This window comes from Phocoena sinus, chromosome 19 (assembly GCF_008692025.1).
Source record: "Phocoena sinus isolate mPhoSin1 chromosome 19, mPhoSin1.pri, whole genome shotgun sequence".
Lineage (NCBI taxonomy): Eukaryota > Metazoa > Chordata > Mammalia > Artiodactyla > Phocoenidae > Phocoena > Phocoena sinus.
Window position 1 is genome coordinate 58,067,598 of NC_045781.1, and position 271,032 is coordinate 58,338,629.

Consider the following 271,032-nt stretch of genomic DNA (forward strand, 5'->3'; position numbering starts at 1 on the left):
GCCCCTGCTGGGATCCTACAGGCTCCAGGCTGCTTTTCCACAACAGAAGCTCCAGGGGAGGGGGGAGGGGCCCACTTCCTACATCCTACGTGAACAACTCTGCAACCACGCCTGGCCTTCCAACCACAGCTCGGGCGTGGGGGGGGGAGGTCTGCTCCCCCAACCCCCGTTAAAGCCGGCCACCTGCTGGCCACCTGCCGCCATCCGGGCTTGACGCAACCGCCTCCCCAGCCCCCTGAAATGAGGGACCGGCTCCTGGGGCTCCACCCCTTTGCCTCTTCTGGGCCACGTGCCCCTCTTGCATGGCGTGGGCTCTCGCCAGAAGCCTCTGGAGTGTGCCCAATTCTTTTATTTCAGGTTGTTGTGTTTCTAGCACAGATTTCCACTCCGCTACCACCAGGACGGAAAAGGCCTCTTCCATCTGAGCCCCGCGGTCCCAAGATTCCGACCCCTAAGTAGAGCCGGCGCAGTTTGGGGCAGAAACGAGTGTGAGGGTGGGCGGCCACCAGGGGTGCGTGTCCTCTGCCACCGGCCGGGTGGCTCTGGGAGCTGGTGCGCAGACTCAGAGAGCAGGCAGCCCCAAGTCCTCGTGCACCAACGGCCTTCAGTGGTGGCCCCGTCCTTGCAGCCGGCAGGGAGCCCTCAGGAAGGCACTGCCATTCTCAGGACCCCCTGGAGTTCTTGTCCTTCGTTACTCCAGGCCTCCCTCCGCCACCCACAGGAATGGCAGCGACCCGCGGCAGCCCCACCCCCAACAGGCTTGCTCCCTGGCGGCCCTCAGCGGGCAGGATGCCCGAGGGCGGGGGGCACCATGCGCGGACGCGGACGCACTCGGTAACTTATCCTCTGTGCTTTCTATCCCATCCTAGTCGGTTTCAGGGCTAGGTCTGCGTGCGGTGTGGACCTGGACAGCACAGGCCTCCACCCTATGCGGTGGGTTCATAATTCCCAAAGGTCAAGGTGGACTTTTCTCACGAGGGAAACGGGCCCTGTGTACCTCTGTGGACTCCCTGGAGTGAGGCCCACTTCATCCCACACCCTCACTTACCATGGCCCCCAAAAGGCCATGAGATGCTTGAGAACTCTGGTCCCCAACTCGGCCCCCCTCCCCAGGTCACAGCATGCTCTAGCCTCTCCAGACGCCTCTACACAGGGGAAGCCCCTGCGGGCAGGAGACCCTCCACATGCTGGCCCGAGGCCCCCATTTTCAGCTAAATCCCTGCAGAACTCGCCTCCTCCAGCTTCTACAGGCTGTAGGCACTCCCTGGCTTGTGGCATCATGGCTCCAATGTGTCTCAAATCTCTGTCTCCTCCTTATAAGGAGCCTCCCCTCCCCCTGGATGAATCAGGCTAATTTCCTGTCTCAAGGGCCTTAACTCAGTCACGCCTGCAAAGTCCCGTTTATCGATGCATGTTCCCAGCTCCAGGGATGAGGACCTATTACCTCTCGGGGCCATGAGAGGTGGGTTTGGATTTGATAACAGAGGAAAGAAATGATGGCATTCAGATCGATGGCATAGTAAACAGGGGGCACTGCGTGTCACAGAGAAGAAAAATACCAGAACTCAAGCGGTTTTGTCACAGAATACTCTCTCGGGCTTCCCTGGTGGCGCAGTGGTCGGGAGTCCGCCTGCCGATGCAGGGGACGTGGGTTCATGCCCCGGTCCGGGAAGATCCCACACGCCACGGAGCGGCTGGGCCCGTGAGCCATGGCCGCTGAGCCTGCGCGTCCGGAGCCTGTGCTCCGCAACGGGAGAGGCCACAGCAGCGAGAGGCCCACGTACCGCAAAAAAAAAAAAACCTTCCCTAAAAGCCACTGGGGAGTTCATGTCTTTTCAACAGGAGCTGCCCGTTTTCCTTGCTTGGTCCCAAGCCGGATACCTTGCCACAAACGCTATACTTCCCTTCACCACAGCCCGGTGCCAACAGACTAGCTTTACTGCACAGAGTGGACCCAAGTTTGGTCTGGTGACAGCTAGGACAGCCCTAATCACTGCAAAGATGGGCGGTATCAGGGGTCAGCCCAACGAGGAGATACAGGACCTCCTGCACTGCCGGGTGGCGCCTAAGACAGAAGAGCGCTTTGGAAACAGCCTAATTCCGTGAGGAAAAGTGAAACGGACTGACTTAGGACGTGTCCATCGCACTCCTAGGAATCTGCCCAAGTGAAGCGAAACACGTGTCCGCGTAGAGCTCTGTCCGTGCGTGTTCATGGCAACCTTGCTCATGACTTCCCCAGAGCCCGTGGGACCTCGCCCAGATGTCCACCAGCTGGGCAATGGATGGAGGACATGTGGAGAGCCCACACGACAAATACGACTGCCCACAGAAAAACACACGCCTCTGGTACCTGCTGCACGACGGACCGGCCGTGGAGACACTGTGCTCAGGGAAAGAGGTTGGACATAAAAGGTGGCATCCTGTCTGATTCCGGTCCTGCCAAGTTTCCGGAAAAGGCAAATCTCTACCAACAGTAAGTGGCTCTCTAAGCCCTGCATTGCACGAGGGCCGTCCCTCACTGGCACGGGGACTCTGGCCACCCGCAGTGCACCCCGTCCACTCCCCCCTCTCCTTTCCTGACCTGAACACTCGGAATCAAACTGCAGCCCAGTCCTGAGGGCGGGCTTGCTTCTCACCAGCCCTACAGCCCCGCGTGGCACTGGTGGGCGTTGGGTGCTCAGTCCTCACTGACCGACGGCGGGGTGCGGGGGGACCCGCGACTCTGTGGGCCCCGGAGCGGAAGGCGGGGGAACACGCCCATCACGGGATCAAAGCCCACGCATCCTCGGCAAGCCTGGGCCCCTCGTGTGCTCGACGGCCGGCCATCCTCCTGCAGGATCGGGAGCTCGGCCACGGGAGCTGCTGGCGTCCCTCTGCCCCAAGCCCTCCCGGTCACACAGCTCCGGGGGCGCTCTGTGGTGGTCAGTGTGCAGGGCAGTCCTCCCAGCGGCCACACTGACCTCTGACACTGCCTGGAAATCGTGACGGCTGGTTCCGAGCAGGCCCGGGGGCAGTGAGCGTTGGCCACTGTCTTACAGGGCTCAGGGTGGCCAGCGCCTCGGTGCGGGAAAGACGGCTTGGAAAGGGGACACGGCGAGAGGCCCGGCTGCCCGGGGACAGCGGGGGAGCGGTCTGGGGGGAGGGACACTGACCGGGCAGCTGGGCCCTACGGGTGTGACTTGGGCAAATCCCTGTCTGTCGGATGAGCACGTGGGACCTCGCCCAAAGCCCAGAACGCGCCCCTGCCCCTGGGAGGCCTGCGTGCAGGGCAGCAAGTGGAGGAGCCGGCTGTTGGTGTCCCCAGGGGGGCAGGCCCACCAGGGGACCAAGGAGGGATGTGCCCCCCACACCCGAGAGGGCGCAGAGACCTGCAGCCACAGCCCCGAGGACCAAGCCCCAGTTCACAGGTGGGATCCTGGGGCTCAGAGGAGGTGGTCTGCTCTGGGGGGGCACCTCCCCAGAGCACCAGGTCGTGTAAGGGTCCCGGGGTGCCCCGTGTGCTCCCCGACTGCTCGGATCCCCTTTCTGGGCACTCTTCTCTTTCTCTGAAGGGTGTTGGGTCTCAGAGACAAGCCGGGTGAAGTCATGCCCGGGGGTTGTTAGAGGACAAAGCCAGTGACTCAGCCGCACGAGAGAAGGGGTGCTTCCAGACGGGGCAGGGACAGCCCATCAGCAGGGCGGGTCCCCTCGCTCCGCTGCAACCCGAAGCAGGCCTTGGCCTGAGGTGTCCCGCAGGGACAGAGGAGACGCAGTGGCCCCTAGAGCAAGTGGTCTCTCCCCACCCCACCCCGAATCCTTGACCCTGGCCCTTCTGAGCATCCGTGTTGGGGGACAGCAAGAGTTCTGTCCTCCGTGGACAGAAAGGTCCACCCTGCCCTCTGTCCCTCTGTGGGGAAGGCTCACATCTTCTGGGCTAGGCCCCCTGCCCCCAACCTTCCTGGAGTGACCACCTCCCAGAAACCCACCAGAAACGCACCGCAGAAGCCCCGATACCTGCAGCTCGAGAGCTGGCTTGGCAGGGCGACAGACGGGGGCCCAAGCAACACTGGGCACCAAGTGCTGGACGGTGCAGGTGAGTGAGAGCTTGGAGACCGAGGGAGGCCAGGGAGGAGGCCCACCTGCGGGGCCTCAAGGAGGCAGGGGGCTGATGGGCAGAACAAGGTTGGTGGCCTCCGGCCCGTGCGGAAGACAGGTGAGCAGGCACAGGAGGCAGAGGAGGAGAAACTGCGTTTGGAGCGACAACCGTGGGGCTTGAAGGGGTCTGTGGCCCGTCAGCAGGCAGTGGGGAGGCTGGAACGGGGAGACGGGAGCTCGTGCCGGAGTTCCAAGCAGGGAGAGGGAGGGGCCCGTAGAGCGTGCCCCCATCCGCCCTCCCTGGGCGGCCAAGGGACCACCAGGCCGCGCCGTCCACTGAGCCGGTCCCAGTGTGGCTGAACCAGCACCGGGAGAAGGCCTCAGCCGGGCACGGGCCCCTCCGCAGGGCCTGAGCTCTGGGGGCAGGTGGCATCGACGACGGGGTCGTCTTTGAAGGGAGGCTCCCTGGGAACTGGGAGGGTGCGGGCAGGCCACGCCTTCCTCATGAGCCCCTCCCCCCCGGGGGGCCCGCCCCCGGGCGCCTCTGGTCCTCCCAGCACCAGGTCCCGGACCCGCAGCTCCCCCTGCCGCGGGGATGTCACCTCGTCACAGAAGACAGGGATTTAGGGACGGCAAAGCTCACCCACTGCGGAGTTTTGGAGAAAACATGGTCCCTCGCGCTGACAAACCACTGCGCCACCAGGGAAGCCCTAGGGAAGGGTTTTTAAAGACAGCGTGAGGGAGGGCGGTGGGGGTGTGGTCAGCTCGCGGACATCCTTCTGACTGGTTGGTGGTGAGGTCGTCGGGAGGCAACGTCATCAGCCGTCTGGTTCCAGCGGGTCTGGGGTCTGCGTGCTGGTGGGCAGCAGGCAGTTAACTTCTCCCACCTGATGGCGTTTCAGTATCTCTCAAGGACGTGGCTCAGGGTGTCGTCTGTGTCCCTTGAGGAACTGAAGGTCCTTGACTTTGTTTAATGGCTAAACTGTTATTTGTCTTGCCTCACTGCTTTCCTTTCCTTTTGCTCTCTGGAACTCGGGTGAGGCCTGGGAAGCTGCAGTTTTTTTAATAAACAAGAGGCAGGGGACATGGGGAGGGTGTTCCTGGAAAGGCCCTGCAGGGTCCTGCTCAGCTGTACGGTGGGTGCGAGGGGGTGTCTCCTGGAGGCTTAATTGGCATCTTCCTTTTCGTTAATGAGGTTGACGGCCCTTCTGTGTGTTTACCTACTCTTCATATGTCTTCTTTGGCAAAATACCTATTCAGGTCTCTTAAAAATAAACTTTTTATTTTGGAAGAGTTTTACATTTATAGAAGAGTTGCAATGGTAGTACAGAGAGTTTCTGCATCCCCTCTCTCCGTCCCTGTTGTTAACACCTCATGTCACCACGGCACGTTCATCAAAACGCAGAGAACAGCCCCAGGGCATTCACTGGGAACCGAGGGCCAGACCTCACTTGGATCTCAGTAGGTTTTCACTGCAGTCTTCTTTCCTGCTCCAGGATCCCATACAGGATACATGTGGTCTCCTTAGCCCACTCTGGGCTGTGACGGTTGCTCAGACTTGCCTCGTGTTTAATGACTGTGAGAGTTTTGTGGAGCGCGGGTGCTGTGTTCTGTAGAATGCCCCTCAACTGCCGTTTGTCCGATGTTTTTCTCGTGGTTAGAGATGATGGGTTGAGGGGCAAGGACACACAGAGGGAGCGTGCTCCATCACGTGCTATGGGGGGACACGCCATCACCGTGACCCATCACTGCTGACGCTGACCCTGATCTCCTGGCTGAGGTCGTGTTTACCAGGTTTCTCTGCCCATCACTGGCTCTATTTTAGAAGCAAGTCACTAAATCCAGGCCACCCTCAATTTTTAGGAGGGAAAGGAGGAATTAAACTCTACCTCCTAGAGGAGCGGTGCCTACGTGAGTTATTTGGAATTTTCGGTGTAGATTTGTCTCTTGTTTCCTATGTGTTCATGCATTCGGCCATTTAACTGTCTCAATCTGGACTCACCCATGTGTACTTGCTGCCTTGGGCCCTAATCCCGTGTCACTGGTTTCATTTCTCAGATGTTCCAGCTTCACTGTCAGCCCTTTCCGGGTGGCACCGGTGTCCCTTTGACCCCCCTCCTTTCGTTTCTTGGGCACGTCCTCGCTTTCTGGCTCTATAAGATGCGGTAGAATACGTTCATCTCATATATTCCCCAGTCCTACCCTAGAATCAGCTGTTTCTCCTAGAAGCCCTGGTTCCTTTTGGAGAATGGTGTTAGAAACCGAGATCTGGGCCCCAGGTGTGCTCGGTGCTACTGGGATGTCACTGTTCCTAGGCCTCCTGAGCGGGCAGAGCCAGGGAACGTGTGCGCGTGGGTGTGAGTGTGCGCTACCTGTGTGTGCTCAGACCTGGAATTGTTTCTCTGTCCCTCTGTATCTGTATCAAGCTACGCACGCGTTTGTGCTGGGATCTCTGAGCACCCCAGCGCCACGTGGACCGTGCCAGCCTTCCTTCCTGCTTATCTGCAGCGAGACGCATGGCTCCTCCTTCCAGCGTCAGTTTACTTATTTGTCAGACCCCCGTGTCCATGTAAAACAGTTTGAAGACTAACCTGTCTTCCCATGAGAAGCAGCTCTGCCAACTCCAGTCTTGATATGCAGTGGGCCCTTGGTCTTAGCTCTAGCACCCAGCCTTTAGTGTCCACTTTCCAGAGTTACTTAGGTCAGCTCCTTTGTTCCCCCCTCCCCTCGGTGAGGTTGTGTTAACATTTGTAATACAACTGGATTCTCGGATCACAGTCTGCATCCCATCCTGGGATCTCCTGCCATCCTAGTAGTTTTAATTTGCATACATTAAAGTTCGCTCTTTGTGGCATCGAGTTCTCTGGGTCATAAATACTTGGAGTCATGTAAACATCACCCCAGTACCATTGCATCCCCCTAAACGTCCTCCAGTGCCTGTCTTCTGTAATCGGCCACTGTCCCCTCCCACAGCCCCGGGCAATCCCTGATCCTAAACGTCCTCCAGTGCCTGTCTTCTGTAATCGGCCACTGTCCCCTCCCACAGCCGCGGGCAATCCCTGATTTGGTAGTTTCCACCCCGGTAGTTTTGCCTTTTCCAGATGTCATAGGAATGGAATCATAGAATAGGTAGCATTGGGGGTCCGGCTTCTTTCGGTTAGCTGAGTGCATTTAAGGTTCATCCGTGTTTCTTACAGCAGTATCTTGCTCCTTTTCATCACCAGGTAGGATTTTGCTGTGTGGACGTACCAAGCTTGTTTCTGTATAAACTGTTGAAGGACGTCTTGGTTACTTGCAGTTTGGGGTGATTATGTGTAAAGTTGCTGTAAACATTCACATACAAGTTTTTGTGTTTTCAGTTCATTGGATGAAATACCTAGGAGCACAGTTGCCGGGGCATAGGGTGTGTCTGTGTTTAGCTTTGTAAGAAGCTGCCTGACCTCCACGGTGGCTGCAGCATTCTGCATCTCCACCAGGGATGAGCGAGAGTTCCCGTGGCTGCGCGTCCTCGCCCGCCTTTGGTGCTGCTGGTTTCTTGGATATCGGCCGTTGTGGTCGATGTATAGGTATCTCTGTGTTTCGATTTGCATTTCCCTGCTGACAGTTGATGCTGAGCGTCTCTTCATATGCCTACTTGCCATCTGTATATCTTCGTTGGTAAAGTGTCTGTGCAGCTCTTTTTTAATTGGCTTGGTTTTTGTTGCTGTTGCGTGTTTAGAGTTCTTTATATATTCTAGAAATAAGCCCATATTTAGAAATATGATTCACAGACACTTTCTCTTGGTCTGTGACTTGTCTTTTCATTGTCTTAGGAGTGTCTTTCACAGAGCAAATTTTGGTAAAATCCAGTAGATTAATTTTTTTTCTTTCACGGATTATGTGTTTGGTGTCATATACAGAAACTCATTGACGACCTCAAGTTTAAGCAGCCTTTTCTCCCTCGTTTCCTACTTTCTTCCTTGTTTTCTAAATCTATAATGCGAAGTTTCTAGTTCACGTTACCGGTTTAGATATATGACCCATTTTGAATTGCCTTTGCGTCTTTGCTAAAAATCAGTTGACTGTGTGTTATACGACTCTCTTTCTGAGCTCTCGTCTGCTCCATTGATCTCCGTATCTGCCCTTTTGCCAACAGCACACTGTCTGCATGAGACGGTGCAGAGCTCAGAGCAACTTGCATCTCTTCTCTTAGGACTGGGAGCCACTTCTGTGAATCAGCTGCTCATATCCTTTACCCCTCTTCCACCCATGGTGGTTTCCTTATTGATTCTGGGTGCTCTTTATATATGAAGGGAATGTCTGTTATCTTTAGATTGGGATAAATTCAGCAGCCGTCGACGAGACTCCGTGCCCTCCATCGTAACATCACGGTGACTCGGCGTCAGCCGTGTACTCATCCAGCAGGCACAGGACGGGCAGATGGGCAAGGTCTCACTTGGCAAAGAACACAAAGGGTTTGCTGACCTGTTTCCTCCACTAAAAAGCTTTCAAACATAGAGTGACATTTATCAAAGCTGGTAGAGAACACCGAATGTGAATGCCACTGCTCTGGGGCTGCCACTGGGAAACGGTGGCCGTGACTGTGTCTGCCCTCTGCATCCGGTGCCAAAAGCAGACCCGAGAGTGCGAGTCAGGTGGAGAAGTGGGGGAAATACTGTCGCTGCTCCCAGGCCAACTGCGGTGTTGGGCCGGTGCCAAGGAGGACCAGGGAGCACAGGAAGCATGGGGCATCTCGCTTTTGGCTTCAGCAGAGCCCTTGGGCTGTGGCTTTTGGAGGTGTCTGTCGGGTGATGGCAGCATGACAGGTGTGTTTTCTCAGACTCAGTGGTGTCGGGAGAGATGTGACACTCTTCACACGGATGCTGTTCAAACCCAGCTCAATAACTTGGCGGCGGGGCTTCCCCAGAGCAGTTCTGGGAAGGCCGAGCAAGGCTGGAGCTGGCTGCCCCGCCCTGGTTCCCATGGCACCCTGAGGCCCTGGACCTTGTCCTGCTGTAGGGCAGCCACACCAGCTTGGGGACGGGGCCCTCAGACCCTCCCGGCTAATTAGAGAAAGCAGCAGGGCAGGGGTGGCAGTGACAGATCGTTGTCTTGCTAATTTTTTTTAACCAGCTTGACCACTGGGCCCCAGGCCAGCTCAGCACCTTGTTGCCCAGGACTGACATGCTTGCCAGCAGGCCCTGTTCCTGGCCGCCCCAGACAGAAAGGGAGGCCCTGGGCAGGGGTGGCTGGGACACGCGGTGGGGGAGGCCTGGCGGGTTCCGGGCAGTAGCAGGTCGTGGGGACTCCTAGGGAGTGGGTCCTCGGGGGGGGTCTCGGAAGGAGAACTCGCGCTGCCCCGGGGAGGGGCGGTACCGGCCCAACCCACCGTCCGGAAGTGGGCTCAGTGCGTCGCTCCTCCACTGCCTAAGATGAATTTCCCGAGTGTGATCTGGGGTCCCCGACCTCCGTGAGCTCAGCTTGAACTCCAGCAAAGGGCACCCCCCGACCCTGCTTGGCTGTGTTGTGAGGCTGGATGGGCCTTGACGGTGCTTTTCGCCTTGTTTTCTGTCGTGACCCTTTGAAGAGCGGCTGCTTGTTGGTCCTGGCGTGTTTATCGTGCTCCCCCAGGCGGGAGGGCGCGGTGAGGCTCCCAGGCCCCGGGGGTCCTGCTGGCCCGGCCAGGCTTGGCGAGGGTCCCCAGGCATGAGTGGTTCTGAGTCTTATTCATTCCCGGGCCCCAAGCCCTCCTGGGGCCCCGCCTCGGAGTCCGAGCAGTCTGCGTGGCCCACTTCAAGCCCATGAGAGTGTCTGTGCTAGGGACCGAGCTGCAGGGACCTAGGGGGATGGATGTCACCCCGAGGGGCCAGTCTCCTCCATCTCCCCGCGTTCAGACTGCGGTGCCTTCTTTTTTCTTTATATCCCAATTCTCATCCTTCTTTTTTTGTCTTTTCTTGACATCTTGTTACGAAATTTTGCAGACGTACAGACCACGCAAGAACTGTACACTGGACGCCCCTGTGCCCGCTGCCCCATTCTCCCATCTCCACCGGCCGCGTGTGCTTTATGACGTGTGTGTCCGTCTCCACGTTGCTCTGTCCGTCCTACTTTGGGGTGCATTTTTAAGTCATTTCCCGTGCATTTATTCTTTGGCATCCTACATTAAGGAAGAGCTGTCCCATCCCCACTCCCATCTGTTTATGTTTCCAGGACGGACCGTGGGTCACCGTGCAGTGCCTGCATTCACGGCCGCGCTCCCTCCCTGACCCGTCACACTGACCTGCACACGCAGCAGACACCCGCCCACCCTCCGCCCTCCCTGCCGGCCCTGGAGGCCACGCCTCTTCTCAACAGAATGTCCTCCAGAAGCCAAGATCGAGGGTCTGGGAAGGCTCCGTCCCGGACGCCTCATAGACCATGGCCACCTGTTAGAAGTTCCTTTCCTTCTTGGGAGGTGAATTGAACACACGGTGAAACGCCAAATCTTCACAGTCCTATCCATTAAGTCCTCACAAATGCATACTACACCTGGACAACAGGTGATACAGACCATCACTCTAGAACAATCTTCCGGTCCCCCCACGAGACAGAGGGCATCACTCCCGGAGCCCCGCCCCATCAGCCCCAGTACCCCATCGCCTCCACCAGGCAAAGGCGAGGGGCTGAGCAGACACTCCTTCTCTGTTTGCCAGCACACAGGCCCAGCCACACAAGCCAGCGCCCTCGAGGGCAGGTGGACGCAGACCACAGTCAGCCCCGAAGCCTCTGACCCTGGGGCGGCTCTGGGGCAGGGTCCTGTTTCCAGCAAGCACCCGAGAGGCTGCTGCTACTTCCGGCGCCGAGGCCCCGCTTTGAGAACCACGGCTCCAGGCAGACCCCTGCTCAGGGGGGCCCGGGGCCCTGGTGAAGGGAGAGCCCACCCTCCAAGCCCACGTGGCAGAGGGAAGGGACGGGCAGTGGCGCTGTGTCCCCAAGCCAAAGGCCCCCCGCCCTCAGAGTCCCCACCCTCGGGTGCCGCCTGACGATGTGCCCGTCGAAGCATCACCCCAAGAGCACGGAGGAGCTGGCTCAGACGCAGCCCTGGCTGGGCCCCTGGGGAGCTCGCTTCGCCAGGTCAGGCAGGGACCCGGGCATCTGCGTGTGAAGGGTCCCCTGCCCACCGACGGAGGGAGGAGGGTCCCCGACACGCCTGCTTCCTGAGCTCGGCCCCTGTCCTGGGGCCCCGTCTGGAGCCTGGGAGCTCAGCCCCCAGGTCTGTTTTCAATACCGTGCCTGCTTTCCGGGGGCCACCCCTCTGCCAGGCTTGGTGCCCGGCTGCTGAGGGACACGGGGAGCTGGTCGCCACAAGCCTGGGTCACAGCCTCGTCTGTCCCCAGTGACCCTGGAGGCCGCAAGCTGGAGTCGGGACCAGAGGCAGGCGGGCGGCCAGGGCCCTGCTGAGCGCAAGCCACCACCAGCTGGTGCGGGTCCCCCCGTGACGTGTGCAGGGGTGTACACGTGCTGGTGCACATGTGTTGCACGCGTGTGCGTGTCATTTATGTACACGCGTGCCCTGTGTATGCGTTCATCTCTGAGTAACTCTCCCCAGCGTGGGTGTCACGGGAGGGTCTGCAGGGCTGCCCTCCGTCGTTTTGGGTGAGACTTGGGGGCAGCCTCCCCGTGGCGGTGCCTGAGCCTCCTCCCCACAGGTCGGGCGACCGAGACGGAACATGCTGGGTGGTCCCCGGCATCCCCGGCCTGCCGCGCGTGCCCTCGGCAAGGCGTTTACTCTGGGTCTCAGCCTTGACCTGCACCCTGGGGACGATAGCGACCCTCGTCGTGGGGTGCCGTGGAGGATGCTGAGCTGACGCCCCACGTTGGGTAAACAGCAAGTGCTTGCTAGCCGCTGCTTCCCTCGCCGAGGCCGCATGGGGGCTGCGGAGGTGCGTCCAGCGCTCCACTTCCCAAGGTGAACTGTGGGTCTTTGCTTCTCTGATGATCGGCCCATGGGGGCAGAGCCCTCGGGCCAGGCTTCCCAGGGCTGCATCCCGCTGGGCTGGCCCCCTCCGCTTTTCAGATCCGGCGTCTCCTTGGTCCTCACTCCTTCACGTGACGTGTTTCTCTGCCCAGTTTACACCTGAGAAGGTGTGGGTGACGGTGAACCTGGAACAGGTACTGACTCGCCCCAGGTGTCGCTGGGAGAGGGCTGCTGGTGAGGATCCCGCTGCCCTGGAAATCCATCCCCTCCCCCCCTCCCCCCACCATCCACAGGCCTGTGTCTTCCTCTGGTTGTTGCCCCTCAGTCCCCTTTGGATCTTCGGGCATGGAGGTCCGTGGCTCCGCGTCCATGGCCTCTGGCTGCCTTGGGCGCGTGCTGCAGAAGGCTGAGCTGTGGGGAGGTTACGGTGCCCCTCTTGCTTGGGACCTGTGAGTCAGGGTGGGGAGGGGTGGCCCCGGGGGAAGCGAGGGAGGAGGTGCCGCGGTGCTGCTGGCCGGGACCCGTCCGTGGCTGGGACTCCAGAGCCAGGCAGTGACCCAGTGGGAGTGGCAGGTCAGTGGGCAGGTCCCTGGGAGGGAAGGATCTGGTCCTCTGACGGCCCGCAGGAGAAAGGGGGGGCAGACATCTGCGCAGAGCCTCCCGCTTTTGTTCCTGCTGGCTGGGTGGGTCCCGTGGTGTGGGTGGGACCCCTGCACGTCCACCAGGGCTGTCAAGGGAGCAGACTCCAAGCCCAGGGGGTGGCGTTTCTCCCAAATCCTAAATCCCAGGTGACTGGGTGCAGGGGCGTAGCCGCGAGGCAGAGCAGGGGAGGGAGGCAGGCATCGGTGAGGGCGCTCAGGTGTGTCCCCTCCCTGCCCCTCCTGACCACATCTCTGAGCCACCTTCCTGAGGACAGATGCATCCTGTCATCGGGACAGACAGCCTCGGAACACGGCTGATGCTCAAAGCCTAGGACGCTGCCCACGGCCCTGAAGCAGGCACAGCCCTGCGCAAACGTGCGCTGGTGCCTTGGTGATGGCCGCCAGGAGAGCCACCTCCCAGGGAGCCCGACCGTGAGCGTCCTCTGCCTGGAGCGTGAACAGAAAGTGGGAACGGCCGAGGGCGCGGGCCGGGCGTGCCGGCAGCTTTCGCCGGGCCTGTGCATCGCGACAGCCCCTCCGCGGCCTCACGCTCCCGGGGGCTCCAGATGGCCGTTATCCCATCCGCCTGCAGCAAGTGAAACGAAACACTTATCACGACCTGATGTTCCTGCAACTGCACCCAGATTCCAGACGTCCAAAGCAATCACGCTCACTTCAGGGAAAATGTCCGGGCTGTTTTTCTCTGCTTGTTATTTTCCCCTTGGCTTGTACCTTTTCTTCTTGTTCCTTTACAGGAAGGAAAGTCTGGTTCCCAGGCAGCCCGTGTCGACGGGCAGGCCCCCATTTAGTGGCTGACTGCTCCGTCCTCTGGCTTTGAGGTCGCGCTCTTTGCTTGAGGCCTCACCCCTTAGTTCATTCATTTCTTCTGGTTTTCAGCTCGGGAGCGTAGAGACCGTTCAGGTGTGGTCCCCTGTGCAGGGCTGGCCGCCGCTCTTGGATCGTAGAATCTGTTTCGTCACTTACTGGATTTGTGGTTTAGGGAGAGTGACTCTACCTGTCTGGGCCGCAGGGTCCTCATCTGTAGGATGGGGTAACTCGAGAACCCGCTTCGTGGGTTGTTGGGAGGAGTCATGGAAGGTTCTAGTCCAGGGCTGGCTTCCAGCAGGGCTCAGCCGCTATCATCTTTGTTAATAACAGACTCTGCAGCAGCCTTGACAGAGCACGTGGGAACTGGAGGACAGGCACGGCTCCTCGGCACCAGGGTGGGACGGGCAAGGGGCTCAGATAGCTTCACAGGCTGTGGAAGGTGAGTTCACGGGGACGCAGGTCCAGCGGGACCAGCACAGGCAGAGGGGCAGGGCGTGGGTGCTCCCAGCACCTGGAGAGGGGTGCGCGTTCATGGCGAGGGGGGCTTGTGCAGCAGGTGGAAGGGAGGCCCCCGGTGCAGCAGTTAGCGATGCTTGGTTGGGCAGGGAATGGGGGACGGCAGTGTCAGGATCTAGACAGGCCAGGGGCTGCTGATCGTGGATGGATGATGGATGGACGGACAGATGGATGGATCGGCGTGATGACGTGCTGGGGAGGGAATGACCTTCAGAGGGAGAGCTGTGGCTCCTTTTTTTTTTTTTTTTTTAACAGAATTTCTCAGGACATACTCAGTAAAGGACTTTTATGCAGACTCTACTTTCACAAACCTCCTACCAACCGACAAGGAAAAGACAAACAACCCAACAGAAAAATGGGCAAAAGCCTTAAAAAGTCCTTTCTCCACCCACAGCCATCTCCTCCACTCCCGGCGGCTGGAGGGGTGGGGGCACTCATGTATGTTCACAAAGGACGTGCCCTGGCACATTGTCAGAGCACTGTTCATCCTAGCCCGGGCTGGAAACTACCTCCATGCCGATCGGAATGGAGTGGGTAGATAAATTGTACTCACACAGTAGAATTTACACAAAAATGTGGACCAATCTTGCACATGAAAAGATGCTCACCATCACTAATCATTCGGAAAATGCAAATGAAAACCAGGAGATTAGCACCTCACACCCATCGGGATGGCTCCCCTAAAAAACAGAAAATAAGTGTTGGCGAGTATGTGGAGAAATGGGAAGCCTGGGGCTCTGCTGGTAGGAATGCAAAGTGGTGCAGCCACTGTGGAAAGCAGCATGGCAGCTCCTCAAAAAATTAAAAACGTAATTGCCACGTGATCCAGCAATTCTATTTCAGGTATATGTACCCAAAAGAATTGAAAGCAGGGTCTCAGAGATATTTGTACACCGGTGTTCACAGCGTCATTATTTACAGCAGCCAAGAGGTGGAAGCAACACAGATGCCCACTGGTGGATGATGGGTAAACAACACGTGAGCCATCCACACAGTGGAATAGTTTCCAGCCTTAAAAAGGAAGGAAACCCTGACACCTGCTACCACGTGGATGAACCTTGAGGACCCTGTGCTCAGTGAAATGAGCCAGTCACAAAGGATAAATACCGTAGGATTGCACTGCTGTGAGCTCCCTAGAGGAGTCACCGTCGTAGAGACAGAAAGTAGGATGGTGGGTGCCAGGGCTGGAGGAGGGGGCTGGGGAGTGAGTATCTGATGGGGACAGTTTCGGTTTTACAAGATGAAAAGAGCTATGGGGACAGATGACGGTGATGGTGGCCCAGCACTGTGAGTGTGCTTAATACCACTGACCAGTGCACTTAACCACGGTTGGGACAGTAAAACTTATGCCACGTGTATTTTACTGCAATTATAAATAAAAATGTGATGAATCTCATAGCGTCGAATGAAAGAAGCCACACACCGTGACTCAACGAAGTGGCCCAGCTGACCGACCCCCTCGGCCACGGGAGGAAGCCCCATGGCCGGGCTGGGCTGGGCCCCAGGGCAGGGGGGCCACGTTCTGCTTCCCGATGGGGCGCTGGTGTGTGCAGGGTGTGGCAGTGCCGTGAGCTCTATGCCTACGTGTGTCTCCTATACCTGGGCAAAGTTTTAATAAGAAGAAGGGCTGTCTTGGAATAAAGGGCTGCGGCTTCTGGGAGGCTCGCCGTGTTGTCTTTAGTCTTCCCTCGTCTCCTTGGGTCTCGAGAACACCCTCGTGGCCCCGCGTGGTCCACAGACCTGTGCTGGAGAAAGCAGGCCTGAGGGGTCCCACCAGCCCCCTTGCAAAGGGCAGGGCTATTTTACAAACACACACACACACACGCGCGCGCGCTCCAGCCTTCTCCAATTTAAAGATTAAAAGGAACAAACACGCCTTAAACAGTGAGTGGGGGGGGGGGGGTTCTCTGGAAGCCCGTCGTTCCCGCCTCGACATCTGTGGGCTGGAGAGATGAGACCCAGATGTTCCCACGGGCCACGGCGACCTGGAAACTATTAATTAACCCTTGAAGGAGATGGGTGCCTGTGGTGTATTTGGCCTCTGAAGGCAGTTATTTTTCATGTTTGCTGACAGTCCAAACGATTCTAGATAAACCGGAGAGTGTAGGGAACCGGCGAGCCCCTGGAGAGGGGAACCCCGCCGGCCCTGCAAGAGCACAGCTGTGACGGGCAGGCCCAGACCACCGAGTGCAGGGTAGGAGAACTCCGCCTTTCAGGGAGCACTTCGGATTCATGAGAGTTAGTTTGGATGGTGGGTGCTGGTGAAGGCGCAGAGGATCACACCCGTCCCCTGGAACACCCATGGAGCCTCATTTCTGCCACAGGCGTTCCCGGTGTGGCTGGTAGCTGGGGCGGGGGGGTGGGGCACCTCCAAAGCCTCTCACGCGAAGAGCATCTCACGTCCTCACAGTTTCTCTCCGTCTCTGTGACAGTCCTGAGGGAGCACAAGTCTTTATGTTCGTGTCCTAAATGGACCCACTGAGGCACCAAAAGGCAGGGCACGTGGCTGGCTGGGCGCCCTCAGAAGTCAGCCCAGAGGCTGGGACGGAACCCCATTTTTTGTCTCCGAATTCAGTGCAGTTTCTAAAGAGGTGTTTGTTACACGTTTCGATTCCTTCCTTCCCCCAAACCTCCTGGGACTGTGGTTGGGAACAGAAGGGTCCTGGCTGGTGTCCAGGGCCTTGCCACCCTCACCGTCCAGTGGAGAAGAGGACGAATGCGTTAGCAGTCAGAAGGGCAGCTGAGAGGCGGGGAGGGGGACAGTGGGGGGAGGGCCCCCCCCCAGACCACGAGCTGCTGGCTGAAAGGGCCACAGGGAGACACCGAGTCCTGGAGGATGAGGGCCAGAGGGGCTGGAGGAAGCAGAAACCGAGACCACGGAGGAGGGTCCGTTCCCGGAGCCCTTGGGAAGGTCCCACCAGGACAGTGGCACCACACCCCCTCCAGTCCCCCCGGACAAGGTGCATCGCGGCAGCCTTGGCTGGCCCCGCACAGAGCAGCAAGGGCACATCCATGGGGACGGATAGGACAGGGGAAGCCCCCCCGACCCTGAGCGACACCCTCCTTCCCAGGGGCGCTGCAGTGACCCACGAGAACACACTAGAGTCCGCCGTTGACTTACAGGAATTTCCAACGGGTGTGCGGGGTTGCAAAATAAGGAAGGTGCCAAGGAAATGATGCCGTAAGGACCTCATGCCCACTGACGACAGTTTGTGCCCGTGGACGTGGGCGTGTGACCGTGAGGGCATGGGGAAAGCGTGCACACACACCCGCACTGGGTGGCTGGCAGCACCTGGAGTGGGCACCCGAGGGCGACCGTGAGGACAGCGTGGGAGGGGGCCGTCTGGTGGGTGCCCAGGGGTCTGGACGCGGCGGTTCCTGAGCTGGGTGCCGTCCGGGGCTGCTGCTTGAGTGTCCCGTTTACACACTCGTGTGTCATTCACAGAGTCGGCCGGTGGCCCAGAGAGGAGCCGTGAGGAGGGGCAGCAGCGGGCAGACCAGCCCGTCCCTCGAGCGGAAGTGTCGGCCTGTGCCCGGGTGTCACGAGGTAGGAGAAGCTTCCTCTTCTCTTCAGTTTGATTCGGTGCCACTTCCTGTCTATCTCACTTATTCTTTATCGTCACCAGTTATGCGGTGCACGGTCAGTGCTGAGCCGGTGTCAGCGTGCAGACCGGTTGTGTCCGTGCTGGTAGGTGGTCAGTGCTGAGCCGGTGTCAGCGTGCAGGCCGGTTGTGTCCGTGCAGGTCGGTTGTGTCCGTGCTGGTAGGTGGTCAGTGCTGAGCCAGTGTCTGTACACGGGTCAGCATGTCACAGATCTTGGTACACGGCCGGCGTTGAGCTGATGTCGGTGCACGGTTTGGGGTGGTTGTGGACAAAGAGATGTGATCCAGGCACTTGGGTGGCTCTCACAGTGGACCAGGGGTAGGAGGCTTGTCTGCAGCTGGTCCGAGGTGTTTGCCGGGAGTGGCTCAGGGCAGTGCTAGCTCCGTCCACAGGAGGGCGGGTGGTTGTGCTGGGTGAGCTCTGTGTGCTGTGCCTCTGGGTCTGCCCTTCACCCTGTGCTCCAGGAGGAAAAGCGGGGGCCATAGCTGGAGCTGGGCTGGGCGCTGTGCTGAAAAGCCCCCCGGGCCACCCCTGGGCCTGGCGGGGGAGCCCCTGGCGGCCATGGAGAGGAGGGCGCAGGTGGAGTATGCTTCCATCAGTGCTGTACCCTGGCCCTTGGGCCCGCCTTCCAGTGCCCCTTGGGAAGGAACGACCTTCTGACGTCCACGCTGCTGAGGCTGCCGCGGGGCCATCTGGAGCCCACGTGGGCGGGGTGTGGGTAAGAGGCACGGAATGTGGCTGGGTGGGCAGAGCCCGCAGCCTGCCCTCCCCGACGTGGCGACGCTCCAGCCGAGGCGCTAGTCTGTGTGCTGGCCTCCGTGACCGCCCGCAGGCCGCGCAGAGTGTGAGCAAGGACCTGACCGTAAATGTGTAAGGTCGCCCTGCCCACGGCGGTTGTCCCTGTTCCGGGAAGCGGCCCATCTCACCCTCCCGGTGGGATGCGTGCAGCTGTTCACTGTCTATAAAACCTGCCCTTGGAAAGCGGCTTCCTGGGCTTGTTCCAGATAAGGTTTGCAGGGAGGGGAGGGGTCCTCCCTGCGAGCACGCCCTCCTGGCAGCCTCGAGCAGGGCTGCTCCCTGAACAGGCAGAACGCAAAGCGTCTTGACATTTAGCTTCAAGGGAATGACAGGGCCTGTGTGAGTCCGTCAGGAATGTGGCCAACTCATTATGTCATGAAATCTGCCAACCCGTTTTCCCGTTCCTGATGATGAGGACACGGCTGCACACATTGGTTATTCCAGCTTTGATGTTTATCGAGCCCAGCGCTGGGTGAGCGGCTGCGGGCATGAGGGGGAGGGGCCGTGAGGGAAACTTCAGGGTGGCGGACCGACCCCGTCTGTCTCGACTGGTGCACTTATGAGGTGTGGCTTGCGCTGCCTGTAAACTCCCCCTAAAAACATAAGCAAAAGTTGAAGGCTAGTTAATGCAGTGCAGGCTGAAGTGTTCAGGGGTGGTGCACACGGATGTCTGCCATTTCCTCGAAATGCCTCAAAAAATAAGCCGGGTTGGCGCGCAGGTGGAAGGATGGGAGGTGAACTGTCCTGTAAAGAGGCGAACAGAGCAAGATGCGAGCGGCTGTGACCTGAGGTTTAAGTCTGGGGACGCTCCCGTCCACGTCTGTCAGCTGTCCATTCCTGTGAACGTTGGAGAAGAATTCTGGGCGGGGCTTATGGGGGCCTGGTGTGTCCATTTTCTAGGCCTTTCTGTATTTGTGAACTACTGTAGGACCCGCTGGGGTTCGTGGGGTCTGTGTGGCTTCTCAAGGTGCCTTTCCTGCTGGTCTGTCTGGGAGCCTCTGCTGCAGGTGCACCCAGCTGTGCTGGTGAGTGGGGCTCTGGGGATTTTGATGGGGGCGGCGGCCTCGGCCTGTGGTCCAGGCACGTGGACTCACCACCTCGAAATGCGCCGTCCCTCCCCCACAAGGTAGCGCTCGGGGCAGGCCCCCTGCCCTGGCTCCCCACAGGAAGGAGTTAGCGCTCCTTGCTGACCAGTAGAGGCTTCATCTTCCGTCTCGTGACCGTCTGCAGCCTACAGGGGCTCGGCCCCGCCGGCCAGCTCTGAGAGGAAGACCGAGGGTTACCCGTACCAGTTCGGGTCCCACGCTAGGATGAGGCCTGGTGTGGGCGCCCAGTCTAACGGGCAGCGTCAGCCCGCTCTGGCTCGAGCAGATGCCCCCTCCTGGCTAAGTTCTGTGACTGTGGTGTCAGGTGGCTGCCGCCTGGGGCCAGAGGCCACACCTGTAGGAATAGTTCTATTTCCTGACCGTTTTTATTTTCTTTTGTTGTCCTTTTCCAAGTTCAGAGAAGTTATTTTGATCAAACCCAGATAACAGTCTCCGTTCACAGACTCTTAGCATCAGGAGAGCTGGTGGCTACACCCGTGGGGCAGTCCAGAGGCTGGGTGGGGCAGAACCGGGCTGGATCCCGACCTTCTGGCGTCAAGGCCAAGTGTCTCAGCCAGGTCACCTTTGGTGATGAGTGACGGAAAGCCCACCTGAGGTGGCTCAGGCAGCAAGGGAGCTTACTGACCCACATGACTGACCCGCCCAGGTTCAGGTACTGCTGGATTCTGAGGCCAAGCAATGCCTTCGGGGTTTGGTTCTTCTCCCTCATCTGCCACTGCCCTTTGCTTGGGCCACGCATCACCACAACCCCAGGGCCAGTGGCGAGGCCAGGCACCTGGCCCTGTACCAGCCTGGTGGCCGGGGCTGGAAGGGCTGCCTGAGCACAGGCCGCTGCCCACTCCTGCATCTGGGTGGGGTCCTTTTCACCCACCAGAGGGACTGAGTGTCTTGTGGCGGCAGCCACAGGAAGGACCATGGCTGCAGGTGTCTGTTGCAAAGGCTCTTAATCCCACAGACACAGAGCTTCCTGCTGCCTCGAAGGGAGGCCCTGTGTCCTGTCCTCACCCTCTGGAAACCCGCAGTGTGGAACACCAGCACTTCATTTCCGTTTCTGACCATCTACACTTGCTAATGTATGGCGGTCCTGGTCAGCCTGCCGTTGGAATTCTTTTCCCGGGAAGCCCAGGATCCTGGGGTGAATGGGCTTCTCCACGTCACAGCCCCCTCTAGCTGCTCCCTGAGCAGCCCTCTCCTTCCCCACAGCCCTGCACAGGGTAAGACTCAGGATTCAGCCGTGCCCCCGACCCCCCCGCCCGGCAGGACTGACGTGCGCCTCGGAGTCCCGCGGCAGCGGCCGTGGGTGCTGACACCTGCCGTCATCGAGGACTCAGTCCCCAGGTGGTGGTCGGGGCTCTCTGAACCTGCCTGTTTGCCGTGGGCTCACTCAGCGCGTCCCCCTCTTCCCTGTCCTCTGTCCGTCACACTTGTCTGTCCGCAAGAGCCCGTGCCCACATGCCATCCTCTGGCTGCTGGGCACGTGGGAGCTGATCTGGACTGCAGACGACAGCTGCCCCCTCCCTGGCCCCTGCCCGCACTCACCTGGCCTGGGCCCCAGCCAGGGCTTTGTCTCCAGCAGCTGTGAGGGATGCAGTGTCAGTGAGAGGCCATCTCTCAGCTGGGCTGGAAGGAAGCACCCGGGGCACAGGTGAACCGCTGAGCTGGGGAGGAATGAAACATGCCTTCCTGCTGCCAGGGTGGCTCAAGACCCGCAGCTCAGGCCTCTTGAGGCCCCGTGGACTGGGCTGTGGCCGCCCCTTCCCGTGAGGGTGTATTTGATGCAGTTGAGTGGACCCGTGCGGAGCCTCGGGGAGCAATGAGCACAGGTGCCCACCGCCCAGCCGAGACTCGGGCGTCCCAGCCCCGTCGCGCTCCTTGGGACTTTTCCACCCTCCCCCCGGGCTGTGCCCCGGAAATAGGCACGTCCTCGTGCCTTTCTCATTTTCTGCCTTTTCTTTGCGAGAAATTTTATTTATTTTAGTTTATATTAATTTTATTAATTTAATTTATAAATTTAAATTTATTTTAGGGACGTAGCATCCCTAAATCCTACAGTTCGTCTTGCTTGTTTTTATTAACATGGTGTTAACCTGGGGTATATTTTATTCTGTGACTTTGCTTTATTCCACTGAACATTCTGTTTCCAAGGTGCATCTGGAGTGATGTCCGTAGCCGGGGGGCTTCTGTTTTCACTGCTGTGTAATACTCCCTCGTGTGAGGGCACCACTGTTTGTTTACCCTGTTCTCCTGTTCACGGACACGGGAGCTTCCAGGGCTTCACCGTCACTAGCAAAGCCACCGCGGACACCCCGAGCCCCCAGCGTGCGAGGGTTTCTCAGTGCAGGCGCACACGTGGGCGCCGCGTGGGGATGGAGGTTGTCCGCGCCAGCGGAGCCGGGTGCTGCCGAGGGTGGCACCACTGACCACGCCCCCAGAGGGCAGCCCTGCCCCAGGCGTCCCCACGCTGGCTGGTCCTCCTCAGCCGAGCGGTGGCAAGACCGTCCCTCACTTTTCCTTTAGTTCATCCTGTTGTCGCAATTATAAATGCGCACGTCTGGAATGTGGAAGAGTTCTGTAAGGCGGGTGCAAGAAACCACACCCCTGCCACGTCCCCCCTCCCTGCAGCCCCGCTGTCCTTGTGTGATGGCGCTCAGTCCGTGGAGCCGACTCAGGACCCTCGTCTCCACGTCACCAGGGATATTCAGGCACCACTCCCTCTGGATGTCCCGTTTTAGGCACAGGTGTGCCGTGTCCACGCTGTACCTCCTGCCTCGTGATCAGCCCCAGCCACGGTCGGCGCTGACTTCATGGGGGCCGCCGGCCATGAAGCGTAGTTGGGTTTGTTGTACATCGTAATAGCCTTTCTTTACTGCACGTTTTGCTGGAAGCGTCTTGGGGGTTTTGTTGGTTGCTTGTGGTTGGCTGGCTTGCTCTTGTGTGGGCTGGTCACCAGTTTGACCCCACGCTCTCTCCCAGGTGTGTGAATCTCCTGTCAGCACTTTGAAACCCGCCCGGTCATCTTTCCACCTCATTTCTTTTTTGGATCCTTCTGCTGCCCCAGTCTGCACTGGACGCTCCCTGTGCCTCGTGCCCAAGCAAGGCTCCAGGAATCCCCTTTCTCTGCCTCCCTGGGGAGTGTCTGCCTCCCTCCTGTGTTGGATCCCTTGCCTCCAAGATCTGTATCTCACTTTCTTGTTTTACTCCCTTGTTTTCCTGGAGCACATTCCCCCAGCAGCTTCCCGAGAGAGGGTGCCGGGGAGGTACATTTGCTGAGAATTTGAATGTGTTTCAGTGTGTTCATTCTACTCTGTCACTCAGGCTCCTTGGTGGCAGGACTTGCTTTTTTTTTTTTTGGTACGCGGGCCTCTCGCTGTTGTGGCCTCTCCCGTTGAGGAGCCCAGGCTCCGGACGTGCAGGCTCAGCGGCCATGGCTCACGGGCCCAGCCGCTCCGCGGCATGTGGGATCTTCCCGGACCGGGGCACGAACCCGTGTCCCCTGCATCGGCAGGCGGACTCTCAACCACTGCGCCACCCGGGAAGCCCAGGACTTGCTTTTGATTCACCTTTGTTCCCTCCATTTTTCTTGCCTGGAACATTAACCCCTCCCCTTCCACCCATCTACATCGCTCTTTAATGCCAAGTTCAATGGCCACCTCCTCCAGGTGGCCTGACCTCCTCGGTCCTGAGTGATGATTAATCCTTGCTTGTAACCCTGTGATACTTATTCTCTGCATCACACCTTTGGCATCTACACTCATCATATCTGCTCATTAAATCAGCACCTGTTCCTTGAGCACCTCCTGTGTGTGTTGGAGGATTCACGATGAATATAAAAGAAGCTCTGCCATCCAGGAGTGTCTTGGAATATTGGAACAAGAAGGGACCCCCTGGTACCACCCGTGAAAACCCCTGTCGTGTAGGTGGGGAGACGGAGACCCCCAGGATTACAGGACTTCTCGTCCAGTGAGGACCCAGCCCAGGTCCCCTGACCTCCAGGCCCCTGGTCTGCCTGTGACGACAGCTGTCTACAGAGAGACGACAGATGCTCGTAAAAACCCCACCCCCATGTCACGAGAGATGAGTATTGTTTTATTTGTTTTACAAGTGAGGAAACTGAGGCAGAGAGAGATGAGTGTCTCGTGAGTGGTGGAGCTAGTGTTCCGGGTAGTTTGAGTCCAAATATAGGTGCCTGCGGGCGAGTGTGTGCCCGGGCCCGCGGTCCCCGTGCCTCGGTCCTGACAGCAGATGTTGGCACACACAGCCAGCAGATGTTCACTGAGGATGCGTGGACCAAATACGGGGCCTTCCAAGGCACATGCCCTGCTGCGTGTTTCATGTGCAGGGGAGGGGCCCTGTGCAGCTCTGCCTCGCCCGGAAGAGCCCTCCGGGGACGAGAAAACTCATTCTGGTGTTCCCAGGGGTGGACGGTCCTGAGTGTCCAGAGCCTGGGGCTGTGTCAGCGTGCAGGGAGACGGGCTCTGTCTGGGAGCTGCTTGGGAAAACAGCTTGTTCCCAGTCCCAGCCGCGCTGCCCCCCGCAGAGCTGGGGCAGCAGCAGTGGATGCGGGGGCACTGCCTGTGGGGCAGCTCCTCCCAGAGGGACGAGGCCTTGACTGCAGACGGGAGCCGTCACCACGGGCTTATTCACACCAGCAGGAGCCCACATGTGCGCTGAGCCACTGCCCGGGCATCCGCCCGGATCTGAATTTCCTCTGCAGCTGATGGATACTCAGATGAAAGGCGAAATCTCCTGTGTCCTTGATCTCCAGGTCGCACCCCTCTTCCTCTTCAACTGTGCCCGTAGAGGGGAGACAAAGGTGCGTTTTTGGCAGGACAGGGGTGGGCGTCGACAGCCTGCCTCTGCCGTGGTAGGCGATGGCCTTCCTCACAGACCCTCCACGTGTGGCTGTGTTGGGACTTCACTGCGTGAGTGGGTGGCGTTCCCTCAAAGAGCCCGCGGCAGCATCACCCTGGGGTTGTGAGTCACTGCCTTCCCGGGAGATTCCCAAGAACCATAAAAAGAAACAAAACTGAGTTATTTGTAGTGAGATGGATGGACCTAGAGTCTGTCCTACAGAGTGAAGTAAGTCAGAAAGAGAAAAACAAATGCCGTATGCTGACACATATGTATGGAATCTAAGAAAAAAAATGTTCGTGAAGAACCCAGGGGCCAGACGGGAATAAAGACGCAGACCTACTAGAGGATGGACTTGAGGACATGGGGAGGGGGAAGGGGAAGCTGGGACGAAGCGAGAGAGTGGCATGGACATATATACACTACCAAACGTAAAACAGATAGCTAGTGGGAAGCAGCCGCGTAGCACAGGGAGATCAGCTCGGTGCTTTGTGACCGCCTGGACGGGTGGGATAGGGAGGGTGGGAGGGAGGGAGACGCAAGAGGGAGGGGATACGGGAACATATGTATATGTATAGCCGATTCACTTTGTTATACAGCAGAAACTAACACCCCATTGTAAAGCGATTATACTCCAGTAAAGATGTTTAACAAAATTTAAAACAGAATTCTAGGGCTCTGTTCTCTTACATACGCATTTACGTAAGTAAACGTGGGACTCTAAACAGCCCGGGCTCTGAGCAGTGGGACTGTTGGTAGCGGCGCTTCTCCAGCCTCCGCGCGCCGCCAACCAGACTCGGCGGAACTGCCTCCAAGTGTGCTGCTGCCCACTCTGCAGCCGTCTCAGGACTCCGGCAGCCACAGGGTGTTTGGACGGATGGACGAGTGAACAAATGGAGTCACATGTGGCCAGTGCCCGGCCGATCACGGCCCTGACCAGATGTGACCTAGTGGACGTCGGGCCAGCCTCGTTTTCCGGACTCAGCACTTTCCTGGGACCCCGTCCCGTGCTGCTGTTCCCGGCGTGGGTGTGGGTATGGGTCGGGCACTAAGCTGCTCGGCCGGGTGCCCCTCCCCCACCAGCCCCTCTCGCCGCCTGGACCCAGGCGGAGGTGGGCAGAGCCGAGGCCTCCCGTTCAGCGCTCGGCCGGGAGCCCGGCATCCTGGGCTGTCGCTGAGTGGGGACAGCTCTCGGGAGCTTTGCCACCCGGCACGGCCACAGGTCGACCCACAGAAGGGCCTTACCTGGGCCATGAGCTCCGGGGTCAGCTTTCAACGCCACCAATTCTCCGCCCAGCCAGACGCTTCGAGGAAGCCCAGCCCCGTTCGCCGAGCCGCTGCCGCCTGCCGACGTGCTGGTCTCCTCACGTGACTGAGTCTGCTAATCCCACGGCAGCCTTTCGGGGTGGCTCCTGTTTCCTCACTTTAGAGATTAGGAAACTGAGGCTCAGACTGTAACTCGCCTGCGTCTCCAGGACAGAAAGGGAGTCAGGGATGAGCTGTGTCCCACCAGCTACAGCTCCCGCGCCCTCATCCGTGCCCCCTACACCCAGAGCCCGAGCCTGGACGCAGAGGAGGCCTGTGTGGGAAGCTTCCCACCCCGACTGCTCCAAAAGGCGGCGAGAACCACAGAAAGGAAGGGAAGACTTTCCATCCCCAGTCCGCCCTGAGTCTGAATCACTGACACAAGCCCGAAACCGCCCTGGTTTCTGTTTCCCTCCCAAGAAGAGCCTCCTTGGCCCTTTCCCCTCTGGGGGCCGCGGGGCTTAGTTACTGTCTGTCTGTCCTGCTTCCTGCCCTGCAGCAGGCGATGGTCTGGGGCTGGGCCTCAGTGGGTGTTGATGTGCCCGTGTTGGGGACATCAAGTCCACATCCTGGGTCAGGGAGGTTTGGGAACCATGGCTTTGGCCTCAGGTCCCAGAAGGAGTTTGGAGAATGTGAACTGGGTCTGGGTACGGGGTCGCAGCCAAGGCGAGGGAGACGCAGTGAGTGTGGGTCGGGCGGGATGTGGGGCTGAGGTTAGGGAATGAGCCTAGGGGGCGTCCCTGAGGCGGCGGGGGAGCCAGAGGAGGGGAGCTTCAAAAGGCCCCCGGATGAGCCTGCGGTGGGCATGGAGCCGGCGGGTCGGTGTGGTACCGGCGGGGCTTTGCCCAGACAGTCATCCGGGGACCCTCTACTTCCAGCGAGGGACGGGGGGTCCAGGGCACAGGAGGTCGAGCGCTGGGGCCTGAGCGTGATCCCAGAACTAGTAACTGAGCCTCCCTAGGCCTCAGCTGGCCCGTCCGTGAAAGGGGCTCATGGAGCCCCCCCACCCCGGGCTGCAGTGGGAGACCAGCGGGCTTGTGCGTGTGACGTGCTCAACTGGAGAGCACCGGGCAGAGTGAGACGTGGTGAAGGTCACAGCCACATCCCGTCACAGTGAAGGCTTGGAAAAGGAAGGAACAGGCTTGCTGGACGGGGGTGGACGTGGGGGTGATGGGGAGATGAGAGCCCTGCCGCGTTCCTTCCCGCTGCCGGCTGGGAAAAGGAAGGAACAGGCTCGCTGGACGGGGGTGGACGTGGGGGTGATGGGGAGATGAGAGCCCTGCCGCGTTCCTTCCCGCTGCCAGCTGGGAAAAGGAAGGAACAGGCTCGCTGGATGGGGGTGGACGTGGGGGTGATGGGGAGATGAGAGCCCTGCCGCGTTCCTTCCCGCTGCCGGCTGGCGGTTGTGTTTGCTGCTCGGGGAAACGTCCAGTGTCTCCAGGCACTGCCTAAGTCATTTTTTCCATATATTAGCTGCTTCCAGCCTGTGTTGTACAATACAATTTTTTTCTAGCTGATGTTGATTTGTATCCAGCCTCCTCTGAACTTTAGTTCCCTGTTCCTGGATCCTTTATCTGACGCTGGTCCACTAGACATAGTCTTTCTGAGAGCAGGGCTGACACTTTCAACCCAAACATCCGTGAGGGGGGACCCTGGAGTCTTCCTCACCCTTCACACAGAATGATGGAAGTCGACGGCAGGGGCCGGCCAGCAGCCAGAAATACAAACCCACTTCCGTTCTCACGCATCGACTGAGGCCTGTGGGTGGATGGGCAGATGGATGGATTAATTGAGGGATTGGTCAATCGATTGATAAATTAACCGATGGATTGCTGGGTGAACCAATGGGTGGATGAATGGATGGATGGGTGGATAGATGAAAGGGTGGCCGGATAGATGAAATGGTTGGATGGGTGGATAGATGAATGGGTGGCCGGATAGATGAAATGGTTGGATGGGTGGATAGATGAATGGGTGAATGGTGGATGCATAGATGAATGGGTGGATGAAAGAGTAGACGGGTGGATAAATGGGGTCCCGCCAGCTTGCACCGTGCCTCCCCTGGACGAGACCAAGGGACGGGCCGGGGGCCTGCGTCTTTGCCTCGGCCGGGGACTCGTACCAGCAGGACGCTCAGCTGTGTGCTGTGCAGACTCTCCCACCAGGGGCCTGAGCGCCCTGCCTGGAGCGACCCGCCCCTGGTCTGTGAGGCTGGCACCGCCCAGGGTGGAGTGGAGTGTCACAGCGTATTAGTCCCTCCGCCGGATCTCTCGCAGCCTGGCCCAAGGCTGTGATGGAGAAGATGTGGCCGGGCCAAACGGGCAGGCAGCAGACCTGGGAGGAGCGGGGCGGGTCCCTGATGCCTCGGAGCCCGGCCAGGAGGGCGCAGCTCCAGGAGGTCTGCTTACATCATCTGACCTTGATTGTTTGACCTGGAAAAAGAAATCGGAATTTCTGCGCTCTCCGAGGTCAGATCGCCTCCCCGTGGCCTGAGGTCACTGTGATTTCAGCAGGGCCGATTCTACTCCAACAGCTGATGGGTCTCCTGGAGGCACTTCCCCCTCTGTGCAGACATGTGCTGCCTTCGGGGCTGCGTGAAAGGTGTCCGTGCATGGACGCTGGGTTTATGGCTGGGAGACCCAGGTTCGGAGCCAGGCCGGTCACCTCGGCCCGCCATGTCTCCATCTTCATCCCCGGCCCTTGGAGATGGGGCTGCTGTGCTCCTTTGGCCGATCCAGAAGCTGCAGAGTGAGGGGGTGAAATTTGGCAACCCCAGCTCTGCGCTGGACGGCACCCTGGGCCCTGCCACCCCCAGTAGGGCAGTGGGAGCTTCCCAGGGCCACGCGCCGGCGCTCCCAGGGAGCATTGGCGCTTGGCCTCCATCAGGCGGAGCGCCGGCAGGGAGGACTTGCGTCCCGTGGAAGAGTTAACAGGTGACTCTGCAGCAGCCCTCTGGGGGCCTCTGTGATGACCCCACAAAAGCCTGGAGCTTGCCTCCCACGTGAGAGGCTGGGTGATGCTCGCAGGGGTGGCCTCACTTTTCTAATGATAATCTTTCCGACGGGAGCCTCCCCGCGTGCCTGGCCCCGCCGTGTGCGCGGCAGAACGTGGGAGGTGAGAGGAGGGCGATCCCGGGGCAGCTTCTGTAGGGGACAGACGTGGCCCACAGACACGGACGGGTGGTCATTTGTGAACAGGGCCTGCGTGGGGCACGTGGAGAGTTCGGCCACCGGGAGGAGCCTGTTGGGGTGTGGGCTGTGTCGGTGGGGGACCCCTGCAGGTGTGCCCAGGGTGAGGCTGACTCAGCCACTGCCCTTCTCGTCGCTCACTGTGTCTCTGCACGTGTTTCTGGCGGGTTGGTGGGAGACGGGTCTTGCCCTCTGCCCCCAGCCCCTCCAGGTCCCGGGCAGGGCTGGGCATCCCAGGCCTGGGGTCAGGGGGGCGGGGGTAACGGTCGGGATGACAGTCTGACGGCGATGCTTCTTCCTCAGTCACCAGCAACTTCCAGGCCCTCGTCCTCACAATAGCACCTTTGACGTGGGTATAATTGTGCCCACTTTAAAGACAAGGAAACTGAGGCTCAGAGAAGCCCCAGGCTCCACCCCAGCAGGGCCGTGCCCGCAGAGAGCAGTGTCTCTGCAGACCCCGGTCGAGAGGGGCCCGGGCTTCCTGGCTGGTGGGCATTGCTTCCGGGAAGTCGCGGACGGCGGAGGAGGTAAGAAAAGGTGGGGATGAGGGTTTGGCCACCTGTGTTCTGACCCGCCGTCCTTGCCGCTGCTGGGGCCCCAAGCTCTTATGAAACAGTTACGTAGGAGCCAAGATAGTATTAATGGTAAAAATATTTCATCTCTGAGTCCGGCTGATGGCATCTCTCAAGATAAAGGTCGTTCCTTTTTTAAGAGCAAATATGTTTAAATGTGGTGCTCCTTAAAATCTGTTTCAGTGGTTGCTTCCTTTGGCCAAGCCAGCGGGGCCGCCCCGCCTGGTTCCCAGCACTCTGCCTCAGCTTCTTGCTCTGAAAGGAAACTGCGTTCCTACCCCCTCCCTCCGTTCACATGGGTCTGCAGTTGGGGAAGGTGGGCCGGCCGGCCTTCTGGCGGAGGAGACGCTGGGCCAGGGCTGGGCATACAGAGGGCGCTCCATAGATGCTCGCTGGGCGAGGGAGCAGATGTCGGGACGTGAGGAGGTGGGCCCGCATCTCCGCTTCCCCGACGCGGACTGACTACTTGCTGCTCGTCAGGCTCCCCCTCTGTCCACTTTCCAGAGCCTGCGCTACAGGGGCTGGGGCGGCCGGGCGTGCGGGGGCTCCACGACAGGACCCTCTGTCCCCGGCTGCTCCAAGGGGAGGCTTAGCAGCGACCCCAGAACACTGCAGGAAGCACAGGCGGTGCGGGAACGGTCTGGAACCCAGCGCTTCTGTGCCAGCGCTGGCGTGGAAGCCCGGCCTCAAACCCTTGTCCTTGCAGTTAAGCTCAGACCTGAAGGTCAGAAGGCGGATTTCCGTATTCTCTTGATCCCCATCGGTCAAGCCAAACCCTCAGTCCCCCGGGGGCTCTGAGCCCAATTATAAAGCATGAAAGTGTGTCTGTAACAGGCGTCGTTATCAGTAGCCAGAGCTGCCCTCTGGGTGGGGCAGCCACTAGCCACGTGTGGGTACTTAACGTTTAAGTGAATTACAGTGAAATAAAGTTTAAAATCTCTATCCTCAGCCACTCCGGCCGCCTTCCAGAGCCTCTTCATGGCAGGTCTGTTGGGCGGTAGGGCCGCAGGCCTGGCGACAGGTGCTTTCCTGCCCTGCACCTCTTCGGGTGCGCCTGCCCCGGTGAGGCCCTCCCCGACCCCAGATCTCTGCCTGCCCCCGGCGCCCCGCTTTCCAGAGCCCTCAGCTCCCACCTCCTCCGAGCCCACCAGCCGCCTGCACCTGCTCCCCTTGCCCCAAGGCACAGGACGCCACTGCCACTACCCGTGCTCTGTGAGGTATCTCAGGAGAAAACCCCAGGACCACGGAGCCGGGAGGGGCCGCCCACGGGGCATCGGCCCAGCTGCATCTTCCTGGATGATGTCTCCCTGCGGGATCGAGGCCCACTTCGCCTTGTTTCTTTCTCACTCATCTTCCCGGCCAGATGGCCACCTCTCACGGGCAGGCGTGGGGTCCCTGTCGTTTAGAGCTTAGACTCTGGTCACATCCTGAACCTCGCGGGAGCCTGTTCCTCGTCTGGAGAAGGAACGAGGACGGTCTCCATCTCACGGGGATGCCGTGCGGGTTAGAGAGGGTGGTGGCCCACACGGGGTGTCGTCCATTCTTGTCAAAGTTGCAGGTAATATCTGGGAGCAGCCCCCGAGCCTTTACAAGGAGCTGCTGGCCACTGGGCAGCTCTGCAGGGTGGACAGGGTAACTGCGGCTCCGGACCTGGTCCACAGCCCGGAGTGAACCCAGTAGAGGCTTGTTGCGGGAGGAGTCTTTGTGGGCTTTTGAGGGCAGGTGGGGATCCTACACAGGACGCTCTCAGAAAGCCCATCCCGATGGTGTAGGGAGAGGCCAGAGAAGGGGTGAGACGACGTATCTTTGGCCTGTTTGTCTGGAGGTCGCCGATGCCCGATGCCCAGCGCCATGGAGCAGACCCCACACCAGGGAGTCCCCACACCCGCGCCGCTGCGGGCGAATTTGTACGGCAGCCTGGAACCATCTGAAGGTGGGAAGCTGAGGAGCGCCAACGGAGGAGGCAGGGACCTGGCCTCCGCCCAGAGCTCCCTTTCCAAAAGGGCGGACGAGAGCGGCGGGGAGGGCATTTGACTGACAGTGACAGAGTCACCCCTGGTCACCAGATGCACCTGGGAATCTGCGTGTCTGGTCTGGGCCCAGCGGCTGAGCCCCGAGAGTTTGATGCCACGGGGCATCTAAAGACAGCATCTCACCGCCAGCCCGGTGCCTTCTCTCCCAACGCCTTTGCCTTTGATTCCTGCTCGAGAGCCTCTGCCCCTGCAGGTCACGGCTTGGCAGTGATCCTTTGAGGATCACTTCCTTGCCTCCCCCGGCTAAGGAGGAGATTGGGATACAGGCTGTCCACGAGGGCGGACGCTGGTGCCGTGCCCCGGAGGCCTGCGACTCGCTCCCCCTGCAGGGGTTGGGGGTTGGTTCCCCAGGTGAGTCCTGCATCCTGGGCTCTCTAAGTCACACCCATATATTCCATCAAGGATTCCCCTCAACCCCAGCTACCATGCAGGGGCCTCCTCCTGGGTGCCAGGGCAGCACCGGCCACGCTGGGGACAGACGGCGCTCGACACCCACACCAGGGAGCTCAGAGCAGCGAACGTCAAAGGGCGTGATGTCCTGCGAAAACCTCAGAGTCCTTCCGGAGGCCGCTGACGTCCACGCCTGGCAGGGGGCAGGGCAGGCCAAGCCGGGGGAATTCTGCAAGTCCAAGAACCATGAGCACATGTGCTCACACACGGGCACACAGGTGCACACATATACACATGCGCCCTCAGACATGCACTCACACGTGTGTACACGTGTACGTAAGCACATATACCCTGATACACACACGCACTCATGCATTCGCGCACGTAGGCACGCACAGTTAACACACGTATTCATAAACGTGCCTGACGAGTGGTGTGACACGTGTGCCCACACACACTCACACCCCAGGCACTCACACACGTGGGTAGGAGCGTCACACCCCTTGACTTGTACGTCGTGCGGCGTGAGCACCTGGAGGTGCTAGAGTCAGACGCGCCTCCGGGGCTTCCTGGGCTTGAGGAGGACGTGCGGGAGCCTCGTGCCCGCGGCGCTGCTTTACCAGCTGCTGGCAGCACCGGGGCTGCTGGGCGCTCCACGGGCACGTGTCCCGGGGCGTCCATACACCCAGGGGGAGGACCCATGTTCTGTCCCCGTCTCTGATGCGGGAGCTGAAGGGCTGCACGCTGGGCCAAGTTCCGGCCTCCTGTGGGTACCAGGTGGGTCACACACAGCATCCCGCTTGGTCTCCAGCGCGCCCGGCGAGGCTGGTGTCAGGCCAGGCAGGAGCCCAGCTCTCCTGCCTCCAAGCCAGGCGCAGACCGGGTGGCCCTCGCCCGGACCCCAACCTGGTTTTTTGCTCCAGAAACGGGTTTTAAGGGCCTCTGGCTGTATTCCATCTTCTCTCTCTGCTACAGGCAAAGGGCAGGGAGAGGGGAGGAGAGCTGAGGGTTTTTTCCGAACAGCTTTATTTAGATTCAATTCACATGCCATAAAACTCGCCCTTTTAGAGAGTGCGGTTCAGGGGGTTTCACTGGACTCAGAGCTGTGCAACGATCAACACCATCGAATTCCAGGACGTTTCATCACCCAGAACCCCTCGAATTCCAGGACGTTTCATCACCCAGAACCCCTCGAATTCCAGGACGTTTCATCACCAGAACCCCTCATACCCTTTAGCCCCTGTTCCCCCCCTCAGCCCACACCCCAGCCCGGCAACCTCAAATCCACTTTCTGTTTCCAAGGGTTTCAACACTTCACCTAAAGTGGACGCCCTTTGTGACGGGCTTCGTTCGGTCAGCATTATGCCTTCAAGCCTCCCGGGTCATGGCCTGCATCAGCGCTGCGTTTAGGCCGAGTGACTCTTCACCGCATGGCTGCACCACAGTGCGTTTATCCGTCCCTCCTTCCGTGGAGAGACGTCGGGGTCGTTTCCACTCGTTGGCTGTTGTGAGCAGTGCCGCTGCGAACATTCACGTACAGGTTTTTATGTGGACATAGGTCTTCATTTTTCTTGGGTAGGTACCTAGGGCCATGTGATAACTGTATATTTAACATTTTGAGGGACTGTCCGACTGTTTTCCGAAGGGGCTGCACCATTTCACATTCCCACCAGCTATGTGAGGCTTCCAGTTTGTCCACATTCACACCAGCACCTGTTGTTTTCTGGTAGTTTGAATCTAGCCATCCTAGTGGTGTGAGGTAGAATCTCATTGTGGTTTTTTTTTTTTTTTTGGCGGTAGGCGGACCTCTCACTGTTGCGGGGTCTCCCATTGCGGAGCACAGGCTCCGGACGCGCAAGCTCAGCGGCCACGGCTCACGGGCCCAGCCGCTCCGCGGCACGTGGGATCTTCCCGGACCGGGGCACGAACCCGCGTCCCCTGCCTTGGCAGGCGGACTCCCAACCACTGCGCCACCAGGGAAGCCCCTCGTTGTGGTTTTGATTTGCTTTTCCCTGATGATTAATGATGTGGAGCATCTCTTCCTGTACTTACTGGCCATGTGTTCATCTTCTTTGGAGAAATGTCTATTCAGCTAATTTGCACATTTTTCAGTTGTATTTTTTTGTCTTTTTATTCTGGGGTTGCAAGCATTCTTTATATATACTAGATCCAACCCCCTCGTCAGATATACGATTTGCAAGAACTTCTTCCCACTTTGGGGTTTGCCTTCTCACTTTCTTGATGATGTCATTCACAGCACAAAAGTTTTGAATTTGGTGAATTCCTGTTTATCTATTTTCCTTTTTGTTTGCACTTCTGGTGGCATAGCAAGAAGTCATCGCCCAACTCAAGGTTACAAAGACTCATTCCTGTTTTATTCTAAGAGCTTTATCGTTTTAACTCTTACATTTAATATAAGTTGTTGGTTCTTTCCGAGTTAATTTTTGCGTATGGTGTGAGGTAGGGATCCGTCTTCAGTCCTTTGCGTGTGGATGTCCAGTTAGCCCAGCACCACTTGTCGTGAAGATTATCCTTCCCCCACTGAGTTGTCTTGAGAAGCTTGTCAAATATCGGTTGGCTGTAAATGTGAGGGTTCATATCTGGACTCTCAGTTCTATTCCATTCCATTAATCTGTGTGTCTGTTCTTATTCTAATACCGCACGGTCTTGATTACTTTAGTTTTGAAGTTGGTTTTGAAACTGGGACATGTCAGTCTTCCAACATTGTTTCTTGTTTTTCAAGATTGTTTTTGGCTGTTCTGGGTCCCGTGCACTTCCGTGTGAATTTTAGGATCAACTCGGCAACGTTGGCAAAAAAAGACAGCTTTGGGATGGTGGAAGGAATTACCTTGACTCAGAAATGGGACTTTGAAAGCATATGATTCTTTGGGTGGTTTGGGGGAGACCTAGAGAACCGTTCTCCAATTATGAGTTCAAATTAAAAGGTCAGTTTTTCCATGTCCCAAAACACACCCCTCATTTAGTCCTTACAACCTCACGGGGTGGGTGCTGCTGTCCCATCTCAGAGCACAGACAACCGAGGCCCCAAAGGGCCAAGTCAGGGGCCCAGGGCCCACAGGTGCAGGTGAAGGGGGACCGTTGGGCACAGTGAGGTGCCCATGGCCACAGACCCAGCAAGCAGTAGCCACTGCCATTCCCATCACCTCGGCCACACGTGTGCCTGGCCCCTGGCTGGACCTTGCAGGGTGGTACTCGCCCCTCGACCAGGGGGAACTGGAAGCTTCCTTTGTTCTTTGCAGACCTGCTCGCCCTTGCCGGCTCACTTTTATCCCCACTGTGACCCAGAGGGTGACGGAGGGACTTTACAGGTGAGGAAGCAGCCACAGAAGGTGGTGGCCTCCCCAGTGCGGGGATGTTCCCACAGCTGCGACCTCCGTGCAGAAACACACAGCTGCGTCTGCCCACGCAGGAGGAGAGAGGGGCAGAAAGACCCTCGCCCCGTGGCTCAGCCCTAGAGACCCCAGGGTTCCAAAGGATGGCCCGGGGAGTCAGATGCAGACCGAGGGGAGAGGCCAGGTCCCAGCGGGGCCCTCGGAGGAGGGGGGATGCGCAGCGGCTGCTGGCCGGTGCTTCTCACCCTCCGCCCCCTGCTGAGCCACCAAGAGACCAGGCCGGGGCCTTCTGAGAGCCAGGGAGCCTCCACATTCCGCCCCAGGCCGCCTGCTCCGTGTTCCAGAGGAAGCCACCAAGGGCACAAGGAGCTGGATGGAGCCGGGCCCCGCCACTGGGGAGCTGTGTCATCCCTGTACACCTGCAGCTCTGCACCGTCAGCCCGTGGAGCCTGTCTGCTGTCCCTGCTCAGCTTCTGGCCGCCAGGCTACCGCAGCCAGGCCGGCCACGCTCCCTAATCCCAGCTGGCCCGGTGGGCAGAGATGGCAGAGACCAGCCACCCCACACCCACCAGCCCCCAACCTGAAATGCAGATAGCAGCTTCCACAACTCAGTCCCTCCCGCCTGAACCTCCAGGGCAGTTTAGTGTTTACTTTTTGTAACTCCCGGGAAGCTGGGAGTATCTCTAAACCTTGGGCAGAGGTGATGCTGGCTGCCACCTCGTCCTCTGCAGCGTTTGACTCCAGTGGAAGACCTTGGGGACCGGACGGAGCCGCTCCCGCATGGGACAGGACAGGGTTTGCCCCGCCCTCCTCGGAGCGGGCCCTGCATCCTCTGCCCCGTTTCTCCTCATCCAGGAATCTGGGATAGCACCTTGGCGGGGCTGATGTCCGTGAGGGTGACACCAGCAGAGAAACAGAGCGTGTCTGACAGCTGGCCTGGGCCCCCTGCTGCTCAGCCAGTGAGAATAGGACACCTTGTCTCCGTCACGCTCCATGGAAGAGACACACACATGAAATCCCAAGTCGCTCAGGCTTGCGAGCCCCAAACCCAGAGCCCCTGGCCTTGGCCCTTTCCTCTCCAGCCAGGCTGGGATGGGCCATGCTTAACCCAAGTAAGCAGGCCTTGAATGGCAGGGTTTGGGGCAGGGTAACGGGCTGGCGGGACGCTTTAGGAGGGTGGCCACATACGACTGTCCCTGGCTCGAGCTATATGAGCAGCCCCCGTCCCACTCCCAGTTTGATAGAATCAAATCAATCACAGGGCTGAAGCCCTGTTACTCACAGGCTGACCTGGTCCCTTCCCAGTCAGGCAGGAGCCATTGGCAGAATTTCACCTCTTCTGGACAGCAGGAGCAGAGAAGCAAGGAGCAGTTCCCCAATTGCTCCTCCAGCCTGATGAACTCCTATTCATATGTCAAAGCCCAAGCCAGGCATCACCTTCCCTGTGCAGCCTTCCTCTTCCCTCTCCCCAAGGTGGAGTACCCACCAGGCTCGTCGTGGTGGCGGCAGCCCCTCTCTCCCGCCCTCTGTGGTCTTTGATTTCTCCCAGCCTGACTTCCAGCCCTGGTTTCTCTCCTACCTGAGGACATCCGTGTGGACGTGCCCCCCACCTCGTTCTCAGTGACCGCCTTCCCGGTCCCCAGGATCCGTGGGAAGCTCTAGGAATCTCCCTCTATCTCCCAAAGCCCCTCTGGCTCCGTTTATAGCTTCACCCTGTGTCCTGCTTTGTGAGCCGCCGAGCCTGGCCCGGCTCCGAGCTCGGCCGTCCCGCTCTGGGGCAGTGAGGAGCCCACAGTCCATGAGCTGCAGTCGGGGGGGTCCCCGCATGTGCAGTGGGGCCCCTGCGGCAGCTGGCAAGTCGGGCTTTGTGGTCCCAGCCCTGTCCCCAGTCTGCGACCCCTCTCGACAAGTCATGGCCTCACATTCCAGCATCAGAGGTGTGTCCCACACGTGGCAGGCGGGGCCTTTATCCCGGGAGTGTGCGCTCCGGCCGCTCGCGTCTGGATGGCCAGGTAGCAGTGACCTCTGTGTCAGCAGGCTCCCTTTTCCTCCAGAGCTGCCGCGCTGAGCCCAGGCTGGGACGGAGGCTGCAGGGACGGAGGCTGCAGGGACGTTCTGTGAAGCGAAAGCTGCTCCGCCTTTGAGGATTTCCCTCCGCGGCCACCTCCTCCCGGGACGTCACCGCCAACCCCTCCTCCTGGTGCCCTTCGGCCACCTGGGAGAGCAGGAAGCAGCCTTGCAGGGCAGCTGCCCTCTCACAGGCTCTGGGGCTAGAAATAGCATCACAGAGTTGGGTGATTTTACCACAAGTCCTTTAGAAAGTCGAGAAGCAGTGGCTTCTGCTGGCAGAGGGCGGGGATCCAGGAAGTGGGGCCCCTTGAGCTCTGTTCTCATAAATAAGGACGCTTGGACCCGTCACACGGCCACCTGGACTTGCCTTCCCATCTGTGTAATGGACCTAATGAGAAGTGTTTCAGAGTTTCACTGTTGCTCTGGGATCATGGCCTTCAGAAGAGGAAAGCATCGCGTGCAAGGACGGGACTCCAAAAGGGCAGGGTCACGGGAGACCCACACGGCAAGGGACACCATTGCCACAGTCGTGGGGGGGACAGCCACTCGCTCACGTGCTCATCACCTTGCGAGGCTGCCATGGATCTTCAGTATCCGGCGAGCGGAACCCAGGGATAAGCTTGTTCTTGCAGGGAGCCCGGGTTCACGGAGAACGTGGACATTCCCGTGTAGCGGCCAGAGCCGGCCGTGTGGCCCGGTGTTTTCGGTGGATCTCATGGCGTGAAGCTGCGTTGTTTGTTGCCAGGCTCTGGACGGGGCCTGCGCACATCGGGTGGGGCTGGGGGGAGTCCTGAACTCCAGGGGTCTTCGAGGGGTCTTTGCCACATCCTGCCTAGGGCACTGGAATGCTGGATTGGGGGGTTCAGGCTGCTCGGAGGCACAGGGATCAAGGGTCCGGCCCGTCCAGACAGGGCGAGCATGTGGACCCCCTTCCTCCAGGTTGAGAGCCTCTGATCCGTGGGACCAGGTGGTCCTGAACATTCAGGGGCGGGACCTGGGGCAGGCGCCTAGGAACGAGGGGCTCGCCGTCCATCACCCCCATGAGGTGAGCGCGCAGGGCAGATCCGGAGTGCAGTCCACCCAGGAACCCACACAGGGGCCTGTGTCCCCTCAGCCTCGCCTCGGAGAGGCTGTCCTTACAGATGCTGGACCTGGACCCTGGTGTTCTCTAAACAGAACCCGCAGGCCCCCGTGGAGCTGAAGGCGGCTTCCCTGCACAGCCGGGGGTCCTGTCAGCAGAGCCGCGCGGGAGGGGCGGCCAGTCCCTGTCCACACATGCTGCTCCGGGTGTTGTGTTATCCCCCTGTTCACTTGCCAAGGTCTCCAGCTCAGGCGAGAGGCGGTACAGGCACCCGCCCAAAGACGGCCCTCTGGGCATCTCTCCTTCTCACACACTCCACCTCCTCCCACTCCAGTATTTCAGTCCCTCCTTATGAAAACGACCTCTTGGGGTCTTGCAGACTTCAGCACCTCAGTCCGACTGAGAGCTCCCAGAATAACAGCCCCCCCAGGATGCCGAGCCTTCCTACGACTACCAACAGGGCTGTGGGGCTGTTCCCACTCTACAGACGGGAACACTGAGGCTCCCAGATCCGGACGTTATCTGCGTGGCAGATCGAGGGTCAGAGATGGAATGCCCTCTGACACCATCCCACGAGGCTTTTGCTTGGTAGACAAGGAGACGCCAAAAATTGTGTAAAGACAGGTGGTGTCATCATTGCTACTCTTTATTGCTAATGGTAGAAGATGTACCAGGCAGTACCGTTTATAGTGTGAAGGACAGGAGCCCCCTCCACGTCCAGTGGTACATTCAGTCTAATTCAATCCAGCAGGGTGACCCAGACAGGCCGTGAGCAGGGAAGGAGGTGGGCTGGTCACGGCAGCCCTGAGGCCAAAGCCAGCCCCGGGGGATGTCACAGGGACCACATCTGTGTCCCTGTAGGTCCCAAATCCATAGGGCAGGCTAAGAACCTCTGGCAGGAGCTGATGCCTGTCTTGAAGCAGAATTTCTTCATCTCAGGGAAACCCCCGATTCTGTTGTAATTCCTTCACCTGATTGGACGAGGCCCACCGCATACAGAGGGCAACTCTTTTCCTTGGGGTAACCGATCGTAGAGACTAACCCTGTCTCCCAAATACCTCCATGGCAATACCCAGACGAGCATCTGATTGGCTCCCCAGGGAGCATGCCTGGTCAAGCTGACACATATCCCTGACCATCACACCCTCTGAGCCAGGGTGCAGGCAACAGGCCTGCAGGTCCTGGCATCACAGGCTGGCAGCTAGAGGAGCCGTAGCCCCCTCTGACTCTCCCCCACCCTGAGCCTCATCTTCCCAGCTTCCTGTGGCATCTCTAGCGCCGGAGTCTTTGAGTCCCCACCCACTCCACCTGAGAAAACCAAGGCCCAAGGAGTAGCGACTTGCCCAGGTCCCATGGCCAGTTTTGGGCAGGCTCATGTCACACAAGGTGGCATGTGAGGCCGGCCTAGGGAGCCATTGATCGTTCGCTGGCTTTCATGGCGTTTACCAGTCCGCAGTTCTCCCCTCCCACACGTAATTACTCTGGGCACATGTGTCCTGACAGCTTCTTGGCAGGAGCTGCCGGCAGCTGCCCTCATCGATGGGGAATGCCAATTTCAGTTTTCTCAAAATCAACAGTGGTCCCTCGTGGCTCCGGCCCCAGATAGCAGGAGCAGTTGTGCCGGCGAGGGCCGTGCAGTCGGCCGGGGGCCGTCATCCCCGGAGGGGCTCTGGGGCCCGTGGGGACCCAGCCCCCACCCCCCGGAACAGTCTCCGTCGCTCCCCACCCCTCAGGACAGTGTGTGTGACACGTACCACAGGGGTGCGTGCTGGCCCAGGACGGGAGGCCAGGCTCAAACCTGCCCCAGAGCCAAGTCATCCTGTGTGTGTACAGCAGTCTGGAGCCTGGGGGACCTGCTGGGGAAAGGGGTGAGTCACTGCTCAGGGCCAGTGTCCTCTGAGGACCAGGGAACCGGATGGGCAGGGAGCGCTTAGCAGGCACCCCTGGCCACGGCTACGGCCACGCCAGGGCCGGTCTCCCTCATCTGCACAGTGGGGACCGTGACGGCTCAGAGCTGCCTCGCCCGGGCTCCCACCCTGAGCAAGCAGGCGCCCGGCGACAGGGCCACGTCTTTTATTCCACGCGGCCTGCCCCAGGTTCTCTGTCCTTATAAACTGTAAAGTGCCAAGTCCCCCGAGTCCCAAGTCCCCGAGGTTCCTCATAAACTCTGCAGCGCCAAGGCACTGAGGGGCTGAGGCCACCTCCTCCTCCTTTGTTGCCGCGGCCGTGCTATCTTCCCACACCCGCCTGCCATCCACACTAGTGGGTCCCGCGCCCCAGCCCCTGACCCCCTCCAGGCCGCTCAGTGGGTCAGTAGGGCTCTATCACGATAGGCCCACGTCTTGCTGCCGTACATGGTGGCTGCTTGACATGAGCTTCAAGTGTCACGACCATGTCCGTCCTCACCCCAGGACCGACTGGGGGCTGCTTGGGGTGCAGGGGCAGGTGGAAGGCAGGGGCCACGGAGGCGTTGTCAGCTTGTACCCCGGCCCGCACGGCACCTGCTGGCCACCGGAAGCAGAGCCCCTCTGCCCAGTAGGGCCCGGGCCCCCCACTGCCGGCTGGTGTTTGCCCATGGTGATCACCTGGGACGTGGGCTCCTGGGCCCAGGTGTCAGCTCCTGGTTCCCCTCGAGTCAGTTGTCACCATTAAACATTAGCGGAAGGCGTTGAGCCACGGCCTCCCAGCCCCCACCAGCTCCACTCCAGCCGCCCCAGAGAACAGCCCCTCCCGGGTCCCAGCAGCGCTGGCCGAGCGGACGTGCACTGCCCGGCTCCCACCCACCTCTGTGCCCTTGTGGTCTGTCCAGGACACTGGCTGCTGGCCAAGCCGGAGGACAGCCCTGTCTCAAACAGAGTTCAAGAAACTTTGTTTCTCAGACACGGAGTTTCAGATGATGGATGACTCTCCCAAAGCCGCTTTCTGTCTGTTTTGTTTAAGTTATTTATTTATGTATAAATTTATTTATTTTTGGCTGCGTTGGGTCTTCGTTGCTGCACGCGGGCTTCAGTAGTTGTGGCTCGTGGGCTCAGTAGTTGTGGCTCGCGGGCTCTAGAGCGCAGGCTCAGTAGTTGTGGCGCACAGGGCTTAGTTGCTCCGTGGCATGTGGGATCCTCCAGGACCAGGGCTCGAACCCGTGTCCCCTGCATTGGCAGGCGGATTCTTAGCCAGGGCGCCCCCAGGGGAAGCCCGAGCTGCTTTCTGCTGACAAACAACAGCATTCAGCTTCAGTCTCTGCCTGCGGTCTCCCCGCCCCCACCTCGGCCGTTCCAGCACATCACCACTGCCCACGTGCGGCCCCTAAACGTAAATTCGCTAAAGCGTGGTGAACTGGAAGCTTTAGGGCCTTGGTTGCCCCCCCCCCCCACCACGTTCCAACTACCCCTGTGGCTGGTGGCGTCCACTGGCCAGAGCGGAACCTGGAACCTTCCATCACCACGGGAGGAGCTGCAGCTTCCGGCTCCGTCCCTCCCACCCCTTCCTGTCACATCTGTGACCTCAGTCCTCACATATTCTAAGGTGGGGAGACAGGCCCAGAGAGGCCCGGGGCCACCCAGTTCTCACCTCTAGGAGGCAGGGGCTCCGGGGCTCCAACCCAGGACGTTCCCGCCAGGCCTCATGGCCGGTGCCACGTGGAGGTGGCTGTGGAGCTGCAGAGGGAGATGCGCAGCTTTCTAGGAACACGTCTTTATTCTCCCTTTAGGCCCGAATGGCAGGGATGCACTTCCCGCAGAGGACCAGGAGAAGGTGTGGCCCCGCCGTCGGCCACCAGGGGGCACTACAGGGGTGGCGCCCCACGGCCTGGGCCTGGAGGGACCTGGGGCCCTGGCACTAGAGCTGGAAGGGCCTCCGAGGGCTGCTGGTTCCCACGCCACTGCCGTCAGTGCCTCCCTGGGGCCTCCCCGCAGACCCACAGCGGAGCCAGGATGGCCCTTCCCGTGAAGTGATGGGTCAGCACCCTGCCTCCCTGCCCCCTTCAACACACATTGGGCTCCGCCCCCTTGGACTCGGAGGTCCCCACCTCACCCCTGGGGCTCGGTTACCCCGGCTGCACATGGTTCCCAGCAATCGTGATTGTGACGTGAACGCGGTTACGACAACTCGAGCCCTCGTCTCAGTGGCTGTTGCTCCTGCCATCACGTCCCCCTCCCTTTCCCTCTCCCCCTCCCCCAGGCATCGGGGCCCGCAGGGATTCGGATGCGTGGCCGGTGTCTGCGGCGCGTGTGCTGAGAGCGATGGGGCAGCGGGGCAGCTGCAGGTGCGCCTGTCCGCTGGGCACCCACTCCCGCGCCGGTCTCCCCAGGGCCAGTCAGTGCCCGAGGACGGCGGCTAGAGCTGCCAGCTTCTGACTCCCCCCTCTGCGTGTAGAAACCCTGGTCCACTAGGCATGCCAGGGCCTGTTGGCATCCTAGCCCTGGCCCAGGGGCTGGTGGGGGGGCCACCACAGGGTGTGGTCTTGAGCCTCCACCGTCTGTAACTGCACCTTAGAGGCGGGGATCCCAGCCGCTCACACAGGGTGCCACGCCTGGACCCGCGAGGTCCTGATCACTCACAGGCCTGGCCCATCAGATTCTGTGGGGGGGGTAGGGAAGTGTTGGGGAGAGGTCAGAAATTGCCTGGAGCCGCTGGGCGCGGCCCTTCAACCGCCATCTGGCCTCCAGCCCCCGCGTCCCCGGAGGGCCAGAACCTGGTCAAGTCCCCAAGCTCTGGTTTGCTGGGGGAATGGCAGCGGGAGGGTGGGAGGACCCCTTATGGAGGAAGGAGGGACCCCGAGTCCCTCATCCTCCCCCTTGTCTCCTGCAGAAGGACGGGCCTTCCCAGCCCCCAGCCAAGGACAGGCCGGGGCGCTTCGAGTCTAGGCCCCAAGGGCGGGCCTCTGGGTTCACTGAGCCTCGGAATTGCCCAGAGAGGAGAGCAAGGGCAAGTGTGGATGGGGCATCTGTGGCATGCGGACCCCCACTTACAGCCATCGGGGTTGGGGCGGAGAAGGGCTGCGACTCCAGAGCCCTGGCCTTCACTGCATCCTGCTACACTGACTGCCCGGTGGGTCCCGAGCCTCCGTCGGGAGCCCAGCTGGGGCGGGCAGGTGGGAGCACAGCAGCACCGGAATGGCAGGAGTCCTGGAGGGTGTTTGCGTCCACCTCACTGCCGCAGGGACTCCATCCGGGCCGGGCGGGGCACCCAGGCCTCCCCCAGCCAGGCAGGCTGCTCTCTGGAGCCCGGCCCTGATGCCCAGCACTTCCTGACTCACCCCTTCATCACCCAAAGGATGCCTGCTGATGCCCCCTTGTCTCTCTGTCGGTCTCTGTGTCTCCGTCTCTCCATCTCTGACGTGACGCTGTCAGCTCGTGTCAAGGCCCCGTAAGAACAGTCACGTTTGGCGTGAGGCTGATGTCCAGGATGTCCTTCCATCCTCTGTCCCCAGCATCCTCCCTGTGGGGTCTCCGGGGAGGCGATGCTCCGCACCCGGGGAGTGGGATCCATTGTGCTTACTGGTGTGAGGGGCCCCAGGTCCTGGCTGGGGGACAGCAGGCAGCCCCATCAGAGGAACGGCCCCCAGTGGCGGTGGGCTCGGCCCAAGCACTCCGCTGAGTGGAGGTCTGCCTCCTGGACATTCACTAGGAGAGAGCAGGGTGGGGGTGGGGAGCGTCAGGGACGGAGCTGGAGACCCCGGGCCTGTTATCTGGCCCTGCCGTGTCCCTCCCTCCTTCCATGGACGATCCAGGCCGTTTCACCCCCTCCAACTCCCTGAGGGCAGGCCGAGACCTGGCTGGGTCAGGCACCTCCGTGCCCCTCGGCCTGGGACGGCCCATCTGTGATGAGGAGGTGAGGACGGTCGTGGCTGTTTGTTGCTTGTGTGGAATTTGCGGGGCATGAGGCAGGGCTGGGCCTTTGTGGGAGCCAAGTGTCCACACGGATGTTCACAGGGCCAGCTGGGGCCACGCGCTGTGCTGTCACCCAAACAGGACAGCCGCGTGGGAGGGCCGTCCTGACATATGGCCCGTGGTCGTCTGGGGCAGAAGGAGATACAGTCTCCGTGACTCAGCGGGGGCAGAGCAGTCGCACCATGCCTGCCCTTCATGCCTCCTGCCTGCTCTTGTGCCCGCCCCGCCACTTCCTTGCACATGTTCTGAAGCCCAAAAGGGAGGGTCCGGCTGTGTGGTCAGGATGGGGGTCACGGTTCTCCGCCTGGAAACAGCTGGAGCTCGCCGCTTGGCAGTGGACTGGCCGTGTTGGAAGGCGGGTTGTACCCACCACGCTCAGCGTCAGACGCCCGTGACAGTTCTTCGTGGCCCAAGCCCGCCTGCTCGCAGGCCGCAGAATGCGAGGCCACTGTGGGGACAGCGGGGCGTTGGCGACAGCCTGTGAGGGCACACACGGTCAGCCTCTCCGACGTGGTGGAGCCCGCACACAGTGTGACTCCAGGTCCTGGAGCTGAGAAGAGGGAGGGAGGTCCTGGTGCGGGGAACGCACTGTGGGGAGGGCGGCCGGGCTGGGTGCCTTCTACGGCTCGCCCAGAGTCCTCACTGAGGGGGTGCCACTTTCACCATCTTCTTTTTAAAGATCGTGTAAAATGGTTTTTAAAAGAACAACATTCTCACCCTGCCATCGATCATTTGATGTTGGCTAAGCCACGGAAATGCTTCAAACCTCCACTTCCTTACCTGTGAAATGGGATTAATAATAGTGCCTTCTGGGGCTTCCCTGGTGGCGCAGTGGTTGGGAGTCCGCCTGCCGACGCAGGGGACGCGGGTTCGTGCCCCGGTCCGGGAGGATCCCACATGCCGCGGAGCGGCTGGGCCCGTGAGCCATGGCCGCTGAGCCTGCGCGTCCGGAGCCTGTGCTCCGCAACGGGAGAGGCCACAACAGTGAGAGGCCCGCGTACCGCAAAAAAATAAATAAAAAATAATAGTGCCTTCTTCACAGCCCCTAAGAAAATGTCCTTGGAGCCCTCAGCCCAGGGTCTGGCCGTGTCAGCTAATGAAACGTTTCTGCTGCTGAAATAAGCATCGCCACAGCCCCACAAGGATCGGCAGTTGACTTGTTCTGCAGAGCAGTCTGAGCAGAGGCAGCCTAGGGCCGATACGGTATCTGCAGCATCCGGGAGCCTGGTCCTTCTCCCTGGTACTGTATTTCTTCAGTGGCCTAAGATAACTGCCTCAGCTCCTGCCATCGCACCTGCGCTCCACCCCCCAAAAGTTGGGATGCAGGCGGGGGAGGGCTCCCCCTGGTGTCGCACACCTCTCTTCCGCACACTAGGGCAGAACAAGGCACGTGTCACTCCGGGTTGCTAGGAAAATGGGGAGATAGTTCAGAAAGAGCAGGGGCAGTGGTCACACCACACCCCGTCAGGGACACTGCAGTTACCCCCAGGGCAACCCCCACGTGGCGGGCACCGGGCGAGGGGAGTGAATCAAGGCGGATGTAAGTCTTGGGAGGTGGGGTGGTGGGGGAGCTGGGTGCCGGCGAGGGGACAAGCCTGTGAGTGACAGGACGACCAGTCCGGGGAGACGGCACTCATGCATTTCGGCTGGGACATAGACACGTGCAGGGGAGTCAGGTTCAAAGGAAACTCGGAGAACACCCGACACAAATTTCCCGTGGTTTTTATTAAAATGCACGTTCCTGGGCCCTGCCTTTGACCCACTGATCCAGCCCTGGCGAAGGGGTCCAGGGGTCTGCCTGTTAACTGTTACTGTCAGTAATAGGGAGCCACTGAGGATCCATGAGCTGGGGAGTAGCACAGTCACCACTGGTGAAGGGACTCCAGAGGGCTGGACTTTCCCCTGTGCTGTGCTTCATCATCTTTTGAGAACTCGTAGAAATACCTCCAGAGGGAGAGGCCTGGATCAGAGACGGTCCGACCTGGAAAAAGTTGGCAGATAAGAAGGGGGGACAGATGTGATATGGTCTAATTCCTGACACCGATCACCCGTCACGACCTGGGGTGGGGGGAGGCTTTCTTGAGCAGCCTCGGCTGGCAGAGCTGGAGCAGGGGAGGGGGGGCTGGGGTGTCGGGACCGGGCCAGCCCAGAGGATCCGGCGGGGAGTTCAGAAGTTCGGAGGGGCGGGACGCCGGAGGCCTGACCCCACGCTCCTCAGAGGGTCTCAGCAGCTCCAGGTCACGTGTCCCAGGATGGGGTCCCCACCTGAACCCTGGGAACCCCTTGGTCCCAGACAGTCCGGGAAGGTTGGTCACTCTGGCTGGGATTGGCTTTTGTTGACAGTATTGGTCTCTTGACTGTCCCGGGGCGGGGAGTCAAGGAAAAACTTCTTGAACAATGTTTGGGCTTAAAATTTCATGGGGTCCAAAGGGGGAGCACAGCCGAGGCCAAGAAGTGGAAGAGGTCACCCAGGATGCTCTCAGAGCAGATCGCTAGCCAGAAAGCGGAAACAGCCCAGATGCTCGTCAGGTGATGGTAACAAAGGGCGGCCCGCTGGCCCGACGGAACACGACTCGGCCATAAAAAGGAACGAACGCGCCCCAGCATGGCTGACCCTCAGAAACGTCAGGCTAAGTGACACAGGCCAGACACAGACCACATATTGGATGACTCCATTGATGTGAAATGTCCAGAACAGGCAAACCCAGAGACAGAAAGCAGATGGGTGGTTGCCATGGGCTGGGGTTGGGGGCGGGGCGAGGCTGCTAATGGGAACAGGGTTTCTTTCCGGATGATGGAAAAGTTCTGGAATTCGGTAGTGGTGATGGTTGCACAACACCGTTGACATACTGAAAGCCACCAAAGCGTTCACTTCGAAAGGGAGAACCTGACGGTGTGTGAATTCTATCTCAATTAAAAACAGACACCAAAGTTTACAAGTTAAAGCCACGTGACTACTCAGCCCTTGCAGATCCGGGGCTGCTTTCTCAGCAAGCCCTTTCCTGGGATCCCGCTGGGGTGCCAGTGGGGTGGAGGGCCAGGGGCCACCAGGCACATCCCCCGACTCGGCCGTGGGGACCCAGGCCAGCACTTTCCTTCCTGAATTGTTCTCATGAGCATGGATTTCTTCTGTGATTGGCGTGCATTCATGGTTTGGAAAATTATACGGACTAAAATAATAATAAGCCCTAAACCGTTGGCAGCGGTCCCATTTGGTGGGAGAGAAACATCCTTTTCTGTATGTTTGACTCTTCCTCGCACTAAGTATCGCTTTGATGGTCTTCAAATTACAAAAGAAAGTGTGGAAGCCCAAGCAGAGGGCTGTGCGCCGAGCTCTGGTTTCTGTCGGGGCGGGATTTGACAGGCGCCGCATGCGTGCCCACACGCACACACAGAGGTGAGCTACTGGCTGAGGTGACAGTGGAGGTCGAGCCCTCCCTTCGACTCTGTTTTGGCAGAAGAACTAAGAATCCTGCTGGAAGGCGGGAATTCGAAGAGTTTAGGCGTTTCCAATCCAGATCAGCCTCTCTCTTTCCTGGGTAGTTGGCTGCCATCAGAGGCCAATCCGCACACGGGGTTGGGGCCATCAGAGGGTCAGCTCCGTGGTCCCAGAGGCACGGGCCGAGGCTGCTCTGTCCCTCTGACCCCCTACATGCCCTGGGGGTCCAGCAACCAGGCCTCCGAAGGGTCAGAGCCCACACGGAAGGCCGTTTGGACGTTGCCCCCGTAACCGGGGCCTGGCAGCCCCAACCAGGGGCAAGGGAAGGAGACTGCAGACGCTTGCTGCCGGGAAGGTTCCCTGGGGGCTGCAGAGGGCACTCGGCCCCGGAGACCGTGGGGCAGGGTTTGCCACATTCCTTGCAGGCCGCTCGTGGGTTCTGTGTTTTCCCGTCTTTTCTCTTTCTCCCCTCCCAGCCGTGCGCCTTCAGCCCCTGCACCAGACCCAGCACTTCGCGGGCTGGCCGGGGGCACAGGCCAGGCTGCTCAGCACGTTCCAGGCCGAGCCAGGCCTCTCCCCCGAGGCCCCACAAGCTCCATCCCGACAGTGGTTTCCCCAGGGCAGGTGGCCGGCTGGGGGCAGGGGTGCCTTCCCGTGCCCACGTGGCTGCGGCTGCCCTCCCCTCACCCGGCGCGGCCGCCCCTCTGGACAGGCTCCTTCCACAGCTCGGGACGGCCTGCCCGACCCAGATCCGCCTCCACAAAGGATGACATCTCAGAGAGGAATCCTGGCTTTCAACCGCATCCCAGGAGGGGCTTACTGAGGATTAAGGGGGTCATTTTCTTTTTAAAGGGACCGCGGCTGGCTTGGTTATGGACTGACCAGGAAATTCCATGACCCAGGAGATGGGCCTGGAAACACATGTGCAAGGTCAGCGTGAGGCCGGGACCCGACGAGTTGGTGGGCCTCTCGGTATTGCCGAGATCTCTGGGATGTCCCCTGGCCGCAGGCGCAGCCACAGCTGCAGGGTGGGGATGGGGACAGGTGCTGGCACTCGTCCCGACCCAGGGCTGGCAGCTGGTGGAGGGCACTCGAGAGCAGAGCTCGCTGGACCTTCTGAGACCCCGGCACCAACAGGGTGTCCAGTGAGGCCTCCGCATCGTCCAGCAAAACTGCATGATCCAGCCGACGTGTCCGCCCTGGGGTTCCGCAGGGAAGATCAAAGGGGTGACTCGTGGGACCAGGCGGCGGCTCAGCGGCCACCTACCCGCGCTGCAGACGCTCCTGGTTCTGCGCCTGATGTCGCCTCCCAGCTCTGTGCCCACCCCCCCGACTGGCACCTTCTGCCCTCCCACCGGCCCGGTGGCTCCTGGCTCACGCTGACCTGCCTGGTTTGGGGGTTCTGTGTCCGTCTCTCAGGGGCCAGAGCATGTCTATCGGGGTCACCGCCCCCTCCCCATGATTCTCCGCCGTCACCTCCTGGAGGGCAGCCCAGGGGCTCCACAGACCCCAGCGCCCTCCTCGCCTAGGACCCCCGGTGGCCAGGCCAACCACAAGGCTGGGATGAGCCCTTGTGGTTTGATCCCATCCCTTCAGACAACAGAGCCTCGGGGGGGTGTGGTGAGACGCCCCAAAAGTAACGCAAAGCTGGACCACAGCCAGGGGTGACCGGCCACATTAAACACTAAAAAAATCCCACATCCCGGAAACCCTCTCATCACGGGCAAACCGAGCAGACGTTCCGGCTACAGCCCGATTTCCAGATGCCCCGGTGACCTGCCCGAAGGTGGACCCCACCAGCAAGGCCTCCCACTCCCTCCCCCGACGCCCAGGCCAGCGTCCTGCCATCACACCCTTCGAGACCGCTGTGAAGGCCCTGCTGGCCTGTCTGCAGGGTGCAGAACCCCTGCCTCCTGGCAGCCCCACCTCTGGTTCTCTCTGAACCCTCTTCCTGAGCCCCGACCCTCCACTGAGTGAGCGGCGGTTGGGTGGGGAGAGGGGCTGACCTTCCTGCTTAGGAATCTCACTGCAGGCTTCGGGGAGGGAGTGCAGAACAAGGCCCAGCCCAGGGGAAGGTCCTCGGGCCGGTGCCTTTATTCGTGGCCATTCTCCATCTTTTTCAAACATAATTTCTTCCCTCAACCCCCTAGTTAAAAGCAGTTGGCAGGGCTTCCCTGGTGGCGCAGTGGTTGAGAGTCCGCCTGCCGATGCAGGGGACACGGGTTCGTGCCCCGGTCCGGGAAGATCCCACGTGCCGCGGAGCGGCTGGGCCCCTGAGCCATGGCCGCTGAGCCTGCGCGTCCGGAGCCCGTGCTCCGCGACGGGAGAGGCCACGATAGTGAGAGGCCCGCGCACCGTAAAAATAAATAAATAAATAAGTAGTTGGCAAAGCCAGGGAGTGGTAGTAGCATGTATAGACCTGGTGCTCACCCTTCATACCCTCTTGGGCTCCAGCCCTCACAGCTCTCCCAGGAAGGAGGGGCTTGTCACACCCCGGCTCACAGAGAGGTAAACCGAGGCTGAGGGCAAGCAGTTTGACCAAGACCTTGGCCGTAAGCCCTGGGCTTGCTCCTGTCTGCCCAGCTGTTCACTTAGGCCCTACTAAATCCAGCTCGTGCCCCCAGCACCCACTCACCCCACACTCCTCACTCACCTGCCCCTGCCAGACACGATGCTCAGGGCCAGGGATGCATAGACACAGGTAAGACTCAGCTCCTGCCCAAACAAGCCCCAGCCCCTCCCCTTCTGCAGAGAGAATGCTGTTAACACTGATACGTAACCTCCCAGAACTTTCCACGCCTTCATGGGTTTATAGTGTCTTTACTAACAGGGTCTGAAAGCATGTCCTTCGCTTGTGACGCCAGGGGACACCTTCCCAGGATGCTTTGAGCCAGCCTGTTGATGGCCATTCAGCTTGCTGCCGTCTCTTGCTCTTCCCAGCTGTCCGCTGCCAGCATCCTCTGTTCCTGTAAGCGTGGACGCTTTTGCCGACATTTCTGTAGGATCAGTACCTAGATGTGGGACTGTAAAATATTCATGCCTATTGCCAGGCCTTCCAAAAAGCTGGACCAGTTAGGCTGCCACCCCAGAGCCCAGAGGGCTGCATCACCACCCCTACGTTAGCCCTGCACGTTACCAGTGTTCCCATGTTGGGACAAAAATCAAAAACCAAGAGGGCGTCTCCTAGTTTCACTCTGCCTTTTTCAGTTCCCCTGGACCTCCACTTGGTGGGACACAGGGCTGAGGAAGAACCCCCCCATCTGGCTCACTGCCTCCAGAGGTGGGGAAAGCAGGTTTCATGCCCCTGGGAAAGGGGCCAGTTCCTCCTCCGGCCCTCCCCTGACCTCCACTGCTGAAGCTGCCCGCACGAACGCTGCTGCTGAGAGGCAGCCAGACTCGGTACACCCTCACACCGCCTTGCTGCCTGTGACCTCGGGCTTACCTTTCCACTCATTGGAGCGTCATCCACAGAAAGGGAGCACACAGACGGAGCAAGAGAGCATGGCTGAGAAAACACGTGGCATGCAGTAGGTGCTCACTAAACACTGGGCAGCTGTATCATCACCTTCATCACCACCATCACCACCATCACCACCACCACCATCACCATCACCATCATCACCATCACCACCATCATCACCACCATCACCACCATCACCACCACCACCATCACCACCATCACCACCATCATCACCATCACCACCATCACCATCATCACCACCACCACCATCACCACCATCACCACCATCATCATCACCATCACCACCGTCACCATCATCACCACCATCACCACCATCACCATCATCACCATCACCACCATCACCATCACCACCATCACCATCACCACCACCATCACCATCACCACCATCACCATCACCACCATCACCATCATCACCACCATCACCATCACCACCACCATCACCATCATCTCCACCATCACCATCACCACCATCACCACCATCACCATCACCACCACCATCACCATCACCACCACCATCACCACCATCACCACCATCATCACCACCATCACCACCATCACCATCACCACCATCACCATCACCACCATCATCACCATCATCACCACCACCATCACCATCACCACTATCACCATCATCACCACCATCACCACCATCATCATCACCACCATCACCATCATCACCATCACCATCACCATCACCACCACCACCATCACCACCATCACCACCATCACCATCACCACCATCACCATCACCACCACCACCATCACCACCATCACCATCATCACCATCACCACCATCACCATCACCACCATCACCACCACCACCATCACCACCATCACCACCATCACCATCACCACCATCATCACCATCACCATCACCACCATCACCATCATCACCACCATCACCACCATCACCATCACCACCATCACCATCACCACCATCACCATCATCACCACCATCACCACCATCATCACCATCACCACCATCACCATCACCACCACCACCATCACCACCATCACCATCATCACCATCACCACCATCACCACCATCATCATCACCACCATCACCACCATCACCATCACCACCATCACCATCATCACCACCATCACCACCATCACTATCACCACCATCACCACCATCACCACCATCACCACCAACACCATCATCACCATCATCTCCACCATCACCATCATCTCCACCGTCACCACCATCATCATCACCACCATCACCATCATCACCATCACCATCACCATCACCACCACCACCATCACCACCATCACCACCATCACCATCACCACCATCACCATCACCACCACCACCATCACCACCATCACCATCATCACCATCACCACCATCACCATCACCACCATCACCACCACCATCACCACCATCACCACCATCACCATCACCACCATCATCACCATCACCATCACCACCATCACCATCATCACCACCATCACCACCATCACCATCACCACCATCACCATCACCACCATCACCACCGTCACCATCATCACCACCATCACCACCATCACCACCATCACCATCACCACCACCACCATCACCACCATCACCATCATCACCATCACCACCACCACCATCATCATCACCACCATCACCACCATCACCATCACCACCATCATCACCATCATCACCACCACCATCACCATCACCACTATCACCATCATCACCACCATCACCACCATCATCATCACCACCATCACCATCATCACCACCATCACCATCACCACCACCACCATCACCACCATCACCACCATCACCATCACCACCATCACCATCACCACCACCACCATCACCACCATCACCATCATCACCATCACCACCATCACCATCACCACCATCACCACCATCACCATCACCACCATCACCACCATCACCACCATCACCACCAACACCATCATCACCATCATCTCCACCATCACCATCATCTCCACCGTCACCTCCACCATCACCACCATCACCACCATCACCACCATCACCATCATCACCACCATCACCACCATCACCATCACCACCATCACCATCACCATCACCATCACCATCACCATCACCACCATCACCATCACCATCATCATCACCATCACCACCATCACCACCATCTCCATCATCTCCACCATCACTGCCCTTGGCAGCAGCAGTGCTCATATTCCCCTCCGGGGATACCCGCCTGTGTCCTGAAACCTTAGGATGCAGGCTTTGGGGACAGTCCCCTCTTTGTTTTGAGAGCAGAGCTGGGTCTGGCCCCAGCCCCTCTGTCTAGGGCGCTCTCCCTGCAGGCGGGCCTTTGGGTCTCCAGAGCCTCCTTCCGCAGGTGGCTGTCCTCACAGCGTTGAGAAGAGGCGCAGCGAGGCAGGGGCTCTTGCTGCCCTTCCTTTGTGTTGTCATCAGTAAGACCACTGAGAGCATCTCTCAGAAATAAACAAACTTGCATTTTTGACAGATGGAGGATGGAAAATGACTCATAGGAAGCATATTCCAAGTGCGCCTTCCCATTAGGTATTAAGAGGGTCAGGTTTCGGTGCGGTGGCCAAGAATGCTGTGGCTTACTTCAGGGAATGATGCTGTCCGTGTGGGGAGCTGGCGGCAGTGCCTGCCGCCTGGAAACACCCATGGGAACCCTCGACACAGGCATCAGCACACACTCTGCACCCGTCCCCACCAGCCCTCACGGGGGCGCGAGCACCTCCATGCCAGGGCACAGCCTCAGAGCCGGGGGTCCTCGTGGGCAGGGCCGGGGCTGGCACGGACATGGTCCCAAATCCAAGTCATGGACGGGGGGCTGTTTAGTAGAAGAAACCCTTTCTGTGCAGTCACCAGGCACATCCTGCACCACTTGAGCGAATGAAGCAAGGCTGACCCCGTAACATGTAAGCTGAGGAGCGCCAGTTGGAGGGAAGGATGCCCGGGAACATGGTGGGGGCCCCTCTGGTACCCACTGCCCAGAACCATCGCTTCACAGTTTGCAGAGGTCATCTTCGTGTGGAGGATCTATGCAAACAGTGTCTGCCCTGTTCCACAGATGAGGAGACTAAGGCACCCCAGGTGCCCCTTCAGTTCAAGCACCTGAGACCCAGGGGTCCTGCCTCAAGCCTGCAGCCTTCCCATCCCCTCAGAGCCACGGAGCTGAGCCTCCAGGGAGTGAGGTCCCACCCCGTGAGCCGTCGGCATGTCTGCGCTGCTGCCTCTCTCTGCCTTGGTCCTGAGCCTCAGGGGAAGCAGCCATCCTCACATCACACCCCCAGCCATGCTCTGGCCTCCGCGGCACACCCAGGCGTCCTTGTGGCTCCGCACCAACCCGGACAGAAACCAGGTCCTGGGGTTCAGCTGAGAGAGGGCTCTGGGTTGGCTGGGCATGGAAGAGGGGTCCAAGGTGACTCACAGTGACGGTTACAAGCTGGGGGCATTTCCTTCCAGCCTGATGGAGACGGAGACGGGGAGAGAGAGCCACGGAGAGAGATGTCGGGAAAATCGGTTTGGTTCCGCACGATTGCTCACGACGGCTTCACCTTCCTTCCAAGAGGGAGGAGCTTCTGTTCTTCTGACGGATTCGGGCCAGGGGTTCTGGTCTGCTCGTAAGATCTGAGGAGGACAAGAACAAACAGGGTAGCTGGGCTTGGAGAGAATGTGGTGTTGGAGGGGTCAGTTCAGTGAAGGGGGCAGGAGGGAAGTTGAAGAAGTCTTTCTCTGTCTTTTTTTTTGTTAGTATTTGTTTGTCTGCGCTGGGTTTTAGTTGCAGCACGTGGGAGCTTCGTTACCACGTGCAGGCTTAGTTGTGGCATGCATGTGGGATCTAGCTCCCTGACCAGGGATCAAACCCGGGCCCCCGGCATCGCGAGTGTGGAGCCTCAGCCACTGGACTGCCAGGGAAGTCCCAAGGCATCAAATGTCGCCCCCTTTTCCTAAGAAACTGAAGACTTAAGAGGCATCAGTTATTTTTCGGACACTGGACTGCGCTTCCGTTGACGCGTGTGTGTGGGTCACGTACACACGGTACAGATGAGATCATGCTGCCTTACGTGCTGCGGCCCATCCCGTCACTCCTCTGGGTCGTGAAAAGGCCTCCTGAACGCGATTCGCTGGCTGCCAGTACGTCACTGAGGGGGCTGTTCTGTCACTTCCCTCAACGCTGCCCAGGTGTTGAACCTCAGTTGCTTCAGAATCCGCCCCCGTAAAGCACACTGCAGGGAACATCTCTGTGCTTTAATTTGTGTGCGCCTTGATTGTTCCCTCGGTTTTCACTCCTTCAGTGGGATTCCTGTATCCAGCGTTTGAAAGCCCATAGGTCTGTGGATACCGTTCCCGGTGGATTCTACCCACTGAAACTCGACCACCACCAGCATCTTTGGAGATGCCCTGGAAGGTCAGAACCCCGCAGCCCCGGGAGACAGGACACAGGCCGTAAGGCAGCAGCCAGATTGGGCACGTGGTGTTCGACGGCATCGCTCACGTGGAGCCTGCTCCCCGGGAGTAGGGGAGAAGAGCCGGCTCAGTTCCTCATGCCCCCACCTCGGACCCCTCGTCGCTGGGCCTGGCAGCCATTCTGGGGACATCAGGGTAAATAACACAGCCGAAGGGAGTGACGGCCTGCTGCTGGGGACACCTTCTCAGGAAGCCACCAGCAACGCAGGGTGAGAATCTAGGGCCCCTTGAACCCGTGAGCCTTGAGGGCTCAACCGGCCAGGAGGGGGCAGGGGTTGAGATGTGGCCCCCGGTATAGGTCCACCTGGAACCTCAGAATGGAACCTTACACGGAATAGGGGTCCTTACAGGTGTAGTTAAGGTAAAGAGATGAGATGAGAGCGTTCATCCTGGATCACGATGGGCCTAAATCCAGGTGCCCTTAGAAGAGAAAAGCAGAGGGAGATTTGAGACACAGACACAGAGGGGAGGCCATGTGAGGACAGAGGCAGAGCCCAAAGGGCTGCAGCCACAAGCCAAGGACGCCTGGAGCCCCCGGGAGCTGGAGGGGGCAGGAAGGACCCTCCCCCAGAGCCGCCAGAGGGAGCCCAGCCCTGTGACCCCTGGACTTCGGATTTCTCGTCTCCAGAACCGTGAGGGGATAAATTTCTGTCGTTCAAGCTGCTAAGTTTGTGCTAGTTTAGTGGCAGCTGCAGGTCACTCCTAGGAGGGTCGGCTCCCTCAGCAGGGGGAAGTGGCTGGGTCAGGTCCCCGGGATCTCCTCTGTTCACTCACCCCAAAGGAGTCCTCGGACCAGGGAAACCAGCAGAACTTGCCACGGGGCAACCAAGCCCAGAGCCCATAGCACGTGGAGCGCGCCTCTTAAAAGCCCTCGATCTCAGCCTGAACGCTCCGACATGAGACGCGTCGCCAGGTTTTGCGGGGTCGCGTCCTTTTGGGTGTTTCTCCAACATTAATTGACTCATCACCAAGTCTGCAGCCTCTCTGTTTACTTAAACTCTTCCTCCCTCCCTTTAATCAGGGTCCCTGTGCCCTGTTGTCATTCTGTGTCAGGGTGCCCCGTCCCCTCCTCAGGCCCTGCTCGGGAGGGCGCCGTGCGTTTCTCGGTCCCGTTGGCCCCAGTTTGATGAGTCTCCCTCTTCTGCCGGCCGGCGGCTCTGCGTTCTGAGCGCAGTGATAAGGAGTCTGGGTTTTGGAGCCGGGCTGGGGCGGCCGATAGCCGGTGATCAGGCCCGGAGCTGTCCCAGGAGGGTGCGGTGCGCCGAGGGGCTGCAACAGATCAGCTGGGGACCGGCACGGCCCCAGACCCCGACTTCGCCCGGCACCGGGCTCCTCCACCAGGAGGACGCTGGGTGGCGTTTCCCTCCTCAGCGAGATGGGGTGGCCCTGCCACTCCCTGCCGGGGGGTCTCTGAGCCCCCAGCCCTCCCCCAGTTGTCCTTGTCTCGTAGGATGGATATTACACACGTTTTATTCTCTCACAGTCTGGAGGCTGGAAGTCTGAGATCGAGGGGTCCCAGGGCTGCTCTCCCCTCCAGGGGCTCCGGGGGAGGTCCTTCCCGCCCGCTGCTGCCCAGACTAGGCGGCTTCTTTCACCGCTAAGAGACTGGAAAGAGCGAGTTATCCCACCCCAATCGTGTCTAAGGATGTATTGTTTTATCTGCACATCTCCCTGCATGCTGTCCTTTAAAGCAAGATGCTCATTTAAATCTGTCTAGACGGGTCAAAAAAAGGGATAGCTTAGCCCTTGTTTTTCAGTTTCTGCCACCTGTTAAAGCATGAAAGTTGTTCGTTGCCTGTTTACCTCACACCCTACTAGAAAAGAACCTTGCACAAGCTAGTAGGAAAAAATACAGGGCGTTACACCAAGCTTATCTAGGCCTATTTTAATCCAACTATTAAGAGAAGAATGTTAAAATTCTAAATTCTGGGTCAAATGTCAAATTGGATGGGGTGCTGGGACAACAGACGTAAACTGCGACTGTCCCTGCCAAACCCAGACATGTGTTACCTTAGCTATAAGACAAAATAAGAGTGGACATCTTCTTTTTAAAAGGAAATAAAATGTATAAATGCTGTCTCTCCATTGTGGGTTCTTGTGAATAGATTTATGTAAATAACCAGCTTGAAAGGAGTCGTCCGTTGCCTGCAGGTCTTTGAGCCCCTGGGCCTGAGGCCAGCCCCACCCTGTCTCCTCACGGCCTGTCCTCTGTGCCTGTCTTCTTGTGAGGACACCAGTCCTGCTGGGCGAGGGCGCACCCTGTCCCGTGTGAGCTCATCCTAACTCAGTCACATCTGCAGAGACCCTTGGCGAGTAGTGTCACCCTCACGGGCTCCAGGTGGACGCGAGTTCCAGGGCAGCACTACGGGAGCACAGGGGGACTGTAGCACAAGCCACCCGGAAGCTGAAGCTGAAGGTCTCTGGGCAAATCCGGCGACACCAGACAGATGGGGCCAGAACCAGGCCCCAGCCTTGGCGGGGAACTCGGCTCTGGAGGCTCCCACCTCGCCAGGCGGCCACACTCGGGCCAACCTGGCGAAGGCACCAGGCCAGGCCCTGCCGCCTCTGCTGACGACGGCACCTGATGTGAGCCGGTCGTTTTCCTTTCCCGCCCGCTCAGTCCGCAGCCCCTCCTGCGTCCCCTCCTCACCCAGGCAAACCCCCACCCCCGGCCACAGCGCACAAGGAGCACAGCCCCCACGTGGGGCCCCCTGTGGCCGGGGGTGGGGGTGTGGACACAGCTGCATCTTCTCAGGGAAACCCAAAGGACCAAATGCCTGGCAGAGCCGTAGAACCGACCACACGATACCCCGGGGACCGACATGGGCCCAGCGGCTCACAGGACCCGGGTCAGGGGCTGCTGCCTTAGGGTGAGTGCTCTGGGCCCCGAGAGATGCAGCAGGCGTCTTCCCACCTGAGCCGCGGGTCAGCAGCCCCATCAGCGTGCCACGTGACATGGCTTTGGTTCCAGGGTGAGGGCGGGGACGGGGCAGGTGACATCGACCCCATGGGGCGCGTGCCCTGTCCACGGGAAGGCAGGGAGGGAGGTGGCGGCGGGCAGCGCAGGGGAGCTCTCTGCTGCTACGTGATGACCCCCCAAAACTTAGCACTCGGGACAGCCCGGGTCACTGCATCCCCTGCTCCCCAGAGTCAGGGACATGGGCAGGACCTCCAGGCGGCTCCTCAGTGCCCTGTGGTGTCAACAGGCGTTCCTCCGTGGTGGTCGGCGGGCAGACAGGCTGCCGCAGTAGGTCCAAGACGGCGGCCCTCCCACGGTGGGCACCTCGGCGGGGACAGCTGGGAGGCCAGCCAGCTGTGACCATGGGCTGGACTCCAGCAGCCATCAGACTTCTTCCATGGCAGCTCCGGGCTGATAGGAGCAGCCCAAGGGGCCTCCTGATGGCCTAGACCTTCACCCGCCTTTCCCAGCACCTCCCTTCTGCTGCGTCCCGTTGGTCAAGCACGTGGGCATGGGGGAGGGGCTTAGTGGGAGGAGGAGCAGAGGATGACTTCATCTGTGGCCACCCTGGGGGTCTGGGTCACCCAGGGGTGGCTCGGAGCCACTGTCCCTACTCTCACCTGGTTGAGGATGGCTCACTGGACAGGACTTCTTGGTTCATCAAAGCAGAGATGGGCTGATGGGGGAATGTGACCAGCAACCTGATCCCAAGTGCCCCAGACGAGAAGCCCCGTGGGGGCCAGATCCAACCCAGTCATCTCTGCCTCACGCAGAACCAACTTAACAGCTTTTCAGAGCTAGCAGCAATGGACGGATGGATGGATGGGTGGATGGTTGGAAGGATGGATGGGTGGACAGATGGATGGATGGACAGATGGGTGGATGGATGGATGGGAGGATGGATGGATGGATGAACAGATGGAAGGATGGATGGATGGATGGATGGGTGGGTGGGTGGGTGGACAGATGGAAGGATGGATGGACGGATGGGTGGATGGATGGATGGATGGATGGGTGGATGGATGGATGGATGGGTGGATGGATGGATGGATGGGAGGATGGATGGACGGATAGATGGATGGATGGGTGGGTGGGTGGTGGAAGGTTGGATGGGTGGACAGATGGAAGGATGGGTGGATGGATGGATGGATGGACAGGTGGATGCATGGATGAAACTTTAAAAATAGAGATACATTCACACACCACAAAATTCTTCCTTTTAAAGTGTACAATTCAGTGGCTTTTAGTGTCCTCACCAAGTTATGCTACCACTGCCACCATCTAATTCCAAAACATTTTCATCATCCCCAAACTCTGAACCCAAGGGGATCACATTTCCCCTCCCCCAGCCCCTGGCAACCGCAAGGCTACTTTCTATCTGTGGATTTTCCCTTCTGGACATTTGCTGTTGGTGGATTCATATACTATTGTCCCTTTGTGTCTGGCTTCTGTCACTTAGTATAATGTTGCTAAGGTTTGTACACATTGTAGCATGTGTTAGTCCTTCATTCCTTTTTACGGTTGAATAGCATCCCATTGTGTGGATAGAACATATTGTATTTACCCATTGATCACTTACGAGCGTTTGGTTTGCTACGAACATTCGGGTATGAGTTTCTGCGTGGACCTACGTTCTCATTTCTCTTGGGTGCATACCTGCGTGTGGAATTGCCGAGTCCTGGGGTCACTCTGTTCATTTACCATTTCAAGGATCTGCTGGACCATTTTCCGAGGCGGCTGCACCGTTTTGCATTCCCGCCAGCTGAGTAGGAGGGCCCTGATTCCTCGACACCCTCGCCAACACTTGTTATTATCCACGCTTCTGATCGTAGCCCGCCCCAGGGGGCATGAAGTGGCCTCTCACTGTGGTTTGCATTTGTTTCCGCCATGGCTGATGATGTGGAGTATCTTTTCCTGTGCTTCTCAGCCATTCGGGCATCTTCCCTGGAGAAATGTCTGTTCAGATCTGTTGGGCTTTAAGAGTTCTATAGATTTTCTATAGCTACTCGACTCTTATCAGATATACTATTTGTAACTATTTTCTCCCATTCTGTGGGTGGTCTTTTCACTTCCTCGATGGTGTGCTTTGAAGCACAAACATTTTCAGCTTCAGTGAATCCAACTTATCTGCTTTTCTTTTTTGCCTGCATTTTGGCTGACACATCTCAGAACAATGACGTAACATAATCAATGGTTGTAGCTGTGAGCTCTCCCTGTGCCCCAGGACGTTCCACGGGCCGCGTGCAAACTGCCTGGCTGCCCCTTCCCAGCTCTGAGTAGCCCTTGCAGTCCCTCTGATTACCTGGGGGGACCCTCTGCCTCCAGGAAGGAGGCCTCCCAAGTGGTGCTGGCTACTGCCCGTAGGGAAGGTGGTCTGTGATTTCTTAGTAACGTCTGTCCTGGCAGGAAACGAGGCCTGGCAACCCAAGTGCCACTGATCTGTTAGTGTCTCTGGTGACACGTTGGCCCGTTGCTAGAGAAGGGCCACCTCCTGGATACACCGGGGCCCCATCCCCCCAGGACACTTTTGTCCCCTTCAGAGGTACTGGACCATCTTCTCTCCTGTGGCTGTCACCATGTAAGACCCACCCAGTCCCAGACAAGCAGATAGATCAGAGCTGGGATAGGCATGGCCTGTGTGCCGGGTGGACAGAGTCCCTCCAAATCCACACCCACCGGCACCCGTGAGGGTGATCTTATTTGGAAATGGGGTCTTGGCAGATGTAATTAGTTAAGAGGTGGTCACACTGGTGCCCTTATGCGGGGGGTGGGGGGGTGGGCACAGACACACAGAGGAGGCCGTGTGATGGCGGCGGCAGAGCGGGGGGGGGGCACCGTGGGGGCACTGACACCAGCCTGTGAGCAGAGTCTCCTCCTGGGCTCTCCCCCAGGGGTGGGCTGTGGCCTGCAGCGTCACCCTCCAGTCAGGGGATGCTGATCTGTCGGGAACACTCACAACGGCTGGAAGACGGGGACCCTGTTCTTACCTCTGCTCCCACAAGTGTGAAGAGGTGCTTCCCTGGGGCTCCCACCCCACCCCCCTTGCGCCGATGCCTCCGGGCGCGTCGGAGGCTCCCGTGTGCCCCTTTCTCTTCCGCCGGCTCTCTTCCTATTATTCTGCAGTATGCTGGTGATATCGCAAGGTGTCGAGAACAAGCTCACGCACCCTCCCGGCGCCTCTCACTCAGGAAATACAACAGGGCAGACGGATGACGCCCCCGCCTGCCCCCCGTCACTCAGCTCCCTGCCCCCCGGGGGCCTCCGCCCCGACCCCCCACGTGTCCCCATAACTAGTAACCGTCCTGTGTGCTTGTCGTCCTTCTGGAAGGCCTCGTTTTGTTCCAAGGCACCCAGTGTCGATCGAGCACCCACACTGACACTCTGACCCGCACCGCAGTTCCCCTGGCAGGGCTGCAGGCCACGGTGGGGCACAGTCACAGAGCCCAAGGGCGGGCGAGAGAGAGGACGGCGATTACAGGGAAGCAGCTGAGCCATCAGCCCTGGACCCAGGGGCCCTGACGCGAGTGGGCGGCCAGTGCAGGGGAACAAGAGGGCGGCCTTGTTACAAACATCGCGAGTTTGCATTCTGTTCTGCGGGAAGAAGGGCCCCAGAATGGAGGCTCAGGAAGACAGCCCACACTGTAAAGCGGGGTCAGCGAGTACCCAGCACTCCTTGTCACCACCTCCCCAGCTCCAGCAGACATCGCTGATCCAACAGTGCCGGTCATGCCCACTCGGCCAGCTGGTGGGCGTGGCCTGAGGATGGGGTCACTGTGGTTCAGGCCAGAGCACCTCACAGGTGGGAGTGAGCTGGAGGTCAGGGCCAGGGGCCACAGGCCAGGCGCCAGAGCCAGGTGTCAGACCCTGAAGTCAGGTGTGGTCCTCAGCTTTGGGGGGTTAGGGAATGCGGGCATTGGGAGCTGGAAGGACCCCCCCCCCCAGGGAGGGTGAGTCTAGCCGACACACGAAACGCATGAAGAAACCTAGGCCCAGGAGGAGGCACAACAGGCATGGACCCACAGCGCCAAGGAGGCAGTGGTCGTGCAGGGTGGGCCTCCTGGAAGAGAATCTGCAGACCTCGGTCAGCCAGGGGGGTAGGATGAAGAGCTTGTCCACAGGACACACGTTGCTGGCAGACCAGCCCTTAGGGGCCATGGAGAGGGCGGGGGGGGTGGGCCTCACAGAGGGACCGGGGGCCTGGGTGGAGGAGGTAGACCCTCCAGAGATGCCAGGGATCTGGGTGGGGGAGGTGGACCCTCCAGAGACTCCAGAGATCTGGGTGGGGGAGGTGCGCCCTCCAGACTCTCCAGGGATCTGAGTTGGGGAGGTGGACCCTCCAGACCCCAGGGATCTGAGTGGGGGATGTGGACCTACCAGAGACTCCAGAGATCTGGGTTGGGTGGTGCGCCCCCCGAGTCTCCAGGGATCTGGGTGGGGGACGTGGACCCTCCAGAGATGCCAGGGATCTGGGTGGGGGAGGTGGGCCCTCCAGAGTCTCCAGGGATCTGGGTGCGGGAGGTGGGCCCTCCAGACTCTCCAGGCATCTGACTTGGGTGGCGCGCCTTCCACAGTCTCCAGGGATCTGGGTGGGGGAGGTGGACCCTGCAGAGATGCCAGGGATCTGGGTGGGGGAGGTGGGCCCTCCAGAGACTCCAGTGATCTGGATGGGGGAGGTGGGCCCTCCAGAGTCTCCAGGGGTCTGGGTGAGGGAGGTGGACCCTCCAGAGATGCCACGGATCTGGGTGGGGGAGGTGGGCCCTCCAGAGTCTCCAGGGATCTGGGTGCGGGCGTGGATCCTCCAGAGATGCCAGGGATGTGGGTGGGTGGGGGAGGTGGGCCCTCTAGACTCCAGAGATCTGGGTGGGGGAAGTGGGCCCACCAGAGTCTACAGGGATCTGGGTGGGGGATGTGGACCCTCGAGAGACTCCAGGGATCTGGGTGGGGGAGGTGGGCCCTCCAAGTCTCCAGGGATCTGGGTGGGGGAGGTGCGCCCTCCAGAGTCTCCAGGGATCTGGGTGGGGGACGTGGACCCTCCAGAGATGCCAGGGATCTGGGTGGGGGAGGTGGGCCCTCCAGAGTCTCCAGGGATCTGGGTGCGGGAGGTGGGCCCTCCAGACTCTCCAGGCATCTGACTTGGGTGGCGCGCCTTCCACAGTCTCCAGGGATCTGGGTGGGGGAGGTGGACCCTCCAGAGATGCCAGAGATCTGGGTGGGGGAGGTGCGCCCTCCAGACTCTCCAGGGATCTGACTTGGGTGGTGCGCCTTCCACAGTCTCCAGGGATCTGGGTGGGGGACGTGGACCCTCCAGAGATGCCAGGGATCTGGGTGGGGGAGGTGGGCCCTCCAGAGTCTCCAGGGATCTGCGTGGGGACGTGGACCGTCTAGAGACGCCAGGTGTCTGGGCAGGTGCGGGGCTGGTGTCCAAGCAGTGGAGCATGTCTGTAGGCTCCTGGCCACCCCAGGAGGCCCCCTCCCTTGGGGCCTGTGTGCTAGGTCCTCTTCTCCATCCCAGAGGTTGCAGACATTTCCTGTGAAGGGCTAATGGTAATTCTTTCAGGCTCAGCAGGCCACATATGGTGTCTGTCACTTTTTTTTATGAACCTTTAAAAACATAAGGCCATTCTTCTTTCACAGGCAGTGTTAACCCCTGTTTATGAAGTGCTTACTATCTGCTGGTGCCTATGGGGGCCCACACCCCTAATCTCCAACCCTCCTCCCCCGGGCAGCACGCCCATTGGCAGGGGAAGTGACCCCCCGACCTGCCGGCCTGTGAGAGGAAGACAGTGGACTGAACCCTGCCCCTCCCTGGGGCAGCCGAGTGTAGAAGCACATGTGTTTGTGGGACATGGGGACCCTTGTTTTTTTTCTGTGCTCTAAGTGACCCACAGAGCTGAAGCGTCCCCACTTGGGGCATCACCACCTGGGCATGTGTCTAACCCCTGGGCAGCATGGGCCCCCACCCTTGCTCCTGGCCCCCAGCTTCAAGCCCCCCCAGCAGGGACCCTACCTGGGCCACCTCTGACCCAGGGCCTGGTGGCAAGAGGCTAAGTCACCGAGGGGTAGACTGAGCCGCCCCAGGTGGTGACAGAGCACATGAGATGATCAGGTCCTGAGGTGAGCAGACAGTCTGGCGTGGCTGCCCTGGCCCCACGCAGTTGCCACGGCCCGAGGGAGGGAGCGCGTGAGGTCACATCCCTGGGGAGTCAGCCCTGCTGCGCAGCCGTCGTGGGTGCGCCGTCTGCCCAGCTGCCATCAGAGGCCCCTGGTTCACTCGCAGAGCAAGCTGGTGGCGGAGGCAGAGGTGGCGGCGTGCCGTCTCCCAGGCGGTCAGGATGACTAGCCGGAACCCATCCCCGGGGAACTGTCCACCAGCACTCTCGGGCCGCTGGGGATGTGCTGTGTGTGCGCTGTCGCCTGTGACAGCCGCCAGCCACACGTGGCCTGGGAGCACCTGGAAGGTGGCAAGTATGAGTGAAGACCTGAATCTGTCGTTCTGTCTGATTTAAGTCTTTACGTTTAAGTAGCCACAGGCAGCTGGCGGCTGTCGCATTGGATGGTGCAGATGTAATGGCTGAACACGTGCATCTGGGGGACGTAGACGCGGGTTCAGACGCGGCTCCACCGCTTTCTGCTGTGTGGCCTTGAGCAGGTCACTTTACCGATCTGAGCCTAAGTTTCCTTGTCTCAAAATGGGGCAAATTGCCCTACCGACCATCCTCGTAAGAGCCTGGTACTCAGAAAGCACGCTGTAGATTTCATCCCCCCTCCCTGTCGTCCCTGTGTCTTTACCAGGTTTCAAGCTTTATCCACCAGCTACGGCTGTGTAACAATAACCACAGCGTTTCAGAGCAGTGCGCACTTCCTTCTCACTCACTGGGTCCGTTGGGACACGGCTGGTCCGGTCTGTGCTCAGCTGTACCCGCTCCAGACTGTGGGTTCACTCAGGTCTGCCCCACATTCTTCTTGGTCCAGTGGGGCACCCAGGGCTTGCTCCTCTTAGCCCGAGGGCGAGTCCTGGGCTCGGAACTCACACTTCATCTCGCCCACCCACACTTTACTGGGCAAGGCCAGCATCTCCGGGGCAGAACTCTGACGCTACCGCAAATCTGGGGAGGAAAGAGTGAACCTTTGCTGAAAAAGCTACCCTCCCGGTCAAGCTTCTGTGGCTAAATGTCATGGGTGCCGGTGCTGGTTCAGGATGACCAGGCGTGAGGAGAGCTGGGTGAGGCCCCGCGGTGGTCACTCACCATGTGACTTGGGCACCCAGCTCCCCGCCCAGACTCAGGCTCCCCCTTGTAAAATGACAGCGCCCCCGGGACCCCTCCAGGCCGACGTTTCAGAATGCAGGTTCGGTCCTGGGCAGGCTGGACCTGCCCTTCCTCGCCCACATGGGGATCCTCTGGGGCCTTTTCACACCTTCACAGGGGACCTCGTGGGTTGCGGTGCGGTTGACGGTCCCTTTCCAAGAGGCTGCCCTGGAACGTTGGCGTGGGTTCCCTGCTCGCTGGTGAAACCCCCGAGGCCTGGAAAGAGGCAGATTTTGTGAGAGAGCTTTCTCGTGGAGATGCTGGGCCAGCGCACCCACCCGGGCCGGTATCGGTTTCACGCATGGCCGCCCCTGCCGGCCCGGGGGCGACCTGCGGGGCTGGTCCTGACTGTGCCTTTGTGTGCCCAGCCTGCTTGTCTTCACGGAGAGCGGTCTTGCTCTGCTCCCCGTCTGGTATCTCTGTGCTGAGCTGGCAGCGCAGAGCCCCGGAGGGACCGGGAAAGGCGCCCCTCTTCCCGAGATTCTTGGACGAGGCCGAGCTTTGGAACGGGATTCGGTGTGAGCGCTGCGCTCGGATTTCTGGCTAAAGGGCTGAACTTAGCAGCCGAGAGCATTAAAAAAGAGTTTTTATTCTGTTTCTGCTCCCTCTTGGTTGGTGCCCGGCTGACATCTCTGGGGACCGGAATTCTTGGCGCCGTCCCACGCGCGTTTCTCCAGATGCCTCTCTCCACCCCGGGCAGCCGGGGGAGCTGAGCGGGGAGGAGCTGGCCTTCGCTTAGGGGGGAGCCCGTGTGGGGGGAGGGGTCGGCGTCCCCGCCCGGCCCGTCTCTGCAGCCGAGGCTTTCGGCCCCGGCCAGGCCCTCCAGGAGACTCTGATCAGCCTGCCCCATGCTGCCCTGCCTGAGCCTGGCCGGGGCCCCTCACGGTGTCACCTCGAAGCCACAGGACGAGCCGTCAGGCAGCCAGAGTCCAGGAAATGATGGCCGTGTCGCCCCAGCCCACTGTCACCTCGGGCTCCACCCACGCTACTCCACCCCAGCCCACTGTCACCTCGGGCTCTGACCGTGCTACTCCATCGTCTCCTAAACGTCCCGTCTCCACCCGAGGGTCCTCTCCAGCCCCCAGACCTCCACGGACCAGAGGGTCAGTTCGGGTCCCAGAAGAGACAGGTTGAGGGGAGGAGGGGAGGGGAAGACCCCAGCCGTGCAGGGAAGGAGGGAGCGAAGGGGCAGGGGCAGAGCCCCTCAGAGCCCCGTGGACGTCCCGGAGAGACCCCAATCCCCGGGGGCCCCGTGGACCTGCCCCGCGATGTCGAGGCCCGAGGAAGCCTGGCCTAGGGGAACGGGGCCGTGATGAGGTGCGCAGATCCGCTCCCCCAGGACGGCCCACCCTGCCCCGCCCAGCTGCACGGGAGTCCTGGGGCCTGTAACGAGCACCACAGACGGGGGGGGGGGGGGGGGGGGGGGGGGGGGGTGGGGGGGGAGAAGAGGAACTTAGCCCCTCCCAGGTCTGGAGGCCAGAGTCTGAAGTCAGCGTGTCGCACAGCTGCGCTCCCTCTGGAGGCCTAGGGGAGGGTCCTTCCTGCCCCCTCCAGCTCCTGGGAGCTGCATGTGTCCTTGGCTGGCGGCCGCGTCCCTCCAGCCTCTGACCGGCATCACGTGGGCTCCACCTGTGTGTCTGTCTTCTCCTCTTGTTATAAGGACAGCCGTCATGTTGGATCCGGGCCCACCGTAGCGACCTCATCTTAACCAGATTATATGTGCAGAGCCCCCATCTCCAGATCCCCACACGGAAGTCAGCAGCCAGCCTCTCCGCAGCAACCCCATGTTCAGGTCACCCCTCCCGTTGCCCCACCTTAGGGGCCGATGCTATAAACACAGAGCTGCTTTTAGTTACGGAAGGGAAAATACTTTCCACGTTTAAAGAGGAGACAGCCAGCAACGGCCCCTCTAAATCCGATCCCTCAGATACTGATGCCGAGGGCGGCCTCCCACCAGCTCCCTTCTCCTCCGCCACCCCTCTCCTCGGCCCGTGAGCCTCTGGAGGTACCACGTGGGCTCAGCCCCCAATCCCTAACCCCGGACCGTGGCCTCCCACCTTGGCCAGGAGCGCTCTGGGGAGGGCAGGGCAGCCCACCATCACTCCAGCTGTGACTGGATGGCTGGCCTGGCCGCCTAGAGCCTCAGTTTCCCCCGTGAGAGGCCACCTGGGAGGCCGGCAGCCTGGGTTCAAGCCCAGGCTCCCCTGGTCGGTGGAATAAAGACCCCAGGGACATCCAAACCCTAATTCTGGAGGCTGGGAGTGTGTGACCACACGGCAGGGGGACCTTGGGATGGAAGACAGTTATATGGGGTCCTGGTGTCATCTCGGGGTCCTTACGAGGGGGAGGCAGGAGGTCAGAGAAGAGAGGTGACAATGGGAGCAGAGGCCGGGCTGAGGGGAGGCCGCCAGCCGAGGACCACGGCCCCTCCAGGTGCTGGAGAAGGCCAAGGAACGGACCCCCTGGGGGCCTCCAGAGGGAACCAGCCTGTGATGGCCTGACGGCCGTCCATCCATGACACTGATGTGGGCTCCGACTCCCAGAACTATCAGAGAATAAACACGTGTTATTTTTAACCACAGACGTGGTGATTTGTCACAGCTCATAGGAACTCACACACCCCGCCCCCCGCATGGCTGTGTGACCTCGGAAACGTGTCGTGACCTTGCCGGGCCCCGGTTTCCTTGTCATCAGTGGGGAGCAGTGGTCCGTCCCTCATGAGGGTGGGGACTCAGCGAGGCCAGCACTCTGGGCGCGCAGGGAAGAGGGTGACAAACGCTCGTCCACGGAGCCCCTCCCGGGCCTCACGCGCCCCGGCCATCCCGAGGGGCCCCGACAACACAGCACAACCGCAAACGGGAGCCACGGCCTGGACCGCCGTCCCTCCCCGCTGCTGGCCCCGGGCGCCCGTTAGCACTTCACCTGCGGCCTGGGCCTCAGTCACCCCGTCCACAAGATGCGGGGGACAGAGGTGGTGATTTTCCCAGGCCTCTCTCCGCCCCTGGGCTCACTTGGCCTCCTCCCCAGGCTTCGGGGTTTGTTGTTAAGAGAACTTAAATCAAAGGACAAGGCCTCAGGAAGGCCCTGAAGCAGATGGTGACCGTGATGTTCTGCCTTCCTCCCCGCACCACCCCAAGAAAGGTCCGGGACTCACCGTTCACAGGGCCCAGCAGCTGTCTTTGTGCTGGAGACAGGCCTGGGGGCGGCACTGGCTGGAGGGGGGCTGTCAGGGTGCTTCCTCTGGGGAGCTGGGGAGCTGCCCAGCCTAGGGGTCCAGGCCATGCTCTTGCTTGTCTGTGAGGGTGAAACGATTTTCGCTCTAATGTGCTATTTTGACATCCACAAGTGGGTTTAAACCCAGGTTGTACAAGGGATGATGGATAAAAGAAAATGTGGTCCGTCCATATAATGGAATGTTTATTGGGCCATTAAAAAGAGCGAAGCTCTGACACAGGCTGCGACATGGATGGGCCTCAAAAACCTTCTGCAAAGTGTAACAATAGAGTCACCACAGGCCACATGCCGTGTGATTGCATTTATACAAAACATCGTAGACACAGAGAGTAGATGGGCAGCTGCCGGGATCGCTGTGAATGGGTTCAGGATTTACTTTGTGGTGATAAAAACAGTTCTGGAACCAGGTGGAGGAGATGATTACACAACACCGTGAATGTACCCAGTGCAGCTGAACTGTGTGCTTTAAAATGGTTGCAATAGGGAATTTTATGTGCGCGAATTTTACGACGATAAAGCCCGTGCAAACATAGAGAAATGACAGCGTTGCGTAGCTCTAGCTCCCAAACTAAAAACACTATTTTTAATTGAAAGAAAACGGAGTCGTCACCCTTGGGGGTTACGGCTGAAGCAGAGACGTTTTCTCAGCCCCTGCTGAGCACCAGGTGCAGTGGACCTGGATACAGATGCGCGTGGCGGGGCCGTGCGTGTGCCGGGCTGTGGCGTGCAGCCTGCGTCCTCACGTGGACCTTCGGGATGACTGTGGGCTCATGTCACAGTGTCACTGTGGGGGTTGGGCGATCGGCATGTTGGTCACGAGCTGCCTTGAGTAGCCCAGCGTGGGAGCGTGCCCGTCACCTCCCCAGGGCGGCCGCAGCCGCATCCTGAGGGTCTTGGCCCCTCTCCTCCACCCTCCCTGGGCAGCTCTGTGTCTCAGGAAGACGTCCGTATCCGGCCACCCCTGGCCTCCCAGCTCTGACGGCGCCCCCGGCCCCTCAGCGTGGACCTGACCCGTGGGCACACACATTTGGCCCCCCCAGCCTGCCAAGTGTGTGTCGGCTCCTCTGGGCTCTTGCCCGAGGCGGGTCCCCATGGGGGTGAGGGGCCTGGGCACCGGTGGGCGAGCGCCGGCCCAGCCTGGGAAGTTGGACCCGATGCTAGTTCTCTGGGGCTGCCAAGGGAGAAAGCAGGCTTCGGGCCAGGCAACCTTGGGCAGCACAGAGCGGGAGGGAGTCTGCGGAGGGGCTGGGAGCCCAGGAGCTTCAGGTGGGGGTTGGAGAGTGCGGGAAATGCCAGGCCCCCTAAGGACCAGTCAGGCAGACAGTGACACTCTCCAGGCCCCGTTCTCATGGCAGAGCGAGCTTTCTGGGGCCCCTGGCCCCCAAGGTCACACACTCCCGAGAGCTCCACTGGCAGCCAGTCAGCGGGCTTCTCCTCTGGTCAGAAACCGTGGGCGGCTTCTCTCCCCACACTCACAACACAGGCCATTCCTCCCGTGACCACGGAGTCAGCCCCTCTGGCCTCCATCACGTTGCTCGGAGCCGTGGGTTCCTGCCTCGGGGCCTTTGCACGGCTGGCGCATCCACAAGCTCACACTCTCCCCTCTCTCGGGCCTCCTCCCAGAGGCCCCCCACCCACCTGTCTGTTTTAGACAGCGCCTCCCCACCAGTCACTCTAGCCCCTTCCCTCCTTCATCTTTGTTTGTAGTGGGATGAACAGTATCCTCCGAAAATTCACGTCCACCCAGAATCTGTGAACATGACCTTATTTGGAAATAGAGTTTTTGCAGAGGTCATTAGTTAAGGATCGAACTGAGATCATACTGGAGTTGGGTGGGCCCTAAAACCAATGACTGATGTCCTTACAAGTAGAGGAGAGACATAGAGACACCCAGGGAAGACGGCCCTGGAGGGACGCAGCCACGAGCCCAGGACACCTGAGCCCCCAGAAGCTGGAAGAGGCAGGAGGGACCCTCCCGCAGGGCCTCCAGAGGGAGGGGGCCCTGCCCACACCTTGACTCTGGACTTGGAACTTCTGGAACTATGAGAAGACTCGTTTCTGTTGTTATAAGCCATGCGGTTTGTGGTAATTTGTTCCAGCCGCCCCTTTGATAATGCCCCCCCCCCCCCGAGCTATGTGGTGTCTCCTTGCTTACGACCCATCCCCCCACCACCCCCAGAGTATAAGGACACAAGATCAGGGATGTAGTCCATTGGGCTGTGGCTGTATTCTCATCTTTGTTTGTTTTTCATCTTTGTTAGGGTTTGACTGACAGATAATCGTCGTATATATTTAAGGCGTATAACGGTGTTCTGTTTGTTTGCTTGGCCACATAGCGCAGCTTGTGGGGTCTTAGTTCCCCGACCAGGGATCGAACCAGTGCCCCATGCATTGGAAGCGTGGAGTCTTAACCACTGGACAGCCAGAGAAGTCCCTGCCCATTTTTAAATCAGGTTATTTGTTTTTTTGCTGTTGAGTTATGTAAGTTCCTAGTATATTTTGGGTATTAACCCCTTATGAGATACAGGGTTTGTAAATACTTTGTCCCCTTCTGTAGGTTGTCTTTTCATTTTATTAATTCTTTCCTTTGCTGTGCAGAAGCTTTTTAGTTTGATGCAGTCTCACTTGTTTATTTTTGCTTTTGCTGCCTGTGCTTTTGATGTCATATCCAAAAAGTCATTGCCAAGACCAATATAGAGGAGCTTTTCCCCTATGTCTTCTTCTAGGACTTTTATGATTTCATGTCTTACATCCAAACCTTTCATCCATTTTGAGTTGATTTTAGTGAGATAAGAGTCCAATTTCATTCTTTTGCAAGTGGCTGTCCAGTTTTCCCAACACCATTTATCGAAGAAACCGTCCTTTCTCCATTGTACATTCTTGGCACCTTTGTCAAAGATTAGTTGACCATACATGCCTGGGTTTGTCTCTGGGCTTTCTGTTCTGTTCTAAACAGATATATGCATCTGTTTGTATGCCAGCACTGTACTGTTTGATTACTATAGCTTTGAGATATAGTTTGAATCAGGAAGTGTGATGCCTCCAGATTTGTTCTTCTTTCTCAAGTCTGCTTTGGATTTGGGGTCTTTTGTGGTTCCATAAGAATTTTAGGATTGTTTTTTCTATTTCTGTAAAAAAATGCCATAGGAATTTTGCTAGGGATTGCATTGAATCTGTAGATGGCTTTGGGTAGTATAGACATTTTAACCATATTAATTCTTCCAGTCCATGTACACAGGATATCTTTCCAATTAATTGTGTCTTCTTCACTTTCTTTCATCAGTGTTTTCTAGTTTTCAGTGTGTAGATCTTTCATATCCATGGTTAAATTTACTCCATTCTTTTTGATGCTGTTGTAAATGAGATGTCTTTCGTAATTTCTTTTTCAGATAGTTTGTTGTCAGTGTATAGAAACGCAACTTATATTTGTATGTTAACTTTGTCTCCTGCAACTTTACAGAATGCATTAGTTCAACAGTGTTCCGGTTGAGTCTTTAGGATTTTCTATGTATAAGATCAGGTCGTGTATACAGAGACAAGTTTACTTCTTCACTTCCAATTTTTAATGACTTTTATTTCTTTTTCTTTCCCAATTATTCTGAACTAAGATTTCCTGTGCTGTGTTGAATAGTAGTGGTGAGAGTGGACACCCTTGTCTTGTTCTTGATGTTGGAGAGAACGTTTTCAGCTTTTCATCACGGAGTATGCTTTTAGCTGTGGGCTTGTCATACATGGGGTTTATTACACAGAGGTACAATCTTTCTATACCTAATTGAGTATTTTTATCATGAAAGGACATTGAATTTTGTCAGATGCTTTTCCTGCACCTACTGAGATGATCATATGATTTTTATACTTCATTCTATGCATGTGGTGTATGTATCACGTTTGTTTATTTATTTGGGCGTATTGAACCATCCTTGCATCCCAGGGATGAATTCCCCTTGATCACGGTGTAGAACCCTTTTAAAGTGCTGTTGAATGTGGTTTGCTAGTACAGTTGGCTCTTCGTGTACATGGGTTTTGCATTAGTGGATTCAACTAACCGAGGGTGGAAAATTTGAGCCGCGGTTGGCTGAATTCGAGGGTGCGGAACCCACGAATACAGAGAGCCAACTGTTTATTTGTTGAAAAAACCCACATACAAGCAGACTCACACAGTTCAGACCCTGTTGTTCAAAGGTCAGCTGTACTTGGCTGAGAACATCGCATCTACGTCCATCGGAGGTATCGGTCTGTAGTCTTTTTGTGGTGTCTTTGTCTGGCTTTGGTATGAGGGTAATGCTGGCTTTGTGAATTGAATGTGGAAGTGTTCCCTCCTCTTCAGTTTTTTGGAAGAGTTGAGAAGAACTGGTGTTAAATTCTTTCTTTTAATGTTTGGTAGAATTCACCAGTGAAGCCATCTGGCTTCTCTGTGTTGGGCAGTTTTTGATTACTCTTTAATCTCCTTACTCATTACTGGCCTGTTCAGATTTTCTGTTTCTTCATGATTCGGTCTTGGTAGTTTGTATGTTTCTAGGAATTTATCTGGTTCTTCTAGGTGATCCAATGTGTAGGTGTATAACTTGTTCATAGTGGTCTCTTAGGAGCCTTTGCATTTCCGTGGTTTCAGCCACAATGTCTCCTCTTTCATTTCTGATTTTATATGTGTGCGTCTTCTCTTTTTTTCTAAGTCTAGCTAAAGGTTTGTCAGTTTTGTCTACCTCTTCAAAAAACCAGCTCTTGGGCTTCCCTGGTGGCGCAGTGGTTGAGAGTCCGCCTGCCGATGCAGGGGACGCGGGTTCGTGCCCCGGTCCGGGAAGATCCCACATGCCGCGGAGCGGCTGGGCCCGTGAGCCATGGCTGCTGAGCCTGCGCGTCCGGAGCCTGTGCTCCACGACGGGAGAGGCCACAGCAGTGAGAGGCCTGTGTACTGCAAAAAAAAAAAAAACAGCTCTTGTTCTGTGCATCTTTTCTGTTGTCGATCTAGGCTGTATTTCCTTCATTTCTGCTCTGACCTCTGTTGTTTCCCTCCTTCTGAGCACTTGCAGAACAGGGCTTACTTAGCACATGGTAATCACTCAATAAATACGAGCGGATTCAACTGTCGAATGAATAAATCAAAAACTAAGACAGCTCCCTGCGATGCCCCCACCCTCGACCCCAAGAGTTATCTTCCGTGGGAAGAAAGTCAGCCCTCGGGGAGCGCAGGGTGGAAACCTGCTACCGTGGACCGGGACAGCAGGACCTGCCCGCCTGTGGATCCACGGCCACAGCTGTCCTAAGAGGGCAGGGAGGGATGAGGGGCAGCCTGCTGATGGCCCGGCTTCCTCCAGCTCTGAGGTCCCCGGAGCCCAGGATGCAGGGTCTGAAGTGGAGAGGCTGGTGAGAACACAGACGGGGGCGCTGGCGGTCTGCACAGTGGTTACCTGCGAGCCGCGCCTCCGCCTCCGGAATGAGAAGGAAGCCGGATCAAGTCCCTGTTTTGCCCACTTACAAGCCGTGTAACCTCAGGCAAGCCACACAAGCCGTGCACACCTTGGTTTCCCCCATCAAGTCGGGAGATTGAAACCTGCTTGAGAGCGACGTTTTTTTTTTTCAGGATTAAGAGGGTGTCTGTGAGAGGGCTTCGCTCTGGCCTGGCTCCCCGACACCAAATGAAATAGCAGCTGTTACTATCATGCACTATTTATCTAAACCCTCCTTGAGTTTAATTTCTGTTTTCAGCCTAAACGGCCTCCCGAGGGGACCAGGTCCCCCAAGCCTCCACACAGCCTCCTTAAACAGCGCTTCCTTTTCTGTGTCCTAGGCACCACCTCTGCCGGCTTCAAAGGGGCCTCTTAGTTCTAATGTTCCACAGCTGATGGGCCGCTGAGATCGGGGTGTTGCCAGGGGAGGGCTGGAGATGCGTCAGGTCTGGGGGGTCCCGAGCGGAGGGCGTCTGGGCTGGAAAAGACTCTCCGTCGGTGGTTCAGCCCCACTTATCTGCTCTGGGCTCGCATCTCCCCGCTGATATGCAGGGAATGTGGACGCACAGCCCTGTTCCCACACATCTCAGGTGTGCCGAGGGGGCTGGGGCACGGGACACTGGACAGAACAGGGTGCTGGGTCCACCTGGGCCCGTCCGGTGACCTGCTGGCCGCTCGGCCCCACCGAGCCTCAGTGTCTCGGCTCTGAAATGGGACCATCCTGCCTCCTTCTCGGAATCCACGGTGCAAAGGATTGGGTACCACGGCCTGTGGCTCTGGAGATCTGGGCTGTCTGGTTCTCCGTGACCCTGAGTAACCCCTAACCTTCCTGGGCCTCGGTTTCCCTGCTGCAAAACCTGAACCTGAAACATGGACTCCGCACTTTGGCCTCCCCGTGTCCAGCCATTCCCGCAGACAAGGCCGCTCTGCCTTTATCTCCCCGACGGCCTGTACGCGGCCGGTGACGGGGCTGAGGAACATGAGAGAACTCGAGGGACCCGGGCTCCCACGCCCAGCCCGCCAGCAGGGTCTGCCGCAAACCCCGCAGCACTGGCAGGGGCCTCAGCCCAGGCCCCAGCAAGAGGCGTCCCCAGGCCAGCCCACCGCGTGCAAGTGGGCAGCGAGTCCAGAGCCCGCAGCCAGCTGAGCAAGACCCAGACTGGCCGGGTCCCTGGCTGCCGGCCTCGGGGCAGGCCGGTCGTCTGATGCCATGTGGGTCCTGCAGAGGCAGCGGAGGCGGGACTCAGGCAAAGCGCTGGTCTTGCGGGGTCTCTGGCGGGCCGCCAGGTGGACAGCGCCCTGCAGCTGGCACTGCTGGCCTTCGTCGTCTCCATCCAACGTCAGCGCGGAGGGTCGCCACGCCCCACGCTGCTCCATGTATATCTTCCTCCGTTTTCACACGAAAATCAGATCCCCATGCTCATTCCCCCCGACCCGGCTCATGGCTGGTTCCCCAACTGGGGCCTTTCCCTGGGGCTCAGGGGGCATCCAAGGCCCCGTTGTCCTCCACCTGCCAGCCTGCGGGTCCAATGTGGGAGCCATAGGTTAGAGGTCGGAGAGGATTGGTGGGGTCGGAGGCTCTGGGGTCAGATCCACCGGCTCCCTATTGACCTTGTGAGCTTATGTTCTCTGAGCCTCGGGGGGCCTGCAGGGGGTGGGAGTAAACACAGCCCCGCTTGTAGGGGTGTCAGGATCCCATGAATTGAGCCACAGGAAGAGCTGATTTCTGACTGTGTGTATGTGCGTACCTGTGTGTGTGTACCTGCGTATGTACCCGGTGTGTGTGTACCTGTGGGGGGGAGCGTCTGTGCACGTGTGAGGTGTGCACGGGGCACAGTCTTTGGGAGGGTACTTGTGTGTGTCTACCTGTGTGGATGTGTGTGTGCACACCGTTAATTTTTGTCATCATCATCGTTTTCCTACGAGCTGCTAGTGGATCTGGATCAGAATTTTCCAGAGGGCCAAGTCAGGGAGTGGGGGGTGAATGAAGGAGGCAAGACGGCGGAAGGGAGCCGCCAGCCTCCTGGTGGCCCTGCGACGGGCAGCGAGCGGAGCCCGGGACAGCCGGGCAGACTCCCGTCTGCAGGAGCCACATCCAGCTCGGTGGAGACGGGTGAGAAGCACCAGGCCAGGGCTTGGCGATCTGTGCTGAATCTCTACCCCTCTTGCCAGCGGTGCAGCCTTGAGCAAGCACCAGAGAACCTTCCGGAAGCTTGGTTCCCCTCCGCTGTGAAATGGAAGTGGGGTTAGGGTTGCTGTCAGCACCGCGCCCCCGGCATGTGGCGGGCGCCCGGCCGGCTCCCCGCAGAGCCCCCAGCAGCCGGGCTGGGCTGCTTCTGCGTGGACAGAGTTCCCAGGCTGCCCTCTCCTGGGAGGGGGGGGGGGGGTGCTGGGGAAGGCTGGGGTATGTCCCCAGGTCAGTGTGAGGGGCATCCGGGACAGCTTTGTGCTACCTGGGGGACAAAAAGTGAGCCTGGAGTGACAGCATGAAACTGAAAGGTGGGTTTACATGCTGCTCCCCACTTGCTACCCCCTTAGGCGGCCCCGTGGCCTCCGTATTCTCACCTGGAAAGTGGGCACGGTGACCCCACCTCAGGGGCTGTGAGGAGCTGCCCAGACCCCCAGAGGAGGACCTGCTGCCGTCGCCGGGGGCCCTGGAGCCCCTTCCTGCCTGGGGCCTCGGGGCTGACCCCGCGCGGCAGCTGAGCCGGTGAAGAAGCCGCACGTTTGGTTTGGGTGAGCCACAGCTCGGCTTAAGCTACACCAACTCTGTTTCCAGCCCATGCGAGTTACTTACTTCCCATCCGCATTTGTGGGCGATCGTGAGTCAACGCACCCTTTTGTTGCTCATGTGATGAAAAAACGTGCTTTAAACGTTTCCCACGCTGTGTTAGTTATTAAGTGAGTGGCTCAGGCGGGAGGTGTTTACAGGGAGACTGGCGGAGCGGGTGGTGAGGACCCAGCGTGGGTGGGAGCAGATGGGCGGAAACAAGAAGCTGCTCCCCTCCCCGCCGCCTTCCTCACCCCCTCGGGCTGCTCGGGGCGCAGACTCTGCCCCAAACGTTCATTTTTAGCCCAGGAGGAAACTGCAGGGTGGGGGGTTGGGAGGGAGGCATCACGTGTACGCCCGGGGTCTGGGCAGGCTGAGGCCCCGCCCTCCAGCCTCCTGCAGTGTGGGACCATCACGCAGGCTGCGCTGCGCAAGGGGCCACCTCCTCCGAGCGCCCCCAGCCCTGTCCGGGTCGCAGTGGCTGACATCAGTCCAGGAGGAATGGAAGGGGGCATTGGGAGGAGGCGCAGCTAAGCAAATAGAACAGGCCTGGTCTCCCCAGTGCCCAGGGCCTCAGAACCCTGACCCCCGGACCCCACCAGCTGGAAGGCCCACGCACCAGGGCAGGGCTGGTCTTCCCACCTGGCCTCCGGGGAGCCGCATCCAGCAAAACCCCACTAAGTGAGCACTCTGTAGGCTGGTGCGTGTTTCCTACAGGGCATTGTAAGATCACTTGTATACAGAAGGCTACGCAACTGGAACATAGAGAGAGTGAAACCACCCACCCATGTAACGGCCACTGAGATCCAGACATTCCAGTACCCAGAATCCTTCCCAGCCAGGACTCCAAAGGCACCCACTAGTACCCACCATCTGCCCTCCATCACCAGAGGGCAGGCCCACGATGGTGAATTTTACGTACGTGATGTCATTCAGAACGTACTCTTTTGTGTCTGGCCTTTTTTTTTTTTAGCCAACTTGTGTCTGAGATTCACCCACATGTTGGGGTGTGTCACGTTCCGTTGTGTTAGGGTACCGCGTTTTAGTAGCGATTCTGCTGTTGGTGGAGATTTGCGTTGTTTCCAGCACAGGGCGATTACAGCTTGCACTGTGATGCACGTTCTTGAATATGCCTGTGTGCACGTGGGTGCAGCCATTTCCGTCGGGACTGTCCCCAGAAGTAGAACCGCTGGGTCATTGAACGGGCATATGCTCGGCCACCAAACACATGTTCAGAGTGTTGGTAGCAAGTTACACTCCACCAGCCACACGTGAGCATTCCGGGGGCTCTGCCTCCCGGCCAACACTGGGTATGGTCTGTTCTTATGGTTCGTTTTCTTGTTTGCTTTTCTTTTTTTCCAGTTCAGTCATTGTGGTTTGTGTGTGCAAAGGAACATCTTGTGTTTCATTTCAGTGTTGACTAAGGACCTTGTGAACTTCTCCAAAACTTGTCGTCCATTGAGATATCCTCTTTTATGAAGTACCTGCCCAAATTTTTGCCCACTTACCTAAGATGCTGTTGTCTTTTTCTTATTGATTTTAGAAGTATTTTCAAATATTTTCTAGATACCAGCTCCAGAAAAAAAGTGCTGCAAATATATTCTAAGACTCTGTTTTGCATTTTCTTTGTTTTTCTCCAACATTTGATTATGAAAATGTTCAACCATAAAGCTTGAAAGAAGGCTACAGTGACCACCCACATACCCACCACCCGGATCCTACAGTTAACTCTGAATATAATTGTTTTAGCATATCTCTGTGCATCTATTGACCCATCCATGCATCTTTTTTTTTTTTTTTTTGATGCATTTCAAAATAAGTTGCAGACATTAGTACGCATTGCCAAAAATACTCGAACACGTGCATCGTTAACTAAGGGTCAATATTTGTGTATGGTCTGGGTTTTCTTTTCAGGTAAATTTACATGTAGTGAAATGCACAGATCTTAAGGATGCCATTCAAAAGTCCCAGCAAACGGAAGCCAAAATGTGTCAAGATACTGAACCCCAGAAATGCCCTCGTGCCCCTTGCCAGGCAACCCATGGCCCCAGCAGCACCCCCAGAGGGAGAACTCACTACATGATTCCGTTTATATAAAGAGCTAGAACATCAAAGTAAGAGACAATAAGTGTACATGGTTGAGTAAAAAATTTTAGAGTTTCAAAAACAAAAGAGCTAGAACAAGCAAAACTGATCCGTGATGGGAAAAATCCAGCAAATGAATCAGAGTGAGTTTGCATTTACCTGTTGGCTGATAATGTTGGCACCTTTTCATATGCTTGTTGACTATTTGTATATCTTCCTTTGTGAAGGTTTCAATGTTCAAATTGCCCGTTTAAAAAATTTTTGTTCTGGTTCTTTATATATGCTGGATGCTAATCCTTTGTCAGGTATATGCTTTGCATATGTTTCCTCCCAGTCTGTGGCTTGCCTATTCATTTTCTGCATGATGGATTTTTTTTTTTTTTTTTTTTTTTTTTTTTTGCGGTACACGGGCCTCTCACTGATGTGGCCTCTCCCGTCGCGGAGCACAGGCTCCGGACATGCAGGCTCAGCAGCCATGGCTCACGGGCCCAGCCGCTCCGCGGCATGTGGGATCTTCCCGGACCGGGGCACCAACCCACGTCCCCTGCATCGGTAGGCGGACCCTCAACCACTGCGCCACCAGGGAAGCCCTGCATGATGGCTTTTGACGAGCACTAGTTTTTCATTTTGTTGAAATCTAATTTATAAATATTTTTAGTATATGGTGCTGCTTTTTATGTCCTGAGAAACTTTTGCCAATCCCCAAGCTGTGAAGATATTCGTCTAAATTTTATTTTAAAGCATTATAGTTTTCTTCTTTACTCTCAGATCTGTGGTCCATCTCTAATGAATTTGGGTGTGTAGACACCCAGCTGTGCCAGCACCACTTGCTGAGAAGCCTCTCCTTGGATCGCCTTGGCACTTTTGTTGAAAGTCAGATGACTAAGTGTGGGTCTATCTCTGAACCGTTGGTTCTGTTGTGTTGATCTATTTCTTGACTGTTGTGTCAGTACCCTACTGGCTAGTTCCCGTAGCTTTAGAATAAGTCTTGAATTCAACTAGTATTAGCTGTTCAACTTCGTTCTTATTTTTCCAACGTTGCTTTGGCTATTCTTGGTCCTTTACGTTCTCATGTCAACTTTAGAATCAGCCTGTCCGTTTCTCACAAAAATCCTGGTAAGATGATCCTTGGGGTCGTGGAAGCTTAAGGATCACTTGAAGACCCCTGGCTTCTGCACACGGTGCAGGAATCCGGAAGGAGCTTTGCTGCCTCTTCCTCACAACAGTCCCCCCACCTGCTTACCATTTCAGCGGCTCTTCTTTCCTTCCAGAAGATCCGAACTTCTGTCCGGTATCATTTCCCTTCAGCCTTAAGAACTTAGTATTTCTCGTAATATGGCTTCTGACGAATCCTCCTAGCGAAAATATCTTCATTTCACCTTCATTCTTGAAGGATATTTTTGCTGGAGACAAAAGTCTGGCTTGACAGTTTTTAATTTTAACTTTAGAACTTAAGATGCTCTACTGGCTTCTGGCCCCTGTTGACTTTAGTGAGGATTCAGTGGTAATTTGGGTCATTATTCCCCTGGCTTTTTGGTGCCACTTATCTTTGGTTACTGTCAAGATTCTCTTTTTATCCTTGGTTTGCAGAATGTTTGTGACAAACCTAAGTGTAGTTTTCATTGTATTTCTCTTGCTGGGGATCCGATGAGTTTCCTAAATCTGTGAATCTATGTCTTTCACCAAATTGGGGACATTTTCAGCTGTTGTTTATCCAAATAATATTTTTGCCCCATTCTTACCTTCCTCTCCTCTGCAACTTCCAGTACACGTACAGTGGACCTTTTGATATTGTTCTGTATGTCTCTTGAGTCTCGGTGAATTTTAATTTCAATCTTTCTCTCTCTGCTTTCAAATTAAATAATTTCTATTCATCTGTGTTCAAGATCACTGATGTTTTTCCTCTGTCATCTGCATTCTGCCATCTAGCCCATCTAGTGACTTTTTTTTGATTTCACACATTGTATTTTTTTAGTTCTAGAGTTTCTGTTTGTTTCCTTTTTATAGTTTCTATTTTTTCTGTTGAGGTTTCCTGTCTTTTCACTTATTACAAACATAATTTCCTTTACATCCTTGAGCCTAATGAAATAGATGCTTTAAAATCCTTGTCTACTGAGTCTAACATCTGGGTCACATCAGGGTTGGCCTCTGTTGGTTGCCTTGAGAAAGAGTCACATTTTCTTGTTTCTTTTGGATTGTATCCCAGACGCTGTGAGTGACATGTTTTAGAAACTCTAGACTCCATTATATTTGTTCCTTTACGTTTCCCCATCAATTTTAGGATTCGCCTATTGACTCCAAAAAAGCTACTGGGACTTTGATTGGAATTGCATTGAATCCATAGATCAGTTTGGGATGAACTGGCATCTTTAACCCATTGAGTCTCCCAGTCCGTGGATGTGGTGTATCCCTGCATTTATTCGGTTCTCAAATAAACTTCCCTCAGTGATGTGATGCAGTTTTTCTGCTCGAAGGTTTGGCATATCTTTCATGAGTTTATTCCTAGGTAGTTGCTGTTTTGTGATGTTTCAGATGGTATTGAGTTCTAAATTTCATTTTCCAGTTGTATGTGGAGACACTCAAATGGCACTGTTGGGAATCTCTGAGCAGAGTCCCAGCCCTGCTGAGTATTTGCCACGTAATCTCAGGCAGATCCAGACTCCACTTCTTTTACCTGCAGAGTGGAAGCTAGGCCGAGGTGCTGTATTTGCTGAGTTTTTAACCCTCAACATTGTCTCCCTCCTTCTCTGGTTTATGTCACTCTCCCTACCTGCTGGGCTTCAGGCCGGTGTTGTCTCCATCCACAGCTCTAGGGATCAGAGCATCCGTCCCCCGGCCACTGTGGCCCTCCAGAGGCTGTGACCACGTACTCTGGGCTGTCAGGAGGGACCATTTGCTGCTGGACCAGGATGGCTTGAGGCTGCCCCATGGGAGAAAGCAGCCAGCAGGGGGCCAGGGCTGCCACTGGTCTTTCCCGTTACGTGAGCCAAACACTCCCTTTCTAGCTTTGGTCCATGTGGGCCAGGTTTTCTGTCACTTGCCACCAGAGGGTCCTGGCCGTGAGAAGTCAACTCCCTGGGACTGGACTGGCCTGGGGGCTGAGCTCGGTCATGAATGTCCTCCACCATCCTTGGCAAACAGGAGCTGCGATGGGGGCAAGTGAGGGGGACCGAGGGTCCCATTTGACTTATCAGAGTAGAGGGGGTGCCATCTCACAAGTCATCAGAAGGAGAGCATTCAGGTTCCTGGTCCAAATCCCATCTCCCCCCTATTCTGCCTGCATCTGGTCACCACGGGCGCTGACTTTACGTCGCTACTCCCAGGCTGCCGTATCTCTGGGGTGGGGACAGATCCGACTATCTGGGCACTCTTGTGGGGATTCAGGTGCTACCGTGTATAAAGCACAACAGCTGGGCACATGGTTTACACTCAAGATGACCTAATTCATTGTCATCACTACCGCCTCACTCAGTGCACACGTGTCCTGTGGCTGCCACAACAAGTGACCACAAAATGAGTGGCTTCAAGCCCCACGCGTTTCTTACCTTACTGTTTTGGAGGTCAGAAATTTCACTGGGCTGAAATCAAGGTGTCGGCAGAACGACACGCCCTCGAGGCTCCAGGAGTGTCTGTCTCCTGCCTGTTCCAGCTTCTGGAGGAACCTGCGTCTCTTAGCTCTTGGCCCCTTCCCCTACCTTCCAAACCAGCCCTGCAGAGTCTTCAGACCTCTCACGGACTCAGACCGTCCTGTCTCGCTCTTACCTGGACCCTCGTGGTGACAGGGGTCGTCTCCCATCTCAGGGTCGTTAACTTGTCCACCTCTGCACAGGGACTGTGCCGTGCAGGGTAACATTCACGGGCTCTGGGTCAGCGTGTGGACGTCTTTGGGATTCATTATTCCGTTCTCCACAGGGCCTTTCCCCAGGGGCCCCAGGGGGAGAGGGTTAGGGGCTAGGGGCGGGGGCTGGGGCAGGGACTCATCCTATTTACAAGTTTACCGGAGCTGCTCCAGTAAGAGAATCACAGAGGGCTGGGGATGGGGGAGGTCAGCTCTCCGCCCCCTGGCCCCAGTCCCCCCGTGTCTACACTGCCTTGAGGACGGATGTGGCCACCTGGAGTCCATTCAGAGGCCGTGGCCGGGACGGTGGAGGCATCCACGCAGGAGCCAGAGCCATGCTCCGGAAGACCTAGGAGTTTCCAGCCAGAGGCTATGAGGTGTTTGACCCTGGCCTTCTCGTTCACTTATTTATTTTGAAACCATTTTAATTGCAAAACTAGCACAGAGTTCAGATACCTGCCCCCGGCTCTCCTGATACCGACTTGCGACGTAGAGCATAGAGCGGGACAATTCATGTTGATTCACGGCAATCCATCCCCCTCCAGCCTCAGCGGAACCTCACCAGCTGACCCGTGACCTCCTTTCTCTGGTTGAGGGTCCAGCCAGTGTCCCACACGGCATTGGTTGGTCGTGGCCCCTTAGTCTCTTCCCATCCGGGATCGTTCCTCAGTCGCCCGTGACCTTGACACTTTTGGAAAGGGAGTACTGGCCAGTTATTTTGAAAACGTACCTCAGTTGGCATTTGTGTGACATTTTTCACCATGACACAGTGGTTGTGTATTTTGGCGGGAATCCCACAGAAGTGACGTCGTGTCCTTCTCGGAGCGTGAGCCTGGGGTCACCTGTGCCTCTGGGTCCCACTCCCGGCCGCGGTAACGTCCATCACTTGGTTAAGTGGTACCGCGTGGCTGCGCTGTAAGCTACTCCTTTTCTCCTTGTAATTACGGAGCGTCTTATGTGACTATGTAAACATCCTCTTTCCCGTGGAGCTCTGGTGTGCTGATTTTAGCATCCGTCGATGGTCCTTGTCGTGGCGGCTCGTCCTGCCACGTTTGAGGCATGAACACTCCCCTGCACCGACTACCCGGGCTGTGCTGGACGAGGTCTGCCCTCCCGCACGCGGGGACCGAAGCAATGCTCTGAACCATTATGGACTCACGGACATTGTTTTATTCTATTGGTTATTGCTGTCATTATTACCGTAATTCCTGGTTATTACTCCGTGACTGTCATTATTAATTTTGTTGCTGAAGTTGTCCCAGGCTTGCCTGGCCTTTTTGCACTCAAGTAGGAACCATCACTGGGGTTTTGTGCTCAGAGTGAAAGCAAACTCTCCTTTGCTTGGGGCCCTCGGCCCCTGCAGACCACACGGGACTGTCTCTGCCTGGGGCTCGTAGACCTCAGAGGGGCTGTGACAATTCAGAAGGACACACCGAACGGCCGACACCCCAGTGACTGTGTTCAACTCTCAAGGGAGGTTTGTGGGGGACGGCGGGAGGAATGGAGGCACCACTTGGGGGTCCCCCAAACTGCGGGAGCTGCTGTCATTCTTTCAGAATGAAAATGTGTCTTACCTGCGACCGCAGCCCACCTAAACTGGCCCTCACGTGTCCACGTTTGGTTTGGGAGTTTCACAAAGCGGACTTCTGTGTCCCAGGGGTGGCCAGTGGGGCAGAGGGTGGGCGCCTTCTCCAGTCACCCTTGCCGAGGTCTCCGTGGTCCCCAGCGGCATGACCACAGTCCCGACTACGAGGCTGCTTGTTTCCCACTGGAGCACCAGCTAAAGGAACATCGTAACGGGGGTCTCCGGGCGCCGGCCAGGGCCTGGCAGGGTTTGGGGGGCCTGCACGGGAAGCCGAAGCCAGGGGTTCTCAGAGACAGTGGAACCAGCCCGCCGGAGCACCGTGGTTGCCAAGGCCCGGAGGGCACTGCTGGCCCTGGGGCCGGGCTCTTCCACGTTCAGCCACGCACAGGCCAGCCCACGCGAGGAGGTGTCACAGGACCCCCTGCCTTTGGAGCGTCCTGCGGGCGTCTCCTCATCTGGCTCCTGTTCTCCTTCCATCACAATGTGCGTGATCTTAAGGCACCGACCTTTCCAGGAACACAACCGCTAACTGAATCCGAGGAGGTGCTAATTGTGCTTTCTGGCGGCTAACCAGGAGTCCGTGCTCCCCTGGGACACCTCGTGGGCAGCGCTGCTCTGGGCGCTGAGCGCCCCTCCTCCTGCAGGTGCAGCTGCCCCATCACAGTGATTCTCGCAACGGGCGCAAACGGCTGGGTCTCCACCCCAGGTCCTGCCTTTGAAACTGCTTCACCAGGAGAGCTGAAGCCCAAGGTACCGGAACTAGTGACGGGCTGGGATTTGAAAGCGGTCTGAGTGGCGCGGAAGCCTGGGCTTCACCCTCCCCCAGGAGGCCCACGAGGAGCGGCCTCCGCCCTCTTCCCTCGCGCCGAGGGCACCGGAACACTTGCCACGGCAGGGAACACAGGGAGGCCCTGAGGCTCTCAGAAGGAAGCACACAGCCCAGGCGCTGTGATAAACTAAAGCACGCACTTAGAAGGCAAAGCAAAGCGACCGCGGCTGCAGAGAGGAGGCTGCCTGTGCGAGGGCTCCCTGTGCTGGCGTCCCCCCGAGTGTGTGCTGACTACCTAGCACGTGCCAGGCACCACCATCCCCCGGGGGCGCCTTCTCGAGCCAGACCTGCCTCCCGTCACCAGCCGGTCACTGGCTCCGGCCCCTGGGGTCCAGGGCCCCGTCTGGAATGCTGAACACTCCAGTGAAGAGACCAACTTTCCGAGAGACGTATTTATGAAAAAACAGAAGCAGTGCCCCCGTCAGAGCAGCTCCCACGCTGGGGACTCGGGGGACGCGGCCGGCACAGAGCCCCTGGGCGGTGGCACGGAAGCCCCCGGTGCCTGCACATGAAAGCACACCGTCCAGCTCGATCCCGGATGGCGATCCCGGATGCGCATCCTCCGTCCAAATGATGAGAGAGGAAATGTGATATTATTTTAGGACTGGCCTCCGCATAATAGCCGACAAGGGCAGAGAGAACAATCCAGCGCTTGTATCAAACACAGGCAGGCCTGTGCGCTCACCCCGCCTCTGCTCCAGGAAGGGGGTTTGGCGTCGAGGGCCTGGGCCTTCGGACAGATGGCCGGGCCTCTGGGTCGGGCTCCGGAGCCCGTGACGGCCTTGACGGATCGAGGAGAGGGGAGGACGGTGGAGACGGCGACCCTGCGTGCTTGCGAGTCTCTGGAGGGCTCCCCCGGGGATGGACGCAGCCCCGCTCCAGCAGCAGACAAAGCAGGGTCCCCTGCCGGGTCTCAGAGGCCTGATGGCTCTGCCATCGCCTTTGAAGGCTTTGTGATGCCATCAGGCCCTGCTTCTCCGGGGGTGGAGCTTGGTCGTTGGCTGGGAGCAGCCCGGGGAGCATGTGGCCCGGGGAGCGTGGCCTCTGCGGTGGCTGTGCTCCTTGTTGAACCTGAGGGCCTGGCCCCATCGTTCTCCTCCTCTGAGGGGAGTGGGGAGTGGCCCAGCCTCAGGGAGCTCTGTGGTCAGGGACTCCCCCTCCCCCGCCAGGGAATAAGCCCTCCCTGGAGGTAGGTCCAGCCCGACGGTCTGTCCTGGAGCAGGGGGCCACTTCCTGCTGGGCACCCTCAGACAAGTCACCCTGCCCCCCTGGCCTCAGTGGCACTTCCTCCAGGAGGACCCAGTCCGGCTGACCCCAGGCTGGTAACAAGTGTCCAGGAGCCAACACTGAGCCGGTGACACTGAGCCCCACACAGGCTCTGGCCGCACGTCAGCTGACCTCAGGAGTCCCTCCCTGGCCGTTTCACACAGGAGCCCATCTCCCAGGCCATGCCCTGCACCCACCGTCGGGGGACCACGTCCAGTCTGGCATGCAAATGACGTGCAGATCCAGCCCTTGGGATCAGGCCTGCTTGCTTCTTCTCTGGGCCCCTCCACGCCGTTGGCCTGTAGGCAGGGCCGAGCTGGTCCTTGTGGGTGCTCCAAATCAGCCTGAGGTCGGTGCAGCAGGTCCAGGGGGCCGCCCATCCACACCTGGACCCGTGAGGCCTCCTCTCCCACTTCTCCATGTGGAGAGAACGTGGGAATTGAGGTCGGACAAAGTAGGGTTTAATGTTGGCCCACAGCCCATTGCTGTGTGACCTGAGGTGAATCACTTGGCGTCTCTGGGCCCAGCCCCTCATCTGGCGGCAGGGTGCTCAGTTCACATAGCGCTCCCAGAGCACATGGGCATTCTCGTGACAGTTCCATGGGGTGACACTGTCCCACCACCCCGTCTCTCAGATGACAAAGCAGGCTGTCACAGGGCTGGGGGGGGAGGGGGAGGGCTGCGCAGTCACGGAAGCCACCGCCAGACCATCGACCCGAGCCTCAGGGACTTCAGAACAGTCACAACAAGCTGCCCCCGCCGCGGCCTCAGAAACCACAGCTGTCTGCTCCGTCCGGTCCCGCCCCGGGGACACCCCCGCCCCCGCCACCAACTTGAGCCCCAGCAGGCCAGCAGGCGGTGGCTTTGAGCTCTTGGGCCAAGACCACTGCTTTTAATTGCATTGTTTTCCTGTTTCAAACATAATACCTGTTTTTTACACAAAGTTTGGAAACTACAGCCAAACCCAAACAGGGAAATTTCAAAATTCCGCTTAGACTCTGCAACCCAGGGAATGCCCACTGCTGACTCGGCAGGCTCCCGTGCCCCAAGCACACAGGTCTCGCTGCTTTTTCATAAAATTAGCACCGATGTCTCTTGTAAGCGGCTTTTCACGCTGACACAGAAGGAACAGTTTCCTGGGCGGCGGACGCGGGATTCCAGTGCCTTCTGGCGTCAGGCTCTATCGCAGCTTTTATGTAGGTCACGTCCACCTTAGACGTCACGAGGTGGGGGGAGGACACACCTCACCTGGTCTGACTGCTTCCAGGATGAACTCACGAAAGGCAAGAAGGCTCTGGGAAACAGCCCTGTGAGTTATCCTTGTCGCATGCCCTGGCCAGACTCGCAGAGTCTGTGTGTTTTAAATCTTTTGACAATTTGCTGAAGAAAAACAGCACAGTGTCACATCACTGACGTGTCCACGCTTCACGGAAGCAGCGTGTCCTGTGCATCGGCCGTGGTGTTTCTTCCTCAAGCCGCCTGTTTCTTGGTTCCCCGGGTGGTGCCTGCGTTTTCCAGGGCGGCCATAACAAATCACCACAGACCAGGTGGGTTAAAGCAACAGACATGTATCCTCTCACAGTTCTGGGGCCAGATGCCCCAGATCCAGGTGTCGTGCAGCCGTGCTCACTCCAGAGGCTCTGGGGGGTCCCTCCTGCCTCCTCCAGCTCCAGGGGGCTCCGTGATCACATGGCCCTTTTTCCTGAGTCTGTCCAAATCCCCCTCTTTTCATAAAGACCCCAGCTATTGGAATCACCACCCTAGTCCAGCATGATCTCATCTTAAGTTGATGACATCTGCAAAGACCCTGTTTCCAGATAAGGCCCATTCACAGGCAATGGCAGTGAGAACTTGAGCATATCTTTTAGGGGGACACAGCTCACTCCGCTACACTTTGCTTTTCTCTTGGTGAATGAAAGAGGCGTCTCCCTGCAGAGATCTCTTACGAGCTGCTCCGAGCGGGGCTCTGTCGGGTTCGAGAAGGATTCAGAGAGGGGACCTGAGACCCCAGCTCTCAGGTGACCGCAGGCTGAGCACCTCGGGACCCACCCCTCCCGGGTCTCCACCCCCTCCAGGGATGACATCTGTCTCCTGGGCTGTGTCCCGGGCAGAGGGCTGGTGTCCCCACGTGTCTGCAGAGCCCAGCCCTCCCGTGCTGTAACCCGTGTGTCCAGCCCTCCTCCAGAGATGAGGGTGGTCACCCCGAGGAGGGAACTAGGTCCAGGGGGTTCAGGACGTGCCCCAGGCCACCTAAGCTAGATGGTCAGCTGTACAGCACATTGTCACCGCCTCCTGAAGCCCCCCTGTACCGCTCACTCCTTTGTCCCTGGAGACAGGGTGGCTCGTTGCGGGGCACAGCTAAGATGCCTCAGAGCCAGGACTGGAGCAGCTGCAGCAAAGGCCCTTCCCATCATGTCCCTCCAAACCCCACATCCACTCTGTGAGCCGGTCCTCAGACGCTCAGACAGCCCTGAGGCCCATCTCCGCGGCCGCCGGGGCACAGTTCAGCCCAGCGAGACGCTGAGTGCTCTCACCTGCTCATCCCGGTGCCCCCGGCTTCCAGCTCCCAGGTCCTGCGGCCCCTCCATCACGCCTGTCTGCACATGTTCAAACATTTAGTCTCCTGCTTAAAACAAAACAAAACAAAACCATTGCCCGGGGCGGAGCCAGCCCAGCATAATGTCCCCTGTGTCCTGCCCCGGGCTGCCCTGGGACAGAGGGACACTCTGCATGTTCTCGGGCCCCGGACCCTCTGCTCAGCCCCTGCCCACATACCCCTTCAGCAGGCAGCTCACAGGAGGCCCTGGCCACAGGAAGACAGGATGGGGACTAGACAAGCTTCCCTAGGGGACAGCCACACGGCAGCCGTAGCCCCTCAGCCCCAGTACAGCAAGGACAGTGCCGGCGGGGGCCTCAGACCCCCCCCCCCCACCACCACCATCCGTAGGCTGTTTTAGAAGCATCTGCTCTGGAGTGAGCTAAGAGCTGGTGGTGTCCATTTGAAGACATCCCTGGTCCCTTTCCGTGTTTTCTAACTAAAGCATGTCTTTGCTTTGTGTAGAATAGCAATTAATAATAATGATTATAATGAAGAGGGAGGGGGAGAGGAAGAGGGAGAGGAAGGGGGAGAAGGAGATTAGTTTTCGAAGCTCTTGCTGTGAGCTGGGCACTGAGCCTCCTGCCTCCCTGGCACAGCCCCGGGAGGAGGTCTGGGGTCGCAGGCGCTCACGTATCCTAAAATGCGTGCAGCCACACGCCTGGAAAGTCCGCCCCGTGCTCACACGGCACCCGACAGTGCACGGAGGGTTGGTGCATGTCCAGCGGTTCAGTCCTCACGATAATCTCGAGAGAGGCCGGGCAGGACCGACCATCCCCGCAGGGAGCAGGAGGGGACCTGAGCTCCACGCGGAGAGGTGACTCGCTCAAGGTCTCCAGCCACGCTTCCTGGAAGCAGAGCTCCGGTCCAGTCCCCTAGGTCTGTGCTGGAAAGTCACGTCTCTCCAGCGACTGGCATTCACAGGCGCACTGGAGTGGGTGTGGCCTTGGGGGGGCGGTGCTCCTGTCCCCGCCCTCCCCGGGATGCGTAACTGCGGATGAACCTGGCCAGCCACCCGGGAGGCGCGCTGGAGCTTGACGGTTTGTTCTCGGTGAAGTCAGTGACTTAGCTGTGCTGAACTTGTGGGTCTTGGAGGCATTGATGTCTGCATTCTGGGATGTCGGGGGTCTGCTGGGTGTGCATGCACTCTCACACACACACACACGCGCTCTCACACACAGAAGTAACCCTGTGTGTATGTATCTCTGCACGTCAAATGCCTGCTTGTTGCTGGATGTCCAGGTAAAGGCACCACCAAGACAGGCTTTGTTGAAGCGATGGCAGAAAAGATAATATCTGAAGGAGGAAGAGGGATCGTTGCAAAGCCACTCGCTGTAAAACAAAAACCGCGTCCGAAAACCTTAAACCCAGAAGGACCCTTCAGGAATCACCCCGTTCAACCTCACTGTTTCACAGATGGAGAAACCGGAGGCCAGGAGGCGAGGTGATGTAGCTGACATCATTCAGGACACGGGCCTGTTCCTGCCTTTGAGAGCTCCCCTCTCACCCACAGTCCCGTACCCGCCACCCACCCAGAGATCATGACATCTGTGAAGTTCTGTGTCACAGCAGGGGAGGCAGAAAACAGGAGCGTTCCCTGAAGGAGAGAATTTGGAGGTCGTGAAAGACATCATCATCACCATCACTGTTATCTTTATCATCATCACCATCGTCCCACCACCACCAGCGTCACCACCGTCACCACCGTCATCATTACCAGTATCCCACCACCACCAGCGTCACCACCGTCACCACCGTCATCATTACCAGTATCCCCACCACAGCAGCGGCACCATCACATCACAGTGGTGGTAGCAGTCCACTGGCTCTGTGTCAGGCTCGCTCTTAAGCACTTTACAAACATCACTTCCTCGAATCATCCTGACAGCCGATATGTGTTATCCCCATTTTCGAAGGAGAAACCTGGGGCTCAGAAAGTGGCAGGTGTCTGAAATCCCACGGCTGGTGAGCGGCAGGGCTGCCCACGGTCACAGTTTGCCTGGTGCACAGATCGTGGAGGTGTCTCACGGTGGCGCTGGGCATGTGTAAGGAGGTTTGGACCAGACCATCCCCCAGTGTCTTTCTGGCACTGCCGTCATCGGATGCTCTGTGCAGTTGCCCGTGTCACGTGGTCCCACTGTGTTCAGCACAGGTGGCTTCCTGGAGAGGGTGGGGTACATCCTGAACAGGTTTAAAAGAGGGAAGGGGCTTCAAGTGACAGAGAAGAGAGCATCCCAGACTGAGGGACGACTGTGTGGCGAAGAATGAAAGGACAGAATTAGGCCATTGTGGACGTTTGGAGCTGAGGAGTGAGGTGTACGAACGTGACTCAGGCCCCGAGGCGGGACTGGTGTGCAGTGTGGTGCGTGCTTGCCACAGTCTAAGGGTCTACAAGAAGGCTTCATAGAGGAGGGCACTTCTTGTGTGCGCCTTGGAGGATCAATGAGAGTTTGCTGGGCTGGCGAAGTTGGCAGGAGGTGAGGAAATGCAGGGTGAGGTGGGGAAGGCGGAGGGGTATTTAGGGTGACGTGTAGCAGCTCAGTGTGGCCTGAGTTGGGGTGGGAAAGGCAGAGAGGAGGGAAGGCACTGAGACCGGGAGGCACTTGGCCCTGGCGGCCAAAGGCCTTGAGTCTACAGCTGAGGATACGTGTCGTCCTAGGGAGCCATGAGCGGCCTCTGAGCAGGGGCGTGACACGACAGAGTCCGTGTTTTAGAAAGACACCCCCCACACACACAATGATGTCCTGGATGTTTCTGCAGTGAGTTGTTCCATCACTGACACTGACCCACCTTGGCAACCCTGAACAGCTAGACTCTCGGTAGCAAACGCCATGTGGGGCTGTGCCGGGCCTGGGGTGCTGCCGAGCTGGAGCGGCTGCACTCGAGCCCTGGGAGCTGTGCGGGCTCACCGTGTGCAGGGTGAGCCGGGCACGGTGCCCCGTGTGTTCCAGAGCCTGCATGACATGTGAACGTCCTGTTTATCTGAGTCAGCGCCTGGCAGTGACCGCCCCGGAGGGCAGGAACCACTGCATTCCCACCAACCTGGCGTGCGCAGGGTACCAGGACCACGCAGGCAGCGGTCAGGTGATCTGCTCGCCCAAGTCAGGTCTTCGAGGGCCTTGGCCAGGTGACAGCCTCGGCCCAGGTGTGAGCAGGTGTCCAATACCCACGCCCCTCCGTGGAAAGGCTGCCTGGGAGGCTGAGAAGGACTTGGGGGAGGGGTTGATTGGTGATGTCACCCTGGGCGCTGGGCTGGCCCTGCTCCCGCCCCTTCCATCCGATGCCGTCGGAAGGGATGGGGCCCAAAGGGGAGGCGGTGGCTTCGTTTGGTGAAGCACAAGGGTTTGGTAGGTGCGTGACTGGTTTTTTGCTGATTCTACAAGATACCGTGGGAAGAGGAACCCGGGCCGCTGACTAGGATGCGCTGCTCGGATCTTCCTAACGCCTGTCGGGCCGGCCACGTGCACACCTTCTGGCCGGCAGGTGCCATGGTTCTTCCTGCGATGGCGGACGCGCTGTCCCGCTTCCGGCCCAGCTCCTCGGCCGCACGTGGCCGCCGAGCACTGGGAATGGGGCGAGCACAGCGGGAACGTGAATTCCTACGTTTATTTCATTTGAGCACAAACCACCGCCTATGGTCCCGATGCAGACAGCACAGCTCGGGGGCGGGGGGCCAGGTTCTCCCCGCGGTGACAGAGGAGGCCAGAGCGAGGCTGCCCTGCCGCGGTTTGCTTTTCCCCGGGAGGCTCCGTAGCCCCTCCAGGTCCTCCTGAGGAAGGGGGTGCCCTGGGGATGGAGTCCCAGATAAGCCTCTGCTCTCTGCGCAGGCTGGCACCACAGGGGCAGGGGCGGGAAGCAGGACCAGCTGGAGGCCAGCGGGCAGGACATGGCAGAGAGCTGTGGGCAAGGACTAGTGGTCATGCTGGGGTCCGAGGCTCGGAACCGGGGGGCACCTGGGGGTGTGTGGAGCCTGTGGACACGAGGCCTCGTTGGAGTCAGGCCGCAGCCGCAGGACCGTGCTTCCTGCCACCCCGTGTGCAGCCTGGGCGTCAGGGTGGGGCCGTGGTGCCGAGGGTCCACTCGAGAAGGCCTCTCCACTGCCCGCCCTGTGCTCGGGCCACGTGTTGCCCACAAAGCCCACTGCTCAAGCCACTCTGCTCGAGAGGCAGCCAGGGAGGGTCCAGCCCTTCACGGAAGTGTGTCCCGGGCGGACCCTGGTGACCGAGGCCTGGACAAGCAGAGAGGGCCGGGCGACGCGGGCTCTGAACTGACCTTCCCCGGCCATTGTGAAAAGCGTCTGCAGGGCCGGGGCCCTGGGCTCCGCACGTCCCCACACTCACGTGCTGGGCACCCGCTGCCGACGGAGGGGCTGGAGGTGGGGCTGTGGCTGGGAGACTCGGGGCAGGTCCCGGGAGGAAGGGGGTCGGGGGGTCGCTGTCGGGCTGTCCTGACCACGAGCTGTTAGTCACGACCACTGTGGGAACTGGGGGAGCGTGATGGGGAAGTAAGTCAGGCAGGAGAGTCACTGATGGTGACCATGCGAGGTACTGTCCACTAGTGCTCTCACGCAGCCATGGGGATGGGGCAGGGAAACCAAGGACAGGGCGGAAGGAAGAGGCGGGCCTGGGGTGTGACCCGGACCCCGCAGCGCTGCCGCCCAGCACTTCTGGCGTGGGCGCGGTCCCAGCGAGATGGGTGATCGGAGGAAATCCTCGCGGGCTCAGCCGCGAGAGGAGCCGTCGGGGACACGTTCACGGGCTACTGCGCGGCTGTACGCACCTTGCTGGTTCGCTTCTCCGCAGATACGAGTGTCCCTGGGCATCGGCCCCGCTGCAGGCACGGGGGGTGGGGGGTGGGAAGCAGGGGAGCAGGCCGGGCCTCTGGTTCAGGGATCCTGAGTTCCAGAAGAATAGGTGTGAGCGCGCACACACACACACACACACACACACGTGCACATATACACGGGCACACTCACGTGTACACACTCGCACATACACTCCCACATACACATGCTCCTCACATATGTGTAAACACACACCTACCCACACTCAGGAACACACACACCTCCCCTAACACGTGCCTATACACACGTACACCGAGCTGAGGCCAGGTCACCCACCCACCTACCCAGCGTGTTCCCTCCTATCCTGGCCTCAGTGTTCTCCCCTGAGGAGGCGTCCCTGACAGGCATGGCCCCCGGGGAGGAGAGGCAGCCTCCTGGCAGTGCCCGGTAGGGACAAGCAGGGACATCAGGGACGGCCTGTGCCCAGGCCCAGGGCCGCCTGAACATCCACTGGCGTCCAGAGAGGGACCCGCTCCCTGGGCTGGTCCCAGACCCAGGCCCGCCGGCTCTGCACCCAGACCGGGCAACTTGCCCCTGCAGGCTGGCCCACGCCAGCCCGCCATGTCTCTTCAAAGACCCAGGAGGAATGCCTCATCGCTGACCTTCGCCCCCAGGAAGTCAGAGGGAACTATGGTTGGGGCCATCACAGCAGGTGGCGAAAACGGAAGCACGATTTTTCTTTCACGTCATTAAGTGGAAGAGCTGGCTTGTGTCAGGGCCAGACTGGGATGGGTCAGCCATTTGGAGAGAAAACGATCCCAGGGACCTTGCCACATTTTTTCTAGAAGAATGTTGGATGTTCTGGTGGCCAGGTATGGAAAAAGAAAACCTCTGTACACTGCAGTCCTTCATGGCCAGTGGCATGGAGGCGTTTACACAGGCCAGGCGGTGAGGGCGCCGCTGCTCCCAGAGCCGCCCCGGCTAAAAGGGGCAGTTGTGTCCGCGCGCCGTGGCCCGTCACCCCGAGCAACACAAAAACACACATGAATGCGCCCTTTACAGCTGGGGCCTTGCTCGCAGGCTCCAGATAAATGACCGACCTGAGCAAAATGTAGATTTGTAGTAAGCCCTCGGAGACATAATTATAGGAGAAAAACAACGACAGTGGCATTTGGACGGGGGACGGCTGGCTCCTTTCCTGTAGCCGGGCTGGGTGTCAGGGGGGCGCCCAGGACGGGGAAGTGGGGGAGGCTGGGCCCGGAGGCCCCGAGGCCCCGAGGCCGGGGCTGCAGGCCACTGTCCGTCTCCTCCCTACCCCGGGCCTGCCCTGGGCACTGCCATTCCTTGGGCCGAACGTGGTGATCTCCACCCCAGGCCCTCGTTCTGTGGCCGCCCCATGAAAGGGCCCATTCATGCCCCAGGCCGCTGGCTTGGGTTACCTCGGCCGGCCGGCTGGTCTCCGCCATCTCTGTTTTCTTTTCATTAGAAGGTTTCCCATATTGAAGGCCTGCGAGAGGCTGAGAATGTCGGGAGCCGCCCGCGGGGCCCAGCACCTTCATGAATGAGTCGGACTTACTGGGGCGGATGGGGAAACTGAGGCTCGGGCCACGTGGCTGGCAGATGGCAGGGTTGGGGTTTGGACCTGGGCCGCCAGCTGCCTGCTGCCCTGCTGGGAGGAGCCTGGGAAAGACGGGAGTCCTGAGCCAGTGGGCAGGGCACGGAGGTCTTTCTGGAGGCGAAGGAGGGTTAGGAGAGCTGTCAGTCCCGGCGAGGGTCTGCCTCAGGAAGTCCTGCACAGCCCAGCCCTCTGCTGAGTCCTGGGTCCCTCGGCCTGGGCTGGACCCCCGCCGGGCCCAGGGGCGCGCAGCCCCCATGTGGGAGAGCGCGGGGCTGTGCGTGACATATGGCGGGAGGGTGTGCCTGTGTCTGTGTGTGACACCCTCCTCGGGAAGAGCACCCTCTCCTCTCCCTCTTCTGGCTCACAAGCAGGGCCACTGGGAAGACAGGAAGACAGGCAGAAACAATCGCGATCCAGGCGGGTGTCTGAGTCACGCCACCGTCAGTCTGGAATGTCTCCTTGGAAAGCGGCTGCCTCTGCTCTGGCCCCACCCGCGCGGCCACCGCTCAGGCCTCCCGCCCTCCCCCTCCCTCCTCCCCCCCCACCTTCGCTGGGGGACCCACCGCCATCACAGCAGACCCTGCAAAGGCCCCAGACAGCTCATCAAAGCAGCTTTTACGCATGCCTGTTGGGGACCTGAGCTGCACCCGTGCAGGAAAGCTCGCGCCATGCTTTGTAGATAAAGATTGATTCATTTGCATTTTGTACTTTCCCTAATGTCCTCTAAGGCCTGGATTTTTTTTTTTTTTCCCTGCTGTCAGGAAGGAGACTTGTAGGTAGGCCCTGCCCCCCGGGTGCCTGAAGGGCCAGAGCGGTCATCAAGGTCCCTCATGTCCTGGGACCACTTGGTCCTCCTCCCTTGGACACCGCTACTATGTCCAACGGCTCAGAGACCCCCGGCCACTGTCTGGAGGAGCTGGGGCTGCCCCGCCACCCCACGGGTCCTGCTTTGCCCTCCCAGCCTCTCAAATCCTCCCTGGCTGGTGGGCATCACTGTTGCCACCTCCCAGACCAGGAGGCAGAAACTCAGAGAGGTTGCTGACTTGTGCAAGGACACACAGCTGGCAGCGCACAGCGGGGGACAGAGGCCAGGCCTGCCTGTGCCAGCCTCCCTGCGTTCACGGACTATTTAGCAAATTCTGCCAACATTATGTCCCTAACGTGGGTTCCTTGGAGCCCACGGGGACGGTGCACAGGGCACACCTTCCTCGGCAGGTCTTGGGTTCCATGTACGTCGATGTTTGCTGCGTCCGTGCCGAAGAGGCTCTTCATGGGACGGGGCCCCAGAGCCACCGAATCCACACTCCCCCGTGAACCAGCAGGACCCCTGAAGAAGTGAGGGGCGCCCAGAAGGCATCTCTGTGAGGCCGGCAGCGGGCTCCCAGGGCTCAGGCGGCCACCTGCCACCATGCCCTCACCCTGGACTCGGCCAGGAGGCCAGCGGCAGGCAGAGGTAGTCAGCGATGGGACAGTCTCTACCATGAACTCCTGCGTCCTTAGGTGGGCCCCCTGCTTCCTCCAGCCTCAGCCTCCCCATCCAGCAAAGGGAGCCAAGGAACCCAAGATGGCAGGTGACGCTTGCTGGGAAAACTCCAGGAGGGTTGAAACACCCGACCCGGCACGTCACAGCCACAGGCCCGGTCCGGGGCCTGAGGTGTCATCTCCCAGGGACGAGGGTCTCGTCCTTGGGGATCCCACTGGAGAGGACCCACCCTCAGGGCAGGGGTGGGCATCACTTTCGAGGTGGGAGGCTGCCTGGACGGAGGGGTGTCCACATGCCAGGCGCTGTCAGTGCCAAGCTGGAACGGCCACGTGACACTGTACCCCTGGAATTTGCTCAGGTTTCACTCCTCCCGCCCCTGCTCTGGCTTTGGGTCCGCGGTTTCATTTTGACATCAGGCAGAAGTTAGGGGATGACTCTAACTGGAGCTGACTGGCTCGCCCAGTACACGCGGGGGTGGGGGTGGGGGCCAGGGAGCCTCTGCCCCTTGGGGGTGGCCAGTGGCAGGCAGCGAGGGGACAGACGGGCAGTGGGAGAGCCGGGCTCCGTGTCTGTGACTTCGGGCAAATCGGGTCAGCACCCCTGCGAGGTTGCCTCCTCTTGGAGAGTGGAGGCTTAGTACAGCTGGGAACCTTCCAGCTCTGTTGCTTCTCAAGGCGGAAGCTGGGCCTCCCATGGAGGAGACCCTGCCGGCCACGCCCCCTCCGCAGAGCCCCACGGGGGTGTCCTGTCGGGCAGCTCTTCCTGGCCAGGGGGCTGCAGCTCCACGTCCAGCTGAGGGGACAGTGAGGAGGGAGAGAAGGCTCTGGGACCCAGAGGCCTAGGTCACCAACCACCTGGAGGCCGCTGGCCCCGGGGTTTTCACCCTCGGTACCGCCCAATAATCCTTCGTTTGGGGTCCGACCTGAGCCTCGCAGGAGGTTCAGTAACATCTCTGGTGTCTGCCTGATGGATGTCATAGCAGCCCCCCGACTGAGAAGCGCTGGGTTTCACGCCCAAGCAGGTGCGCTTGGAGGATTGGGGCAGGGGCTTGGGGGCTGTCCAGAGTCGCCAACCTGGAGGGCTGGTGGCCCTGGAGCAGGAGAGGCGTGCCGCGTGGCCTTGGGCGTGTCCTCAGCCCCCCTGTGAGATGGGGAGGGTAGTAGGCTACCTCCTGGGGTGGCCAAACTCATTCACTCGTGTAGCACCTGTGCACCAGCTCTTAGGACTGTGGCCACAGCGGTAGCACGGAGTGAGGGCCTCTGTCGTTTCTGCACACTCGTGAGAGAGCGCGCTTCTCACACAAGGGGTGCGCGGGTGTACCACGCTGGACACACACACACACACACACACACACACACAGGGGTGAGCTCTGAAACTGTGGCCTTTCTTAGAAACAAGAATAGACCCATTAGGAAGGATCCGGAAGGAAATACCTTCTGGGAACTTTGTCTGAGCCAGGGGACCCCCGGCATTAGAAACTTTAGGAAACCAACTGATTGAAATACCGATTAACTGGAGGGGGTTTCTTAGCCCCTTCCTGTGCCGCTTTCCATGGAGAGGGCGATCCCAGGACCCTGAGGCCCAGAGTGATGCCACGGAAATGTGAGCTGAGGCTCGGAGCCCCTGAGCACTGGCAGGGCCAGGAGGCGGGGCCTCTGAGCCCCGAGCCCCTTGTTCAATTCAAGTTTTCAAGACAACTGGCAGGAATTTCTGGAACCTCCTCAGATGCTGTAACGAGCAGCCATAGGAAAATCAGCTTTGATTCGCGGTGTGTTTTAGCTGATTACGAATTGTACGTGCAGAGCTCAGCGCTCGACCACTGATGCAAAACCATAGGCCGCAGGCGGACCGGGCGGCCCATTCGCTCATTTCCAGACCCGTGGGCAGGATTCTGGGCCAGAGGCCCTGTGTTACCTATACCTTGCTTTACATAATAAAGGTGTTCCTAAGAGGGTGTGAAACTTGAACTTTGTAGTCCGAGCAGCGCTGGCAGCACCCTCAGGGGGACCGTGGTTCAAACGACTAGTTCTGAAAGGATGCCTTTCTGCAAAGTGAAGCATTCCCCTCAATTTCACTTCTCAGAAGTGCCCTAAGCCCGTGCCTTGGTTTGTCTAAAGTGGGGAGGGGCGGCATCTGTTGGTGGACGCCTCCCATGAGGGCTGCCCCCTGACCTTGAAGGACCCACATGTCCACACCAGGGACCGGCCTCTCGCTCCTGCTTGCCCCAGGATAGCCTGTGTCACACACACTGGGCTGTGTGGCTTTGGGCAGATCCCTTGCCTTCTCTGGCCTCATTTGTGAATGAACCACTGAGCGGCTGACCTGTTAGGGTCCCTCCGGCTCTAGGGACCTGCATGGTTCCAGCTCCCCACCATCTGTGTTCCAGTCTGGCACAGGCCAGAGGCTGGACTGGGGGGGCCCAGAGCAAAGGCACTATGATTTCAGGGACCATCAACTCCCACCTCAAGGCATGGGGAGACCTCCAGCTGAAGTTCCCCAAGCAGGTGCAAAGCGACAGGGGTGTGCGCCGCCCCCCCCACCCCCACCCCCCGCACTCATCCTCCCTGCCAGAGGCACAGGGGGAAATGTTTACCCGGGCCCGTACCAGGTGAGGGCTGGAGAGAGGGCCGGGCGGGGATGGAGATAGGGGAGCGATTGGAAAGCACATGGGTACACTCACGCCACCAGTTTGGGAAGTCGTGCTAAATCCAGCCTTTGCCTCTGAGCAGCAGCGAGCCCTGCCAGTTTTGGGGTGCGCTGGCAGTGGGCCTGGGCAGGGTTTGCTGGCTGACGTACCTTTCCCATCAGGACCCCCATCACTAGGGTGGATCCCCCTGAAACAAACACCTAGGAAGAGCGGTGCTTAAAAATAGCGGGGGGGGGGGGGGCGGGGGGGGGGGAAGCAAAGTTTGTAACTGAAGCCGCCGCCGGTGCCTGGGGGCAGACCCCGCGGCCCGCCGGAGCACCCAGCCGGCTGCTGGGAGCTTGTTTGGAGAGGACTTGGCCCGCGCGGCCCGACCTGGGAAGCGGGTGGAGGTTGCTTTCCTCCTTTCCCCACCCCGCCCCGGAGGGGCAGAGCGCTGCGCGGCCCGGGCGGGCCTGCGGTCAGGGATGAGGACTGCGCCTCCGCGCCGCAGAGCGCTGCGCGCGGGCCGGGCGCCGGCAGCCGCCGCTGCCGTTCTGGGAGCTCGTTCGCATCCGCCAGCGCGGCGAGCGGCGCGGGGCCCTCGGAGCGGGAGGTGAGTGTGGACGCGCCGCGCCCCGCGCCGCCCGCGGCTCCCGGGCAGCGGCACTAGCTCGGGCGGCTGTGGAGGGACTCGGGGCTCGGTCCCCGGGGTCACCTGGCTGCCCGCTCCCCGCCGCGTCCCCGCACCCTCGGTGGCGCGCCCCGGCGGGGCCGGACGGACCCTCCCGGCCCTCGCTGCTCCGCGGCTCGGCTGCCCCGACCTCGCTCCCCGCCCGGGACGTGCAGCGCCGCAGACGCCAGGGCGCGCCGGGGGCTCGGCGGGGGCCGCGGCCGTGCCGCCTGGCCTCAGCCCTGTCCGGCGCCCCTGACAGAGCTTGGGCCAGCTCCGCGGGACACTTTGCAAAGTGCAGCCCAAGTGGCCGCCGAGCGGTGGGTTCCGGGGAGCTGGGAGCCGCCGGGCCGGACTGCGGGGAGCGGGGGCCGGGCGGGGGGCGCGAGCGGCCGTGGGCCGGCCATTCATTTCGGATCGCAGCAGTTGGTCCCCGAGCCGGGCCGCTGCCTCCTCTGGGTCGCCCCTGGGCGTGCTGGCCCCGTGGCACTCGGACACTGCGGCGGAGGCAGCGCGCGGAGCGGGGTGGGGTCTTTCCGACCGGGGGGCTCCGCGCCGCTGTGCTCCTGCGGGGGGAGGCCACGCGGCGCCCCAGCCCGGCCCGCGCCCCAGGCTGGCTTGGCGCGCCGAGGGAACCGGGCCAGAGGGACCCGTGGGGACGCGGCGCCGCACGGCGGCGGCCGGAAGGGAAGGCCAGCCGGGCTCGTGGGGACTTCCCGCGGCCACCAGACCCTGCGCCTGCACCGTCCGCCGCGGGGTGGGGGTGAGGGCAGCGGGGTCGGAGGGACAGGCCTCTGGGTGCAGCGGTGGCGGTGGGGGGCTCCTGCGCCGTGGCAGCTGCTGAGGCCTTTAACCCTTTCCGGACTGGCGCTTGAGCAGACACTATTTGCTGTGTAGGGACTGTGCCACGTGTTACTGCGTTGATCCTCATATCATGAGCTAGGTGGTGCCCCATATTCTAGATGAAGAAACTGAGGGCCAGAGAGGTTAGGTAACTGGGCCCGCGCAGCACAGCTAGTGAGCAGCAGTGGCTGATGGCCCCTCTCCATTCCATCAGATAGACTCCACGTCTGCCTCTTGGTTGAGCAAATGTGCATTGAGCCCTCTCAGTGCCCCACAATGTCCCAGGCATCCCCTGACCCAGCAAAGACCACTGCCTTCCTGATAACAGGCAAGGTAACAGGCAAAATGCCGGGGACAGTATCAGACAGGGAGCTGCGGGGGGGTGGTGGGGGGAGGTGGGGCGGAGTTACAGCTTAAGGAAGGACAGCCAGGGCCACCTCTGAGAAAGTGGCCTGGGAGGGCATGCCCTCGTGTACCTTGTGCCCGGCCTGGCAGGTCCAGAACCACGGGGCAGAGCCTGCCAGGAGCCCCCCTGTGAGGAGGAAGAGGGGGAATCCTGTTTGAAGAGAATAGGAAGGCCAGGCCATCTCAAGGGGGACCGTGGCCCCTACAGCGTCTCAGCCTGGGAAGCACAGCGTCTCAGCCTGGTGAAGGATGTGTGGCCCCGCACCCGAACCCCTGGCTGGCTGCCACCCCGGGCAGTGTGGAAGCAGCAAGTCCCAGGATTTCAGGGTCAGAGGGAACTTAGAGGTCATGAACTTCAACCCCCTCATCTGGGCTTCGGTCTCCACCAGACCCTGCCTCTGGGTTACCGACTCTGCTTGAATACCCCCGGCGACGGGGAACTCACTCCTGTCACAGCAGCCAGGTCCCATCCCCGAAATCCGCCGAAGGGTTCCAAGAAAGCTCTGCTGCAAGTAGAGCAGAAAGCCTCCTACCTGTGGTTTCTGTCAACTCCAGTCCTGTCATCCGGGGGCAGCACGCTTGGGTTCACTCTCACACACGGTTGCCTCTGCAGAATGTCAATAGAGAGATAATGTCCCCTTTTAGCCGCCTCTTTTCAAGGCCTGCGCCTTTTCCAACTTAACTTCCAGGCCAGGCACCTTCCCGCCTCCCTCCCTGGGAGAAGGTCAGCGGGTCTCCACCTGGCTTCACAGTTGTGAGCACCAGGGTGGCCGGGAAACAGAGACCTGCCCTCACCTCCTTTCTTCTGGAACCTTGCAACCATTGATGGTGCCAAAGACACATGTGCTCCTGGACATGGGCTCACACTTCTGCTTCCTCCAGAGCCCTGAGACTTCCGCACCAAGCCCCACCCCATCCCTGTTGGTTCTGACTGTAAGAATTCAGTTACCCGCTGCTTCCTCGTCCAAAAGGAGGGGCTGAGAGTGAGGGGGAAGGCAGTGCAGATCCAGAGCGCAGGCTGCAGAAACAGCTGTCCACGGGCTGTGTGGGCAAGTCACCAGGACAGTGGGGGACTTCGCAGGGCGTCATGGGACAGGCTGAGGGACAGAGCGCCGGGGCACAGGCGAGCGTGTCGAGTGGGCAGATGCTGCGTGGTTACTGCCCTCGGGGTCACGGAGACTCCGAGGGGTCGGTGGGAGGGGTGTGGAAGATGCAAAATACTTGAAAGGGTGCGAGGTGCCAGCTGCAAGTCCAGGACAGAGGGAGGTTGTAGGGAAGCGTCGTGCAGCCAAGGCAGGATGCAGCCTGGGTCCCGGTGGGCCCCGGGCAGTGTGGAAGCGGCCCACCCCCGCTGGCCTGCCCACCTTGGCTTTGGTTCACTGTAGATACGTGGTGGGGAAGAGAGCTGGGGAAGCGCGTGACCAGCCCACTCTCCTGCCCGCTGCAGACAGAGCCGGAGCTGGAGCCCAGCATTCAAGGCAGCCACGGTCCAGCCCGTCCTCTCCCGGACACCCTCCTGGTCCATTCAGCATCCAGGATGCTGGCTCCTGCTTCCCACCTCGCGGCCTGGACACCTGGCGTCCTGTCCCCCATCTCCACCGTCCCACCTTCCCCATCAGGACACCCCTTCCCCTGTTCCGCCCGCGGTCTTTCTGGCACCCCACCTGTCATCACCTGTGGGCCTGCCCATCCCCCGCTAGACTGTCCCCCGTGAACAGCAAGATGAAGCCGTGCTCAGAGCTCTGTCCCCGCCAAGCCGTGCAGTGCACTCAGCACCCCCTGGCCGGGGGACTCTCAGGATTTCTATTGCCAACCTCGTCCTCTGATGGAATTGGGGGCTGAACTGAGCCTAGTGGAGGGAGGGGGCTGGGGACGGGGTGAGCTCTGTGAGACATCCTTGCGATTGCCTGGGGCTAGTTTATCCTCACCTTTCACCTGGTGGCCATAGCTGGGGTGGCAGACTCCGTCTTCAGGGGCTGATTGCAATCTTGTACTTCCCTCAGCCCCACCATCTCCCCGGGTGGAAAGAAAAGGAAGACTGTACGGTTGGGCAGGTTGTTCAGTGCACAAGGGCACCGAGCCTGTCCTCTGCTCAGCCGGCCTCCCTCCCACACCCAGGCTGTGTCCACCCTGGGGGCTCTTGTCCTACACACCCAAAGGTCCTGGAAGCATGAGTGGCGGCCCCACCATAGACGTGTATGCCCCGCACGGACTGCTTTCTTTGCTCGTGAGGACTGCGCACACGGTGCCGTCGCGTGTGCACCCTGGAAGCTGCCCTGCAGCAGGGCCGAAGCCTCTGTCATTTCAGACTTGGGATTCCCTCCTTCCTCGGGTGCTTTCGAGCGCTTTGGCCCCTCAGCCTTCTTACGGGTCCACGTCACTCCTGCAGGTGCCCCCTTGGACTGGCTCTGCCAGGCCTACTTGGGGAAGGGTAGGAGGCAGGGTGGCAGGTGGAGGCCGGGCCTGGCCGTGGCCTGCGCTGTGAGTTCCTCCAGCTGGTCTTTAGCGCCCGTGGCCCCGCCCCTGCGCACGGCCGGCCTGCGGTCGCGCGTCCCGGCTCCCAGTTACCAGAAAGTGAGATCAGTGGCTGCACTGGCAGGACTTTGGGGGCCGTGACCCCGGCGTCAAACTAGAGGCTTTCTGCTCATTACTCACCCCAGTTCTTGTCAGGATTGAAGTGGTCTCTTAGAATTACATCCTTGTCTAAATAAAGCTGGCGTTTTGAAGGACAGTTCCAAATATAAGCTCCTTTTATGAGCGTGGGGAGAGCCTGAGGATGGAGGGGGGCTCCCTCCAAAATGCGGGGCTAGTCTGGGGGACCCTGGGGGCTTACCTGCCACATCTCGACACCGTCGTCCCAGGTCCCCTCCCCGCCCCGTCTTCCCCATCACCCAGAGCTAGAAGCAAGAGGGGACCACGGCCTGCCGCCCAGGAGCTGGCAGCAGAGCTGTCCTTGCCTCCCCCAGGGGGTCCTCACACCCACAGCTCTCACCCTCCCACACAGGGGTGGGGGTCACTTGAGTGAAAAATGGGTTTGGGGGGAACTCAGAGCCCGGGGTCAAGGCCCGCTCAGCCTCCCCAGAGGCCATAACTAGGCAGTGGCCCCCTGGGGGGCCCAGTTTGCATCACAGAGAGGGCCAAGGGGAGGTGGCCTTCAAGGTGCGTCCTTACGCAGCTGCCTGTCCTGGGCTCGGCCACCCACCTGTAGCCAGAGTCAGCAGCCAGTGGAGGGGGGAGTGGCCATACAGGTGAGGGCAGGTGGACGGGACAGGGACCCGGGACCAGGGCAGCCTGCTCCGCCGTCTCCAGCCCCCTGGCGGGCAGGCAGGCGGGAGCCAGCGGCCGGCTGTCTGCTAACAGCCTCTGTCCCGACTCTGGGCTGCTCGCAGGCGGGCGTCCCAGCCAGCAGCTAAACAGAATCCACATTCATGAGCGGCCCTTGAGTCTTTCCAAAGGCCCGGCCCGCCGCCCTGCAGAATGTGACCATTGCATTTTCTGAATTCCTCCGGGGTGGCCGGGCCAAGGTGGCCGTGTGTAAACGGAGGACTGCTTCTCCGGGCCCTGCATGTGGCCGGCCGGGCGCTGCCCTCTGGGGACGCTGCAGAACCGGGTCTCGCTGGGTTCCTGGCTAGGGGCGGGGCCCGGGGGGTGGTCAGTGGGGAATTGCCACGGCCGTGGCTGGACGGGGCGAGGGAGCCAGGACCAGGTCCTGGTACTGGAGGAGGTGCCCCATTGGCGGAGGCTGTGGTGCTGCGGGCTGGTGGGCATCTCGTGTCCTACGTCAGCCCTACTCAGCAGGAACCTTGTTTTTAAAAAATATGTATATAGTTCATGCATCAGAAAATTCACCCTTTTAAAGTGTGCACGCCGCCAGTGGTTCGTAATGTGTTCACGAGCTTGTGCAGCCATCACCACCGTCTTGTTCTAGAACATTCTCATCACCCCAAAAAGAAACCTGGTACCCACTGGCAGTCACTCCTGCCCCTCCGCCAGCCTTGGCAACCGCTAAGCTACTTTCTTTCTCTATGGATTTGCCCATTCTGGACGTTTCACATGAGCGGAACCACACAGTGTTTTCCTTTCCGTGACCCTCTTCACTTGGCATGGCATTCGCCGGGTTCGTCTACATTGAAGCCGGGATGGAAACCTTGTTCCTTTTTAAGGCTGAATAATATTCCAGCGTGTGCACGGCCACGCTGTGTGTATCCATCATCCGCGATGGACACCTGGGCACTTTCACCCTTGAGCTGCGTGGATGACTGTGCTGTGAACACGCGTGTACAGGCGTTTGTGTGGACGTGTGTTTTCGGTTCTCGTGGGTAGACATCCGTGGAGTCACGTGGTCACTCTAACCTGTCCAGGAGCTGCCAGACCGTTCCACGCTCCAGCTGCACCATTCCCCGTTCCCGCCAGTGGGTAAGGGGATGGGGACCTTACCCTCTTTCTGTGGACAAGGAAACTGGGGCAGAGAGGCAGAGGCGCTGGCTTGGGGTCACTTGCCAGGAAGAGGGGCCCGGATTCAACCTCTTCCTGGACGCAAAGGGGAGACGGAGGCAAAGAGTGGCCGTCGTGACCCCGAGGCCATGTCTTTAAGGACGGTCCTGCAGTCTTGCAGGAGGCTCTGGCCTCCGCCCCTCCCAGAGGCATCTCCCCTGAATGAAAGGGAGGCCAGGTCCCCTTGAGGCCAGACCCCGCTGCTCTGCTAAAAACATATGGTTGCCCGCCCTTCTCCCAGCCTTCCCGAGGGGTTTCTTCCCGGGTGACTGTGCCCTCCGAGAGGGACCAAGCACATCACTCAGGGACACTGGCGCTGAACTGACACTGTTCCCAGGAGATACCAACATCACTTGCTGAGATCAGGTGACCTATGCAGTGTTAGCTCAGGTCCGTCCAAAAGTGGGCCCCGTAACCTGTTCCTTGATTCCTTCCATGGTTCCAGAGCACACGGTCAGAAAAGACAAGCCCAACAACTAGCGGGGTCCACGGTTCTCACCCCAGAGAGGTTACAACACTTGCCCAAGGCCCACCCAGCAGAGAGCAGTCAGAGGGGTCGGGGGCTGGGGCACTCCGACCTGGAGTGTGCACTCCAGGTGTGCCCTCCAGCTCCGTCCAGGGGCGTGCCCTGCCCCGGGCACTCCCAGGCTGGCTCTCGCCATGCAGCCAAGCACGTCACGCTTGGGCGCAGCACAGGGGCTCGGTACCCCGACCCAGCAGGCTGGCTTTTCCTCAGCTGTGACACGCGGAGACTGGGGGGGGAGGTGGGGTCCTCCCCGGCGGCCGCAGAGCGACACCGCTGTGTGCTGCCTCGTGCCTGCGTCTAGCAGTCAGTCATCTGCGCGGGACTGCCCGGGCCAGGCTGTGCTCCAGGCCTGGCCGCTGTGACCGGGCCACCCCCTCAGTCCTCCTGGGGGCAGCGACTCCAGGAAAGGGGCGAAGGGGGCGTCTGGGCGGGGTCAGGGGAGGCCGGGAGGACGAAGGTGTTCCAGGGGCCGATCCTAGAAAGAGGAGAGCAGGACCAGGGGAGGCCGGGGGGCAGCACGGGCCCGGCCAGCCGCCGCCTTGGGGAGAAAAGGGCGAGGTGAAGCGGCCGCCTCCCTCACACAGCTCCGAGTCAGAGCGGGGATGCGCACCCGCCCTGGTTCTTACCGCACCCTTCTTTGTCCCAGGGGCCCCGGGGGACCACGCGAGAGCAGCCGCGGGGAGGGTGACGCCCTCGTGGGGCCCTCGCCAGGGCTGCAGGGGGCACGGCCCCCCTTCAGCAGTCACACCCCCACTCAGCTGTCGGGCCGGTCTGCACCACGATGGGAGGGTGGGCACTTGGCAGGTGCCGGAGCGGCGGCCAGTGCCGGGTGTCCGTCCCCCAGGAAGCGGGGCCGCTGAGGCACAGAGGGAAGGGCCTGGGCCCGGCCAAGGGGCAGGTCGGGCCGCCAGCGCATCCGGCCCGCCTCCTGGCCTGTAGAACCCCTGAGAGGCCGGAGCTTCGCTGCCCGCGCCCCTGCCCCGCGGGGCCGCCTTCAGATCGAGGGAGCCCGAGGCCGAGGCCTGCCCTCGTCGCAGCTAGTGGCCGTGTGCAGCCGTCGGAGCAGGGGTGTGCGTGTGTGTGGGCGTGTCTGTGTGTATTGTGGGTGTGCACGTGCTGAGTGAGTGCACACGCGTGTGTCACGCGTGTGGGTACGCACGTGTGTGCCTGTGTGCACATATGTGAGTGTCGTGTGCATGTATGACATTGTGTCATGAGTACTGCACGTACACATATAATACGATATAACCAAAGTACACAGCTAAGTTTAAATGTTCTAGAAACTACATTTAAAAACGAAAAAAGAAACGGGTGAAATTAATTATATTTAAAACAGCATGTCCAAAAGGCCATCACTCCGACATGGGATCAGTACAAAATCAGTGAGGCAGTTTAGGTTCTTGAGGTCCAGTGTGTGGTCGTGGCCGCCGTGCAATGCTGGTCTCCAGGTGCCCTTCAGCTGTGGAATCCCTGACACCCACCCCTAGCACAGGGCCCCTCCCGCATCCAAACCCTCCTCACCCTTCTCACCTGCTTCCTCCAGGAAGTCTCTCCAGACTGCACTTCCTTCTCTGGGCCTCAGTCTCTCAAGGTGGGGTTTGTGACCCTGGAGCACACTCCCGTCTCACCCAGGTCTGCTGAATCAGAACTGCTAGAGGAGGGCCTGGGGTCTGCATCTTCATAAGCTCCCCTGGTGACGTTAAGGCTTTACCCACGTTGAAGTTCAAGACCCTCTTAAGCCCTTATCTTTTTGTCCCTAGATGCCACGTTCTAGGTACGCTGGACGGCAGCTGTGCCCACGCACACCACTTCCTTGCTCACCACCATATCATTACACATGCTGTTTTCCTCTCTTTGGGATGTATGGAAAACTTCTATTCATCCTTCAAAACCCACCTCTAACATTGCCCTGCCTTTCCTCTGAGAAGGCTTCCCTTCCACGGGAGCATGAGTCCCCTCGCCTCCGTTGCTCCTTCTTAATTCTGCCCTGCGCACAGTGGTTCCATGTCTCAAGTCCCTGGTGTGCGGTGCCAGCTCCTCTCCGAGCTCCCGGAGTCTGGCCAGGCCCCAGCATGGAGCGGCCTGTGAGCATGGTTGTGGAATGAATCCGCGCGTGCGTGGGTGGGTCGGTCTCTGCAATCTCAGTAAACATCTGGCCACAGGGCCTGGCAGGAAGCTGACCTCGAGGGTACCACTCAGCTGGCAGCCGTCTATAAATACATTCTAAACTCGGACCAGCCCACATGCATTCCTGCTCCCGGAGTGCCCTCCCAGTGGAAGAAAGGCAGCCGGCGGCCCTCCAGGCCTGGCCAGGGTGGTCGCTCCTGGCGAGCGGGAGCGTGCCCGCTCCAGGGTCAGCTCAGGGCCCCCGAATCCGATTGTTATCTGAACAAGCTCACCGGCAGGCCAGTGCCCAGGCTGCGTCTAGCTCTGAGAAAGGCTCCCGGTGCCGGCAGCGTGCTTTTCTTGGATGTCCAGGATGTGTTTATGCCGGGCCGGTGCCTGGGGAATAATTAAAGCCTCAGAGGCTGCGGAAGGGCCTGCCTGCTGTTCGTAGGTGCTGAGTCTGTGTGTGGAGGCCCGAAGCCTCCTGTACCATGTTGCCCGGGGGCTGGGAGCTGAGCCCCGCAGGGCCCAGGGGACCCCGTCGTGTCGGGCAGGACGAGGGTCGCGGGAAGGGTCAGCCAGGCTGGGGTCCTCAGTGTGTCCCCTCCGGGGCCTTCGGTCTCGCCCCGCAGCACAGCTGTGCCTCGGGGCACAGGGGTGCAGACCCGTATGGCCGGCAATCGGCCTGCAGGGGCTTTGCCAGCCAAGGGCCAGGCCTGGTGTGCGGCGGCGGACCATTGTTCCCCCAGAAGGTGGAGTGGACGCCATCTGGTAACCAGGCGTCTCGGGCATGTGCCTCCAGGAGAGGTTGTCGGGCCCCGAAGTGTAGAGCGGCAGTGGGACCTCGAGAGCAGTGCCATCGAGGGAAATGGGGTGCAAGCCACAGAGACCGCGTCTGATTTTCTGGTGGCCGCACGAGGAGAAGTAGCAGGTGACGTGAGCTTTCATGATGTGTTTTATCTAGCGAGCATCTCAACGTGTCGTCTGTGAAAGTGACCAGAGAGCCATTTCACATTCTTCTGGGCTCAGTTTCGAAGGCCGGGTTTGGGGGGCGAGGGGGAGCGTTACTCAGGGCAGCCTGGGGGCAGGGGGAGGGGGTCGCGCTCCCATCCCAGCTCCCCAGGGGCGCTCCCTCGGGTCGGGCCTGGCGTGTCCTGGAGCCCGGCTGTGCCTGGTGGTTTCATGGCCCCGGAGGCCCAGGGACGTGCAGGTTCCAGTGGGTGAGTGAAGGAGCCTCGCGGGGACTCGGGGCTCGGGGACTCCCAGCGTCGTGGTTTCCATGGGGTCTCCGTCCTCACGGTCCCCACAGACAGCCGTGTCCACCCCGGGCACCCAAACCTCTCGGCCTGCCTTTCACCTGCTCCCGCCCAGCCCCTCCCTACTCCCCCGGAGGCCGCCTCGGCCCGAGCAGCCTCAGGCGGCCCCCACAGGGCTGGATCAGCCCTGGGACCCCCCTCCCTGGGACAGACTCTACAGGCAGGTCCTCAGGAAGTTTCGGAAAGGAGGAAGTTTCCCTGTGACCACAGCCAGCCAGTTAGGAAGCTCTGGAGGTGGGTGGGTGGACACGTAGATGACACATAAGTACACAGGTTATCGTACGTGATACACTGTCACATGTTGAACACTGTGTATTATGTAGTGTCGTATACGGTGTATCACCCTGAATACTTAACCGTGTGTAAGAGCACTGACTGCCTTGAGACTGTCCCTCCCCTCCGGACGCCTGTCCGCGAAGGCCACGGCCCTGGGCTGTCCCCACTCCACTGCCCCAGCCCACGCTGGTCATCTCGCTGCCGGCCGAAGCCCCTCCGCCCAGGCCCCCGCACAGGCGGAGTCACCCGCGGGCACGTCTGCTGTCCGTTCGCTCATCTTCCGTTCCCATCTGACACCCCACTCTGGGTCCCTTCTCCTTGTCACCCCACTTTCAGCTTGACCGCGTTCTTATGCGTTGATTCTCTTGAGTACAGGTGACAGAACAATGCCTGGCATGTGGGGTCGAGAGGGCCCTGGGAGGCTCAGGTTCCCCGGGCGATGCCTGCGAGTCGGCCTCTCAGGAGACCCTCCCGAGGGGGGCAGAGAGACCCCGTGGCTCAGGCCTCTGTCCCACCCGCCAGCCCAGCACAAGGTCCTGGGCCTTTCCCCCCGCGTCGTCCGTCCCTCATCACAGGGTCTGCCCGCCCCTCTCCCGGCTGTTGGGGAAGGGAAGGTGAGGACAGAGGAAGGTGGGCAGATTTCAGGGTCCTCAGGAGGAGGGGAGGGCAAGGCTGTGCGTCTTCCTAAGTCAGTAAATAAGAGTGCGAATATTTATTTATATAGGTATCCTGTATGTATGTGTGAGGCAGATAGATGACGGATGGCTGGATAGATAGATTCTCTCTGTGAGATTGCTTTTAGACGTGAACCAAGGTTTCAGTGGCTGCAGAAGTTGGAAACCCCCAGGCTAAGACGACCTCAGACCCCTTGTTCCAGACGTCCTGGCACCCTGGCATCTGGGAGTGACAGTCGAGAGAGGAACCTGGCCCTCATCCCCGAGCCTCCCGTTTGGGGCACAGGCCCCAGGGTGTTAGGGCTCCAGGACCCTGGGGCACAGGTCGGAGGCATCTCTGTCCCGGCCGGGTTGGCACATGGCAGACGGCGCCGCTTCCGTCAGCACGCTGGACAAAGCTGAGTCAGAGAAAACAAAACAAAGGCCTCAGAAAGCGCTTTCTCTCAGCAAGTGGAGACAGTGCTGGAGGAAGTGAGTGTCCCCTCCCTCGGATGAGGCTTTGATCCCCGCCCCTCCCGCTGCGGAGTCCGAGGGGCTCCTACAGTGACCGCAGAGCGGGGGTGCGAGAGGGGCACGGGGCCCTCCCCTCACTTCTCACCGAGGTCCCCCCGCTCAGGACACATCTGGGTGCAAAGATGCGTTCACTGGGGAGGAGGATGGGCTGGCCGGCACCCCGAGGAAGGGGGACAGCAGTTCTGCACATGAACTTGGATCTGCATCCTTGGCAGTAGCCCGGAGCGTCTGGGACAGGGATTGTGAGCAGACGGTCAGGTGGGATCCAAGTCGCTTTCCCACGGGAAAACAGTCATTTTCATGGGTCCCGGGACAAAGCTGATGGTGATAACGTTACAACAGCCGTCACTGGTCTGCACTTCCCGTGCTGAGAGCTTGACTTGCACCATCCTGTTTAATCCACTCAACACCCCACTTAGAGAAGAAAGCTAAAGCTGAGAGGTTTTGAGGACTACAGCTACCCACTGCTGTGTAACAAGCAGCCCCAGCCTAGGGGATTCACACAGCTGCAGTTGATCACTTTTCATCATTCTGCAGGTGGCAGCGGTGCTTCTGCTGGTCCCGCCCCGGCCCTCAGGGGCAGCACTGGGTTGGCGGAAGGCCGGCTGGTCCCAGCTGGCTGTGCTCGTGTGGCTGGTGCTTGGTGGTCTGGGCAGAGGCCAGCTCAGAACAGCCCAGCCAGGCAGCCCCGTCTCACGGGTGTTCCTTCCCCAGGGCTGGGCCCAGGGCCACCTAAGTGGGAGGGCTGGACCGTGCCCACAGGCCAGCAGGAGCGCTGGGACCCCAGGGGCAGGGCACCCAGGGGGTGGAAGCCACGTTCCAGTCCCCACCCCTGCCAGGCTCTGCGTGACACAAGCATAGCGTGGCCCCAGACAGTGCTCCGCCCTCTCTGGGCCTCGATTCCTCAGGGAGGAGCTGGGGATTACGTCATCGTGCCCGCTCACAGATCAGGCGATGGAGGTGGCGGCTTGGGGTGAATGGAGGGTCCAGGTGAGCTGCTCCTGTCAGCACCTGCCATCGTGGCCACGCTGGGGAGCCCGGAGCCACTGGCCCTCGTGGTGGGAGGGGACGGGGACACCGGTGGACGAGCCTGACCTCCAGGGTCAGCACACCCGAGCCTGGGTGCCGCTCCAGCCTGCGGCAGCCTTGGAGCCTGGGTGCCGCCCCAGCCTGTGGCAGCCTTCGAGCCTCAGCGTCCTCGTGACCCCAGCTTCCGCCGGCGTCTGGCCGCTCGAAAATTGGCCCCATTCTCCAGATGGGGAAACTGAGGCCCCACCTGCTGGCAGAGGGGCCCACACTTAGGCCTTTGCGGGTGACTTCTGCTCTCCTAGGAGCACCCGACCCAGACTGGCCGGGAAGGAGCACAGTCCCGCGGTCACTGTGGTTCCTGGAAGCACTTTGCTTTCTGGAACCTCCGCACCCAGTGGCCTCCTCGGGGCCTGGGACCCAGCCTCTCCGATCAGTCCCTCCTCTCAGCTGTGGAAACAAAGCAGCGGCAACAGGAGGGCTGCTCGGCTGCGGGTCAGCTGGGCGCCACGGTGCAGGGACCCCGGTCGGGCGGAGGGTGAGCTGGTATCACGCCCTGGCTCCGTCTGTGCCTCTTGGCATCTTGATAACAGACAGAGGTGCCCTGCTCACCAGGTGGCACGGGGGGGGGGGGTCTTCAAGGACCCCCAGCACAGCGGGTTACTGCGGCCGGGGGCTGCGCCAGCCCAGGGAAGGTGCCTAGGGATGGGACGGGGATGGGAAGGGGCCCGGAGCCAGCAAGGTAGTGTCTCCCTCTGGGAGATGCAGGAGCGTCTCCCTGAGGAGAGCGACGGACCATGTCCTGGGTCTGGTCTGGCTCCCCCACCCCCGGCCCCTTGCCGGCTCTTTGGCCCACGAGGCCCTGGAACCCTCCATAGGCTCAAGGAGAAAAAGGACCCAGTCCCCAGATGGCTGCGTAAGGTCCCTCCCCCCATGGGATCACAGAGCTGACCAGGAGTGAGCACTGAGGAGGAGGGCGTGTCCCCTCCCCAGCCTTGGAACAGAGCTGTCGGTGTCAGAGATGGTGTCTGTGCTGCGGGCACCCATGCCATCCAGTGCCAATCATGTCAGGTCCTCTCTGGGGGAGGGGGTTCACCTGGTGGGGGAGGGGGGCAGTTGCTTACTCCAAAGCATCACAGCACCGGCAGCCCTACTTTGAGCTGGGAGGTAAAGTACAGCACTCAGGGCCCCAAGACTTGAATTCTAGTCCTGTGATAGATGGATTGTGGGTGGATGGTGATGGGCGCATGGACGGATGGATGGTGGATGGATGGTGGACGGATGGATGGTGAGTGCTTGGGTGGCTGGATCGTGGGTGGATGGATGGGTGATGGATGCATGGATGATGGGTGGGTGGACGGGTGGATGACGGATGGGTAGATGGTGGGTGGATGGGTGGGCAGATGATGGGTGGATGGTGGGTGGATGGATGGATGGTGGATGGGTGGATGATGGATGGATGGATGGTGGACAAGTGGATAGGTGGATGGATGGATGGTAGATGGATGGATGGATGGTGGACAGATGGATGGTGAGTGGATGGATGATGGGTGGATGGATGGATGGATGGATGGTGGATGGATGGATGGTGAGTGGATGGATGATGGGTGGATGGATGGATGGTGGATGGATGGATGGATGGATGGACAGATGGATGGTGAGTGGATGGGTGGATGGATGGTGGATGGGTGGATGATGGATGGATGGATGGATGGTGGACGAGTGGATAGGTGGATGGCTGATGGGTGGATGGATGGATGGTAGATGGATGGATGGATGGTGGACGGATGGATGGTGAGTGGATGGATGATGGGTGGATAGATGGATGGTGGATGGATGGATGGATGGATGGTGGACAGATGGATGGTGAGTGGATGGGTGGATGGATGGTGGATGGGTGGATGATGGATGGATGCGTGAATGGTGTGTGGACGGTAGGTGGATGGATGGGTGATGGATGCATGGATGGGTGCATGGATGATGGATGGGTGGATGGGTGGGTGGATGGGTGGATGGATGGATGGATGGGGGATGGATGGAGGGATGGATGGATGGATGGATGGATGGAAGGGGGGATGGATGACTGCCTTTGCCAGGCATCGTGCCAAGCAGCAGACACAAGAGTGAGCCCTTCAAACTAGGCCCTGTCCTCCAGGAGCTTCCCATCCAACTCAGGAGGCTGGGTAGCTGACAGGTGGATGGAGGACTCCGGGCACCAGGAGTAGATGCTGCCCCGCGGCAGGATGGTAACCTCCAGAGCACAGTGTGCTGGGATGCGAATGCCGTGTGGACATGTAGTGTTCGAAGGTTCCCATGGAGACAGACATTTGGCATCCCAGTGGGGCCTGGCCCCCAGTCACAGTCTGACCCCTCTACTGTCCACCTGGGTCCACACCCGTGCCCCAGGCCCCCAGTGTTCACCGCTTTCTCTGAGCCCTCATGGCTCTGCCAGGAGCAGGGCGTGGTGGGGGCAGGGCACGCCTGCCCCACGGCCTCACTCTGCTGTCTCTGGGCCCTCAGTCCGTTCAGGCCCACTGGCCATTCGTCACCCTCACCAGGTTATTTTCCAGGTGGGGAAACAAGCTGGGCGCGGGGAGGCGGGGGTTGGGGGGCAGGGTGTGCCCAGTGTCACATGGCCAGTTAAGCTTCCCCGGGCTCTGCTGATTCTCTCGTCTGACCAACCCGAGGGGAACAGAAAGACCCCATAAAAAGACCAGTTCACCCTAGGAAGATAAGACCGTAAATGCTACACCAGCCACACATACCAGTGCTCAAATATGTGGAAGATATGTAGAGATCAGGACACTCAACTTTTACAAGGTCCAGACGCAGGGAGGGGAGGGGCGGGTGGGGTCAGGCAGCTGGCAGGCGGCCTGTGGAGGGCACACTGGGGTTGGGGAGCAGCCCCCAGAACAAGGCGCAGGTGCCCCACGAGTGCATCCCAATTTTTTTACTGTGTGAATCTCTACTTGCTTATTTCTCATCTTGATCGGGGACCCTTTCTATTTTGCAATTATTATGAATTAATGGCTTGGATTCTTTTACTGCCCTTGTACTCTCACAGGTGCCCACTTTGGACCGTGCGTTCTCTTGGTCTGCGTAGACGCCCACAAGGGACCGCCCCCTGCCCTCACCACGCTGAGGGACCCTCCCTCCAGAAAGCTTTCCTCCTGGAGCTGACGGCGCAGACAGTGTCCACATGCCGTCAGGTGGCCCACAGCTCCCCCCTGGCAATTCTGGGATCCTTAGAAAAACAGGTGGAATTTTTGTCGTGGTAGTTGTTTTACAGGGTAACTGTTTTTATGGTGGACCTTTCTAAATATAAACAAAGGTAGCAAGAAAGGCATCCCCAGCTCTTGCCCATCACCCGCTGCGATAGTTGCTGACACCTGGTGCCCTGCCCCCGTGCTTATTCTCGCTGCAGTTTCAAAGCAAATGCCAGATGCCGCGTCATTTCGCCTGTGAGGACTTCAAGAAGTGCAGTCAGCCCTTCAGAGGCGAGACAAACTGGTGCTCAGCAGCCGGGGCGTTTCAAATGCTGTGTTTGTGAGCTTCCGGTGTGAAGGGTTATTTGCCTTTTTAACCTAAATGAGAATGAATCGGAGGTCGTCCTGTCGCCGTATCCCCTTGCGGACTCATCCCCTTAGGCCCCCTCAGCGGAGAGAAGGAGGGCTGGGCCCCAGAAGCTCCGGGGCTCCGGGAGTGTGGACAAGAGCAGTTTGGAAATCTCTGGTGCGGGATGCGGCTTCGCAGCCCACGGGGCGCGGGAGGCAGGTGCCCGTGTGTGAACAAATGCACTCGGGGTGGTTTGTTTCTTCTCAGCTGGTAGGTGGGGGACAGTGGGAAGGAGGCTCAGACCACGGGGAGAGAGGCGAGGCCGGGTGGCCGGGTGAGGAGAGAGGTAACGAGCAGATCACTGGGCGCGTCGGGCCCCTCCAGAGAGCCAACGGCTGACCCAGAGCAAAACTGACACCCAGCAGGGTCATCTGTGACCGCCCCACCCCCACCCCCATGAGTTATTATAGGTCAGGATGCTTTTCAGCCACAGGGGACTAGAACTCAACTCAAAATAGGTTAAGTAGAAAGGAGACTCTGTTGGCTTACATTAACTGGGTTATGCAGGGCAAGCTTCAGGCATAGCTGGATCCAGGTGCTCAAATAGTGGCATCAGAATTCAGTCTATAAACAGGGGAGGGTCAGCCCCACCAGAACCACATGCTCACAGTAGAGGGGAGGGTGATTTCCCAGAGGAAACCCAAGGTGCTATTGCCAGGAATAGGAGGATGGGTGCTGGGCAGGCAGGAAGCAGATGTTCCCACAGAGGGAACATCTGCAGGTGCAGGGAGGGTCCAGGAGTAGAAATAAGGCAGAACAAGAAGGGTCAAGCCCTGAGCCTCGGGTGCACCCACCAGCAGGATGGGGATGGCAGACTGGCAGCCCCGGGTCAAATCCACCTTGTGTGTTTAGTTGGCCCCAGCTGTTTTTAAAACCATAGAACTCCACAAGGAAATCCAAGCTTCTGGTGGAAACCCAAGAGAAGCTTCCACACTGGGCCCATCATGCCGGCAGGAAGCAGTCAGCTGGGGCCTGAAGCCCCCGCCGGCCACAGTCCCCGCCGTTCCCTATTGCCCACCCCCAGCGCACCCACCTCACCTGTGTTCTCGCCCCGCCCCTTTGGGCATTTGCACCTGCACCTCAGGGCCTGGAGGGGGTCGTGGGTGGAAGAGGCTGAGACAGGGTGGGCCTGGGTCCCCAGCCCGGCAGCATGAATGGGAACAGCGCAGAGTGTGGTGGGTGGGGGGTGCCCTACAGGCCCCCAGGAAATGCAGACAAGGTTTGGAGTGTCCGGACAGTGAAGACCAGCCCCTCCCAGCCGCCCCAGCGTGGCCACAGTGTCCTGGCCGTCGACAGCCCATCCAAGCCCTGCCGGCCCGCCCCACGGCCCAGGCCCCAAACGCCCTCCAGCCCGCAGCCCTTGGCCCCAGCAGCAGCAAAGCCCCTGCCCTTGAACAACTCGAGATGGTTCCTGCATTCTTCCCCCCTCCCCCCGCCCCGCCCCCCAAGGCTGATGCGCGGGTGCACACGCGGCCGCTGACGAGTGCTAACGTGGCTGAATTGCTCTTGGGGACTTTGAAGGAAACTAATTAAAAGCAGCTGAGCTGTGAAGAGCTGGAAGGTGGCAGGAGCCAGGGACAACTTTCCACGGGGCTTCGGAGCTGGCTCACGGCCACCGCCAGCCATGGTGCCCAGCCAGGCCCCGCGACGGCCCGGCCTGGCCAGAGGACACACCAGCCAGGAAACTGCGCATGCGTGGACCCCAGAGCTCCGTTCCGGCGCGGGTGGGTGGGGGTGGGGGTGGGGTTCGGGTGGCGTGGGGGGAGGGGCCGGCATGGCTGCTCACCTCCGGGCCTGCGGGGGGGGGGGGGCGGTCCTGCCCCTCCCTGAAGGTGCCCTGGAAAACCCCCGGGGATGCAGCCCCCATCCCCCAGAGGAGCACCCCACATCCTGCATCCCCCATCCCCCAAGGTCGGGGACCGCATCTTAAGCTCAGCAGAGGGGGACGGGCTTCCTCAGAAGGTGCCTCTTGGACTCTGTTCCTCATCAAAGCAATTTCTGCTCTGTGTCAGAAACTCAGGCACAGATGTTTAAAAAGTGAGCAGGCGAGGCCCTGTCAGTCCCCTCCGATCCCCTCCGCAAACTTCCAGCTCCCTCTCCGTGTGCACGGGTCTGGTGCCTAGACGGCTTCTGTTTGGTTTTTACGAGACAGATTACACCGCGTGCGCCGTCGGTACCTCGCTTCTTTGTTGGGGCCGCACAGGGTGGGCGTCACAGCCGCAGCTCACTGGCTCCCCGTTAATCTCCAAGACAGCTCCCCAGGGCACCTGGTGGCTGTGACACGGTGACCAAGTCCTATGGATGGCGTTTTGGGCTTCCAAGTTGCTTTTCTGTTGTTTCCTCCGATCTTTTTCTTAAAATGAGCATCAGCACATTGTCTTAGGGATAAAAAAGATCAACAGGCTGTGCCTGCAGGCGTGGGAGTGGTGGCATCTGCCCGTCGTCCCCTGCAGGTGCCTGAGGCCAACCTCTCCAGCCTCTGTGACCCCAGCGGGAGCCAGCGGCCAGCCTCAGCCGGGCAGGTGGCAGGGCCTTGGGGGGCCGGCGTCCCTGCGCAGAAGCGGCTGGCCCAGGGCTGCCTGCGTGTGTGCGCCAGTGCATGTGGCTGCACACGCGCGTGCACACAGATGCACACTGCCTGCCTCAGAGCCTGCCTGGGCAGGAACCTGGGGCAGGGGAGGGGCACAGACCGGGAGGGAGTCACCAGGCCTCTGAGAACCAGCTCAGCTGAGACACCACCCTCCCAGCAGAGCCCCGGGGGTGGGCAGGGCTGGTGGTGTCGTACCCATTTTTCTGATGGGGAAATGGGGTCCCAGAGAGATGTTTTCCTAACGTCGCTGTTAAAATATCTAAATTCATCTCTTACATGCAGGCCTGTCTGTGCATCCTCTGGGCAACGGGAGAGGTGAATTAATACAAAAATAATAGTAATGAAATAATAGTTTACATTCACTGAAGCGTATAACGAGCTCAGTGCTTTACATACGCTGTCTGATGTGACCCCACAGACCCTGTGAGGTAGGGACGATTGTCAGACCCATTGACAGGTGGCTGAATGGGGCTCAGAGAGGTTAGGTCAGTTGCCTGAAGTCACACAGCAGGGAAATGGTGGTGCATGTGCTGTGACCACGACACCACACGGCCTCGGTCCCACTCTCCTGAGAGGGAGCTGACTGGCCTGGGCCCCCAGCTCGTGAGCGGGGCCAGGACCCTTCTCTCTGGGGTCCACCTGCCCCGGGCTGCCGCTCACACCACCTGCCCCTACGGACAATGGTCAGGGCGGGGTCCCTGGTCCCATAGTGGGGAGGCTGCAGAGCCCCCAGGTTAAGGGCAGGGTCTGGCTTTCTAGTGCGTGCAGTGGGGCTCGGTCCCGCTGCCTGGGAGACAGCCAGGGGACCATGGGCACACGCCAGCCGGGCAGGGAGTGGGACAGCACATTGCCTCCCCTTCCTCTCCCGTCAGCTGGATCCCATGGCAAGCATGTCCTTCGGCCCCTGAGGCTTTGGTCCCCTCATCCCAGAGCAGCAGGACATACAGGCTGCAGCCTCCACAGGCCTGATTCCAGGTCAGGGTCACCCCCAGGTCAGGGTTACCCCAGGTCATGGCCACCCCCGGGTCGGCATCCCTGGAGGGTCACCTTCCTGCCAAAAGGCGTGCACTGCCCCGTCCTTCCCTACTCTATGTTCTCCCCACTCAAGATCTCCTCTAACAATCTGGGTCTCCAGTGGTCCCTCCTAGCGAGATGAGAAGCCCCCAGCGGCCTAGGGGGGCAGACCACGCGTGGCAGGTCCCTGTGCCCACGGCCCCCAGAGCTGCCACGCATGCTTTTGGGAGAGACTGGCCCTGGTGATTTGCCCCTCCAGGCTCATGGCAGCTCCAGGACCTCGGCTGGGCACGCGGTCAGACACAGGCAACGCCTGGCCCGGGACTCCCCTCCCCCGCAAGAAGGGAAAGTGGAGGACGAGCCCTGGCTGCCAGTCTCAGCACCTGGCCTGCTGTAGTCACTCGCTGTACCATGACCTGGAAAGCCATGTGCCTTTCTGAGCCACAGCTTCCTCACCTGTAACACAGCCGCTGACCAAACGCTATGGGCCAGGCGTGTGACACCTGGTGTCTCTCTCTTTTTTTTTTTTTTTTACATCGTTTTTGGAGTATAATTGCTCTACAATGGTGTATTAGTTTCTGCTTTATAACAAAGTGAACCAGCTATACATATACATATGTTCCCCTATCTCTTCCCTCTTGCGTCTCCCTCCCTCCCACCCTCTCTATCCCACCCCTCCAGGCGGTCACAAAGCACCGAGGTGATCTCCCTGTGCTATGCGGCTGCTTCCCGCTAGCTACCTACCTTACGTCTAGCTGGCGTCTCTTTTAATCTCACCACAATGCTGGGAGGTGGGGATTGATTAGCAGGGTTGCAGGAAAACTGTTTACGATGTGTGCTCCCCTCTGGTCGGATAACGGAAGAGACAAGCGCACCGTGCTTTGTTCCCTGTTTGCCTTGGTGGCCCGGAAGCACGGAGCTTACTTTGAACCTCCTATGAGGTTTTTGGCTTTAGGTTTCTGTCTTGACCACCTGTGGTGTAGGCATCCTTTTTCCTAAGCCCCCTTTACTCCGTTTTTGGAGCAGCAATACAAGCTTTACAGAAACAAAGGGGAATTAAAGCTCGCGGACAGACAGGGAGAGGGCTGTTGCCATCGGGGCAGTGTGAGGGGACAGGCCTAAAGAGAGGTCAGGGTCACAGGCTCCAGGGTGCTCAGAACGGCTTTGCCAGCCACCCAGAAGTCATTCCAGCAGATGCTCATTTAACGCCGACTGTATGCACAGCACTGCCCTTCCGGAATCTTCTCGCTCCTCCGTGTCTCTCTCAGGCCCCCTTCCGGTCCCCAGGGGTTGGCTCACACAGGCTTCCTGGACGGGGCCTCGTCCCCTCCAGTCCCCGCAGACCCTCGCTGGCTCGAGGCCGGCCCCCCTCCACCACAATCTCGAAGGCCAGAGGGAGAGGACTCCCCGGGTCGGGCACCCCGTGGCCATGAAGGAGACACATGGTCACAGTGCCTTTTCGGTCCCTGCAAAGTATTCCACTTTCTTCCTTTCTTCCCTCCTTCTCTCCAGCTGATGAAAGGAAAACAGCCAGAGGGCTGGGGAGGGAGGGACGTTCCTCGGGCCTCCGCCAGCGCCGCCCTCGGAGGCCAACAGAGCCAGGGCTTGTCTGGGATGAATATCTGCGTTATTCACGCTGCACCCTGTGGGGCCAGGGCCCCTCCCTGGCCAGCCCTCTGCATCGGGCCCCTCTGCACGGAGGCGAGGGCACGGGGGCTTCGCCTTCCAGGACCACAGCGTGGGTCGTGCCTCCAGAGACCCCCAGAGTGCGGTCCATGGAGGTGCCCCCAGGAACCCTGAGCTCAGGTTAGTGTGCGGGGAAAGGACGTCCCCCACCTCACTGTGGCTCAGCCCCACCTGCCCCCGCGCAGCTCTGCAGGTGCGATGTCAGCGCCCCAGGGGACGCCGCAGAGCTAGCCGTGAAATGGCAGGATGCTGGCAAACAGAGTGGGGGACCGAGGAGGGGAAGGCGAGACCGTGGAGTCTGATCGCACCCGGGCAAAACTGCCGCCTGCGATGGGGGCTGGCGACCTGCCCGCGTGGGGGAGCCCCGCAGGGGTCTTCAGGGCGGCGTGCTCCCCGTACGTGCTGTGTGTGTGTGTGTGTGTGTGTGTGTGTGTGTACACACATACGTACGCGCACGCATATGCTGTATAAACGTGCATGCTCTATGGATATACGTAAATATGTGCTTTTTTACGTATGATACACTTCATGATGAAAATTTTTAAATATTTATTTACTTATTTATTTGTTTAATTGGCTGCGCCGGCTCTTAGTTGCGGCATGCAGGATCTTCATTGCCACGTGCGAGATCTTCGTTGCGGCATGCGGGCTCTTAGTTGCGGCATGTGGTGGGATCTAGTTCCCTGAGCAGGGACTGAACCCAGACCCCCTGCATCGGGAGCGCGGAGTCACGGAAGTCCCTGAAATTTAAATTAAAACTGGATAAAGCAGGGCAAGGAGATAGCAAGTCCTGGGGACAAGGTGTTGAGGTGGACCCGGTGGTCAGAGGTGCCCACTGAGCAGCCAGCCTGTGGCCAGAGACGAGCCGTCCGTGGCTGTCTGGGGAGGCCGGCTCTGGGCAGAGGAGGCCGAGGTGAAGGCCCTGGGTCGGGTGTGCGAGGGCTCCAGGCAGGGGTCCTGCTCTGGCAGCTGCTGGGAGAAGGCAGTGGAGAGGTGGTGACGGGTGCAGGAAGGTGACCGCAGTGGTCCAGCAGGTGGGAGCAGGGCCACCGAGGTGCAGGTGCCAGGAGGACGTCAGACCCTGGATGTGGTTGAAGGTGGAGCCGACGGGAGCTGCTGATAGATTGGATGCTGGGGTGGAGAGGAGGGGGCAGCATGACCCCAGGCATTTTGGCCAGAGTGGACTGTTCACAGAGAAGTGGACGGTTGGTCAAGCCGCGCTCCCTCTGAAGGCTCTTGGGGAGGGTCCCTCCTGCCTCTTCCAGCTCCTGGGGCTCCAGGTGTCCTTGGCTTGTGGCCACATCCCTCCAGTCTCTGCCTCTGTCTTCACATGGTCTCTCTTCAGTGTCTGTGTCTCTCCTTTTCTGTCTCTTATAAGGACGGTGTCACTGGATTTAGGGCTTCCCTAACCTAGGATGACCTCATCTTAAATCAGTCACCTCTACAAAGACCCTATTTCCAAATAAGGCTGCATTCACAGGTGCCGGGGGTTGGGACTTGGTGATATCTTTGGCGGGGGACACAGTTCAGCCCATAGCTCCCGTGTGCCCTGCCCCTCACACTGCCTGGGCACAGACGGGGGTGGAGGAGCCACAAGCAATGAGACACAGACTAGAAGGTGAATCACTCCTGTTCGGACTCTCCAAGGAGGTGCACTGAGCTGAGGGGCCCAGAGCCCAGGTAGCCGACACGGAAGGTCTAAGAGGAACGTTCCAGGCACAGGGAACCTCAAAGCAAAGGCCCCGAGGTGTGCGTGAGCTCGAGGCTTTCTAGAAGGCCCAGGAGGCAAGACCCCGATGGTGCAGGGGCTTATGGGCCAGGGTGGGACTTGATTCCAATAGCAGCGATGCTGTGGAGCATTTACAGAGGGGGATGTGGCCCCATCTGTGCTTGGAGAGACCCCCTGGCTGCTCTGGGGAGAGTGAAGTACAGGAACCATCAGGGAAAGCAGGGGTAGGGCATCACAGTCACCTGGCAGGAGATGGTGGCCTGGTCCAGCGAGAGAGGGGCACCAGGGATGCAGCCAGACAGAGGCCAACCCAGGTCTCTGGGCCCAGCAGCTTGGCGGCTGTGTGTTCATGGCAACGTTTCTCTAACCCCTCTGGGCTTATCTGCAGATGTGAGGAGCAAGTTCTCCTGCTTGTCACACACATGGAAGGGACCCCGTCCCCCCTTACAGTGTCCTGGGGATCTAGCAGGCCGTGCCACCAGCCAGCCCTGCCCTCCCCAGGGAGGGACCCCACCCTTAGCAGGCAGGCGGCTGGCAGTGGATCTGGAAAGGGCGAGGCCCGCCTGCTCGTTGTGGGTGGTCAGGTGACGGGCCGTGACAGGCAGCCGCTGGTATCTGCCACCCGGAGGAGAGCCTGAACGCTTCTGTCCCTGCTGGAACCCAGGCCAGCCTCAGGCAGGAACATGTCTGGGTGGGGGCCTGGCTCAAGGCCCCAGTGCTCACGCTTGCCCCCCGTTCTGCTCGGCCGCCCCCAGCCGGCCCTCTCTGCAGCCCATGCAGCCTGCTGTGTGACTTGGGGCACGTGGAGTAACCTCTCTGACCCGTAGTGAAGGATTTCCCCAGGCCAGTAGTGGGTTCCGGGAATCCTAGAACTTTCCAGGGTGCCGCAGGCCTGCACCAGCCGTGGCGTTGGAGGACCTGTGTTCACATCCTGACCGCCTTAAACTGGGCTCGTGGACTGGGGTCCGTGTCCATCCTGTTCTGTCCACGGTCCTGTCCCAGCGCCTGGAGGGGAGCCTGGCCACCAGGTGAATGAGTGAATGAGCGGCTGGGTGAACCTGGCCGCCGCCCCCCCCCCCCCCCCCCCACGGTGGGCCCAGTCTGGGAGGGACCTCGCCCAAAGAAAGGTCACACGAGAGCAACCACAGGCCCAGTCGCCCCAGGCGCTTCGGCCCACAGTCCTTATTTTGTCTTATATGAATTTGTTGCCAGAGTTTCAGAATGGGGAGATTTCACTTTAAAACCTAGATTTCTGGCTTTTCCTAAAACTCAGAGAGCTGCCTCTGCTGCATTTCCTGGCTCCAGCAGCTGCCCAGCAGGCGGGGTGGGCGCCAGGCGCTCATGCAGCCGTGAGCCCGTCAGCGGAAGAAGGAGTGGGGGCGGGTGCCAGCCCCCTCCCCCTCTTGAAGAAACACGTGCTTATCCGGGCAGGGTCCTTGGCACTGGGGGACACAGAAACACATAAAACTAATGAAAAGCTCTGTCCACGGGGAGAAGCAGCCGAATAGGCGTGTCCAAGAGGGTGGGGCCGGGTGAGACCAGGGAGGCTGCCCCACCCCGGGGGGGGGGGGGGGGGGGGGGGGGGCGGGGCAGCGGCACAGGCCTGGAGGTCTCGCTCTGGAGCCCTCCTTCTTTCCTACGGCCCCAGAGGGGGGCGGACGGGACAGCAGGGCGCTGAGCAAGTGAACAGACGGTAGATGAGGGTAGATGAGAGGCTGGGACGGGGCGGCCTCCAGGAAGAGCCGTCGCTGCCCTGGTGGCCCAGCGGCCCTGTTGTCTCAGCACCGGGCTGCGTGGGTGAGCGCCCGCCCCGTCGGCCCTGCAGCCCCGCTCCGCAACCCGCTGGCTCTACGTTCACCCTCCAGGTCTTGGTTTCCCCTTCCACGCAGAGCTGGTGGGTGCCGTGATGGGGGGCTCCCTGCCCGGGCCTGGGGTGAGGTTGCCGAGGGGCGTCCTGCCGAGGCAGGGGTGGGTGGCTTAGTACGGGCGTGGCTCCGTCCCCGCGCTGCCCCCGGCTCTGTGGCCTCGGCCTTGGCTTTCCCATCTGTGGACAGTGGTGCCCCCTGCAGCCGGGCCCTGGGTGAGCTCTGGGGACAGCGGGGAGGGAGCCCAGTCCAGCCCCCTCCCACCACCACCCCCCTCCCCTCTTTGTGTTCTAGGAGGGGAGGTGACAGGTGCCGTCAGGGGAGGAACCGGCAGGGAGGATGCCGGAGGGGCGGTGACCCTGAGCTCTGGCAGAGCCAGCGTGAGGGCTGGGGTTGGGCAGTGAGGCAAGCTGGCCCTGCAGCCGGGACACGGGCCGGAGGCCATGGGTGGGGCCCCTGGCTCCCTGCACTTTGTCACACCTCACGTCCCTCGGGCCCTAAGTCCCAAGTGTCTCCAGGAGGAAGGGGCGGCCCCGCCTGGCCTCCTCCCCCGGCCTGCATGCCCCCCGCTACCCACAGACGTCACCCCAACAAGCCGAGGGCTCCCCAGACGTGAGCACCTACCGGGCCTCAGGAACTAGGAGAATGTGAACAAAGGTGACCGGCCTGGCCCATTGGACAGCCTGACAAGCGCCGGTGAGAGGGAAACACGCGCTCCTCCCCCGCTGCAGCCAGAGGAGCCCCCGGAGGCCCCGCGAGGGTGCGAGGGCCACAGAGCCGGGGTCCAAAGCCAGGTGGGAGCGAACCGGCCAGGAGGCACGGCAGGGGGACGGCAGCAGGGGCGAGGCCCTCAGGCGGGTCAGGGCTGCGGGTCAGGGAGCGAAGACCACCAGGCTACAGGGGGAGGGCGGCCTGACCGCGGACCCACCTCCACCCTCCTGCCCTGTGGCCTCCTGCCCTCTGGAGCAGAGAAGCCTGGAGGACGCCCCACGGAGGGCAGCCACCCCCACTCCTGGGATCTGGGGCTCTTCGGAGCCAGGCCACTGCAGCCAGGGGTCCCACCACCACCCAGCTCGGCCCCTCCCAAGCCCGGGTCACCCGCCCACAGCAAGGGTGCCTTTGGGGTTGCTTCACAGGGGGACTCAGTCAGCTGGGTCAGGCCGGCCCGCGGAGAGCTCAGCCAGGCCCTCAGAGCCCAGCTGCCCAGAGACTGGCCGAGGCTGCACTGCCAGAGGACAGCCTTGCAGGAAACACAGGGGGACAGTCCCGTCCAGGGCCACTTCCGGGTGTGTGGCTGTGGACGGATCACATCCCTTCTCAGAGCCTTGCTGTCCCGTCTGGGCACTGGGGTGATGGCAGACGCCCCTTGCAGCCGAGGGAGCCCCTGCAGCCTCGGGGACCCGCAGCAGGATCCCAACCCCTGTGTCCCTGTCAGGACGCGGGCCCGGCTTGTCCATGGAGGATGAGGCAGCAGGAGAGTGGCCAGAGCGGGGCGCCCAGCCCAGCCCAGCCCCTACATGCTGAGCCTCAGTTTCCTCATCTGTAACGGGGGCTGAGTGCCTGCCTGCTTCCCAGGGGTACAGCCCTGAGTCCGGCCGGTGGCAGGCGTCTCGTCGGGCCGATTGCCCTCCCCCAAGCCCCCAACTCAGAACCCCACGTGGGGGCATCCACTGATCTCTGGTCCTGAGGATGTGAAATCATCATCACTTTTAATTGAGAAAAGAGGCCGATAGGATTCTGAGCCTGACGGGACAGTAATTAAGGCAGCCAAGGAAGCTCATTAATCTTGTCACTCAGGAGATGGCTCGTTAAAGCCCGCCGTCCCCGGGCCCCGCCGAGCACAGTGACCTCTACGTGGGCCCCCGTTTCTCATGTGGAGGCCTGCTCGGGGCGAGATGGGCTGCTTCCAAAAGCCAGGAAGTTTCCAAACCCCATCCGGGGGTCTGGGGGGCGCAGGCTGGGAATCCCACAGCCGTGTCCCAGTTCATTTACCTGCCGCAGCCTCAGCTTCCTCTCCTGTAAAACGGGTCTGATGCACAGCCCGGGCTGGCTGGCGGGTGAGAGGACTGCCCGGGACACCCTGTCCTGGGGCCTGGAGGAGCCAGAACCAAGCCCGGCCCCAGGTAAGCCCGCAGAGCACACGGGAGGCCCGATGCGTTCCGGGCTCCCCAGCCCCACTCTGCAGCGTTCCCACCTCTCCCTCCTCCCGCCTGGATCCCAGCTCTTCTCTGTCACACGTCAGGGTCACAGGGTGACAGCGTGTAAACTCCCCCGCACACTCTGACCCCAGCCCAGGCTTCAGACTCAGGCTTCAGACCCAGACTGGGCTTCTGGGCACTGGTCCTTGGTCTGCCCTGGGCAGCAAAGGTTTGGAGGTCCCTCTGTCACCCGAGGGTAGTGGAGCCTGAGAGGGCCACGGACAGAGCCACTACAGATGCCAGTGCCGTCACGACGGTGCCCGCGGGACTCCATGTTGAACGGTTAAAGTGATGGAGGACAACTTCAATGTTTATAATCAGCAGTGGAGTGTGGGTCGTCTGGGGGAAAGGACGGAGACAGGCTTTCCAACAAAATCAAAATCACATGGAGCTTTGAACACCCTTCACCCTCCAGGGTGTTCCCAGCCTGACCCTGAGCCCAGGGTCCAGGGCCCGCTGAGGCTGGGGTGCTGGGCTTCGTGCCTTTCTGCTGGGGCCCTCGGGTGGGGACAGGGTAGTTACGGACAACAGGGATTCAGGTCTCCAAGAGGAGACGTCTGCTCCGGACAGAGCCCAAGGCCTGGGTCTGCAGCCGTACCGGGGGCCGGGTCCAACCTAGGGCCCGAGCAGCCTCCATCCTCCAACTTCCCCTCCGGGGCCCTCAGAACCCCTCCCTCTCACCTACCCTTCCCTTCTCTGCAGACGGGATGGGGGCTTGTGCAGCTGGAGCTCCGAGACAAGGGCAGGCCTGGGCGCTGTTCGTGCTTTTCCAGAACCGCCACTCGGCATTCAGAGTGGTGCCGTCTGGTCTGAGCGTCGCTGGGCCGCCGCCCTGGCCTGGCTGTGCCACTGTGTGCCCTTGGGCAACTCCTCGTCTGTGAAGTGAGCGCACTGGACGAGGTGCCCCCAGAGGTCCTTGTACTGGAGAAAACGCCCCGTCCACTGTGGCTTTCCAAGCGGCTTCCATGAAGCCACCGTCCCAGGTCCCCACAGCCCCGCTGCCCTCCATGCCCTGATCAGCCTGCCCCGGACGAGGCGCCTCTTGGCTTTGGGACAGTCGGCTTCGTTCACCCCGGACTCGGCTGGGGGTTTCCCGGGGCTTCTGAGTCCCAGTATGCTCCCTGCACACGGGACCCAGGTGGTCCCTCTAAGCAGGGGAGAAGGACCCTCCGAGGGCCAGGTGAGGGGCAGCCGGAGTGCGCGAGGCTGAGCTTGGTACGCTGCTACCCTCAAGGGTGTGAGACGAGTTCCCAGAACACCTTGCCAGCACACGTTCCTGGACTCGGGCGCTACGTGGAGAGATGGGGAGCCCCAGGGCACGGTCTCCGTACCCCAAGGCCTGCCCCGGCAGCCCCCCGCCCACTGGCTGCTGTGCGCGGAGCATCCCCGAGGCCTCATTTAGAAACGAGGGCCAGAGGCAGAGAGCGGGCAGCCCTGCTCGGCCCCGGGAGGGGTGTGCGGTTGTGGGGCATGCGTGTGCGTGTGAACGTGCGTGTTTGTGCATGTGTGTGCGTGCGTGCAATCAGCGTGTTTGGGCGTGCGTCCGCATGTTTGTGGACGTACATGCCTGTGGGCACACGTGTGTGCAGCCGTGTGTGCTGAGGGGGACCTGACCCCGCCCTGCACACCACCCCTGCTGGCCCCCAGACCTGGAGCCCTCCTCTTGAGGGCTGGGCCCCAGGCTCCCCGATGCGTGTTTCCTCCTGTTCTGTGGCATTGTGTTGAGGGGTCGGGGGCGTGCCCCCCTTACCGACAGGGGCCGCAGCGCTTCCCTAGGCGCCCCGTGAGGTCGGCAGCAGGGCTGGGCAGACCCGGCTCCTCTCCAGCCTGGGCCGGACTCTGGGCAGGAAGGGGCAGAGAGTGGGGCCTGAGCCACTGCAGCCTGGGCCCACCTCGAGCGGCAGCTGTGCGGAGCGGGGGACGGTGCAGCAGTAGGCAGAGAGCAAAAAAGGACATTCCCCAAGCGACTGACAGACGGGCCTCGTGGCAGAGGCTGTGCCAGCCCCCAGCTCGGGGAGCCTTCCGGGCGCAGGCAGCATTGGGGCTGCCCCGGGGAGGAGGGAAGGAGAAGGAGGCATCCAGGGAGGGCCCGGCCCGTGCAGGTGCCCGGGCAGGAGCACGCCTGGCCCGTGGCAACGCAGAGGGTGGCAGAGGCGAGCAGGTGAGGGCAGAGGGCAGCGGGGTGGGAGGGCCCAGGCAGCCCAGGTGTAGACCTCTCACAGGTGGGCACTGAAGCAGGCGCTCAGGGACGAGGGCGCAGGGTTCCCCGCGGCCCCAGGCAAGCGTGCGTCCCCAGCGTCTCGACCTCCGCAGACTGTGCACCTTTCTTCCCCTGAAGTCTCCGGTCTCCCTCCTCGGCCCTTCCCTGCTCAGCCTGTGTGGGCCAGTGTGGTCACTCCCATCCTGCAGTTCCGGCACCGAGGCCCCCGGAGAGCTGCTGGTGTCCAGGGGACCAGAGAGCGCCGGTCAGCACAGGTGTCGGGGGCGGCCCCTCGCGGGGGTGGTGGCCGGGCGGGGATCCTGCCTTTGATTCCTGGCGGCCCTCCTGATGCCAGCCGGCGGCCAGCAGCGCCGGCAAGCGCGTTCCGGATACACATGGGTCTTTGGGATGCGCCAGGCGAGCCGCTGCCACCTGGGGGCTGAGGTCGGGGGGTGGGGGGCTGAGGTCAGGGAGCGGCTTCTCGGGCAGAGCCCAGGCGTGGACAGCCAGCCCCTTCTCCTGCCACGTCCACTCTGCCCCAGGCCGTTCTGCACCCCCAGCTCCGTCCTGTGCAGCGTCCGCCAGACCCTCCGGGCCCTGCTTGAAATTCCAGGGCTCCCAGCACCCTCAGAGTTATGGCCCTGGTTCTGCGTCGTGTCCAGAGTGAGGGCGTGGGGTGTCGGCAGGTTGTGGGGTTTGTTCTAGGAGGACTCGGCCAAGATGTGAGTCGGGAGCCTTTTCACACCCTCCAAATGCTGGTCTCAGAGGAACACGAGGACAGAGGCGAGTGGCCGGTACCCGGCGCCAGCCCTCGGCGGCTTCCGCGGGCGACGGGTCCTGCCTTTAAGCACGAATCGCGGCCGCCTCCCTGTCAATTTCGAAGACATCGTTTTCTCCCCACGTGCTCCTCTTATCTCCCTCCTGTTAAAGGATCTCAAATATGCACCCCGATAAGGCGGAACGCACCCCCGCTTCCCGGCCCCGTCCAACGCCAGCCTCCACTTTCCCCCAAAGTAATTAAGATAAATGCAGTTGATAATTTGCCTGGTATTCTTAAACGGACCCTCGGGCCATATCTCAGATATAATTTTACCTGCAGAGGTTTATCTGAGCGCTCGAGTAACAGATAGTTTTTTAAGCAAAGCGGCAGCTTTTGAAGCGAAAGGAAAAGGGAATGTTTGTAAAATAAATGTCAGAACGAACCGCCGTCACGGCCCCTCAGCTCAGGGTCGGCGAACGGAGACCCCGCGCCGTCCGGGGCTGGCCAGGAAAGGGGCGGGGATGGGCTCAAGGGATGGGCTCAGGGGCACCGAGAGAGCGGGCCGGCGGGGGAGGCTGGACCAAGCCACAGGCCAGCGCCCAGGGAGGCGCAGCTCAGGAGGCTCGGCCAGGATGGGGAATCAGTGCAGTGGGCCAGGCTGGTGGTTCCCACTGTGGTGGGGAAGGCAGGGTCCTGCTCCAGGCTCTTCTTCGGACAGGCTGGAGTCCCCTGGGAGCCTCAGTTTCCCCGTCTGCATCCGGTCAGGCTGGAGCCCAGCTGCCCGTCACAGCCTGGTTCCACCCAACAGCGCCTACGTCTTGCTTCCTGACGGGCATCCGGGAAGTGGGGCAGGGGCCTGGGGTGGGTGTGTGTCCACGGCACCCCTGACCCGCCAGTAAAACCCGCGCTGGCCCGCCCCCTCGCCAGCACCGTGCACTCACCGCCCCAGCCTCACCGAGCCTCCCACCCGGGACACCCGTCCCCGACACTTTGCCAGAAGGACCTCACCCGAGGCCCGGCCACGCATCGCTGAGGGTCACCTCCTCACCGGGGGGGGGGGGGGGGGGCCTCTCCGACCCCATGTCCCCGCCCCCCTCGGCCAGACCCCTCTCGCTCCCTTTGCCCCGTTCACGCCCGGCTGCTGTGAGCTCCGTCCTAACGGGCGTCACGATGCCTGTGCCTACCCACACCCCTCTGGGGCCCGACCTCCCCTCTGCAAGCCTCTGTTTCCGGCTGTAGCGGGGGTGAGCACTGACCTTGCAGGGAGGCCATGAGGACGAGGCGGTGTCCACACCGCCCTCTGTGGTCCTTGCTGTTGCCTCGGCGCCGTCCCCTAAAGCTGTGAGCTCCTCGGGGAGGGACGGCTGGTGGAGGAGAGGGTCCAGCAGTCTGGGCCTTCCCCCATCCATGCCCTCCTCCGCAGACCCATCCTGTCACCCAGCGCCACACCACACACGGGCGCCGCCGGGCCGAGGCTGGGATAGAGCAGGCACACAGCCCACCCTCACGACCTCATCCAAGCCTGAGCACCTCCAAGGGCACTGGGGGCTAGGGCTTCAGCACACATTTGGGACAAAGCCAAGACAGGACGAGGGGACGAAAGGGCAGACGCCTCTACCCCACTGAGCCGTGTGGCCTCACTCTCTGGCAGGATGGGAAACAGAAGGCCGGGCCCCTGCCGGTTAAGAAGGTACAGCCCCACCCTGCTGAGAAAGCATCATAACAGGAAAATTAAACCCTCCCACGTCTGGGCACGTCAGCAGCAGGGAGGCCGAGGGGGCTGCAGGGCGAGAGCGAGGTCCGGTGCTGGCCGGGCCCCCAAGCGGCCATGTCACCGGGTCATGGAAGATGGCGGCCGGGGTGGCCTGAGGGGTAGTCAGCTCGAGCCCCTCGTCTAGAGCTGGGGAAACTAAGGCCGGGGGGCCCAGGGGTGCGTGTGGGGTCGAGGCCCAGAGCTCTGACCAGACAGGGCCATCTGTGTGCTGAGCTGCCCAGTCCCCCGGTGTGCGGGGACAGTGCCACCCCCGAGGGCTCCCGAGATCATACCTTCGCAGGTGGACACACACATAACTGGGAGGGCTTCTTGGAAGAGGTGGGCTGGAGAGGAGCCTGGAGGAGCAGTGAGCACGTTCGGAGCTAACGTCTGCAGGCTCCGTGCGTGCAGGGCCGTGTGAATGGTTTGCTGTCCCGTCCAAGCCCCTGGCCATAGCCCTTTGACACCAGAGCTGTGATCACCCCGTTTTGCAGCCAGGAGGTGTCAGAGCCAGGATTCAAGCCCGGGCCCAGCTGACTCGCCCCACGGTCTCCCTGGAAGTGGGTGAGAATCGGGAAGCTGGAAGAGGAGGGTACGGAGAGGCCCCGGCTGAAACGGGGCAGGTTGAAAGGGGAGGTGAGGGCAGAGGGTCAGGAGCAGAGGCCAGACACTGTACAGGGCCTGGGGTCCGTGGGGAGGGAACACCGGAGGGCAGGGGCCCAAGGCCCATGGCAGGACACCCCTCACCAGGAGCTGCCGCCCACACCCCAGCTGGAGCCGGCCAGCACCACCGCGGGCTTGAGTTACCCAGAGGCTGGGGCCAGGTGGTGTTTCTCAGCGTAAAGGAGACGCCTGAACTCGTGGGGTTCCTGGGGGCAGGCCGGGATCTGGGGGATTGGATCTCCCCACTTCAAAGGGGCCCCAGGCCTGCTGAAACCCACACCAGCTAGCACCAAGGGGCTTTGCCAAGAGCCTGGGCAGGGGTGGGAACCCGAGACCCGGGCACACGCTGTCCCCCACCTGCCCCACAGTCTGAGCACCCAAGATGGGCCCTTGTGCCCCCGGAGGGGCAGCCAGCATGGGGTGCTGCAGGCAGAGGACGTCAGGCCCGCCATCCTGGGACAGAGGACAGAGGCTGACGGGGTGGCTGAGCCCTGCCCACAGGTCAGCACGTGGAGGCAGGGCCGCCCCAGGGAGGAGGGGGCCCCGAGGCGGGGGCTGAGGTGCAGAGCTACTTTGTCCTGCACGGGGCAAGCGTGGTTCCCAGGGGCCTGCCTCACACCCCTACGTGTGCACTACGTGCTGTGTGACTTGGCCAAGTCACACAACCTCTCTGGGCCTTCGTTTCCTCATCCATAGTTCCTGTTGACTTTTCGCAGCAGAGGCAGAATCAGTTGCTCACCACTGTGTGGCCCATCATCCAGCAGAAACGTGGAGATCCCTGAGCGAGTGAGTGAGTGAGTGGATGAATGAATGAGTAGCTGGGAAGCTGCAGGGAAGGCAGAGCCCTCCCCAGGCCTCGGCCTGCCCACCTCCAGGTAAGGGCACGCTTCCCGCCCCGTGACGCCGGGACTCACTTGAAAGCCTCGAGTCTCCACATCGTCAGGAGGGCTGCACGTCAGTACAACCCCCAAGAGTTGTCCCAGTGGTTCCCTAAGGCTGTGACACACAGCAGCTTGAAACAATGAACCGTTACATACCGTTGCCGTGGGTGCCGAATCTGGGCGTGTATTCTGTGCGTTAGCCGCGAGTCGCCACGTCCAGCCCCTGTTCAAGGGGAGGGATTTGGGCTCCACCTTTTGGAGGGAGGAAGATGAAAGAATCTGTGGCCAAATGTTAAAACCGCAATAGTGCTTAATTTGACCATCTCTCTCCAAATCACAAACGCACTTGCCCTTGACGGTGCCATTTCTCCTTTGGGTTCATCCTGCTGGTCTCACTTACACGTATTCGTGGCTCTGCTATTTGTAAAGGCCCGCATAGGACAACCTAGCATCCACCCGTCCGGAGGGACCTGGGTATACGAGTAGCCGTTCCGCAGACCATTCCGTAGCTGCGTGTGGCTGGAGCAATGGACAGGCAGACGTCAGCCAGACGTCGCCTCGTGAGGGTCTGTGGGATTACCTCTGAGATTCACCGTTCAATGCAAAAAGTGCAGTGCGTGTAGTAGACTATCTTTTGTTGAAGAAAGGGGCGAATGGGTAGATTTATTCGTATTTTCTGGTATTTGCATCAAGAAACTCTGGAAGGAAACACAAGAAGCTGCCCCGTGTGCTGACCCAGCAGGACAGCGGAAGAGGGTCCGTGGGCCGGGGGAGCCGGTGGCGGGGGGGAGACCTCTCACTGCAGAACTTCAACCACAGGAACGTGTGATCTGTGCACACGAAATACCACGACAAGAAACGTAGAATCACCACCAGCCCAGCGGGAAGGCGACCAGCTGACCCCACCCCTGCAGGGCTCCCCCACCCGCCGGGCCGGACTGTGGTCACCCAGCTCCCCGCAGTCCACGTCGGCTTCCTGGGGCTCTGCAGGCTCCATGTCCTCTCCGGGCCCCGCCCCCCCCAGGGCTTGCGGCCAAGCACCACATTGATGCTGACGTGCTTCCCATTTTCTTTGCAGCCAAGAAATCCCCATCCCTGTGGAAGCTGCGCGGCGACCCAGCTGAGGGCTGACTCCCAGGTACGTAGAGGGGACCGCTGGAGTGGAGGCTGGCGGGCCGCACGCGGCCGGAGCTGCCCTGTCCCCGCCCTGCCACCCGTGTCTCCTTCCGTGTTGCTCGCTCAGGCAGTAATGGGGGCTGCCAGCTGCCTCCCCGGAGCCACCTCTGGGGCCGGGTGTCAGGGCCGGCCCTCGGCTCTGAACCGCAGCCCTGGGCCGGGCTTGTCACCTGACGCTCTGTCCCCTGGCCAGCTCGTCAGGCCACTCGGGCCAGACCCCTCCTTCCCTGAGGGGCCTGCAGCACAGCTGATTCAAACCAGCAAATGAGCCTCTTACGCCTGTTTTCAGACCCTGCCCAGCCTTCCGCACAAGCCGCCCTACATCTGCTTTGTGTCCGTGAGCAGAACAGGACTCGGGGGGTGACGGGACGTAGCGGTTACGGTATTCACAGGGAAATACTTCGGTTCCCACCACACCGTCTGCTAAACACCCGGTGAGGAGCTTGTTCACTGCACTCTTTAGGGGCCAGCATCAGTCCCGGGGCATGGGTGGAGACCTTGAGCCCACTGAGGCGGGGCAGGTGCCGGGGCCACAGCCAGCAGGGGCCGGGGGATCAGGACCACGGCCATCAGCCGCCCAGGCCCGAGCCCCACCCACCCATCCCTCTCAGGGGGCGCAGTTCGGAGCCTGGACCTGCGGGACCTCCATGGTGTCTGACAGCTACTTGGGCGTGACCGGCCACCCCCAGAAAGCTCCAGAAGCTGCGGGGAGGCCAAGCCCTGGGCCCTCCCCGCTCCTCACAGCAGCGCCTGGGCAGTGTGCGCAGGGGTGGTGAGGAAGGCCCCTCGAGGTCAGGGGCCCTCGCGCATCTGCCCACCTGGCCCCTGGGCTTCACTGCCTGGCAGATTCAGGAGCAGAGGCCCCACAGACCAGAGCCCGTCCTTGCTCCTAGGCAGGGGCGGACACCAGCCCCAAGTGGGTTCAGAGCCCCTGATGCCTGCCACGCGGGAGCCCCCTCCTCTGACCCTCCAGGCCCTGAGTTAAGTCCCACGTAGCATGCAGCAGGTGCTGCCTACCCACTGCCCCCCACGCCCAGCCTCTCTGGGCTGTCCGGGAGCTCTGAGCCAGGGTCAGGTGTCCACAGCTGTGCGGTGTCTGCTCCCCTGGACGCTGGGCATGGGGCAGATGTCCAGAAGCGCCACGTGAACCTGAACTTGAGAACGAGGGGTCAGCCCCCATATGGGGCCTTTCCACCAGGAGCAGCTAACTCACAGCCGCTGGAACTGAAAGGGCCCTTCAGACAACCGGGTCCGACCATCCCCCTCCGCCGATGGAGAAGGGGAGCCAGGAGATGGGCGGTGCTGCTGGCAGACAGGCAGCTAGCCCACCGCAGCCTGTGACCTCGGCCCTTGAAAGGCAGCGAGGCGATTCCCGAGTCCTGGCTCCGAATGTCTCTGCCTGCAAGAAGCATGAAGCGCTGCTGCTCGCAGCTTAGCGGCCGGAAGGAGCCACGTGGCCTGTGCTGCTTGCAGCAGGACACACGGACGGTCCTTCCGCAGGGCACAGCGCGCTCGTGGGTCATGATGCAGTCTCCCCACCTTGAGCCCGACGGGGAGCCCTCTGGCCAGAGCCCGGGCTTCTGGCGTTCAGAGTGACGAGTGTGCGGGCCCGAGGCCGCAGGTGCCCGAGAGCGGGGGAGGGGCGCCTGGGCTCAGGGCTTCCGCTCGTCCTTAAAAACTCAGGCGGGACGGCCCAGGTGACCCCGACAGACCCCGACTCTCATGTGGCTTCAGGCAGTGCGGGGGAGAAGCACCTAGGCAGCCCGTGCACAGACGGGGGACACGGAGGCCCGGGAGGCGCTGGCATCCGGGGGAGCCCCTGCGTGCCAGCGGCCGGCCCTGCGAGGGAGGCTGTTACCATCACTACCCCGAGGGCGTGCAGACCCACTTTCCCCAGTCCTGGGCGCCTACTGTGTGCCAGACTCCAGGCCAGGGGCGCGGGCAGAGGAGCAGATGCAGACTCGCCCTCAGGGCCCAGGCTCAGGCGGCAACAGAGCGAGTCGGCAACCCCCCCCCCCCCCCCCGCCCAAACAACACACGTCCCACGAGGGGCTGACCCAGAGTTGGCAGAGGGTCGTCCCTGCAACAGCCCCATCGGGGGCTCCACGGGGATACCCATTTTCCAGGCACACGGCGACTAAGGGACTTGCCCCAGCGGCGTCACGAGGGGCCCGCCCTCCCCTTGGTTCCCACGGCTCTCTCGTGCGGGGGCCGTCCTGGGGGCCCTGACTGCTGCTGCCCCTACACCGGGCACAGCCTGGCTCTGAGCAGGTGTCCGGACCACATGTGGGGCTGGGAGGAGGCCCCGCAGGAACCCCCGGTGTCCCTCACTAGCCCTGAGGTCTTGGGCGAGTCACGCACCTCCCTGTGCTCCATAATCTCACCCGTAAATCAGCGATGACAGTAGCGCTTCTGACCTCTCGAGCCACTGTGAGGACCAGAGGAGTGGTTGGGAAGCACTCAGTGTCCCGGCCCCCAGTGAGGGCCCAGAAGGAGCTCAAGCTACTGCTACTGCTACTGCCATCACTTATTCATTCAGCAAACTTCACCCACGAGCCCTGCCCCAAGGGCTCTCAGTCCACATGTGCAAAGGGAAGCTGAGGACTTGCCCCAGGCAGTGGAGCCCAGAGGAGCGGGGAGGTCCCTACCTAGGAGGGAGGGCGCCCCCAGGCTGATGGGATGGGGAGGGTCCAGTGGCGGGGCTGGCCTGGCAGGGGATGGGGCGGCGGTGGGGCGATGTGGCGCCCACTGCTGGCCGGCACTGGAACCACGCCCAACCTGGGTCAGGAAGCCTCTGCCCCGACCTCAGAGCTGGTGGCCTTCACATGGGGCTGAGCTCCCACGACTGTCTGGGGAGAGCCAAGAAAATCAGCGTTGCTGACAGCCGGCCGCGGGATTGCTCTGTGGACGAGACCCCCAGAGCCGCTAGGGGGATGGGAGTGGGGTCATGGAGACAGAAGGAAGGGGTGAGGGCCATGCCCCCGGAGGCTCCCCTCACCCAGTGCTCCTAAAGCTCAGTGTTCTGGGTGGGGCTTTTCTCCAGAGGCCCGTGGGGCTGTGCTCTGGGTTAGGGTCACAGGCACAGGCCAGATACGTGTGCCCCCAAACAGGAGCTCAGCTCAGGGGCCCAAGAAAGGAGCCGGAACCTTCCGGAGACCGGGGGTCTGCAGGGTGAGGGCCCGGAGGCCGTCCTGTGTGATCCCAGGGTCAGGGGATGGGGCAGGTGAAGGACCAGGTGGGAGCCTCAGCCAGACGCCCCCTCCGTCCTTCCTGGGCTCTCCGCCCTGGCCGTCAGGTGCCCGTCACCCACCCTGGGGCCACTGCAGGTCTGGGAGCCACGTGTCACTTGGGGCTTTGCCGCTCAGGGCCCGGCTGGTGCCTCGCACAGCTTGCTTGGGGGTGGCCAGGGGTCTTCTCAGATCTCAGGCCTCAACAGTATTTTCTCTCTTTTTCCTTCCTTTTCCTCTCCAACCCCAATCCGCCCCCCCCCCCACCCCCCACTAAGCCCTTTCTCAGTCTGGCAGCAACTCTTTTCCCCTCTCATCTCTCAAGGTGCCGACGGAGCCAAGCCCCCTCCCCTAAAAGTACAGGTTACGTGCCCGCCGCTTCTGCTCCCAGCCTGCCACGCCACCGTGGGAGCCACGAAGCCCCACGGTCCCCGACCCACTCTGTCCTTTCTTTGCAGGCTCCACTCAGGACCATGAGAGCAGGCCCCTCCAGGGCCCCTCGAGGGGCGAGGATGTCCGCCCAGCCCGCTTTCCGCGGCCCGCCTCAGACCACAGCATCCTCCTAGCACCCAGGACGGAGGGGCCATGCCTGGGGAGCAGCCCCTCGGAGCGCCACCCCCAACCATGACCGGAGACCTGCAGCTCTGCCCAGCGGCCAGTGGCACGGGGGGCCCCCTGCAACCTCCCAGTGAGGTCAGTGCCCCAGCCAACAGGACCGCCAAGACTACGGGCAGCGGGGCCCAAGCCATGGACAGCCCTGAGACCCAGGTGCGGCAGGCTGGGAAGGCGGGGCCCAAGGCCCCACTCCCCAGAACCCAGTCCCTGAGCAGCGCCCCTGGGAAGGGAAGAAGCCCCCAGGCCCCAGCAGGGAGGAACGTGGTGCAGGCTCGCGCACGGCGGGCGAGCAGGCTGGACAGCAGCCCCCAGCAGCTCTACGGTCTGAGCATCGCCAGCTCAAGGCCCAAACCCGCCCTGGACGAGAAGACCCCTGAGGGCCCGCAGCAAGAGGGCCCCCGGCCCCCAGAGGCCGAGGCCCCCCGGGACCAAGGAACCAGAGCCCGTCTCAGGCCCGGCCCCCCCAGGGCTGAGGCCTCGCCTGGCCCGGAAGAGCTCAGCTTCCAAAAGTGCTTCCAGGAGACCCCCTCCAGCTTTACCTCCACCAACTATACCTCACCAAGCGCCACCCCTGGGCCCCCGCCCCTCAGGGCCCCCCAGAGCAGCGGCGCCAGCCCCTGCCGGCCGGCCTCCTACGTGGAATTCCAGGCCAGCAGGGCCGACGCCTGGCCTCCCACGGCTGAGAACAGCTTCCCAGGTGCTAGTTTCGGGGTGCCGCCCGCTGAGCCGGAGCCCTTTCCCGAAGGCGGCAGCCCCGGGGTGGTTGCCTTCCAGTACCCCTTCCCAGAGCTGCACGGAGCCGGCCCGAAAGCCTTCCCCGAGGACGCGGCCGGGCCCGAGTTCGCCGAGAGGGCGCTGGTGTTCGCCTTCCACCAGCCTCGGGGAGCGTGGCCCGAGGAGCCGGTGGGCACGGGCCCAGCCTACCCCCTGCCCGCCCGCTCGGGCCCCCCAGCCCCGCCCTGCTACCCCGGCCGGCCAGGCGGCCTCAACGCCCCCAGCGACCTTGGTGGTGCGCTCCCTCCCCCTGGCGCTGCTCGCCCGGCCCCCAGCCCCTTCTCGGAGAGCACGGCCACCTTCCGGGACAGTTTGCACGAGAGCGTGACCAAAGTGCTCCCTGAGAGGCCGCCTTCGGCCCACGATGGGCTGGGGAGCCCCAGGGGGCCCCCAAACTCGCTGGCCCAAAGGCAGTTTCCCGGGCAGGCGTATGGAAGCCCCAGAGCCGGCGGGGTGGGCGCCAGCCCAGGGCCTCGGGACACGGAGCTGACTGCCTCCGGGCCCCCCGCCGCCAGACTGCCCCCGCTCTGGGACCCCGCCCCAGCCCCTTACCCAACGCCTCCCCTGGGCCCCCTGGCCACTACCAGGAGCGCATTCTTCGAAACCCAGCCTGGCCCAGGCCAGCAGCTCAGCCTCCCCCAGAGCCCCCCGCTGCCCTGGCCCCAGGTGCTCCCGGCCGCCGGCCCCGGCCCCCACCAGATGGAGATGTTGAACCAGCTGCCTTTCCCCCCGGAAGTCCCCGAGTGGCAGGGGGGCAGCCAGGGAGCCCAGGCTGCTGCCACAGGCAAGACGCCCGGGCCGGGCGAGAAACTGGCGGTCCTGAGAAACAGCCCAGGCCAGCACAGCGGTGGCTCCCCTGGGCTGTTCGCCTACAACGGGCTGAAGGACCCTGGAGCCCAGCCCCCCTTCTTCGGGGCGGCCCAGCCCCAGGCCTCCCCACGGGGCCCCCCCCGGCCCCCCCCAGCCCAGGGTGGTGGGAGCCTCCCCCAGCGAGTCCCCCCTGCCCTCGCCGGCCACCCACACGGCCAGCAGCACCTGTTCGTCGCTGTCCCCTCTGTCCAGCAGCCCAGCCAACCCCAGCTCGGATGAGGGCCAGCTCCCCGCGCCGCTCGGGCCGTCCGCCTTCTTCCACCCACCCACGCACCCCCAGGACACCGGCAGCCCCTTCCCGTCCCCCGAGCCCTCGCACGCCCTCCCCATCCACTACCAGCCAGAGCCAGTCAAGGCCTTCCCTTTCCCCACAGAGGGGCTGGAGGAGCCCCCGTTCCCTAGCTCGGGGCTCGAGGTGGGCAGCGTGGGCCTGGAGGGCTTCCCCCAGGAGCCGCCCCCCTACTCCGCCCACCACTTCCCCCTCAGCAGCGCCAGCCTGGACCAGCTGGACGTGCTGCTCACCTGTCGGCAGTGTGACCGGAACTACAGCAGCCTAGCCGCCTTCCTGGGGCACCGGCAGTTCTGCAGCCTGCTGCCGGCCAGGGCCAAGGATGGCCACCAGCAGCCCCCCGGGTTCCCCACGCCCCCCGTCACCCCCTCTGCACTGGCTGCCCCCAAAGCACCGGCCAGCGGGACCCCGAGCCCACTCAGCCACACCAGGACAGCGCCCTTCCTGCTGGGTGGGGACGTCCGGCCCGATGGCAGAGATGACCCCCTGAGGATGAGCTTCCTGCCCAGCCCGGCCGCCGCCCCCTTCCCACTGCCTGCAGGGGACCTGGACCTGGACGACGCCGCCAAGCTGGACAGCCTCATCACGGAGGCGCTCAACGGCCTGGAGTACCAGTCAGACAACCCTGAGATAGACAGCAGCTTCATCGACGTCTTCACGGACGAGGAACCTTCCGGCCCCCGGGGCCCCGCCACCGGGCAGCCCCCCAAGACCAGGCTGGGGGCAGCGCCAGAGAACAGAGCCCAGCTCCCGCTCCCGGCGGTGGCTGCCCCGCTGGAGCCCCAGCCGACCCGGCCCGGCGACACGGGCTACCCGGCCGGCCCCAGGCCCAAAACCCGCTCCCTGGGCCCAGCGCCCTCAGAGGCAGATGGGGCCGGCCTGGCCGGCCAGCAGAGAAGAGGAAAGCGATTTAAGTTGTTCCGGAAAGAGCTGGACACGGTCAGCACCGCCAAGAGGCCGGGCAGGGGCTCCAGGGCCAGCCGCCTGAGGCCGAGGAGGAAAGGCCGGGCTGAGCCGGCCCTGTCCCGCCCGCGGGACCTCAGAACCCAGGCCCCCAAGAGCCACGCGGACCCGGGGGGACGGACCCTCCTGGTGGAGACCCGGAGCTCCAGGCGCCTCCGACTGTCCCCCGGCCAGGACTGCAGGCGGAGGCGGCCGCGCGGCGGCACCTGGAGCAAGGAGCTCATCCACAAGATCGTGGAGCAGAAGAACCGGGCGGGCCAGCGCGGCCCAGCCCCGGGCACCGCGGACGGCGGGCCCCCCGACCGCGGCGGCGCCTCCGAGTCTGAGGAGGAGGTTGGCCCGCGACTGCGAGGCTCACGCTTCAGAGGCCGGCCCCGCCCCAGCGGCCGGCGATGGCGCCGGGGCGAGAAGAGGAAGGAAGTGGACGGGCAGCAGCAGAAGCCCAGGAAGGCCGTGAGGCAGGAGGCCGTGAGGCCTGGGGGCTCCCCGGGCCCAGAGGAGCCGGGCAGGCCGTGGCCAGGTCCCATCAAGAGTCCCGAGGCCCAGGGCCCGTCGCACGGCTCAGAGGCTGGAGTGGGCCCTGAGGAGAGAGGCCCCCAGCGCCTCCTGCAGGGTCCCACGGGCGCCGAGACCCCAGAGGAAAGCCGTCCCTCTCTGGACTTCCCCCGAGACACCACGAGCCCTGAAATCGCTGAAGACCTTCCCCCTGAGGCCGCAGAACTTCACAGAGAGGCTCTGAGCTCCTCTCCAGCCACCTGTGGGGGAGGAGACCCCTGCCCCCCAACCCCAGAGCGACCACAGCTCCGCAAGGAGGACGCAGTGCCGCCCCGCGCGAGCTCGCCCCCGCTGGGTGCCCCCCGGTGCTCGGAGCCCCCTGCCTCCCCGCCAGGAGAGTCACTGGTGCCCATCGCTAACGCAGCCGACGCGGCCCACCCCGAACCCAGGACCCTCTTTTTGAAGACCCCTGGTCTTGGAGATTCCGTGGGGCTTCCAGCCGCCAAAAAGGGGCCTCAGCCCTGCAGCAGCCCTCCCGGCGGATTGTTCCTCAGACCCAAAGACCTGGCTGGCTGTTTCCACAAAGACCTGGGCTCTCAGTCCTCAGCCCCAGACAGCCCACCGGCCATCAGGGCAGGCCTCTGCCAGGGTGGCGAGGATGCCAGTTCCCAAGAGCCCAAGCCACCCAGGAACCCACCCTACACAGTCGTCACGGGCCCAGGCAAAGCTGAATCGCCACCGGCCTTGGAGCGCGCGGCCCTTTTCTCGGGGCTGCCTGGGCACGGCTTCGAGCCGCCAGTCTACGGCAGCCTCTCTGGGAACGGGGACACCCAGGTGCCGCGTGCGTGTGCTGCCCCTCCCCCGAGGAAACTTCAGCTAGACCCGCCGTACCCCTCGTTTCTGCCCAAGATGGGCTGGTGCCTGCTGGAGGAAGTGTCCCCCGTGCCGCCTGGCCGTCTGCGCACTTCTCCCAGCCTCTCAGGGGAAAAGGCATTCAGTCAGAGGTGTCCCGGTGAAGGGACTGTGGCCACCAGCCTCCCCACTTTGCCCGGCAAGGTTATCAAATGTAGCACCGCTTGTAGCGGTGACCTGTCAGAGGAGGAGCTCGAGATCAAAAGGCTGGTCACCGAACTGGAGTGTCAGCTGCAAAGCAAAGGCGCACAGGACGCCCCGGGAGAGCCGTGCGGAGCCAGCGTCACCGGTCCTGGGGAACTGAGTCCACACCCGGAGGGGGCAGAAACAACTGTGGCCACCACGGGGGGCACTCTAGGGGGCCCCCAGGAGGAGTGGCCCTCGTTGCACCCTGGAGAAGCAGCCCTGGCCCCCGGCGCCCACAAGGATGTGGTTCCTGGGGGTCCTTTCAGGCCCACTGAGGCCAGCCTCAGTTTCCGGCCAGCGCAGAAAGCCGGGGTCTCCAAGACGGGGCTCCCCAGGGCCGAAGGGGGCCTCGGGGCCCACCCGGAAGTCTGTTTACCGGAGCCCCCATGGGACATGGGGAGTTTAGCGAAGTGCAGCGCAAGCCCTGAGCCTTCACTTCCTGAGGGTAACAGGGCCGCCAGAATACAGCACAGCCAAGACCTCCCACTGCTCTTTCTCTGCCCACGGAGAGGGGGGCATTCCCCGGGATCCCACAGGGCACCTGGGCCCTGCCGAGACCCCTCAGAGCTGGAAGCGTTCGGCAGCCCTGTTGCTCCTCTTGCACCTGGTTTGGCATTTCGGGGGGCCGAGCTTCTGCCCCTGGGTGCCACCCCACATTCTGGGGCCAGTCACAACGGTGCCCCCAAGGGACACTCTGTGAGCAGCACAGGTGGGCCAGGAGGAGCAAGGCTCCTGTCCCCTGTAGCAGGGGGCCCTGGCCCTGAGGGTAATGAGGGGTCTGTACCAGCGGGGGCCTCCCCAAGTCGTGCCTCCGTGCCCGACCCCAGCCCTGGCAGGAGGCCCCAGGACCCAGCCTCGAGCCCCCTTCATCAGCTCCAGCTCCTGGTGTCCAGAGCGGCTGAGAGAGAAGATGACACCCGGGGTTCACAGGGGCCCCCGCCTGATGACACCCAGAGTCCTCAGCACAGCGACCCCTCAGATCCGGGAGAGGAGAGTGTGGAAGGTGGGAAAATGGCCTGCAGCCCTGCCCAAGGCTTCCCGGGGGTTATGCGGATGACAGCCGTCCCTGCTGTGGCCGGACGCCAGCTGGGGCCAGAGGGAGATGGACATCCAGGCTCACACGGCCAGGCCGAGAAGCCCGAGGGCCAAGTTGGAGCCAGCCAACTGCAGCCAGATGACCGGGGGAGGCCGGGGCGGCCGGCCCAGCTAGCCGGGCAGCTCCAGAGAAGCAGGGCGGCCGTGGGCCTTTGGAACGGGGCACGGACCACCCCAGGCCCCGCCTACTCTGAGGCAGAGTCTTCAGTCCCAGCCTTGGCAGCAGCCGACACGGGAGATGGGCCCGAGGACCAGGCTCCAGAGGCAGTAGCTGGCCCAGGCCTTCGGAAGCATCTGCTGTTCACTGGCGAGAGCCCAGCGCCCCCCACCAGGGACCTGGCCATGCACACCCCCTCGCCCACTTCTGCAGCCACCCCTGATCCCTGCGGCCCCACGGAAGGCCCAGCTCACCACCCTCTCCGGGGGGACTGTGGCCCCCTGGAAGGCCCGCCCGAGGAGCCCAGCTTCGTCGGTGTCTTCACTCCCGCCCATGGAGGGGACTGCCCTGGAGGTCGCGTGGCAAGGACCCTAGAGGGTTCCAGAAAGGAGAGACCCAGGGAAGCTCCTGCCTGTGTCACCCCTCCCCCCCCAGCGAGGGCCACCTCCCCGAGAGTGACCATCACGGCCGCTGCCCTGTCCGGCATCCCTACCACTGGTGGCCTGGGGGCAGTCAGAGGCCCCAGGGCCGAGTGGCCAGACCCCAGGGGAGCCCTGTCCAGCACCCACCCCGATGGGGTGCCCAAGGGCCCCTCCTCAGAACCCCCAGGCAACAGGGAAAGCCACGGTGTCACCGCTGTGCCCACTGACCCTTCCACACGGGGGGCCATGGGGCCAGATCCCCACACCTGCCAGGAAGGTGAGGCAGAGGCCAGCCTCCAGGAACAGGAGGGCCTAGAGATGCCCGGGGCTGGGCGCCCTGCCGTTACAGAGGCATCCGAAGCCGGCACCAGGGGTCTGAGGGTCACCTGCCCTGCCACAGAGCTCCACCCAGGCAGAACCACAACTCCGAGCGGCACAGCCAGTGACTCCAGGCCACGGTCCCCCCAAAGCCTCGGGGACACCCTCCACCGGAGACCCCAGGGGGATCCCCTCAGTCCCCAGGACCCCAGACAGAAGCCTCGTGGCTTTAAAAAGAAGCCAGTGTTCACTGAGAACGGCCACTGGAGGGGCGGAGCCCCCAGCGGGCAGCCTGTGACCTGTGAGGTCTGCTCGGCCTCCTTCCGCTCTGGGCCGGGCCTGAGCCGCCACAGAGCCAGGAAGCACGGGCTGCACAGGGCTACTGCCTCCCAGCCAAGCCCAGCGGCCCCACCTGCCCCCCAGACGTGCCACCCACCGGGAAAGAAGAGCCGCAGGGTGCTGGGGAAGGAGAGACCGAGGCGCCTGGTGGGAGACCCCAGCCAGGCCGGGAGGCCAAGCCCTGCTCGCGGCTCTGTGGCACCTGAGGATGCCCTGGGTCCCGGGATGTCCAGGGGGCTTAGGCGGGGGCTCAGCCTTCTGGGAGCACCGGGCTGTCCCCCTCGCTGGGAACCACATCCCCCAGACACGGTCAAGCAAGGGGTGGGCGTGAGGCCTGCAGAGCCCAGGAAACAGGACCAGCTGGAGAGGGATGAGGCCCGTTCCAAACAGACAAAGAAAGGCGGGGGCCAGAGGCGGGGCAGGCCGCCCGCAGACTTCCCCAGCGAGTCAGAGGGGAAAGCCAGCAAGAGGGCGAGAAAGCCAAGAGCGAGAAGGTTCCGGGAGGAGAGCGGTCTCCAGGGCCCCGCAGATGAGATTTCAGGGAGAAGAGGCTGGAATCCATCAGCTGCCATTGCCAACTGCCCAGCTCTCCCGAGCCGCCGCCTCTCACCAGAGGCAGAGCAGGAGACCGAGTCCCCGCAGCCGCCTCTCGTCGCCACGGACCTGGAGGAGACGCCTGCACGGAAGCCTCCTGGGGATCGGGTGGCCTGTCCAGGGATGGTGGAGGGGGCACCTCCCGGGCCAGAAGGGCCAGTGGGGCGGAAAGCAGCCTCGGCAAGAGGGTGCGGGGAACCCCGAGAGACCAGGATGTCTGGCATCTGCAAAGAGCCATCGAGGGCAGCTGGGGGTAAACCTGCAGGGGACAGCAGAGTGGCCGAGAGCAGAGCAGGGCAAGGCGTCCGGGAGGGGCACGAGGCCCCCTGGGACCCCCAGGCCCCTCCCGAGACTCGTGGTCCTGAAGCAGGCGGCACCGTCAGCAGTTGCCTGTGGGACCCCCTGCACAGTCCAGGAGAGGGGGTCCAGGGGCGGGAGAGCACTGCCCCTGGGGCCCCCAGCCCGAATCTCGGAGACCCTCTGAGCTTGTTTGATGATGAAGCCTCCTTTTCCCAGCTCTTCCCCCTGGGAGACCGCTTGGTTCGGAAGAAGAACCCCCGTGTCTATGGGAAGCGCTGTAAAAAGTCGAAGCCACCTCCCCAGCCCGCGCCCAGCAGCCGGGCAGGGGGCAGTGCCGCTCTGTCCTCCTTCCGCCTGCCCACAGACCTCAGTGACTCTGGCTCGCTCTGCCTGTCCCACGAGGACCCGTGGGGTGACGAGGCTGCGGGTCTGCCAGAGTCCTTCCTCCTGGAGGGCTTCCTCAGCAGCAAGGTGCCTGGCATTGACCCCTGGGCCGTGGGCCCCAGCCTGTGGGCCCTGGAGCCCCACGCGGAGGCGGAGCCCTGCTGCGCTGAGGACCACCCGTCAGAAAGCATCCCTGAGCTGCACATGGTCCCGGCAGCTTGGCGAGGCCTGGAGCTGCAGGCCCCCGCCGACGGGGCCACCTCTTCTCCAGGAGACGCGAGCCCCGAGCCCCCCAACCTAGAGCGAGAGCACCACGAGTGTGGCGTCCCCGGGAGCGCCGCGGATCTGCAGGTGCAGGACCTGTGCTTCCTAGGACCCTGCGAAGACCCCGCAGGTCTCCCGGGCACCAGCTTCTTGGACTTCGAGGCCACGGCCAGTTCCCAGGGCCCACAAAGCAGGACAGAGGAGGCGGCCGGGGCAAGAAGGGCCCCAGGCGGAGGCCGGCCCACCAAGGCCAGGAGGGCGTCCTACAAGTGCCGGGTGTGCTTTCAGCGCTTCCACGGCCTGGGAGAGCTGGACCTCCACAAACTGGCCCACAGCCCCTCGCCGCCCCCCACCTGTTACATGTGCGTGGAGCGCAGGTTCGGCTCCCGCGAGCTGCTGAGGGAACACCTGCAGGAGAAGCACGTGCAGAGCAAGGCCGGGCTGTGGGCCTGCGGCATGTGCCGGCGGGAGGTCGCCGGCGTCTGGATGTACAACGAGCACCTGCGAGAGCACGCCGTGCGCTTCGCCCGCAAGGGGCAGGCGCAGAGGTCCCTGGGGGACCTGCCCGGATGTTGGGAGGGGGACGGCGTGGCCACGCGCTTCCTGAGCGGCATCGTGGGACAGGCCCCCAAACCCCACCGGGGCAAGCGCTCCATCGGCGGCAGGGCAGGCGGGGGCCCCGCGGAGGCGGCAGGGGCGGATGTGGGAGCTGGGAAGGAATTCCCGGGGGAGAGACGAAGACCCAAGGCCCGCGCCACCGGCTCAGACCCGGACAGCGCCTCGGCCCAGGGCAGCCCGTCAGCCTGCGTGAACCCCGCCCCGCCCGGCGGCCTGTCCCGCGACGGCCGTTCGCACAGCGAGTCCCCGCCCCCAGCCGTCCCGGTGCACCAGGACTGCAAGGACCCCGCCCGCGACTGCCACCACTGCGGGAAGCGGTTCCCCAAGCCGTTCAAGCTGCAGCGCCACCTGGCGGTGCACAGCCCGCAGCGCGTCTACCTGTGCCCCCAGTGCCCGCGGGTGTACCCCGAGCACCAGGAGCTGCGCGTGCACCTGGGCGGCGAGCACGGGCTGAGCGGGGAGCTGGAGCTGCAGCACACCCCGCTGTACGCCTGCGAGCTTTGCGCCAACGTCACGCACATCAGCAAGAGGTCCTTCGTCTGCAGCTCCTGCAACTACACCTTTGCCAAAAAGGAGCAGTTCGACCGGCACATGGACAAACACCGGAGGAGGGGGCAGCAGCCCTTCACCTTCCGCGGCGTGCGGAGGCCCGGCGCCCCCGGGCACAAGGCCTTGGTCCGAGAGGGCTCGCTTCCCAGCAAACGGCGCAGGGTGGCCACGTCCAGCAGCCCCCCCGGGTCCGGCGTGGACGGGCCTCTGTCCCGGGACAGCGGCCCCACCCTGAGCGAGCGGTCCCTCCCAGCCCTGCCCCAGCCCGGCCCAGAGGCAGCTCCCAGCACCACAGCAGGGCAGCCCGGGACCCCAGAGAGGCCCACAGACCCCGTGGGCCACCCGGTCGGCGGCAGCGATCTGCCCTCTGCCCTCCAGGAGCTCCTGCCCCCGTCTCTGTCTCCTTTCCCGGCGGCCTCGGCTGATGGCACAGATGGCCACGAGCCAGGCCAGGCCCTGGAGAGCTCCGAGGACGAGGCTTCCCCAGGCAGCCCTGGGCGCTTCCTCCAGCAGGCTCTCCCCTTAGGGGGCTCTCTGCCCCAGCCGGGGGCCAGAGGCCAAGACGCAGAGGAAAAGAGGGCAGCTGGCCCGCTCTCAGGGAAACACAGGACCCCAAGCGCCCCTGGCAAATGTGCCCCTGACCATCACCCAGAAGCCCCCTCTCTGCTCTGGAAGGCGAAGCAGGTGTCCACGTGTCACGTGGCGCCTGCCGGGGGTGCAGGAGGCCCCTCCCTCAGAGGCAGTGCCAACAAGCCCGGGGGCTGCCAGAGCTCGTCCAAGGACAGGTCAGCCTCGTCCACCGCCAGCAAAGCACCCAAGTTCCCAGTACAACTGAAGAAGGCGGTGCCCAGCCCAGTGCCCACAGAGCTCCCCCGTGGCGCTGAGGACAGGCCAAAGCCCACCACCCTCCAAGTCAAGCCGGGCCCCGGCTCCCAGGGCGCCGGAGGCCCCCGGCAGGGCACCAAGGCAGCCGGCGGCAGCCAGCCCCAGCCGGCCAGCGGGCAGCTCCAAAGCGAGACAGCCACCACCCCAGCCAAGCCCAACGGCCCGGGCCAGGGCCCCGCCCCAGACAAGGCCCCCCCTCGAGCCCCAGCCAAGGGCTACCCCAAGGGACCAAGGGGAGCCAGTGACCAGGGGCCGCGAGGGAGCCTGGGCCCCAGGGAGGACGGGGACAGCAGTGAGAAGAAGAGGAAGGGCCGGGCGCCGGGGCCAACCAGGAACGAAGCCGTGGGGAGCCCAGGGAGAGGCCCCGCGGTCCCTGACAAACCCCCCCGGGCCCCGCGAAAGCAGGCGACTCCCAGCCGTGTGCTCCCTGCCAAGCCCAAGGCCGGCAGCCAGAACGGGACGACACTGCCCCAGCCCTCAGAGCCGCGGAAGGGGGAGCCCGGCCACGCCCCAGGGAGCAGCAGGCGCGGCAAGGAGGCGCTGGGCAAGGCCCTCCCCCAGGCCAGACCCCCGCATAGGCCCCCCAGGAGGGGCGGGGCTGTCCTCGGCGCTGAACCCCCCAACTCCCGGGCCTGCCGGACAGCCGAGTCCCAGAGCCACCTCCTCAGCCAACTTTTTGGGCAGAGACTAACCAGCTTCAAGATCCCTTTAAAAAAGGATGCTTCCGAGTAATTCATAGGAGCCGGCGCGTGCCTGGGAGTGGGGCCGGGGACGGACTGGCAAACGGGGGACCCTGGTCTACGCTGAGGAGCCCCAGTCCTCCGAGAGTTTACCTGGTGGCCACATCCTAACCCACCTGCCGCAGCGCGCAGATACTCAGACTTTGGTGGTAGACCTGCGGCTCTGATGCCTTGAACAGGGCCTGGGGTGGACAGCAGTCCCTTTCTAGCTGGAAGGTGAGGGTGAGGGGCGGGCCAGCTGCAGCCTCTTTGAGACCACGCAGCCGTTTTCTCAGTACCAGGACGTTAACGAGAAAGCCGCTCACCCCCACCCCAGCCCCATGTGCCCCACAGCCAAGGCCCGGTACGCCAGAGAACCCCTCACTTTAAAGGTTTGCACAGGGCGCCCCACCTGTGTCATCTAGCAGGAGGTAAGTTGAGGCAGCCTCCGTCTTAGTGTCTTTGCTGCTGTTGCTGGAATTCCAAAGCGACCCTAAAAATCAGATGGGGGCAGAAGAGCCATCTGCGAGCCGCCCGGCGCCCCCCGCACCACCACCACCCCCCGAGCACAACGGGCCTTCTCTGACCACAGGGTCGTGCCGGCCACTGTCCGTGCCACTGACGGAAGCGCCGGTCTCCAGTGCACCTTGACCCCTGGTCCTCCCTCCCCACCCACGCTACCCCCAGCCCAGCCTCCGCAGTTGCCCTCTCTAGAGCCTTCCTTCTACGTGGAGCTCTCTGCTGCAAGTATCAGCAATTTTACTCTGAAGATCCTGGTGCTATTTTCATGTTGTAATGTGAATACAGGCTTCCTTGATTTGTTTTACCTGGGGGGTGGGGTCGGGCCAGGAGGCGCAACGTGCCACCCGGGCGGCCCAAGACACCAGTGGCCTGACAAGCCCTTCGCTGGCTCCGACCGTCGGTGGGAGGCTCCAGCCCCACGGGCAGCTCACGCACTGACACGACCCAGGGGCTGGCTCGCGTGTCCTTTCTACAGGATCGTGTCTTCGCGGGGGCAGGAGGCAGGGAGAGGCTTCCTTCTGTTCTTAGGTGTCTCTGAGGTTTGTGGTTTGTTTTGTTCTGTTTCTTCATTTTAGCCTTGGGTGCAATGTGTATGTCAAAAGTTTTAATTTTGATATTTCGAAAGAAACCAAGTCAGGCCCATACTGCCTTTGTAGAAGGTACGTGTGCCACTCAGAGTGCCTCTTTAGTGCTGATGAACAAACCCGGGGGCTCTGAGGTTGTAAAATCTTAGCGCATCCATGCTGTCAAATATATGTCCACTGTTTTCACAGGGCACCTCCTCTGTGGCCTCTGTCCTCCCGCCAGCCCCACCCTGCCTGCCCCCGCGAGCCGCCGCTTCGTCCGTCCTGTCCCAGGGCCACCTGGCCCTGCAGAGCCGCCCCAGCCACAGAGTGGTCCCACCAGCCCCCAGACTTGTTGACACGGTGCACACGGTGCCTTAGTGCTGGGCGGGACCCTCTCAGGAAGGAACTAGCACAGCTGGGTTAGGGGACCCAGAGGGCAGCAAAGGCAGCAGGAGGGATCACACTCCCGCCGCACGCTCAGACCCCTGGGGCCCACGTGTCCTGAAGACCCCCGTGTCCGGGACAAGCGCCTGGATGGCAGGCAGGGCCCGTCCAGAGTCGGGCACCAGCCCTGATCCCATCCTGCCCCTGACAGCTGCCTGGACACAGGGGTCTCTCAGAGCAGGCCTCAAACAACACATGTCGGGCCGGGGCCGGGGGTGCGGGGGGCAGCCTCGCCAAGCCCTTCCACAGGGAGGTATCCTGCGCGTGACCCGAGACTGCCGAGCCCACGCCCCCCCACGCCCCACGCCCTACGCACTCCCCCTTGTCCTGCCAGGCCCCGGCCCTGCCATTCCCTCCGCCAGGGACGCCCTGCCCTGTCCTCTCTCTCGGTCTCAGCCGCTCCCACCAAGTCCCCCCGCCCAGGTGGGCTGCCTCCATTTCCACCCCTACCGTGGGCCGGGAACAAGCCAGCGGCTTACGAAGTGGTGCGGGCTGGGAGTTGCGCTTTCCGTGGGTGGAGCTGGAGCTGCGTTGGGGAAAGGCTATCTGGGGACTTGGTGGTGGATGCCCATGGGCCGGCTGGGTCCACGGCACTGAGTGCCCCCCCACCATTGGCTCACCACGCCTTGGGCGGCCTGGGGCCGGCGTCTGCATCTCCAGAAACACGACGGGGCGTCCAGGCCCTGCCCCAGACTGTGAATCCGGGGCTGGGGCGAGCCGGGCGCTCCGCGCCCTCGGGTGCCAAGGCTCACCACGTCGGGGACCCCCGCAGCTCTAGTCTTCTCAGGGCTGGACATGAGCAAAACCCACCCTGCTGGACCCTGAGCCCACCCCGCAGCCGCAAGCCCCGTGGCATGGACAGCGCCAACCTGGCCAGCAGGTGGCAGCATTCACCGGCTCAGCGGGGAAGGGGCAGCTCGGCTGCCGGGCCTCGGTGGGCACCGGCCTCCAAGCCCCACACGCACACATCACGGGTACACTGGGCACCCCCGTCCCCACCGACGGGCCCAGAGACACACACGGCACACGGGGGTGCAGTCCTCCACGGCTTCGCCCACACACACACGACCACGTGAGTGACTGTGGGGTATATCCCTGGGACCCAACCCTCGAGGCGTCCGGGGTGGGCATCCCGAAGGGCCTCATGTGAGCCGAGGGAGGGGGCCGGACAGGGTGGGAGAGGGTCCAGGTGGGTATAGGCCTGTGCAGGGGCCACGGCTCCCTGATCCCCTGAGAAAGCTGAGAAGCAGAGCCCAGACCCCACTGCCCTCGCTGGCCTCGGGCAGAGACCCCCGGGCCTGGCTTCCCCACCTGGGAGGCCAGAGTGCCCCTCACCCTGAGACTGCAGGGTCCCCCGGGGCTGCCCTGCACTGGGCAGGGGGCCGGGGAGACAGAGGGTCAGTAGCAAGGTCCCATGAGCGCTGTATCGTACAACTGCACCCTCCCAGGTCCCAAAGCCTGACCCCGACCACCCCTCGGCCCCCAGCCTGGAGACGGGGCAGGAGAGAAGATGGTGCCTGGGACCAGGTAAGGAGGGCCAGGTGGAGGGGACGGGCGGGGGGAGCGGGTGGGGGTCTGCCAGAACTCGGTGGACAGGGCAGCAGGAGGGAGACGGCTGGTGGTGGAGCAGGCAGGCCAGGCCCCATCCCCAGGCCCCGTAAAGGGGGAGGCTTGCCCGCGTGGCTAGAGGGCACATTCGCAGGGACCCTGCTGGAGAATGTCATTAAAGTGGGCTTTCCTAGGCTCAGAGAATCCGGTCTCCCAGGGAGAGTGTGTAGACGGCCACGCTCACGCAGGTGGAAGAATCTTCAAGTACAGGGTCCCACAGAGAAGGCCTTAGAGGCGCAAAGGGCCTCCAGGGAAGGGCTGGATCCTCCTCACCGGGGTCCATCCAAGCACCACCCGTGCGGGGACAGGGGTTGGAGGCCGTGGGTCCCGTCCACGTCACCTGCGATCGTGCCGTGGGTGGGCTCTAGAATTGAGCCTGAGGCTGTGTCTCCCCAGACCCCGTGTCTCCGCCTGCCTGGTGGGAGGGCAGTTGGCCCGAGGTCCCGCTGCTGTGGCCGTGCCGAGCCTTTGGGGCACTGGTCCTTTCCGCCCGCCTGGGAGCTCAAGGCCACAGCCCCTTCCCGCAGGGTAATGTCTACCTTGCTGACCGGCTGGCATGGCCTTGTGGGCTGCAACTCAAGGCCACCAGCCTCCTCCCCGGAGCCCCAGGCAGAGAGAGGATGCAGATGGCCCTCCCGGGCCTGAACACACCGCACCTCGGTCTCAGCTGCCGAGAGACCCAGGACCGTTGCTGGGGCCCAGGCAGGGGGGTGACCACCAGGGGCCAGAGACCTCAGGCTCATCACCAGCCCTCTGGGCCTCAGTTTTCCTTTTTTTTTTTTTTTAATAAACTTATTTATTTAATTTTGGCCGCATTGGGTCTCCGTTGCCGCACGCGGGCTTTCTCTAGTTGCTGCGCGGGGGCTACTCTTCGTTGCGATGCGCGGGCTTCTCATTGCGGTGGCTTCTCTTGTTGCGGAGCACGGGCTCTAGGCGCGCGGGCTTCAGTAGTTGTGGCTCGCAGGTTCAGTAGTTGTGGCTCGCGGGCTCTAGAGCACAGGCTGAGTAGACGTGGCGCACGGGCTTAGTCGCTCTGTGGCGTGTGGGATCTTCCCGGACTAGGGCTTGAACCCGTGTCCCCTGCATCGGCAGGTGGATTCTTTACCACTGTGCCACCAGTGAAGTCCCTTCCTGCCTATTGAAATGGGCCCAACAATCACTGAAAACCCTTCCAGCCCTGACACTCGGGGCTCCCTCCGAGGGCTAAGTGCTGGGGCTCGCTGGCTTTGCCCGGACCCTGTCCCCCCGCTGTCCACCTGGCTCCCTCCCTCCCCTCCCCTCCTTGAGGTCTTTGCTCAGGGGGCACCTCTTCTCTGTGGTCTCCCTAACCACCTGCTAAGATGGCAGCTGCACCCCCATTGCCCCAGGCCCCAGCCTGCTGTACTTAGACCTGATGTGCCCCACAGCCCACTCCTTAATCCTGGCTATTGTCCTGCCGCTGGACCCTGAGTGACGCGTCCTGTGTGCTGTTCACAGTTGTACCTCCAGTGCCCAGTATGGGAGCGCAATCCACGTCTGTGGGGGGAGCGGGGGAAGGGGAGGGGGAGGGGGAAGGAAGGAAGGAGGGCGAACGAGGAAGTGTGCGCTTCCTATCTGGTGATGTAACCCACGTGACCCCCACTCTCTTGGTTGGGAAATGTCCAGATAATATTTCCTGTCTGCGCCTGGCTGGTAAATGGGCCACACCTGGGCAGCTGCATGAAGGGGTGGATCTCACTAATACCTGAGGACAGTCTGCTGGCAAGAACCTTTGCGTCCCGGGGTCTCAGAGGGTGCAGCTTGTTAGAGGTGCCGGTTTCAGGGAGGACTGCTGAGCCGGGAGGAGACCAGACTCGTTCCCCCCCGTCCCTGCTCCCCCAAGACGTCTGAGGGGTGGGCGGTGGATATCAAACAGGGACCACCTGAGCCCATCTCCCAGGCCGGAGCCAGTCGGAGCCACCACGGGGGCAGCCCGGGCAGCAGCCCGCCGCCCCGTACACCTCCCCTCCCCGCAGGGTGGCCCGGGCAGCATCTAGTCGTCACTGGCATCACCCGGCTTCTCCCCTGCCCCTCCTGCAGGCCGCCTCTGATCCCTAACTTAATTTATTTTGACATCCTTGCTGCCATTTGACCTCCCTATGGAGTCACGTGGTGCTTAGAACTCATTATACCCCCTTGAAACAGGAAGTTAATTAAACCCTTCACAGAGCCGGTGTTGACAAGCATCGGTGAGGGCCCCTGGCACAACTGCCCAGCGGCTCCAGGGCCTTGGGCTGACCAGCAGCGGTGGGAGCGAGGCCTGGGTCCCCTTCCCCCCAGCGCAGCCACCAGGGCCCATTCTGGAGCAGCAGGCGTGGGTTTCCTGGGGAGACCCCTGCTCTGCTGCTAACCTGCTGTGTGGCCTTGGGGGAGTGACTTCACTTCTCTGAGCCTCAGTTTCCTTGTCTGGCAAATGGGAATTCTAACCGTCCCTTCTTCAGAGAGCTGTTGGGAGCAGACGGTGCTCAGCACGGGCCCTGGCACTGAGGAACCGTCCACAACTCACTCATACCCCTGCAAGCGTAAGGTAACAGCGTGCTGAGTACCACAGAAAAGGCACCTGGGCCCTGCAAGCTGGACCAGAGAGGAGCAGCCTAATGTGGTCTGGAAGCAGTCAGGACCTCCCTGAGGAAGGGTGAGGGGGCCAGGCAGTGGGAGGGAAGGGTGCACCGGGGAGCAGGAACAGCTTGTGCAAGGGCCCTGTGGCCACAGGCCACCGGGACCCACATTCAGGGAGGTTCAGAGGAGAAGGTAAGGGCAGGGCAGGGCCTGAGGTTATCTATCATTCGCTTAACGGAAGGCCCGGCTGGCTTCAGCCTGTAGTGGGGCCAGGAGTGGCTGTGGGGATCCGGTAGCGGTCAGGGTGGTAGGTAAGGGAAGCTTGGAGTGGGGGTTGGGCTGACAACAGTGTCCCCACAGGGCCTCTCAGAGCTATACAGAGGTGAAGTCAGGGACACTGGGGGCACAGTGAAGCAGAAAGAGGGCTCACAGTGTGGCCTGGCCTTCAGAGGCCCCTCACCTGACCTGGGCTTGGGACACGCTCCCCACGGTCTGTCCAGCCCTCCCAGCCTTTCCCTCAGCTGAGAACGCCCTTCTGCCACCACTCTCTCCTGGACAGTCTTCATCGTTTGGTGTCCAGCTTAAGTGTCTAGAACATTCTGTGGTTCCCTTGGTCATCACCTAGCAACCAGTGCAGAAGCTGGGATGTGGGAGGCGCCACAATCAGCCCCCTCCCCACCGGCAGCCACTGCCTGGCCCCGGGTAGTCCTTCTGGGTCGGGGCAGCAGGGAGCATGCCCATCAGCAGAGCCAGGCCCACGGTTGCCAACCCACAGGGCAGAGGGCAGCGGTGGAGCAGACGTGAGCCCAGAGCCACAGTGGCACCAAGGCTAGGGGAGCCCCGAGGGTCATGCCCCCCGCCCCGAGATGAGGAAGCCAAGGACCTAATTGCTTAAGGACTTGCTCAGGGTCACAGCCTCCAATGTGGCAGAGCCAAGGTTCAAACCCAGTTCTCCTGGGGCACAGCCAGGGTTAAGAACCCGGGCTCTGGAGTGCGACTGCCTGGGGTCACAGGAAGTGCCACCACTTCTGAGCTGTAGGGCCACTCTGAACCTCAGCGTCTTCATCACCACTACGACAGCCTTGGAAGCTGTGTCTTAGGCCCAGCTCTGCCACTTTCTGCCTGGGTGACCACCAGAGGTGGTCAAGGACATCATGAGAGACCATGAACCAGCCCAGAAGAAGGGCTCGGAAAAGGCTGGTGATGCCGCTAGGGGTGAAGACCTCGCCCCTAGAGCCATCCCCGGGAGACTTCCCTAGGCCCAGACAACCTTGGAGCCTTCCCAAGAGGCCTCCAGACTCTTAGACCTTGAAATCCAGCAAAGCAGGAAACAGCCAGGCCGTGGTCAGGGCAGCCCAGCTCCACGCCAAGCCCTTCTCAGCTCCGTAGTGGGTGTTGCCAACCCCCAAGTGGACTGAATGCAGTTCCGTTTTCTCCACCAGTGATGTTTGGATGTGAATCCTGGCACTCCCACAGGGGATGCAGGTGGCCAGATGGAACCCTCTCCCATCTGAGCAGGGATCCCTGCAAAACTCCACAGAGATGGCACCTCCTCCAGTTAGCCTTCCTTGATTTCCCCAGGCAGAGGCGGTCGCTCCTGCTCTGGGCTGAGCCGGGCCTGCCTTTCCACAGCATTTCTTGCTCCTCTTTCCTCAGTTTATCGTCCGTATCAACAGACCTCCCCTGAGGGTATAGTGGCCTGTGTGAGCGACGTCCTGTGACACTGCCATCGGTCACAAGCAAGCTGGAGTTTCCTCATCTGTACGGTGGCGGTAATAATATCCCCGTGCGGGGCAGACAGAGGGGGCAAAGCATGGAAGCAAAGTGCCCCAGAAACATCACGGGCCTGGGTCAGGGCTGTCATGGCGGGTTTTTTTGTTTGTTTGTTTTTTATAAATTTATTTATTTTTAATTTTGGGTGCGTTGGGTCTCCGTTGCTGCGCGCAGGGCTTCTCTGGTTGCGGAGAGCGGGGGCTACTCTTCGTTGCGTTGCGCGGGCCTCTCATTGCGGTGGCTTCTCTTGTTGTGGAGCATGGGCTCTAGGCGCGCGGGCTTCAGTAGTTGCGGCTCACGGGCTCAGGAGTTGTGGCGCACGGGCTTAGTTGCTCCGCAGCATGTGGGATCTTCCCAGACCAGGGCTCGAACTCGTGTCCCCTGCATTTGCAGGTGGGTTCTTAATCACTGCACCACCAGGGAAGTCCCCTGTCATGGCGTTTGATGGGCACTTGACCCGCGCAGGTGCACAGAGCCCTGCACTTGGCTTAAGGCTCTTCTGTTGCTGCCCGGAAATTCTTAATTTTTGAACAAGGGGCCCCACATTTTCATTTTTCACTGAGCCCTGAGAATGATTTAGTGGATCCTGGTCAGCAGGACCTGCCTCTGCCTCTAAGTCCCTGGGCAACTGGGGTTGTCTCTCCTCTCAGAACCTGAAGTGGCCAAAGTCCTGCCACTCTTTTCCTGCTGCACCCTAGACAGACATCACTAATTGATCGTGGTTCTCCTGCACCTGCTGACCCTCAGAACCCTCCTCAACACAGACCTCCAGGCATTCCAGCAGCACCAACCATAGTCACTTGCTATGCATGGGGCGTCAAACCCAGCACAGGTGCAGCCCGTGGCCACCTCCTCCAGGAATCCCCCTGACTGCCTGACTGTGAGGTTCCCATCCTGTAAAGAGGCCCCCTTTTGGGAAGGCAGCAGGCCCAATGAGAAACCCAGACTGGTGGGGCCCCTTGTCCAGTTGACAAACATGTGGGAGCCCTGGGCCGAGTGAACCAGCCATCCATGGGCCCCATGCTCCCCAGAGGAGGGGTGCAGCACCGGGTAACTCTAGGAAGGCTGTACCCCTTGGCCCTGGAGTGGGAAGAGCTGGTGAGCACGTGACCCCGGACAGGTCTCTTGGCCTCCCGGCCTTAGTGTTCTCTGTCCAGTGGCAGTGGCTGGTCCTGGGGTGAACCTCAACCTTCTGCCCTGCCTGCCAATCTCCTGCCCTCCTGGGAGCAGCGGTAGGGCAGGGGAGAGTGCCCAGGTTCTGAGGGCAACCTTTTCCTCTTCCGTGGGGCAGGGGCAAAGGTAACAGGAGTCAGAATGAGGGGGGTCTCACGGGCAGAGTACTCAGTACCTAGCCAGCCTCCACATGTGACAGTATCTGCCATCAGATGGGTGGGCCCAGCTTTCTGGACAGGCATCCAGGTGTCCTGTTTGCAAAGGTCTTCCCATTAGCCCCTGGACCCTGCTAACTTCCTATTTCTTGTGAATATGGGGGGTGGGGGCAGGCACCAAATGCAGGCCAAGAATGTTAAAAGAATACACTTGAGCCCCCAAGGACAACTCTAATGGTGTATGACTTTGAGCCTCCCTGGAAAATGGGGGGCCTCTGGGATCCCATGAACATATCCCAAAGAACAGAAGGCTCGGTCTCCATTTCCATGGCTGGAACAGGCAGTACTGACCTCGCTCCCTTCTGACTGTTCCAGGCGGGGAGGGGGCTTAGGGGTTCGCTCAGCCCGCGAAGGGCCTTCTTCCTGGGCCTCCAGCAGGGGCGCCCTGAAGAGGCACGGCCGGGGGAGGAGAGGCCCAGAGGGGCAACGCCTGGGGGCAGCTGCGGGGGGAGCAGGCACAGGCCGCTGGCTTCTACACCACCCCCGCCCCCGATTTCCAGCCATATCTGAGCCCAAGGGAGGAGGACCCGAAGTCCCCCACTCTCCACTTGGGGCTGCAGCCACCGGAGGTGGCGAACCCCAGGGATGCCGCTCTTCCACCACAGCCTTGGGCAGAAGCCCCACCCTGTCAGAGCCGGCTCCAAACCCCAAATATGGTCCAAGGCAATGTGGAGCGTCAAGGCCTCGGGCTTCCTGACCCGGCCCTCACTGTCCCCCATCCCGCGGGCCGAGGAGGGTGGTCGCAGAGCCCAGAGGTTCTGGGCGGGACCGAGGCCCTGGAGGCGGAGTTACAGAGCGGAGGGCGGAGTCATGGGCGGTGGAGGTCGGAGCCATGGTTTGGGGGCGTGGTCTGGGCGGGGCTTCGGTGTCCAGGAACCGAACCAGGTCAGGTCAGGCTGGGGGGCGGAGCTGCAGCTGCGCCGAGGGGGCGGGTCCAGGAAGGTCTGGAGCCCGGCCGGACGCGGGGCGGCGGGATGCCTTGGGTCGCCGAGTCTGAGCCGGGTCTGGGGACAAAGCGGTAGGGCCGAAGGAGTAGTCGAGGAGGTCACAGGTCTACCGAGGGCCGGGGGCGGGTTCAGCTCTCTGGGGGCGGGGCCAGAAGGCGGGGCGGGGCCATTGCGGCGAGGAAACAGGGCCAGTCCAGGGGCGGGCCAGGGCGGCGGGGGCGGGGCGGGGCCAGGGCCGCGAGGTAACAAGATCCGCCCGGGGGCGGGCCAACTCTGTGCAGGCGGGGCGAGGCCGCGGCGCTGGGGGCGGGGCCAGCGGTGGGGGCGGGCCCGGAGGCGCGGCGCCGTGACGCGAACGCCCCGCCCGCACGCCCCGAGCGCCCGGGCCGAGGCCGCCCGGTTCGCCGCGCGCTGCCCGCAGGTTCCATTGAGAAGAGCCGAGCGGCGGCGGCGGCGTCTGCGCGGAGGCGGAGGAGCCGGCAGCAGCCCGCCGCCCGCCGGCCCCGGCGGTCCGCGCGGCCGCACAGCAGGGCCGAGGCTCCGGCCTCCGCAGCGGCGCCGGGCCGGGCGCGGCGGGCTGGGGGCGCGGGCCGGGGCGGCCGCGGAGCCCAGGGGCCGGGGGCATGAGCCGCCCCGCGGCCCCGCCGCGCCCCCGCCGCCCGCCGCCGCCCGCCAGGGGCTAGAGGCGGCCGCCACGAGGGCGCGCGGCGCCGGAGACATGTCCAGGAGGAAACAGAGCAACCCCCGGCAGATCAAGCGTGAGTCAAACTTTGCCCGCCGGCCCCGACCCCCGCCAGTCCGCCCCCGGTCCGTCCCGCTCTGCCCGCGGCGCCCGCGACCTTCACCCCGCGCCGCGCCCCCCACGCTGTGTGCCAAGCGCGCCGTAATCTAATCTCCGCTGGCGGGCCGGTTCCCCGCGTCTCGGCACCGGCACCTGGGGTCCCGCCTGGTGGGGGTGTCCGCCCAGAGGGCCGGAACGGGGTTGCTGGGGGCGCGGCCACCTCGCGGCCTGCCCCTCCCCCGCATCCCCCGAGATGGTGCGGCGATAAGGCGGCCCGATCTGGGCTCAGATAAAGTTTAAAATATTCCATTCTGCAAGCCCCATCCTGATAAGATCGCTCTGTCGGGACGGGCTGAAATTGTGATCTTATCTCGCGCGGTTGACTCTCCCAGGCTTTGTATCTAGAGGGAGAAAGAGAGAGACCTGGGAGGGAGAGGGGGCACCCGGGGCGCGTGGAAGTGCACGGCCAAGAGGCGGAGACCCGCCGGCGCCCACCCCCACTCCCGCTGGCTTGCAGAGCTGCCTGGCTTGGGGGGTGGAGGTGTAGCTACCTCAGCCCACGCGCTGGGCTCCAGCCCTGTCTCTGGGTCTCGAACTCGAGCCTTCCCTGCCCGGGGACAGCCTCCTGGAGGTCCTCCCCTCCCTGTGTCCCAGCCAGGACTGCAGGGGCGCTGTGCTCTGGGTGGCTTGCGGTCACACACACCCTCTAGCCGAGGGGTCGGGGAGGGGTCTCCTGGGACTCAGTCCTGGGCCAGGGTCGCCTCCGCACGCGTCCAAGTGTCTCACCCGTGTGGCCCGCAGGCCGCTCCCCCGGTGGGGGAGGGGGGCAGGCAGCTGCTGTGTCCACACTGATGATGCCCCCCCGAGATAAGAGCGCCCCGTACTCTTGGGGCCACTCGGCTGCCTGAGCAGGGAGAGAGAGGGCAGTGCACAGGAAGCACGGCTCCCCACCCCACGCCAGTAATAACTTCGCGCCTCTGCTGCCAGGGCCAGAGTGCGGGGCCACATCTCCCCGGCCAGACCAGCAGGTCGCTGGGGCTGCCCAGGAGGCGAAGAGGGGGCCAGACCACTGCCCAGCCCCATGTTCCCCCGCACTGCCTCTTCTGTCCACATGACCATTGCCACCAGAACCCTGTGTGCATGCTCCTGGGGGAGTGTCTACTCCCGAGGTCCCAGAGAGGGGGAAGGCAAGCATGAATCCGGGTTCCCGTAACCCGACTCCTCAGTGTGCAAGCGGGACCTGTTTTCCGAAAGTCGCTTTCTATCAAGTCAACTCAAGTATTAAAACCACCCACAGGTCCCGATCTGCGCTGGTTCTCTGGTTTCTTTTTCCCCTCCTCCCCTGTGCGCCTCTGTTCGGTCTGTTCTCGTGTGTGCGTGTGTATGTGTTTCAGCGTGATGAGAAATGCAGATAGCGCGGGCAGGGAGATCGCAGGTTGGGAGCCGATCGCCAGAGCCGATAAGGCCCAGAGCGGAGCGAGCGCCCAGGCTCAGCTGGGTCGACCGAGCGGTGCGTGTTGGGGACAGGGACCCAAGCGGGCGCGAGGGCGAGCCCCCGCGGTCCACCTTCAGCGCGCCCGGGAAGCGGGCTGGGGAGAGGGCCGGCCCTGGGAGGCGGGGCCGGGGCACCCTCCCTTCAGCCCGCGGCCCCGGGCGCCTCCTCCCGCTGGCAGATCTTGGCGCGTTAAGATGCGAGCGCCGATTGTCACCAAGCGGCGGCGCCCGCACGCCCGCCCTCTGCCGCCCGCCCTCTGCCTGCGGCTGTGCGTAGGGCCCTGGCGGCTGTGTGCCCGCCGCTCTGGCCTCACCTGCGACCAGGCCGCGGGTGTGGAGGGGAGGGGCCCGAGCGCTTGGGGCCGCCGCCCCCCCGGGCCCCCACCAAAGCCGGGGCGCAGCTGCCCGCGCCTCTGTGCGCCTTTTGTTCCGCGCAGAGATAGATGTGCCGCGCTGATAAGGCGCACAACCGATGGCGGCGGCGATAGGCGCTCCCATTTATTAACTTCAAACGTGGGAGCGGGGGAGGGCGAGGCGGGAGCGCGGCCTTGGCCGGCCAGATGGCTGCGACGATAGGCCGGGCCGCGCTGGCGGGGAGCGCGGGGCGGAGCGCAGCTCGGGACCCCCGGCGCCCGGGCCCGCCGAGGTTTCCTCCCGCCCGGGTCGATGTGAGCTCAGATAAGCGCCGGGCCGGTCGGCCGGATGGCGATCTCCCAAAGCGATAAGAGCCCTTATCTATGGCCACCAGGCCCCGCCGGGTTCGAGGCAACAACAGCGCGGGGGCGTCGCGGCTGGGGCGAGTGGGGGGCCTCCGACCTGCCGGGGAGGGGTGGAGGGGCGTGCGTGCCTGGGTCCGTTTGGGCGAGTTTTCATCCCAAACACACTTCATTGCCAGGAAGTTGATCCTCCCCCTGCGGGTGGTACAGTCCGTCAAAATGAAAGAAAACTGACTTTGCACCGGCCAGGAGCGGGGAGGAGGGGAGGGAGGACACCCAACCCTGATTCCTATTAGATGGTGTGAGATAGCAGAGTCAGGGTTGTCACCTCCAGAAGGAGAGAGGGTGTTTTCCCCCTTGAATCAAGTTGGGGTTGGTGTTCTTCCTGTCAAGTGGTAAGTGTAAGCTGCGTGGAGTTTTCTTGAAAAAAGAATCAAAGTGGCTTCTGCTGCCGAGCCGAGGTTGCAGGGGACACAGTGTGCTGGCATCTCTGAGCAGGTCCCCCAGATCAGAAGGGAAGGTCTGCTCAGACCTGCCTTCATTCACTCAGGACGTCTTCACTGAGCACTTGCTGAGTGCGAGTACTGGGTCGCAGCCACTGCCCCGGGGAGCCAGGGGAGTGGTGAGCTGACGGGGGGCCAGCAGAGAGCAGGGTGGAAACCGGGGAGGTGGGGGTGGATGGGGGCAGGTGGGGCACTGCCTGAAAGGGGGGACCCCCAGAGGGGGTCAGGAAGAGGCCAGCTGTTGGGGGTGCCTCCAGGGACAGTTGGGCTAGCCTCAGTTTCCAGCTCTGGACAGTGGGGACAGGAGCAAGCCCCCAGGTCAGACTGGGGACGCCGAGGGGACCACAGAGCCCTTTTGCAGTGGGAGGGCCCCTGGGGACCATGGCTCCAGATGCCAAGTGGAAATCGAGGCCAGCCAGGCACGGGGCTCCCGGAAGAAGTCCCAGCCCGAACGGCTGCTCCATTGCAGATGGAGGTGTTTTTCACACGTTCTCGGAGCTTGATTAAGCAAATTATTGGTGGCCACAGCATGACTCATTCACTCCGAGCTTTAAGCCACCTGCCCGCTCTCCCCAGCAGGCAGACGCCCACCTGGAGGCTGGCTGTGCCTCTGGTGAGGGCCGGTTCCGGAGAGAGACTGGGTTGGGCCGGAAGGGGGGTGAGGTGGTCTCTCAGTTTTTATGGACTTGAGAGGATTATCTGCACAGAGCGATGCACCTCCCCCTGCCAGGTGTGGGAGGCTCCTGGGAAGCTGCCTGGTTCCCAGGGGTCACCTTGCGGTACCCACCACCCCACTGCGATGGCAGAGAAGCAAGGAAACACGGGGCTTTGGCGACCCGGCTGCCCGTAACTCGAGCCCCGTGAGCAGGTAGCTGTGCCTTCTGCAGCCTCAGTTTCCCGCCTCTGGAAATCAGGTGTGGCCCTGCCTGCCAACCGGGGGTGGACGGGCACCATGGCTGCCCTCAGCTGGCCTCGGCGCCCTCCGCCCTCCTCAGAGCCCTGGGGGCATGGGGGCCAAGCTACAGTGAGCCAGCGACCGGGGCCTTAGAGACGCAGAGACTGGCTCCCAGCCCCCATTCCCTGAACCTGGCCTTGAGCAGAGCTCTGGTGGGCGGCAGCCGGGGGCCCCGGGGCCCCGAGCTCTCAGGCCCCGAGGCTGGGCCTTCACGCTGGTTTTCCTGCATTCTTGGGCCTTTGGGAAGACAGACGGCTCATTTGCTCGTTAGATAGTAATAATGATATCTATAGTAGCTAATACTCACGGGGCTTACTCTGTGCCAGGCCACGTGTTATCTTAAGGCAGGTCCTGTTCCTACCGTTTACATCTTGGGGAAACCGAAGCACAGAGAAGTTAAGTTTCTCACCCAAGAAAATGACAGCCAGAGTTGGAAGGCAGGCAGTCTGGCCCCGCTGTGAACATCACGCTGCTTCCCACAGTCTCTTGCCTTTGTCTGCCTCTGGGCTTCCCCGGCCTCAGTCTCCACACCTGTGAAATGGGCCTCTGGCAGCAGAGGTGCCCAGGGGTCTCTCCCCAGCCCTGCCCTTGCCGAGTCTCCTGTGACCTCCTTCCGGAGATGTCTCTGCGCAGGGTAGGGGGGTGGGGTCCCAGGAGGCTTCATCCAGCCCTGCCAGTGCCCTGAGCCCCAGTCTCATCCCGCCCACCTAGCCAGCCCCTCCCCAGAGGTCACTGGGAGCCCAGCATGGCACCAGCACCGCCAGGGATTTAAATGGGTCAGTTGGGGAAGAAAGGAGGAGGGAACACGATGCCATTAATTGTACCCCTTATCTCCTGTTTCTATGCCAACCAGACGTTCCTGGGGCTTGCCGGGCTCGGGAATAACACTCCCGGGCGGACTATCTACCATCGACAGGCCCTCTCCTGGAGGCAGCTGTTGCGTCCCGGCCGCTGTCGCCAGCCCCGTAGCCCCGGGCCCGGGTGCCTGGCTGGGCTCCTGCCACCGGCCCCCATACCCTTGGATCTTCCTGGCGCTGCCCCATGGCCCCTGTCCCCATTTCACAGACGGGGAGACTGAGGCCGCCATCACACGTTCACTCTGTGGACCTCACCTGCTGTTCCCTACCCAGGCAGGAGTGGCCTGGCCCGAGAGGGTGGCAGGAGAGGGGGCAGCAACACCTGCGGAGTGTACCCCTGTGCCTCCGTGTCCTCGGCTTTGGCAGCAGGAGGCGGATGGCCCCGTGGGTAAGGGCTCAGCCGCTTTCAGGCCGCAGTGCATGTGTCCCTGTGAGGAGGGGAGGGCAGGCTCCCGTCAGGGCTGCCCCCTCACCAGGGCCTGGGTTCGAGCCGAGACTTGGAGGATTTCTCTCTGGCTTCTTTCAGCCCCTTCCAGCCTCAGTGCCTTCGCCTCGGTTTCCCCATCTGCAGAATGGGGATGCCGACGCTGGTGGTCCCTGAGCACAGCTGTGCGCACAGACGGGAAACACACGTCTTCTCAGACAGCTGCCAGCATCCCCATCGTCCTCCCCCACAGTATCTTTGTGGTCCGTCGGTCAAGTTAGATCTGTGGTTTCCAGCTTATCTGTGACGGACAAATCCCTTTCCCCAAGCTGTCCCCAGAGAGTGAGACACATGCGAGGACCCTGCCTAGGAAGTGGGGCCTGCACCTGCCCCCCTCCCGTCTCTCCTCTTCGTGGCTGGCCTTCGCCTCCAGCCGTTCCAGCTACAACTTGCCGGGCAGGTGCCCGGGCTATGCACACATTGCTTGCCCTCTCCGGGCTCCGGTTTCCTCGTCAGAGAGGAGGGGCTGCACTGGGGAGTTGTCAGCGAGGTTCCTCTGTCCCCCAGCCACCCCTCACCTCCCCGCCTGAGCTCTGGATGGGTTTGGACCAAGCCAGCCCAGAGTTGAGGGGCTGTGGGGTCGGGCAGCCCACTGAGAGGACCCCAGGGCCTCCTGTGTCCCTGTGCCCATTTCACAGAGGAGGAGCTGGAGGCCTGGAAAGGAACGGCGGCTTGCCGAGGGTCCCCGGGCAGCATCAGTGTGGGCGGCCCCTCTCTGCCTCAGTTTGCCCCCTGGTTCAATGGGCACATCCCAGTCCAGTGCCCCATTTTGCAAATGAGGTTTTGAAGACATCAGGAGGCCGGGACTAAAGTCCTGCCTTCAGGCAAGGAGGCGATGAGGGCAGTCTGGGTCTGAGAGAGGCCTGTCCTTCTTCCCCCCACCCCCACCCCCCAACTTTCAACTCCAGCACCACAGCCCCGAGCTGAGTGGCCTCCGGGAGCGTCTCCTGTTTTCTCATCTGTAGAACAGGGGTGACACGTGACGCGGCATCTACCCCAGAGGCTGTGTCCGGTGCTCACGCGGGGCTTGGACACAGAAGGTGATGAGCAGAGCACACCTGGGATCCCAGGTGAGATAGGGGCTGGGCTGTTGGTCGATGGGTGGCGTGTTGCTCCCACCCACCCCAGCTGTCCCTGGGACCACTGGGCGGGCTGAGGACAGGGACCTTTGCCTCCGGGCCCGGGGTTTCCATCCCCACCCGGTGCCCCACAGCAGGGAGTGGGAGCTCAGAGATCGGGGCCCGCACCGTCCTCCGAGGGCTCCGGGCTGCAGGCCAGCCCTTGTCTCCGGAGCGGGAGGCCACTGCAGCGGGGGGCTGCCACGTGGCCTCGAGTCCTGGCCTTGCTGTGACCCTGTGGGCAGGTGGCCTCTCTCCTGCCTCGGTTCCTGCTTTTGGAGCAGAAGCTTAATAAGAGCACCGCCCTCCTGGGACCTGCATGTGGGGTCCGTGAGATGCCCAGATACAAACTGTAAAGTGCGGTCCCGCAGGCAGGTCCTTGGTGGACGTGGCAGCCCTGGGAGCTGCTGGTTGCACTACTGACGTTTTGCCAGAAGCCCCAAGGGCTGGACGCTTCACACAGAGGCCTGCCTCCCACCCTCCTCCCCTTCATGTGTTAGTTTTTGAAGAGGGAGGGAGTCGTGGGCCGGGTGCCCTGACTGCACCTTAGGCGGGGCGGGCCCAGGCCCCATCAGTCCCTTTCCTGCCCAAGGGTCTTACCTGCTGTTACGATTATCAGCGTTATTGACTGACCCATTTTACAGGCAAGAAAACTGAGGCCCTGGGAGACAGTAACGTGCTCAGGAACTTGCGATCCAGGAGCTGGGTCTGTGGACCCCAGAGGAGGGCCGAGGTTTCTCTGGGCAGTGCCCACTCGGCCCCCCAGTCACCTGTCCTGCCCTCCTGAGTCATCCTGTGTCCTCCCAGGGCCTCCTGGGCCCAGCTCCTCCCCGCCACCCCTCCCTCCTCCCTCCTCCCCCCCCCCCCCCCCCCCCCCCCCCAGTCTCCTGTTTGGGAGAAGGCAGCGCCCGCTGGGGCAGGAATGTGGTGGCTGACCTTGGGCCAGAGCTGGGGCACAGATAGGCAGGCCCCTCCCCTCTACCTCCTGTCCCTCGATCTGCCTCCCCTGGGCCTGCCGGCTCCACAGCCGTGTTTTCCCCTCCCGTAAAAGAGGTGATGGGGCCCTGGTGTGCAGCTTCCATGAGCCCCGGCGTGGGGCGAGCTTGGCCCTGGCCCCAATGCTCCTGGTTCCCACGGGCCCCACCCCAGGGCTGGAGCGGCGTGGGGACAGAGACCCAGCCAGTCAGCCTCAGAGCCTACCCCCTGTAAGCACTTCGCCGGCGTCCCCTCCTGTGATTCTCCATACATCCACTGAGGTTGGGGTTCTCAAACCATTTTGCACCCCAAAAAGAGGATCAGAGAGGGTGGGTGGTTGCACCAGGGTCACACAGCACTCGAACGATGTGGAGATGGGGTTGATGGGGTAGTCTGTGCAACCGTGTGCCAGCTGCTAGACACCCCCAGAAGTGGCGGGCGGGCTGCTTCCTGGGAGGAGGGGGCTCTGCACTTGGGTGGCTGCCGGAGTTTCCCTGCGGTGGGGCTCTTGGGCTCTGCCGGGAGGTTCACCTTGCCTCCCTGAGCCTCAGTCTCCACCTCTGCAGGACGGGGATGTCTTGGGGACACCGGGCTGGGTGCAAGTCAGTTGGTTCCCCTACAAAGTACAGCTGTGATGCTGAGCTCGCAGGCAGCGAGGCTGGTGAGACCTTACAGCAGAGGTCCAGCCTGGGCCAGAGCCTCTGCGTCGTCTGTCGTTTGTCAAAGTTAAAATGAAGAGGAAGGGGGACACCTCTCCCCTCCCCCATCTCCCTTGCACTGCTTCCTGTCAGTTCCTCTTGGTGTCTCACTTCAAGCCCTCCAGCTTTCCCGATCTGCCCTGGCCACTTGCACCTGCCACAGCCTCCTGCCTTCATTTCCCTTTTCTCCACCCTGCAAGTCAGACCCGGGGAGCGGGAGGCCAGGGGGCCACAGGGCCAGGGGTCTCGGCTCCTTCCTGCGGTGGGCAGTGGGGAAGAGCTGCTAGAGAGCCCTCCACTGGAACAGCGGGCCCATGCTGCACTGCTGGACTCTCAGCCCCCAGGGAGGGCTTGGTGGGCCTGGGGAAGCCCCTCGCTGCTCTTCGGGCTGCTCTGGCATCGGGCCCTCGGCCCCTTGCAACGAGAGACAAAGCTGAGGCTTCCCCCATCTGACCCGAGTTTACTGGGGCCCCAAGCTCATCCCGAGACTAACCCCAGCTCACGGTCACTGGTCGTTAGAGCAGGCGTTAGCTGAGCATTTACTAAGCCCCTGCTGGGTGCCCAGCACTTACAGCCGTGAGCTCACGTCCTCCCCTCACAGCCTTCGAGGGGGGCTCAGCAGTTGGCCCGGTGCATGGAGGGGAAACTGAGGCTTAGAGGGTTTAAAGGTCAGACTCAGGACCGCGGCTCGAGCTCCCCACCCTGGGAGCGAGGAGAGGATGGCGACGGTCGTGGTGTCCAGGGCCAGAGCTCTCCCTGCCGGGCTTGGTGCCACCCATGTTTACATCCAGGAAACTGAGGCTTTCCTGCGGTTCCAGGCAGCGTCCAGCTCTGGTCTCCTTGGTGGCTGTGTGACCTTGGGCAGGTCCCTACCCCTCTTGGGCCAGAGTGGCTGCTGCCCAGCCTTCCAGCTGCAGGAGAGAGACCAGAGCCACAGCTGAACCGGCACACGAAGGCCAGGCCCTCCTGGGGCAGTTCCTGGTCACATGGGACCTCTAGGCAGCAGGTGGGGGGTGGTCCTCGGGTGAGACTCTCGCTCCGCATCTCAGCTTAAGTGCTCCCAGGGAATAGGTGGATTTGGAGGCCCTTTCCTCTGAATAGGCAGATGTGTTCTGTTTATGGGCCCTGGGTGTCCCACCCCCTGGGGCATCCCATGCCGATGCCCTGAGGGCAGGCAGGATGCCCCAGCATTTTAGGGCCACACTGAGCGTACCCCGAGCCTCAGGTCGGGACCTGCAGGCGCAGAGCCCACCAGGATGTCCCCACCCTGCTGGCTTTGTAGCTGATGTTTCCCCCTCCTGGGGCTTGGGGCCTGGAAGAGGCTTCCAGCAGAGGTGATGGGGACCCTGCGGGCCACAGGGCAGGAGGGCAGGCTGCCCACACCCCGGTCCCCCCACCATGCCCCCACACCTCCCACCCTTTCCACTTCATGGGCCTGGCACGGCTCGGGAGGGCCTGGGACCACCCCAGCCCCACTGGGGCTCTGAGGTGGCCTCCTGCCTCAGTTTCCCCTCCTGCACAATATGCGCACACCCAGCTCCGCCGAACCAGACATTTTCCCAGAGAGCAGAGGGGCCGCCCCCCGCCACACACACCCCCTCACTGCAGTGGCCTTGATGGTCAGTGGGCACCCAGGCCCTCATGGGCCCCGGCCAGGTCCTCCTCTCCATCCTGGCTTTGCCCGCCGGGGCCTGGTCCGCCCGAACTGTCTCCCCGGTCCAGGCCTCTGGCAGGCGCAGGTTTCAGCTCCCGTGATAACTCGGAAAGTTGAACTGGCCCCATTACCGCGCCGAGATGGTTGGCGAGATATGGCCTTGATAATGGGGGAGATACGGCGTCTCCGTGGCCAATGGCCCAGCCTCTCCACCCATTAACATTCCCCACCAGCGATCCCTCGCGCTATCTCCTCCATTTCCACTCCTCCCGCAGATAAGAATGGAAATTCTGACTTCATAGCTCACTGATTAAAGTGTCTGGATTTCTTGATAATACACAGATAAATTATGTTTTTGAAAAAGAAGGTAGGGAGGAGGGTGGGCAGGGTGGGGGCCGTCTCTCCCGGCCTGTCCTGTCCCCCTGGGCCGGCCATCAACCTTGGCACGTCCAGCCTGCACCTCCCAGGCCTCTGCACAAAGGCAGTGTCCACGGGCCGGGCTGGGGAGGGAAGGTAGAGGCCTCTGCTGGGAAAGGCAGCAGCAGCGGCAGGGACCATGTTGGAGGGAACGAGGGCCAAAGGTTGAGCCCTCGTGGGAGATTTAAACCTCACCAGCTCACCGGAGCTGGGTGTGTGGACCCGGCTGCCTTGCCTCTGTCTCCTGGGACGTATCTCTGGGCCTCGGTGTCCTCATGTGTCAAATGGGCCCAGGCTTGGGTCTCTCCTCTCTCTCCCTGACCCCTAGAACAAGCGGTGCCTACACAGTAGGTGTCCGGTCAATGTCAAGGAACCCGGCGGAGCCCCACTTGCCAGTTAGCTGGAGAAAGGGAGGGGCTCCCAGCTCTCTCTCCCCGCCCGGTCCCCAGCCACCCTGCCTTCGGAGGCCCGCCCGGCCGCCACGTGTGACGGCTGGCGCCCTGATGGGACTGCGGTGCCATCTCCGCGTCTGTCTGGGTAAAGCTGCCTCCTTCAGCTGATGAGATCCGGTGCTGATGGTGCAATGAGTGCGATTAGGGCCACCGTGGGACTAATCCTCCCCGCTGAGGGACAGGTGCGGCAGCCATGGGCGAGGGGACGCTACAGAGGGGAAACTAGGCATCCTCGCCCCCTCGATGCAGAAAGCCCGGCAGAGGAGCTGCCTGGGGCCCCCGGCAGGCGCAGGGCAGCCGGCCATTTTCCCTGCTTTCTGCATTTATTTTTTAAGCAACTCTTGAGAAACGAGATTCTCTGTGGTCCCAGAGACAGGAGGCCTGACTGGACAGTCAGTGACATTTCTGGGTGGCTCTGGGACTCCACGCTTAAAATCCGAATGGAGCCATTGTTAGCTGATAGCTCCCTTCCCTGAGCGCTTGCTATATGCCAGGCCTGGGCGTGACCTGTGTTATCCTTTAGAGTCCTCCCGGCATCCTGGGAGGGGCACCTCTGACCTCATTTCTCCTCGGAGGACTCAAGGCTCAGAGAGGTTGAGTAACCCACCCAAGGTCACACAGCATGGGAGGAAGCTGTAGAGACCTGACTTAGAGGCCTGGTCAAGGTCTGGGTCTCCCTCTTGGCTGCAGGCTCTGGGGATGTTGGCGGCCATGAGCCTCCACCTGCCCTAAGAGGGCTGCCCTCTCTGTTTTGGGGGAAAATGCCCAGGCACAGAGAGGGTGAGTGACTGCTCAGGGCCACACAGCCCTGTCCAAGAGCGATGGATGATGGGGTGGCTGCTCCTGCTTGCATCTGGAGGTCATTTCATCTGTCCTCAGAAAATGGGCCCCTTTGGTGATAAAGTTGGTTTCTTTCTGTCTTTGGGGGTTTATTTTATTTCAGTATTCTAAAGGAAGTCAGCTATTTCCAGTAAAGTGGGTGCGTATATGGCGGGGGGGGACCAGCGTAGGGTGGGGTGACTGGGTCTGAATCCTGCCGCCTGGGGAGGGCGCCTGGGCAAGTGACTTACGGCTTCCTCACCTGTGCAGTGGGTGTGACTGCACTTCCGGCCTCCTCGGCCTTTGAGGCAGGAGACGGGAGAGAAGCAGGGAGAGCATCCTGGGACACATGCTTTGGGGACGCGGGGTTCTCTCAGGGCACCTGCGGGGGTGCCTGCTGCACCTCCTCCTCGAATCCCACCAGCATTCTTCCTGGGCTGTTTGTGGCAAATGGCTCCAGGTTGCAAGAGGCCCAGGCCCCCGTGCTCTCACACAGTGACCTGGGTGGTTCTGGAACATCGGTCCTGTGGCTCTGGGAGCCCTCCCCTTGGACCCTCTGCTTTCACCAGAGCCAGAGAGAGTGCAGAGGGAGGCTAGGGGGTCCAGCCTGCCCCCATCGCTGTGGCTCACAGGCACTTCCCTGTTCTGAGCCTCCGTTTCCACATCTGTAAAACGGGGCTGAAGACACTAAGACCTGCCCCACAGGCGCCGGGCTGGGAGTCAGTGGCCTGGGAGTCAGTGGCCCCTCTGGTCATCTCCCCTGGGGCCTCCCTGTCCCCGCCCAGCCGTGCCCTCCCGGGGCGCACGGGACTTCTCAAGGAAGGAGCTCGGTACCTGCTCTGCAGACCACCACCTTCAAGGCCAGGGAGGCCCAGGTTCAAATCCCGGGCCCCGCACAGCCTTACGGTGTCACCTCTCTGGGCCTCCCTGCCCTCGTCCTAAAACGGGAGTCAGCCCTCCTCAGGGCCCTTTTGCAGGGCTGGTGAGAGGGATCTGTTTTCTCTCTCCGGGGCAGATGCTGCCCTGCCGCCGCTGCCGCTGCCCTGTCACCCATCTCAGTGGTGACACCGACCCTCGGGACCCCTGCCCTTTCCAGCCAGGAGCTCCGGGCCTGGACGCTGGGTGTGTTAGACACAGAGGGAGGGAGCCTGAGAGGGAGGCCCCTCGGCTCGGGTCCCGGGTGTGGGGGTGGGCTGGGGGGTGTGTTCCGCCCTCCCCCCCCCCAACCTGAAAGAAAGAAAAGGGAACTGTGATAAAGAGCAGATAGGCTTGGTGGTGGAGCAGCCCTATCGCTGTTATCTATCTGCCTGCCTCTCTGAGCGGTTCTGTTGTTTCCTCTTATCTCACCCACCAAAATGCCAGGAACAAAGCCTGTGCACATGCGCTCACACTCACACACCCGCGAGCCCACTGCCCTGCAACTCAGAGCCGCGAAAATGGTGCCGCTAGATCTAAGGTGAAAGCAGGGGGACCGGGTTCTCGTAAAATCATCATCAATGTCTCCATCACTTCGCAAAGGAAGCGGAAAAATAGCCCTCCCTGAGACGAGGCGGCGAAGAATAAGAAGTGGCCCTACAGGCCCTCCCTGGAGGGAAGGACCGAGGCTTGGGGTGGGCAGCCAGGACTGGAGGCGAGGTCCCAGCTGTGCTGCTGCGTCCTGGCTGTGTGACCTTGGGTCAGTAGCTTTCCTGCTCTGAGTCATTCATAGTGGCGGGGAGGGGGATGATTTAAGGAAGTGCCTGCACTCTAACCAGGGTTCTCCCCGAGCAGCAGACCTGGGGCTAAGACGGGTCACCCTGAGCCTGGCACCCCTAGAAGCCACCCCCCAGAACCTGGTCCTCCCACCAGAGCCCCTTAGCCCTCAGGCTCCCCGGAATGGCCCAGCAGAGCCAGTCTCCCCGAGAGCCAGCCCAGGGCCCTCAGAGCCCAGTGCCACCCCCCCATCCCACCCAGCATGGTCTCCCCAGAATCGAGCCCCCCACGCCCCACCCCCACAGCCAGGGAACCCAGGGCCTAACCTGTGTGTCCTCAGCCAATGGAAATGGGCATGCAAATGAGCAGGAGTGAGGCCTAGGGATTGGCTAAGCACTGTGCGGGGGCGGGGGGGGGCGGGCCTCCTGCAGGGGGGCCCTTAGTGTGGGGAGACACTGTCCTGGGCAGGACCTTGCCCCAGTGATGGAAAACTGGGCGCAGGGGGATGGACAGGCAGGCCTTTGGGTGACCTCCTGCTGACCTGCAGAGCCCAGACCCCCACAGCCTGAGTTGGGGGGCCAGGACTTGGGCACTCCCGAGATCAGTGCGGCCAGCTCCCCTCCCACTCCACGTGTCTGGGGCACCTCCAGCCCCTGTGCGTGCTGTCCCTCCCCCGCTGGGATTTTCACCTGGACCCTCCCCTCCCTCTGCCGGCCCCGTGTGGCACCAGGCTGGGGGCGGGGCCTCCGCACCATCCTAGGGAGTCACGGTCCAGCCCCTTTGCCCAACCTGCCTCGCGGTCTGTGCAACGGGAGGGTCTGGCCTGTCTGCCTCCAGGGTTTCTGTGTGCTCCCTGGGCCTGTGTCCCCATTCACACAGTGAGGGCTCACACAGGAGGTTCTCCGGGGCGTCCTCCTCTATCTGTGGCTGTGGTGTATTCTGGAAACAGGGTTCTCCACAGCTCCCATTTTAGAAACCTATCTGACAAGAGGCCATGTCCATAGGAAGCGTTCAAGAAACTTGGGGGGATTCTTACGATGTTCAAAGGCACTTTGCACCTCTGGGATGCCTTGTTGGCAAGATGGGGCCCAGAGTCCAGCCAGAGGCCCCCCCAGCTCCCACGGCACCCACAGGGCTCTGCGACCTGAAACGCAGCCACAGGCGTGGGCGTTTTTCAAAAGTGCATAAGTGGAAAGTAGCAGAGGGGCGAGGAGGGAAGGAGTTCGGGCTGAGATCAAGGGGAAGGAAACGGGGAGGGGGCCGTCAGACCAGAACCAGACTGCCGCTGGGCGACCATGGCGGGGCAGCAGCTCTGCCTTCCCCGGCACAGCGCAGGGCATACAGCAGGTGCTCCATAAATACTCCCTCGACCGGGCTCTAAATCTGCTCCCCACCCTGGGCCCTGTCCCAGGGGAGCAAAGCAAAACCAAGGAACAGAGGGAACTGGAAGGAAAACAGCCCCTGCAAGGGGTCGTGGTCACGTGGGTCGTGGCCACGTGGGTTGTGGGCAGAGCCTCAGCTTTGCTGCTTCGGGGCTGGCTGCCTGGGAACAGGGGTGGACGAGAGACTAGGCAGAGGCAGATGACGTGTGGGGGGAAGAGCGTTCCTGGCAGAGGGAACAGCAGAGGCAAGAGCCCTAACCGGGAAAGAGGCGTGACGGTTGGGGAGAGAGGACAGCAGCTGGGACAGGCCTGGTGCTCGGTCTGGGCTCACTGGGTATTCCTGGATGGGGGCGGGGGGGGGGGGGGCTGAGGCGCCGGGCTGCAGGGGTTGGAGCCAGGCCAGGGAAGCCTTGGCCCCCTCCGTGGGAGAGCAGCAGAGCTGGGCCATGACCGGCTGCAGAGGTTCGCCTGGGACCGTTCACGGGACCGGTCAGCTCATCTGACCTCCGTCATGGACATGCTCCCCGGCATCTCCAGCCCCGATCCGTGGACGCAGGACCAGATCCCGGCAAGCCCTGGCCTATCTCTGCACTCAGCAGTGGCCTGGAGCAGCGTTGTGGGGCAGACGCGTCGCTGTGGAGGGCTGTGTGTCTCTGAATCCCTAAGGAAGGGAGCAGGCACTCAGGGAGCACCTGCTGTGTGCTCCACGGCACTGGGCGGCAGACTCGTGTGTGTGTGTGTGTGTGTGTGTGTGTGTGTGTGTGTGTGTGTGCGTGTGTGTGGTAAAATACAGATAACACAGAACTTACCGTTTAGCCATTTCAAGTGTGTACCTTAGTGGCAGTAAGTGCGTTCGTGAGGCTGTGGAACCGTCAACACTATCCACTTCCAGAAATTTTCCGTCTTCCCAACAGAAGCTCTGTCCCCATGGAACACTGACTCCTCCTCCTTCCAGCCCTGGGCGACCTTCCTTCCACTTTTATCCAGGAATTTGAAGCTGTTGTTTTAACTCCCAATGTTTGAGTTGAGGAAACGGGCTCAGGGAGGTGAGGGGCCTGCCGGTGGGATTTAAGCCCAGGTGCACCGCCGCCCCCAGCTTCCTGGACACTGTGGCTCTGGGCCCCATGGAGACGAGGGATGCTGGAGTCCAGCCCTGCACAGCCACCACCTCCCCGTGGGCCCAGGAAGCACCTCGGGACCTCAGTGGGAGCAGAGTAGATTGGCTGCCTATGACCCAGGCGCACCCAGCAGGGAAACAGGCCTGCCCGAAGGACCCTGCTTCTTCCTTCCTTGCTGCACGCCATCCCCGGGGCACCGGAGAGACACCGGGGGTAGCGTGGCCCCAAGTCTGGACTCTAGAGCCTCCCAGGCCTGGCGTACCTCCCGCCGCTGATCTGCACAGCATCAGGAGGGCCTGCCTGGAGGAAGAGGAGCGAGCCACCCCCCAGGGCCGTGGCACCATGGTGTGAATGAAACCCGGAGCCCAAGTGGGCGCGGGAGTCCCCGTGACGAGAAGACCCTCTCACGGGGCCCTAGTGTGGGACCCGGGGCAGTCGTGCCCGAGGGCTGGGTCTGCCGATGAGCCCGGGCAGGCCTGCCCTCCTGGTACCTGGCTACGGGCCCCAAGGGGCTGCAGCCCCAGGGGTGAGAGCTGAGGCGGGCTCGGCGCCTGGCCCATCCCCCTCGGGGTCTGCCGCCCCGCCTATCAGATGGCAGGGCCCTGTCACACCGGAGCCTCATCCCCTACCAGGAAGCCGTCTGCCTCTGTCCATCTGACGGCAGGCCACGCGGGACGGCTCCATGAGCTGCGGCCCCACTCCCATCTGTCAGTCCTTATCGGCCCATCCGGAGAGAACCACTCCAGAGCCTGCGGCCCCTGTTCTCGGGCACGACTCCCGTCTCCTCCTCCCCGGGCCTCCTTCATACTCACGGCTCTATGCCGCGGCCTCGGCCACCCTGCCACGTGCCGTGGCCTTGACCGCCACTCCCGCCCCGCGCTGTGGCGTCGCCCCTCCCCCTCCCCACCAGTCACACGTGGGGTCTCTGCCACATGCTCCAAGTGCGTTCTTGACCACCGCCTCGGCCCACAAGTGGCCTCGGGGCCTCCCCGCCCCACCCAGGCCACGTGGTCTGCACCCCTCCCCCGAGGAGCGTTCGTAATCGGTTCTCCAGAGTGAAACAATCTCGTGTAATCTATCAGCGGCTATCGGGCCCATCGGAGGGCCGGGAGTGGCCAGGCCCGGAGATGGCGCCAACCTCTAGCGTTGATAAAGTTTCCGAGTTCAGCAGTGATGAATGTTGAGTAAGCGCAGGCCGCCGATAGGATGTTGACTTGGCAGCCCTGCGGCTCCGGCTGAAACCAATCTCTCCCCTATCAGCCGGGCTGGGCTTTCTGGGCTTTCTCAGGCCCCGCTCTTTCTTCCCGCCTCCTCTGCTCCCCTTTCTCTCCGCCTTGCCCGCCTGGGCCCCTGCCCCCAGGGACCGAGGTGGGGGACCAGCCCGCTGGCCCTAGCCCGAGAGACGGGACAGGCTCTGGGCAGGGGAGGATGCGGAGCCAGACCAAGGAGGTGGCAGAGAACTGGGGACTGCCTGGAGGCGGTGGCCGGGCCTCAGCAGCTGCACGCTGGAGTCCTTCCTGCAATCCAGCATCCACGTTCTTCCGCTTAGTTTCCCACGGTGCCGAGAATAAACCCCGGCCGGCCACCCTGCTGCTCCGGCTTCTCTGCCTCTCTCTCAGCCTTGGTGCTCTTTCCTCAGCCGCGGCACCCAAACCCACCGAACTCTTTCCCGATTCCGGGACTTTGCACTGGCACTTCCCTCTGTCTAGAGTTCCCCATTCACAGTCACAGCTTAAATACCGCCTCCTCCGAGGAGCCCTCAGTGACCACTCCCACACCCACCCACCATTCTTTATCCGGTACCCATCCTGGCCCTTCATGATACCCAAGGTGTGTGTTCACCCCCCACCCAGACTGTTTACCCCCATCTGGACCTGTTTGCTCACGGTTGACCCAGCACATGGAAGGCCCGGTGGAAGGAATCACGGTGCCCCTGCGAAGGACCCCCATCCGGGGTCATCTTTATCTCCTGCAAAGCCCTTCCCTGTCCACAGTGACAGCGGCTCTGGGAGGTTGGTGGGTTGATACCCATTTCCCACATGGGTAAACCAAGGCCTGGGCAGGTACCCCGGGCACAGCGCAGTCTCGGTTCTGCTTGGTCCTGAAGAGCCGTGTGGCCCGAGGTCCTGCTCTCTAAGGGTGGCTGCTCCTTGCCCCGTTCCCCTCTTTGCACTGTGGGGCCGGCTTCCCCACAGGCTGGTGCTGATGCGGGTCCTGGCACAGAGCTTCATAAACTGTCGAGGGCGGTGCACACTTGTCTCGGGGTCTAGCCAGCGGGAGCAATAGTTCCTGGAGGGAGGGGCCCTGGGTTCCAGCTGCTTCACACCCCTGCTGACCCCCTACCGCAGCCAGGGGAGCAGACGGACACCCCCCCCCGTTGCCTCAGGGAACAGTCCAAGGGGGCAGACAGCAGTCACACAGACCAGGGAGGGGGGCTGCCCACAGGGGAGGGAGGCCTTCTCCAAGCCTCAGCTGTGTGGCGCGGAGCCAGGAAGGGACACTGAGGCTGAGTGAGGGGAGAGGAGGCCTGGGAGCCACACAGACCTGGGTCCAAGTGCCCCCCAAGCAGGCCCCCATCTGTACAAACAGGGACGGTGGGTTTGGGGGGCGGGCCTCGGCGAGAACGCAGGGCTCGGGAGGGGAGAGCAGGTGGCAGCCCGTCGCTCCCGTAGCTGTAAGGCCTTGGGCGAGCTTCTTTACCGCTCTGTGCCTCGGTTTCCCCACCTGGACGTTACAAGGATCAGAAGTCCCTCGTGGGTGAGTCTAGAGCCCGGCCTCCTGCAGAGGCTGCCCGAGCGCTTGCTCTGCCACCGTCGTCATGGTCATGGTGATGGTGGCATTACTCCTGCCTGGGACAGGCCCAGCGCTGCCCGTGGTCCCTCCTGCCCTGTGCGGCCTCGAGGGGTGATGCGTGCCAGGGATCCGGGCATGGCCCTGGGGCCGGGGCACTTAAGCCCCCCAGGTTCGCCCGTCGGTTGCAGGCTGGCCACAGGAGGAAGTGGTGGTGGCTGGGGGTGGTATGTGGTGCAGACCCCCGGGTGTCAGCGCCCCATCTCCCCGCATTCTGTGGAGCCCCCATACTCACCCAGGCCTCAGAGCCCCAGGCAGGGCCGGCCGGCTTATTTTCCGCCAGTGGGGGCAGGTGGCCCGCTCAGGGTCCCCGGGGCTGAGTCCCTAGTCACACAGCCCCCCAACAAGCAGGCTCAGCCCCCAGGCTCCCCTCTGGGGCCATGCCAGACTCCCCCACCGCCACCACTGTGGACCCGGGTGGCCCCCAGCCATGCCCGGCTCTGAGCCCACCTGTTCCCCTCCCCCACCTGTCCCGCAGTCACCAAAGTTCCCGCAGCACCTACTGTACACCAGAGCTGGGGATGTCCCAGTCTCCAGGTACAGAGACGGAGAAGGCAGTGATGGAGTAAGTGTGCAGCGAGAAGGCGGGCGGTTCTGAGCCGGGACAGTTCAGGCCAGGACGGCCTCGCCAGAGCCAGGGGAGGGCGGGCACTGGCGTGGGTCGGGGTGGGCCGCGGCCCACAGTCAGGGCTTCAGAGACGGAGAACCGAGGTGCACTCCACACCCTTGCAGCCCAGTTGCCAGACCTCCTGTGAGGAAGTGAGAGGGGGAGAGACAGGGAAGCCAGGACAGTGCACAGCCAAGCGGGGGTGCCAGGCGCTGCGTCAGCCGGGGGTGTGGAGAAGTGACTGCGAAAGGCAGTCTCAGATCCTGACTGACCCCTGCAAAGCTTTGGAGAGAAGCGGGTGGGGATTTGGGCTGCTGAAGTGTCTTTTTGTTGAGCCTGGGCTACAGGGGGCCCTGGGTTTTGTCTGGGTTACCTAGGACTGTCCTGCTCATCTTTCAGTGAACATGCCTCCAAAAGGTGAATGACACTTAAAAGGATGGATTTTTTTTGTATGCAACTGATACCTGCCTACGATATTTTAATGCGTTCAAAGCTGAAGTAGGTTGCAGCACTCGTGTTCCTTAGAGTACGGGGTCCCTGTTCCCGGAGAGCATGGGGCCTCCGCTGGCCTCCGCTCTGAGCACCCAAGTTCTTCCTCGACGCCGAGGGCTCTCCTCGCCCTCCCACGGCCCAGAGTGTGTTGTGACGCGGCTGGCCTCGCTCCTCGGCCTGGCTTACTCAGGACGGCGTGCCACCAGCACCTCCCGGGCGTGGCCTGGGTGCACGTGGGCTCGGAGGCTGCGCGCATCAGTCCAGCTCACAGGCTGGCGGAAAAGGCAGGTGAATCCACGGTCACTCAGCCACAGCCGTGTTGGGGGCCTGCCCACCCAAGGCGGGGACCAAGCCTGAGAGGCCGAGGGTCCGGGCTCATGTCTGCTCCTCTGGAAGGAGAAGTGAGCCCCCTGCTGCAGGGTGCCCCCGAGCACCATCCAGCCGACCCTTGGCGGGGAGTCAGGCTGCCCCCCCCCAGCGCCCTCCCGTCTCCCCTGTCCCAGGGCCACGCCTGCCACCGGGTATCGGGGCGGGGGGCAGGACCAGCGTGGGAGGGCATCTGGACCCAGGCCCCCAGCGCACACGGAGGTTCAGCCCCTCGCCCTCCCCTCAGCGGGGCAGGCTGCCCACTCGAATAAGCCAAGATTATCTCGCCAGCATCCTCTTTGTGGTCGCCCTGGCTGTCAGCAGGAACTGATCCTGGGTTGATGAGGGCCGCTGGCGGGTCACAGTGGAGGCCTGTGGGCCCCTCCCAGCCTGAGCTTCCCGAGGAAGAGAGGCCCCCCCCCCTCTGTGCTCCGCGGGGCGTCCTGCATCTCATCCCTGCGGCGTAGGGTACAGCCCGCTAGGGGCGACGCCGGCTGCACCTTCCATGGCGCGGGCTGCGGGGCGGGGTCTCCCTCCGTCCTCCTGCTGGGCACTGGGGGAGGGCAACAAAGCATCAGAGCAACACCCCAGGGGACAATGCGAACAAATGTAAGGCTCCAGGGATGACCCGAGTGTGGGGAGAGATTTCATGGAGGTAGGAGGAGGCCTCAGCCAGGCAGGGGGAGCTGTCCTGGCAGAGGGAGAGCGTGGGCTAAGGGCCCAGGCCTGGAGGGGCGTGGACAGCGGAAGCAGTTTGGCTGTCATCCAGGGAGTGAGGGTGGAGGGAGCGGGGAGGAGCTGGGAGCCAGGACGGCCCTGTGCTAATGGGCCTGGACCTCCTGCCAGAGCGGCCCGGAGAGCAGTGGGCAGCTTCTAGCCACGTTTGGGGGGTGGACGTGAGGTGGACCCTCCGAGGGTGTCCAGCATCCGTGCTGGGCCTTGGTACCCTAGTGGGAGGGTGGGCACAAGAGGACCCACAGGCGCCCAGGGGCCCTCCCAGATCGTCAGCCTCCCCCCACGATGCCTGCACCCATGCTGTGCGAGCTTCTCAGGGACCGTGGGCCGGGACCCACCTTCCTTCTAAGTGCTGGCAAAAGTTTTAAGAAGTTCTGGTTAAATGGGACCCTTTCTAGGCCCTGGTGACCTTCTCTGGGGCCGAGGACCTGCCCCTGTCTGCCCGCCTCCCCCCTTTGCCCCTTTCCTGGCAGCCCTGGGCTCTGAGGCGTGGGACACCCTTGCCCTTCACCAGAGCCCCGTACGCTGGGCTCCGCCTGCTGCCCCGTCCCTGCTGGGGGCTCCCCTTCTCGCCCACTTCTCTCCATCCAGCGCAGCCTGGAAATCAGCCCAGCTCCTTGTTAGAACTGGGGGTAGAGAGCAAGTCACATGGTCCCGAGGGGCTGGGGCCGCCTCTGTGCTCGGGGCCTCTGTTTCCTCGTCCCCCAGCCCCAGCTGGACTAGAGCCCGTCCTGGCTGGAGGGGCCCAAGCCCCCGGGACACAGCGCAGCCGCCCTCAGGGAGAACAGGGCTGTCCCCACCGCCTCCTGTCCCTGCTGTGGCCCGAGCTGCCCCACTGCCCGGCGGTGGGAAAGTCTGAATCTGTTGCTATTTTCTCTCTGTTATCGGGGCCCTTATCTGGCTGCTGTGTGCCGCCCAGAGGCCAGGGTCTCTCCCTGGCAGCGCCATGCCCCCTCCCGCCCACCGGCTGACCAGGGCCAGCGGGACAGGAGGCCGGGCCATCCGCCGGCCTAGGGGGAGGTCTTTCTCTTCCACCCACACTGCCCTCCTCAGGCCCCAGACCCTCATTCCCCTCCCTCCAGCCGTGCCCCTTGGTCCCCACGCCCCTGTCCATGCCCCGCCCCCCATCGCACCCCCAGAGGGGCAGGTGTGGCACCTCCCCGGAGAGTTGAAACAATAACAACAGTTGTAATAATAACCCCAGGTCTCTGCTCGGCACCCACTGACACCACATTGCTGAACCCTGACCCCAGCCCATGACACGAGGCTGCTATAACCCACAGCTCTCCGTGAGGAAGCTGGGCTCGGGGAGGCGTGGCCTGCACAAGGCCACAGGCCTTGGCATCCCGCTCTTCCTTCTGCCTGGAGTGCTCTTCCCCAGCCCCGCCCGCAGGCAGCCTCCTGTCCCATCCCAGATCTCCACTCACTCGTCGCCTCCTCCAGGAAGCCTTCCCTGACTGTCACTCCACCTCTCCTTGGTGGCAATGACCACACTTGCATTTTTCACGTTTCTTTCCTGGGGGGTACGTGTTGGCTGCTGCAGGGTCCCCGGGACCTTGTGCAGGGAGATGGACTCGGGGGAGGCTTCATGAGTGAATGAAGAGCACAGGAGTGAATGGCAGTTGAGAAGAAGGCCGTGGGCGCTCAGGTCCACCGCACCCCAGGCTGTGCAGGTGGGGATGTCGGGGGACGAGCAGGGCCGCGTGCCCACCAGCGTCCACCCCACCCCCAGGCCATCGGGCCTGCGTTCATGCTCCGGCCCTGACACAGAAGGGGGCCTGGCAGGTGCCCCCACCTCTCCTTCCTCCTCTGTGCATTGGGAACACAAAGGATCTCCCCACAGAGGCATAAATGGCTGTGTAATGGCAGCCACATAGCGGGGCCGCAGGAAAGACCCACGCCGGAGGTCAAGCGCGGAGTCCAGGTGGAGGCTCGTGGGGCTTTGCTCTGGTTGTTCCTCGTAATGTTTCCATTGGCTGGGGGGCGGGCACAGCCTGCAGGGGCCAGCGGGGTTCGGCTGGGGCCTCCAGATTCCCTGTCCCGTGCTCTGAGCCACCCCGCGCTGCACGCCACCTGGCAGGTGCACCCCAGGGCCACCTCGGGCGATTCTGCCCTCCTCAGCTGCCAGCTCCCGCTTTCGTTGGGGCAGTCATCCAAAGGACCCCCAGCTGCCTCCACATCACAGCCGGGAGGGCCATCAGCCATCGGCAGCCTGGGCCTCCGAAGGGAGTTGGGTCATCCCGCTGCACAGAGCCTGTCTCCGTAATTCAGTTTTAAAGCATGAAAAAAGGGAGTTGATGAAATTCCGCTATCAGCGCCAAGCCAATATGCAAAATATCTCACCCCCAATCAAATAGCTATTATGTTTTCATTTCCATTTCGGCGTCCGGCTTAATGAGCAGGAGACGGATCGGCTTGTGGGGCGTCTGCTCGCCGTGATAACTGAGGGGCTTTGGGCAGCGGGGGCCGTATCCAGTGCTGGTGACCACCGTCATCACCCGTGGACGCCCCCAGACAGGTGCTCGGCCTTGGGCCCAGGCCTCTCCATCGCGCCGGGCAATGGGGCCAATGTCACCCTCACCCCAGGACATCGGCGGGGGGTGGGGGGGGGAGGCATGGGGCCACACCTGGAGCAGAGGAGGGTTGTGGCCTCAGCAGCGTCCACGTGGGTGGTGTGTTTGGGGAGTCGGGCTCCTGCCAAGGGCCACAGGCAGGTCAGTCCACGTGGCCGGGCCTCCGTTGACTAATCTGCGAAGTGGGCATGACTCGGCCTCACCTCTGGGGTGTCGGAAGGCTCCCAGGCACTCGCCCATCGTGCCTGGCCTCAGGGCCTGCCTCTTGCTGGCCCTCCACCCCTGGGCTACGAGGTGGGCAGGGGGCTTAAGGGAAGACATTTGTAGAAGGCTGCGCATGGGGCTCACATACAGGCCGTGCTTAATAATAGCAACGCCCCGCTGGGTGCTGGGTGGTAGCAACTGATGCTGGTGACGGGTGGTGTTTCCTGCGCACTTACTACGTGCCAGGCGGTGACCGCGGCTCCACACAGGTGAAACCGAGTTTCGTCCTGCGGGGCCGGAGCCGTTGTGCTTTCCGACCACAGGAAGGTGGAGTGACTTGCCTGTAGTCACACAACAAGGACACCGCCTGCCTGGCCGTGGGTTGGCCTGGCTCAGTAGTTGGGGTGTCTGACCATAAAGGGCCCCACAGGGGTCGAGCAGGGTCCTTCCTAGCCCAGGGCACCCCGGGAAGCAGCTGCGTCTCACCCCAGCCAGTGGAGAAAGCTTCCTCCCAGGTGGAGTGGGGAGCCAGGTGCACAGGTGGCCCCGGGGGTGTCGGGGGGCTCCAGCAGTGGCTCCGAGGCAGATGTGGGGCAGGGCTGGGGCAGGATTCGCAGCGTCACATCCCGCTGTGGGCCTGGAGCCGTTTGCTGGTTGATGACTGTCTCCTGTGTTATCAGAGTGTTAATTGTGCTGGAATGAATTAGCAGCATTAGGATAAATTGCCGAAGCCGGCAGCCTCTTTCACGCTCCTGTCACGCTTTGTGCGGAGCGGGTGCCTTTGTTCTCCCATAAATGGAGCCGCGGGGAGCTCAGGGCCTCCCTGGGTGGCTGAGGCCCACCTGGGCGGGAGAGGCGTGTGCCCGGCATCGCCCGGGTGCAGGGCTCTGGTCGCTGCAGTCCCTGAAAGCAGAGGCTTCACACCCATTCTCCAGAGCCGGCCACTGAGGCCCTGAAGTCCCGGCGTCGGCAGGAGGGAGCACAGCTCTGGGGCACCATCTCCAGCTCTGAATGAGCCGCAGAAGCACCTGGGCTCCTAGAAAGAGTTAGGCAAGCAGGCCTGCGAGCTGTCCGCCAGGGCAACCGGCAGTGCGGGCTGGGGGCCAGTCCCACGGGCCGGGGAGCCTCTGCTTTTCTGCCCCGGCGTCTGCCAGGGGAGGTCACGGGGGGTCAGGCCTCCCCCCTGTCCCAGAGGCACGAGTCTGGGGTGTGCCCAGCCCACCGCGGAGCCCACCGTGTGGGCACGTTGATGAGAGACCGTGAGGCTTAGCCCAGGGCTGGTTCTGTGTGGTCTGAGCCCAGCCTCGGCCACGGGAAGTGACGGAAGGTGAGCGCCTGCGCTCCTGCTATCAGTACAGCTCTGAGGGGTCCCGGGGAGCCCGGGGCCCGTGGGTCTGTGGGGCCAGAGCTAGAATCCAGAAGGTGCAGCCGGGCAGGTGTCTGCATAGGAGGAGCTGGCGAAGGTGGTGGGGCAGGGGCCAGCGCTGCCCGGGCGCCCGTCTCGGGCCCCGGGGCCCAGCTGAGACGGGGTGGAGGGGCCTGTGGGGGATTCACAGAGCGGTGTGAAGCGGGACAGCTGTTCTCCGCCGTTCTCTCCACCCACAGCGCTGGCACTGCCCCTCTGACCTCGGGGGCACAGGTTACCACCCCGGCCTGCACTCGGGGACACGCTGTGGGTCTGGCTTCGCCAACCTCCTAGGTGGTCTGGGGACTCAGTCTGCCATCCCCCCTGTGCGGAGGGCTCCGCGGGGCACCCCCCGCGTGAGGCTTGAGGGAGGATTAGTGGGCCGCGGAGGCTGGACTGCAGACGCCGCGCACCCACCTGTGTCCCATCAGCCATTTAGCCCTTTAAGCAGGCTGATGAGCTCTTCCTGTGTGCCAGGCACCGGGCCCGCCCTCTGCACGTTCCCAGACCTCAGAACCTGAGTGTGGCAGCTTCCTGGAGGAGGGGTCCCAGGCACAGGGGGCAGGGGTGCAGAGCCCCGGGAGATGTTTACCTGCGGGGGTTGTGGATGTGCGCCAGGACCCTGGGACCCCGCAGAGGGTGCGCCTGCATTTCGGCAGCCCCCAGAGGCCCCGCCCAGAAGACGCCAGCGCTGCGCTACGCTCACGCGTGGAGCGGAGGAGAGGGGAGGGGTCGAGCTGCCCGGGGCCAGCGTCCCGGCAAGAGCGGCCTGTGGGGTCGGCAGAGGCTGCGGGGCAGGCGAGGTGAGCAGGAGGCCGGGTGGCCCCCAGGTGTCGGTGCAGGGCTTGGGGTGGGTACACGGGTGGGGTTCGCACATCTACTCATGGGGGACCTGGAGGAGAGCCCCCGTGCTGACGGCCGCTCCCTTGAGGCCTCTGACCGCCTGGGGGGCCGAGACCCTGCTCGGACCCCACTGCGCCCAGCCCCGGGGCTGTGCCTGTGCTGGGGGGGTCAGGACGCCGGTTGTGGGGGGCAGCGCCTCACGACTCCCCTGGGGCTGTGTCTGCAGGTTCCCTCAGAGACATGGAGGCCAGAGAAGAGGCCCAGGCCGCGGACACCGGCCTCCCGGAGCGAGAGGCCACAGCCCTGGAGCCCGAGCCCCCGAGCCCTTCCAGTCCAGGTGAGTCGGGCGGTGGACGTGGCAGGCTGGGCCCTGGCATCCTGGCACCCTTCCCCACGTCCGCATCCCCGCTGCGACTTCACAGGAGCCAGTTCCCACTGAGGACTCAAGTTTTCACACCTGCGAAATGGGCGTCGCACCGAGCGGTGCCTGTGGGCTGCCTGTGCCCACTGGGGCTTGGAGGGGCTGGTCCGGGTAGAGGAGATGCACGCACCTGCAGAGGGTCTGGAAAGCCCAGCCCTAGTGGCAGAGATGGGCAGAGCAAGGCCCCGGTGGGGAAGGTCTAGTCCAGGGTGAGGCAGGGGGTCATATGGGCACTGAGTGACCTGGGGAGAGCCACACCCCTTCCGGGCCTCCGTGTACCCTCGATGAAATGGGGTTGCCTGCCTCAGCACACGTGGGGCTCGGTACCGAGCAGGTTCTCCTGTTAAGGCAAATCACCCCATCTTACAGACGGGGGATGAGGCCCAGAGAGGTTAAGTGACTTGCCCAGGGTCGCACAGCCTGTAAGCACCTGAGCGGGATGCAACCCTAAGTCCGGATTCAGGTTGGTTCTCCCGTCCCCTCTGTCTGCTCCCCACGCTACCCCACCCTGGACACCTGGAACCTCTCCTGGGGCCCTCCTGGCAGTTTCCCCAGGGTTTGGGGGCACTTTTCTGAAGCTGAGAACAGGACTCGGAAGGAGAGACTCCCACACACACAGCCAGGGCTGAATTAACCTGACACTAGGAGGCCTCCTCTGTCCGGGTCCCCGGAGGGGCCTCAAAGCTGGGCCATCCTCTCAGGCCAGCTGTGCCCTCAGAGACCCCCAAAGACCCCCCAAGAGGATGGGCCTCACTGTGGTGGAGGCCCTGGGGGAGGTTAGTGCCCTCACCCCTGTTTTCCAGAAGGGGGAGCTGAGGCTGGGGAGTTAGCGGAGGGAGGATCGGCGGGGTGGGCTCTGCCCTGGCCCCTGCTCTGAGCCCCGATCCCCTCGCCCCCCCTCCACCCTGCCAGCCGTGGACAGCAATCTCACTCACGTCCCCATTCCATACCACGAAGCCCTGTGCGCAGAGGCTGAGTTACCCCCAGACAGTAGTCCCATGGGGGAGACATAGCCATAAATGGGGCCGTTTTAGTGGGTGGTGTGCCCAGGAATGAAGGCAAGATGGGGTGGGTGTGGCAGTGAACAGAAACCTGCAGGACGGGTAGAGTTCCCCGTGCTACACACACCTGCACGTGCAAAGGCCCTGGGGTGGCATAGAGAGGGGCCAGGAGGAGAGCCCTGCAGGGCTGGGACTGGGGGGTGGAGATCCTACACAGATGGTGGGGGGCTCCTCACTGTGGACCCCCACCCCCAGGATGTGCCAGTGTCAGAGTCTCCCCCGGCTGACCACAAGCCCCCAGTAAGCCTCATCCTCTGAGACCTGCTGGCCTGTGTCCCTTTGCCCAGCGGCAGCCCCTTGGGGTCACTGGGGCTGTGCAGTGAGGAGGAGGCTAGGCTAGCAGGACTTGAAACCAAGGCAGGGGCTCCCGTCACCCGCAGCTGCCCCGGGGCAGCAGGCGGGGTGGAGGCTCAGGGCCTGGGCTCTGGCGCTCGTGTTCACAGCTATTACCGTCTCTACCTTCACCGTCACCATCAGTGTTTAGTGCTGCGGCCAGCGTTCACCCCGGCCTGTCCCCGCCAGGGCTCCTGCCCTTTCTGAGCCTTGTTTCCGCATCTGTAATGGGGCGCCAGCCCCTCCGAGGGCCCAGGGAGTGGCGAGGGGCCCCCCATCACCACCACCGTCATCATCGGGTGCTGCGTGCTAATGGGGGCCACGCTCTCCAAAGGGCTAGCGGCGGCCGGTTACTGGTGGACTTTGCCCCGGGGAGCCGGGCCCCTTATCTGATCTGGGAGCTGGGCTGCACGGGGTGGGGGCGGGGGCGGGACTGGGGAGGAGCTGGAAAAAAACAGCCGGGGTTGCACCTGGCACAGGCCTCAGTGATAACGCGCTGATGGGCGCGATAAGACGGCAGGAGCAATGTCTGCCTGTCGGGCGGGCCCGGTGCGGCTCCCGCGCAGTGGCTGGAGCTCGGATGCCAGCCGCGTTGATTTATAGCCAAAAATAATAGGACTTTTATACCGTGTGATTGATTTATTCGATGTTAATCACGGCCCTTATCGCGGGTATTAATAATCTGCCGGGCGCGTGACGTCACCAAGGGGGGGCTTTTATGGGCGCTCATCGATTGGGGGCCGCGGTGGTTATCGGGCCCAGCAGGGAAGGCAAATATGCCCTTTGGGCTGGAATTGGGTGCGGGGCCTGGCGGAGGAGCCCCCAGCTGCCGGCCGAGGAGACCAGGGATCCGGGCCACGCGTGTGCCTGCTGGCCTGGGCGTGCCGGGCGGGCAGCCACCGCGCCGCAGTTAATAAGGGGCTGAGGGCTTTTCAAGGCCAAAACTGAAGGGGGGGAAACTGAGATGTCTGACGGCGCCCCCTGAGAGCAAGCTGGTGGGGGGAGGATGGTGGCCGGAACTGTGCCATGTGCTCACCCACCTGGGCCTCAGTATCCCTCCCGGCCACAGGCTGGGGTGGGCGGGCAACTCGGTGCCCCGAGGCTCTCTAGAACCTTCTGATGTTTTCCTTCCTGCAGATGCTACTCCTCCACCCCCACCGCTACCACCCGCCCCCACGTCCCCAGGAGGCTCTGAGGAGACGGAGGGTCCGGAGCCAGAGACGAGGCTGGAGGAGGAAGAGGCCAGCAGCCCCTGGAGCGGGCCAGGTAAGCGCGCCTGTGCCCGGGGTCTGGCGGCCTTGTCTCTCTGGGGCAGCCCTGGGGCCCAGCCTTCTGGGGGTCCTGGGAGCTGGCCACCCTGACAGCACGGGTGCGACAGGCCCGGCCCACTGGCCAAGGAGATGGGTGGTTGAAGCACCAGGCCCAGGTCTGTCCTGTCGCAAAGTCCAGCCAGCCCGTGGGCCAGCGGCTGCCCTGGAGGTGGGCGCCAAGCTATGCCGGTGCTCAGGGCTAAACCCCAGGCCCCTAGCAGCAGATAAGCCTCTGAGGCTTCCCTGGGGGTGGGAATGCGAGTCTGGAGCGGCCCGAGTACCTGCGCCTTCCCAGCCCAGCTAGGGGCACAAGCCTGTGTGGGTGGAGAGGACCCAGCCCTGGGGTGGCTGCAGCGCGTGGCAGGGGGCCGGAGGCCGTTCCAAGCCACCGGGTCCTGGATCGGGAGTGTCTTTGAAGGCGGTTTCGTGCTCCCAGCACTGCCCCACCCCCGCTTGTAGCTGGAATTCTGACCTCGGAGGGCCCACCAGATGTGTTGTGCCCGCGGCTCCCCACTTCCACCGACGTATGAGTATAGGGCAGGCTGGGCGTGTCGGCTGCTGCCATGCTTCCTAAGTACAAGTGACGCGGCTCAGGGGAACTGGGGCAGCTCGGAGGGGTCCTGGGAGCTGCTGGGTGAAGGAGGGAGGGCGTGGTCCTCGGGAACAGAGGGAGAGAACGGAGGTTGCACACTCAGGCCAGGCGCACATGCATGTCGCAAGCACATATCGAGCACCTGCTGTACCCGAGGTACAGCTCTGAGCAAACAGGGTCCTCAGCTGTGATGACACAAATGCAGTCAGTGGCCAGTGGAAAGGAGGCACATGGCAAGGGCCTCATCTTGCGGGGGGTCAGGGAGACCACACCAGGGCAGAGAGGACCCCCATGGTCTCCCAGGGGTGTCAGAGATGGTCTCCTGCCAGGTTCAATTTGAGTGGCCACGTGGACCCTTCATCAGGATCCCAAGGTGTCAAGGAAAGAGTGCTGGGATCGATTAGTGATGTCTGCGTGGCACCAAGGAGATGAGGTGGCACGTGTGCCTTCTGGTCCCCCTGCTGATTTAACACACCTCTTCCTACAGTAGGTAGGTGTCTGAGGCCCAGAGAGGGAGGGATGGGCCTGGTGGTCCCAGCCTAGATGGTGACCCCAGACCACAGGGAAAAACAGTCTACTGCCAGCATCTCCCGCCTGCATGGGCCATGGTGCTGCCTGGGAGTGAAGCATCCTGGGTCAGACAGGCTGGGGGTCCCCTCTGCTGCCCCAGGACGGGAATGGGGCTCAGCACAGGGACACCGCTGCCCTCCGGATGGACTCGGCCGCCCCCCACCCCACTTCAGTGACTCAGTGACAGGCAGGGGAGGGGCCCCAAGGGCCCTGGCAGGGACGTCCTCTTCTCACAAGGAGCACCTGGCCAGGGACAGGTCATGTGTGTATGAGGCCCTCACAGCCCCGTCGGGCACAGCTGAGCCAGATACCCACCTTCCGGGGCTGGGCCATTCCGCACACACGGGACAGTGCTGTGGGGCTGGTGCCCGCGGTCAGACCACTCTGCCACCTCCGTTTCCCCAGCTCTAGGACAGGGTAACAACGAAGCACCCAGAGACGCTGGCTCAGCACTGCCTCGGCCCATGGCTCGCACATGCTAGGGACCGCCTGGGTGCCTGTGGGCCCTGATCGGCCACTGGGCAGGCGGGGGGCTGAGAGAGCAGCTGCTGGACAGGGTGACCGTGGGAAGGAGTGTGCGAGGCGGTCCTCACACCAGCCCCTCGAGGCAGGGGTGAGGCGACCCTCCCCTTTACGGAGAGATCCAGGCACAGAGCAACTAAAGGGTCTGTCCACGTCACCACCCGCGAGGTGACACAGCCGGGATGCAGACCCACCACCTGGTTCTGGAGCTCAGGCAGCAAGTGTGTAGACGCCAGCCTCAGCTGTCCTCCGGTCGGTCCCCTCCCACCCTGCGGACTTAGTATCACCATCCCCGTTTTACAGATGGGAAGGCAGAGGCCCCTGGAGATTGGAACCTGGCCCCCGGAGTGGCCGCGGGGGCCGTGGCTTGGGGGGGTGCACCCGGGAGCTTCCTGCGCTATTTGCGTCCTCGGGGGCTGGGGGGCTCCCTATCGGCCCCCACAGATAGGAATTTCTGTGCAGTGGGCAGCGATGGGCCGATAAGCAGCCTCGGGCCAACCGCCGTGGTGGCCGCCCCCTATCAGACCCCAAACAGGCCACACTTATCACCCGGCCGGGAAGCCAGAGAGGCCCCGTGGGCTCTTATCTCACAGGGGCCGCCGTGCTGGCGATAGGGTGGCAGGCTTGCCTGGGTCGCCGTCCCCAAGGGCAGTGCCCAGCCCAGGAACCGGCCGGGGGACAGGGGTGTCCAGCGGGGCCTTCGCTGCAGGTCCTGGTGCCCTGCGAGGTTCCCCGGCCCCTTTCCCTTCGCTCTCCCTCTGGGCCCCGCCCCTTCGTGTCTCCTCCCACCCCACCGTCTGAGTTTGTCTTTTGATCTCCACTTGCCCCTCCCGCCCCGTCCCCCACGGGGAAAAGTGCAGCCCTGGGGACCCGAGCTGTGCCTGGGGGCACCCGCACCTTCCCCTCTGGGATGGCGGGCTGGTCTGGACCACAGCGCAGCCTGTACCGTCTGGCTTCGAGGAGTGACTGGGCCCCAAGCCTCGGTTTCCCATGTGAGCTGCGTGAGGGTAGGCCCTGGAGGCCAGGGCTCGCACACACCTGGTGCTGCCCCTGCAGGTGGTCGCCCCTATCGCCCAGGGAGGGTGCTGACACTGCAGGGTCCCAGGGGCAGGTGACATCAGCCCGGCAGAGAGGCTGGGTCTCAGTGCCTCTCTCCAGCTGCATGGTGGGTGCAGCGCAGCTGCCCTGCCTACAGCAGTCAGGGCCCCGAGCAGGTGACCACAAAGACCCCCAGGAGATACCACACGGCACCAGGCAGGAGGGAGGCCTCCCGGCTCCTGTCCTCCCAGGGCGCTCTCGACACACACGCGCTGCAGACACAGCGAGGTCCTGGACCCTTGAGGGCTTTGTAAACACGAGAGTGCGGGTGTGCAAGGGGCCTGTTCTCTCCGGGCCTTGTTACTGTCCCCACGCTAGCTCCCTCCTCCCACCCGTGACCCGGTGACCCCAGAGCTCCCGACCCAGGCTGGGATGTGGTCAGTGTCGTGGTCACTTTTGGACATTGTGACCATCATCAGGTCACTGGCTGCCGGCAGCTGGTTCTCAAGTGTGACTGCTTCGAGTGGGAACCACCCCCGCCCCAGCAGTGCTGAGAGGCCGGGGCCTGCCTGCCTGCCTGCCTGCCTGCCTGCCTGCCTGCCTGCCTGGGCTGGGGTCCAGCTTTGCTGAGCGACGGTGGGCTGGTTACTCGACCTCTCTGGGCCTCAGTTTCCTCATCTGTACAAATGGGACGCAGGGCAGAGAGAGCAGCTCCCCACTCAGTGCCGTCCTCTTGCCCTGGTGGCCCGGGTGCCTGTGGGTAGGGGAGGGGACGTGTAGGCAGGTCCAGGGAGAAGCTGCTCTCTGAGACCAGAATTCCGCTGTCGAGCAGGAAGGTACCGCAACCCCTCGGCCAGCCGAGCACATGGCCATGGAGCGGGGAAGGGGGGGTCCGCCTCTCGTGCCCCTACTGGTGATGGGCACCTTGGCCCAGGGGTCCCCACTGACCGTCAGGAACCCGGGACCCAGGCTGGCTCAGAGACTGCTTGGCCTGGGAGATGACGCCTCCCTCCTCTGAGCAGTTCGGGCAGCACCGCCATGTGGGTGGGTGAGGCTGGAGCAGAGGCCACGCTGCTGCCTCGGGAGAGGCCGGGGCGTCCTGCGTCCTCGTGGAGCCCAAACGCCACCGGCGAGCCAGCCGTGGACTGGGTGGGAAGGCAGGGGTCCTAGACAGAAAGGTGACCCTGAGGGGCCCGAGGGCACGAGGTCCGCGTGGACGTGGGAGTGGGGAGTGCCGGGCAGAGGCACAGCCCACACCAGGCTCCCGGGGGACTGAGCAGGGTGCCAGGTGGGCGGGGGGGTTGGTCCCGAGGGAAACGGGGGTGCCCTCGGGTTGCCTCAGGGAAAGTGGATGAGAGCAGAGCAGGGGACCCACCCCGGGCTGAGGGTCTGTGGGGAATGGCCCGCCGTGGGCAGGGGGCTGCCCTGCCCGGCCCTACCCGGCCCTCATCTTCCCTTGAGCCGCTGGCTGGAGTGTGAAGGGAGGGGGGTTGGGCAGCAGGGGCCCGGAGAGCTGGGTATTTTTATCTTTGAAATGACCTTGTTCGCTCGAGGGGCTGGCTGTTTAAAATTCTGATATGCAGATGGCTGAGAGCTATGATCTGAAATCCCCAAAGCGCATCTGGGAGGGTAGCTGCCGCTGCCTTAGCTCTGTGGTCCCCGGTGACCCGCTGCCCCCTCTGTCTCCACACTTAACATCCAGAAAAAGCAGAGGGTCGGGCAGACAGGCAGCCCCCACAAGGGCTGAGAGCCCTGAGGGTCCCTTCCGACTGTGGGGTCCTGAGCCTGTCACCTACCTCATGACCCCCATCGGAGCCTCTGTCCAGTGGCAGTCACCACGACCTCAGGCTCCTGGCCAGGTCATGAGAAAACGGAGGGAGGGCAGTGAATGGACGCTAGGCCTGGGTTTGGGGCCCCAGGGGTCCGGGAGCCTCCTCTGCAGCCCGATCTCCTGGGGGGTCCCCTCCACCCAGGGACTTGCCTGGGGTGGACCAAGCAGGTGTCCCTCCTCTGCCCTCCCCACCCCGCTGTGTCCCGCACCGGGGAAGTGAGAACAAGCACACATCCATCCAGTTCTCCGACAGCTTGTCTGGGAGGCAACGTGGTTCGGACATCCCGAGGTCAGGGCTGTCCACTGGGGGTGCCGTGCGTAGCTGGGGAGCAAGGTGATGAACCCAGGGGGCCCACAGGGGCTCCCCACCGGCTCTGGGGGCTAGTCAAGTGGCCTGGGCTCCACAGGTCCAGGAAAGAAGGGGGTGGCCAGTCTCGTGACCTGGCTGTGTGATCAGAGCCCCAGGACCGGGGTCCCCTTCGCCTGTAAGTGTCTCAGGGCCTGGAACTCTTTCCTGGTGACCACTGTTTACAGAACAAATTTCAACTGACTGAACATCAGGTATCACCTTTTTTTTTTTCTTTCTAATTTTATTTACTTTTGGCTGCGTTGGGTCTTCGTTGCTGCGCGCGGGCTTTCTCTAGTTGCGGCGAGCAGGGGCTACTCTTCGTCGCCGTGTGTGGGCTTCTCATTGCCGTGGCTTCTCTTGTTGCGGAGCACGGGCTCTAGGCGCGTGGGCTTCAGTAGTTGTGGCACGCGGGCTCAGTAGTTGTGGCTCACGGGCTTAGTTGCTCCGCAGCATGTGGGATTTTCCCGGACCAGGGCTCGAACCCATGTCCCCTGCATTGGCAGGCGGATTCTTAACCACTGCGCCACCAGGGAAGCCCTAGGTGTCACCTTCTTTTGCCCTCAGCTTCATCCTAGGCCCTAGAGGCAGAGACGGGAAGACTGGCCATGTCCCCACTCACTGCACGTCAGCAGAGGGGACAGCCAGGTGGTCGGGCCAGGACAGCACCATAGGTGGGCCCCCCCATCCCCAAGGATAAATTGGAGTGGGCCGAGGGTGTTCAGGCAAGGAGCTGGCACGTGCAAAGACCCTGAGGTTTGGACGGCATGGGCGTGGCTGGAGCATTAGAGGCTGGAACAGGGTTGGGGAGAGATGAGACAGGGCACAAATGGCTCAGAGTTTGGGCTCAATGCCGTGGACCGTAGGGAGACGCCTCCGTTTTCTTGGCTGTAAAATGGGGCGTGAGGTGTTAAGTGGGACGTTTGGTCAGCTGCCTTGCGGAGAGTGGGTTAGTGGGCGAGTACCTCCGGGCGCACTGGGAGGCGGGCAGCTGGTGGGAGGGGCCAGAGGCTGCATCCGTGCTGTTTCCTGCCTGGGGACTGGAGCCCGCTCCACCCCCCACCCCCTGCCCACTCCCGCCCCCGCGCCGGGGTTCCGGGGTTCCGAGGGCCTGCTGGAGGCTGGGAATCCTCACGCCGGGAGCGTGAGCAAGGGCGATGGGCTGGCTATCTGGGCTGCACTCGGTTGACTCATCTCGCCGCCTGGTGTTTCTATGCAAACCTCAAGGTTTGTTATCGGGCGGTGGGCGGGCAGCTGAGGCAGGACGGCCTGTCCTGATGGACAGCTGGGGAGATGGGCCGATACGGCTTGGCCGCGCGTCCCCTCCCGCCAGCTCAGCATGCGTGGGTGGGAAAAAATCATTTCAGCTATTTCGCGTTATCACTGGGCCTGGCATTGCGGCCCCATAGGCCTGTTTATCTTAGATTAGCGGGCGGGGGGTGGTGGTGAGGGGCACAGGAGGGGGCGATGGTGGATGGCAGGGTTCAGCCTGGGGTCAGCTCCAGAGGCCAGACCCAGCAGCTGTGTCAGGAGCCACCTCTTCTCGGTATCCCAGGGAAGGGGGTCCAGCCCAGATGTCCCCCGAGGGCCGTGTTCCTTGAAAACCCGCAGTGGGCCCTCCGCCCATCCTGACACCCCACCCCGACAGGTGAGCAGACCAAGACTCCAGGAGCTGGGGGGGTCCTAAGGAGGGGTCGTGTGTGCCCGCAGTCGGCCTTCCTTCCCAGGTGTTTACTGAGCACCTACTGCTGGCAGAAGTGGCAGGTGTGTTGTGTGGTGGCACAGGCCGTAGAAACAAAGGAGTGTGGGGTGTACAGCCCGGGGGCGGGCAAGAGAAGGAGGTCGTTTATTCGCTCAATAAACACTTGTGTTTTAAGCGCCTGCTCGGTGCCAGCAGAGTCCAGGCCTCCAGAGAGCTGTTGTTCTCATCAGGGAGACAGAGACTAAGTAATAAAGAAGTGAAAATGTCCCATGTCCGAGGAGGTGAGGCTCGCAATAAAGGAGGGGTCAGTTCTGAGTAGGGTGTCCTGAGCCACATTTGGGCAAAGACCAGAAAAGGGAGGGGAACCAGCTGCCTCCTGGGGACAGTGTACCAGGCGAGGGCACAGCCAAGGTGAGAGCCCTGAGGCCAGGGTGCGCCCGGCCGGGACGAGGAGGGAGGGGGTGGGCTCAGAGAGGGGAGGATCCCATTCCGTAGGGGTTGTCTTGGAAGTGGGGTTCGGGGATTACAGGCTTCGGCCAGTGTGGGCTGAGGGTGAGCGACAGATACCTCGGCTGCCTGCTGTCCTCCGGGCCCTGAGCTCTTCCGTGACACCCTCTCCAGCCCCTTCCCGGAGCATCGGTCCCCAGGCCAGGGTGGGGGCCCGAACCCCTGGCCAGCATCCACCACCAAAGCTCAGAGCTGCCCACCTCTCCGAGCAGGGCCGTGTGGGGCAGAGCTCCCAGGCCGGGGCCGAGGTGGGGACCGAGAGCCCGCGGCCTCTCCTTCGCGGCTGGCCTGGCCTGCACGGATGCCATGTCCTGCGCTGCCCAGTGGGCACCAGGGGCCCAGGCACCGGGCCACACACGGCACCCCAAAAAGGCCCTGAGCAGAGGGGCCTCCGCTCCCTCTACCCTGAGGGGATGCTGAAGCCATGGCCTCCCCCGTGGTCGGGCTGCTGACCCCTCAGCCCTGGGCAGTCCCCTCGCTGTGGTTAGCAGCTCTTTACCCTGGAGGTGCTGACCGCCCGGCACCATCAGCCTGGCCAGTGGGGAGCCGCCCTTTGGCCCAGGTCTGACTTCAGCCTCTGCCCCTGACAAAGGCCTGTGGGCCTCGGGGTCAGGTGGGGGCCGGGACCCATGAGAGGGGCAGGTGGTCGGCGGGCCTCTCTTCAGCGAGACTCAACCGCCATCCTGTCAGACTCCCCTGCCGTGGAGCCCGTTCTGCTCGCTCACTTGCATTTTCATTTATTGAGCACCTACTGTGTGCTGGTCCCTGCCATAGACCCTGGGGATGCAGCCAGCCGCTGCCCTCCAGGAGCCGCGGCCCAAGCAGAGAATGGTCAGCAGGGACACAGAGGCTAAGCAAGGAATGTGACTGAGAAGTGCAGGGGCTGGCGAGCCCCTCACCCACGGGGATTTGCACTGAGAGCTCGGGGTGGGGGGGGGCAGCCCTGCAGACACCTGGGAAAACTGCCTGCAGTGCCAGCGCAAAGGCCCAGTGGTGAGACCATGGGCGGTGACCTGGGGTCAGCGGGAGGGCTGGTTGCTGCATGGTGAGTGGACTGTAGGGGCTCAAGGGTGGCCCTGGGACCTGTGAAAAGGGTGAGACGGAAACGTGGCAGCCGGTGCTGTGCTCACTGCATTTCACATGTGGGCACTGAGGCCCACAGAGGTTCGGGGCAACTGAGCAGGGCCGGAGCCCACAGTTCCGCCCCCCAGCCCCGCCCCACGGGGTTCTCCCGGGTCCCCACTGTCCTGGCGGCGGCTGGGGGCCGATGCCTGGCCTCCTGCCCCGCGCTGCCCGCTGACCTCACCGCCTTCCGGGAGTGGCTATCTGCGGCCGTGGGCGCTAATCGAGCCGCTTCCTCCTCCGCCCTCCACCGGCTTCCTGCCCGGGCCGCCCCCCCAGGCTGGGTGTCTGAGCGTCCGCCTTTGCCCCACCAGGGCCTCCCAGACATCAGGGGGTGCAGGTCTGCCCAGCCCCACCTGGGAGCCTCTGGAGATGGCCGCCCCTTCTGGAAGTTTCCTTCCCAGTCATCCTCCTGGGCCCAAGCTCAGACTCACCGTGGCCCGGCCGTGCGGCCTGGGACCCATCAGCTCTCCTCCCTACCGTTGCCTCCCTGGTGGAAAGCCGGACGCACGGACGCACGCGTGGGGGGACCTGGGATGACAGGCTGGCCTTCACGGCAGGCGCTCACGGCCACTCTGCTCTGTCGCCTTTGTCGGTGCTGTTGCCAGTGCGGGTGGGTTCTCTTCCCAGGACCAGGGCGGGCACTGCTGCTGGCGCTGTCCCCGGGGCTTGTGCGGTCACGGTTACGGGGGCCAGTACGGTCACCCTTGCCCCTGTTAGCGTCACCAGCACTGTTACCGTCCCGCTACTCCGGGCCGGCAGGGCCCTCGCCACTGGTGCCAGGGCAGACCTGGCTTCTAGCTGTCACTCTCCCTCTGGGGTCCTAGGGGCCACGGCGCCCCTCTCTGGGCTCGGGCCACTCTTCTGTGGGACGGGGACAGGACATTCAGGCTGTCTGGAGGAACCGGATGGGCAGGGCAGCGGGGGGACGGGGGGTGGCAGCGTGTGCGATGCGGCGGCCCCCTCCAAGCACGCGCGGGGTCCCACAGCCCCAGCTGGGGCGTATCGGGGTCCGGGGCCCACCGCCGGGGTTCTGGGCTCTGTCTGTCACGGGATCTCCCCGAAGCTCAGGGCGCGGGCGGCTCTGCCGGGCCCACCTGACAGGTGAGGAGACCGAGGCTGGGCGAGCTGAGAGGGTCTCCCAGACCCAGGACGGGAGCCGCCCGGCCCGGCCCCTGATCTGATGCTGTCCCCTGAGCCCCCACCCCACGTGGCGCTGGGCTCCTCATTTATTTATTTATTTGTTATTAGGCCTCTGTCTCTGTGCGTAACTTCTTATTTCCTCACCGCATGTTTCCATTACGATAAGATCGGTCCCTGGAGATGGGACAAAGGGGCTGCCATCGGCTTGAGGGCTGGTCATATCCTGCCCGAAAGGGCCGAGCGGGGCCTGAAATGAGCGATGCTATCGGGGGCTTATTGTGTGTTGGGGGGGAGGGGTCCTGCCTCCTTGGCCACCCCCTCCCCCTGCAGGCAGAGCCTCTGTGGCCACCCCTCCTTGGCCCCATCCCCCTACAGTACGCCCCAGACCCCGTGCCTCGGGCAGAAGGCCCTGGCATCCACCCGGCTGTCCCCGGTCCACCCGTGGTCTCTGTGGGGCTGGGAGCTGCTGGGTGCAGCAGGCACCAGGCCGTCCACCCCCAGCCCCGCGAGCGCTCACACACGTCCAGGTGCTCAGGCTGGAGCTGCCCGAGCCCCTCAGGGTGCTGAGATGCCCCTGCTTTGACTCAGCAGTTCAGCTTCTAGGAATTTACCCCCGAAAAATCATCTCAGCGCGGACAGGCGTGGGGTGGTGGGGATAGACATCACGGCCGTGTGGGAGATAGCAAGCCATTTATTTTTTTATTTCTGCTCTGGTCGGCAGAATTTCTCCAAGAAAGGGGAGAAATGATTCTAAAAGAAGCAAATTGCATGCAGGTACCCGTGCTGCTTTGCCCGTGCGTGCGTCTTCCCACGGACACCCAGATCTGGGGCTGACGTTGGTGCAGCCCCACCGCCGCCCACCACCTTCCCTGGTTCCTGGGCCCTGGCTAGTTCAGCCAAAATTCTGCCGCCCCGGCCCCTGAAGGCCCAGGACCTTGCTGGGTCTCAGAGGGCAGGAGCAGTGACCTTGGCGGGTGACGGCACCGGGTCCCGAGGCTGAGACCCTGGTGGAGCTCGGCTGTGGCGGTGGCGGCACACTGCTCGATCGAGGGCCCAGCGGGGGAGCGCTGGGTGTTCCTGGGCAGGAGGGAGCTGTGTCTGGGGTGGGGACCAGCCTGGGCCCGGTCTGTCCTCCAAGCCTCCTGTTCCCGGGCCCCTGCCCAAGCATTATTCCTCCTTATCTCCCCCTGAAGGGGCAGGAAGAAGGACAGAGCACTGGACAGGGGTCGGGAGCCTGGGCTTGAACTCGGTCACCCCCTCGCACTGTGTGGCCAGGTCCCCTCTGACCCTCGGTCTCCTCGTCTGTGAAGGCGGGGAATAACCGCCCCTTAGGGCATGTGGTGATTTGAGGACTGAGTCATCAGTGCCCTGAGAGCAGGTGTCTGCTGGTCCCACACGCTGCAGTGAGCGCGCACGGCTTACGAGAGGGGCTTTAGCAGTTCCCTCGTGCTGGTCATCCTCAGGGGCCCTGTGGCCCAGTGTGCCAGTTTGAGCCGTGGCACCTTGGGCAAGACATAGCCCTCCCCGGGCTCAGCCTCCTTTGTGGGCGGAGCAGCCAGGGTGCTCATACAGGACCCGCAGGAGTTCAGGGCCCGTCGCGTTCTCTGGAAGGAGCTTCTTATTCCCTAAAGGGCCGGTCCTGCGGGGTGGTGCAGTGTCAGGACATGCTCGATGGTGTTGGCCAACCGCAGTGCCCGCTGCTGCCCCTTGGGCGGGGGTAGGACGGGACTGGCCCGAGGCTGGGGGCAGCACCGAGGTCCTGGCAGCGGCAGGGCGGGGCACCCTCCCTTTACCCGCTTGACCACCCGGCCTCCACCCAGACCCTCGCTTGCCGTCATGCCCACCCCTCTGCCCACGTGCAGCAGAGAGACAGCGCTGCGAGGGGCAGGAGGGTGGGGCCCGGGGACACAGGGAGCAGCGGGGAGGCGGTGAGCTGGAGGCTGACCGGAAGGAAGGGCCCTGGTGGCGGTGGCGTTGGCTCCTGGAAAAACAGGGCAGGGGCCGGGAGGCCCAGGCTGATAGGAGCCTGATAAGCTACTTGCACAGGAGGTGTTTTCTTTACCTTATCTCACCGGTCCTGCTTCCAGCCCACCCTCCAGGACCAGGCTGGGCTGGGGAGAGCCAGGGGCCCCCGCCCATCCCTGTTCTCAGTCCGCAGGGTCTCCCAGGACCCAAAGGACCAGGGGCTGCGGGGGCCCTCCACCCACTTCACAGGCGGGAAGGCTAAGGCCCAGAGACCCAGGGTGCCTTTTGTTTTTTATGCTTTTTGAGAAGGCTGGAGAGACCTCAAGGCCTCCCATTTTGAGGCGCCCGGGGAGCCGCGGTGCTCAGGCTCCGTGGGACGGGGGGCAAGGCTCTGACCCGGGTGGGGATGGTGAAGGGGCCGTCAGAAACCCGGTGTGGGGCTGGGCCCCATGCTGCGCTGTTGGCTATCCCCAGGCGGTCCCAGCTTCGCCATTAGCTGGGGCCAGGGTTCAGCCCGATAAAGACAGGCTGTTGTTCTGTGTCAAAAAATCAATAATCCCCAGCGATGTCCCAGTGATAGGAGGAGAAGTTCACAGCACCAGCTGGCGGGGGCGGAGGGGGGGTGGGCAGGGCAAGGGCTCCAGAACCTGGGGGCCACCCGCCCTGCCCGGCCGTTACCCAGCTGGCTGGTGGGGCCGATCCACGGTGGACTCCAGGCCCAGGGGGCAGCGTGTCCTCCTCCTTGCCCACCCCCCATGCCGCCTCTTTGCAGATGGGAAGCTGGAGCCCGAGGTGAGGCTCTGGGCCTCTGTGCGTCCCAGGGTCAGGGGAGGTGAGAGCAGACAGGAGGAGGACCGCCCCCGCCCGCCCCCTGCCCAGCCCAGCAGGACCAGATGCCCCTTCTCCCAGGCCTGTGGCTCGTCAGCAGGGCCTGGGCGTCCAGCCCCAGTTCCGCGTCTGGCCGCTGTCCTCCAGACTCAGGTGCTCACGGGGGTCCACTGGGCCCAGGTGCTTTTAGGACACAGCCAGCTGACAGCGACCCTGGCCCAAGGGACTGACATTCTAGCGGAGAGACTGGGAGTCAGTAAAATACACACGTGGCCTCCACGGTGCTGGGCGTGGTAGCAGCCCAGGGCACCGCAAGCCGGCAGAGGTGGGGAGGGGCCGGCAGCCGATGGCGGCGCCCCCAGTGCACGCGTGAGGGGACTCGGGAACACAGGTCCAGCCAGGGCGTGCCCCCGGAGGGCCCTCCCCAGCCCGGGCCCTGTGACAGGCACCGTGCCTAGCGCCCATTGGCCCACGTTGGACCGGCCACAGTGCCGCCCTGCCAGCCCCCTCTGCCGTCGGCTCCAGGAACCTCGCCTGCCTGCCGGCTCCACCCCACGCTCGGGCTGCCCCGTGTGACGCAGCCACCGGGCAGAGCCTGGCAGGAGAGGGGAGGCTGACAGGCAGCAGGTGTGGGGGGCAGGTGTGTCCCACCCCGAGGGAGGGCCTTGAGAGGCTCTCTCGGGTCTGAGCTCTGGAACCGTCTCCAGTCCAGCCCCTGCCACCGGCCACTGTGGGTGCAGGGTCTGTGGGCAGCTTCTTAGGAAGGACGTTCTGGGCTTGAAGCCCTTTGAAAACCTCTGGCCTGGAATGAGAAGGCCACCCCGTCCGGGCAGGCTCAGGCTCTGCACAGCCTGCCCGGCCTGGAACTCAGGGGGCTGGGTGCCGGCGGAGGGCACCAGGGCCAGCAGAGAGGCGTGAGACTTCCCCGGGCGGCGGCAGGACCAGGGACATCCAGGGGCCTCTGGGGGCAGCTCCCAGGAACGTCCTCTCCTCTAACGTTCCCCATCAGGGAAATGGGCGTCCATCCATCTTGGTCACGGTCACAGCTCCAGAGCCGGGCCCTCAGTAACATAAACAGCACAACAGTGATGCGGGGAGCTTGGCCGCAGGACGGGCGCGGGCTGGGGCGGCGTCTTAGGGAGAGGTGTTCACCGTCCGAGGGCAGCAGCCGGCGCTGGGCTCCAGCAGGTCGTGGCCCTGTAGGAACCAGAGCCTGGCTCGGCCATGGTGTCCGCTTCCGCCAACGAGGCCAGAGATCCCAGGCCATACGTGACATCTGGTATTTAACCTGTGACAGCCAGCCCCCATTTTCATGTGTGCCCTCAACTCATAGCTCCCCGGCCCCTCCAGCTTCCTCTCCCAATTCCGGTCCCTCCTGCCAGGGTCCGGGCCCTCCGAGGGGCTCTGTGGGGATGCCCAGGCTGGTGGAGACCCTCACCCAGCCCCGAGAGCGCTTGGAGGATTAACAGCTCAAGTGGCTTTGCTCCTGAGCCAGCGCTCACGTGCGCCCGCGGCTCCCTCGGCCCGTCTTCCCTGGAGGGTGCACGTCAGCTTGTTCCTTCCATCTAGGCTGTGCTGTCTGCCGTGCGGTCGGGGTCCCGGGGCCGGGCCTGTGTGCAGGGCTGGCGTCGGGAGTGTTTTCTGCCCCGCTCAGCTCCGTTGCTGCCACCTGTGAAATGGGGACAGGATTGTGCTTGGGGTCCGGAGCGTCCGGCCCCTTGATGTGCCAGGTTTGCTGTGAGTGAGGGCACACCGCCTGCACTGGGGTCGTGGCTTTGGGGTCAGAGGGATCTGGGCTTCGCTCTCCTGTGCTACGTGCTGGCCATGTGACCTCAGACAGTCCCTTGATCTCTCCAACTGCTTTTCTCAACTGGAAGAGAGCAGAAGAAACGGACCACACCCATTTTTACCCCAAGCTTTTTTAACCATGTTCCCTTGACACTTTGTCCCCATGAGTCACAGATGAGAGCCGGGAGTCTTTCCAAAGGCGCCGCCGTGGTCACTGGTGACACCCAGGGTTAGGATCGAGCTCCGCCCCTTTTTGTTTCCTGATGCGGCATTCAGGTGTGGCCTGATCCAGGGGACGGGCCAGTGCCCCATGGCCGTGGGTCTCCTGGTCCTGGAGCCCCAGGCTGCATGGGCCTGTCAGCCTTCTTCCTGCCCCGAAAGGCGGCACAGCGTGGAAAGAAGCCTGTCAGCAGCCAGGGTGGGAGTCTCGCCAGGGCCTGGGCCTGGGAAACCAGCCCAGATGGGAGAAGCTGCGCAGCTCCGGCAGATGTGCGGGCCGCCTGTGGAGCAGCTGGCTGCCCACCATGCACAGTCCCACAGCCCTCCGCATGCCCCAGGGCCCAGGTCTCCCCCCTCCTCGGGGCCTTGTTGCCCCATCTGTAAACAGGAATCAGAAACGGGCCAACAGGGTGGAGCCCAGAAGTGGGGGTGTTCCGAGGAGCTGATGGGAATTTGCTGTCCACTGGCCGTTTCTCTCCAGGCCCCATTTGCCCCCTCCCGCCGGATCACCGGAGGGTCACACGCGAGCAGGGCCTCACATCCATGCAGCCGAACCCTCCCCTCCCAGCCCAGAGGCTCCATGACCACAGAGCAGAAGGGAGGGAGAGCAGCCCTGGGCCTTGAGTGCCCAGACGGGCCCCCGCAGCCTTGGTGGCGCCCGCCCCACATGGTCGGGCTCTCGCCTCTCGTACCGCCCAGGAGGTGGTCTTCTGTGCCTGCCCGGGAGCCCTGTTCGGTGTATCCACGAGATTAGGGCTATGCCCCGCCATGGGCAGCAACCCCCACAGCGTACCGGGGCCGGGACACCCAGGCAGACGGCTGCCGGTGGCTGCAGCTGTGTCACGCGGCACCGCACCTGGGCTGCAGGAAGCCCCATCAGCGCTGAGAGCAGCCACTGGTGTCGTCTGTTTTGGGGATGGGTCCCCCCCAGGCCCAGAGGGGCTGAGAGCCTGGCCAGGGTTGTGCAGGGACTGCAGCTCAGCCCAGCCGGCCCCCTGCCAACTTCCCGTGGTCACCGAGCACCCACCCTGCCGGGCCCTGCCCTTCGGCCCTGCACCTGTTGTGTCACGTGACCTTGCAACGACCTAGGAGGTGGGCGCTCTCATCCCCCACTTCACACGAGAGGAAGCCACGGGCAGAAAGGGACACGCCCTGGTACCGACCCCGGTCCTGGAGCCTCGGGGCTGCCGGGGGTCAGGCCTCATCGCCTGGCAGCTGGGTTACTAGGAGCTCCCTCCCCCCGCCAGGCATCTCGGTCCCAGAAGGGCAGGGACAGCCCTGTTGCTGAGAGCTGCAGGACAGACGTCACCTCCACCCCCTGTCCCCTTATCTCTCTGTCTTCCTAGGGCCTCAGTTGCCACCCAGTCAGGACGGTCAAGTTGGGGGCAGGAAGACGGCTGGGCTTGAGAGCCGGTGACCGTGGGCAGGTCCCCCCACCCTCAGTTCCGGACCATGGGGGGCCCGGTGAGCTGCATCTGCAGTGGGAGGGGCTGAGCCAGCATATGAGTGAACGTGAGCAGGCTAAGGGGACAGCGAGGCGGCTCGCCCCGCCCCGCAGACCCCCCTGACCCCGCTGCCTGGTCCGCTGCGTGACCTTGAGTGAGGTGCTTGCTCTCTGGGCCTGGTTCCACGTTGGTGGAACCCCTTGGGGCCCACAGCCTCCCAACCCGCCCTGCTCTGGGCCCAGGCCCTTGAGACTTCTAGAACCCTGCCGGGGCGGGGCCTGCTCACCGCTGGCGTTTTCTCTCCCTCTCTCCTTTTTCTCTCCCTTTTTTGTGACTTTTATCAAAGGCAAACAGCGTGATCCTGAGATAGGGCCACTCCCGACAAAGCCAGGGCCAGCTGGCCCCAGGGAGCCGCAGGGTGGGGCCGGGCGGGATGATGGGGCCGATTAGATAAGTGGGTGCTGGCAGTGACCCCAGGGTGGGCGCCCACACGCGGATCCCAGAGCCCACTGTCCAGGGCGGGGGCTGCCAGGCGCTGGCCTTTGTACCCTGGAGGCCAGTGGCCATTAGCACAGAGCCTGGCCCCTGGAAGGAGGGGCCAGCCGGCAGGGCGCAGGAGGCCTCCCTGAGCTCACCACCACTCCCGCAAACTGCAGGGCTACCCGGTCAGCGCTGCCAGCCCGCCTGCGGGGCCGTGGCTCGGTGAACCTGGGGCCTAGCGGGGCTGGGCTTGGTGGGCCCCGGAGCCAGGTGGGTCCGGGTTGGAGCCCCAGATCCTCTGTCAGAAAGGAGCTCAGGTCTGGTGGGGTGACTGCAGCCCTTGCTGCGCAGCCTGGAGCAGGTCTCGAGCTCTCTGGGTGTTATTGAAGGAGGGCGCCAAGGGCTCCAGGGCGTGGGGCAGAGCCAAGTCTGAGGGCAGCTCCGTGCAGCCCTGGCGGGGCCGTAGGCCTCGGGACACCCGGGCGCCGGGGGAGAGGAAACGCGGGGCCGGCCGCGCCGACCGACAGGCTGTGTCGACTCTCGTCGCAGCCGCCAGCCCAGCAGGTGAACCGAGGCTCAGCGAGAGCCGGGCAGAGGCAGGACTCAGCCCGCTTGTTGACTGCAGACCCCATTTCTCCCAGCCGCCACCCCATCTGCTGGGCTCCCAGGATGGGGTCCTAAGCCTGGCCTGGGGCGGCGATGCCCAGTCCTGCCTCCTTCCCCTGGCCCCTCGGGACACCATCGAAGGGTTTTAAGACCTAAACAGGTGTTTAAATCGCAGAAATATGCAAAGGCTGAATTTTCTCATCTGGATCCTCACAGATGCTTGGGGGTGAAATTGAACCCCAGCGCGGCGTATTTGCTCTGGAAACGACGTGTGTGGGGTTGTATGACAGAATAACTTAGGCTTTGTCCTGACTCTGTGCCGGTAGTGATGGCCCGACCCCCGTGGGGAGGTCCACCCGGGCAGCGCAGGGCGTGCCCCTCCTCCAGAGGAGACCAGGCTGCGGATGGGGAAACGTGAGGGCAGAGCAGGGAGAGTCAGCCCTGCAACGGGAGAGTGGGGGCTCGCCTGCCGCCCGTCGCCTCCCCTGCAGCAGCCTCTCCCCGCCCTCTTCTCTGTCGCCTCCTGCCTATGACTAGGAAGACCCAGAAAAGGGTGTCAAGGCCCTGGCCAAGAGCATGCTGGGGCTCTGGTTCAAATCCTTCCGGCCAGCTGTGTACCTTGGGCCAGTGGCTTAACCTCTCTGAGCCTCAGTCTCTCCCTCTGTATGCTGGGGGGGAATAACTGCGGCATGGCTGGGAGGAATCCCTGTGAATTACGCCAAGCGCTTGACTAAGGCTCGATAAACAGAAGCCAGGAATTGTGTTAGGACTGGGAGTTCCCAGGGCAAATGGCATCACCCCTGCTGTCCAGCTGTGGAGACGGAGGCCATGGTACAGAGGTCAGGGAGGATTCGGCCACGACCTCACCGGAGCTGGAGTTCTCTGTGCCCCGCTCTGGAGCTGGGAGGAGGAAACAGAGACATGGGTCACAGGAGGCTGCCAGGGCAGAGGACATCTCCACCTGGAAGTCCACCCTGACTGGCCCACCATTGGAGCTGCCGCCGCCCATGTTTCCTGGGAGCCCTGAGGGCAGAGGCCATGCCTCCCTCAGCTCTGCCCCAGGTACCCACGTCGGGTTTTGTGAGTCCAAAGACTGGGTTCTGGCCCCACCTCCGGCCCAGGCTCGCAGTGTGGCTTGAGCACTCCTGGGCCTCCCTGGGCCCCAAGTTTCCTGTCAGTGTGGTTGGGAGCTGACCACTTCCACGGCCACCACTGTCTAGGTCCTCCAGCTCTTTCAGAGGCTGTTTAAGAATAGCTCTGTCTTCCTGTCTGTCACTCTCCCAGCCAGCTCCCATCCCCAGCTCAGCATCTCCTGCCCCCAGCCCCTTCCTCACTCATTCATACTTTCATTCATTCTCAACTTTGAACTGAGCCCCCACCAGGTACCCAGTCTGCGAGGAGTAGGTGATCTTGCCTCTCCTGACCCCCGTTCTTTGGGATACAGTTTTATTTCTTGTTGGGAGAGGGTCTCTGATAGGTGCTAACTGGGCTTTGACACCTGCTTGTCTGTGCAAGGGGTTGGGCAGGAACTGGGAGCTGGAAATAGTTTATCTGAGTGGATGGATGTTGAACGTCACCAGGGCCACCATAGACAGTTGCACAGGTTGTGCATTGCACAAGGGCAGTGAATGAGCTGGGGCTGAGATCCAGCCATGTTCTCATCATGGAGCCAGGCATCTGCTATGGCCCTGCATCCACCCACATGAGGTACCCTCTCTAATGCCCAGCCTCTCAGGGACGGCCTCCCCTGGACCAGGGAGGGGGCTTCCAATGGCGACCACTGCCCGATCCTCAGCCCACATCGCTCAGATCCCTGGCCTCCCTGCCTTTCCCAGGCCTCGACCATCCCCCAGCAAGCCCTGAGTGGTGGGTTCTGCCCCGTCGTGCAGAACGGCCGCCTTTATCAGGAGCCGTCCTCCCTCTGGTGGTGCGTGATACCCAGGAGATGGAGTGGCTGCCACGGGAAGCACCAGCCACGCCGTTATCTGGGAGCTGGGGCTGCCAGCCCTGGGGCGCGATTAGGGGCCACGGCAGTTTGTGGTGCAGCGTGGGTGGGTGTGGGGGCTCACTGGCTCTGCCCCTTCCTCTGGGGGGCTACCAGTACTGGGGATGAGCTAGGGCCAGGGCTCTGAGAGAGGGGCCTCAGGACCCCACAGGTGCAGCGAGCCAGGGGTAGACTGGGGGCCTGGGGCTGCACCCCACCCCCGCTCGCCCGCGGAGTGAGCTGGGCCAGCCACCTCCGGCCCCACCGTGTCCCTGAGTCTGTGTGGGACTTGGCCCGCACTGGGGAAGACTGGACTGAATTCCCCACTCCTCTGCCCCCCAGGAAGGTGGGCGCCGGCCTCAGATGGACGGCACTGTCTCGTACTGGGGGGCCCAAGCCTGACAAGCCAGGAACAGGCCCTGGACACTGAAAGGAAAATATGTGACAGCAACAGAGGGAGTCGTGGTCACTACCCCTGGCTCGTCTGTGGCCCAGCAGCAGAACTGAAGTCCAGAAAGGGTGTGGGCCGACCCCATGCGGCTTAGCGCAGGTCTGGCTGTCTGGACGGGCACCGGCCGTGGTGTTGGGAAGCGGGGTGATTCCGCCTTGACCCCACCGTCCTGAGGGGGCGGATGGGAGGGGGCAGGTGGTACCCAGCTCAGCCCACGGTGGGCTCCCCAGCCAGCCTCAGGAGAGCGTGGACCCGTCGGATGGCTGGCCAGACCACTTGGATGGATAAGTGAGTGCCCAGCAAACCTACCTTTAGACAGCCTCTCCCCACACGCCCACGCCCTGGGGCCAGCTGGGCGGGGTACCAGAGACCCAAATATACCCAGGACAGCAGCGGCCCGAGCTCAGATCCTGGCATCCCACTGCCAGCTATGTGGCCTCTCGGGGCCTCAGTTTCCTCATCTGTATTGCGGGGGGGTGGGGGGCGGGGACCAGGAGAGGACCGACATCATAGGGCCATTCGGGCAGGAACAGGTGACCGCGTGCCGGTTGGCACCCTGCAGGCCCAGGGGAGGGGGGGGCGCCATGGGCAGAGTCCTGGCTGGGACCCTGGCATCCTGGGTGCACAGGTAGAGGACACGGCCCCTTGTGGGCGGGATGCAGAGCGACATGGCCGGCCTCTGTCCCCCTCGCCGCGGGGCCGATAAAGGGCGCCGCCTCCTGGCCACGTCCTGGTCCCCTGCCATCTTATCTGCCCTGGGGAAGACAAGGACCCAGTTAGAACATTGTAGCCGGGCCTCCTGGTGTATTTACACGTTATCTGTGCCATTAGGCCGGCAGTTATCTGATAATCGGGCCCATTAAGGCCACAGCCCGCCCGATCGGGGATCCAGGAAGCGGGGCCAATGCAGCAGCGCTTGCTCGGGGCCCAGGCCAGGCCACGTGAGGCCTCTGTGGGCCCAGGCAGCCCAGGTGGCACCCAAGGCACAAGGCGGCCCCGCTTTCCTGGGCAGAGGGCGCGTGGCCTGGGGAGAGACTGCCCTGGGAGGGCATGGCCACCGTCATCCCCTCGGCTTTGAGGACACTAAGGCTCGAGACGGCAGGTAACGTGCCAGGTGTGTGTCTCCCAGGGCGGCCCGGGCAAATTCACACCACCTTGGTGCCTCGAAACATCAGAAGTCTACTCTCTCACAGCTCCGGAGCCAGAAGTCCCGAATCAAGGCGTGGGCAGGGCCGCATTCGCGCAGAGGCTCCAGATGCAGTGTCCCCCCAGCTGTATCCCACCAGTCCCCGCCCCGTCTTCAAGTGGACTTGTTCCTGTGTCTCTTTTTTTCTGTGTGTCTCTTACGAGGACATTTGTCATTGGCTGTAGGGCCTACCGGATAATCCGATGGTCTCACCTTGAGATCCGATCTCAATCACATCTGCAAAGACCTTTTGTCCAAACAAGGGAACATTCCCAGGTTGCGGGCCACCGTCCAGCCCACCCCACAGCTCACGTGGGTCGTGCGCTGAGGCCGGGCTGAACCTGGGAGCGCACCTGCAGACCCTGTGCGACCCCAAGCTCCCTCCCCGTGAGAAGGACTGTGGCGGGGCTCCTGGCAGAGGCCGGTCTGTCCATGTCAACGGAACTGAATCCTGCCGGGGGCCGGGCACAGATGCCACTCCCCTAGCTGACACAGGAGCCACAGCCCGGGCCACGCAAGCTGGCAGAGTCCGGGAGCTTGGCCCTGATCACAGCACGGGTGGCCGCGGCCCGCGAGCCTTAGGCCCTCAGCCGGGTGGCAGGCCGCTCGGACAGGCAGCCGCCGACCAAGGGCCTCGGCAGGAGTTGGGTCCAGACCTTTCCAGGGGGCAGGCGGGGGTCCCGCGGGGAGTGATGCTGGTGCTGCCCAAGCGCAGTCCGGCTGTGCCGAGGGCCTCGGCCGGCAGTGGGCGGGGGAGGGGAGGAACACTTGGCTCCAGGCCTGGCTCCCCCTGCTGGGCCCTGTGCTGAGGTGCTAAGAGGATTGGGAGGTGCGGGGTCCCAGCATTTCACGGCTGCCCACACAGGCGTGCTCTGCGGATTCTGGGGCTCAAGCTGATGGGAAGGGGCTGGGAGGACCGTGTGGAGGGGACGGGAGGCGGTCTCGTCGGCGTCATCGTCCTCCACTCTGTGCCTGCCCTCACGTGAGGCAGTAGGGGTGACCCGGCTCCGTGTGTGCGTCCTAGGCTGTGCGAGGCACACGCGTCCCAACGCAGCCGCCAAGGTCCCGCCGAGCGGTGCGCCCACCTGCTCAGTGCAGCTGCAGGCGCCCCTGCTGTCCTGTCTCTGCGGCCTGCCGGCCCCCAGAACAGGTCTCACTGCAGGGGCTGGCCTGGCCCCCAGGACCCGGCACCAGCCGCCATCCCCGTAGCCTGGGCCAGGGCCGCCCTCCCGCTTCTGCCCTCAGCCCCCCCAACTGCTCCTGGGGGGGCAGGTGCCACAGGACGGACTGGACCTGGGACCTGGACCTCCTCACGCCTCTGACATCTCTCCCCGCAGACGAGCTGAAGCTGCTGCTACAGGACGGACAGAGGTGCGTGCGGGCTCGGTGCAGCCTCGCCGAGGGCCTGTCCTGGGGCCCATTCCGCGGGAGCATCCAGACCAGAACCTCGTCCCCTGGGCAGGCGGAACCGGTAAGGAGCCCTGACCCCAGCCGCAGCGGCCAGGACAGTGTCTGGCCCAGGGCACAGGCCCCTTCAGCCCCCTGAGCCAGGCCCGGGCTAGAGTCCGTGCAGAAGCAACTGCCACTCCACGTGAAACACGTCAGGAGATGCAGCCGTGGAGGAGTTAACTGCCCGGGAACACAGGGAGGGCTGCCTGGAGGAGGTGATGCGGGGCCTCTGGGACCTCGGGGTGACACAGGGAGGGGCTGCCTGGAGGAGGTGATGCGGGGCCTCTGGGACCTCGGGGTGACACAGGGAGGGCTGCCTGGAGGAGGCGTTCTTTCAGCAGGCACTTAATGAACGAGTAGACGTTGGCGAGGCAGAGAAAGAGAAGGGCTTTCAAGGGAAGGGAGCAATAAGGAACCAAGTGGTGGGACTGGACCTGGCCTGTGGCCTGTGGCCGGGGAAGCAGGCAGGGACTGCCCCCCGGCACTGGGCTTCACGGGTGGGGCCACCCCTCGTAAGCGAGGTGGTCATTCGTTGCGTTTCCGTGCCTGTGGGCCCCCAGACGGCAGGGAGAGGGCGCCGCCTGAGCGTCTCTAGCGCGTGCTGACGACCACTGGGCTGTCGTTTGTCTCAGGGTTGCTGCTGAGCTGCTCTCAGTTGTTGGCAAGTCGGTGTGGCGTCCTCTCGCAAAGGGTACAAATGCTCATTTTAAAATACGTTTCGGTTGAGAAAGGGCGTTGACGTATGGGAAGCAAGTGTGGGGCAGTGGAATGGGCACGTACGGTGTGGTGGGAACCAGGAGGGGCCTGTGCTGGATGAGAGTTCGGGAAGCACCTCCTAGCCATGGTGACGCTTGCCTGGGAGGCCGGGCAGCACCCGGGTTGGTCCCCTCAAGCCCAGGCTCAGGTGCCCCAAATGTGCAGTCACAGCCATGGCCTGGGCCCTTCTGATTCCTAACGTGGCATTCAGGTGTGGCTGGATCCAGGGTACACACTGCTGGCAGGTGCCCTGTGATGCTGGGCCTCGTGGGCCTCTGATGGGCCTTCAGTGGCAGTGGCGGGGCTGTGGGGGCGGGGGGGGGCTTCCCCCCAGCCCTGCGCCTGGAGGCCAAATGCTGCCTTAACAGCTCTGACCATCTCCAACCTGGCAGAGCCCCTGTCTCTCTGCCAAGGAAACCAGGGCCCCAGGAACTTGGCCTGCAGCGGGGCTGGTAGAGAGCCGTGGGCAGGATCCCCAGCTGCAACTCTCGGACTGCTGCTCACAGCCCGCACCCCCTCCCGTGTGCAGTGCACCCTGAGCCGTGGGTCACGCGGCCTCAGAACCTCAGAGCTGGGGCCCGGGCCTCGGGAGATTGGAGACGTCTCAGCTGAGGCCCCTGGGCTGCCCACGCTGCCTCTCCCAGCTGAGTGGCCAGGTTCAGAGGGGCGGTGCTCACCCAGGCCACTCAGCCAGGGGGTGGGAGGCGGCCCAGGACCGAGGGCCCCCACTTTCAAGGCCAGGCCGTCCCCATGGCACAGGGTCCAGGTCCTGGGGTCTCCTACCCTGTGGCTGTTTGGCCGTGTGCCTCCACCTCTCTGAACTTCTGTCTCCTCAGCCTTTGGGACCTCAGCGAGGGGACACAGGGGAGCCCTGAAGGGTCCTTGAGACCTGCAAGGTCCTGCAGACCCTGCAACCTCCCCGCAGAGGAGAGGGTGGGCAGAGCAGCAGTTCCTCTGTGACGTGGTGGCCTCCCAGGGCAGCCGGGTGGGTTAAACGCAGTCATCCGCACGTGGTGCTTACCACAGGGCGTGGCGTGGCAGGCAGCATGGCCAGCAGCCCTGCAGGAGGGATGACCCTCTTGCCCCGTGGCCCCAAGCAGGGAGAAAGCAGTGGGAGCTCCAGTGTGGATTTCAGCTCCTTGGAGGGAGCCACATTTTGGCTCCATTGTGTGACCAAGGCTGTGGTATTTACAGCGGTCCCTATAGGCAGTGAGCTCCCCGTCACTGGAGGTGTACAAGCAGCAGTTGACTCTTAAGAGAGAGGGTAGGCCGTTGGGGGGAGTTAAGAGGAGCTCCGTGACTCTCGTGTCTGGACTCTCAGAGAACAGCCGTAAGCAGTGATGGGACAAAGCCGGGATGGCTGAGGACTGGGGAGCTCAGTGTGTCCCGAGCAGGGCCTGCACCTCTCTCCTCTGCTCCCTCCTTGGGGACAGTCAACCCCTTCCAAGATGGACAGTTCCAAGTGCGTGTTCCAGACGCACTGCTGTGCGCCCATCCTTATACTCGGCCCCTCGTTTTCTCCACCCCCCCATGAGGCGGGTACTGCTGTTCCCATTTCCCAGATGAGGAAACTGAGGCTCCAGGAGGTTAGGTAACTTGCCAAAGTCACCAGGACCAAACAGCAGAGGGGAAATCACTATTTTCCTAACCACAGAGACCCCTGCAGGACGGGGATGGGGGGCTGGAGATGCCCGCACCAGCCCTGGGATCCCCACCGCACCCCCACCCCCAGGCCCTCCCCTCCCGCCTGCAGCCTCCTCTCCGGGGGTTTTGTCCTCCCGCCTGCAGCCTCCTCTCCGGGGGTTTTGTCCTCCTTGGGCCCAGGGCGCAGGTCAGCCTGGGGAGACTTGGCGTGAGGTTGGAAACCCTCTCCAAGCGGAGAGATAATCCAGGGAGTGCGCCGGAGAAGCGGGCCTCTGAGGCTCTGCAGAGGGGCCCAGGGAGGAAGGAGCTGCCTGTTCTTCCCTGCAGCTTTATCTCCTGCAGAATTAAATCCTTGATTAACCCTTATCTCCCCAGCAGGCGCTATCTCTGCCTTGGCGCCGAGTGTCCAGACACACGTACAAGATGATTGATTTCTTAAAGATATGCGTGCCTTTCCGATACTTCATTTATTGTCTAAATATTTTCGCTAACATTTCAGCAGGCCCCTTATCGAGCTCAGCTGATGGGCCCCGGTTCTCTCCCCCCGCCCCCCACCGTGTACCTCCCGCCCCTGATCGTCCTGTCACCCGCCAGGCAGTTTGTCTTCACTGTTTGGAGAGGGAAGTGGGAGAGGGGCGACGCTGGGGTGTGGCAACCCTTTCCCACGGGTCTCCTCAGGCCCAGGCTGCTTGCAGGCCAGAGGGGAGGCAAGGAGTCTCCCCTCACGGTCCCTGCACACACTGGGCGTCGGGGGTGGTACCCCAGAAAGGACACAGCACGCAGAGCCTGCCAGGAGTCGAGAATTGGTTCTGACACCAACTTGCTGTGGGACCTCAAGGTCCCCCAGGATCCAGCTGTGGTTCCACCCCAGAAACCCAGGGCCTGGAGGTGCAGCAGTTCTAAAACTTGTACTCAGATGCAGAGGAAATGTTCAGGATGGATGGATGGGTGGTGGGTGGGTGTGTAGGTGGATAAATGGATTGTATGTGGAGGGGTAGATGGTGGAGGGATGGATGGATGGACAGGTAGATGGAAGACGGATGGGTGACGGTAGATGGTAGATGGATAGGTAAAGGTGGGTGGATGGTGCATGGATTGGTGAGTGGTGGATGGATGGTGGATGTGTGGATGTATGGATGGTGGATGGATGGTGGGTGCATGGATGCGTGGATGGGTAAATGGAGGTGAATGGATGAGTGGTGGTGGATGGATAGGTTGGTTAGTGGATGTGTGGATGGTTAAATGGATGGTGGATGGATGGGAAGATGGTGGATACATGAGTCATGGTTGATGGACGGATGGACGGTGGGTGGATGGGTGAATGGTGGATGGACGGGTAGATGGATGTGTGGACAGGAAGATGGTAGACAGATGGGTAGAAGGTGGATGGACTGGTGGAAGATGGATGGATGGGTGAATGGTAGATGGACATGTAGGTGGAGGATAGATGGGTGGATGGATAGATGGACAGGTAGATGGTGGATAGATGGATAGAAGATGGATGGATATATGTACAGGTAGATGTTGGATGGGTCGGTGGGGACAGGTAGATGGACGGATGAGTAGAAGGTGGATGGTTGGGTGGATGGTTGATGGAAGTGTGGATGGTGGATGGACAATTAGAAGGTGGAAGGATGGGTGAATGGTGGATGGATGGATGGGTGGATGGTAGATTGCGGGGGATAGTGGGTGGACAAGTAGAAGTTGGATGGCCGGGTGGATGGACAGGGGAGAAGGTGGCTGCATGGGTGGGTGAGTGGAGGTGTGGATGGATAAATGGATGGCAGATAGACAGGGAGAAGGTAGATGGACGGTGGATGGACTGGGAGAAGGTGGATGGACAATGGATGGTAGAGGGATGGGTGGATGGATGGGTGGATGGTTATGGAGGGGCAGTTGAGTGGATATTGAATGGATAAATAGATGGTGGATGGACAGATAAATGGCGGATGGATGATGGACAGTAGATGGACGAGTAGCCAGTGGGTGGGTAGGTGGGTGGTGGATAGATGGGTAGATGGATGCTTGCACAGGTAGATGGTGAATGGAAGGCTGAATGCTACATGGATGGGCAGAAGGTGCCTGGATGGCTGGATGGTGGATGGACAGGTGGATGGTTGATGGAGGAGGGATGGTGGATGGTTGGGTAGAAGAAGGATGGTGGATGGTAGATGGATGGGGAGAAAATAGATGGACAGGAAGATGATGGATGGACGTGTGGAGGGTGGATGGTGGATGGATAATTAGAAGGTGGAAGGATGGGTGGATGGATGGACAGGTAGATGGTGGATGGATGGATGGTAGATGGATGGGTGGAAGGTGGATTGCAGGGGATAGTGGATGGACGGTGGATAGTAGATGGACAGGTGGATGGTTGTGGAGGATCAGTTGAGTGGATATTGAATGGATAATGGATGGTGGATGACGGGTAGATGGTGGTTGGAAGGGTGTGGTGGATGACGGGTAGATGGTGGTTGGAGGAGTGAGTAGATATTGGATGGAAAAATGGTTGGTGGATGGTGGATGGACAGGTAGATGGTGCATGGACGGATGGATAAATGGTGGATACGTTGATGGTGGATGGATGGGTGGATGATAGATGAACGCGTAGCAGGTGGGTGGATGGATGGGTGGGCAGGTGGATACGTGGATGGATAAATGAATGGTGGATGGACGAGTAGATGGTGGATGGATGGGAGGTGGGTGGAAGTATGGTTGGACACATAGATGTGGATGGGTGGGTCAATGGTAGATGGACGAGTAGCAGGTAGTGAATGGTGGATGGACAGGTAGAAGGTGGATACATGGGTGGATGGCGGGGGGAATGATAAAAGGATGGGTAGAAGGTGGATGGATGGGTGGGTGAGTGGATGAATGGGAGGATGGATGGATGGACAGGCAGACGGTGGACTGATGGGTGGAAGGCAGAACGATGGGCAGAGGTGGGTGGATGGGTGGGTGGGTGGGTGGGTGAGTGAATGTGTGGATGGATAAACGGATGGATGCTGGATGGGTGGGTGGATGTGGATGGATGGGTGAGTGGATATGTGGATGGGTAAATGGATAGTGGATTGCCATGTGGATGGTAGATGGAGGATGGACAGGTGGATGGTGGATTGATGGGTGGATGGTAGGTGGACCAGTAGGAGGAGGATGGATGGGTGGTTGGTGGATGGATGGGTGGGTGAATGGATGTGTGGATGGATAAATGGATGACAGATGGACAGGTAGATAGTGGATACATGGGTGACAGATGGACAGGTGGATGGTGGGTGGACGGGTGGATGATAGATGGCCGAGTAGCAGGTGGATAGTTGGGTGGATGGATGGACGGACAGGTAGATGGTAGATGGAAGCTTGAATGCTAGATGGACGGTCAGAAGGTGGATGGATGGCTGGATGGTGGGTGGACAGGTGGGTGAGTGGATATGTGCATGGATAAAGAATGGTGGATGGACGGGTAGATGGAGGATAGATAGATAGGTAGATCATAGATGGATGTGTCGACAGGTAGATGGAGGATAGATGGGTGGATGGATAGATAGATAGGTAGATCATAGATGGATGTGTCGACAGGTAGATGGAGGATAGATGGGTGGATGGATAGATAGATAGGTAGATCATAGATGGATGTGTCGACAGGTAGATGGAGGATAGATGGGTGGATGGATAGATAGATAGGTAGATCATAGATGGATGTGTCGACAGGTAGATGGAGGATAGATGGGTGGATGGATAGATAGATAGGTAGATCATAGATGGATGTGTCGACAGGTAGATGGAGGATAGATGGGTGGATGGATAGATAGATAGGTAGATCATAGATGGATGTGTCGACAGGTAGATGGAGGATAGATGGGTGGATGGATAGATAGATAGGTAGATCATAGATGGATGTGTCGACAGGTAGATGGAGGATAGATGGGTGGATGGATAGATAGATAGGTAGATCATAGATGGATGTGTCGACAGGTAGATGGAGGATAGATGGGTGGATGGATAGATAGGTAGATCATAGATGGATGTGTCGACAGGTAGATGGAGGATAGATGGGTGGATGGATAGATAGGTAGATCATAGATGGATGTGTCGACAGGTAGATGGAGGATAGATGGGTGGATGGATAGATAGGTAGATCATAGATGGATGTGTCGACAGGTAGATGGAGGATAGATGGGTGGATGGATAGATAGGTAGATCATAGATGGATGTGTCGACAGGTAGATGGAGGATAGATGGGTGGATGGATAGATAGGTAGATCATAGATGGATGTGTCGACGGGTAGATGGAGGATAGATGGGTGGATGGATAGATAGGTAGATCATAGATGGATGTGTCGACGGGTAGATGGAGGATAGATGGGTGGATGGATAGATAGGTAGATCATAGATGGATGTGTCGACAGGTAGATGGAGGATAGATGGGTGGATGGATAGATAGGTAGATCATAGATGGATGTGTCGACAGGTAGATGGAGGATGGATGGGTGGATGGATAGATAGATAGGTAGATCATAGATGGATGTGTCGACAGGTAGATGGAGGATAGATGGGTGGATGGATAGATAGGTAGATCATAGATGGATGTGTCGACAGGTAGATGGAGGATAGATGGGTGGATGGATAGATAGATAGGTAGATCATAGATGGATGTGTCGACAGGTAGATGGAGGATAGATGGGTGGATGGATAGATAGGTAGATCATAGATGGATGTGTCGACAGGTAGATGGAGGATAGATGGGTGGATGGATAGATAGGTAGATCATAGATGGATGTGTCGACAGGTAGATGGAGGATAGATGGGTGGATGGATAGATAGATAGGTAGATCATAGATGGATGTGTCGACAGGTAGATGGAGGATAGATGGGTGGATGGATAGATAGGTAGATCATAGATGGATGTGTCGACAGGTAGATGGAGGATAGATGGGTGGATGGATAGATAGGTAGATCATAGATGGATGTGTCGACAGGTAGATGGAGGATAGATGGGTGGATGGATAGATAGGTAGATCATAGATGGATGTGTCGACAGGTAGATGGAGGATAGATGGGTGGATGGATAGATAGGTAGATCATAGATGGATGTGTCGACAGGTAGATGGAGGATAGATGGGTGGATGGATAGATAGGTAGATCATAGATGGATGTGTCGACGGGTAGATGGAGGATAGATGGGTGGATGGATAGATAGGTAGATCATAGATGGATGTGTCGACAGGTAGATGGAGGATAGATGGGTGGATGGATAGATAGGTAGATCATAGATGGATGTGTCGACAGGTAGATGGAGGATAGATGGGTGGATGGATAGATAGGTAGATCATAGATGGATGTGTCGACAGGTAGATGGAGGATAGATGGGTGGATGGATAGATAGGTAGATCATAGATGGATGTGTCGACAGGTAGATGGAGGATAGATGGGTGGATGGATAGATAGGTAGATCATAGATGGATGTGTCGACAGGTAGATGGAGGATAGATGGGTGGATGGATAGATAGGTAGATCATAGATGGATGTGTCGACAGGTAGATGGAGGATAGATGGGTGGATGGATAAGATAGGTAGATCATAGATGGATGTGTCGACAGGTAGATGGAGGATAGATGAGTGGATGGTAGATAGGTAGATCATAGATGGATGTGTCGACAGGTAATGGAGGATAGATGGGTGGATGGATAGATAGGTAGATCATAGATGGATGTGTCGACAGGTAGGATGGAGGATAGATGGGTGGATGGATAGATAGGTAGATCATAGATGGATGTGTCGACAGGTAGATGGAGGATAGATGGGTGGATGGATAGATAGGTAGATCATAGATGGATGTGTCGACAGGTAGATGGAGGATAGATGGGTGGATGGATAGATAGGTAGATCATAGATGGATGTGTCGACAGGTAGATGGAGGATTGATGGGTGGATGGATAGATAGGTAGATCATAGATGGATGTGTCGACAGGTAGATGGAGGATAGATGGGTGGATGGATAGATAGGTAGATCATAGATGGATGTGTCGACAGGTAGATGGAGGATAGATGGGTGGATGGATAGATAGATAGGTAGATCATAGATGGATGTGTCGACAGGTAGATGGAGGATAGATGGGTGGATGGATAGATAGGTAGATCATAGATGGATGTGTCGACAGGTAGATGGAGGATAGATGGGTGGATGGATAGATAGGTAGATCATAGATGGATGTGTCGACAGGTAGATGGAGGATAGATGGGTGGATGGATAGATAGGTAGATCATAGATGGATGTGTCGACAGGTAGATGGAGGATAGATGGGTGGATGGATAGATAGGTAGATCATAGATGGATGTGTCGACGGGTAGATGGAGGATAGATGGGTGGATGGATAGATAGGTAGATCATAGATGGATGTGTCGACAGGTAGATGGAGGATAGATGGGTGGATGGATAGATAGGTAGATCATAGATGGATGTGTCGACAGGTAGATGGAGGATAGATGGGTGGATGGATAGATAGGTAGATCATAGATGGATGTGTCGACAGGTAGATGGAGGATAGATGGGTGGATGGATAGATAGGTAGATCATAGATGGATGTGTCGACAGGTAGATGGAGGATAGATGGGTGGATGGATAGATAGGTAGATCATAGATGGATGTGTCGACAGGTAGATGGAGGATAGATGGGTGGATGGATAGATAGGTAGATCATAGATGGATGTGTCGACAGGTAGATGGAGGATAGATGGGTGGATGGATAGATAGATAGGTAGATCATAGATGGATGTGTCGACAGGTAGATGGAGGATAGATGGGTGGATGGATAGATAGGTAGATCATAGATGGATGTGTCGACAGGTAGATGGAGGATAGATGGGTGGATGGATAGATAGATAGGTAGATCATAGATGGATGTGTCGACAGGTAGATGGAGGATAGATGGGTGGATGGATAGATAGATAGGTAGATCATAGATGGATGTGTCGACAGGTAGATGGAGGATAGATGGGTGGATGGATAGATAGATAGGTAGATCATAGATGGATGTGTCGACAGGTAGATGGAGGATAGATGGGTGGATGGATAGATAGGTAGATCATAGATGGATGTGTCGACAGGTAGATGGAGGATAGATGGGTGGATGGATAGATAGATAGGTAGATCATAGATGGATGTGTCGACAGGTAGATGGAGGATAGATGGGTGGATGGATAGATAGATAGGTAGATCATAGATGGATGTGTCGACAGGTAGATGGAGGATAGATGGGTGGATGGATAGATAGATAGGTAGATCATAGATGGATGTGTCGACAGGTAGATGGAGGATAGATGGGTGGATGGATAGATAGATAGGTAGATCATAGATGGATGTGTCGACAGGTAGATGGAGGATAGATGGGTGGATGGATAGATAGATAGGTAGATCATAGATGGATGTGTCGACAGGTAGATGGAGGATAGATGGGTGGATGGATAGATAGGTAGATCATAGATGGATGTGTCGACAGGTAGATGGAGGATAGATGGGTGGATGGATAGATAGGTAGATCATAGATGGATGTGTCGACAGGTAGATGGAGGATAGATGGGTGGATGGATAGATAGGTAGATCATAGATGGATGTGTCGACAGGTAGATGGAGGATAGATGGGTGGATGGATAGATAGATAGGTAGATCATAGATGGATGTGTCGACAGGTAGATGGAGGATAGATGGGTGGATGGATAGATAGATAGGTAGATCATAGATGGATGTGTCGACAGGTAGATGGAGGATAGATGGGTGGATGGATAGATAGATAGGTAGATCATAGATGGATGTGTCGACAGGTAGATGGAGGATAGATGGGTGGATGGATAGATAGGTAGATCATAGATGGATGTGTCGACAGGTAGATGGAGGATAGATGGGTGGATGGATAGATAGATAGGTAGATCATAGATGGATGTGTCGACAGGTAGATGGAGGATAGATGGGTGGATGGATAGATAGATAGGTAGATCATAGATGGATGTGTCGACAGGTAGATGGAGGATAGATGGGTGGATGGATAGATAGATAGGTAGATCATAGATGGATGTGTCGACAGGTAGATGGAGGATAGATGGGTGGATGGATAGATAGATAGGTAGATCATAGATGGATGTGTCGACAGGTAGATGGAGGATAGATGGGTGGATGGATAGATAGATAGGTAGATCATAGATGGATGTGTCGACAGGTAGATGGAGGATAGATGGGTGGATGGATAGATAGGTAGATCATAGATGGATGTGTCGACAGGTAGATGGAGGATAGATGGGTGGATGGATAGATAGGTAGATCATAGATGGATGTGTCGACAGGTAGATGGAGGATAGATGGGTGGATGGATAGATAGGTAGATCATAGATGGATGTGTCGACAGGTAGATGGAGGATAGATGGGTGGATGGATAGATAGATAGGTAGATCATAGATGGATGTGTCGACAGGTAGATGGAGGATAGATGGGTGGATGGATAGATAGATAGGTAGATCATAGATGGATGTGTCGACAGGTAGATGGAGGATAGATGGGTGGATGGATAGATAGATAGGTAGATCATAGATGGATGTGTCGACAGGTAGATGGAGGATAGATGGGTGGATGGATAGATAGATAGGTAGATCATAGATGGATGTGTCGACAGGTAGATGGAGGATAGATGGGTGGATGGATAGATAGATAGGTAGATCATAGATGGATGTGTCGACAGGTAGATGGAGGATAGATGGGTGGATGGATAGATAGATAGGTAGATCATAGATGGATGTGTCGACAGGTAGATGGAGGATAGATGGGTGGATGGATAGATAGGTAGATCATAGATGGATGTGTCGACAGGTAGATGGAGGATAGATGGGTGGATGGATAGATAGATAGGTAGATCATAGATGGATGTGTCGACAGGTAGATGGAGGATAGATGGGTGGATGGATAGATAGATAGGTAGATCATAGATGGATGTGTCGACAGGTAGATGGAGGATAGATGGTGGATGGATAGATAGGTAGATCATAGATGGATGTGTCGACAGGTAGATGGAGGATAGATGGGTGGATGGATAGATAGGTAGATCATAGATGGATGTGTCGACAGGTAGATGGAGGATAGATGGGTGGATGGATAGATAGGTAGATCATAGATGGATGTGTCGACAGGTAGATGGAGGATAGATGGGTGGATGGATAGATAGGTAGATCATAGATGGATGTGTCGACAGGTAGATGGAGGATAGATGGGTGGATGGATAGATAGGTAGATCATAGATGGATGTGTCGACAGGTAGATGGAGGATAGATGGGTGGATGGATAGATAGGTAGATCATAGATGGATGTGTCGACAGGTAGATGGAGGATAGATGGGTGGATGGATAGATAGGTAGATCATAGATGGATGTGTCGACAGGTAGATGGAGGATAGATGGGTGGATGGATAGATAGGTAGATCATAGATGGATGTGTCGACAGGTAGATGGAGGATAGATGGGTGGATGGATAGATAGATAGGTAGATCATAGATGGATGTGTCGACAGGTAGATGGAGGATAGATGGGTGGATGGATAGATAGGTAGATCATAGATGGATGTGTCGACAGGTAGATGGAGGATAGATGGGTGGATGGATAGATAGATAGGTAGATCATAGATGGATGTGTCGACAGGTAGATGGAGGATAGATGGGTGGATGGATAGATAGGTAGATCATAGATGGATGTGTCGACAGGTAGATGGAGGATAGATGGGTGGATGGATAGATAGATAGGTAGATCATAGATGGATGTGTCGACAGGTAGATGGAGGATAGATGGGTGGATGGATAGATAGATAGGTAGATCATAGATGGATGTGTCGACAGGTAGATGGAGGATAGATGGGTGGATGGATAGATAGATAGGTAGATCATAGATGGATGTGTCGACAGGTAGATGGAGGATAGATGGGTGGATGGATAGATAGGTAGATCATAGATGGATGTGTCGACAGGTAGATGGAGGATAGATGGGTGGATGGATAGATAGATAGGTAGATCATAGATGGATGTGTCGACAGGTAGATGGAGGATAGATGGGTGGATGGATAGATAGGTAGATCATAGATGGATGTGTCGACAGGTAGATGGAGGATAGATGGTGGATGGATAGATAGATAGGTAGATCATAGATGGATGTGTCGACAGGTAGATGGAGGATAGATGGGTGGATGGATAGATAGATAGGTAGATCATAGATGGATGTGTCGACAGGTAGATGGAGGATAGATGGGTGGATGGATAGATAGATAGGTAGATCATAGATGGATGTGTCGACAGGTAGATGGAGGATAGATGGGTGGATGGATAGATAGATAGGTAGATCATAGATGGATGTGTCGACAGGTAGATGGAGGATAGATGGGTGGATGGATAGATAGATAGGTAGATCATAGATGGATGTGTCGACAGGTAGATGGAGGATAGATGGGTGGATGGATAGATAGGTAGATCATAGATGGATGTGTCGACAGTAGATGGAGGATAGATGGGTGGATGGATAGATAGGTAGATCATAGATGGATGTGTCGACAGGTAGATGGAGGATAGATGGGTGGATGGATAGATAGGTAGATCATAGATGGATGTGTCGACAGGTAGATGGAGGATAGATGGGTGGATGGATAGATAGATAGGTAGATCATAGATGGATGTGTCGACAGGTAGATGGAGGATAGATGGGTGGATGGATAGATAGATAGGTAGATCATAGATGGATGTGTCGACAGGTAGATGGAGGATAGATGGGTGGATGGAATAGATAGGTAGATCATAGATGGATGTGTCGACAGGTAGATGGAGGATAGATGGGTGGATGGATAGATAGGTAGATCATAGATGGATGTGTCGACAGGTAGATGGAGGATAGATGGGTGGATGGATAGATAGATAGGTAGATCATAGATGGATGTGTCGACAGGTAGATGGAGGATAGATGGGTGGATGGATAGATAGATAGGTAGATCATAGATGGATGTGTCGACAGGTAGATGGAGGATAGATGGGTGGATGGATAGATAGGTAGATCATAGATGGATGTGTCGACAGGTAGATGGAGGATAGATGGGTGGATGGATAGATAGATAGGTAGATCATAGATGGATGTGTCGACAGGTAGATGGAGGATAGATGGGTGGATGGATAGATAGATAGGTAGATCATAGATGGATGTGTCGACAGGTAGATGGAGGATAGATGGGTGGATGGATAGATAGGTAGATCATAGATGGATGTGTCGACAGGTAGATGGAGGATAGATGGGTGGATGGATAGATAGGTAGATCATAGATGGATGTGTCGACAGGTAGATGGAGGATAGATGGGTGGATGGATAGATAGGTAGATCATAGATGGATGTGTCGACAGGTAGATGGAGGATAGATGGGTGGATGGATAGATAGGTAGATCATAGATGGATGTGTCGACAGGTAGATGGATGATAGATGGGTGGATGGATAGATAGGTAGATCATAGATGGATGTGTCGACAGGTAGATGGAGGATAGATGGGTGGATGGATAGATAGGTAGATCATAGATGGATGTGTCGACAGGTAGATGGAGGATAGATGGGTGGATGGATAGATAGGTAGATCATAGATGGATGTGTCGACAGGTAGATGGAGGATAGATGGGTGGATGGATAGATAGGTAGATCATAGATGGATGTGTCGACAGGTAGATGGAGGATAGATGGGGGGATGGATAGATAGATAGGTAGATCATAGATGGATGTGTCGACAGGTAGATGGAGGATAGATGGGTGGATGGATAGATAGATAGGTAGATCATAGATGGATGTGTCGACAGGTAGATGGAGGATAGATGGGTGGATGGATAGATAGATAGGTAGATCATAGATGGATGTGTCGACAGGTAGATGGAGGATAGATGGGTGGATGGATAGATAGGTAGATCATAGATGGATGTGTCGACAGGTAGATGGAGGATAGATGGGTGGATGGATAGATAGATAGGTAGATCATAGATGGATGTGTCGACAGGTAGATGGAGGATAGATGGGTGGATGGATAGATAGATAGGTAGATCATAGATGGATGTGTCGACAGGTAGATGGAGGATAGATGGGTGGATGGATAGATATGTAGATCATAGATGGATGTGTCGACAGGTAGATGGAGGATAGATGGGTGGATGGATAGATAGGTAGATCATAGATGGATGTGTCGACAGGTAGATGGAGGATAGATGGGTGGATGGATAGATAGGTAGATCATAGATGGATGTGTCGACAGGTAGATGGAGGATAGATGGGTGGATGGATAGATAGGTAGATCATAGATGGATGTGTCGACAGGTAGATGGAGGATAGATGGGTGGATGGATAGATAGATAGGTAGATCATAGATGGATGTGTCGACAGGTAGATGGAGGATAGATGGGTGGATGGATAGATAGATAGGTAGATCATAGATGGATGTGTCGACAGGTAGATGGAGGATAGATGGGTGGATGGATAGATAGATAGGTAGATCATAGATGGATGTGTCGACAGGTAGATGGAGGATAGATGGGTGGATGGATAGATAGATAGGTAGATCATAGATGGATGTGTCGACAGGTAGATGGAGGATAGATGGGTGGATGGATAGATAGATAGGTAGATCATAGATGGATGTGTCGACAGGTAGATGGAGGATAGATGGGTGGATGGATAGATAGGTAGATCATAGATGGATGTGTCGACAGGTAGATGGAGGATAGATGGGTGGATGGATAGATAGGTAGATCATAGATGGATGTGTCGACAGGTAGATGGAGGATAGATGGGTGGATGGATGATAGATAGGTAGATCATAGATGGATGTGTCGACAGGTAGATGGAGGATAGATGGGTGGATGGATAGATAGATAGGTAGATCATAGATGGATGTGTCGACAGGTAGATGGAGGATAGATGGGTGGATGGATAGATAGATAGGTAGATCATAGATGGATGTGTCGACAGGTAGATGGAGGATAGATGGGTGGATGGATAGATAGATAGGTAGATCATAGATGGATGTGTCGACAGGTAGATGGAGGATAGATGGGTGGATGGATAGATATAGGTAGATCAATAGATGGATGTGTCGACAGGTAGATGGAGGATAGATGGGTGGATGGATAGATAGATAGTAGATCATTAGGATGATGTGTCGACAGGTAGATGGAGGATAGTGGGTGGATGGATAGATAGGTAGATCATAGATGGATGTGTCGCAGGTAGATGGAGGATAGATTGGGTGGATGGATAGATAGATAGGTAGATCATAGATGGATGTGTCGACAGGTAGATGGAGGATAGATGGGTGGATGGATAGATAGGTAGATCATAGATGGATGTGTCGACAGGTAGATGGATGGATAGATGGTGTGGATGGATAGATAGGTAGATCATAGATGGATGTGTCGACAGGTAGATGGAGGATAGATGGGTGGATGGATAGATAGATAGTTAGATCATAGATGGATGTGTCGACAGGTAGATGGAGGATAGATGGGTGGATAGATAGATAGGTAGATCATAGATGGATGTGTCGACAGGTAGATGGAGGATAGATGGGTGGATGGATAGATAGATAGGTAGATCATAGATGGATGTGTCGACAGGTAGATGGAGGATAGATGGGGTGGATGGATAGATAGGTAGATCATAGATGGATGTGTCGACAGGTAGATGGAGGATAGATGGGTGGATGGATAGATAGATAGGTAGATCATAGATGGATGTGTCGACAGGTAGATGGAGGATAGATGGGTGGATGGATAGATAGATAGGTAGATCATAGATGATGTGTCGACAGTAGATGGAGGATAGATGGGTGGATGGATAGATAGATAGGTAGATCATAGATGGATGTGTCGACAGGTAGATGGAGGATAGATGGGTGGATGGATAGATAGATAGGTAGATCATAGATGGATGTGTCGACAGGTAGATGGAGGATAGATGGGTGGATGGATAGATAGGTAGATCATAGATGGATGTGTCGACAGGTAGATGGAGGATAGATGGTGGATGGATAGATAGATAGGTAGATCATAGATGGATGTGTCGACAGGTAGATGGAGGATAGATGGGTGGATGGATAGATAGGTAGATCATAGATGGATGTGTCGACAGGTAGATGGAGGATAGATGGGTGGATGGATAGATAGATAGGTAGATCATCGATGGAGTGTCGACAGGTAGATGGAGGATAGATGGGTGGATGGATAGATAGATAGTGTTTAGAATCATAGATGGATGTGTCGACAGGTAGATGGAGGATAGATGGGTGGATGGATAGATAGGGAGATCATAGATGATGTGTCGACAGGTAGATGTAGGATAGATGGGTGATGGATAGATAGGTAGATCATAGATGGATGTGTCGACAGGTAGATGGAGGATAGATGGGTGGATGGATAGAGGATAGGTAGATCATAGATGGATGTGTCGACAGGTAGATGGAGGATAGATGGGTGGATGGATAGATAGATAGGTAGATCATAGATGGATGTGTCGACAGGTAGATGGAGGATAGATGGGTGGATGGATAGATAGATAGGTAGATCATAGATGGATGTGTCGACAGGTAGATGGAGGATAGATGGGTGGATGGATAGATAGATAGGTAGATCATAGATGGATGTGTCGACAGGTAGATGGAGGATAGATGGGTGGATGGATAGATAGGTAGATCATAGATGGATGTGTCGACAGGTAGATGGAGGATAGGATGGGTGGATGGGATAGATAGGTAGATCATAGATGGATGTGTCGACAGGTAGATGGAGGATAGATGGGTGGATGGATAGATAGGTAGATCATAGATGGATGTGTCGACAGGTAGATGGAGGATAGATGGGTGGATGGATAGATAGATAGGTAGATCATAGATGGATGTGTCGACAGGTAGATGGAGGATAGATGGGTGGATGGATAGATAGATAGGTAGATCATAGATGGATGTGTCGACAGGTAGATGGAGGATAGATGGGTGGATGGATAGATAGATAGGTAGATCATAGATGGATGTCGACAGGTAGATGGAGGATAGATGGTGGATGGATAGATAGATAGGTAGATCTAGATGGATGTGTCGACAGGTAGATGGAGGATAGATGGGTGGATGGATAGATAGATAGGTAGATCATAGATGGATGTGTCGACAGGTAGATGGAGGATAGATGGGTGGATGGATAGATAGATAGGTAGATCATAGATGGATGTGTCGACAGTAGATGGAGGATATGTTGGGTGGATGGATAGATAGGTAGATCATAGATGGATGTGTCGACAGGTAGATGGAGGATAGATGGGTGGATGGATAGATAGGTAGATCATAGATGGATGTGTCGACAGGTAGATGGAGGATAGATGGGTGGATGATAGATAGATAGGTAGATCATAGATGGATGTGTCGACAGGTAGATGGAGGATAGAGGGGTGGATGGATAGATAGATAGGTAGATCATAGATGGATGTGTCGACAGGTAGATGGAGGATAGATGGGTGGTGGATAGATAGATAGGTAGATCATAGATGGATGTGTCGACAGGTAGATGGAGGATAGATGGGTGGGATGGATGGATAGATAGGTAGATCAATAGATGGATGTGTCGACAGGTAGATGGAGGATAGATGGGTGGATGGATAGATAGTGAGATCATAGATGGATGTGTCGACAGGTAGATGGAGGATAGATGGGTGGATGGATAGATAGGTAGATCATAGATGGATGTGTCGACAGGTAGATGGAGGATAGATGGGTGGATGGATAGATAGGTAGATCATAGATGGATGTGTCGACAGGTAGATGGAGGATAGATGGGTGGATGGATAGATAGGTAGATCATAGATGGATGTGTCGACAGGTAGATGGAGGATAGATGGGTGGATGGATAGATAGGTAGATCATAGATGGATGTGTCGACAGGTAGATGGAGGATAGATGGGTGGATGGATAGATAGGTAGATCATAGATGGATGTGTCGACAGGTAGATGGAGGATAGATGGGTGGATGGATAGATAGATAGGTAGATCATAGATGGATGTGTCGACAGGTAGATGGAGGATAGATGGGTGGATGGATAGATAGGTAGATCATAGATGGATGTGTCGACAGGTAGATGGAGGATAGATGGGTGGATGGATAGATAGGTAGATCATAGATGGATGTGTCGACAGGTAGATGGAGGATAGATGGGTGGATGGATAGATAGGTAGATCATAGATGGATGTGTCGACAGGTAGATGGAGGATAGATGGGTGGATGGATAGATAGGTAGATCATAGATGGATGTGTCGACAGGTAGATGGAGGATAGATGGGTGGATGGATAGATAGGTAGATCAATAGATGGATGTGTCGACAGGTAGATGGAGGATAGATGGGTAGAGGGTGGATGGACGAGTGGTTGGATATATGGACAGGTAGATGTTAGGTAGATGGGTGGGAACAGGTAGATGGTGGATGGATGAGTAGAAGGTGGATGGTTGGGTGGATGCTTGATGGAAGTGTGGTTGGTGAATGGACAATTAGAAGGTGGAAGGATGGGTGGATGGTTGGATGGGTGGGTGGTGGATTGTGGGGGATAGTGGATGGAGAGTAGAAGTTGGATGATGGCCGGGTGGATGGTGGATGGACAGGGGAGAAGGTGGATGGGTGGATGGTGGATTGTGGGGGATAGTGGATGGAGAGTAGAAGTTGGATGGCCGGGTGGATGGTGGATTGTGGGGGATAGTGGATGGAGAGTAGAAGTTGGATGGCCGGGTGGATGGTGGATTGTGGGGGATAGTGGATGGAGAGTAGAAGTTGGATGGCCGGGTGGATGGTGGATGGACAGGGGAGAAGGTGGATGGGTGGATGGTGGATTGTGGGGGATAATGGATGGAGAGTAGAAGTTGGATGGCCGGGGAGAAGGTGGATGGGTGGATGGTTGTGGAGGAGCAGTTGAGTGGATATTGAGTGGATAAATGGACGGTGGATGGACAGATAAATGGCAGATGGATGGGTGGACAGTAGGTGGACAAGTAGCCAGTGGATGGGTAGATGGATGGATGGACAGGTAGATGGATGCATGCACGGGTAGATAGTAAATGGAAGGTTGAATGCCAGATGGATGGGCAGAAGGTGCATGATAGCTGGATGGTGGATGGACAGGTGATGGTTGATGGAGGATGGATGGTGGATGGATGAGTGGATGGTAGATGGATGGGGAGAAAATGGATGGAGGGGGGAAGGTGGATGGACACATGGATTGTAGATAGACACGTGGATGGTGGATAGATGGCTGGATATGTTGGATGGATGGGTGGATGATAGATGGACGAGTAGCAGGTGGATGGCGGGTGGATGGATGGATGGGTGGGTAGGTAGATACATGAATGGTGGATGGACAAGTAGATGGTGGATGGACGGGAGGTGGGTGGATGGATGGATGGGTGGGTGGGTGGGTGGATGGATGGGAGGATGGATGGATGGGAGGATGGATGGATGGATGGGTGGACAGGTAGATGGAAGGTTGAATGCTAGATGGATGGTAGATGGAAGGTGGGTGGATGGAAGGTGGATGGACGGGTGGATGGTGGATACACAGGTGAGTCAGTGGATGTGTTGATGGATTAATGGGTGGTGGACGAATGGGTAGAAGGTAGATGGATGAGTAGATGGTGGATGGACGGATGGACGGATGAATGAACAAATGGGCCCTCACTCACTCGGCCCATCCGTCTGTCCAGTTGTCCTCCCACGGCTCACCCACTTTAGCCACGAGGCCACCGTGACATCAGAGCTGGGAGGGTACCCCCGGGATGGCACGCAGGGCAGCAGGTCTGAGCAGCAAGCCCCTGCCTGTGAGGCTGACGTGGGACCATCCAGGCCCAGCCGCCAGCTGACCGCACACAGATGGGCTCTGAGCGGCCCTCCACATGGGGCCCCTCCAGAGGCCGCTGTCAGCGGTCATTGCCTGGCACAGCCAGACTCCCAGCAGGACGATCCCGGGCCAGGGGGAGACGGCGCTGCGGTGAGCCCGGTGCCCTCCTGGCGAGGCCCCTCTTTCTCTAGCTGTGATAGGGAGTAATTCCCAAGGGAAGGCGCTCAGCCCAGGCATGGTGCATCATGGGTCTTTCTTTGCCAGATGGGGCCATGCCTTGAGCCGCCTGTGTCGTGCTTCTCTTGCCTCATGAAAACGTCTGGTGCCGAGGGCGGAAAGCCATTGCCTCTGGCGATGGTGAGTGGGACGCAGGCCGGGGCTTCTCAGGACACGCTGAAAGGGAGAGACGAGTGCAGGCCCCGATCAGAGCCTACCCCAGGCCTGCCCCAGGTTCCCGACCTCCCGCGAACCTGCCCGCAGTGCCCTGGGGAGGTGTTCTGCAGGGCCCCACCTCCCCTCGACGCTACTTCACGCGCTGTATGGCGAGTTTGGGAACAGCCTCAGATACGGCTGTCACAGCGGATGCGGTAGAGATAGGGTTTCTGATGGCTATCAGCGGGCACAGAACCCAGACACTGACCTCTTTGTTGGGGGAACAAGGAGGGTTCTCAGATGCACCCAGAGAGTTTAAAGTGGCCGCCCGCTGTCCCGGGGCTGGGTGGGGCAGCCTGGAGTCAGGAGGGAGGGACAGGGCGACCCCCAGGGCTAAGGCAGGGTAGGGGCCAAGCTTTCTTCAGACGCTGCACCCGGCCTGTCTGGGGTGAGCCGGACCCGGACCCAGACCCAGACCCAGCAGTGAGCCTGGGGCGCCGGTGGAGGGGAGGTGGCCGGCAGTACGCACATCTCTGATCGTTTTAGGCTCTCACCCCGCTGCCCACGGGCAGGGCCAGGAAGGGAACCTGCCTCGGCCTGGTGCCTCCGACCACCAGAGAAAAGGGCTTCTGTTCCAGGGCTGCTTGGAATTGGGGGATGGGGGGAGAAAATAAATAATGGGGCGGGGGGGGGGGGCGAGCTGTAGCCCTAGCGCACGGCAGGGTCCAGCTGCCCGGGACAGTGCGCGTTGCCACCCCACAGGGACGGGGACAGGGGCAGACTGGGCATGGCCGTGCTCCTCTCCCCGGAGCCGTGGGGCGCCGGCTCCTGCACCCCTAGGGTCCATGCGCAGGCAGGGAGGCTGGTGATGGTGGGCCCAGCCTGCCCCATTTAAGTGGGGGCCAGGGCCCCCCAGAGTGTTAAGGGCTGAGGGAACGAGGGTGAAGGGTCTGGTGGTCGTACGGCCTGGATCTCCTGGCCCCTCTCCCTCCTGTGAGTCAGGCGTGGGGTGCAGGATGCAAGCCCCCCTCCAGGTCCCCCACGTCCCCTGCCCCTCACCCGCCCAGGGCAGCCACCAGACGAGGGGCTGCTCCCAGCAGGAGGCACACAGCCGGGGACACAGCGCCGCCGTCTCCCCTCCACTCAGATGGACGCGGAAAATTCAGGGGTTCTGCAGCGTCAGCAGAGCCGTGCGCGGCCGCTTTTATCACGCCGCGAACACGCCACTCCCGGGAGTGATAAGCATTAAACCGACCGGGAGGCTGTCAGTCTCGGTTTGAGGGTTTAGAAATACTGGGACGAATAATTAGATTTCATATCGTTACCGCAGCACCCAGCGAAGGATCAGGCAGATTAATGTTTTCCTCCCTCCTCCACTCGTTAATATTCATTAGAGGCTCAGGGAGACCCTGGCCTCCGCCTCTCTGCTGGCCCAGGTCAGGATAGCTGGGACGTGGGCGCCGCCGGTCAATCGCTGCTGTGCCAGCACCACCCCCCCCTTTCCGCTTTGGCCCCCCAGCCTGTCCCCAGCTGTGGGTGACGGGGACCCCCAGGTCTGCAGCTGTCTGTTAAAGCATGCTGCTTGGTGGAGACACTCGGCCCCAGTTGATACCTGGGGGTTGCTGGCCCGCCGCCCCAGTGGACATCAGCCTCCTAGGTCCGAAGGCACAGCCTCTGCCCACTGTGTCCTGCGGGCCCACGGGAATGGAGAAGCAAGGGTGGCAGGACTCCTGTTTGTCCTGTGTTTGTCACGTGCCAGGCGGGCACTGTCTGAAAGGAGGGCTTCACACAGGCTTCCACTTCCCAGTGCCCCGGGGAGACTGAGTCACCCACCCCCAGAGCAGGTGGCAGCACAAGGACGGTGGAGGGAGCCCACGGGCTCGGGGCATTGCCGTTTGCAGAGGTGCCGGGCCCAGGGAGGGCGGGCATGGTGCTATTGGGCACAGTCAGGGAGTCTGGACTGGACCCGATGCCCAGCTCTGGAGCCCACGTGCTCCCTGCAGGCAAAGCTCAGTAAAGCCGTGGTCTTGGACCAGGCGGGGAGGTGCCCAGAAGACGTCAGGGGACCTCCCATGTGTCACTTGCTCCAGCCATCCCGTCACGCTAGCTTCCTGGCCAGGTGCCCCCATCCAGCTGACGGCAAGTGACACTGGTCCTTGAGTTAGAGGTTCTGCTACAGTTTGACTAAAGAGCTTTTATTTGCATAAAACAAAGAAAATACTCAGACACGAATGTGCTGTGCTTTTCCACACGGTGCCCAGTGGCGGAGCTTGGGGACCCCCTGCAGGAGAGGAGCCGTCCACAACCCATCCAGCCCTGGGGCTGTGGCCTGAGGGGCCGCTGTGGTCTCACCCTTTCTGCGGCCAGTCAGGGCCAGGGTCTGTACCTCATCGCCTCCGTGTGGCAAGGGCCAGCCCCTTCCCAGAACCATGTGGGACGGGGACGTATGTTTGCAGTGCTGCCTGGGGAGGGTGGGGGAGAAATCAGGCCACCCCTCCTGGGGGCCGCCAGAGGGAGCGTGTCCGGGCGAGGGGCTGACCACGGTCTGCGGGCCGCAGGGAGGCCAGGTGCTGAGCCAGCCTCGGTGGGGGGACGTCTTGCTGCTCGGGATGGGACGAGATGTCTATGGGCCCCAGGATGGACTGGACGAAGGTGGGCCTGCGTGCTGTGCAGACAGTCCCACAGCTTACTACTCTGTAGGTCTCTGGGGGCCTGTGTGGGAGGAGCCTGCGTCCGGTCCAGTGCCCCACCAGGGAGGGGGCAGCAAGAACGGAGGTCCGGGTGTGCCTCCCCGCTCTGCCACTCACTGGCTGTGTAACTTTAGGCAAGTTGCTCCACCTCTCTGGGCCTCGGTTTCCAAGGGAAACTAGCACCTGACCCATGGCAAGCACTGGATCCCTGCTGCATGTGTGTCGCCAGTGCTTGGCGAGGACCCGCAGCCTGGACAGGGCGCCCACGGGGTAGACTCTCAGGCATTCCTCACAGGGAGCCCCCCGCTGCCCCGGCCAGCCTCTCTCCTGCTGACCCCCCCTCCCCGCCCCCAGAGCCCGGCCCTGACCCTGCTGCTGGAGGACGAGGCCTGCTGGCTGAGGACGCTGCCCCGGGCCCTGACCGAGGCCGAAGCCAACTCGGAGATCTACAGGAAGGGTTGGTATCCTGGCGTTTCCCTCACTGCCTTCCGGAGGGTGGGGGGTCATGGCTCCCCCTGGGCCGGCTCTTAAAGGGAAACCAGCCTGCTTGGGCCGGGCCGAGGGGCTGGCCACCGCTGCCACCACACGCCCAGTGCCCCCATTAATGCTTGCCTAGGGCTGGACAGGTGTCGGCCCCGGGGGTCGGGGAGTGCGGGCCCAGGCTGGACCAGGGCCCTGTGCGGCCTGACTCCCTCCAGGAGTGGTCAGGAGGGCCATGTCCAAACCCAGCTGGGGGGCCTGGGACAGGTCCCCTCACCTTCTGGGGCCTCTGTTTTGTGAAGCCGAGGAAAGCTCCACGCCCCACATCCCTCCTGCAAACCTGCGCTTTCCAGGAGTGGCCCTGGGAGGGCGGGGTGCGGGGGACCCCCCCCATTACAGATGAGGCAGCTCAGGTCCGGGGAGGATGTGGGGACAGACACATGACAGCAAGAGCCATCCACCACATGGCCACGGGAAATCCACCTCCTTCTTCTGGGGCGGGGAGCTCCGCTTTGGTAGAATGTTCTGGGGGTGTCACCATCGCCTCCCCTCCTGAGCACACTGGACTAAAATGTCCTGTGGGCAGCCTTGTTTCAGGACAGGGACAGAGCCAAAGGCCCCTGGAGGTGGGCAGGGGCAAGCTGGGCTGCTGCTCCAGCACCGCCCCAGCCCCTCCCCACCTGGGGGCATCCGGGGCCCTGCGCGTTCCGTCTGCCTCTGGCTAGCACAGCACCCGTGTGCCTGTTTCCCCCCCGGCCCACCCTCCCTGCTTTGGGGTGCTCTAAGGACCCAGAGAGCAGCTGGAAAGCATGGGAGGGCCCAGGTTGGCAGCAGGTGCCCAGCTGGGGGTACGTAGCGGGGACGTGGCCCAGTTAGCAGTGCCTGGCCTGCCCCCCCCCCCCCCCCGCCCCCGCCTGGTCAACAGGGTTCATCTGCCTGGGCAGGACAAGGTCCCTGCGGTGCTGATCTAGCCAGGTGGCCTGGTCCCGTGGGCAGCTCAGCCCGCGTCCTGTTGGCCAAGGCTGCCCCCCGCTGGCCACCGTGGCAACAGCCATGCTGGCTGAGTAGCGAGGCGCTGGGAGGCCTTTCTAGGGCGCGGGTGAGCGGCTCCCAAGCCCTCCCGGCCGCTCTGCTCCCCTCTCCCCGCAGACGGCCCTCCTGCTCCGACAGACACAGGCAGGGAGGCCCAAAGAGCAGGCAACACCTAGTCGCCCTGAGGAGGCAGGAGCGCCACGGAAACCAGCCGGCCACAGCTGCGAAGCCGGGTGTGGCTTCGCCCCGGCCACCACGCCGGCTTCGGAACCCCCATGCCTAAGCTGGGGCGGCGCAGAGGGCATCAGGAGGATAAGATGGGCAGGGGTCTTTGCAGAGGCGCGGCCGTGGTGGCCTGGGGCTGCCGGCGCCCCGTCACAGACGCCCTCCCCCCGCAGATGGCGCCCTCTGGTGCAGGCTCACCAGGCCAGTGGCCGCGGGCGGACGGCTGAGCGTGCTCCTCGCGGCCGAGCCCCACAGTGCCCCCAGCCAGCCTGTGAAGGAGCCGGTGGAGCCCGAGGGCCTGGCCCCCTCCCCCGCCACCGACATCCAGCTCCTGCCCCAGCAGGCGGGCATGGCGTCCATCCTCGCGACTGCAGTTGTCAACAGTGAGTAACCCGCTGCCTGCCCGCCGCCCGCCCCCCACCCCAGGCTCAGAGCTGCAGGCGGTGCCCAGCTCAGGATCTGCAAAGACTGGTCACCGCTGCCACCCGAGCAGAGGAGGGCGTGTGCCCCGGGGGCATGCAAGGGGGCCTAGCAGTGGGGTTCCAGGAGGGGCTCCAGGGTGCAGTCAGCGTGCAGGGGGCCACGTGGTGAGCTCCCAGATGCTGACGGGGAGGCGGGCCCACAGCCTTCCCGGAGGCTCTGCAGCAGACTGGGCTTCTCACCACAGTGCCTCTGGCACACGCTCCGCGGGGTCCGCAGGGTCCGGAAGGCCCTTCTAGGTCACCAGCTGGAGAGGCCGCGCGGGGCAGGGGTGGAGTCTGGGACACATGCACCGTGGGGTGCCCAGCAGCAGCCCTGCCCTCGCCCACTAGACGCTGGTACCACCCCCACCTCCCAGTTGTGAAGGATGTGGCCAAGTGTCCCCTGGGGCAGAGCTGCAGTGGAGGGACCACGTTTGTCACTCCTCCCTACAAGCAGCAGAGGGTCTGAGAACCAATGAGATTCACTCGTTTCTCAAATCCTTGTTCAACGTCCACACCAAACCAAGCGGTCAAGGCGCTGGGGTTAGCGGGGTGGGGACAGCTGCCCGCCCTGAGGGGGCAGGCGGCCGCAGGCACACCCACGAAGGAGGGCAAGTGGTGACGTGGGCAGTGGCTGGGGGGGCTCGGGAGACCCGCGCGCCGGGGAGAGCAGCTGAGCGGACAGCCCAGGCCCAGCGAGACGGCCACCGTGGCCAGAGCCAGACTCCGAGGGTGGCCCCGGACCAGGGCTGGGACTCCTTGTCAGAGAAACAACCGCGGCAGGGGGCTTTCAGGCAGCAAAGACGACCCTATTCAGTTCTAAAATTGCATGGCTGCTAGAGGGAGACTGTAGGGTTGTAAAATTGGGAGAAAAGTGACCTTTTTAAGCAGGTCAAACGTGATGACGGCTTTAAGCAGGTGGAGGCACCACGGCAGAGGCCAGAGGGGCACTGGAGTGAACAGGGCCTGCCGGGGGGGCGGGGGGGAAGCGGCAGCGTGAGGCCGGGGCTGCAGCACGGCTGCGGGGCGGACACTGTCCGTCCCATCGCGGTCAGGGTGGAGGGCCCGTTCTGAGCACCTGACCCGAGACGCCTGTTGGGCACTAAGTGGAGCCCAGGAGGCGACTGGGGGGACACGTGCTGGGGCTCAGGGTGCGGTCAGAGTTGGGGAGCTCCAGGCAGGACGAGGCCCCAGGAGAGACAGGACCTGCAGACACTAGAGCCAGGGGTGAGGGAGGCATCTGCCAGTGGCCCGCCGTGTCCCAGCTGTGTTGAGAGCAAGGGCAGGCAGCACGGAGGTCACCGTGACCCCAGATACTGGCAGCCAAGTGAGGAGGGTGACACCGGAGGGGTGGGGACAAGCACAGGCGGGTGGCCCGTCCCCAGAGCCTGCACGGAGGGACTGGGCCGGACAGGGCAAGGCCACTGCCCCAGGGAGGATGGGGTCCTGCAGGGGAGCTGAGAGGGTGGTGGTGAGCAAACAGGGGTCTCGTCTGACGTTGAGGTTTCAGGAAAGAAGGGTGCTGGATGGGTCACCCCACCAGGGCAGGGAATGGCATCTGGTGTCCGGGGGGGCTGCCTCTCTGTCTCTTTTGGGTGGGGGGGGGCTGCAGGGAGCCCCAGGTGCTGGAGGGCTTCCTCTCAAGCCTGCCCAGGAGCAGCCTCTCTGGGCCTCGGTTTCCCTCCCCTCGGGTCTGACACCTGTGAGGGCATGGTGGGCTAGACATCGCTTATACCAACCCCACACGGGCCTCTCCTACTGGTGGTCTAGAAGGGCTTTCAGAACCCGAGCTCCAAAGTCAATCAGACCCGGTTTAATTGAGACTCTACCACTCTGGGCCTGTTTTCTCATCTGTGGAAGCAGTAAAGGTAATGCCGGCCTTGAGGTCTCTGTGCAGGTTACCTGGGCTGCATCCACCCGGGACTTGGCCCGAGGTCAGCCCTGGGTTGGTGGGGCAACGACCGTCCTGGCTAAGTTTTAGGGCCGGGGCTGGGGCTCACACGGCCTCCCAGTCCCTTCGCTTTGCCGCAAGCGGCAGCGCAGTCCCCAGCACTGACCCTGCAGATACAGAAGCCCCTCAGACCCGGATCCCAGCTCAAGGCCTCAGCGCTGCCTTGAGACCCCCAAATAAAAGGGAACTTGAAAACCAGAAGTTGAGCCGGAAACACCGCAGGCACAGGGGCACGAGGAGTGCCCACCTCACTTGACAGACAGGTACTCTGAAGAGAGACAGAAGGTAGAAACCTGGCAGCCCCCGGGGGGCAGGCAGACCACCTGTTCAGTACTGCCAACCAACGGGCTGAAATACGTCCTAACCCGCACAAGTGCCCCCTCCATTCCGTGTGAAGGTCAAGGTCGAGACCCAGAACAAGGTCTCCCCGCTGCCCTGGGTTCAGCCAAGGGGTGGCTGGCCAAGGAGCAGGGACAGAAACAACAAAACATTCCTTACCAGTCTGCTGAAGCACCCACCAGAGAATGCTCACCAGCTGGCAAATCCGCCCCCGCCATCCAAACCCCCTAAACCGCAAAGGTAGAGGCAGCCCACTTGGGTTAAATGTGGTGAATTCAGTTAGTTCTGACCAAAGAGCCATCAGGTGTATGGGGTGGGGGGGCGGGGAAGGGCGGTGCACCGGGAGGCTCCTCGCGCTCTGCAGCTCCTGGCCTCAGCCCTCTGCCTACCCAGAGCCACGCTCACCTCTCGCCCTGCTGCCCCAGTGCTTGGGGACTCGGGCACCCAGCGGCCCACACACCTGCTCACACGCACACACCTGTCTCCTCGTCCTCCTCCACGGGCACCCAGCTCCACGCCAGCCCGCGAGTCCCGTCGCCCCCGCCAAGTCACAGAGACAATCAGGTCACGGACCCCAGCCTCGCTTCTCCCGTGGGCAACCCCGAGAGACCACAGTGTCTCCTTATGGGGCTGCCTGTCGGGACGCAGCCCAGGGGCCACTCTCGGGGTCACTCACACCCCATCCGCAAGTCCCCATGGCATCCTGAAGATCCGTAGAGAGGGGACACGGAGTTACCAAGGGACACCTGAGAAGGCAAAGCAGTGAAGAGGGACAGCCCAGGTCACAAACCCCACCCCACCCCCAAGCTGGCAGACGCCCGGGCACAGCCCTCGTGTTGCAGAGGGCCCACGGCCTGGCCCGGGTGCTAGGCGGCCAGCGCTGCTGCCGGGGCACCCCTCAGGCTGCACCCGCCTCTCCCGCCCGCAGAAGACGTCTTTCCCTGCAAGGACTGCGGCATCTGGTACCGCAGCGAGCGGAACCTACAAGCCCACCTCCTGTACTACTGCGCCAGCCGCCAGGGCACCAGCTCCCCCGCTGTGGCCGCCCCCGAGGAGAAGCCCAAGGAGACCTACCCCAACGAGCGGGTCTGCCCCTTCCCCCAGTGCCGCAAAAGCTGCCCCAGCGCCAGCTCCCTGGAGATCCACATGCGCAGCCACAGCGGTGAGCCCCGCCCCCAACAGCGTGTCTCCCCACCCAAGCCATGCATGCTCACTGCATTTTTCCTGGGGTTGCACAACCGCCGTGGACGTGCCCGAGTGGTCCTCCCACCACGCCGAGCAGCCTCCCACAGGGCCCCAGGCCACGCGCCCCGCCTGCGACCGGCTGGGTGGTCGGCTGGGGGCTGGGCCCCCGATGGGGTCCTAGGAGGCAGAGCTTAGGGGCCCTCCACACGTGCCGTAGTCCTCGGCTGGCCAGGCTCCCTTACCGGGCCCCGTGTTCCAGGAGAGCGCCCCTTCGTGTGTCTCATCTGCCTGTCCGCCTTCACCACCAAGGCCAACTGCGAGCGGCACCTCAAGGTGCACACAGACACGCTGACGGGTAAGCGGGGCCAGGAAGGGGGCGGCGGGGTCTGTGGGGCGCAGCCACCGGCAGGGCTCTGACACCACAGCCCACCTGCAGGTGTGTGCCACAGCTGCGGCTTCATCTCCACCACGAGGGACATCCTCTACAGCCACCTAGTGACCAACCACATGGTCTGCCAGCCGGGCTCTAAGGTTGAGATCTACTCATCAGGGGCTGGGCACCCCACTGCCAAGCTCCCCGCAGGTGAGCCCCTGGTGACCGTGAGGACTGGGAAGGGGGAAGCAGGCTCGGCCACGAGGGGTGGGGGTGGGGGAGTGTCGGTTTCGGCCTCGACCCTCCACCACCTCTGCGCCCAGCCCAGCTCTCCCTTCCCGCCCTCCCCAGCTTCAGGTCTGGCCCAGGCAGGTCCTGCTCCAGGCCTGAAGTGTGGCCCCTGGCGTCTCCCCGCAGACAGTCTGGCCGCCTTCCAGCAGCACACGGCGCTGCACAGCCCCCTGGCCCCTGCAGACCTGGGCCTGGTGCCCGCCCCATCACCGGGACTGGACAGGAAAGCCCTGGCAGAGACCACCAACGGAGAGACCAGACCGGGCCCCCAGAACGGGGGTGGCGGCGAGCCCCCGGCGACCCCCAGGAGCATCAAGGTGGAGGCGGCAGAGGAGCCCGAGGCGGAGCCAGGGCCCCCGGCCCTGTCGCGGACGCCATCACCGCCCAGCGCCGGCCCCAGCCCCGTCCGCGTGAAGGCGGAGCTGTCCAGCCCCACGCCCGGCTCCAGCCCAGGGCCCGGCGCGCTCTTCCTGCCGCAGTTGCCCACGGCGCCGCCTGCCTCCGAGATCCTGGCCAAAATGTCCGAGCTGGTGCACAGCCGGCTGCAGGCGGGCGCGGGCGTGGGCGCGCCGGCTGGCCTCTTCACGGGGGGCCCCAAGGGCGCCACGTGCTTCGACTGCGACATCACCTTCAACAACGTCAACAACTTCTATGTGCACAAGCGCCTCTACTGCTCCGGCCGCCGCCCGCCCGACGACACGCCCCCTGCCCGCCGGCCCAAGGCGGCCCCAGCCCCGCCGCGCGCGCCCCCCGCCCCACCGCCCGCCGAGGCCGACGAGCAGCGCTCACCTCCGGGCCCCGGGGCGCGCGAGGACGAGGCGGGGGGCGCGGCTACGCCCGAGGCGGAGGCCGAGGCCGAGGCGGGCGGCCGGGGCAGCGAAGGCAGCCCAAGCCCGGGCAGCGGGGCAGACGAGGACGACGACCCCCGCCGGACGCTGTGCGAGGCCTGCAACATCCGCTTCAGCCGCCACGAGACCTATACGGTACACAAGCGGTACTACTGCGCCTCTCGTCACGACCCGCCGCCGCGCCGGCCTGCGCCCGCCGGAACCGCCGGGACCGCCGGGACCTCCGCGACCCCCGCGCCCGCTGCGCCGCCCGTGCGCCCGCGCAGGCGCCGCAAGCTCTACGAACTGCACGTGGCCGGACCCGCCCCGCCCCCGGTCGGACCCGCCCAACCCGTCGCGCCAGGCCACGCTCCCACGCCGCCTGCGTCGCCGGCGCCGCGGCCCGGAAGCGGAAATGGAGGCGGAAGCGGAAGCGGCCCAGACCCGGCGGAAGGCCCCATCGACCTGAGCAAAAAGCCGCGGCGCCAGGCTCCCGCCGCCGCCCCTGGCCCTGCGCCCGGCCTACCGGCCCTGGCCGACTACCACGAGTGCACAGCCTGCCGCGTGAGCTTCCACAGCCTCGAGGCGTACTTGGCGCACAAGAAGTTCTCGTGCCCCTCCGCCCCGCGCCGCCTGCGCGCCGCCCCCGAGGACCCGCCCGCCATCGTCTGTCCCTACTGCCCCCCGAACGGCGTGGTGCGCGGCGACCTCATCGAGCACTTCCGCCTGGCGCACGGCCTGCTGCTGGGCAAGCCCACGGCCGGCTCCGGCCCTGGCGCCGAGGCTCGGACGCCTTCGCCCGCCGCCCCCCGCGACGGCCTCAACGGCCAGGACCCTTGGGAGCCGCCCGCCGGCAGCCCCCGGCCCGGCCCGCCCCCGGCCACGTCCCCCGAGGCCGTGCCGGCACCCCCCTCCCACTCGGACAAAGGCGTACAGACCCCCAGCCAGGGGACGCCGGCCTCCGTGCCCAACGGCAACCACAGGTACTGTCGCCTGTGCAACATCAGGTTCAGCAGCCTGTCCACCTTCATCGCCCACAAGAAGTATTACTGCTCCTCGCATGCGGCCGAGCACGTGAAGTGAGCGCCCGGCGCTGCTGCGGCCCTGCAGGGGGACCCGGGACGCTCCAGGCACAGACCTCGTCAGAGAGGCTGCAGCGGGCAGCGCCCGCCTGGACCTTGGCACTTAATAAAGAAGTTCAGTTTGCTGAGCACCGTGGTGGAGCAGTCTAGTTCTCTGAGCAGGGGGGGGCCCTGCGGGGAGGGCACGGGCAGGGCCAGCAGCACCTGTAAGTACACGCAGGACACTGCAGGCCGGAGTGCCACAGTGGCCCTAAGAGCTGGATCTCGCCCCGCACCCGGGGCTGATGCTCTGGGCCCCCTTCTAGGTCCACTGCTGCCCTCCAGGATCCAGCCAGAAGCTCTGGTTTGGCCACCAGACACCAAAGGGAGGCGCTTAATCCTGGCCAGGGGACAGCTCTTCCACCTGCTCAGTCACAGGCCACCCAGGAATCCAGGGAGGGGAGCATGGTGGGGAGGATGAAAGGCCTGCAGTTGCCGAGGCTGATGCGGGAGAAGGGAGAGTGAGCCGCTGACAGGCACTGGGGCCCACAGCGAGCGACCCCCGGGACCTGGGGGCTGCGGTGGGCACGAGGCTGGGGCCACACCACCCCCGGTCTGCCCTGCTGCTGCTGACCATGACCTGGGCCAAACCCAAGCAGGAGGAGTCCAACTGTGGTCTTGGCACTTGGCAGCTGGGGGGCTGTGGGCACCCTCCAGCCTGGTGTCCCTGTTTGCAGTACAGGATGTCTCTTCCGATATACCAGGCCGCCTACTGCAGATGAAAGGGAAACCTGACCTCTCACCTTTCTCTGCCTCCAAACATCAGAAGTGCTTCCTGCCACGCACCCAGACTCACTCTCCTGCTCGATCGAGGCAGGTTTCCTCCCGCCCAGCCCTCAGGGGTGACAGGCTAAGGAGCCTGTGTTGGGACAGGAACAGTCCCCACACCGTACATGGGACACGGCCCCCTCCCGCTTGCCCCAGCTGGCCCTGAGTACCAGGGTGTGACCAGGGCTGCTGGACAGTCGGGGGCCCCAGGAGCCAAGCTGCTTTCCTGGTAAATGCCCCGCCTTGTGAAGACCTTCCTGGCTCTGCCTTCCTGGACTGGGGCAGGGAGGCTCCCAGACCCCTCAGCTCTGCTCACTGTTGCAGACTCTCACCCGGAGAGTCTGAGGCTCCGCCTCTGAGTCCCACCACCAAATGCGGCAGATGTCATTCGCCCTAAGGCAGGGGGAACGTCCCTGTGTGCTGATAAGCACAGATGCTCAAAGGGGAAGGATGGGGGAGGCAGGGGAAGCATCTGTGCTCACCCCCACCCTTGCACCACGTGAGTGGAGGACAGCGCCACACAGAAAAGGGCCTCGGTGTCCACGCCCACCCGACCCCTGACCCCCACCCCAGGCCTGAACTGCTGGCCAGGCCAAGCCTCGTGCCAGGGAGGTTCTGGGCCCTGCAGCTGGGTCCTGGGTCACATGCCCCCTGCTCTCCCCCCAACCCCAGTGCATGGCCAGCACCCTGCGGCCCTTGCCCCACTCAAGGTCCCCAGTGCTAGGCTCTCCACCCACAGCCCGGAGCCCGCCTTCACCCTCCTCAGACCCCCATTTCCCACACGCTGCCTCCTCTCATGCCACCCCATGTTCTCCCCAAGAACCTGCCACCACCGTCCCAGCTGCAGCCCAGGGACAGCGCCTGGCCTCCTTCCCACCTCTCTGGGAGCCGTGATGCTCCCAGACCAGCCCCCCGCCCCCATCCCCGAAGCTCACTCCACTTACGGTCCTGGGCGGGCACGCGAGTTCCTGAGCCCCTATGTCTCTCTAGCCCAGCCACGCCCCCCGCCCAGACCAGTGCACCCACTACATGTCCCTCAAGGGCCCTGACACGTCCAAGACTGGGCTCTCGCTGCTGCGTCTTCTCCCCACACCTGCGCAGACGTGGCCATCAACCCTCTGCCCCCGGAGCTGGTGACGGCAGCACCCTCACCTCACACCTCAGTGTCACAGCATCTGTGACCGCGGAACCCGCCTCTGCCCGTCCTGGCCCCCAGGTCCACAAGTTCGCCTCGCTTCTCTCTCAGGCCGGTTCCAAACCTCGGCGCATCTCACTGCCTCCGGGGACGGCCGCCCCCGATGGACTGCACTGTCCCCCGCCAACGCGACTCTCCACCGCCAGGTCGGGTGGTTGGGAGAGCAGGTGGTGTCACCTGCTTCAAGCCTTCAGCAGCTCCTGTTGCACAGAGGTGGCCGCCAGGCCCTGGCCGCTCCCCGCAAGGGGCTGCCCTCGTCACGTGGCTTAGAGGCCTTCCCTGACCCTCCGCCTAACAGCCTGCTCATTTCCCCAGCACAGTGCTCACTCTCGGAGTCACCTGGTTTGATTTCCTTACCCCCTTCTCCCTGCCCCACGGCTCTCCCCGGCCTTGACCGCTGCCTCCAGGGCACCGGGCCCACGGCCGGGCCGGGGCACGTGGTCTGTCCAGCCCCCCACCACGCCCCAGTCGTCACAGCCCTCTGCAAAGCCAGCCCCGCCTGCCCACCTCCTGGGTTCCCTCCTCCATCCCATTCTCTGCTGGGCTCCTGCCTTCGGCCGCCCCCCAGCGCTGTGCCAACTGCACCTCCCCAAGCCAGCTCTTATCAGGTGACACTACACACAGCTTGCACAGCACTCGGTCCACATTCACGGCCACCGTCCAACCCCAACTCCTCCTAATTGGGCCGCCCCCACCCCCCGAGTCCTGTGTGCAAACCTCATCCAGGTCTCCGCAGCCCCGCGCACCCTGTGCCGTGTGCTGCCCATCCACCCCTGGGGAAACCCTGGCACTAGGAATCACTGCAGGTAGACGTTCCTGGCACCAGGGGTCAGCAGTGACTCGTTTACATGGGCCAGCAGGCCAGGTGCCAAGACCTCTCGGCCGGCCAGGGCACCCACCCTCTGTCTCCTGAGGACCCAGAAAGAAGGGTGGAAGGCGGAGGCGGGTACCAGATGCAAAGGGAACAGGGAGAACGTGGAGGAGGGCGGCGTGCAGCCCGAGGACCTGCATAGTCTGGAGCCGCGTGGTCTCCACCGAAGGCACAACAGAGATGACCGGCGAGCAAGGGAGGAGCCCCGAGGGCAGGGCCCTGGGTGCGGGGGCGCACGGGAGAAGGCGGCGGGCCCAGGCAGAGTCCCGGCAGGCATCAGGCGGGTCATACAGCTGCCCGTGCAGCAGCCCTGGAGGTACAGCCTCTACCCTCCTCCCCCATCACCGTCCTCACAGGAGAACGTGCGCTCCAGGAGGGGGCGCGACCGGACATCAATCAAGACGGTGCTGGGAGCACCACCGCTGAACGCGCACACGGCTGCCGTGGCCACCTCCCTTCTGAGGCTCCGGCCCAGCCTTGCTCGCAGACCTGCCCTCGCCTGCCTCTCACGGGTAGCAGCTCCGAGCAGCTGAGCCCAGGCCCCCCACTGCACGGCCAAGGCCGGCCTCGGCGCCTCCGTGTGGGGACAGCCGCAGGGGACGACTTAGGAGAGCGGTTCCCTGGGACACGGTTGGTCCCCGTTCCCAAGAGCATTCTCCGGGGCAGCCACGTCGCATCACCCGAGCCCCAGTGGAGAATACACATTCCAGGGGCCCCGGACGGGCTGAACAGGCCAGGGCCTGGGAATCGGCCTTGATCAGGTCCCAGCAGATTCTTCTCTGGCCAGTTTGAGAAACACCTGCAGGGCAGGTGGTCAGACACTGTTCCTGCCTTTATGGTCAGCCCAACAGGCGCAGGACGGCCCTGCCGAGGGGCCTCTGTCAGCGAGGAGGGGGCTGGGCCCAGACCTCAGCCCTTCAGAACCGCACGTGCCGACACTCCGTCCCGATACCATTCTGCCTTCACTGATCACCAGACGATCCTCGGAAGCCCCGGCCCCGCTGCTCAGCAGAGCCGCCGGGGGCGGCAGCCATGTCCAGACTGCGGAGGTACCCTGGGCAGAGTCCGAAGGGCACGCGGCTGGGAGAGCGGGCTGGGACTCCGAGGGGTCCGGCCGCGTTACTTAACTAGGGGCTCGCGGGTGGGAACCGCCCCCAGCCGCCGTCCCAGAGGGAAGTGCCAGGCAGCACCCCGAGGAAAGGAGGGGACCCCGTCCCTGACGCTGTGCTTGCGGGCGGCGCAGCCCCGAGTCCTGACCGGTGTGATGGGGCACCCTCGCTCCGGGAGCACGACCAGGCCCGAGGCTCCTTTGTTGCCACACGGCTGCCACCGTCACGCTCGCCCCTGATCCCCACCCCCACCCCAGAGCATGGCAGCACGAGAACTAATGCCTCAATGGAACCAGCCTGAGCACCGGCTCCCTGTGCACCTAACATGCCCAGGGGGCGAGCAAGCCCCTCCCTACGTGCCAACGGCCGCACCCTGTGCTCAGGGGCTGGGCGCTGGGGGCTGGAATCCTGCCACCGCTGTGCTGCTGCGGCCGACCCGTCCCAGGGAAGCCGACCAGGCCACCTGCAGAGGGAAGCGGCCACCGGGACGTCCACATGACACTGTGAGGTCGCATCAGTGGGCGACAACAGATAATTCAAAACAGAAGCTTGAGATTCAGACGTGTGTGGAGATTCAAAATAGTATAGGACTTTGCACGGCAAGAGAGGACAAGGGCTGACTGGGTGTCACGAGTCTAACACCAGCTCCGAGTTACTACTCACCGCCCCTGAGACAGGGCCACTAGCCAGTATTTCCAAGAACCCCAAAATGCATAGGCTTTAAAAGACCCCCAGGGTCTGAGGACCAAATTCTTGAGGGACACACGTGTGACCTGACCCCCGCCCCTACCCAGGAGGGGCCACCCGGGACCCACGCCACTAACTCAGTGGGCATCAAAGCAAAGGCTGCTGCCAGGGAGGATCCCGACACCACGAGGCGGCTCGAAGGACAAGGAGACGACGCCCACAGCCCCGCCCCGCTCGGTTGGGAGAGGCCCTGCCCCTGCACACGAGGGAGCCCAGCCACCTCTGCCACGGGGGTCGCCACTCGGACGCAAGAAAGCCGGGGGCGGGGTACGCTGCATGAAGCCCGACTCCCCACACCCCGGGCTGGTGGGTCTGTAACGTCTCTGAACGTGTCAGCCCCGATGGCTTGATCCCATCCACAGTGTGAAGAGGCCCCAGCGGACCCCGAATCCAGAAGATCCCCAGCAGCCCCTTCTTGACTCCCAGGTGCAACTCTTAGAATTCTGTCGTTAACAGCCCTCTGATCAGGCCCACGGCAAGAAACGCAGCCGACAACGCCAACCTCTCCACGGAAGCTGAAGAACGAAGCCTGCTCCCCACGCGTCCCGCCTCCGCCTGGGCGTGCGCGGCCACGCCCTGCTCCGCTCCGCGTGCGGACCTGCCGAGGGGACTCAAGCTGCTCCTCCCCGCCCGCAGTGAGGCCCCGCCCCACCAGGGCCAGGCGGAAGACGTAGTGTGGGGCGGGGAGGCGGAGGGCAGAGAGGGAGAGCACAGCTGGCCGGCGCTTGAGACCGCACACCTGCTGCCCCCGCCCCCTGGCCACAGTCAGGTGTTTTCTGAGGCTGTGACTCGACGCTGGGTGGGAGCAGAGCTTCTAGCCAGACGAACGGCCCTCGCACACTCATGCACATGCTCCCAGCCTCTCGTCTGCAGTGGGTGAGCCGTGAGCTCGTGGACGGAGCACCTTTACAGGAGCCCCTCGGGCGTGGCCGGGACACACCACTCTGGCCAGTTCTCTGGGTTCCCTGGATGTCACCTTCACGCCGCCCAGGGCCTCTGCAGGGACATCCCTTACAGGCTGGTCTCTGACACTTAAAGAGTTCCTGCAGGCCCCCTGCAGCTGACACGAATGCCCTTTATCACGCAGAGGGTACTCAAAGCTGGACCCGCCACCTCGTTAGGTCCTGCTCGAAAGCGAGGCCACTCTGAGCTCCGTGGAAATCACGTCTCAGCACTCCAGGTGACAGGGCTGACCCCGTGAGTCAGCACAGAGAAATCTCCCCAATGACGCTCGCCTTCCATGACACTCCAGCCACCCAGCAGAGGGCAGCTGGGAAGGAGCAAGGACACGCACACACCTCCTCTGCTTTGACACCAGCGGCTCTGAGTGTGCGCCAGGGAATCCAGGGGTGCCCCCAACCTTTCCAGAGGGCCAGCAAGGTCCTCCTTTGACCGAAGTTGCATGAGTGGCACAAAAGCCAAGGCGGGTGTGACGAGTGGACCTTAGCACTGACCGAGGTAGCAGATCTGGCAGATACGGCAATGGGCACCCTGGCCCTCCCATCCCCGTCTCACAGGAAAGCAACAGAAACCAGTTTAAATTAACAATGTCCTTGATGGGGCTTCCCTGGTGGCGCAGTGGTTGAGAGTCCGCCTGCCGATGCGGGGGACACGGGTTCGTGCCCCGGTCCGGGAAGATCCCACATGCCGCGGAGCAGCTGGGCCCGTGAGCCATGGCCGCTGGGCCTGCGCATCCGGAGCCTGTGCTCCGCAACAGGAGAGGCCACAACAGTGAGAGGCCCACATACCGCAAAAAAAAAAAAAAAAAAAAAAAAAAAAACAGCAAGGTATCAGAGTTTAAAAACGTGTAGAGGTGAAACTGCGTTTACTGTGTATAAATCACCCCAATTTAAAAAGCAAAAAGCTCACAGCAGGATACTGAGGTGAAGGGGGGACACCTGGGGCACAGCAGCCCGATGGGACCTGAAACTCCCCGCAAGGGTCTGCATCCTGTGAGGGTCTCTGAGCAGTGGCCCCGCCATACCTGCGCCTTTCTTCCTGAGCACCCGTGTGTGTGTGTGTGTGTGTGTGTGTGTCCGTCCCACAGATGCTGACTGCACACCTGCAAGCCGCAGTCCCCAGAACTTCAGACCAGCCTCACCGCCTCTGGGCGCCCTTCCTACTCCAGACAAGGGACGTGGCCTTGGGGGGGGGACGCCCACATAGAAACCGCACGCTGCCACTGCCTCTGCCACGACACCTCTCCGGGAGCAGAAGTGCCCTCGCACAAAGGGCCACTGGTGCCATCGTGCCCAGCAGCAGCGTCTGTAGAGGGCCCGTTGGTGGCAGACTGTCCAGCACCCCCTCAGAGCAAAGGAGCCCCGTGTAAGCGGCTGTGAATCGCTCGGGAGAGAGAAGACCAGACCGTCTTAAGGGCCGAGGCGCTGAGTCGTGGGAGCCTTGAGGTGCTGATGGGCATTTGAGAAACTGCGGGATGCCCGTCAGGACGCGGGACACAGAGGGGCCTGGTGGTTGGGGTGTCCTTGGACCGACGGTGGTCGGGCACTCTGCTCCCGGGACAGGGCAGCTGTGCAGGGGCGTGCAGGGCCGCCCCCCGAGGACTGAGCCCCAGGAGGCTCTGGGATGGGGGAGTCTGAACCGTATTCGGTGCGGCGGCAAGCGGCAGGCCTCCCCGGGTCTGCCTCCACCTGCTTCCAACCCTGGTCCGCTCCGCCCACCTGCAGAGAGTGTCCTGGGGCGGCCAGAGCAGAGGACCGCAGGCTGGGGGCCTCAAGGCAGGTGAGGGTGTGGGCGGCGCCCCTCCGCAGGCTCTGGGGAGCATCTGTCCTGCCGGCCTCGCCCCCATGCTGGTCTTGCTCAGGTCTTAGGGTCCCTGGCTGTGGGCACTTCCCTCCGAGCCCTTCCTCCGCCTTCTCTCCTCTGCGTCTGTGTCTCTCCTCTTCTGTCTCTTTTAGGGACACCCTAATCCAGGATGACTTCAGTGAAATTCTCACCTTAATCCCATCTGTAAGACCCTTCTCCCAAACAAGGGCACAGGCTGAGGCACCAGGTGGACGTGACCTTGGGGGACAGTTTCCAACCCGATGCCCCGTGAGGCTCTCAGGGAGACGTGGCCTCCCCTCCTCCCTAGGAGCTCCTGAAGAGTCAGGGCTGCCACGTCCTTCACATCACCCGGCTCCCCACAGACGGATGGACGGACGGATGAGAACAGCTCCATTTAATCCCTTTGCTACTCTGGGCTGCGCTGGTTTCCCCTGAGGGAAGTGCTCCGCGATAGCTGAGGCCGGGCCAGGCGCCCAGCCGCCCGAGGATGACGGCTACCGCGTATCGTAGGCCTGTTTCCAAGTGGGGCCCCAGGTGGGCTCCCATCCCATGCGTGTAGCTGGGCCTCCAGGCTCCAAGTTCAGCCGCCTCTGTGCTTAGCAGTGACCCTGGCTGTGACCTTGGCAGCAAACCCACCCTGAGGCCCTGGTGTGGGGGGGAGATTGAGCCCGTTTCTTCAGCCCTAGAGAGAAAAACAGAGCAGGGTAAACAGGAAGAGCCACAGAGAGATGGAGAGAAAAGGGGACGAAAGCGGGGGGGGGGGGGGGGGGGGGGGGCGGGGGGGGGGCCGAGGGGAGGAGCCAGGGCCGCCCGTGTCCACAGCATCCTGGGGGGGGGGCAGGGGGTTGGGCAGGGCTGTGGGCTCGCTGGCTGCCTCTCCCACCCTCCGAAGGGACAGCCAAGCACCCGCGCCCTGCTCCGCCCAGGCCACGCCGGCGCCCCGCGGACTGTGCGGAGTCGGCCTCAGGAGGGCCCTGGGGGGTCCGCCACGAGTGATTTTCTAGCAGCTTTACCGAGGTATACCTCACATGCCATACAATTCACCCACTTAAGTGCACGACTCACTAGTTTTCCACAGATTCGCAGAGGTGTGCAGCCATTGCCACAGTCAAGTTTAGAACAGTCTCATCACCCCCAACCTCCACGGCGCCCCCCCAGCCCCCCCAACGACTGATGGACTTTCTGCAGATTCCCCCGTCCCGGACGTTTCACGTACACGGAATCACTCGGTGCGCGTGCTCGTGTCCGGCTTCTTGTCGCTCAGCGTGTTTCCCAGGTGCATCCAGGCCGCGTCGGTGCGTCACTCCCTTTAAGGCAGCGTTGCATCCACCGCGCGCATGAACCGCGTCCTGCTGTTCATTCCGCGACACACGCTGATCAGCTACGTGAACGACGCCGCTGCCAGCATCCACGCGCGCGTCTACGTGGATGTGCGCGTCCATTTCTCTGGGCAGATACCCGGGCGTGGAATCGCGGGGTCACGCGCTAACCGTGTCTTTAACCTTTTGGGGAAACACCAGACCGGTTTCCACGGCGGTAGCACCATTTTACACCCCACCCCCAGCAGTGGCAGGGTCTGCTTTCTCCCCGCCCTCAGCCACACGCGCTGTCTCTGACTCTCCCCTTAGCTGTCCTGTCCCCCAGGCGTGCGGCAGTGCCTCACTGCAGTTTCAGCTGATTTGCTGCTGGCGAATGATGCTGGCCATCTTTTCCTGTGCTTGTTGGTCATTCGTATTTCTTTGGAGAAGTGACTCTTTAGACCCTTCGCCCATTCCTACAAGGTTTTCATGTTCACTTTGAAGTGAAAAAACAGAACCTGGAGGTCATCGAGTCTAAAAATGATAGGAACGGGCTCTGGCCTCGGACACCCAATCCCACCTTGGTGCCTCCCAGCCACACGGCCACGAGCAGCTCACCTCCAGGACCCTTGGTGTCCTCGCCAGCCCAACGGGGTGAGGGCATGCCCACAGCAGGAACTCCGTAGTGAAGTTCACAGAGCGCCACGGCAGAGCCCTTCTGAACCCGAGCGCCAGGGCAGGCGGCGTGACCGTGTCCCACCTCTGCAGGCAGAAGAGCAGCCGGTCGCCCAGAGCCAGCAGGTGGAGGTGAAGTGGCGGGGAGAATGAACACCCCTGTCCCCAAGGGGACAGACGCAGAGCTGGGGGCAACGCTTGTCCTGAACTGACAGATTCTAGGTGGGCTCTGGGGAGGGAGAATAGGAGGAGGACACAGTGGACACACAGACGACGCAGGCGTGAGGCCCAGCTCACCCAGCAGGAGCTGGCTCAGCAGCTTCACTCCCTGAGCTCGCCTCGCCGTGTCTGTGAAATGGGAAGGTCTCGCAGGATCCCACCACACCCTCAAAGGTCAGGGGTAGACGCCACTCTCCCAGCAGTACCGTCCCATTCACCCCACAGGAGTCAGAAAGGGCTCCAGGCCGCCAGCCCTGGCAGGCTGGGACCCGTATCACCTGGCGGGGCCACTGCCGCCCTTCCTTCCACAGGGTGTCACGCAGGGAATCCCAGGGACCTCCTTGGTTCCAGCCTGAGCTAAAGGCTGGACTGCTTGTCAATGGGCCCCTGAGTGGCCCAGCTGAGAGTCCCTCCTCTGCCCACCAGGTCCACCCCCTCTGATCTGGCCTGGCACGTGGCTCATCCGAGGGGGTCAGTGGTGGGTCTCGGAGCTGGAGGCTGGAGAGGACAAGGCCCCCAGAGCAGGGCCCCCAGGCTTTGGAAATTCACAAACCAAAAACTGTTCACAATGACCTCTGGTCTCTCTCCTCTCTTCTCCTTCCTTCCTTCCCCAGATACATCCATTTTTTAAAACTACTGTTTTGGGCTTCCCTGGTGGCGCGGTGGTTGAGAGTCCGCCTGCTGATGCAGGGGACAAGGGTTCGTGCCCCGGTCCGGGAGGATCCCTGGGCCCGTGAGCCATGGCCGCTGAGCCTGCGCGTCCGGAGCCTGTGCTCCGCAACGGGAGAGGCCACAGCAGTGAGAGGCTCGGGTACCGGAAAAAAAAAAAAAAAAACTTTAAAAAAAAATTAAAAAAAAAAAAAAACTACTGTTTAATCATCTCAATATTTCATAAAAACACATTTTAACATAAAAGTGTTAAGAGGAGGACATAATCTCAGAACAAAAGAGAGTCTTTTACGCGAAGCAAATTTGACTTCATGAAATCCCCAATTTTGCTCTCATTTCACTGCAGACTCATAGAAACTCTGCCACAGAGCACAGGTCCCCGGGTCAGGGCTTGGGAACCTCTGTTCCCATCTGAAGCTTCCCGCCCCAACTTCCTTTTGCAGAGGACGAAACAGAGGGTCCAAGGGGTTAAATGCCTGTCACTGGCAGTGCTAGGCAGGACCCTGCTGCTCCGTACCACAGCACACAGACCCAAATTTGGCCACATTTAGCCAGAATCCACACCGAGCTTGCACATTCACCCCGACGTGCAGACACCCCCTTCTACACTTCCAGCTCATTGCATCATCCCCGAAGGAGACCCCCTCCACCAGCACTCACGCCCCAATCCGCTCACCGCGGCAGCCTCTCATCTGCTCCATCTCTGAGGACTTGCCTGTTCTGCGCGCTTCCTATAAGGGGAATCCCACCTCCCGGGCCTCGGGCACCGGGCTTGGTTCACTTGGCACACACCCGGGGCTGTCCACACTGCTGCGTGTGTCCAGACCCCCCTCCTTGAGGCTGGTCAGCGTGCCGCCGTGTGAAGGCTGAGCTTTGTGGAAGCACGATCCCGGGAGTCATGTCTGACTTGTCAGGTTTTACATGTGTTCATGGCAGCTGGTAGGCGACAGCTCTGAATCACAAGGCTGGTAGAACAGAGCCCTGTCTGCCCCACTCAGTGGCCTGTCCTGCTTCCTCTCACCGTCCCTAAGATGACGCCCAGGAAAGCCCTTGCCTGCCCCAGGGACACGAGTCATGGCCGTCGTCTCTCCAGAAAGCAGTGACCCTGCCCAGGGGCCCATCGCGTGACACCTGGCCAGCTGCATCCCCACGCCCCTGGGGTCTAGCTTCTTGCAAGGCAGACTCCGGCCCAGTTGTCCCTGGTTGCCCCCAGCCGCGTGAACCTGAGCCTCACCCCTCACTTCCACGCGCCTTCCTGTGTGCTGTCCCCTCTGGCTGGGGTACCCTTCCTGATCTTCCCCACCCCCAAGTGTTGCTCCCTCCTCAGGATCCAAGTGCTGTTACCCACTGCTCTCACAAAGGGACCGGAGTAACCTCTCCTTCCTCAGAACGCCCTCCCTTGGGGCCGGTTGTGGGCTGAATTGTGTCCCCTCGAAAGGTCAGTCCACGTCCTGACCACCTGCACCTGTGGATGTGGCCTTATTTGGAAATAGGGCCTTTGCAGATGTCAGTAGGTTAAACTGAGGTCATTCTAGGTTCGGGTGTGTCCTGAATTCAGTATAGGGATTGGTGTCCATATAAGAAGAGACCGGGACATGGAGAGACCCAGAGACACAGGGCGAGGCCGGGAGGCACAGAGGCAGAGATGAGAGGGATGCAGCCAGAAGCCCGGGACTCTAGCAATCTCTGAAGCTGGAGGAGGGAAGGAAGCACCCACCCCTGGGGCCTCTGGACACCTTGATTTCACACTTGTCGCCTCCAGAACCAGGAGAGAATTAGACGTCTGTGTTTTAAGCCCCCGGCGTGTGGCACTCTGTCAGCTGTGCGAAGCTCATATGGGGCCTTATAATTTATACCGTGAATAATCATCCTTTATATGTGGATTTACCTCCTGTGTCAGGCAGAAGCCTCCTTGAAGACAAAGCCTGCATTTATTATCGCTACACCCACAGCCTGGCACTTGGCAGCGGCTGGAGGATGGGGTGGGGGGGCGCGGTGGACAGCTGGGCAGCTCTTCCTGGACCCTGCCCCACGGATGAGGAAGGCCCTTCAAAGGCCAGTGTCCCCAAGTCCCCAAGAGTCAACAGCCGTCCGCATCCCCGTGTTTCTCCTTTTCTTTTTTTTTAAGTGCTTTCTTTACTTTTTTTTTTAAACCATATTTCCTTTTTACTTATTTGTATTTTGGCCACACTGCGCGGCATGGGGGATGGTTCCCTGAGCAGGGCTCCAACCCAGGCCTCCGCAGTGAAAGCACCGAGTCCTAACTGCTAGGCCACCAGGGGACTCCTATGTTTTTTCCTAAAGCCACAGGTTTGAAGCATTGCAGGTGATGTGCGTTCATGTTCCTCCCCCGAACCTGCCGTGAAAAGCAAGTTAAATGGGCATTTGGGAGGTGACACGCCCGTCATCCCATAAGGCCACACGTTAGCTGCAGTGAGCCAGATGTGAGAGCGTATCAACGCTCAGTTAAAGGCAGTGTATGTCGGGGAGTGCTGTGCTGGCCAGACGACACTTCCCCATCCAGCGGGGTCTGGGGAGGAGGGATGCAGCCGGTCAGCGTTCCCTGGACAGGGGTGCACAGGCCCCGGGCTGGCTGGGAGGACCCAGGCCGTGCAGAACTGGCACGGGTGGCCGCTCTGGGAGGGGGCACCCCCGGGGCTCCCACTGGCATTCGGAGCTGTCTCCTCCACTCCCTTAAGTGGGGTGAGGGGCAGGGGTGGCAGGATCATCAATCGGTCTAGGGGAAACGACAGGGCTTCAGTGAAAGCGCCAGTGTTTCCAGAGCCTCGGCCCGGGCTGGCCGTGGCCACTCCACCACCATGGAACAAAGCCCTCCAGCTCTTGCTGGTGGTCTTGTCACAGATGATTCCAGCTAAGAGAGGGACAGGTGTCTGAAGGGGTCACTGGGAGGCCCTGGTTAGGCGGGGACTTTGTCCCTGCATGTGTGTCTCGTGGCTTTTGTGACAAATGACCACATACCTATGACTCAAAACAGCACATGCCCACCCACTCATAGTGGGATTCATCACAAGTTTCACAAGGATGGTTCAACATACACAAAATCAATATGATATACCACATAAACAAAAGAAGAGTCAAAACCCACATGATCATGTCAATAGATGCAGAAAAAGTATTTGACAAAATTCAAAATCCATTCACGATAAAAACTCTTAACAAAGTGGGTATAGACAGAACAAATCTCACCATAATAAAAGCTATTTATGACAAACCCACAGTCAACACAATACTCAATGGTGAAAAGCTGAAAGCCTTCCTGCTAAACTCTGGAACAAGACAAGGAGGCCCACTCTCACCTCTTCTATTCAACATAGTGTTGGAAAATTCTAGCCACAGCAATCAGACAAGAGGAGGAAGCAAAAGGTATCCAGATTGGAAGGGAAGAGGTAAAATTGTCATTATATGCAGATAACATAATTTTATATACAGAAAACCCTAAAGACTCCACACAAAAACTATTAGAACTGATAAATGAATTCAGCAAGGTAGCAGGATACAAGGTTAATGTACAGAAATCGGATGCATCTCTTTACACTAACAATGAAAGATCAGAAGGGAATGTAAAACAAAAATTTAAAAACCTCTCAAAATCACAACTACAAAAATAAAATATTTAGGAATAAGCCTGACCAAGGGAGTGAAAGACTTTTACGCGGACAGCTATAAAATGTTAATAAAGGAAATTGAAGATGATTCAAAGAAAGGAAAAGATATCCCATGCTCTTGATTGGAAGAATTCATACTATTAAAATGGCTATACTTTCCAAAGTAATCTACATATCTAATGTGATCCCTATCAAATTGCCCATGACATTTTTCACACAACTGGAACAAATAATCCTAAAATTCATACGGAACCTTAAAAGATCCAGAATTGCCAAAGCAATCCTGAAGAAAAAGAACAAAGCAGGAGGCATAACCCTTCAGACAATACTACAAAACTACAGTAATCAAAACAGCATGGTGTTGGCACAGTAACAGACATATGGATCAACAGAACAGAAATAAACCCATACACCTACAGTCAATTAATCTTCAACAAAGGAGGCAAGAACATACAATGGGAAAAAGACAGTCTCTTCAGCACGTGGTGCTGGGACAGCCACATGTAAATCAATGAACTCAGAACATACCCTCACACCATGCACAAAAATAAACTCAAAATGGCTTAAAGACTTAAACATAACACATGACACCATAAAACTCCTACAAGAGATCACAGGCAAAACATTCTCTGACATAAATTGTACCACTGTTTTCTTAAGTCAGTCTCCCAAGGCAACAGAAATAAAAACAAAAATAAACAAGCGAGACCTAATCAAACTTACAAGCTTTTGCACAGCAAAGGAAACCATAAACAAAACAAATCACAACCTACAGAATGGGAGAAAATATGTGCACAAGATGCAACCGACAAGGGCTTAATTTTCAAAAGATACTAACAGCTCATACAACTCAACAATAACAACAAAAAACCAAACCACCCAATCACAAAAAATGGGCAGAAGACCTAAATAGACATTTCTCCAAAGAAGAAATACAGATAGCCAACAGGCACATGAAAAGATGCTCAACATCACTAATTATTAGAGAAATGCAAATCAAAACTACAACGAGGTATCACCTCATGCTGGTCAGAATGGCCATCATTAAAAACCCTACAAATAAATTCTGAAGAGGATGTGGAGAAAAGGGAACACTCCTACACTGTTGGTGGGAATGTAAGTTGATGCAGCCACTATGGAAAACAGTATAGAGGTTCCTCAAAAAACTAAAAACAGAGTTACTGTATGATCCAGCAATCCCACTCCTGGGCATATAACGAGACAAAACTCTAATTCAAAAAGATACATGCACCCCTATGTTCATAGCAGCACTATTCACAATAGCCAAGACATGGCCTGAAGGTCCAACAACAGATGGAAGAAGAAGATGTGGTATATACACATAGACATACATACACAAGCACACATACACACACACAATGGAATACTACTCAGCCATAAAAAAGAACAAAATAATGCCATTTGCAGCAACGTAGATGCAACTAGAGATCATACTACGTGAAGTCAGAAAGAGAAAGACAAATACCATACGATATCACTTATAAGTGGAATCCGAAATACGACAAATGAGCCTATCTATGAAACAGAAACAGACTCACAGACATACTAGTGGTTGCCAAGGGGGAGGGAGAGGGGTGGAGTAAGAGGTTGGGGTGAGCAGATGTATGCTTTTATATATGGAATGGATAAACAACAAGGCCCTACTGTATAGCACAGGGAACTATATTTCAGTATCCCATGACAAACCATGGTGGAAAAGAATATTAAAAAAAAAAGAATATATATATATGTGTAACTGAATCACTGCTATACAGCAGAAATTAACACAATATTGTAAATCAGCTATACTTCAATTTAAAAAATGAGAAAAATAAGAACTGATAAGACAAAATACATTTCTACAATATAATCAGAATAAACACGGGGTAAGAGATACTTATATTGAAGTATAGTTGATTTATCATATTGTGTTACTTTCAGGTGTACAGCAAAGTGATTTGGCTATACATTTTTCCGATTGTTTTCCATTATAGGTTATTATAAGATATTGAATGTAGTTCTCTGTGCTATACAATAAATCCTTGCTGATTTTCTATTTTATATGAAGTCATGTGTATCTGTTAAACTTGTACTCCTAATTTATCCCTCCCCCTCTCCTTCCCCCTTTGGTAACCATAAGTTTGTTTTCTATGGCAGTAAGTCTGTTTCTATTGTGTACATAGGTTAATTTGTATTATTTTTTTAGATATTACATATAAGGGATATCATATGAAATTTGTCCTTTCTCTGCCTTCACTTAGTATGATAATTTCTAGGTCCATCCATATTGCTGCAAATGGCATTATTTCATTCTTTTTTATGGCTGAGTAATATTCCATTGTATATATGTACCACATCTTATTTATCCATTCATCTGTCAACGGACACTTAGGTGGCTTCCATGTCCTAGCTATTGTGAATAGTGCTGCAGTAAACATTGGGGGACAGGTATCTTTTTGCTGCTGTGGGCTTTGCCCCATCCCCCCTCACTCCTGACTCCCCCCTGCACAACCCAGTGGCCCTCCAGCTCCACAAGACACTCCCGGCTCCCAGCCCCCATCACGGGGGGCCCACTGCTCACAGACAGACAGACAGACAGACAGACAACACTGGCTGGGCCCCCGCAGGCTTAACACTCCTGCTCTTACACACACTTCATCCCCCTGTTCCTCCGCACGACCCCCTTGCTCCCAATTACGCCGTGATCCAAGTGGGAATGTCACTTCCTAACACTTCTCAGGTCACCTGGGGGGGCTGTGTGAGGGCAAACAGATTAAAATAGGGAAAAAATTAATTCTCTGGTGCAAAAAGGGAATGGGACCATCCCCTCTCTTTCCTTAGAGCATTTAAAAAAACCTGTAAATTCTCTCTCTGCCTCTTCTGAAATGGATGTCATTTTATAAACAGTTACATAAGCCTCTTGCAGGTTTTACGACCCAGGACCATCTTTCTCAAGCACCTGGGAGCTGCCTCTTTGAATGTGAGCCTTAGGAAGGTGGCTCCCTATCTACCCCCAGTTTCCATGGGGGCAGGTGCCTGGCTCCAGGCTGACACCCCACTCCTGAGAGATGCCAGAACTTTTCTTGTCCCTTTAGATAAAGGCAATTAGCTAACACAGATGCCCCCAGTTAGAGGCGGAGTTGGCATGAACTGTGTGTGACAAATGGCACTGTCAAGGCCTCCTACATAACGACTAATTCTTGTCTGTCCTGGGAACGTGTGTCTAATGGGCTGAATCTTCTTGGCTAAATGAAAGGGTGAGCTTCCCTCGTGTGTGCAACAGCCTAGTGGGTGTGATGAGCAACCCATTCCAGTTTCATGCTTATTCAATCATGAAACTGTCCTCTCTATTCTACCCTGTGGAGAGGTTTTCTGGGTTGGCAGGAGGTTTTGTTCTAATCATACAGGCTCAGCTCAGAGATACTGCGGATTGGGGTCCAGACCATCACAGGCAGTAAAGCAAGCATGGCAATAAGGTGAGGCACACGAATTCTCTGCTTTCCCAGTGCATATGAAAGCGATGTTTACACTACACTGTAGTCTGTTAAGTGTGCGGTCGCATCATGTATAAAAAATGATGTGCAAACTGTAATTAAAAATACTTTACGGGGACTTCACTGGTGGCAGAGCGGTTAAGCATCTGCCTGCAGACCACAGGGCAGACAGCAGAAGCAAGGAGAACTACAATCCTGCAGCCCGTGGAACAAAACCCACACACAGAAAGACAAGATGAAAAGGCAAAGGGCTGTGTACCAGATGAAGGAACAAGATAAAACCCCAGAAAAGCAACGAAATGAAGTGGAGATAGGCAACCTTCCAGAAAAAGAATTCAGAATAATGATAGTGAAGATGATCCAGGACCTCGGAAAAACAACGGAGGCAAAGATCGAGAAGATGCAAGAAATGTTTAACAAAGACCTAGAAGAATTAAAGAACAAACAAACAGAGGTGAACAATACAATAACTGAAATGAAAACTACACTGGAAGGAATCAATAGCAGAATAACTGAGGCAGAAGAACAGATAAGTGACCTGGAAGACAGAATGGTGGAATTCACGGCTGTGAAACAGAATAAAGAAAAAAGAATGAAAAGAAATGAAGACAGCCTAAGAGACCTCTGGGACAATATTAAACGTAATAACATTCACATTATAGGGGTCCCAGAAGGAGGAGAGAGACAGAAAGGACCTGAGAAAATATTTGAAGAGATTATATAGTCGAAAATTTCCCTAACATGGGAAAGGAAATAGCCACTCAACTCCAGGAAGCACAGAGAGTCCCATAAAGGATAAACCCAAGGAGAAACACGCCGAGACACACAGTAATCAAACTGGCAAAATTTAAAGACAAAGAGAAATTATTGAAAGCAGCAAGGGAAAAACAACAAATAACATACAAGGGAACTCCCATAAGGTTAGCAGCTGATTTCTCAGCAGAAACTCTACAAACCAGAAGGGAGTAGCATGACATATTTAAAGTGATGAAAGGGAAGAACCTACAACTAAGATTACTCTACCTGGCAAGGATCTCATTCAGATTTGATGGAGAAATAAAAAGCTTTACAGACAAGCAAAAGCTAAGAGAATTAAGCACCACCAAACCAGCTCTACAACAAATGCTAAAGGAACTTCTCTAAGTGGGAAACACAAGAGAAGAAAAGGACCTACAAAAACAAACCCAAAACAATTAAGAGAAAGGTTAATAGGAACATACATATCAATAATTATCTTAAACGTGAATGGATTAAATGCTCCAACCAAAAGACAAAGGCTCTCTGAATGGATACAAAAACAAGACCCATATATATGCTGTCTACAAGAGACCCACTTCAGACCTAGGGACACATACAGACCGAAGGTGAGGGGATGGAAAAAGATATTCCATGCAAATGGAAATCAAAAGAAAGCTGGAGTAGCAATACTCATATCAGACAAAATAGAGTTTAAAATAGAGAATGTTACAAGAGACAAGGAAGGACACTACATAATGATAAAGGGGTCAATCCAAGAAGAAGATATAACAATTATAAATATATATGCACCCCACATAGGAGCACATCAATATATAAAGCAACTGCTAACAGCTATAAAAGAGGAAATCAACAGTGACCCAATAATAGTGGGGACTTTAACACCTCACTTACACCAATGCACAGATCATCCAAAATGAAAATAAATAAGGAAACACAAGTTTTAAATGACACAACAGACCAGAGAGATTTAATTGATATTTATAGGACATTCCATCCAAAAACAACAGATTACACTTTCTTCTCAAGTGCGCACGGAACATTCTCCAGGATAGATCACATCTTGGGTCACAAATCAAGCCTCGGTGAATTTAAGAAAATTGAAATCATATCAAGCATCCTTTCTGACCACAACACTATGAGATTAGAAATCAATTACAGGGAAAAAAACATAAAAAACACAAACACATGGAGGCTAAACGATACGATACTAAATAACCAAGAGATCACTGAAGAAATCAAAGAGGGAATCAAAAAATACCTCGAGACAAATGACAACAAAAACACGATGATCCAAAACCTATGGGATGCAGCAAAAGCAGTTCTAAGCGAGAAGTTTACACCAATACAAGCCTACCTCAAGAAACAAGAAAAATCTCAAATAAACAATCTAACCTTACACCTAAAGGAACTAGAGAAAGAAGGACAAACAAAACCCAAAGTTAGCAGAAGGAAAGAAATCATAAAGATCAGAGCAGAAATAAATGAAATAGAAACAAAGAAAACAATAGCAAAGATCAATAAAACTAAAAGCTGGTTCTTTGAGAAGATAAACAAAATTGATAAACCATTAGCCAGACTCATAAAGAAAAAGGGGGAGAGGATTCAAATCAATAAAATTAGAAATGAAAAAGGAGAAGTCACAACAGACACCACAGAAATACAAAGCATCCTAAGGGACTACTACAGGCAACTCTATGCCAATAAAATGGACAACCTGGAAGAAATGGACAAATTCCTAGAAAGGTATAACCTTCCAAGACTGAACCAGGAAGAAACAGAAAATATGAACAGACCAATCACAAGTAATGAATTTGAAACTGTGATTCAAAATCTTCCAACAAACAGAAGTCCAGGACCAGCTGGCTTCACAGGTGAATTCTATCAAACATTTAGAGAAGAGTGAACACCTATACTTCTCAAACTCTTCCAAAAAATTTCACAGGAAGGAATGCTCCCACACTCATTCTACGAGGCCACCATCACCCTGATACCAAAACCAGACAAAGATACTACAAAAAAAGAAAATTACAGACCAATATCACTCCTGAATATAGATGCAAAAATCCTCAACAAAATACTAGCAAACAAGATCCAACAACACATTAAAAGGATCATACACCATGATCAAGTGGGACTTATCCCAGGGATGCAAGGATTCTTCAATATACGCAAATCAGTCAATGTGATACACCATATTAACAAACTGAAGAAGAAAAGCCATATGATCATCTCAATAGATGCAGAAAAAGCTTTTGACAAAATTCAACACCCATTTATGATAAAAACTCTCCAGAAAGAGGGCACAGAGGGAACCTACCTCAACATAACAAAGGCCAGATATGACAAACCCACAGCAAACATCATTCTCAATGGTGAAAAACAGAAAGCATTTCCTCTAAGATCAGGAACGAGACAAGGATGTCCGCTCTCACCACTTTTATTCAACATTGTTTTGGAAGTTTTAGCCACGGCAAGCAGAGAAGAAAAAGAAATAAAAGGAATACAAATTGGGAAAGAAGAAGTAAAACTGTCACTCTTTGCAGATGACATGATACTATACACAGAGAATCCTAAAGATGCCACCAGAAAACTACTAGAGCTAATCAATGAATTTGGTAAAGCTGCAGGATAGAAAATTAATGCACAGAAATCTCTGGCATTCCTATACACTAATGATAAAAATCTGAAAGAGAAATTAAGGAAACACTCTCATTTACCACTGCAACAAAAAGGATAAAATACCTAGGAATAAACCTACCTAGGGAGACCAAAGACCTGTATGCAGAAAACTGTAAGACCCTGATGAAAGAAATTAAAGATGATACCAACAGATGGAGAGATATACCATGTTCTTGGATTGGAAGACTCAATACTGTGAAAATGACTATACGACCCCAAACAATCTACAGATCCAATGCAATCCCTATCAAATTACCAATGGCATTTATTACAGAACTAGAACAAAAAAACCTTAAAATGTGTATGGAGACACAAAAGACCCCGGATAGCCAAAGCAGTCTTGAGGGAAAAAAATGGAGCTGGAGGAATCAGACTCCCTGAACTCAGACTATACTACAAAGCTAGAGTAATCAAGACAGTATGGTACTGGCACATAAACAGAAATATAGATCAATGGAACAGGATAGAAGACCCAGAGATAAACCCACGCACCTATGGTCAACTAATCTATGACAAAGGAGGCAAGGATATACAGTGGAGAAAAGACAGTCTCTTCAATGAGTGCTGCTGGGAAAACTGGACAGCTACATGGAAAAAAATGAAATTAGAACACTCCCTAACACCATACACAAATATAAACTCAAAATGGACTAGAGACCTAAATGTAAGACCGGACACTATAAAACTCTTAGAGGAAAACATAGGAAGAATACTCTTTGACATAAATCACAGCAAGATCTTTTTTCTTTTTTTTTTTTTTTTTTTTTTTTTTTTTTTTTTTTTTTTTATGCTTTACGCGGGCCTCTCACTGTTGTGGCCTCTCCCGTTGCGGAGGACAGGCTCCGGACGCGCAGGCTCAGCGGCCATGGCTCACGGGCCCAGCCGCTCCGCAGCATGTGGGATCCTCCCAGACCGGGACACGAACCCGTGTCCCCTGCATCGGCAGGCGGACTCTCAACCACTGCGCCACCAGGGAAGCCCAGCAAGATCTTTTTTGATCCACCTCCTAGAGTAATGGAAATAAAAACAAACAAATGGGACCTAATAACACTTAAAAGCTTTTGTACAGCAAAAGAAACTACAAACACGACAAAAGACAACCCTCAGAATGGGAGAAAATATTTGCAAACGAATCAATGGACAAAGGATTAATCTCCACAATTTACAAGCAGCTCATGCAGCTCAATATCAAAAAAACAAACAATCCAATCAAAACGTGGACAGAAGACCTAAATAGACATTTCTCCAAAGAAGATATACAGATTGCCAACAAACACATGAAAGGATGCTCAATATCATCAATCATTAGAGAAATGCAACTCAAAACTACAATGAGGTATCACCTCACACCGGTCAGAATGGCCATCATCAAAAAATCTACAAACAATAAATGCTGGAGAGGGTGTGGAGACAAGAGAACCTTCTTGCACTGTTGGTGGGAATGTAAACTGATACAGCCACTATGGAGAACAGTATGGAGGTTCCTTAAAAAACTAAAAATAGAACTACCATACAACCTAGCAATCCCACTACTGGGCATATACCCTGAGAAAACCATAATTCAAAAAGAGTCATGTACCACAGTGTTCACTGCACCTCTATTTACAGTAGCCAGGACATGGAAGCAACCTAAGTGTCCATCGACAGATGAATGGATAAAGAAGATGTGGCACATATATATAATGGACTATTAGTCAGCCATAAAAAGAAACCAAATTGAGTTACTTGTAGTGAGGTGGATGGACCTAGAGTCTGTCATACAGAGTGAAGTAAGTCAGAAAGAGAAAAACAAATACCGTATGCTAACACATATATATGGAATAAAAAAAAAAAAGTCATGAAGAACCCAGGGGCAGGACGGGAATAAAGACACAGACCTACTAGAGAATGGACTTGAGGACACGGGGAGGGGGAAGGGTAAAGCTAGGACGAAGTGAGAGAGTGGCATGGACATATATACACTACCAAATGTAAAACCGATAGCTAGTGGGAAGCAGCCGCATAGCACAGGGAGATCAGCTCGGTGCTTTGTGACCACCTAGAGGGGTGGGATAGGGTTGGGTGGGAGGGAGGGAGACAGAAGAGAGAAGAGATATGGGGATATATGTATACATATAGGTGATTCACTTTGTTATAAAGCAGAAGCTAACACACGATTGTAAAGCAATTATACCCCAATAAAGATGTTAAAAAAATAAAATAAAATTGGAAAAAAAAACTACAATGAGGTATCACCTCACACCAGTTAGAATGGGCATCATCAGAAAGTCTACAAACAACAAATGCTGGAGAGGGTGTGGAGAAGAGGGAGCCCTCTTGCACTGTTGGTGGGAATGTAAACTGATACAGCCACTAGGGAGAACAGTATGGAGGTTCCTTAAAAAACTAAAAATAGAATTACCATATGATCCAGCAATCCCGCCTCTGGGCATATACCCAGAGAAAACCACAGTTCAAAAAGACACATGCACCCCAATGTTCACTGCAGCACTATTTACAATAGCCAGGTCATGGAAGCAACCTAAATGCCCGTCGGCAGACGAATGGATAAAGAAGATGTGGTACATGTATACAATGGAATATTACTCGGCCATAAAAAGGAACGAAATTCGCTCATTTGTAGAGACGTGGATGGATCTGGAGACTGTCATACAAAGTGAAGTAAGGCAGAAAGAGACAAACAAATATCGTATATTAACGCATATATGTGGAACCTAGAAAATGGTACAGATGAACCAGTTTGCAGGGCAGAAATTGACACACAGATGTAGAGAACAAACATATGGGCGCCAAGGGGGGAAAGTGGCGAGGGGGGCGAGGGAGGGGGTGCTGTGATGAATTGGAGGTTGGGATTGACATGTATACACTAATATGTATAAAATGGATAATAAGAACATGTTGTATAAAAAATAAAATTTAAAAATTCAAAAAAAAGAAAAGGAAAAAATTTAATAAAAAACGCTAACCATCCTCTAAGCCTTCAGCCAGTTATAATCTTTTGTGCAAGACTAACGTCAAAGATCACCGATCACAGATCCCCATAACAACTATAATAATGAAAAAGTTTGAAATCTCACGAGGATTACCAAAATGTGACACAGAGACACAAAGTGAGCAAATGCTGTTGGGAAAATGGCGCCAATAGACTTGCTCGACACAGGGTCACCACAGACCTGCAATTGGCAGTGCCATAAAGCGAGCTCTGCCTGGGTTTCCTGACAGCTGGTGTAGGTGAGGATGGAGCCTTGGTCTGGACCCGCTGGGCACTTGTGGCCCAGGACAGCCCCGCACAGGTCCTCACTCTCCCAGGACAGTACCCGCAGCTGTCTCTGAGGCCTTCGGGGAAACTCAGGCAGGTGATGGAGTTGAAGGTAGTTTGTGCGTGAAAAGGAGCTCTTTTCACTTTTCTCTACCTTCTTAGGTTTCTGCAGCGGGCACTCACTGTTTAGAATTAAGCACCGGCAGTGAGTTTTTGTGGTTAGGGACATGGATGCAGGTCCCTTGCAGGCAGGCAGGCAGGGCTCCTTCCACCTCTGCAGGCACTGCAGTGAGCTGCCCTCTCCTCTCGCGGGGCTCACAGATGCGGGCTGCCTGATGGGCGGGGGCTGATTCTGACGGAGGGCTCCAAGGGCTCCAAGCTGCACCCCTGCTCTGGCTCAGGAGTCACCAGCAGGAAGGAGGAGGGAGTGGGGGCATCACCGGGCGGGAGTAAGGCAGGCACCTGGCCCTGCCTGTGTCACGGATGAAGCTTTCCTCTCTGAACGTCGGTTTCCCCAAAAGTAAACCCAAAGAAAGGACACTGACCATTTATCAAGAACAGGACTCGCCAGGTACTATGTTAATCCACACCTCCCATCTAAGTAACTTGAAATCTTTTCATCTCAGGACCCCATTTATGTTCTTAAATTACTGAGGACCTCAAAGAGCTTTGATCCATGTAGGTTGTATCTATAGGTATTTACCATATTAGAAATACCTGAGGGGCTTCCGGGGCTTCCCTGGTGGCACAGTGGGTAAGAATCTGCCTGCCAATGCAGAGGATACGGGTTCGAGCCCTGGTCTGGGAAGATCCCACATGGCGCGGAGCAACGAAGCCCGTGCACCACCACCACTGAGCCCATGCACCACAGAAGCCGGCACACCTAGAGCCCGTGCTCCACAACAAAAGAAGCCACCACAATGAGAAGCCCGCGCACCGCAACAAGAGTAGTCCCCGCTCGCCGCAACTAGAGAAAGCCCGCGCGCAGCAACAAAGACCCAACTGAGCCAAAAATAAAGAAATAAAGAAACACTTGAGAGCTTCCCTGGTGGCGCAGTGGGGGTGCGAGCCCAGGTCTGGGAGGATCCCACATGCCGCAGAGCGGCTGGGCCTGTGAGCCACAACTACCGAGCCTGTGCGTCTGGAGCCTGTGCTCCGCAACGAGAGAGGCCGCGACAGTGAGAGGCCCGCGCACCGTGATGAAGAGGGGCCCCCGCTTGCCACAGCTGGAGAAGGCCCTCGCACAGAAACGAAGACCCAACACTGCCAAAAATAAATAAAATAAATTAAAAGAAGGCTCAACGTTAAAAAAAAAAAAAAAACTTGAGAATTTAAAAAATATTCACGTTATTTAAAAATAGCAGTAATAAACCCATTACGTGTTAACAGAGATAATGTTTTTATGAAAAATAATCGTTTCCAAAATAAGGAGAAGGACACTGTGGTGCTTCAATTGCTTCACTGCTGGCGATTTCACGGCAGACAGTGGGATTCGCATCTGTGTCAATACACTATCCTGGCTGAAGTACGCGACGAAAATCTGGCCCCATACATGTGTGGCTGGAAACGCAGAGGCATTTTAGTAGCCCTGTCGGACCCCCCAGCAGGCCCTAGCGACTAGCTTTGAGGTGGACTCTGCTACCATATCTTCGACCCTTTCCTCCTCTGTTACATTAAAATCCATTGGTTTGTTTTGCACATCGAAAGGATTTTTACCCAGGCGTGATCGGGCCGTTTGGCAAAATCGAAGTTCACGGGGTCCAGTGGATCTCCCAGTGGAGACACACCTCACACAACATCAAACACAGACACAGCACTCCGCCCCGTCACCACCAATTGTCAGCAAAGTCAAACGGTGGGAAGCTGCCAAGCTGTGCAAAATTCTGATTTTCACGTGAGAGCCCCAGCTTTATCACCAGCACAGACTCTGAGCTGGTCTCGTGGGCACGTCCTGGAGGAGACTTGGCCCCGTGTGATGCACCTCGGCTCACAGCCACACCTGCTCCTCCCGTTTCATTACCAAGACCATTAAAAAGACAAAACTCAAGAGCTGAGATTCAGCACGATTACTATCTTGTCGCTGCCTCATGAAGGACAGCGTCAGCTGTGGGGACACCGTGAGCACAGCCCGGGCCGAGGCCATCAGAGCAGAGGCCACCTTGTGACAAAGGCAAGTGGCGTCTGAGTGGCTTTGACGTCACAGACCTTGAGGGTTCCACGGGCCACACTCTGAGAACTGCGAGAGTAACCACTCATCACCCCTCCACCCGGCTCACGGCGGCGAGCTCTGTTTGCTGAAGAAGAAATTGGAGGCTCGGTGATGTCAGTGCAGGGCCCCAGCCCTGCCACTTGTCTCTAGCGGGACAGGAATCTGTGCGTGGCCCCTACTCCCACCCCACGCAGCCCAGCTCTCTGCCCCCACCCCAGCCTCTGTTAAGGCCCCCTCCCCTCCGCTGGGGACCTCAGATGGCCAAGCCCCCAGGTAACTCCCCCTCCCCCCGGCCCCTCCGCAGTCCAGCAACGACCCAGGTGTCCGTCGAGCCCCCAGAATAAGAACACTTCACCACCAACAAAACGCAATTCACCCTCTTTCACCCTCAGGACCAGCGTGAGGATTGTTCCAAGTGGCCGATGAGAGGCGGGGGCCTCGTCTCCCAAGCTCTAGGGCTGTTCCCACCAGAGCATGGCTCTCCTAACCCTCACGCCCCCCGCGCACCTGCCGCCTCCCCAACTTCTCCCTGGCCCTGCTGCCCAAGCTCAAAGTCAGGAGCCACCTCGGGGAGTCAAGAGAGAGCTGGGGGGCTCACACGGGCCACGGACACCTCTCCCCGTGCCTGCTAGCCCCAGGCCCTCCCCTGAGGACCACCCTGCGGCATCAGTCGCCCCGCCCAGCGCCAGGCGGCAGCTGCCACGCCTCCCGGACAATTCCTTCTCAGTCACCAAATCCCTTCTGAGCCAGGGTCCTGACACGGGCATCCTCACTTGGCTGGACTGAGCACCTGGAACCCCGGGCCCAGGCCAAGCAGAGCAACCCTGCCCAGAGCCAACCACTCCCTCTGGCACCCTCGTTCCCACCGAGCCAGCAGGTGCCTGTGGTCTGGGCCGGGGTCCCCAGCTCCTCAGTCAGGCGAGGGTGGGAGAGCCTGAGAGGGCCCCTGGCCTCACAAGGAGGACAAGGGAGATGGGGGCTTGGGGGACCTGAGCCTCCTGAAGATGCAAGACCCTGAAGGACCAGAGGCAGCGCCAAGCGCCCTGGGCGGGGGGCCTGAAGCACCCTGGGGTCGGAGGAAGACAAAGTGCTGTGCATCTGTGTGGTGCTGACACCAGGCACCCACTGCCTGAGAACATGCCAGAACCCAGCAGGGGAGTGGGCGTCCCATCGCCCCAGGCCAGCCCAGCCCGGCCTGCAGTTAAAGGAGCCGAAAGGCACCTGCGTCCGTACACATCTGCCTGTCCTTACTCGTCTCTCTGGTGAACCTTCTTCCCTGGCGTTTTTCTCTGCAACTTCTTTAATGCACGATTCTCAGTCCCCTTGATCCTCCAGAACAAGCTCAGACCATGAGCTTGGTCTAAGACGCCAGAGCCCTGAGGGAGGGGCTCTCCGGGGTCACCCAGCCGTGCGCACCGCGCTAGGCGAGACCTGTCACACCTGTGCGGCCTGACCAGCCAGCCACTGGACACATGCCACTAGCCCAGGAGCGCTAGAGACTAGAATTCAAAGCCGCCCGCAACACACTCACTACCCCAGGCCCCATAAATCAACGCTGAACACCTAGGGAAAAGTGCTAGGGTGTCGGGAGTTTTGGGGAGAGGAAGGAGCTGTGGGGAGGAAGGGGAGGGAGGAGTGGGGAGGGAGGCGAGGGATGTGGGAGGGCTGGGGGTGCCACCAGCTGGGGGCTACCCGAGGGCTTCCTGGAGGGGGAGGCTCCCGATGAAGGCAGTGGCTAAAGAGGCACTGCCCCAGGCGCAAACCCCGACTGACTGGCTGTAATGACACGATGCCCCCAAACAGGGAACTGCCGTTCGGACTCCACATAAAGCCGAGCACAGTGTCTCCTCAGCTACCCGGTGGTAACTCTCCTGGAACGGCCAGTGCGGCTTCAAAAAGTGCAAAGAGCCCTTCGTGTCCACGCACAAAGCTCAAGAAACAGCAAACAGACTTCTTACCTCCATGATGGTGACTTCAGGTACCCCCTGGGCCGTCCACTGAGTGCCGCTGGCTCCACCCAGCCCCGTGACAACCGAAAAACCGCCACGCAGGCCGGTGAGGTGGGTGAGAGCCGCGCCGGAGGAGACCAGCACCGGGCAAATCGAGGGAAAACAAGCTCTGGGCCCGGTGCCTGCTGG

General features: G+C 60.2%; 2 protein-coding genes and 2 long non-coding RNA genes across 6 annotated transcripts; 2 read left to right on the plus strand and 2 right to left on the minus strand.

Annotated features, from left to right (window-relative positions):
• Positions 1-91,233: 91,233 nt before the first annotated feature.
• Positions 91,234-94,546, minus strand: LOC116744220. The gene is made up of 3 exons (XR_004346985.1): positions 92,547-94,546; positions 92,295-92,458; positions 91,234-91,664 (listed from the first exon to the last, which is right to left on the minus strand). It is a non-coding gene; the product is annotated as an uncharacterized LOC116744220 (long non-coding RNA).
• Positions 94,547-100,507: 5,961 nt separating this feature from the next.
• Positions 100,508-151,265, plus strand: ZNF469 (zinc finger protein 469). The gene is given in 4 exon segments (XM_032613090.1): positions 100,508-100,627; positions 134,896-134,955; positions 138,679-140,572; positions 140,574-151,265. Coding segments are annotated over 2 exon segments (11,175 nt in total). The 5' UTR covers positions 100,508-100,627; positions 134,896-134,955; positions 138,679-138,805; the 3' UTR covers positions 149,982-151,265.
• On the minus strand, positions 133,275-150,416 carry LOC116743927. Its single transcript, XR_004346925.1, has 3 exons — positions 150,381-150,416; positions 133,974-134,069; positions 133,275-133,714 (listed from the first exon to the last, which is right to left on the minus strand). It is a non-coding gene; the product is annotated as an uncharacterized LOC116743927 (long non-coding RNA).
• A 949-nt stretch (positions 151,266-152,214) lies between the features above and the next one.
• On the plus strand, positions 152,215-242,623 carry ZFPM1 (zinc finger protein, FOG family member 1). 3 transcript variants are annotated; one of them, XM_032613094.1, is made up of 11 exons: positions 160,194-160,551; positions 185,800-185,943; positions 186,210-186,320; positions 188,936-189,064; positions 210,771-210,904; positions 234,603-234,705; positions 236,159-236,368; positions 239,665-239,898; positions 240,181-240,276; positions 240,358-240,504; positions 240,712-242,623. In XM_032613094.1, exons 1-11 carry the CDS (start codon positions 160,512-160,514, stop codon positions 242,493-242,495), a joined length of 3,132 nt encoding a protein of 1,043 aa, XP_032468985.1. In that variant the 5' UTR covers positions 160,194-160,511; the 3' UTR covers positions 242,496-242,623. The 3 variants fall into 3 exon arrangements, with proteins under 3 accessions (XP_032468982.1, XP_032468983.1, XP_032468985.1); XM_032613091.1 differs by lacking the exons at positions 160,194-160,551; positions 185,800-185,943; positions 210,771-210,904 and adding exons at positions 152,215-152,572; positions 152,949-153,027 and having other exon boundaries at positions 240,646-242,623; XM_032613092.1 differs by lacking the exons at positions 160,194-160,551; positions 185,800-185,943; positions 210,771-210,904 and adding exons at positions 152,215-152,572; positions 152,949-153,027.
• Positions 242,624-271,032: the final 28,409 nt, after the last annotated feature.

What these genes read in the sequence shown, in the direction of transcription:
- ZFPM1 (XM_032613091.1), top strand. Translation starts at nt 152,355, where the DNA reads ATGGACAGCGCCAACCTGGCCAGCAGGTGGCAGCATTCACCGGCTCAG. An exon ending in CCCGAGCCCTTCCAGTCCAG is followed by an intron (nt 186,321 to 188,935) that starts GTGAGTCGGGCG and finishes TCCTTCCTGCAG; the next exon opens with ATGCTACTCCTCCACCCCCA. An exon ending in CGCGACTGCAGTTGTCAACA is followed by an intron (nt 236,369 to 239,664) that starts GTGAGTAACCCG and finishes TCCCGCCCGCAG; the next exon opens with AAGACGTCTTTCCCTGCAAG.